This window comes from Podarcis liolepis, assembly GCF_965112155.1.
Source record: "Podarcis liolepis genome assembly, chromosome: 10".
Taxonomy (NCBI): Eukaryota; Metazoa; Chordata; class Lepidosauria; order Squamata; family Lacertidae; genus Podarcis; species Podarcis liolepis.
Window position 1 is genome coordinate 12673567 of NC_139562.1, and position 288358 is coordinate 12961924.

General features: G+C 43.2%; 3 protein-coding genes and 1 long non-coding RNA gene across 53 annotated transcripts; 1 reads left to right on the top strand and 3 right to left on the bottom strand.

Annotated features, from left to right (window-relative positions):
- Positions 1–15556: 15556 nt before the first annotated feature.
- On the bottom strand, positions 15557–113389 carry ST8SIA1 (ST8 alpha-N-acetyl-neuraminide alpha-2,8-sialyltransferase 1). Its single transcript, XM_083461524.1, has 6 exons — positions 112664–113389; positions 83731–83875; positions 58827–58936; positions 52590–52682; positions 21525–24477; positions 15557–21204 (listed from the first exon to the last, which is right to left on the bottom strand). The coding sequence occupies exons 1-5, from the start codon at positions 112897–112899 to the stop codon at positions 24012–24014; spliced, it is 1050 nt and encodes a 349-aa protein (XP_083317650.1). The 5' UTR covers positions 112900–113389; the 3' UTR covers positions 15557–21204; positions 21525–24011.
- Positions 113390–124564: 11175 nt separating this feature from the next.
- Positions 124565–214380, bottom strand: C2CD5 (C2 calcium dependent domain containing 5). Of its 50 annotated transcripts, none has more exons than XM_083460973.1 (29): positions 213436–213873; positions 205720–205806; positions 205112–205283; positions 203504–203599; positions 202317–202472; positions 199085–199283; positions 196209–196418; positions 195185–195336; positions 191794–191985; positions 189084–189169; positions 183544–183652; positions 166640–166669; positions 163117–163231; positions 161453–161641; positions 158976–159167; positions 158031–158217; positions 155237–155401; positions 154171–154308; positions 152563–152626; positions 147709–147770; positions 145973–146071; positions 143063–143152; positions 140441–140528; positions 139419–139505; positions 130939–130980; positions 128980–129081; positions 127866–128053; positions 127102–127248; positions 124565–126019 (listed from the first exon to the last, which is right to left on the bottom strand). In XM_083460973.1, the coding sequence occupies exons 1-29, from the start codon at positions 213523–213525 to the stop codon at positions 125876–125878; spliced, it is 3678 nt and encodes a 1225-aa protein (XP_083317099.1). In that variant the 5' UTR covers positions 213526–213873; the 3' UTR covers positions 124565–125875. The 50 variants fall into 50 exon arrangements, with proteins under 50 accessions (XP_083317099.1, XP_083317136.1, XP_083317147.1 ...); XM_083461010.1 differs by having other exon boundaries at positions 161546–161641; positions 196294–196418; positions 213436–213865; XM_083461021.1 differs by lacking the exon at positions 196209–196418 and having other exon boundaries at positions 213436–213911.
- Positions 130987–139410, bottom strand: LOC310687063. The gene is made up of 3 exons (XR_014516171.1): positions 133646–139410; positions 132438–132703; positions 130987–132134 (listed from the first exon to the last, which is right to left on the bottom strand). It is a non-coding gene; the product is annotated as an uncharacterized lncRNA (long non-coding RNA).
- A 14318-nt stretch (positions 214381–228698) lies between the features above and the next one.
- On the top strand, positions 228699–264232 carry ETNK1 (ethanolamine kinase 1). Its single transcript, XM_083461500.1, has 8 exons — positions 228699–229306; positions 241581–241840; positions 244965–245105; positions 245560–245702; positions 251522–251605; positions 254453–254613; positions 256240–256313; positions 257908–264232. Exons 1-8 carry the CDS (start codon positions 229097–229099, stop codon positions 257978–257980), a joined length of 1146 nt encoding a protein of 381 aa, XP_083317626.1. The 5' UTR covers positions 228699–229096; the 3' UTR covers positions 257981–264232.
- The last annotated feature ends 24126 nt before the right edge of the window (positions 264233–288358 follow it).

Here is a 288358-nt window from a genome sequence, read left to right on the forward strand (position 1 = left end):
GGAAATGTGCGTGGCAGCAAGATGCTTCACATTGTCTCGTTGGTGACAAAGGGATTTGACACAACAGATTGTTACATCTCCTTGCGGTGTATTTACCATCTCTTTCTTCTGTCCGGGCAGACATTTAGGCTCTTGCAAATGTAGGTTTTGGCATTCTGTGAGGTCCTATTTAGCTGATGGAACATAACGAAGCCCAAGGTGTCAGTACCTATCATGTACACAGTTGGCGGAGCAGCCTTGTTTTGCAGAAGATTTTTCAGTGGCTCCATGGCATTGGTTTCAAGTCATTTTCAAGCTTTTTCCCTTTAGCTTTGTATGATGTTTTAACAGAGCTGTTGTTCTTATCTTTTTCTTTTTCAGTTGTATAGTGGTTTTGTAGGAGAAATTGGAAGGATCTCAAAAGAGAAGATAGACAGGGATTGGAAGGTGTTTAAAGGATACTTGCAAAACCATATTGAAAAATCAGAACTCCTATTAGAATAAACAAGTTCTGTTTTAAATACTGAAATACTAAATAAGATGGATAACAATGTGTAATAGAAAAAGAAGCATGAAATTAGGTTAAAAGTGTGTGAAAGAAAGTAATAGAAGTGGAAAGAAATTGCAATTGAGTAGATTGGAAGTCTAACACAAAGGTGGGGTGAGGGGCGGTGGATGGTGATGGGAAAAGGAATTATCTGTGGGACTGAATGTAGGTATGTTTGTATATATTTAAGGATTGTATGAAATGTATGTTTGTATGCTTGTATATTCGGAATATGTGTGTATTAATGCTGAATTATTTTAACAATAAAAACTTATTATTAAAAAAAAAGTAAAGTGGTTTGCAGACCTTTGTCTGGAAAACCAGCATATAAACACCAAAATATAATGAATGAATAAAGGAATCCAAATCTGATACAGCAGACGACTAATAACAGAACTCATTGTTCTTTGTTTTGGTAAACATTCCATGGCTTCACAGCAGTTCGGCCAATCAGCAGCAGAGGCGGCGGCATCACCAACATCACAAGTGCAATAGAGACCATGCAGAAAAATCCTTTGGCGATGCTGCTAGCAACTAAATGCACTATGTAATTGCTTATTCTTACCTGGCTAATAGCAGAAAGGGCTTCTGTTGAATCTGCTGCATGGTGCAAACATTTCCCTTGTGGGAAGAATAAATTGATTGCCGCATTAGAGTAAACCCATAACTGCTGTTGAAACTGTGAGGGTGTATATAACTTAATTGTTCAGCATACGAGACAATAAAATCAGAAAGGGCTACAAGACAAAAGAAAAAGCTGCAGAGGAAATAGCAGGTAGGTAGGGGGGAATGAATTTCTAGGTCCTTAGAGACACAGCCAAATCAGCTCCATTCATTCATTCAATACATTTGTTCAGAACACGTTCAATACAATATGCAGAACGTTCATACAACAACAAGCATAGTTCAGAAGTGTCAGAAAAGGGTAGGGTATGACTAAAGTGGGAAGAAGCCAGTGAGGGAAATATGAGCAAAGAAGATTAGACAGGAGAGAACTAGAGTATGAAAGGCAATTATGTCAAAGCATCTGTAACAGGAACGTAGAATGTTGGTGTGTGTTTTAATCTGTGTTTAGTTTATCGCTCATTTCAATTACTTTTTCAGTTCTTTATAAGCATTTTTACAGATAATTCCATTCTTTCTCTAAACTGCTTCGGGGTTTTCTTTTAAACCATCAAGCAACATATAAATTCTATGGGATAAATTAATAAAGGAAGAAAATGATGGTTGCTTAGCACAGAATTGCAAGCTAACCGTGTTGAGAAAATCAAATTAGAAAAACTAGACTTTCAAGAGGAACGAACATGAATTCTTAGGGATCTTGATACTTGTCACATGCCATTTCATGACAGGGTGAGGGATCTCATTCTTCTGTGCGTAGGGTGTTATAGAGGACAAATGGACAAACAGACAGACAAACAAACCCCTTTTCCAAAATATATAGTAGATTATCCTTCTAGAAAACCACAGATCTCAATATCTGATGGCCCAAGTCTGCCCCAAAAGGAAGATAAAATGCCATTGGGACCACTGGTGATAATGGAAGAACAAGAACCACACTCTGATTTCCCATGTCTGGAACATCACCAAAGTAAACTAATTTTGTACCCAATCAATTCTAACAGGCCTGTGATGCCCTTTCAAGGCTGTGGAAGGAATCTTGTAGCCAGGGATGAGTGAATCTGTATTTTTCTGGCCCATGTCATTCCAGACGTTTTTACACACCAAGTGATTCCATTCCGTTTCCACATTAACTGTGGGATTTCTGTACACAAATTATTTTTTTAGTGTGTTTTCTCTCTAAATTCAATTGAAATGTGAGTTTCCTTTCAAGATACGTATTTGGTTTAATGTTTTCAATCAAACAAAACTGCCAAGAACTGGATCGTAACATATGAAGCACAGGATCCAGGAGTCGGCTGCAGGATCAGACCATTTCACTGAGGGATTTTCAACAACCAGATCCTTCAAGCAGCCCAAATCTTAACATTAATGGCTGTTTCTCTCAGCCCAAGGGAAGAGAATTATAGCAGTGCATCCCTCCCTCCTGTTCCCATTGCAAGAGAAAATAATCGGTCCTTGTTCTCCATACATTACTGGTTTGGGCTTTTGGAAAAAGCTTATGCTTGCCCCTGTCGCTCTTCAGGTCACAGGGAATGTGTTTTTCTACTCCCTCGATGGAACCCATGTTGTACGGATTATGTTCTATTTGCTAATTATCTTCCCATTCTCTGTGCTCTCTCCCGCCTCCAAAAGAATCCAAGTTTACAGATTGAATGAAGCACTTAAACATTCCAGGTGATTCAGGACCAAGGATAGCAACCCACCACCTTCCTTGTTTTATTCATGATTTTCCAACTAATAACAACACAACATCCAATCTGCATTTGTCTCTGTATGACATCCTTGCCTTGACATTCACGTTGCCATCTCCCCTCTTACGATCGGTTTCTAATATGCAGCTTCTTTTTGTTCTCCAAGCAGCACACGGCAACACGTGTTTTCAAAGAGATGACAAAATTGCGGCAGTTAAGAGTATCGGATCGATGTGTACGTGTAGCTAGTCTCATTTGCAATTCTCTGCCGGGTTTGCACGAAGGCTGCCTCAGGTGTGCAAATCGGAATGGTTGCATTTACATTGCTTTGCCCCAGCCCCATTAGGTGCCTGGTTCACACCCCTTTAACCACAGTGCCCCTTTAAAAAAAAGTTACCTCCCCAATGAGACTCTCCAAGCTATGGGAGGGCTGCAGGCCAGTGTCACATAATGCCACTACAAATAGTTCCAGTTTCAATCCTCGAGAGCCAGTGTGGTGTAGTGGTTAAGAGCAGTAGACTCGTAATCTGGGAAACCGGGTTCGCGTCTCTGCTCCTCCACATGCAGCTACTGGGTGACCTTGGGCTAGTCACACTTCTCTGAAGTCTCTCAGCCCCACTCACCTCACAGAGTGTTTGTTGTGGGGGAGGAAGGGAAAGGAGAATGTTAGCTGCTTTGAGACTCCTTCGGGTAGTGATAAAGCGGGATATCAAATCTAAACTCTTCTTCTTCTTCTTCTTCTTCTTCTTCTTCTTCTTCTTCTTCTTCTTTTGCATTTCCAGATAGCACTGGGCGTGGGAAGGAGGCAGTAACTCTGTCTAAAGCTCTGAAGAGCTGCTGCCAGCCTGAGCTCTACTGTGATGGCCTGGGACTTGGGCTTGGACTCGGAACCAGAGGAGTCTCAGTCTGCACCAGATCCTTTGCCTCAGGCATCATCTGAACCAAATCTGGGGCTTGATTCTGAAGAGCCCCAGTCTGCACAGGTTCCCCTGCAACAAGCACCAGCTGGGCCGAGTCAGGGGCCTGAGCCTGCCTCAGGATGACCTCGTTGCCTTCACCTGGGCCATCACTTACAGCTGCTCCACTACTGGTTGGGTCGGGGAGGCTGAGGCGGCCCCTGGGTCTAGTAACCCACTGACGTCTCCCTAGCTGCAGAAACTAAGGTCTGAGAGAAGGAGAGACCTGAGTACTCGCAGGAGGAGTGCTCATTTTCGGGCGAAACAGGGAGATGAGTTGCCGGGGGATCAGGACCGGCCGTTACCCTGACAAAAGGCTGTCTGACGCCGCCCCAGGTTGCAGGAGCAACACTGCTGTATGCCAGATCCTGCCTGAGATCCTGTACCTGTCCTTGCCTTGTGTCATGCCTCTTGTCTTGCCTTGACCCTGTCGGACTGACTCCTAGCAGAACCTTCAGATTCTGGACCGGACCTGGACTGCATTTCTCGGGTTACCCCCGGGCCCAGCACATCTACTCTACACAGGCTGGAAGCTGCTCTTTGGGGGTTCAGGAACATTTTCTTCCTGTCTGAACAAGCCTTTGAGACAATGAGTTAAATGAAGACTTTCTTAATGCAACAGGCTTTGGGGAACTTGCTGCTTTTAATGAAAGGGCTGGTGTCATGCTGTTTTTGTTGTAATTATCTGTATGCTTTAATAGATCATTTATACAGAGAGAGTGAGAGTGTGTGTTGTTGGCATCCACCTGTCTTGAGAGATGATGAAGTGCGCCGCTAGGAGTGATGTCAAACTGCTGAGTTAGCAGCACAGAAGTGACCTTCCCAGGGTGCAAGCCTGGGCAGCGTGTATGGAAGTCCTGGGCTGCCCAGGTGACAAGACCCCTCTCTTGGCTCCACTAATGTGGTCCAGGAAAAAAGCAGAGTGATACATTTAGCACCAGCTTGGCCGTGGGAGTTGCCGGCAGGAGGCATACAAGGTCTTAGGGATTTGTGTAGGGTCTACTCCTGAGCCTTTTCTTCTCTGTAAAGAAAGCAAAACAACATAAAGTACAGTCACCGTAAAGCAACTGACCTACTTCAGCAGAGGTCCTGCATAGCGCTGGTCCCTTCAGGGGGCAAGTATCCCAGATTTAGAAATGGATTTTGAAGGCAGTATCTGGGTCAAGCGATGATCTCAGAACTTTGTGGGAGCGAGAGCTTGACATTATAGTAGATCCAAAAGACTGGGATCTTTGATGGAACAAGCAACCCTTCAAAAACAGCTCCGCAAGTGATAGGGAGATTTCGCCTAAAGTTATTCTCAAAGGGTACCTTACTCCCAGAAAATTGTCATCTATATGTCCCAGGTTCCTCTCCCACATGTGTTGGTGGGGCCATTCAGGGCCATGAGCTTCTTCTTAGGACCTTCACTGGCCCTCCTTTGCACCTCGAGCACCTGGCTGGAATGTCCCTTCATTTCTGAAAATGCTTCCTGGTTCCCTGGAAGGACAATGGAGAAGGGGTGCGGATTTGGGTGTATCTAAACTAGCCTGATGATCAGAAGGCTGATCACCGAAGAATTGATGCTTTTGAATTATGGTGCTGGATGAGACTTTTGAGAGTCCCATGGACTGCAAGAAGATCAAACCTATCCATTCTTAAGGAAATCAGCCCTGAGTGCTCACTGGAAGGACAGATCGTGAAGCTGAGGCTCCAATACTTTGGCCACCTCATGAGAAGAGAAGACTCCCTGGAAAAGACCCTGATGTTGGGAAAGATGGAGGGCACAAGGAGAAGGGGACGACAGAGGACGAGATGGTTAGACAGTGTTCTCGAAGCTACCAGCATGAGTTTGACCAAACTGCGGGAGGAAGTGGAAGACAGGAGTGCCTGGCGGGCTCTGGTCCATGGGTCACGAAGAGTCGGACACGACTAAATGACTAAACAACAACAACAACACACTAGCCTACAGAATAACAGTGAAATTGAACCTCCACTACTCCGTCCACTTTTGCCTCTGTCATGCACACCACTGGCATGTGGGCCCCAGAAGACTCACCAGAAGCAAATGCGGCTTTTGAGGTTCCCAACTCCTGAGATAGATTGCCAAGTAAACCAATGTTGCTCAACAAGAAGTTTGGGAACAGATTGTATTCTGACTCCGCACTGCGCAATAGCAGCGTTGGTAGAGCGAGTGCCTTTCCATTGCTCTAATCTGCTGTCACCATGGAAAGAAAAGAAGATGACTGCAAAATTGTCTCCGCTAACACTTCTGCATTAAGCTCACGCTTTCTGCATGACAGCTGGCAGTGGAGACCACCTGCCCTTGCGGAAAAAGGGCAGGAATGAGATCAAAGTGTTAACGCCCGCCACTTAAAAGTGAAAGGAACAGACGAGCCAGATGAGCCCATGGACTTTTTTTGAGATGTTTCTCATCGCTGTCAGAAAAGCAGCTCAGGAGAGGAGATGGAAAAATGAAGGAGGAGGACGGGGCATCCAATGACCTAAAACAGAGTGGGAGGTTTCTTCCTGCCTAAGTGTCCCTGTTGGAATTCATTTTGTTAGTTTTGGCCAAGTTCAAACGCAGCCCTCTGACTGGAAAAGATTACCCCACCAGCCAGAAACAAAATGTGTTTTAGAGGCGAGGATTGTGCTTTCCTGGTAGAGATGTGGGGCTCTATGTGGGGCTACCTTTGAAGGTGACCTGGAAACTACAACTAATCCAGAATGCGGCAGCTAGACTGGGAACTGGAAGCAGCCACCGAGACGATATAACACCGATCTTGAAAGACCTACACTGGTTCCCAGTACGTTTCCGAGCACAATTCAAAGGGTTGGTGCTGACCTTTAAAGCCCTAAATGGCCTCGGTCCAGTATACCTGAAGGTCCAGTGCCAATGGCCTTCTGACGGTTCCCTCACTGCGAGAAGACAAGTTACAGGGAACCAGGCAGAGGGCCTTCTCGGTAGTGGCACCCACCCTGTGGAACGCCCTCCCACCAGATGTCAAAGAGAAAAATAACTACCAAACTTTTAGAAGACATCTGAAGGCAGCCCTGTTTAGGGAAGCTTTTAATGTTTACTAGGTTATTGTATTTTAGTGTTTTGTTGGAAGCTGCCCAGAGTGGCTGGGGAAACCCAGCCAGATGGGTCGGGTATAAATAATAAATTATTATTATTATTATTATTATTATTATTATTATTATTATCATCATCATTATTATTATTTTATCAGGTGCCTGAGTTGTGCTCTCAAAGAGCAACATGGGTGCTGGTTGGAGCAGGAAACAGATTTACTTAGCAACCATTTGTCTTTCATGAGCATTCTGGAGAAATTGACAATGGAATGCAAGGAAAGGAACTTGCAGGCTCTGGAAGCAATTAATCATAGAGACAGACTCAGTTTTTTTTTTTTTTTTTTTTTTGAAAAACAAAACAAAAACATAGCTGGAATTTCCATTAGAGAGACCCACTTGCTCTTAAAATCAAGACGTTACTCCCTTTTCACAACGAAGGAATTAGGGGCACTATCCATACAGCTCTGCTGTACTTTCACATTGAATTATCACAGATACTGCAGTATATTTCCCTTTCAGCTCTCCAAGAAACCCAAACGTTGCTTTTTCTTAAGCCGTACAATTTTGTTTCATTTATTTATTTTGCAAAATCCTGCTCGCTCACTCATTCCTATGAATCCAAACCAAATGGTGTTCTGGGGGCTTTCCGAGGCAGAAAATGTGAGCTTGTAATCAAAACACGGAGAGGAGGATTGGAATTTCCAGTTCCGTTTCCAACTGGAAAACAGCAAGAGTCATTTCAATCTGTGTCACTCGTTTCACAAGTAAACGCTTATGTCACTAATGCTCAGGCTGGCCAAAGCTATAGGAGCCTCAGAAGAGCCCTGCTAAATCAGGCCAGGGGCCCAAACAGTGAACAGCCATCTAGAGGCGGCACTGTGGTCTAAACCACTGAGCCCCTTGGGCTTGCCAATCAGAAGGTCGGTGGTTCGAATCCCCACAACGGGGTGAGCTCCCATTGCTCTGTCCCAGCTCCTGCCAACCTAGCAATTTGAAAGCATACCAACACAAGTAGATAAATAGGTACCGCTGTGGCGGGAAGGTAAACGGCATTTCCATGCGCTCTGGTTTCTGTCACAGTGTTCCATTGCACCAGAAGTGGTTTAGTCATGCTGGCCACATGACCTGGAAAGCTGTCTGTGGATAAACGCCGGCTCCCTCGGCCTGAAAGCGAGATGAGCGCTACAACCCCAGAGTCGCCTTTGAGTGGACTTAACTGTCCAGGGGTCCTTTACCTTTACCTTTTTACCTTAGAGTAGGGACTTTTCCCTAGTTATGCCCCAGTTGTGAAGCTTGCTCCTCCTACAGCAGGGATGGGGAACCTTCAAACCACAGGCCAGACTTAACTGACCAGACCTTCTGATTTGGCTCACAAGGCCATTTTGGGAAAGCCACTCCTGATGCAATACCGTATTTTTCGCTCTATAACACGCACCAGACCATAACATGCACGTAGTTTTTAGAGGAGGAAAACAAGAAAAAAATATTCTAAACGAAATAGTGGATATATGATTTTTGTGGTTCATGCTGTGGCCACAGATATGTGATCTGATTGAGTTTGGAGTAGCCCAATGCAAAAATCCTGAGGATCCATGTGGATCCATGCTTTGTAACCACGGAGGAGGGAAGGAAGGGGAACCATGGATCCTCTGCTCACGACTGCAGCAGATCCCCCCTGCCACCCACAGGCATTCGCTCCATAACACGCACAGACATTTCCCCTTACTTTCTAGGAGGAAAAAAGTGAGTGTTATGGTGCAAAAAATACGGTATATGACATCGGGTGATGGGCTGGCAAGCATGAGGACTCAAAAGAATGTATATGTAAGGAATGATTGCTGGGTAGTGGAAGTGTATGGGAATTGTTTCTTTTATGTATTTTCAGAAGCTGAAAAACAGAGTTAAACACACACACACACACACACAAACACAAAACCATTCCTTTTCCTGGGGAATTCTGGAAATTGCAGCTATCTGAGGGGCTCAGGGGTTCCCCGACAACTCCTGACACCCTTTACAAATCACAGTTCCCAGAATTCCTTGAGGCTGGCCAAGTCTGTTGAAAATTGTATGATACTGCTATAAAATTTTATAGCACAAACGGGTCCCTAGAACCTGGTTGTGGGCTGTGAGAACCCTTGTCCAAGTTCTGGTGTTGTTGACATCAACCTTTGCTTGGTGGTTGGAGTAAAATAATAATAATAATAATAATAATAATAATAATAATAATAATAATAATAATAATAATAATAATAATAAACATTCAAAAAAAATTCCCCAAGAAATTTTTAAGGGGAGAAAAATCTTTCCTTAAAGCAGGGGGCGGGGAAACACCACAACAAGCTATTTTTATACCAGGAATGTGGAAGAAACTTTTGAGCTGAAGGAGATTCTCGATTAACATCATGTCTAAAAATAAATGTGGATTGATAAAGTTACCGCATTACCCCGAACAACCAGCCAGTTTGCTGACAAGTCTAATTTGCTTCCTCCCCAAGAGGCTACTGATCTGTTATCGGGAATTGCAGGGAGGGCAGAGGGCAAGGAATACAACCGCAATGTTTGACTTTCCTCCTCAAGTGTCATGTCATATTACCTCATGGGCCCATTAATATTTCAGGATGGCCATTTGGTACACCATAGAATGACCGGCTTTTGGCAGTTTTTACTCCTAATCAGTTAGGTGAAGGTTACAAAGTTTTAGTTCGAAAGGTTTGAGGTGAAACTTCACGGCTTCTGGAAGGCCAGGGTCCCCATATTTTTAACGGCAAGGCCCAAGCCTAACACATTCCTTAAAATTTCAGACATGTGGGCTGTGACAGACTCTTCAAGTGTCTCTATTTTCCAGGGACAGTTTTGGATTTACAGAAGCCATGCCAGTTTCTGATTTGATTACAGAATGTCCTGCTTTTCCTTAGGACGTCCCTATTTTCATTGGAGAAATGTTGGAGGGGATGGAGTTATGTGACTCTTGAGCCAAGCAAATACAACCTTTAGAAGACATCTGATTCCCTCACTGCAAGAAGACAAGTTACAGGGAACCAGTCAGAGGACCTTCTCAGTAGTGGCACCCACCCTGTGGAACACCCTCCTACCAGATGTCAAAGAGAAGAACAACTACCAGACTTTTAGAAGACATCCAAAGGCAGCCCTGTTTAGGGAAGCTTTTAATGTTTAACAGATCACTGTATTTTAATATTCTGTTGGAAGCCACCCAGAGTGGCTAGGGAAACCCAGCCAGATGGGCGGAGTACAAATAATAAATTCTTCTTCTCCTTCTTCTCCTTCTTCTTCTTCTTCTTCTTCTTCTTCTTCTTCTTCTTCTTCTTCTTCTTCTTCTTCTCTTGGCAGATGTTCAGAGGCAATGTCAGAGTCACAATTTTGTACTTTAAAGTTCAGAGCCACTGAGGTTCATTCCATGTCTTGGGAGGCCATGTGTCCAGGACAGACTCTGGTTTGAAGGAGTCCTCTAGTCTGGTATTTGGTGGGCTGTCCAGCCCAAGTCTCTTTTAAAGGTCAAGAACCTTAAGAATAAAGAGCAAAAGGACACCCTGGAAGGGAGAGTAGGAGTGGTCCAGAAGTCTCCCATCAACTGAACACCTGTACAGCAGACTGAGCAGCAGGGCTGGCCCACCCAGGAAGCAAGGTGAGACGGCTGCCTTAGGCAGCAGAATCCACTGGGGCAACAGATCACAATATCAATCTTACTTCTACCCTTGTTCCTGATGTAGATCTTCCCTTGTCCCTTCTTCCCTAGTGGCAAGAGGGGAGCCATTTTTTGGTCCGCCTCAGGTGCCAAAATGACTTGGGCTGGCCCTGCTGTGCAGACTTTGGTGGCGAGATAGATTTCTATTTTAATTACTACTATTTCCAAACATGCATCCATACATATAAATGGCCATGTGCAAATTTTATTCAAATATGTGCCCTCTTTCTTGCGTAAGCGTCATCGCTTCGATGACCATGCCAAGGGGCAGGATCTGAGAATTGTTGGTACCGTGCCTTGTCAATCTAGAGACTCCTCCCGGATCCTTTCTGCTTCTACGCTGAGCTAAGCCAAGAGGGCCAGTGTGGTGTAGTGGTTAAGAGCGGTGGACTCGTAATCTGGTGAACCGGGTTCGCGTCTCCGCTCCTCCACATGCAGCTGCTGGGTGACCTTGGGCTACTCACACCTCTCTGAATTCTCTAAGCCTCACAGAGTGTTTGTTGTGGGGGAGGAAGGGAAAGGAGATTGTTAGCTGCTTTGAGACTCCTTAGGGTAGTGATAAAGGAGGGTATCAAATCCAAACTCTTCTTCTTCTTCTTCTTCTAAGCCAAGGCATACCATATGAACCAGGACTTGTGGTTAAGCTCCATCTTCACTAACCACAAACTGAACAAACCTTGACTACAGCTTCTGGTTAAGCGAAGAGGGAGATAAAACCAGGACACTTGGTTTGGACGGCACGCTAAGCCAAATCTTGGCTTAGCTCAGTGCAACAGCAAATAGGAACAGGAAGGAGCCTCTATACCAGGCATAGGCAAACTCGGCCCTCCAGATGTTTTAGGAGTACAACTCCCATCATCCCTGACCACTGATCCTGTTAGCTAGGGATGATGGGAGTTGTAGTCCCAAAACATCTGGAGGGCCGAGTTTGCCTATGCCTGCTCTATATTTACAGTCTTACTGAGCCCTAATTTTGGTTAGTGAGATTTTGTGCGCACTTACCAAACAAGCCGCAGACATACCTCAGCATGCCAAAAGGGTAGCTGAGTCATGGTCTGATCCCATCAAGCATTCACATCAGTCTGACACATTGTGTCTGTAAAGTCTGCATGCATTATGGATGCAGCAAATGTTAAACGGGAGAAGAATGGAATCCTCAGAAGTTCAGTGTGTCGTGAGGGTAGAACTTGTTGCCCATTAATGAAAGAGCAAAAAATAACAGGCACTTACCTGGTTTATCTCAATGGTCTGGTCAACATCCCATGTGCTTAGATTGGGATCGAGAGGAATATTCTTTTATATTTAGTGGGCACATAATTAGAATGAACACACACACACACACACACACACACACACACACACACACTGTTTGTGTATATATGTCTAGATCATAGCTAACTGTTAAAAATACAATTAAAAAAATTCCTTCCAGTAGCACCTTAGAACAAACTTAGTTGGTCTTTAAGGTGCTACTGGAAGGAATTTTTTTATTTTGTTTTGTCTATGGCAGACCAACATGGCTACCTATCTGTGTTAAAAATACATCTATGAGATTCTTTTAATTATATCCACATGTGCAATGGTTTTAACTCTTGTTATATAGGCATTTGTCTTGCATGTTTTTATTCCAGTGTGGCTTCACAGGAAGCAATTTACAAATGACACAAATAAACAACAACTACTAAGAGCCTAATTTTTCTTTTCTTTGCTGGTCATTTTTTGTTCCTGGTCCAGCTACCCCCTAACTTTTGGTAACAACTTATGAAGAGCTCGGGAGAACTGCAAAGCTTGCCACATTTGGTGGGATCTTTTCAGTTGGCCCTGATCAAAATGTTAACTATGGGTAGGCTTCAGAGAGTGTTTTCCCCTTACAGATACCTAGGATTGTGGAAAGATATCATGTTTATTTATTGCTGATTTATAGGGATAGGGAGAGACAGAGAGAGAAAAAGAAGGAGAAGCAAACTTGGTGCTTCGTCCTCAAGTGAAAGATCCAATGCATTTTAAAAGGCAGCCAATTTGATTTTTACTATTACTATTACCCTTACTATTAATTCCTGGGTTTCATGCATTGATTAGTTTTCAAGCACTGCCTTTTAATGAGAAAGCGAGACAAAAATATTGTGCCTGTTTGAGTGGAGAGGAAGCAAAAATATTTGCATGTCTCAGAATTCCCGCATAAAGAAAAACTGGAAGCAAAGATTCCTGACTCCTCCTCAAGTGAAAAATCTGTGGGAGTTCAAGGGCAGCCAAGCAAAGACTCTAGAAGAACAATGCGACATTTCCCCTGGGGTCACTGGCTGTCATAACTGATTGCCTAAATTGGAACAGGAAGTAAATGGGGAAGTTTCTCCCACTGCAGAACCTCTGAAGAATTTTGAGGGAAGCCCAAAGTATGTGCGTGTGCAGATAAAATGCACATGTGTGCATTTTAAAGGAAACACTTCTGAATTCAGAAATAAGGAATTGGCTTTGTAAAAGGTCGTGTCCGACTCATCGTGACCCCCTGGACCAGAGCACGCCAGGCACTCCCGTCTTCCACTGCCTCCCGCAGCTTGGTCAAATTCATGCTGGTAGCTTCGAGAACACTGTCAAACCATTTCGTCCTCTGTCGTCCCCTTCTCCTTGTGCCCTCAATCTTTCCCAGCATCAGGGTCTTTTCCAGGGAGTCTTCTCTTCTCATGAGGTGGCCAAAGTATTGGAGCCTCAGCTTCAGAATCTGTCCTTCCAGTGAGCACTCAGGGCTGATTTCCTTAAGAATGGAGAGGTTTGATCTTCTTGAAGTCCATGGGACTCTCAAGAGTCTCCTCCAGCACAATAATTCAAAAGCATCAATTCTTCAGCGATCAGCCTTCTTTATGGTCCAGCTCTCACTTCCATACATCACTACTGGGAAACTACCTTTTAAAAGGCAGATTAAGGAAAATGAAAGCCAAAAGGTAGAAGACAAGACGGTTCACCTTCTCCAATATGCCCTCTACTTGAATATTGCCATATACTGAGGAAAAGGGATGGAAAGATCAGTCCATTTCAGTTACCTAAGTTCTTCATTATTCCAATCCTACATTCAGTTCTCTACATTTCTGCAGCAATTTGGAACTAAGTTGTTTCTGTTATGTACTGAAGTTCTCACCCGGGGCCAGCAGGGGGATACTGTAGATAGTTATGCAAATAAGGGATTGAAAGTGACGTTCAGTGATTGGATACTTTTAGAAAATTGTTACAGTTATGTTGTACTGGAGCTCTATATAAGCAGGCTGACTGAACCCTTCAGTTCAGTTCTGGCCTGTGAATAAACAAGAGCTGTTTGAAGAATCGCTGTGTCGTCTGATATGTTCACCCACAACTTAACAGTTTCTTACACAATTTGTGTGTTGCTTCAAACTGTTTTGAATGTTGTGTTTCAGTTGTTGCAACCTGCCCTTGGACCACAGGTGAAGGTTGATAAATTAACAACAGGACATTACTGTGAACTTCCCCCAATTAACACATTTTTGTATGCAGTTTTGAGCAATGTACACATTTTTGCAAGCAGTTTGCCCTACAGAATGCTATTTTCTGTATGTTATTTTCCAGGAACAGGTTCCTTTTTTAGGCACATTTCCCCCAAACACATTGGTTGGAGAACGGCATTGCAAAATTCAGATAACTGCAAATTGTTTCCTTGTGCACATTTGATAGATTTATTTTTCGGGTGAACTGTATCGAATGTTCACCTATCTGCTTATATATCAGAGCTAACGGGAGATATACCGTATTTTTCGCTCTATAACATGCTCCCAACCATAACACGCACGTAGTTTTTAGAGGAGGAAAACAAGAAAAAAATATTCTAAATGAAACAGTGGATGTATGATTTTTGTGGTTCATGCTGTGGCCACAGACATGTGATCTGATGGTGAATTTGGGGTGACCCAGTGCAAAAATCCTGAGGATCCATGTGGGTCCGTGCTTTGTAACCACGTTTTAAGTGGGGAGGGAAGGAAAAGCACTCAAGGGACAAGGAGCAGCGTGGGATGTGTGGAGAGGGAGCTTTTCGGGGAGCTGAGCGGGGAGGAGGGAGGGAAAGAGCACTGTTGCTTTAAAGGTATACTTAAGGTATTTGCCCTGTGCCTGGGTTTTTTTCCATTTAACAGTTTGCAGCCTTTTCCTTCCGCTCCTTGTTTTGAGGCAGAATAGATTTGAGCAAGTGAGGAGGACTTGGATTGCAGGGGATTCGCCATTAGCTGTGTAAAAGCGCTCCTCCTTGCATCCTGAGTGATAAGCAGCCACCAGCAGCAATAGAATGGAGCACAAAAAAGCGGTAGGGGCACTAGGACCCAGACAATGCTCAAATCTATCCTGCCTGAAAACAAGCTGCTCCGTCCCAGCGGATCAGCTGAGACGCGGGGGATTTGCGAAGTTTTCCCCTCTCCCTCATCCCCAGCCTTTTTTTTTTCACTTCCTGGTTTTCACTGCGTGGCTCAGAGCTAGAGGTTGGTTTTATTTTGCTGCTGGTTGCTTAAATTTTATCTTTCCTGCTGTCCCTCTGCAGCCTCATTGCTCTGTTTAGAGAGCGCGCAGACCTTTGCTAGCATCTGTCCCTCCTCCGTGTCCGCTTTGCTGCCATGGCTCTCCTTCCCTCCCTCCTCCCCGGCTCCAGGTCGCTTTAAAGCAAGCAAAGCGAGAGCCTCATAGAGCGTGTAAACGGCTCCCGCTTTGCTTGACTGACGGCAGCCATGGCTCCGATCCGTGCATTCACTCCATAACACACACAAGCATTTTCCCTTACTTTCTGGGAGCAAAAAAGTGCGTGTTTTTGAGCGAAAATTACGGTAATCATTTCCTCACACTGGACACTTTTTAGGGTTTACAGAGAAATCCTAATGTCTACTACGAAACAGAATTCAATAGGACTCACACCCAGTCAGTTCACTCATCCTCACTTCCCCTTTTGTGAAATGGAACCAAGAGGAATTTGGACAGGCTTTGTGCAATAAAAAAGAACACTGTGTAAAAGAAGTATTATTTTATTAATAATGATGCTCAATGGCCCCTGGCAGGCTCAAAGTTTTTTGTTCCAGAAATTTCTCCTAAGGGACAGTTGAGTGATAAATTCATATTGAACAAAGGTACATCCAGACAGAATGAAATCAACCAAGGAAGACTCTTACACCGACAACAAATTGGCTCGGCAAAAGACACTATTGTGTACCCTTCGTTTAGATGGAAGTTATCACTTAGAATGATAAGAGGTGGAAGGGCCATCTAAGTCCAGCCCCCTGCAATGCAACTTGCTTATAGAAAGGGACCTACAATCAATTCTGATATAATTTGTGTTTTACGCTCCCATGGTCTGTTCCAGCAATTCCCTGCAGGCGAGGAGCTCTGATGCCCATGCGGAGCTCTTCAACTTGCCAGGGTTCTCTCGGTCATCTTTATGGGGGAGCTCCATGCACGCTAAGATACATGCATGCAAGCAGCGAAGATCCATGCGCACAATCTGCTAGCCCAGACACCGTTGTGGGCTCCCCTGAGTTGTTTCACCTGGGTGCATGGAGCACCCTGTAGTTATGGGAGGGATCGAGACAGATACGCGAAGCGTTGTCTCAACAAACCAGCTCCTCCATTAGACTGAGTGGGGACAGAACAGTGCGTGTGGAGAGCCATAAAGAAAGATGGCTCAATGGCATGGTGGGCATTAATACTCCTTACTTCGTCCCCCATTTTTTTTCCAAAATACACATGACCATCGAACCCCCTCTTGCTGTAGATCAAGAAATTATTGGCCACCAGAATGTTCATTGTGGGCTGATTCTAGCTTAGCATTGCCACTGGGGACAACACCCACAAAATGCTTAGAAGCTGGGCGCAAGTTATCAAAAGAACTAGTGGGAGGCACCTACGTTTGGTCTATGCAGGCATGCTCAAGCGCATCTGCGCATGCGGTGGGGGAGTGCAAATTCCCCACTCCCAGCAGCAGTCCCTCGTACCGCAGTGAACATTCAAGCGCTCTTAACTGTCAAGGGGAATGAAGGCTGCCTACCAGTTCAATTGCACCCCTTTCCCAGTGCGCAGCACTTTTCCAAGCCAAGGGTCGCGTTGCTTTTCTGGCTAACCTTCCGAGAACATGGCAGCGGCAGGCAGGGACAGAGGGACGGGTCACCAGGAGCAAATATCACCCTTGTACAGTAGGCTGCTTTCTACGTCCATTCACACAAACAAGGAGCCCTCTCTGCGCTTCATCCAAGCAAGCAACAGGCATTGCCAAGAGCTCAAGGACACATTCCAGCCAGGCCTAAAAAGCTTGACGTGGTGAAGCAGAGACAGCGAGAAGTGTGTAGCCAGGACAGTGTCCCAAGGCTGAGAGATTCCTCCGCAAAAGCTTTCATTTATTAGTGTCCTGGGACTATTCTGTGCCTGTGTAAGAGTCAAAAATAAAGCAGCCCTCTAGGCAACACGAACATCAGAGCAGCCACGGAACGGGGTTCCTTATATAATTTGTTGATTGCGAAGTGAAGGGCTAACATTATGTAAGCTGCCAACATTTCATTTCTACTTTATTTTTTACATTTCACTTGCCTTGTAATTATTCCTCCCCTCCCCCCCCCCCAAAAAAAAAACAGCCCTTAAGGGCTGCTTTATTTCTCTAATACAGTTTGGGCTGAGGATGATCAAAGAGAGAAAAGCCAAGGATGGAAGTCTACAAAGATCGCAGTAAACGAAAGGGGGGTGATCCCAAGTGAGAGAGGAGAATAAAAATCTTATTGGCTTGGAACATCAAAAACAGGGGGGGGGGGCCAAAGCATTTGGTCACCAGTTAGCATGCTACATCGTCTCTTGTGTTGCATCGTGGCATTAGCTACATTCAACAACAGAGTTATGTACAGCTCTGGAAAATCTGACCCAGTTCTCTCCTGATAAACCACCCAAGGCTGATCCTAAACCATTCTCAGCCTTTTGTGGCCTCATCCTGCTTTCATACACCAGCACCTCCCATTTGCAATTCCCTACTTCCAGACTCAACAAGATCATCCAACGGTATGGTGAGCTGTGATCTTAGGGATGTGTGCAAATTATGGGCGAGATCCAAAGACTCCCTTCCTCTGGTGGAAGAAGGCTTCCTCCAACAGGAGCCCTTCTCCGAGAACATCTCACTTTTCGTGGACAGATGTGCTCCTTCTGCTGGAAGGAGGGGACCTTTAGATGCAACCTCCAAGCATGACCCATCCCCAACTGGTTGAAGCCTGAAGCCTTTGCTTTCACGGTGTGTACGCAAAACAATAACTAGGGCCACACCTGCACAACACCTTTAAATTACTATGATGGCACTTTCTCACGACTTCCTCCAAAGGATCTGGGAACTGTAGTGTGTTAAGGGTGCTCCCCTCAAAGAACTACCATTCCCAGAGTTGAATAACAACAATCCTTCTTCCCAGTAAACTCTGGGAATTGTAGCTTTGTAAGGCGAATAAGGGTACGCGGGTGGCGCTGTGGTCTAAACCACTGAGCCTCTTGGGCTTGCCGATCAGAAGGTCAGCGGTTCGAATTCCCGTGACAGGATGAGCTCCCGTTAGGTACCGCTCTGGCAGGAAGGTAAACGGCGTTTCCGTGCGCTTTTCTGGTTCGCCAGAAGCGGCTTAGTCATTCTGGCCACATGACCCTCAGCCAGTAAAGCGAGATGAGTGCCGCAACCCCAGAGTCATTTGAGACTGGACTTAACGGTCAGGGGTCCTTTACCTTTACGGGGAATAAGGGTCTCTTAACAACTCTCAGTACCCTTACTGTTTTATTTGACGTTTGGAGATACGTATGTTCCTACATGTGTACACCAGCCACGTTTTTTTGGTGTGCAAACCCAACTACAAAAACGTAAAAGAAAAGAAAGGCCCTCTACACTTCCAGGCTTAATTGGCACTTTACCAATTAGAGTTGCCCCCACCCCCCAAAGCTCAGCCCTTCAGAGACTGTGCTACCTTAGAATGCAGACCAGCTCACAAGGAATGCGGAGCCAAACCATGGTTTAGTGTGGATGAGCAAATGTACAAGTTCCCGGAGCAAATGTTACTTTCAAATATTTTTATATTTTTTGAAGAATCTCAAGTTCCCAGAGCAAAGATCATGAACGCAGCAATTATCTGAGTTCTGGCTGTTGTTGTGCAGGCTTCCTCAAACTCGGCCCTCCGGACTACAATTCCCATCATCCCTGACCACTGGTCCTGCTAGCTAGGGATCATGAGAGTTGTAGGCCAAAAACATCTGGAGGGCCGAGGTTGAGGAAGCCTGCTGTTGTGCTACCCAGTGCTTAGCATGCTGGGCTGATCCAGTCTTGTGGATCGCCTCCCCCAGAAAAAAAGGGGGTTTTGTAAGCCTTGCTTACGACGAGTGTGTTGTCTGGAGCAAGACAAGCCACAAGCCAAGGTTTGGGCATAATGCTAAGCCACTGATAGCATTAGCAGAACCAGGGGCACTACCCGCCGGGTGCAATCTTTGGTTTGGCTAAGTGTTGTGTGTGGATAGTGTAGCATAACGCAGTTCCTCCCTCCACAAAGCTCCCTGTTCCTAGGAAGCTAGCAGACCAAGAGGTTCGAATACGTCCCTGATCTGCTGCTTTTAAATTTGCAGTGAGATTGGGGCAGCTATTCCCCTGCATTCTGAAGCAGAACAATATGAGGAGGTTGTATCCTGTCCTTTCTCTTAAGCTTAGATTGGCACGGAGTATCTTCTCAAGCATGTACATGAACAGTATGTGAAATTTAGGAATAAGAAAGCTAGGTGTTGCCACTTCATTCAGATGCTGACCATTCCACCACAATATGTGTGTAGTCAGGAACATTTCACACGTAACGGTAACAAACCCAGTCTTGCAACTTACTGCTCACTCAACAGGACCTGCATCCAAACCCAGGTCCCTAGCATGTGTGCCTATTGGATAGAGACTTTTCCAAACACCTATTTGTCCTCTAGACGTTTTATGTCTTTAGGTATACGGTTAAAGGCAGAGGCGGGGACCTTAAAATGTTATTTATCCATTTCTTGGATTTATATACTGCTTCTTTGTGGCTTAGGGCCCTAGTGTTTACGGGACCGCCTCTCCTGGTATGCTCTGCAGAGGACATAAGGTCCATGAATAATCATAGTTTAGAGGTCCCGGGCCCTAAGGAAGTCAGATTATCCTCCACCAGGGTCAGGGCCTTCTCAGTGATGGCTCCGAACTGGTGGAATGCTCTGTCCCATGAGACCAGGGCCCTGCAGGATTTAACTTCCTTCCGCAGGGCCTGTAAGACAGAGCTATTCTGCCTGGCTTTCAATCTGAACTTAGCCTGATCTTTTATTCCCCTTCCTTCCTTCCCTCCCCCTCCCTTTTTATGAAGATTACCTGCTCTGGGTTCCCACAGCTAATTCTCTCCTGGTCTCCTTGCTGGCCCAAATAGGACCAATTTAGCCAGCTAGCCCTGATCATCTAATGTTTATTGGATGGATTTTTCCACAAATTGATTTTTGAATTCTGAATTTATTGTTATTCATGTTTTACACTGTATTTTATGCTGGTTTTGTTGCATCAAGTAAGTGTTTTAAATTTGTTGTTAGCCACCCTGAGCCCGGTTTTCTGAACCGGGAAGGGTGGGGTATAAATAAAAAGTTATCATTACTAACAATGCTGTCAAGGTGCTTTGAGTGAAAAGGTCCCCCCAATGGCCTGCTCATTTTTTTACCCACCCCTCATTTTAAAAAAGAACTGTTTAGGTAAGTCAGCAAGCCATGGAATAGATTGGAGTGTAATACTGTACTGAAAATTCCCCATGGACTTTTTTGCACATACACAAAAAATGGGGGGAGGTTCTGGGAACCAAAATTTCCCCACTCCCAAGTTAACCTTTTCACACCTGATCACTGATATTCAAAACGGCTCTTTCATGTTGCTGCAGTGCTTACTCCTTGGGACTGAAATTCCAACCAATCAGGATTCACATTGCTATCAACATGTCATGTGGCAAACTGCATCACAAAGCCAATTGAGAGGAGGTGTGATCCTTCTTGTCCTCTCTCTGAAATGGCTTTGGGGTGGTGGCCACCCAGCCAATCAGATTCAGCTATGCGATGATGTGAAATAAGCCAGTTCCGAGGAAACTGCAGACAGCATCGTCCTCGCTGTTAGTAGGTGCTGGTGGGAAAGCCATGATCCAGACTCTTTTTGCAGCTTCCCTGAAAATCACTGAAAGGAGAGAGGCCTCCTTCATGGAGGGAAAATGCCCCTAAGATTTCCCCAATTTTGGCTCAGTATTATTCTGGTGTTCTCATATGAATAATTTCAGCGAGTAGTTATTGACCATGTAGCACTACAGGTAAGCTCGTTATCACCAGTTATGCGCGATATTGATTAACACAAAACCAAACACGTTGTTGCTTCTCACGTTAGAAAATTACTCCAAAGTGGGAGCCACACTTGGGATGGGGGACAGGTTTATCCTGTCATATGTTGGCCACTGCAACTAGTAATGTAATTAAAAAGCGATGTTCCTCAAACTGGAATGAATGTAAACATTTTGAACTCACAATTTCCCAATTTCTCTTTCAAATCCTGAACATAAAAATCTCACATCTGAAAACTGAATCCACATTCTGTATGTAGAAGTTTCTACCTCCACGTCTGAAACATGAGTGCTCCTCAAGTACAGTGGTGCCCCGCAAGACGAATGCCTCGCAAGACGGAAAACTCGCTAGATGAAAGAGTTTTCCGTTTTGGAGGTGCTTCGCAAGACGATTTTCCTATGGGCTTGCTTCGCAAGACGACAATGCCTTGCGAGTTCCTGCTGGTTTTTTTCTTTCCCCACCTTTTTTCTAAGCCGCTAAGCCGCTTATCAGCTGATCCAATAAGCCGATAAGCCGCTAATAGCGCTAATCCGTCAATGGGCTTGCTTCGCAAGACGAAAAAACCGCTAGACGAAGAGAATCACAGAACGGATTCTTTTCGTCTTGCGGGGCACCACTGTATCAGTTTGGCAAGCAGCATCTTCTATGAAATCTCATATGCTGCCAAGCACTTAAAAGTGCCTGAAGCACTTAAGAAAACCCCACCAACCATTCTGAACATGTCAACTATCAAACTCCGAAAAATATCAAATGTTCAAATCAACTGTCGTGGAAAGTCAAGTGCAGATATGCGTTAAGTGTCACAAGCTTTTAACTGAAGAACTGGTTAGGCTAAACTGATGTTGAACTGACTAAAAAGGCATCCCTGGTTAATTGGTCAACACTAATTTTTTTAAAAAAGTTAATTATTATTTTTTATAACTACTTAGAAGAGGCATGCCTCTGCCACTTGCACACGGAGGACCATGTACACTAGAAAGAGTGTCAGAGTAGGACCTGGGAGAGCAGGGCTCAAATCCCCACTCGGCCTCAAAGCTTGCTGCGTGACCTTGGTCCAGTCACAGTCTTTCAGCTTAATCTACCTCACAGGGTTGTCGCGAGGGTGAAAGTTGGGAAGAGTAGAACCACATATGCCACCTCGAGCTCCTTGGCGGAATGTAGTAAGAAAATTAAAGAATAAAAACATCACTTCTAAGGTGGCACCTACTGTAGCATATGCCATCTTAAAATACACCCTTTCATCCAAAAGTAATGCTTTATGCATATGCAGATTTAGATCAAGTACAACTAAATAAATGGTTGTTTAATTCTGCACATGAATAAAGCTAATTTTTTTATTGTGAGGGCGGGGAAGCATATGCTCTTTGTTTTTCTTTATCAGAGGCTGAATCCCTAATTAATATTCAGTGGAGATTCGGAAAACATGGGAGCATCCAGAGACTATTGGAAAGTATTCAACACCATAATTTGCAGGCGCAAAACTGGGAATTTTGGTGAGCAATCTTCTTGCCCTGCTTGCACCTGACTTACATGCATTTCTGGGAATAAGCCCTTAGCTTTGTCTAACCGTCTGCTTGCACTCGGGGTCTTATTAGTTTGACGAACCCTAGACGTGGCTGTTTTCCAGTATGAAGAAATCACCGAAACGCTTCCCCCTTTGCAAGCACCGCTGAAATGAATGGCAGGTATTCAAGGGCTGGAAATATGCAGGTGACATCATCATTGGCAGCTTGCGCCCATCTGACACTTAGGCAAAGTGTTGCAATGAGAAAACCATCAGTCTTGGCTTACGGCTCCTCACTGCAGCTACAAAGTTCACATATATAAACTGAATCAATCAGCTCTGTCATTTTGCTGGGGGTGGCCAGGGAGAAGGAAATGAGATGGCTAATGTTTGGGTTAAGCACAAACCGTGGTCAAAATAAGACAGCATTGACATGAATCAAAGAAAGTTACAATTGCAAAGTGAAGTTTGCATTATACATGGCCAGGCCACCATTGCGGGTTTCACGCAAGAAGGTCCTTTCCTACTGCGACCTAGGACCCTCTGTTTTGGAGAGATTGATCCTGGGAGATTGAACCTGTGGTTCCTCCCCAAAGTCTGAACAGCAGTTCTGATTCTTAAGTACAATGCACCACCTTCTTGGTGGGCCTGGAATGCAAAGGAATGTAAGGATGAAGCCCATACTGGAAACCCAGCACGCAACTTTCAGGCATTGCAAAATTGGCTTCCAGTTAAGTGTCTACAAAAACAGGAACTGACTGCCCAGGGTCTATCAACCAGGCCAGATTCTTGCTTCTCAAATGTGCAGCTACTCGGCATTTTGACAATGCGAGGCCAGCTCAGAATTGTGCCCAGTTCTGCACCGTGGGATCAAATAGGTTTGGGTTTTATGACCAAGAGCAATCTGGACTGCTCGACAGCAACTATTACCTTACAGCAATAGGCCTGTGTGGAAAGACCGGGCAATTTGTTTCATCAAAAAATAAATATTTTGCTTAAAAAACATTCACATTTCTTTTTAAAAAAAAGGTTTCCCAGTTTATGCTACAAGGACTGGAGAATACTGCTATTGAAAGGAGTAACCTGCCATTTTCTTTAAAAATGAAACAAAACGAACAAAAAAAGGAGAGAGAAATTGGCACTGTCCTATGACTTGTTCAATACTCCCTGAAAGAAACAGGAATGGTTGACTCCAGGCACCTTTCAAAATCCAGCTTTGGAAACAAAAAAAAAGGAAACCAAAAGGAAACCATATCCCCAATTGAATGGGTTGCCAGTCTTAAATCTGAGCAATATGAAATACTCAGCAAAAGCCCTTTGTTACCCCCCTACCCCTCTTCAAACTGCTTGATGCTCTTGAGTCGCAACGTTGGCAACACCCAGTCAAATTCCGCCATTTTGCTGAGATAACCACCAATCACCTCATGAAACACTGCCCGTGAGGACTCCGGCTCCTCTGTCCATCTTCAAGTTATCAATGGAGCAACTGTTATTGTAGCATTCCATGCAAATCCCATTTTAAGGTTGGGTTTTGAGTCCCCGCAGCCTTTCCCCAGTTTGTTCGTTTGGCGAGACCAACTCCCTCAGACCCAGGTTCTCAGGCTTCGCAATGTTCCAGCTGCATTCGCAACACGCCACTTTTGTGGAGAAACCACAGCTGTAGGAATTCCTCCGGCATAGCGTGAAACCACGAATCCGGCAAGATGTTGTCGTAGTAGTGGTGACTGATAAACTTCCCATGCAGGTCCATCGAAAAGGGCCAGAACCCATAAATCGTTACTTCTTCACACAAACCCAGGGCTGCACTGACCAGGAAGAGGCCCGTCGACAGCCGCTTTCCATGGATTCCTTTGTTCTTCCAGAACTTTCCGATGTTGCGCAAGAAGTTTGGGTTGGCGAAAATCACCTTTTGCCTGGCGCCAACATCTGCTAGGGTGTAGTAGACCCTGAGAGAGGGCTCTGTCCCTGCTTTCATGGAGAAGGCCGGCATATAGATGTAGCTCTGGTTGTAGACTTTAACACTGTCCACAAAGGCTTTTCGGGACCAAAGAAGGTTCTGGAACCTGTTCAAAAACAGCAAGGGCAGGGATGGGGGGGAGATGAATAACAAGTCAATGCCTTAAAATCAATTCAAAACAGTTTGAAAAGGCCTTGAAGTACTGATGGAGAAGGCTTTTTGAGACCAAAGAAGATTTTTTGGGGGAAAATATAACACTTCCAAAAAAGCAAATGGTTTATACCCTAGATTCAAATGCTGATTTGGAAAGAAATTGTACATACTGATAGCTATGATTGAAATGTTTCTGCTCTATCAATCAGGTTGGTGTTTCTGTTTTCCTTTTTTAAAAATATATATTTTATTTTCAAATTTTATAATCACAGTATTTTATAAATTCAAAAAATAGAATGTAGACCTCCCCCCTCCCCTCCCCTGGTGTTTCTGTTTTCCCATTTCATCGTGTTCACTAGGGCTGGGCGAGATGTATCAATATTTCATCTAAAACCAGATTGAAATCCATATTGTGATATCAGTTTCATAATTCTTGAGCTGGCAATATATCGTAAATAATTTTTTGCACGTGCGTGTGCGAGCTACGCAAAAATCACAATGTGGGTAAAACCATGAAGCCAGCTAATGCCTATACAGTGGTATCTTGGGTTACAGACGCTTCAGGTTACATACGCTTCAGGTTACAGACTCCGCTAACCCAGAAATAGTACCTTGGGTTAAGAACTTTGCTTCAGGATGAGAACAGAAATCGTGCTCCAGCGGCGCAGCAGCAGCGGGAGGCCCCATTAGCTAAAGTGGTGCTTCAGGTTAAGAACAGTTTCAGGTTAAAAACGGACCTCCGGAACAAATTAAGTTCTTAACCCAAAGTACCACTGTACATAGCTCCATTCTGATATATCAGTACACAGTGGTACCTTGGGTTACAGACGCTTCAGGTTACAGACTCCGCTAACCCAGAAATAGTACCTCGGGTTAAGAACTTTACCTCAGGGTGAGAACAGAAATTGCGCGGCAGCAGGCCCCATTAGCTAAAGTGGTACTTCAGGTTAAGAACAGTTTCAGATTAAGAACGGACCTCCAGAACAAATTAAGTTCTTAACCTGAGGTACCACTGTATTGCAATGTTTAGCCAGTGATATATGACGATGTTGAAAAGCAGACATGGCCCCACCCTAATGTTTACCCTTTGCAGAAATGGAGAATGTGAGCACACAAGCAGAGCCCTGCTGGTTCAGGCCAGCAGCCCAACAGGTCCAGGATCCCATTCTCACAGCGGCCAAGTAGATCCCTGTGGGAAGTCTGCAAAGAGCGCTTTCGCCTCTCCTCCAGTTTCCAGTACCTGATATTCAGACACATGCTGCTTCCAACAGTGAAGGCAGAACATCACTACTGTGGCCTGGAGCCACTGATAACGTAAGCCCCATGCATGCCTCTAATCTTCTTCTAAAGCCATCCCAGTTGGTGGCCATCACTGGCTCCCGAGGGAGCAAATTCTATAAGTTAACACAGGAAGCCGATCCCTTTGTTCTCTTTCTTTCCCTGGCATTGGGCTTTGCGTACTGACTTTCGGTGTGACGGGCTTTGGCATGAGCTGAATGCCCAGTGGATTACCATGGATTCTTGTCCTCGCCTCTTCACATCATTTGCCATCCTGGCAGAGGAATTGCAGCAGATGCAACCAAGAGCAAAGCGCTTGGAAGTGCCAGCAGGTCAGCAAGGCCACACAGAAGGGGCGTTCGCAATTATCTTAGACAACAACGCTGGAAGCCAACTTTTCAACAGGCACAGGGCCCAGTTCGGCAGATGGAAAGAAATACGGGCAGCTAAGAGGCCCCAGGGCTATGGGCCATCAGAAACTAAAAAGCCATGCAGTCTGCTCTGGCCAAACAAGGAAATATTAGCAATCACTCAGTATTCTTGCTTTGTATTTTTCTGTTGTGAAGTGCCCTGGGAACTTCAAATGAAGGGTATACTACAACTACTACTACTACTACTAATAATAATAATAATAGGCCTTTCCACTTCATCCCTCTGATATAAAAAAATCATGGTGTTAAATATGATAAAGAACTACTTTGTAATGCGGTAGGTATAGCAACAGTAGAGCATGCACGGACATGGAATTCCTCAAACAGTTCCTTAAGTCAGAATCAGTTCCTGTAGTTCCCCACCCCTGGATCAAGGAAACTTCATATAAAATGAGGGTGTTCTTGTTTTAACAACGCCTTACTAGGGAGAGACTCTTGAGAGTCCCATGGACTGCAAGAAGATCAAACCTATCCATTCTGAAGGAAATCAGCCCTGAGTGCCCACTGGAAGGACAGATCCTGAAGCTGAGGCTCCAGTACTGCAGCCACCTCACGAGAAGAGAAGACTCCCTGGAAAAGACCCTGATGTTGGGGAAGATGGAGGGCACAAGGAGAAGGGGACGACAGAGGACGAGATGGTTGGACAGTGTATGCGAAGCTACCAGCATGAGTTTGACCAAACTGCAGGAGGCAGTGGAAGACAGGAGTGCCTGGCATGCTCTGGTCCATGGGGTCACGAAGAGTCGGACACGACTAAACGACTAAACAACAACAACCAGGGAGAGAGGAGGAGGAGGAGACACAGTTTGACTTCTGCTCTTGCTGATAGCCCTGTCTTTCCAGTTTTGCTCTATGTTGTTACATGTAGACCAGCGGTTGTCTCCACAATTCACCCAGTAGAAGATTTAAATCCAAATAGAGAGGAAGATGGCAGTTGGGTTGACAGTTTTGTCACAAAGTAATGTGGGGCAGCTCAATACAGTGGTACCTCTGGTTCCGAACTTAATTCATTGTGGAGATCCGTTCTTAACCTGAAACTGTTCTTAACCTGAGGTACCACTTTAGCTAATGAGGCCTCCCGGTGCCAGTGAGCGATTTCTGTTCTCATCCTGAGGTAAAGTTCTTAACCTGAGGTACTACTTCTGGGTTAGTGGAGTCTGTAACCCGAAGTGTTTGTAACCCGAGGTCTTTGTAACCTGAGGTACCACTGTACAGGCTTTGCAAGAGATAATAACTGGCAGCAAATCTATGGACCTGACATCTCCTCTGTGTAAGCCAGTGGTAGCCAATGCAGCAGCTTCCTGATATTGAACACCTACTTCCATCAGCTGCAGACAGCATGGTCAATAGTCAGGGATGATGGAAGTTGTAGTCTATTAACACCTGGAGGGCGTCCTGTCGGCTATCCCTGCTATAAGCAATAGAAAGTTGGGTGCTTTCCAAATATTCATTTAGGTTTCAACAAAACCAGCTGTGGCTTGCTTTGAGGCTGTTCATAGCTACCCTTTCCCTCCTACATCAACTCACCCTGTAATTAACTATATGAAATGCTGAAATAGCGACTTTGCGGGTCATGTGCGCCATCAGAGTCCGGTGAGGCATCATAAGCCCTGACATAAACATTATGCGAGGAAGATAAAAGAGAAGCTAAGCTTAATAAGAAAACATTGCTACTATTATCCAAAAAAAGCGAACCAGAATTAGAAACACATCTGGCTCGTCAGGGTGCTTTTCTTGCTTCTATTTAAATGCAAATGTCATATTCTCGGAATAGCTGGGTTTAACACATATGAAGTGGGATTGGACTAATGGTAAATCCTTTTTTTTTGCCAATTAATTTTTATTCATTTTTCAAATTTATAACACGACAACTCCAATTAAAACTAATTTAATACACACACACCCCAAAAAATAAACCTGGCTTCCCACTCTCTCAGGTATTTCCATTTCTTCCCATTTTACATGCTGCTTATATTACAGATTTATCTCTAATTAGCATTTTTTTTGGGGGGGGGGACTAATGGTAAATCCAATCTAGTGTAGTATCTGGCTAGATACCCGTCGGTTCACAAATCAAACCTGATATTGGCACCCTCAATGAACACCTTCTGGATTGTGGAGGCTGTGCTAAGTTGCCATGGCTAATAGCCACTGGCGGACCCTTCACCAAACCCAGTTTCTGGCACGCTCCAGTAGGTATCCAATCTTTTGGATCCCACACAAGCAAGTACAGTGGTACCTCGGGTTACATACGCTTCAGGTTACATACGCTTCAGGTTACAGACTCCGCTAACCCAGATATAGTACCTCAGGTTAAGAACTTTGCTTCAGGATGAGAACAGAAATCGTGCTCCGGCGGCACGGCAGCAGCAGGAGGCCCCGTTAGCTAAAGTGGTGCTTCAGGTTAAGAACAGTTTCAGGTTAAGAACGGAGCTCCGGAATGAATTAAGTACCTAACCCCAGGTACCACTGTAATGTGTGTGCATGCCTTATTTCTCCCCTTCCATGGGTTTAATTGCCATGCGTACGGCTTTCAAAATCAAGAAATGGTGTCTGCGATGGGCACACGTGTCATTCAGTTTGGGATGTGAGAGTGGGCCAATATCAACAGGCATTTCGTATCTCACCTCAAATGCAGCACATTTCAGGGAGGTCTGTTTATTTAGTTCTCCTGACTTCCAGCGCTATATACGCATGTGGGGCTGAGGTTGTTGTAATACTCAGGGTATAGACCAGAGCCAGTCAATGGGGTGTCCTCCAGATCTCTTGGACTGGTTCCCCACATTTCTTCACTGCAATTCATTGGTTGCTGCTTTTCTTTTAATATGGGTGGAAAGGAAGGTGGAACACCATTATATCGTAGCACATGTCTCCTTTGCCAGGCATCCACTGGAGGAGGCTCTTGACGGTACATTCACAGAAGCAACCCATTTGGGCCTCCTCTGTAGGCTGTGTTCAGACATCACACTAAACCATAGTTTAGCATGATGAGGATGAGCCACAGCAAACCACTGGCCCTTGCCCTCCTCTTTTGCAGCCACAAAGATTGAAAACATCTGCTTCTGAGTAACCACAGTTTAGCACGCTGTCATCTCCAAACTCTAAATTGTGGTTAGTATTAACCAGGCATCCCCAAACTCGGCCCTCCAGATGTTTTGGGACTACAATTCCCATCATCCTTGACCACTGGGTCCTGTTAGCTAGGGACGATGGGAGTTGTAGTCCCAAACCATCTGGAGGGCTGAGTTTGGGGATGCCTGGTATTAACTATGTTTTCCTTAAACAAGGCAGGCTAATAGGCCAAGGTTTGAATTTAAATTTCCAAATAAGCTCCATAATTAACATTAGCCAGTTGGCTGGGTTCGGATGACACGACCGGCTACAGTTAATCTAAACTGGAAATTAATGGTGCCATATTCCTCCCTGAAGCTGTGCTGGAGGAGGATGGAGGGTGTGCGAGCCCAAGGCTCATGGTGGGCTTTTCAGGACATGCTAAACAATGGTTGACTACGGTGTTCAAACCAGGCCATCAAATATAGACCTTGCAGGCTGTGTTTGACCCTTGCCATCTATAAGAAAGAAAGATACCAGTCTGCTAGGCTGGCACAGAAACCTAGGATGCTGCCTTAATCTGAGGGAGACTGTTGGACTATATACCTCACTACCTGACACTAGCTGGCAGCAGCTTGCCAGACTTCGCATAGAGTTTCCTGACAGCCGCCCTACCTGGAGATGCTGGGGATTGAACCTGGTACCTTCTGCATGCAAAGCAGATGCTCTACCCCTGAGCTACAGGGCTTTCCTCATCAAATCCGCAATGGCCTCTGCTTGACAGCCACCAACTGTGTTGGCCTAGGTGGGCCAATGGTCTAATGTAGTATAAGGCAACCTCTTTCCTTGGAAAACATTTACGGTGCATTCAGTCTTCCCCACGCAGTTCATCGTTACGATCCTCTCTCTTTTCCTCACTGTAAACTAATTTATCCAAGTAAGCACAAACAGTAGTTTATCCGTTTATCCACCCACATCTAGGCTCCTGCCTCTCCCAGTTGCTCTGTCTCAGGCTATTATCCCAGAACACTTATTTACTACAAAAAACGGATAACGCTGCGGTTACGTGGGTTCAGTTTCTACTTGTTTTGTCTGAGAGGAGGAACTCTTCCACCAGAACCACCTCCTCACTGTTCTAGCCTGACTCTGTTCCTTTGGGCATCGTTAAGCACAGCAAAAAACACATTTTCTAAAGTTCTTTGCGAGTGGTTTCTGCTTCGATGAAAAATGAAAGCAGCTCTCTGGTGGGCTTCAAGGCTTCTTTGCTTCTCCTCCCTCCCTACAGAAGGCCTGGGGAAGCTGTGACCCTCCAGATGTTGAACTCCAACTCTCAACAGCCACGGCCAACATGGCCAATGCAACAACACCTGGAGGGCCACAGATTCACCATCCCCTGCTATAAATCAGGGATGTCCAACAGGTCGATCGCGACTGGTAGATCCCTGGGAGGTTTTGGTAGATCGCGGTTGATTGCTGGGTCCCTTTCCTTAGCGTTGGTAAAATATCATCCGGCCCCGACCCCTCACCCTGCCCTCCAGAACGGAAGATGGGGTTTACCTCAACAACTTTGCCCTGAACTCCTGAAGTCCAAAAAAGGGGGTGGATCACTGCCAGTTTTTAATTCTGCAGCAGTAGGAGTACAATATGGGCATGTCTTTAAGTTAACATCTTACATTAAAAACCTGACAGTACCGAATTATTGAAGGCTTTTCACCAAAGCCAGACTAAACGCCTTTCCTTCTGCAGTGTTGGATGGCAGGTTGAGAGGAGTTCCCTACCAGGACACACTTTGTTCGTGTGCTCAAGACATCAATTCTGTAAAACATATTTTGCTGCACTGTGCAAAATATGAGCAAGCCAGGGCTGAACTGATTTGCCCTTGCTGGTACCTTTCCCAGGAAAATCAGAGGCTCACTATGTCAGGTTCCTATTGGAAGACCGAACAAACGCTAGAACATTAGCAGTGGCAAAGTTTTTATCAGTGGTTGCAAGAACCAATGATCCCTGTCTTTTGAACAAAATGCTTGTTAAACCTGGAGGTAGGCTGTATGAATTGTGCATTGCTTTGTAACGACTCATTGGGTCTCTGGACCATAATAATTGATTGATTAATTCTGTGAGTAGATCGCAGTCTCTGCTATAAATGAACATGCTAAACAAAACATGGAATGCCCCACTGATGTGGGAATTGGATGGATTCCTCTCAATTCCTGCTTTTGTTTCTCTTTCAGTCTAGGGACCAAAGAGACACTCAGATATTTTAGGAATTTCCTGCCAAAAGGTCCTAATTCTATTTGTTTGTTTGATTTCCTCCCTAAATCGGTATTCTTTGGCCTCACCTCTTTTGCTCATATGTTTATATGATCCATTGTTATCTTGGACAATTGCTGATAGCTACTTCCTCTTGTTCATCACTCACTTGACAGCTCTGTCTTCCATTTTTCCATCTGGGATGCTGCTACTCTCAACGACATTGCTTCCTTCCCCTTCTCACTTTTTTAATGGTCCCTTTTTATTTTATTAGAATAATAACAACAATGAATAATAAATAATGCATGGAGTAAAGAAATGTGTGTGTAGATATATAGCATAATCAAACTACTATTACAATAAATTATATTGATATATATTGTCCTGCACATTATTCATTCCAAAATGTAATAATAATAAAAATTCCATGGGAATTGCTAGGGAAACTGATTAAAAATGAGAAAAAACTTGTCAAATACCCTGGGAAGGAATCAATAAAGTATAATATTAAACTGATTCAAACCCAACTTTCGATGATAATGAATCAAGAAATAGATTGGAAGATTAAAACAAATTCAAGACCTTTTTTTGTTTGTTTGTTTGCTAATAAACCTGGAAGGTTGTTGGCATGGCAGTTAAAGAAGAAGCAAGAAGAGGGTAGCATAAATAAATTAAACACTAATGGTAAAATTATAGATAATCCAAAAGAGATAAGAAACCAATTTGTAAGCTATTATACAGAGCTATATCGAGGAAAGCAAGGTGATGTTACAATGATGGAAGAATATTTAAAGGACAGCAAGTTACCTGAAATATCTGCCAGATCCTTTAATATTGATTTAAAATTGATGGTACTGTATTGAGTTTTTCTACAATGCTTTAGCAATTATTATTGTTGTTGCTGTCAGTAAATTTTAAACCACTTCCAAACCTAGCTCTGGAACTATTCATTGGAAACAATTCAGTGATAATATAATTGTATCATTTGGCAACAGATATCCCATCATTTCCAAAACAAAATTTTGAACAGCAGACCAGTGCATTTGCACCAGCAAACTGTCGCGTATTCCACGCGGCGTTTTCAGCAAAGCACTAAGAGTTCCAGGTTTTTCAGTGCAGTCCTTTTTAATGTGAGTTACATACAGGCATTTACAAAAGAAACAGTCCATACAGAGTACTTACAAACGAATACTCTCCACCACAGCACCACCACACTACAGCACAACCACCAACACCCCCCCTGTTAAACAGGCTTTCCTTTTTAAAACAGGTGATAGCCAATTACACTAATCACACTCCTGCTGAGTCACTCTGACCCAGCAGAGTATTGCATCATCCTGTTGAAGCCTGCAGACTTATCCAGTATCCTGCGAATCCCAACACTCCTCCTTAAGTCAAAGGCTTGAGACCCAATAATTCTCTTAAGTCTCGAAATTTAGGAGCATCCAAACATTTTGTATACAAATCTGCCACATTACATTTTGTGTTACAGTGCTGTACCTTTAACACATTTCTTTCCAAAGCATTTTTCACATTTCCGTATCTTATCGCAATATGTTTACTCTTGCTCTTAAAGTTCTGTTGGTTAGCAAGCTGTTGTGCAGCCATGTTGTCACTTAGCACAGTGATTGGCATTTCAGAAGGTATTCCAAGCTCTTTTGTTAGGCAAGCAAACCACTCTATTTGTGATACACATTCGCTTATGGCTGAGTACTCTGCTTCACAAGTACTTGTGGCAACAAATGTTTGTTTCTGGGATTTCCACTGAACCAAGGCATTTCCAATATATATGGCATAGCCAGTGGTAGACTTTCCATTTTCTCTGTCTCCCCAGCTGGCATCAGCGTATGCATACACTTGCTGATCATGTCCTGTATCCAGCACCAGTTTGTAATCTTTTGTGCCTTTCAGATACCTTAGGATTCTTTTAAGTGCTACCCAATCTCTCTGAGCCGGGTCTGCACTTCTTTGGCTTAACATGTGCACTGCCAATGTTATGTCAGGTCTTGTCCAACAACTTAAATATAACAGAGAACCCAACAGAGAATGAAACGCTGTTGCATTCTCACATTTTTGCCCTTCTGGTTCATTTTTGTACTGGGTAGTTATGGGAGTGTCAACCTCATTTGCCCTCTCCATTCCATAGGTCTTCAGTAACTTTTCGATTTTTTCCTTCTGACTCAGAGAGTAAACGCCCTCTTCATTTCTCTGAACCTCTACTCCTAAGTAATTCTTAATCTCTCCCAAATACTTCAGTTTGTATTTGTTACCTAGGCTGTTTATAAACCAAGACACTTGCTTTTGTGCAGTTGTTATTAGACAGATATCATCAACATACAAAAGTAAATAACAAACACTTCCTTGCACCATTGCTGAATATAAACAGGAATCAGCCAGGCTTTGTTTGAATCCCATCTTTTTCAAAGTTGTGTCTATGCATTCATGCCATAGACGTGCACTTTGGTGTAAACCGTATAGTGCCCTTTGCAGTTTTAACACCATGCTGTCTTTTTCTAGCTCATAACCTGGTATTTGCTGTAAATATACCTCGGCGTCAATAGGAGCATTTAAATATGCTGAGGCAACATCAAAATGATTAACTTTTAACCCTCTCAGACTTGCCATTGCTAAAACTGATTTTACTGTTTCAGCCTTTGCTGTTGGGGCAAACACTTCATCATAATGTATCATTTTCCTCTGTGTAAAGCCCCGTGCAACCAACCTGGCTTTCCTCTGACAACTACCATCAGCCAGCTTTTTCACTTTAAAAACCCACTTACAGCTTATGGGCTTTTTACCTTCAGGCAATTCTGTAGGTACAAACACATTGTTGTTTAGCAGAGAGTTATACTCTGCCTGCATTGCCTTTAACCACGCCTCTTTCTCTAGAGTAGGTAACTCTTGCACTTCTTCAAAGTTTTCTGGTTCAGTTACACAAACCTGGTTTATGGTGGCTGGGAACCCATAACGGTCTGGAGGTTGACCTTTATTACTTCTTGCAGACCTCCTTGGTTCATTAATCTCACCCCCTGGGCTACCTTCAGGACTGCTTTTGGGGTGGATTGACTCTGTAGATCTACCTCCTCCTGTTCCTGTTGCACTTTCTTCTCTCCCCTGCTCCATGCTAGCAGTTGGAGAAAAATGCTCAACCTTTACTTCCTCCCTTTCAGTTTCTCTGGGAGAGCTGCCAATTCTTAGCTTTGTTTCAGCTGCCTTATCAGGTATGCTCGGCAGTAAAACTTTTTCTGGCAGCAGGTTTGCATGTATCTTGGGCCAATTTCTTTGCTCATTAAAGCTGGCTGATCGGCTATAACTCAAAAGGTTTTTATCATCTTCAAACCTGTAGGCTTTCGTACCACTTTCATACCCAAGAAATAGCAACTGCTGTGCCCTTTTCCCACCTTTTCTTCGGTTTTTCACAGGTATGTCAACCCATGCCTTTGTCCCAAAGATTCTTAAATGTTGCAAACTGGGACTTTTGTTATAGAGAATTTTATAGGGTATGTCATCTAGTACCCTTGACCACAAGCGATTCCCAATATAATTCGCAGTCTTAATACTTTCAGCCCAGTACTTAATTGGAAGATTTGCATCTGCTAACAATGCTTTCAATTGTGTCTGCAAGACACCTCCCCTACGCTCTGCTACTCCGTTCTCCTGAGGCGTGGCCACATTGGTAAGCCTATGTTTAATCCCTTGGGAACGCAACCAGTTTCTTAGGGAGTTTGCCATAAACTCCCCTCCCCTGTCTGATTGAATAGAGCACACCTTTTCACCAAGTTGCCTTTCTACCCTTCTTACCCAGAACTTCAAAGTTTGGGCAACGTCAGACTTTTGCTTTAATGGATAGACCCAGCCAAATCTAGAAAAATCATCCACTAGGATCAAACAGTATTTGTTGTGGGAGACACTAGGTGGAAAAGGACCAGTTACATCAGCATGAATCAACTCCAGTGGTTTTTTTTGGTTTCTCTATGGCTTGCTCTTGCTACTGGGCAAGCCCTGCTTTTAACCTCCTTGCAGATATTGCAGTCTAAGTAATTATCACAACTTTTTATGTTTTTCATCCCCCCACACAACTCCAATGTTTTGTTTAGCACCTTATAGCTAGCATGAGCCAGACGCCTGTGCAGGAGATGAATACACATATCATGGGTTGGGACATTTTGCACATTTGCAACCTTAGATTCACACTGCAGTACATACATATTAGTTCTAAGGATAGCATTTGCCAACACTGCCCCATTTTGCTTTATCTGGCACTGATCTCCCACAAAATTTACTTCAAAGCCTGCTTTTGCCAAATCAGGAATGCTCAGGAGATTGTTTTGCAAACTAGGCACACACAACACATTCCTGAATGTGTGTCCCAGCTGTGGGAACACAACCTCCCCCTCACAAACCACATTAGCTTTCTGGCCCGTAGCAAGACTTACATGTTTTTTGTTTGAAGCCCTAGCATCAGTTAGCAATCCTTTTCTTTTACAAAAGGTTTGAGAAGCTCCACTGTCCAGAACCCACAGCTCTTCATTTTCTTGACCATCTGCAGACACCCAAGCGGTAGACTCCCTCTGCTGCCACTTGTGCTTCCGCTGTTTTTGTTGTTTTCTCGGGCAGTCCCGCAGCAGATGTCCACTGGACTTGCAGCAAAAACACCTTTTTACTTTGTTGACCACCGGCTGGTCTGCAGCAGCTCCTCCTGGCTGTTTCTCCGGCTCCCGACACCTCTGCTCTTCCCGGCTGTTGTTCCCTCTGGGATGCTCCAACAGCTGGGCTGAGGTCATCTTTCGCTCTGCACGCCTGTCCTCCTCTGCATACAACCGTCCGGTCACGTATTCCAGAGTCAGCTTATCAGTCTCTACAGACTCGAGGGAGTTGACCAGCATATCATAGCTGTCATCAAGGGAACTCAGGACTATAAAGACTTTGTCCTCTTCCCCCACAGGCCTCCCTCTTAAGGCTAGCTCCTGGAAACAGCCTGTTAGGAATTTTAGGTGGTTTACCAGGGAGTCCCCCAGTTTCTTCCGACACCGGTACAGTCTCCTGGTCAGTGTTATCAGTGAGCCAGCCGTCTCTCGCACATGGACAGCCTTGAGCGCATTCCACGCCTCACTTGCCGTCACCTTATCAGCTACGTAGACTAGCTGGCTATCGTCCACTCCAAGGATGATCGTAGCCAAAGCTTTCTCATCCTTTTCAAGCTGGGCCTCTGCTAGTGCCAGCTTTTCATCGTCGTCCTCATCCTCCTCAGGGGGCTGCGGTGTAGTTTCCACCACCTTCCACAGGCCCTCACGCTTGAGGAAGTGTTGCATGCGGACCGACCAGATGCTGTAGTTCGTGGCCGTCAGCTTCTCCAGCAACACGCCAGTTCTGGACTGCTCCATCCCTGCAGCTCACCTCCAGCACCCACGGCTAGATAACTGCCACCTGTACTCTTGCGCAGCGGAAGCGTGCTGGGCCCATAACCCTGTCGCGTATTCCACGCGGCGTTTTCAGCAAAGCACTAAGAGTTCCAGGTTTTTCAGTGCAGTCCTTTTTAATGTGAGTTACATACAGGCATTTACAAAAGAAACAGTCCATACAGAGTACTTACAAACGAATACTCTCCACCACAGCACCACCACACTACAGCACAACCACCAACACCCCCCCTGTTAAACAGGCTTTCCTTTTTAAAACAGGTGATAGCCAATTACACTAATCACACTCCTGCTGAGTCACTCTGACCCAGCAGAGTATTGCATCATCCTGTTGAAGCCTGCAGACTTATCCAGTATCCTGCGAATCCCAACACAAACAGCTCCAAAATACATGCAGGCAACTTGACTATTGCATCATCAACATTAACCCCTTTCCCCTTTAAATACCCCCTGAGAAATGCTGCGTCCACAATAAGGGCAAAACGACTTCTGACATGATCCACATCTTTAGCCTTGCCTTTAAAAACATCAACAAGCAGAGGGGGCACAGAGAGTGCCTGGATCTGTACCATGTCAATGGAGGAGGAAGGTTTTGATGCCACAGCAATCTCTGTTGGTTTCATGGGACTGGCTGCACGCCCAGAAATGGTGGGTGGCACTATCTAGGGAACCCCCAAGGGGGAAAGGCTCATAGCCCAGGGAGAGGTGGTGGAATGACAATGGATGGTCAGAGGGAGAAGACTGGCAGGGAGGGGAGCCAGGAGACCCCCTGGCTTCTTCACCATCGCTGCCTCTTGGCCCCCTCCTCTCCTCTCCTGCTTCCGCTTCTGATTGGTGGTTATGTTCAATGAGTGCTTAAAGTAATGCAGGTTAATAAAATGTTGATTAATGTATCATTATCTATTTTATAATTGTAATATCATTAAATAATGTAGTTTAAAAAAATAATAAATCATGCCGTTGTTGATCACTTCCAAGTTACAATAACTCACTTTTCCTTTTTACATTTGTTTTGTTTGCTATTGTCATTTTTGCTTTCGTTCTGTTTTTAAATGAAAGCATTCCGAATATTGTTCTAATGCGCTGACATCATCTAGACCTTGCCCTAGTCTTCTCCTTCTGACCACTCATCATTGTCCCACCACCACTCCCTGGGCTCTGAGCCTTTGTTCCATGGGGGTTCCTCAGTTGGTGCCTCTCACTACTCCTCTAGAATTCTACGACCCTATATGAATTTAGTAAATAAGTAATAAAATAGGGGGGGGGAGCTTGTTGCCAACAACCTGCTTGCAATATCAACAACACATTTGCAGGGGGGAAAGACTCCCCGGGGAAGAGGTAAACGTTCCTGTTTGCAGGCATCCCCCCTGTCTGTTTCAATGTCACGGTGCAACGCCTAGGATCCTGCGTGGTATTCAATACATCTAAAGTCTCCCCTTTTGCATTTAGAAAAAACAAAATTCCTGGAAATCCTTCCTTTTGAATGGAAACCCTGCTATGACTCCGTCGTTAATCATTTGGATCAGTTTGCTGGTGATAGGAGTCATTACATAAACTCTGCATCTCCTGTGAGCGATGGCGGAGTTTGTCGTGATGAGCTAAGCTGTGTTTGATTACTGTTATTATGTGGAAGAAGAGAGGAGGAGAGAGCAGCTCCTGGAAGCTTATAATAAGCATTGCATCAGCCGGCTCTTTACCACTCTCTGAATTTCAGAGCCCAAGAGGGTCAACTCAGGGACAGGTTTAAAGCCACACAAGCTTTGTGGCTCAGTGCTAGGGCACCTGTCTTGCCTGCAGAAGGTCTCTGGTTTGATCCCTGGCATCTCTAAGTAGGGATGGGAGAGACCTCTGCCTGACATTCTGGAGGGCCACTGCCAGTAGGCAGTACTGAGCTAGGTGGATCAATGATCTGAGTCAATATAAGGCAGCTGTCATGGACTGGTTGGAAGCAGGGGAATGGTGGGAGGAATCAGCTGGGGAAACTCCAAGGGAAGAGGTCTCAGAGCCAGGGGATTGGTGGTGGGATGACAAAGCGTGTTCTCCTTCATGGAGAGCACGTGTTGCGGTGGGGGCCGCCAGGACACTCCAAAGTTGGGGGCGGGCTAATTGATCGTTGGCCACTGATGCGACTGGGGCTTCCCTTGTTGTTGGGAAGAAGTTAATGTTGCCATTTGTTGACTGACAGCCAGAAATGCTAAAACTCCTTGCACGGGGCTAGGGCTTCCTCTTTTCGCCCGTGCATCGGATTGCCCGTCCCCTCCCCCTCCCTAGAATTAGGGTTGTTCGCTTTGACCTTGCTATGCCTGTCATGGGGTCGTCTGCTCTTGGGGCAGGGGCCCGGTAGGAATTTTGTCCATCTGGCTGACTGGCTGGGGCCATTTGGTTTTTGCCTACTGCGTAGCAAATCATCACAACTTGTAAGGTTGCGGTTAGGCATTGGTTTATGGTTTGGTTGGTTGAGGGGCATGGATTGGCTGTGCCTGCCCCTCTAATGCTGCTGTTGCAAGGGATTCCGTTAAAGGAATTGGGGGCTAACTATTGCTTGTCCACTCTGTCAAGGGGGCTCAGGCCATAGCAATGAGCTCCTGGTTGCATTTGGGGTGAGGGCAGGTTCCCTGCTCCATCGTTACCCCCAAGTGTATTCCCCTATTCTGACTTTCGCATCGTGCGGAACGTCAGTCTGTCCCCCATGGTGGGGGCAGATAGTCGCAACCAATGCCTAAGCAACCACTCACAAATTTGTATTTTAATAAAGTTGTGGCCAAATTATGCCAAAAATCTTAAACAAAAAATTCTGTGTGATGTGTGAGTTCTTGGGGTGGCCCTGGGGACCTTGACATGCAAACAGTGGGCAGAGGGAGAAGAGGGAGAGGACGGGGAAGAGGAGGTGTCAGAAGCTGAAGAGGTAGCAAAACGTAGTGAGCTACAAGAGTCTGTGGCAGAGAGAAATCCAGAATCAGAATCAGAGGCAGAAGCTGAAGCTGGAGAGTGGGATGTGGGAGCCCAAGAGGAAGAGATGAGACAGGCAGATGAAGAGTCACAAGTGTTGCCCCTCCTGCTGCAACAAGCTCCCCTCCCTGCTCCCACAACAAGAAGAGGCATGAAAGGGACAGAGGAGAGGTTGGCTGCACACAGGCACAGTCTCTGATTGCTTGGGAAAAGCCCTGGTGGGGAGGCTGGGACTTTCAGCCCCAACAACTGGTTTTCATGGAGGAAGACTGCTGGGAATGAGTTGCCCTGCTCATTAGGCCTGACACTCAACCAATTCTGAGGAGCTCATGTTTTTGCTAATAAAGAGTTAACTCCATCTTTGAGCTGTGTGATTACTGACTGAAGTCAGCTTTGTTTCTACATGGTAATTTCACTTGAACAAACCTTGGGTTACCTCAGCACAATTCGTGTCTACAAGTTAAGCCCTGAGTAGTGAAGATGGGGGAAGAAATCTATTTTGGGTCACAGCTTAATGCAAACCTTCCTAATTTCTGCTTCCAAAAACAAGACGTGAGCTGAAATGCCACTGCATTTGCACTTCTCAGAATTTTGTGATGCAGCTCCCAAACCAAAACATGCGTCTGGGGTGGGGATGGCTGGCATGGTTAGCGCATCGGACTAGGACCTAGGAGACCAGGGTTCAAGTCTTCCACTCGGCCTTGAAGCTCACTAGGGTGACCTTGAGTCAGTCACTGCCTCTCAGCCTAGCCTACATCACAGGGCTGTTGTGAGGATAAAATGGGGTGCAAGAGAACCATGTACATCACCTTGAGCTCCTTTGAGAAAATGTGGGATGTAGCTGCAATCGATAAATAAAATATATGAAGAGTATGGAAGCAGGGTCCCATGCCGCCAAATTCAGGGTCCCTTTCTTAAGCATTCTCCCCCATTCAGTGCAGTCCAGAGCTGGATGCTGGTCGTCTGTTGCCTAATCCACTTAGGCACGAGAGCCAGTGTGGTGTAGTGGTTAAGAGCGGTAGTCTCGTAATCTGGTGAACCGGGTTCGCTTCCCCGCTCCTCCACATGCAGCTGCTGGGTGACCTTGGGCCAGTCACACTTCTCTGAAGTCTCTCAGCCCCACTCACCTCACAGAGTGTTTGTTGTGGGGGAGGAAGGGAAAAGGAGATTGTTAGCCGCTTTGAGACTCCTTCGGGTAGGGATAAAGCGGGATATCAAATCCAAACTCTTCTTCTTCTTCCACTTCTGGGCAACAAAGGTCAAAATCAGCCTTCCTAAACTCACTGGCGGAGGAAGGCGGGTGCGGTGCGCACCGGGTGTCAGCCGTGAGGGCAGGTGACATCCCTGTACCACCCCCACCCCCACTCGCTGACTGGGCAGTGCCCTCGGACGCTCACTGCGCAGGTGGCAGGCGGCTAGGGACAATGCTGTCGCAGGCGGCTAGTGGCACCCCCCCCCAACGCTCGTTGCATGTGCAGCTAGCAGCGCCCCTCCTGACACTCTGTGGGCAGGCGGCAGGCAGCTAGGGACACTCACCGTGTGGGAGGCTAGCAGTGCCCCCCCACACTCACCATGCCGGCGGCTAGCGGCGCCCCCCCCACGGTTGCTGTGCGGGCAGCTAGCCCCGCCCCTGTGACACCATGGGTGCTGGGGCAGGTAGCTCCACCCCTGCCTAAACTCTCCTATTTCTGCTTCCATGAAACCTGCCGAGCAGCAGAATCCAATGAAAGGAGAGCTCAGTTGGTAAGCATGAGATTTAGGAATCCCTGGAGGACCTTGGATTGCCCTCCGCTGATCTCAAGAATCAGCCCCTTCTCTCACAAGGAGTCATGATCTCAGGAAGGGCCTTTCCTGCAAGATGTGGACAAAAAGGTTTATTCATCAACAGCCCTGCGCTGCCCTTTCGAAAAAGCCACCCATGTATCCAGCAGATTACAAAGCGCTCAATTTATACAGGTGGGCTGGCATGTTTTCAGATGGAACAAACTGTACGTGTTTCATCACCGCTATTGATTTGAAATGCAGCTCCTGCTGAGATGCATAATTTTATTCATAGGGAAGGCTTGTCAGCACCAGTGGAAACAGTAATTATCGTGCACGCAAAATAACAATCTATCACAGCGCTGCAGTGGAGGCGCCAAATTGGAAATTCCGAAATGAACACATTTCCCTGAATAATTTTAAAGAAAGAGGAGCTATTGGAAATTGGGTGGTGGGGTGGTGGGATAGACCAAGTGGCAGAACGCTAACCCTTTTGCTTGCACCAAGTCTCTGGTCTTTGGTCTCCTGAATCTCCAGTTGAAACAAAATCTTAGGGGGGCAGTGGCCTCCTTCATGAGTTCCAGGCAGTGGCAAACCACAGTGGAGAATACTGGGCTAGATGGATGGACCAATGGTCTGATTCAATATAAGGCATGGGTTCAAATGCTATGGTCATCCTTGCACACAAAAAACTAGGAACAGGGGTCATAGCTTACTGGTAGTGCACTTGCATTTGTACATATAAAGTCCCAATCTTAAGCATCTCCTAACAGGGCTGGGGAAGGTAGTTATCTGAAACAGCAGCTGTGCCTCTTGAAATTCTCCAGCCTGTTTAATAATAATAATAATAATAATAATAATAATAATAATAATAATTGTACCCTGCCCATCTGACTGGGTTGCCCCAGCCACTCTGGGCAGCTTCCAACAGATATAGAAACATAATAAAACATCAAACGTTAAAACTTCCCAATACAGGGCTGCCTTCAGATGTCTTCTAGAGGTCAGGTAGCTGCTTATTTCCTTGACATCTGATGGGAGGGCATTCCACAAGGCGGGCGCCACTACCAAGAAGGCCCTCTGCCTGGTTCCCTGCAACTTGGCCTCTCGCAGTGAGGGAACCGCCAGAAGGCCCTCGGAGCTGAACCTCAGTGTCCGGGCAGAATGATGGGGGTGGAGATGCTCCTTCAGGTATACTGGACCAAGGCTGTTTAGGGCTTTAGGTCAGCACCAACACTTTGAATTGTGCTTGGAAATGTACTCAGTTTGTGGATGGAGAACTTGGAGGAACCCTTCTGCTGGATTCCACCAGTGACATTTTCTCAAGAGGGGGGAAAAAACAACCTGCGAAATTTTGACTCAGCTCTGTTTGGAGCCACTTCCAGTCAGAGTGGTAGACAACACTGGCCATGGTTTAGTGGTTTGGCTTAGTATAAGGCAAGTTCACATGTATCCCAGAGTCCACACTACACGTTTCCTTCTCAGGGATGTAAGGCATGTTTGCATCTGCTCCAAGGCCTCCAGAACTATCAAGGAACCCACGTGTCACTATGACAGAGTCTCTAAGTACATGTAGCAAGGCCTAGAAAAGTCCCCACACTATAATCAGCCTTGACTTCTGTGCTATTTTCAGAGCAGATAGGACTGCAGTGGGTCGGCCAGGGCCTGGTTTAGAATCATTCCACCCCATTTGTTTCCAGACCAAATCCCAGCCATGGCAGATTTCCATTCTTCTTCCTAGACAGGGACCTAACTCAAAGCTTCCAGACACGCACGGGAACATACAGAAGGACCAAGATTCAATCTCTGACATCACCAGTGAAAACAATCTCTGACCAATGCTTGCTCCAACAACCTCACCACCACCGTTATCTTGATACAGGCCTAAACCAACATAACAGAATTTCAGTTCTAATTCAGCCATTTTGCACTAAAGTGATCTTGTCCCATCTAGCTCAGTATTATTATTTTTTTAATATTATTTTTATTAAACATTTTTCTTAGTTTACAAAAGTACGTGCATTGTTTCTGTTTCAGGTTATAGAGTTTCTTTTCTATAGATCAGTTACATTAATAATAATAATAATAATAATAATAATAATAATAATAATAATAATAATAATTAATAAATTTTATTTATATTCCGCCCTCCCCAGCCAAAGCCGGGCTCAGGGGGGCTAACAACAATCAAATAATCAGTCAAATAGTCACACAATCTAAAAATATTTCATTATAAAAATTAATTAAAATCAAATTGATGGCAACCAATTAAGCAACATTCTGTGCAGGTTGCCAGAGGAGGGAGTCAGGCTGCGCCCTGACCAAAGGCCTTGCGGAACAACTCTGTCTTGCAGGCCCTGAGGAAAGATGTCAGGTCCCGCAGGGCCCTAGTCTCTTGTGACAGAGCATTCCACCAGATTGGAGCCGCAGCCGAGAAGGCCCTGGCTCTAGTTGAGGCCAGCCTAACCTCTCTGAGGCCTTGGACCTTGAGGATGTTATTATTTGCAGACCGTAGGTTTCTCTGTGGGGCATACCAAGAGAGGCGGTCCCGTAGGTATGAGGGTCCTAGGCCATATAGGGCTTTAAAGGTTAAAACCAGCACCTTAAACCTGATCCTGTACTCCACCGGGAGCCAGTGCAGCTGGTATAGTACCGGATGAATGTGATCTCGCAGCGAAGACCCCATAAGGAGTCTCGCCGCGGCATTCTGCACCCGCTGGAGTTTCTGGGTCAGTCTCATTTGATGTGAAAGAGTGCCGTTTGCATGTTCAGACCTTTAAACCTCCCCCTTAAATAAATTTAAACAAGACTCAAATTTTGGTTTGGTTTTTGGCAGAATTTAGGCCACAACTTTATTGATTACAGCAAGTGAGTGGTTGCATAGGCTCTGGTTTGACTAGCTCCCTGCACCCTTGCAGGTAGCGCTGGCCCAGGGCACCAGCATAGGTCAGCCTAGGGTGAACACCCGGATAGGCGGAAAGCCAGGAACAGGCTAACTCCACCACCAGAATGTCCCCCTGGACTCAGGCATGGGCACAACCCCCTCACAGAGCTGACCAAACCATTGAGTCCCTGGACTCCTTTAACGGAATACCCTTCACATAGGGATGGTGAGAGCGTTCTCCCATCCCTATCACCTGAACCAGAGTCTATCCTCAACCTTACAAGTTGTGACGGTTTGCTACGCGGCAGGCGAAACCCAAATGGCACCAGCCAATCAGCCGAGTGGAGAAAATTCCTGCCGTGCCCCTGTCCCAACAACAGACGGCACACGACGGCATAGCAAGGTCAAGCGCAGCAAGCCCTAAAAATAGGGAGAGGTGGGCGGGTGTTCCGATGCACGCACTGAAAGAGTAAGGTCTGGGTCACGTGCATGGGCATAAATAGGCCCTTTGATCTGTTTAGCCTGCATCCCATTGGCCTGATTGAGCCCTGCATCAAGGGACCTACCAATCGGGTGTTGTGGCTATCCAATCAAACCCACCCACAACACAGGGTTTGGTTGCCACGTCTCACTGCAAAATGTGCCCTCTTTAAGGGAGGACCCGATATACAAAATAAAACTGGGGAAGAAGAAAAAGGGGAGATGAGTGGTAAAACTTATATTCTTTTACTTAGTGTATATGTGAGGTCCATTTTGCTTAGTATTGTCTACTCTGACTGGCAGTAGCTATCCAGGGTCCTTTCACCCCACCTGCTACCTGACTCTTCTTTGAACTGGCGATGCAAACTGACCTTCTCCTTGTAAACCACATGTTCCATATCTGACCTATGAAGCTGTTGTGTTCTTTCTTGGACCCGGCAATGTGTCAACCTGCCCATTGATTCCCCAAGGATGTGAGAACCAAAATGCGCAGACTTCCCTTAATCATCATTCTTTCCCACACTCCTTTTAATCTATGAATTGAAGAATGGATCGTGTGCTCAGCCCCTGTCATTATTCAAATGGCCTCGCAAAACAGTGCGGTTAAGCTAATTAAGGCTGATTCTTCAGAGAGAGAATATCTCACTTTGCATTTGCTAGCAAACATTGGAGAATAATTAGCAGTACCCTTTGCTTCCCCAATGAGGGAAATAGACATCTAAAAGGTGAAGCTTCTGGCTGGAGTTTGCGGAGGACGGGGCCTTGTGTTTTCAGAACAGGATACGACAAAGAACGCTGATCTTTATTGCAAACAAATCTCGATCCAATAAATCGCTGTGTCTCAATTAACCTTTTCAAGGTTAATAAAATAAAACAATGCTAGAATATGTTATCTCAGGGAAAAATCTGTTTCCAAAAAGCGTATATTAGCCCAAAGGTGTTTTTTAAGAGAAATTCACACTAGAATGCTGGTGCATTTTCAAAAACTGCAAACTGCTGCAGAAATGCGGAAAAATGACAAACTGAGAAGACCAAAATTTACAGTTTCATCCAACTCTCTTCCAGTTGCTGGAATCTGAATTACATTGACTACTGAGGGGGCTACCATCAACACCTCCCCACATCCCTGATTATATTGCCTTTTGGAAAACCTCCTTGAGAGCCAACCTTGGCTAAAAAACTGAACAACAGCAGCAAGTGGGACACACAACAACCATGTTGCAGTGTGATGCATTCCCTGTTCAAGATTCCAGACACAAAGGCAATTTCTCCCTTCCCTTTCTAATAGGCAAATCCATCAACTTAGCCCACTCGAAATCTGCTTGCAATCTGGCCAAAGACCATAGTCCTCCTTTTCTATATCTCCCAAAACTACCAGAAAATCTAATCAGCCCTGAAGTGACACAAATGGTTATTGTCAAAATCAGTCCATGTTGCTGTGTTGCTTAGTGTATTCAGTTTGCTAATGTCTCTCTCTCTCTGTGTGTGTGTTCTTACTGTGGGTGGGAGGGTAAACCTGCAACTGTTAACGTGATTTCCTAAGACTGATTCAATATTGCTTCAGCTTGGCACAAGGTGCACAAAAACCCCTCCATTTTTGTCTACGATGAATTCAGAAGAAGCAGTTCAAAAGAATGGAGACAACAAGGTATACAGGCACATCTTTGTTTGGGTTGTATGACCATAATGCAGTTTTGACCAGGGGATGAGGAGTAGAAACAAACCCCTAATTTTCTGTCTACTGTTCCAAAAGATTTGTTCTCAACAGACGACGAGAATAAAGTTGAGGTTGCCCTTGGAAGTGTCTGCCTCAAAACTAATTTTTCCTACCTGTCTGCTCAATGCCTCACTCTCAAGGGGATCATTAAATGAGTCTTGTTGTTGTTGTTGTTGTTGTTGTTGTTGTTGTTGTTGTTGTTGTTGTTGTTGTTTACACCCCGCCCATCTGGCTGGGCTTCCCCAGCCACTCTGGGCAGCTTCCAACAAAATACTAAAATACAGTAATCCATTAACATTAAAAGCTTCCCTAAACAGGGCTGACGTCAGATGTCTTCTAAAAATCTGGTAGTTGTTGTTCTCTTTGACATCTGGTGGGAGGGCATTCCACAGGGCGGGTGCCACTAGCGAGAAGGCCCTCTGCCTGGTTCCCTGTAACTTGGCTTCTCGCAGTGAGGGAACCGCCAGAAGGCCCTCAGCGCTGGACCTCAGTGTCCGGGTAGAACGATGGAGGTGGAGACATTCCTTCACATATACTGGATAACTCAGTCATGTCCAGCTCCCAAGTGACTGCGATCTACTCCTAGTATTTAAAAATGGCAGTGATATAACCAATGTTATTGCCAAGAGTTGTCAAGCTTTTTGGGGAGACAGTGTCCAAAGTTGAGCTTTTTTTAGGAGGGAGTGACCACAGTTATTTTTTGTTTGTTGGGGGGGAAACAATCTTCCCGCGAATGACCAGCTGCACACCCGCAAACGACCAGTTGGACATGCCTGACATAACCCCACAGACTGATGAGCCTGGCTATTTCAATGCTTAGATCTCTTAGCATCTTGAGGAAATATAAACATGGGGATGGGGAGAATGAATAGGGTCTTTTGTCCTACGTTAGAAATCCTCTGTTTGAAGGACTGTCCAGTTCATCCTATTTAAATAGAACTGCCCATCAACAGTTAGCACTGGGGCAGGTGACTGAAAAGCCACACAGGTCATCTTGTCACAGTATTAATTTTGGACACAGCACTTGCAAAATTTTGTAAAAGTGATATGTTAAAGGACGTACACAGAGAGAAAGCAACAATGGCTAACCAAAAAGCTTGATTTTTAGCAATGATCTGATCCTTCCTCTCCTACCTCAACATCCCCCCAAATGCTCCACATTGGCACAAGTTTTTGAGTCAAACGGGGAACTGGGGAGACTGCATGGAGTTAGGACCCCAGTGCTTATACCTTAGCAAGATAAAAGATTTGAGATGTTCTGCCCTTGAACAGGGCAGACAGGTGAGATCAAATACCATGCTCAAAATTCGACCACCAGCTGAAAATCACAGCAAGCAACTAGCCCTCCGAGCAGTCAAAAGTACAGGCAGTCTAAAATTATCCTCTGCTAATTAAATAAAGCAGGGACAAATGCACTAACGTGTTTTCTATGTCTTGCACTCTGGTAGCTTAAATCGACGGAGCAGCTGGCTTGCGTCTTAGTCATCCAGAATACGTGTGGAGACTTTACAAATAAGATAGCCATCCCCGGGAGGATCTACGAAATGGAGGGTGAGGCCCCAAAAATGATTTATAAAGGGGAAGCCAACATGATGTCCTTCAAATGTTGTGGACAGCAACTTCCTACAGCCCCAGGAAGCATGGCCCCTGGTCAGAAATTATAAGAGCAAAGGCCCACAACTTGGCTCCCTTTGCTTTAGGAGAGCTGCCACATGACTGGATGCTAGGTTAACTGAAGAAAAAAAAATATATTGGACATGAAATTATTTCGAAGGTCCAAACTATATGGGTCACAGTGTTAGAAACTCAGATATATAAGCTAATCGCCAAATGGCACCTTAATCCTGGGTTAGGGTTGCCACAACAGAATGTCTAGGTGCCATTTCGCTCCAATGTGGTGGCTCCCAATGAGCTAATTATCGAGGACCCCCTATTTTCAAAAGCCAAGCCACGGGCCCCCTACTTTTGAAAACGTTGATTTCTCTATGGTATTTACCTCTGCAAAGCATTTTTTTAAAACAAAATTTGGGGTGACCCCTAATAAGCAAAGGATTTTAGGTATACTAAAAGAAATCCCAGACTAGGGCCGAGCGATATCTGGTTTTCAACATCGCGATATATCAGCAATTAAACATCACAAACAGGCATGTCCAAAGTCAGTTTCGGGGGCCTAATCCAACCCATCGATCGGTCAGTTTAATCCGGCCCCTGTGGCAATTTATTTCAATCCTAAAAAAAGGTCAACAACTTTGTTTGGCCCTACGGTCGGCCCTCACAGCCCTTCCCTTCATCAAATCTGGCCCTCTTTGAAAAAAGTCTGGACACCACTGCTAGTCCAATATATCACAATGTCCGAAATTGGAAATCTGGCGTGGGGATGTGGGATGGAGCAGTCATGGAGGAGATCAGGAGGGTGGGGGTGGTGCCTTGAAATTGGCTGCCCCGCTCTCCCTCGCGTGAGGAGCGATATATTGCCGCGTATTGCCAAGTCAAATTGTTATTGCGGTGTGATTTGGATCAATAAATTGAAAAACAGCACAGCGCTAGAACAGTCCCTGAAATTTGTGGTGCAAAAATGACAACATTTGGTTGGGGAGAGGCAAGGGATGGGGCCACGGACCCCCCAGGTGCATTCCTATGTTCCCCAGGGGTCCCCGGACCCCTAATTGGGAACTACTATTCCAATGGATTCAGCCATAGTTTCGCCTTCTCCCAAGGCTTTATGGTCCCTTCGGGCAAGCAGTCCCCTTTATTGAATGCTGGGAAATGTTATTACGTGCTGATGTGCCTTATCTGCCTTCAGCTCCAGCACATGGTAACTGCAGTACAGATGAATCATCACCAGATGGGAAAATATACTAGGGGGTCAGGGGGTCAGGTGACAAGTAGATTTAGCTGCTGCTAAATATAAGAAGGAAGAAGAAAAAATATGTTGGGAAGTAAATAAATCTCCAGCTTGCTTGCTGCGAGTTATTCAGTTTTCATCTCTTTCCCTCTCTCTTCCAGTTTGCAATCTGAAATTTGGAAACGAAAAATGCAAGGGGGGAGAGAAGAGGAAGGAAGTGGGTTTGGGTTGGGAGGCTGTTTTCTCAGCTCCAGGCTGTCAAAGAAAGGAAATGTGTGAGACGAATAGGAGGGGGAACCTGGAAACAAGCCCATCTCTTCCTTTAAATTTATGAATTAACAGACCAGGGTTGCGTCAAGCTACCTAGTTTTAGTCAACTAATTTCTACTCAGATTCGTTGGAACTAAAAGTATGGTTAACCGAGGACCATTAATTGTAATGGGTTGAATGCAACCCACAGCTTAGACACCACTTTGTGTTTCAAAATGAAATCCTAAGGTAGTCCACAAATAAATAAAATGGCAACAAAATATCTCAAGAATATCATCCCCCTTGGCCAAAGGCAGAGGCCAAGACAATGGCAGATGATCCATTAGGACAAATGGGGCACTGTCTCACCACCCTCAATGCTATGGACTGGCTGCATGTAGAGGAGTGGCTGGAGGCAGCTGCTGGGGAACCCCTTGGGAACCCCCAGGGGAAGAAGGTTCAGAGCCAGGGGATTGGGGGTAGGGTGATGATGAGCGGTCAGAGGAAGCCCTGGATACAGAATTGACCTGCGCCTCCATGGACAGCTGTGAGTCCAAAATGACTCCCTAGCATCACACCTGGTCCTTCAGGGGCACAGTTACCCCATTCAGGACCAGGAAGTCCTCCACACCAGCCTGCCCCCTGTCCCCCAAGAACAGTACTTCTGTCTTGTCAGGATTCAACCTCAATCCATTAGCCGCCATCCATCCTCCAACTGCCTCCAGGCACTCACACAGGACCTTCACCGCCTTCACTGGTTCTGATTTGAAAGAGAGGCAGAGCTGGGTATCATCTGCATATTGATGGACACCCAGTCCAAACCCCCTGATGATCTCTCCTAGCGGCTTCATGTAGATATGCTCAAATGAGTATAATCTCAAGCCTTGAAATGAACAGCATAAGGAAAAATAATGTCTGATGGAACCACAATCCCTTATTCGAAGTCTAGCATCAACATCAAGGGTCAAGGGTATAATATTTGTTTATTAATTGAGAACACCCACCAACTGCTTAATTAAACTATCGTTTGAAGATGAGCCTGAGAGATACGGCACGGAAATTAACTGAAACCAAATACTGCAAAGAGATTAAATTGAGCCAAGCTATTGAGTGTTTCAACCAGCAAATAACAGACAATGTTTTTTCCTCCGGATCAGATTCAGCAAAGTATTATTAATTGTTGTTAAACGACACACAGTTATACCGAAGAGGAAATAAGATCTTATCCAAACTTAGTTGAAAGAAATACGTTTTTCATGGGTTTATGGACATTCAGCAAAGAGGAGGCTTAAAGACACACTGTTATTCTTAATGTAAGTAGCTGGAACATCTTTCTTAACGCCTGAAATAATCTGTCTTCTTCCTGCTCTATGGTCATCCGTTCCTTCTCAACATTACTAAGTATTTATTTAAGGAGAGGAGTGGAGAATCCATTTCATGCCTTCTTCCAGACAAGGGCTGCGCTTCTTTAATGTCACAGAATTTAAAGCTGTGCTGAATCGCCCGCTACGTTCTCGCCATTATTATTATTCTTCCTAATAAGAAATAAGGAATAATTCGTTCTGGCTTGGGAGGAGCACGGATCTCTGCAGAGAACTGAGCTCTAACCCAAATTCATGGACAACTTATTAAGCCACCCTACGACTTATGAAATTTCAATTTGCCGTCAAACATGTATTTGTAGCCATAAGGTCTAGAAACCTGTTTGAAAATAATATTTTTTAAAAAGCTGAGATGAGGGCTGGGCAATATATTGATACAGTGGTACCTCGGGTTAAGAACTTAATTTGTTCTGGAGGTCCGTTCTTAACCTGAAACTGTTCTTAACCTACAGGACCACTTTAGCTAATGGGGCCTCCCGCTGCCGCCGTGCTGCCGTAGCACGATTTCTGTTCTCATCCTGAAGCAAAGTTCTTAACCCGAGGTACTATTTCTGGGTTAGCGTATGTAACCTGAAGTGTATGTAACCTGAGGTACCACTGTATATCTTCCAATACCGGTTTGAAGTCCGTATCATGATACTGGTTTCATAATTTCTAACCTGGCAATATACTGCAAATCATGATGCGTGTTTCTGTTTGTGTGCTATTCAGAAATCACAATGTGGGAAAAACCATGAATCCAGCTAATATTTCTTTCGATTTCTGCAGTCCCTGTTAACTCTGCCAGCTCAGCTCTCCCCGGCCTCCAGCAGAGGGAAATGGATTAGAACAGCACTGGCAAAAATCCTGAGGCAGGAAAAACCATGAAGACAGCCAACGTCTCTAACATAGCTCCATCCTTATTTCAGATATCATGATCTATCGGTATATCACGATGTTTGGACAGCGATATATCATGATGTTGAAACCCACATATCACCCAGCCCTAGCTGAGATTCTAGGGAAATTAAGATACGGGTACTCATTTGTCTTGCACCTGAGGCACTCTTGATATCCAGCAATGTATATGCTACCCTAACCATTCTGTCCTTGTGCCATAAACATGCCCGCCTACATTTTGAGAAACTTTGCTGCAAAGCAATTTAATGTTTGCTGGAGTGTGGCACAGCCGCGCTAAGATTTATTAACTCATCAGATGAGAAATGGCTCTCGCCTTCAGTCTGCCGAGCTCTTCCAGCGCTGCCTGCAGAGGAATATAATTATTCTACTGCCAACACCGTGACCGTAAACGCCAACTCTCTCCCCCACCAGCACCCTTTGCTCGGCGTGCCAGATCCTTTCAGAAGAAACAAACAATCTGTTTCCTACCTTTTCTTAATTATGCTGGGATTTGCAGTTACCAGCTGAGTTTTGGACCCAACGTCCTTGCTGTATTCACTGGTGAGAGGTGGAAGATTGCATCTGAAAGAAAAAGAAACACACCATGTATTTTAACTTCTCTGCTGTTTTTCCCTTTCTTTCTTTCTTTCCTTCTTTCTTTCTTTCTTTCTTTCTTTCTCTCTCTCTCTCTCTCTCTATTTCTTTCTTTCCTTCTTTCTTTCCACCGTTTGAAAAGAAAAACCCCATCAAGCACCAAAGACTGGCACAGCCAAGCAGTGGCTGGAGTCCAGTGTCACAGCAAATACCATATTTTTTGCTCTATAAAACTCACTTTTTCCCTCCTAAAAAGTAAGGGGAAATGTGTGTGCGTCTTATGGAGCGAATGCAGGCTGCACAGCTATCCCAGAAGCCAGAACAGCAAGAGGGATTGCTGCTTTCACTGTGCAGCGATCCCTCTTGCTTTTCTGGCTTTTGAGATTCAGATTTTTTTTTTCTTGTTTTCCTCCTCCAAAAACTAGGTGTGTCTTGTGGTCTGGTGCAACTTATAGAGTGAAAAATACGGTACACTGCATGCAGAATCACTGCATTGTAGAGTTGGAAGAGACACACGATGGTCATCTATTCCCAGGTACAATTCTTGGCATCTCTAGTTAAAGGGGAACTACATGGGCAAGACTGCAGGGCCTTTCCTCAAAGGCCAGCAGAATTTGGCACCTTTGAAATATTTCCACCCCAAGTGGTCATTACAAGAACTCTGGAACTAAGAAAGAGTGCCTGAGTTTCCTTCTTTCCTTCCTCCTCCCTCCTAGTCCCCTTTCCTCTTATGCCTTTTGGATTGTCAAGCTGAGGGTACGGACTGCCTTCTCGGTGACATTTCAGAGTCAGGACTCCTGTCTTTGCTCTTAACCTGCTCTGGGAGCTTATGGCTCCAGAGCAGGGTAAAATGCTTTAAATAAATTACGTATAATAAATAAAGTGTCCCTAAAAAGGTAAAGGTAAAGGGACCCCTGACCCCGTCGCGGGGATTCGAACTGCTGACCTTCTGATCGGCAAGTCCTACGCTCTGTGGTTTAACCCACAGAGCCACATGCCTCCCTAAAGTGTCCCTACCTGGCTGCAAAGAGTGAGGGGTCTACAGCATACTCCAGCCCCCTGAGATACCATCCCAAGGATTACTGGATTGCACCAATGAATGCTTGTCATTGTTTCAGTTATTTAATCCACATGTATCTCTGCCTGATCAGAAAGTCGGCGGTTCGAATCCCTGTGACGGGGTGAGCTCCTGTTGCTCGGCCCCTGCTCCTGCCAACCTAGCAGTTTGAAAGCATGAAGTGCAAGTAGATAAATAGGAACCGCTCCAGCGGGAAGGTAAACGGCATTTCCGTGCACTGCTCTGGTTCGCCAGAAGCGGCTTAGTCATGCTGGCCACATGACCCAGAAGCTGTACGCCGGCTCCCTTGGCCAATAAAGCGAGATGAGCGCTGCAACCCCAGAGTTGGCCATGACTGGACCTAATGGTCAGGAGTCCCTTTACCTTTTCCTTTACCATTTATCTCTACCTTTGTTCAAAAAACTTGGTGTCGCTAGTTCTCCTGTGATCTCCTGTGAAGACGGTGTCACCATAAAGTCACTAGGTGGCAGTAGACTTTGTTGCATCTGTGTGGAGTCTAGAGTGGCCCTATCTGTTTCTGTTCGTTTTGCAGAGAGGCAATCAAGTTTTTGTTTAGATTCTTGGCAGGTGCCTCATCTAAGCCTGCCATGTTTCCTCCCTTCCCAGCAATATATAACAAGGTCTTGGCATCGTCAGTAGAAGTGCATCATCTGCCTTCTCTGACCGTTCTCTGACTCATTGTTCCAATGACTGTCCTTCCCCTTTATTTTATTATTTTATTGATGGATTAAATTTATATACTGCCCTCCATCTGAAGATCACAGGGTGGCTTGCAGTATAAAAACACAAAAATACATAACATAATAACAAACAAAACACGCACCCCTCTACCGCGTAGTAAGCCATAGGTTGTATAATCAGCCAAAGGCTGGGGAGAAGAGGAATGTAATGGTATCTGGCGAGCTTCCCTGAGGACAGCATTCCACAAATGGGAAGCCACCACGGAAAAGGCTGTTTTTGTCTTGCCACCCTCTGCCCCTCATGACGAAGGGCCTCGGATGATGATTACAGGGTCTGGGCTTGGTTCATATGGGAAGAGGTGGTCCTTGAGATATTGTGATCCTGAGCCCTTTCAGGCTTTATAGGTCAAAACCAACACTTTGAATTGGGACCAGAAACAAACTGGCACCCAGTGCAGTTGGGCCACCAGGACTGGTGATGTATGCTCAAACCATCTTGCCCCAATGAGCAACCTGGCCGCTGAATCCTGACCAGCTGAAGTTTCTGAACCATCATCAGAGGCAGCCCCATATATAACACACTGCAGTAATCTAGCCTAGAGGTTACCAGAGCACAGACAATAGAAGTTAAGCTATCCCTGATAGGGGCGCAGCTGGACCACCAGCCAAAGCTGATGGAAGGTATTCTGCTCCACTGAGGTCACCTGAGCTTCATGCAACAACAATGGACCTAGAAGAACCTCAAAGCTGTGTACCCGCTCCTATCAAGAGCAGGCAACCTCTCATCCATCCGGTCTAGGGGACCACCCACTAACAGAGTCTCACTCTTATCTGGATTGAGCATCAGTTTGTTGGCCTTCATGCGGCCCATTACCAAGGCTGGTCCAGCATTTCCACTGCCTCACCTGCAGATGTAAAGGAGAAGTAGAGCTGTGTGTCGTCAGCATATTGCTGACAACGTACTCCAAACCTCCAGATAACCCCACCCAGCGCTTACATGTAGATGTAAAACAGCATGGGGGATAAAATTAACCCTGAAGAACTCCATGTTGAAGGCTCCACAGGGTCAAAGAGCACTCCCCAAGCATCACCCTCTGGAAACGACCACCCAAGTAGGACTGGAATGACCACTGCAGAAGGATACCATGGTTAATGGTATCAAAAGCTATTGAGAAGTAAAGAGAAATAAACAGGGACACATTTCCCCTGTCTCTCCTGACAAAGGGCAACCAAAACAGTTTCTGTGCCAAAACTGGGCCTAAATTCTGATTTAAATGGATCTAGAGGATATAAAAGGATGTCACATAGAGGAGGGAGAAAGGTTGTTTTCTGCTGCTCCAGAGAAGCGGACACGGAGCAATGGATCCAAACTACAAGAAAGAAGATTCCACCTAAACATTAGGAAGAACTTCCTGACAGTAAGAGCTGTTCGACAGTGGAATTTGCTGCCAAGGAGTGTGGTGGAGTCTCCTTCTTTGGAGGTCTTTAAGCAGAGGCTTGACAACCATATGTCAGGAGTGCTCTGATGGTGTTTCCTGCTTGGCAGGGGGTTGGACTCGATGGCCCTTGTGGTCTCTTCCAACTCTATGATTCTATGGTTTCCTCCAAGAGTACTGAGATCTGATCCACGGCCACCCGCTCAAGAACCTTGTCCAAGAACAGGAGATTGGCAACTGGCCGGTAATTTCACAGATTTGATATAATTACTTTATCTCAATACCGATCAGCCAAAAGATTCAAAGTATGTTCAAATCAGTCATGGATACTGTTCCTTTGGGAACTCAAGTTTACTCCATCCCAGTAGGAGCTGTGTTTTGTTTTTCTCACCAGGATAGCTTCATCAGACAATATTGCAGAAAACGAAGGATGTGGCTGAGTAGCCAGATGGAAACTCAGCAAGAACCCAGCTATTCAGACCAAACCCTGTGGCTTCTAGACAATGGAACAGGGGAAATATGCTGATTGGCTGCATGCATTTTAATGACACCAAACCCACCCAAAAAACAGCCGGAGACCCAAGTTTGGGAAACCCTGCATTAGACAATCAACTCTTCAAGAAGCACACAGGAATGTTCCGCAGGGTTCAAGGGAAGGATAAGACACCAGATCAGTCTTTCCCAAACCTGGTGGGAAAGTTGTAGTCCAAGTTGGTGGCCATCTTGCGGTTGCAAATTATGCAGGACTACATAGGCTTTTGGCCTGACCCAACATAAGCCTCTCTTATGTTCTTATGCTCAATTCCATAGTTTAAATGTGTGCCAAATGAAGGAGATTTTCCTTTTGTCTGTCATGAATCTTCCAACATCCAACTTCACCAAAATGACCGCCATATTTTGAGAGGAAGCGTCTCCCCACCCACTTTCTCTACCTGACTGTGTTTGACTGACATGGATAAAATGGGCCTGTAAAACGCATTTCTTTTCAGAAAGATCCCCCCTCCCGTCCCTCAGATCTCCTCCCGCTAAGACGTGCCATTTCACTTCACCTTGATCTGCAGAACCCACAACTTGTCAGCTTGCTTGTACCCTCCTTTACACACATCACATCAATATCCTTTCCAGCGCGGGGAACTGACAGAGAAGCCAAATGCAAGTCCCGGCTCTGCCGCCTTTGAAACCCTTTCAAAGCCTCAAAGTGACATTAGCGGTGCGAGGGCTGGGGGCCGAGTGAGCGCCAGTTTCTTCCTATCTGTGAGGGCTATTAAACTCTTCCATTTATGCCTAAGTGAGCAATAGTCCTCTGTGGCTCCAATATATCATGCTGGCAGGAATTACAGGGCCAGAAACTGTACTGAATACTCCAGGATAAAACAGCCAGTGTTCTAGGGATAAGGAGCCTTTTGTCAACATCCATGGTCAGCAACTAGCTTTCTTGGGAAGCCATTTTGAAAACAAGGCCGAGGCAGGAACTCCAAGACCCCAGACGGCATCCACCAAAGGCCTGTTTACAATTCCTTATGCCACGGATTTTGCCGTTCATTTTGCCCCTGGCAAACTGGGAGGTCAGGTTACATAAGCAATGGCCTCATGGCCTTCAGACCACTGGTCCATTCGACTCATTGTTGTCTACACTGACTGGTAGCAGCGCTCTGGGGTTTCTGACAGGGGTGTCTCCCAGCCCTATTTGGAGATGCTATCATAAGAGTGAACCCGAGGCCTGCTACATGGGAAGGAGATGCTATGCCCCTTAGCTTCAGTCTTTTCCATTTAATTTTTCTTATCTTTATCAGATTTTATCCAAGGAGTGTATTTCAAAAAAGCAATAGTAAAAGCCTTGGGACACCAGGAACTTATGCCAAGTCTGACTACTGATTCATCTAATGCAGCATTGTATACAACAGGGTTTCCCAAACGTGGGTCTCCAGCTGTTGCTGGACTACAACTCCCATCATCCCTAGCTAGCAGGACCACTTGGTAGAGCATGAGACTCTTAATCTCAGGGATGTGGGTTTGAGCCTCACGTTGCGGAAAAGATCCCTTGCTGGACTAGATGGGCCCAACTCTACAATTCTAACTTCACAGAGCTGTAGGGGTCGCCAAAGCACTCTCAGCGATGGGACGCAGGTGGCGCTGTAGGTTAAACCACAGAGCCTAGGGCTTGCCGATCAGAAGGTCGACGGTTCAAATCCCCGCAACGGGGTGAGCTCCCGTTGTTCGGTCCCAGCTCCTGCCAACCTAGCAGTCCGAATGCACGTCAAAGTGCAAGTAGATAAATAGGTACCACTCCAGCAGGAAGGTAAACGGCGTTCCATGCGCTGCTCTGGTTCGCCAGAAGCAGCTTAGTCATGCTGGCCACATGTCCTGGAAGCTGTATGCCGGCTCCCTCGGCCAATAAAGCGAGATGAGTGCCGCAACCCCAGTCGTCTGCGACTGGACCTAATGGTCAGGGGGCCTTTACCTTTAAGCACTCTCAGCAGCCTGTACAAGCTACAGTTCCCAGGATCCATGGGGTGTGCGCAAGTGTAATGCATGGTGCAAATGGATGCATGGTGCAAATGGATGCATGGTGCAAACGGAGCCTTAAGACTCTTCTCTTTCTGAGAAAACAGGGTCCAAAGTTCTTCCGTGCAAGGAAGCCAGAAAGGACCTGAGGCTCTTCCATCTCTCTTAGTTTTCCATTTGATTCACTCAGCTATCTTCCCCTGATGCCTCTGAAGAGTGACAGGCGCCTACATTGTTAAGGGAGCGGAAAGCCCTCTCTGCCATGGGCTCTTTCCCACCCCTATAAATCACTCCGAGGGAGAAAGAGAGACCTTCTACGGTTAATTAAACACAAACAAAAAGGAAAAATCCATGCTGTTGGGTGGTTGTGGGTGCGAAACGAGGGGGATGGAGGGAACAGGGACGCCATGCCACAGCGGGGCCACTGTCTTACCGCATGACAAAGTCCGCTTGGTCTATCTGTCTGCCGCAGCCGCTGTTCTTCAGAATCCCACCATTTCCTACCACAGAGCATTTCTTCAATGGCAGCTGGAATGGCGTTGCCTGGCAACAGAAAACAAGGCCCGTTTTTATGGACTACTTCACACAGGAGCTTCAGGTGGAGACCAGCTAAGTGGGAAGGGGTTTTAGGGAGAGGTTAGGCCAAGGCTAGGAGCCAAAAGCGGAGTCCTCCAGATGTTGTAGGACTACAACTCCCATCGGGCCCTCTCCATGATCCACGTTGGCCAGGGCGGAGGAGAGTTTGGAGGGTAACAACATCTGGAGGGACACGAGTTTCCTGCCATGGCAGTTTTGTTATCCGTCGCAGAAGGGAAGGTTTCCAACTTTTCATGGCGGGAAAAAACACACATCACATATAATCAGAGGAACAAACGGGACAAGAGCTAACCATCATAGCAGATCTAAGAGATTTTACATTTGAATACATTGCCACCTCTTCGGTATTGGGCTTATTAGACCTCTCAAGGAGAAATACTCGGAGGATTGACCAGGGAACTGCCTCACAAAGTCATAAATTATGGTCTCTCTGCTTATTTAATTGTGGGTTTGACTGCAGTCCATAGAATCATAGAATGACAGAGCTGGAAGGGACCTTGAGGGTCTAGTCTTGCCTTCTGCAATTCAGGAATCTTGACTAGAACATACATGACAGACGGCTGTCCGTCCAACTTCTGCTTAAGAACCTCCAAGGAAGGAGAGTCCACTACATCTTGTGGGAATCTGTTCCACTGTCAAACACCTCCTACCACCAGAAAGTTCTTCCTGATTATTAGTCGGAATCTGCAGAAGAATTTGAAGAAGAGGGAACAGAGAGCACGAGAAGGAGCGTTTGTGACTCTTACGGTGAGAGCCGAAGATTCCTCAGTTCAAGCTCATACCTATTACGCGGCAGCAATTCTCCGTTGTTAATTATGCCAATTTCCCACAGAGACCGACAATATTGAATGAAAAATATAAACAATATTTATACGATTATAATCAAGGCTGAACAAAATTTGAAGCGCTTCGGTGCCTCGGGCAGTTGGATATTAATCCTGGCGCCCAAGAATGTAAATATCTCCTGGGTTCTTCAGCAAGCTGCTTTCTAAGAAACATCATGCAGGGGCCTGAGCATACAAATCATCCTTTCTAGCCTGGCAAATGATCAGCATGATATAATTATGTCTACACTGTAATTGTTATACGGTGCCTTAATAAAAATAGAAGGTTATTGTTAGCAGAGTTAAAGGAGTGCGGGCACAAATCTAGGGAACTGTCTTCTGCTAAACCAGACCATGAGTCTATTTAGCAGGGGTGGGCAATCCCAGGTCTGGGAGTTGCTTGTGGCCCTCCAGACCCCACTATCTGGCCCTCATTATCCTCCTGAGACCACACCTCTTCTTCCCAAGATATACTCCTAGTTGGCTGTTCTGTATACCCTCAAAGTGCTTTTGAATGGCTGAAACTGGATAGCTCAGTCGGTAGAGCATGAGACACTTAGTATCAGGGTCTTGCGTTCGAGTCCCACTTTGGACAAAATATTCCTATATTGCAGGGGTTGGACTAGATGACCCTCAGGGGCCCTTCCAGCTCTGCAATTCTATGAAATATCCCATTTAACTTAGATATTGCCTCTTGGTTACTTGAATGGAAGATAGAGGGGTGTTTGTTTGTTTGTTTGTTTGTTTGTGTGTGCATTCAGAAACCACCGACTTCTGCCTAGCTGGAATGCAGCCTGCTGGACAAAAGGTAAAAGTCTGAATCGGGACTCAATCGCCACTGGTCCCTGGCCCTCGAAAGAGAATGGGACCTGGGGCTGAAAACATTTCCCATCCCTGCCATATTATCTACAAGGTCTTATCCCACCCCAGAACCTATAAACCCTGGGATTTTCCGCATACAAAACTCTGCCCCTGAACTAGCTCAGTCGGTAGAGCATGAGACTCATAATCTCAGGGTCATGGGCTTCAAGCCCCATGTTGGGCAAAAGATTCTTGCATTGCAGGGGCTAGACCCTCGTGCTTCCTTCCAACTCTACAAATTCTATTATTCTATGGTTGCTCCAAAAAGCCATTGTCTTGATCATGGGTAGGCAAACTAAGGCCCAGGGGCCGGATCCAGCCCAATCGCCTTCTAAATCCGGCCTGCAGACGGTCTGGGAATCGGCCTGTTTTTACATGAGTAGAATGTGTCCTTTTATTTAAAATGCATCTCTGGGTTATTTGTGGGACATAGGAATTTGTTCATATTTTTTTTCAAAATACAGTGGTACCTCGGGTTACAGACGCTTCAGGTTACAGACTCCGCTAACCCAGAAATAGTACCTCGGATTAAGAACTTTGCTTCAGGATGAGAACAGAAATCGTGTGGTGGTGGTGCAGCAGGCCAGGGTATCTCAGTACCCTGGACTGCCGAACAGTTAAAGCTTTAAAGGTCAGCACCAACAGTTTCAGGTTAAGAACAGACTTCTGGAACAAATTAAGTATGTAACCAGAGGTACCACTGTACAGTCCCGCCATAGCTGTCAACTTTTCCCTTTTCTTAAGGGAAATTCCCTTATTCCGAATAGGATTCCTCGCAAGAAAATGGAAAAGTTGACAGGTATGAGTCTGGCCCCCCACCAAGGTCTGAGGGACAGTGGACCGGCCCCCTGCTGAAAAAGTTTGCTGACCCCTGTCTTGATTCAGGCCTGAATAAAGGGGATCAAATTTCTTGGTAAGTCCTCATTCAGCAATGCTGGACTCCAATATGCCTTATAGTAGGCCAGCTCACCTCAGTGTTGTCTACTTTGACTGTGGTTCTTTGGGGTCTCAGGCAAAGGAGGTTCTTTTGCATCACTTGCTCTTTTAAACAGTTGACATCAGGTAGGGATCTGTAGTTGACATCAGCGTGTGATCTACCCCTGATATTTCACCTGGGACTCAAAATCTGAGAAAGAGGGGGCTTCTCCTTTTTAAACCTTCACGTATTTTTCATCTTTATTACAAGCACGCTGGATAAATCAGTAACTATCAGATCAGGATCTCCCTTTGGAGAATTTCCTTGGATGAGGTTAGTGACTCCAAAGCCTTCCTCTTTGCTCACATAAAAGATTTGCTGAAATAATTTTGGAAATTGGGATGTAGAAAGGGGAGGTTTGGGGGAGTCAGAGAAGTGAGGTTTAGGAAAAAAGGAGATGAAATTATACATGTTTGTTTGTTTCTTTATTTGTTTGTATTGTTTATAAAAACTTTGTAAAACCAATAAAAAATATTTAAAAAAAAATAAAATAAAAGATGGTCTCAGGGGAATTCAATTGTTGTTTTTTGCTAGAAGCCTTAATCATGTCTCCCCAACATAGCACACTTCATCCCATTGGACAGTGATAAAAAACGATGCATGCAGTTGTGCTTTAGATGTGCAAGCAGGCAGCCATGACTTCTTAATATCTCAATACCCTGGACTGCCGAACAGTTAAAGCTTTAAAGGTCAGCACCAGCAGTTTGCATTGGTCTAAGTAAACCAACTGGTCCCAGTAAACCGAGATTGTGCTGCTATACAAACGTCGAAAACCTGGAAGTAAGTGTTCTGGTTTTCGAACATTTTTCGGAAGCCAAACGTCCGATGCAGCTGTTGGGTATTGTTTCCGGGGTGCCTGCACCAATCAGAAGCTACGACTTGGTTTTCCAACATTTTGGTCAAATAGACTTCCAGAATGGATTAAGTTTGACGCTTTTGTTTTTGAGGCTTTTTCGGTTAATTTGTTTTTGTGACTGTATGGAACCCAGTTCAGCTAATGATTGATTGATTGATTGACTTATTGATGGTGTGACTGCGGAAATGGATAAAAGCCTTCCATAAAAACAACAACTATCAGTGTAGGTAAGAAAAAAAATTAATTTTAATTTTTATCATCTACAATACTGTCTTATTTATTTTATAGTACAGTACATTGATTACTGCTTTCATTTTATGGATCAATGGTCTTGTTAGATAGTAAAATTCATGTTAAATGGCTGTTTTAGGGGTTGTTTTTAAAAATCTAGAACAGATTAATCCATTTTGCATTACTTTCTACAGGAAAGTACACCTTGGTTTTGGAACGCTTTGGTCCTGGAACGGATTAAGTTTGAGAACCAAGGCACCTCTGCATGTTCAATCTGCCTCTTAAAATACCTTATTTTTCGCTCTATAAGGCGCACCAGACCACAAGATGCACCTAGTTTTTGGAGGAGGAAACCAAGAAAAAAAATATTCTGAATCTCAGAAGCCAGAACAGCAAGAGGGATGCTGCACAGTGAAAGCAGCAATCCCTTTTCCTCTTCTCGCTACGATAGCTGTGTAGCCTGCATTCGCTCCATAAGACGCACAGACATTTCCCCTTACTTTTTAGGAGGGAAAAGGTGAGTCTTATAGAGCAAAAAATACGGTAACCTGTGCATCATAATGACAGCCTTTTAGCTAGTGGAACTCAAATGAAGCACTGGCCGTGTATAATGCAACAGAAGGCGTCAGATCTAGAGATGGCCTTGGAAATATGATGAGCTTTGATGAAGTGGTCTGCCTCGCTTACAGGAACATGTCAGGCCACAGCACCAGAATAATATGGAAAGTGTCAAACTTTGAACAGGAAGCTCACTTGGATAGTAGTGATACAAAAAGAGGTTTTCTATCTGCACTCATAAAACCATTTGTTAAACCTCAAGATCTTGGGTACTCTTCCACAGTTTATTGTTGTGTGATTCACAAAAAGACGTAGCCTTAAATCAGAAGGATGCTTTGGAAAAGGCGCTTTGTATTAAAGATGTGTCTGATGTTGGCCATAAAACCTTACAGGCTCTGACTAATCGAAAAGATGTTGGAGTGATGCTTTACAATAGCAAGAAGAGAATGATGGATTCCATTCTGCTTTCCCGCACCGCCAAAATTCTATAAAAATGAGCTGAGTGTATCTGAAGAAATGTGCATGCACACGAAAGCTTATACCAGAACAAACTTAGTTGGTCTATAAGGTGCTACTGGACAATTTTTTATTTTTTAAAAATGAGCTTTCGGGCCCGAAATGTGCTGCCGCTAAATGCCCCAAAGGGCTCTTTCTGGCATGTATAGTTTCTCCAATGTTTATCCTGAAACTGCTCGAGGGAGTGGAATTTTTCTTCTTCTTTTTTTGCATCAGTAACACATCTTAGGGAGTGGGGACTAAGGTGAGGGCTTCGTGACACGACCAGAGCAAAGCGGAAGATAACTTGGAAACAGCCACAAATCTGCAGATGCTCCACGCACAAGTTATGAATGGCTATTTATCATGCAGTTGGGACTTGCAATGGAATGTCACGGTGTAGGGTGGCTCCTGCTAAGGGTTCAAGGTGGCCATTTCCAGGATACTCCATTCCACACCCCTTCCCACCAGTTCTCCATTCTGTCACCAACTCAGAACTCCTTACCCACTGAGCAACCTTCTCTTTGGGCTATTCTGGTTCAGTTCAGTTTCCCTCCTTAAAGCATTTTGCACTTCCACAACCTTAGGACTCCTCCTCCTTTTGCATGTACAGTGGTACCTCTAGATATGAACGGGATCCGTTCCAGAGCCCCGTTCACATCTAGAAGCAGACATAACCAGCGATGGCACGTCTGCGCACGTGTGCGTCGCTTTTCGTCACTTCTGCGCATGCGCATGATGTCATTTTGAGAGTCTGCACATGCGCAAGCGGCGAAACCCGGAAGTAACATGCTCCGTTACTTCCAGGTTTCTGCGGAGCGCAACTCGAACACGCTCATCCCGAAGCACATTCAACCCAAGGTATGACTGTAGATGGTGACTTTTTGCCTATGCAACAGTCTACACTCAGCCTCAGACTGGACACTGCTAACAGAGGGAATGAGAGTCAGAGCCCAATGTTCTCTCTGCACTTTTAGGGCACAACTAGTCATTCATGTCCTGAACAGCTCCGTTGCTTACTTAAAATTTACAGATTGTTCCCTATTGAAGGAGAATTACATGAAGGTGATGTACAGATGGTACACAACACCAATGCAGTTAGGGAAAATGTACAAAACTAGTTGAAATATATGTTGGAAGTGTAAGGAAAAGGAGGGGACATTTTATCATATGTGATGGGATTGTAAGGTAATTAAAAAATATTGGGAAATGATATACAACGAATTGAAGAAAATGTTCCATTTAACATTTGTTTAAAAACCCAAGGCATTTTTGCTGGGGATTGTAGGGAAAGACGTGCCCAAAAAGTTGAAAAACATCTTCATGTATGCGGCAACGGCTGCGAGAGTTCTGGTAGCACAAGGATGGAAGACTGAAGAAACCCCAACTAAAGAATCATGGCAAGAAAAATTGATGGACTATGCAGAACTGGCAAAATTGACATACAAGCTACGGGACAAGGATAACTGTGACTTTAAGGATGAATGGGAACCCTTTACAAAGTATCTGAAGATGCAACAAAGCGAACTGGACTCCTTGGCAGGTTTTGAATAAACATTCACAAACTTTTTATTGATAATAATCAGCTAAATAGTTTGAGGAGCTATACAACTTTGTAACATGCAGAAAACAGCATTCTTAGAGAAACCAAAGACTGGAACTGAGGGAAGTCAGGGTGGGGTGGGGGTGGGTGGGTTTTGTGGGAGGGGGGAGGGAGGAAAAATGGGGGGGACAAGGATGATATGTTTTTGGATAATATGTCTTGTTATAATTTTGAATTAAAAAAAAAAAGATCCGTTGCTTACAGCATGGTGCTGATAACGCCAAGGTTGCAGGTTCGATCCCCATTATGGGACAGCTTAAAAATCCATTGCAAATGAAATGATCCTTGTGGTCCCCTCCAACTCTAAATTCTACAATTCTGTGATGGAGGCTGATCTTTGACCAGAACTCTGGTGGGTTCTTTCTAAAGGAGGGGCAAAGAAAAGGGGGCTGCCTGTGAGCTACCAGGCACTATTCAAAGTATTAGTTCCATTCCTGAACACCGTGTATGTTGGCAGAGCACATAAAAGCACTTTCCACCCCACCCCCACTCTGCCCCAATTTTACCTGTTTCACCCTGATCCAGATCCCGCATGTCAGTGATCACGTGTCAATTGGACATGCTTAGGGAAGCTTTTAATGTTTAATAGGATATTGTATTTTAGTGTTTTGTTGGAAGCCACCCAGGGTGGCTGGGCAAACCAAGCCAGATGGGCGGGGTATAAATAATAAATTATTATTATTATTATTATTATTATTATTATTATTATTATTATTATTAAAGGTAAAGGTACCCCTGACCGTAAGGTGCAGTTGCGGACGGCTCTGGGGTTGCAGCGCTCATATAGGCCGAGGGAGCTGGCGTTTGTCCGCAGACAGGTTCCGGGTCATGTGGCCAGCATGACTAAGCCATAGCTGTCAACGTTTCCCTTTTTTTAAAGGAAATTCCCTTATTCCAAATAGGATTCCTAGCAAGAAGAGGGAAAAGTTGACAGCTATGGATTAAGCTGCCTCTGGTGTACCAGAACAGCGCACGGAAACGTTGTTTACCTTCCCGCCAGAGCGGTACCTATTTATCTACTTGCACTGGTGTGCTTTCGAACTGCTAGGTGGGCAGGAGCTGGGACAGAGCAACACCCCGTCGCGGGGATTCGAACCACTGACCTTCTGATCGGCAAGCCCAAGGCTCTGTGGTTTAGACCACAGCGCCACCCGTCCCCTTCCTGACTAGCATAAAAGGCCCTAAATGTCTTGGGGTCCAATTACCTGAAAGATGGAGCAGATCAGCAAGGGAAGCTCCCCTGCTCAACAAACAACAAACGGAGGTGGGTGGCAGAAGCCCAGAGGGGACTAAGAATGCTCAATAGCTATGGGATGCGAAATGACAGCTGGACAGGAAAAATGGGAAACTGGAAAGCAGGGTGGGATCTTCTGCAAGAGGACCTGGCTGGCTGGCTGCAGCCCTAAACAGGAGCACTTGTTATTACGAGGATGAGACTCTACTGCAACACATGGTTGCAGTTCCCCCCTGTAATTATTAAAAGACTGATCTTTCACTCGGCAGCGCTCCACCTTGGGCAGATCCACAAAGCAAGGACGCCAGAGGAGAAGGGAGGCGGGGACAAGGTCTGGGGGTTTAGTACTGTGAAGGCTGACTTCATTATGTGAATAAACAAGCGACTGGATGAGGCTGCATGAGATCACTGCAAGCTGTAAAGACCCCTGGATACACTCATTGTTTCCTGGCGCCAATTAATACAGCGACACATTTTTCAGCGGCATCCAGGGATACATCTGATTAAATGTTATCTCTTCTGTGTGACTGCAGCCCCAGGGAAAAAAACAACCAGATCTTTCAGGGTTTGCTCAACCTCTGAGTCAGACCAGAAACACAGTTTGCAACCTTTATAAACGGTGTTTTCTTTCGTTCTAGATCAGTGGTACAAAGGGACAACATTCAACTTTGAAGCATTTTAAAATTAAAATGTTCCATACATTGGCATGAAGTATCATTCACCATATACAGGACTCCTTAGCTATCATCCTTCTTATCCCATGTTAAATCTAGCAAAGCGTTTGGGAGGAAAGTGGTTGTCAGGTACAGACACAAGAGTCTCTAAAGACTGACGGAATAACTACCTTGAAAGCACAACGCTCATGCTTTGGAAGCCAGCGATATGTGCTAGCAAAATGGAGAGTGTTTTGAACACACAGAGAGAGTTTTGGAAATAGTTTTGAATTAGAGGAGGCCAATAGCCATCTAGTCTCGAAGTTTGGAAAAGAGGATTAGACAAATTCATGGAAGATGGAGCAAGCTGGCTTTCTCCTGCTCTGGAGGATAGGACTCGATCCAATGGATTCAAGTTACAAGGAAGGAGATTCCGACTAAGCATCAGGAAGAACTTTCTGACAGTAAGAATAGAATAGAATAGAATAGAATAGAATAGAATAGAATAGAATAGAATAGAATAGAACTGAACTTATTATTTATACCTCGCCCATCTGGCTGGGTTTCCCCAGCCACTCTGGGCGGCTTCCAACAGAGTATTAAAATACAGTGGTCTGTTAAACATTAAACAGGGCTGCCTTCAGATGTCTTCTAAAAGTCTGGTAGTTGTTCCTTCTCTTTGACATCTGGTGGGAGGGGTTCCACAAGGCAGGTGCCACTACCGAGAAGGCCCTCTGCCTGGTTCCCTGTAGCTTTGCTTCTCGCAATGAGGGAACCGCCAGAAGGCCCTCGGCACTGGATCTCATTGTCTGGGCAGAACGATGGGGGTGGAGACGCTCCTTCAGGTATACTGGGCCGAGGCTGTTTTCACAGTGAGCTGTTTTCACAGTGGAACGGACTCCCTCAGGAGGTGGTGCTCTTCTTCCTTGGAGATTTTAAGCAGAGATTGGATGGCCAACTCTCATTATTAGTTAAGGACATTTAAATGTAATATAGAAATTAAGAAAGGCAGAATAAGTGATAAAGAACGGGAAATCATCAGAGGTGTTGATGGAAGTCTAAAATATTGTATAAGATGAGAAGTTATGTTGTATGACTGTTGGAATGGATATGTTAAAAAACGAATTAAAATGTATATTAAAAAAAAGATGTTTAAAAAAGAAAAAGAAAAGAAATCTATCCAGGATGTTTTATCTGCACAATCGTGATGAATTTCGGGAACCAAAAAGCCATTTTGACTTTCGAGCTGCCTGGCCCAAAAATGGCAATTAGACATTCTGGTTTGGCGACTGTAGCCCAGGTTTAAGGAGCCATTTGGCACCTCTATAAATGTTACGGCGGCTGTTAGCCTTGGAGGCAGCAAGGATTCTGGACACTATTTTCTGGAAACCACAGACGGAGAGAGGGCTCTTGTGTTTGGCTCCTACTTGCAGGTTTTCCACAGGCATCTGGGAGGCCACTCTGAGAAGAGGACTAGATGGGTCCTTTGCTTGACCCAGGAGCCTTTTATTACGCTCTTAAAGCCATCTGTGCTGAAAACTACAGCGAGGCCCAGGAGAACGGACAGGGTTGCATTCGCCACATCCTCTCCTCGACCTCAGACCTCCCCACAGAAATCGTGTCAAGGATAGCTAAGCTAGCTTTCTTCCTTAGGGCTTAACCACACAGTGCATACAAATGCATGCAATCAAAAACTCCCAGCAGCCAATTATACTAATAAATAATATTGGTGGCAAGAAGATCAAACCTCTCCATTCTGAAGGAAATCAGCCCTGAGTGCTCGCTGGAAGGACAGATCATGAAGCTAAGGCTCCAATACTTTGGCCACCTCATGAGAAGAGAAGACTCCCTGGAAAAGACCCTGGTGTTGGGAAAGATGGAGGGCACAAGGAGAAGGGGACGACAGAGGACGAGATGTTTGGACAGTGTTCTCGAAGCTACCAACTTGAGTTTGACCAAACTGCAGGAGGCAGTGGAAGACAGGAGTGCCTGGCATGCTCTGGTCCATGGGGTCACAAAGAGTCGGACATGACTAAACAACAACAATTGGTGGCAGCAGCAGCAGCAGGGGAGTGGCATAATTTGGAACAGGGAAGGGCTTATCTCTTTCCCAAACCAAAGGTTCTCTGCTATAGTTCCTGGTGCCCAAACTAAGTACCCCAATCATCCACACCATGGTGTTCCAAACACATGAATGCAAGATGCTGGATTATTATTTTTTAATGTTAATTTTGTTATTGGGGTGGGGAGAGCATTGAAACATGCCACCCACCCCACAGGCCAAAGTGGTTCTGTCTAGGACAGGCATAGGCAAACTCCGGCCCTTCAGATGTTTGGGACTACAATTCCCATCATCCCTAACCAACAGGACCAGCGGTCAGGGATGGTGGGAATTGTAGTCCCAAACATCTGGAGGGCCGGAGTTTCCCTATGCCTAGTCTAGGATCATTTTCACCACATCAGGGACATAGGAATCTGCCTTACACTGAGTCAGGCCATTGTTCCATCCATCTGAATACTGTCCACACTGGCTGGCAGCAGGTCTTCAGGGTTCCAGGCATTTGGAGATTGGATTTATGACTTTCTACAAGCAATGCAGATGCTCTATCACTGAGCTGCTGTGCATAAATTCAGGTTTGATGCTTCTGTGCATTCGAGACAAAAGGGGCAACTTTTTGCTGGTTTCATTTATCCACTACAATGATTCCATCGTAAGTATCAAATAGTTTCATATAAAGTCGATGAAAGTCGTGATTTCTTCTTCCCAGGTACAGTGGTACCTCGGTTTTCAAACACAATCCATTCTGGAAGACCATTCGACTCCCAAAACGGTCGAAAACCAAAGCATTTACTTCCAGAAAACTCAAAACGGAAGCCACGTTTCCTGTTCAACTTCCGAGGTGCGTTTGAAAACCAAAGCAGTTCCTTCCAGGTTTTCAGTGTTCGGAAACCGAAATGTTCGACTTCTGAGACATTTGAAAACCAAGGTACCACTGTACCAATATTTCAGCCTCTCTCTCACACGCACGCGCGCACACACACACACACACACACACACACACACTTGGGAGAGCAGGAGCATCGCGTCACAGCAGTGAAGCAACCTGAAAGCTGGATTTAGGCCCCCTGAGCTGAAAATTACACGGTTTATAGACCTCACTGCTAATCACTTTGCTACTTGCTGCTGCTAGGTCAAAGCGGATGTCTGTTGCAAATCAATGATGGAAAGAAGCAGAGACAGAACAGTCTTCCCCAGGAGCGAGACAATGTGAAATCCATCTCACACCTTGGAAACCATACTAGACAGGAGCGGGGGGTGGACAGAATGGAAAGAGGCATGCTGGGAGGAAAGCAGAGAACAACCCCCAAATGTAGAGAACATGGAACTAACTGATGGTGTGCAGCCATATCTTCAAAAGCAATTTCCTATGGAGGTGCAGTCAAATTACCATCCCTCTCAATTTATTTTTCGCTCTACAAGACCACAAGACGCACCTAGTTTTTGGAGGAGGAAAACAAGGGGGAAAATATTCTGAATCTCAGAAGCCAGAACAACAAGAGGGATCGCTGTGCAGCAAAAGCAGAGATCCCTCTTGCTGTTCTGGCTTCTGGGATAGCTGCGCAGCCTGCATTCGCTCCATAAGATGCACACACATTTCCCCTTACTTTTTAGGAGGGAAAAAGTGAGTCTTATAGAGCAAAAAATACAGTACATAGTACAGTGGACCCTCTGGATACATAACTTTCAAGTCACGAACACGGCAAACCCGGAAGTGTATTGTCAGGGAACTGCCATCAGCTCAGAGGCAAGAGGTGGAAGGGCACTCGGGTTACAGGGAGCCTCCAGAGATCGTGAGAAGCAGCACTTCCTCTGTGGAGGAGGGAAGCCACACCTCTAGTGGGGAAGGGATGCGAGGCTCGGAGGATGCAAGGGAGAGCCACAGCACCGAGCATGGACAAAGCAGGGGGGAGGCAGGTCCCCCTTTGCCCACGCCCTCTCTCTGCGCAGTCGGTTTACCCGCAGAGAGGGGAGGCGTCGGCTGGGGGTCAAGAAACTACTCTGCTGGGGAAAGTTTAAGGACCGCCCACTCCCAGATTCTGTTAGTGACTGAGCAAGACATGGAATTGAGACGTTCTGCACTTTGAATGTTTTTGTACCGATAATAAAGCCTTGAAAAGACCAGTGGGGGTCTTGCCTGTTTGCTCTCGAGCAACCACGCCGGCACATATAACATGTGTTATTCCAGGTTTCGCCGCGCGTGCGTGCACAGAAGTGCTCTATCGTGTTCCATGCGCAAAAGTGGTGCCTCTGGTTACGGATTTTTTGGGGTACACATGGACCCCCCGGAATGAATTAAATCCATAACCACTGTACGTATCCACTTTTCTTTTCTTCCAGGATAAAGCTAGGACATGAAAATTAATTTTGGTTAGACAAGCCTATCCAGATACATAACTCTGCCACGAGTGTTATTTTAGAATGCTTTTCTTTTTTAAAAAATAATTCCACTTGTTTTGAACATCTGCTTTTATTGTTATTTTTTATGCCTATATTTATCGCGTAAACTGCTTGCTTAGAGGTTTTGATTAAGCGGTATATCAATCCAGTTACTTAATCAATCAAATAAACAAACATTCAGTGATGGATCATACGGCAAAAGATGGGGGGGGAGTCCTTTTGAAAAATCCCATAAGATCGTAATTAAATCATATTTAATTCAACCGCTTCACTTTAGTTGTTGTCAAAGGACTCAGTTTTCAAGGAGGTTGAAAAGACTTTTTTTAAAAAAAAAAATATTCAGCCAGAGGGAATCTTGCAAGTGCTTTTTAATTAGCCCTGGAGATTTGCAAGGAGAGGTTTGTAACAGCATCCAAAATTGGATTTTGATCATGCTGAAGATCCTGGTGGTATTAGCAACAGCAACACGAATGCTGCAGCCGATGAGGTTATTTATCTTTTTCATTTTTTTGTGATCCTTCCCAAGGCTGGTTACCAAATCCCCTGAAATGAGGCCCATGAGAAGAAGAAAAAAAGAGTTCTGTTGGATTTTCCAGTGGCATCCTAGATTTTTATCTATCCCTGAACTGTGAGAAAATGTTGGGATACTTGCTAGATTAACAGCCATTTTACCTGTGTCTCCTGGGACCACATCACACACTCTATTTTTACACGCACACCTAAACCCAAAGTGTGAATGCAAGAACAAAACTGAGTGCAAATAAAATACATCATGCAGATGGCATTCCTTGAGAAGCTGGGATTTGCTGCAAGCTCTTTGCTTTGTACACCTGTTTATGTTTTTATTTTCCAGCCCTGTTTTTCAGTCAGATTTTTCCCCTAAGAACCCTTTCAAGAAGCCCCTAAATATTTGTAACTGATTCGTCCTACTTTGCTCACAGAAAGATTATGCATAGGTTAGACTGTGCCCAGTCTTCATTGAGCATTCGTCTTGATTTGCTCCAGATGTTGGAGGACATCAGGTTGGCCAAGGCTGTTCTACTTGCTCATGGTTTTGGGGGACCTGGGGTGGAGGAACCTGTGGTCCTCCAGATGTGGTTGGACTACAACTCCCATCATCCTTGAGCAGTGACCAGGCTGGCTGCGGCTGATGGGAGTTGGGATGCTAGCACATGTAGAGGCCTGATGCTCTATATAGCATTAGTGGGGGTATCCAAGGAAGCAGAAGATTCAGGATTCTACCTGAATCACGTCCCCTATCACTTGTCTTTTCTCTAAACTAACCCCCCCCCCAAATAACCATTTCCCATAGGAGTCGTTACGAATTGCAGTTACAGTCATACCTAGGAAGTCGAACGGAATCTGTCCCAGAAGTCCGTCCAACTTCCGAGAAGTTCGGAAACCAAAGTGCGGCTCCTGCAGCCAATCAGAAGCCGCGGAAGCTCCATCGGACATTTGGCTTTCAAAAGAAGATTCGAAAACTGGAACACTCACTTCCGGTTTTCGATCGTTCGAGAGCTAGAACATTCTGACTCCCAAGGCATTTGGGAGCCAAGGTACGACAGTACAGTGGTACCTCAGGTTAAGAACTTAATTCGTTCTGGAGGTCCGTTCTTAACCTGAAACCATTCTTAACCAGAGGTACCACTTTAGCTAATGGGGCCTCTCACCCTGCCACCGCCGCGCAATTTCTTTTCTCATCCTGAAGCAAAGTTCTTAGCCCAAGGTACTATTTCTGGGTTAGCTGAGTCTGTAACCTGAAGTGTCTGTAACCCGAGGTACCACTGTAATTCCTTTTCGTTCATCTTGAACATGAACTAAGGTAAAGGGACCCCTGACCATTAGGTCCAGTCGTGACCGACTCTGGGGTTGTAGCGCTCATCTCGCTTTATTGGCCAAGGGAGCCGGCGTACAGCTTCCGGGTCATGTAGCCAGCAGGACTAAGCCGCTTCTGGCAAACCAGAGCAGCGCACAGAAACGCTGTTTACCTTCCCACCAGAGCGGTACCTATTTATCTACTTGCACCTCATGCTTTCGAACTGCTAGGTTGGCAGGAGCTGGGACCGAGCAACGGAAGCTCACCCTGTCGTGGGGATTTGAACCGCTGACCTTCTGATCGGCAAGTCCTAGGCTCTGTGGTTTAACCCACAGTGCCACCCGCGTCTGAACATGAACTAGTTACTCCTTACAATGAACTTTCCGAAGCCGAAGAGCCGCTAAGGGCAGCCCCACGTGTAGCATTAGCAGTAGTCTAGTCTCAAGGCGACAACAGCATGAGTGACACCCATCACTCAGAGCAGAACCTGACATCAATAAACCTATTTGGTCCTGCTGCATTCAAGGACATGAGCTGACAAACTTCCCCTGCAACCATGCTCTTGCAAAGTGGCATTTATTTCTGTTAGGCAAACACTTAAAACAGACAGCTGACCTTTCCAAATGCCACCAAAGGGTGACGAGGCTTCAACCGAGAAAGGGGAGGAGGCAGGAATCTGCCTGGAAAGGGCCAGCTTTGCTCAAGGGGGTCAAACGGCTTCCTTCATCTGCTCTTCTGACAGAAGAAAACTGTCTTCCAACAGTGGAAGCATTGATGGGTAAGAACACAGGAAGAGCCGGCTGGATCAGGTCAACAGCCCAACTATTCTTTTTTCCAAGTGGCCAGGCAAATGCCTTTTGGAAACCATTAGGCAGGATGCAAGCACAAGAGCGTTCTCCCTTCCTGTGGTTCCCAGCAAAGAGAAGCACTGTTGCCTTCAACTGCAGAGGCAGAGAACAGCCATCATAGCTAGTAGAAATTGATAGCCTTCTCCTCCCTGAATCTGTCTAATCCTTTAAAAAAAACAAAAACCATCCAGATTCTATAGTTTAACTACAGTGGTACCTCGGGTTAAGTACTTAATTTGTTCCGGAGGTCTGTTCTTAACCTGAAACTGTTCTTAACCTGAAGCACCACTTTAGCTAATGGGGCCTTCTGCTGCTGCGCCGCTGCCGCGCGATTTCTGTTCTCATCCTGAAGCAGAGTTCTTAACCCGAGGTACTGTTTCTGGGTTAGCGGAGTCTGTAACCTGAAGCGCCTGTAACCTGAAGCATTTGTAACCTGAGGTACCACTGTATGTGAATATGCACTCTTATCTCTTATCTGCCCTCAATCTTCCAGTGGTCAGTTTGACCAGAAGGCCTCCCTCTTTTTAGATATGGGCTGCAATGGGCAGCACTTTAGAACAAGAAGCATCTTGCCAATTCCAAGACGTGAGTAACAGCTGGAGTGTTTTCTTGTTGGCTATGGGATTGCTTGTCAAGCTTCACAGTATAACTTCCCTCTGTTTGGGCATTTATTTTCTGGGGGAAAGCTTTATAGTCTCTTGTTCCCTTTCTTTAAATCCTCTGTTCCCATTACAGTGGTACCTCTGGTTAAGAACTTAATTCATTCTGGAGGTCCGTTCTTAATTTGAAACTGTTCTTAACCTGAGGTACCACTTTAGCTAATGGGGCCTCCTGCTGCCACCACCGCACGATTTCTGTTCTCAGCCTGAAGCAAAGTTCTTAACCCGAGGTACCACTGTACAGTATTTCCCAGGACACAGTTTGCCTCTTGGGATTATGTCGCGTGTGACTCCCACCCCCCGCCCCCCAAATCTGGGGAGTAATGTTCAGAAAGGAAGCAATGATAGGACAGACAAAAAAAGACTTCTCCCCCAGAGTGTAGTTCAGCTATGGAACTCACTTCCACAAGAGGCATTGATGGATGGCCACCAACTCAGATGGCTTTAAAAGAAGATTAGACAAATTCATGGAAGATGGGGCTATCAATGGCTACTAGCCATGATGACTATACAGTGGTACCTTGGGTTACAGACGCTTCAGATTACATACGCTTCAGGTTACAGACTCAGCTAGAAATATTACCTCAGAAATACTACCTTGGGTTAAGAACTTTGCTTCAGGATGAGAACAGAAATTGTGTGGCTGCAGTGGGAGGCTCCATTAGCTAAAGTGGTGCTTCAGGTTAAGAACAGTTTCAGGTTAAGAACAGACCTCCAGAACAAATTAAGTACTTAACCTGAGGTACCACTGTATGTTCAAGAGGAAACAAGCTTGTTTTCTCCTGCTCTGGAGGGCAGGACTCGAACCAATGTCTTCAAGCTGCAAGAAAGGCGATCCCAACTAAACATCAGGAAGAACTATTGAAGATGACGGACTTTGCATACCAACAAAAGAAGAGTGGCAGATGAAGATGATGGACTTTGCAGAACTGGCGAAGCTGACAGGAAAAACCCGAAACCAGCACGATCAAGTATTCCAAAAGGACTGGAGTGAATTTATGCGATAACTGAAAGTTCATTGTGAGCAATTAACATCACTAGCAGGGTTGTCTGATGACTTGTAATGAGAAATTTTCTATCTTTCTATGTTTATTTAAATTTTGAGTCATTATGTAACGAGTGCAATTAGAATCGGAAAACGTATAAAGGTTAATTTTGAAAGCCATGAGACGGGAGGGAAGGCTTGGAATATTGTTTTTTGAATACAGTGGTGCCTCACAAGACGAAATTAATTCGTTCCGCGAGTTTTGTCGCCTTGCGATTTTTTTCGTCTTGCGAAGCACGGTGTCGGAAAAGTTTTGGAAAAGCTTCAAAAATCACCAAAGTCTTCAAAAACCTCAAAAAAGGCTACCACACCGCGTGCTATGAGTTGCTCCTCAAAGTCAAGTCGCAACTGTATTAACAGTTTTAAGAAAAAGGAAACAAACTTGCAAGACGTTTCCTTCTTGCAAAGCAAGCCCATAGGGAAAATCGTCTTGCGAAGCAACTCAAAAAACCAAAAACCCTTTCGTCTAGCGAGTTTTCCGTCTTGCGAGGCATTCGTCTTGCGAGGTACCACTGTAATGATATTGGAAAACTGCTACATTCAGTTACAAGGAAATTCAGATGGAAGAGATTAGAGGAAGTCAAGTAATATGTTTATGAAGCTGGAAGTTTAACTAATTAATTAATTTTTATTGTATATGTAGTTGTGGTTGTATCTTTGGTTATTGTTTGTTGTACCTGTTTTATTTTCTTTTTTTCCTTTTCCTTACTTTTGTTTTATTGATTTTATAGTATGTATTGTGTTTATATGAAATCCAATAAATATTATTGGGGGTGGGGAGAGAGAGAGACAGGAGGGAAGGAAGGAAGTTGATAGGCTCTAAGAGCCAGGGCGGTAGAGTGGATGATGATGATGTGAATATATAATATTAAATGGAAAATTTACACACACACATACACACACGAGATCCCTGCATTGCAAGGGGTTGGACTAGATGACCCTTGAGGTCCTTTCCAACTCTACAATTCTGTGATTCCTCCACTATGTGAGGCATTATGCTTCTAAGTACCAGTTGCTGGAAACCGCGAGAGGAGAGATTGGGGTTTTCCACAGGTATCTGGTAGGCCATTGTGAGAACAGGTTTCTGGCTAGCAATTCTTACTGCATCGTTTTCCTTTTTTGCAGCAAAGTTAACTGTGAAAACTTCTGAACAGCTGCTCATCTGGGACAATAAAACATCCCCTCCAACCACACAGAACACATTTTCTATATTACAGCAGCAACAGCAAAACTGTTGTTTGTCCACAAATGGAAAATTTTAGTACTGGGAATATGGAAGATAAATACATTTTTTGCTAAAGAGCGAAAAAAACAGGAGAGTGATAGATTCAGGAAAAAATATAGTTGCCTATTACCCAATTTCCCCCAAAGGAGTTTTTGCCTTCCAAATGCTCAATAAGGCTTTGATATATTTTAAGCAAAATGGTCATATTTATTGTACGCTTTCAGAATGACATTATTTACCTTCATCAATCTGCTTATTCAGTGTTACTACAATCACTAGGGACAATTACTACAATTACTAGGGACGCAGGTGGCGCTGTGGGTTAAACCACAGAGCCAAGGACTTGCCAATCAGAAGATTGGCGGTTCGAATCCCTGCGACAGGGTGAGCTCCCGTTGCTCAGTCCCTGCTCCTGTCAACCTAGAAGTTCGAAAGCACGTCAAAGTGCAAGTAGATAAATAGGTACCGCTCCGGCGGGAAGGTAAACGGCATTTCCGTGTGCTGCTCTGGTTCACCAGAAGCAGCTTAAATATGCTGGCCACATGACCCGGAAGCTGTCTGCGGACAAACGCAGACTCCCTCGGCCAATAAAGCGAGATGAGCGCCGCAACCCCAGAGTCGGTCACGACTGGACCTAATGGTCAGGGGTCCCTTTACCTTTACCTTTTACAATCACAGAAATGGAGTGTGTGTGTGTGTGTGTGTGTCTGTCTATCTATCTATCTACCTACCATGAAGTAATCTCAAGATACTATTTTAATTCTAGATACATTTAGATGCTATTTTGAATCAAGATGGTGGACTGAATCATCTTCTTCTCTTTCTTTCTTTCTTTCTTTCTTTCTTTCTTTCTTTCTTTCTTTCTTTCTTTCTCAGAATTCCCAAGCAACCTTGGATACAAGGCTGCTAGTTAGGTATAAATCAGTTCTTTAAAAGTAGGGGAATAGCAAACTCGGAATGCATCAATGCCTCGAGCTGGTGGTGAAGAAAAATTATTTATCTGCTGAAGAAATACTGCTCTGATTAAATCAGGAGAGCAACAGCCCCTCCTGCAGCCTCGCCACATCCTCTGAGCATTTCAAAGCAGGACTTGTTTTTAGAAGAAGTTGCAAAGCTTTTGAAGACTTGCTGAAAGGAGTGTTTAGCTTCCCCCAAATTCTCCGCTTATTGCTGGGAAGGTGGCAGTAATAGGTGCCTCAATCCACATTATTCTCTGTTTTGAAAAATGAAGAGGGAGCTACAGAAAACTTAATAATTCAAGTTATGAATTCAGAGCCAACAAAGTTTCCAAGGCCTTTCGGATCAAGGGTGGTTTCATCCGATAAAAACGTTAGGGGATTCCTCTTTGGCAAAACACAGAGGCAGGAAAAGATCTTGGAATAGTTCTGAGGTCAGTCGTCCCCCCCATCTTGCCCCCCTCTGTGAGGCAAAATATCTGAATTTTGCAGAATACTCGTACTTCATATACCGTATATACTCGAGTATAAGCCGGCCCGAATATAAGCCAAGGCACCTAATTTTAGCACAAAAAACTGGGAAACTTACAGACTCGAGTATAAGCTGGTTCACAAACCTGGTGGTGGCATCAGAGGCAGAGGAAGAACAAGCAGCCCGACCGCCTAATTCGAGTATAAGCCGAGGGGGGCTTTTCCAGCATATAAAAATGGTATCAATATTTTTATTCATCTATTTTTTGCTGAATTTATACCCCAGCTTCTTTTTCTCCAAGCTGGCTCAAGATGGCATACATGGTTCCTTCAATCCCCACAACAACCTTGTGAGGTACGCCAGGCTGAGAGGCAGGGACTGGCCTAAGGTCACCCAGCAAAGGGGCCAAAGGAGGATTTGAACCCTGATCTCTCCAAAGTCCTAGTCCGACACTCTGACCCGTATACCACGCTGGCTCTCTATCCATCTCAATAGCACTACTTTATGTGTGCATTGATAAAAGATGTCTTTGTCTGCAGGTGCTAGCCAGCAGCCTTTGGAGGGGAAATAATCAAAATACAGTCCTGGCGATGATTGTTTGGGTTTCGACACGTCTCTTCTCCCTTAGGCATCTGCAACACTGCAAGCTTCATTCATTAAACCGAAGGCAGATGTTACAATGGCGGCGGCTGGACGTGGGATGTCACGAAACGAGAATGACAAAGGCCGTGACTAAGCCTCAGGGCCAGACTGCTACGTGCAATTTATTTGAGAGCCAGCCTCGCTCTCATACTCAGGGCTTAATTCAGAATAAAAAGCGTGTAGTTTGCCTGCACGTCCCCATTGTTTTCCCGTGCTTTGCCCCAACTGAAGAACAAACGGAAATTAAAAGAGCTTCCCTTTGTTAAGGCAATTTTAATCAGTTTTTAGTATTTTGACTTTTGTATGTTTTAAAGCAAATTTTGATTTTGATTGCCTCGCCTTTTTGTCAACCGCTTTGAGGTTTTCTACAACCAAGTGGCGTATAAATTTTATTGATGCCGCTGCTTGAAGAAAATTAAATTTATTTATTTAGATTTTTATGTTTTTTACCAACAACCAAACACCAACAGCGAACCCCCCCCCCAGGCAGCTGATACATTGGGTATACATAATCAATAATAACATATTCAAATCAACCATATGTACAATTTTATACACGTTAGCACTTCTCCATCCACAAGGTTTATTTAACTTTTAACATTTTAATTGCCACAAATTGTTCAAACCTACCCAAATAATTCAATATCTCCTCAAACCAATCCTCCTCTTTCTCACTGACCTTAAACCCTTTCATTCTGTGTATCTTCGCAGTTAGATATTATAAAATTATACAGTGGTGCCCCGCAAGACGAATGCCTCGCAAGACGGAAAACTCGCTAGACGAAAGAGTTTTCCGTTTTGTAGGTGCTTCGCAAAACGAATTTCCTATGGGCTTGCTTCGCAAGACGACAATGTCTTGTGAGTTCCTGCTGGGTTTTTTTTTCCCCTTCCCCCCCTTTTTCTAAGCCGCTAAGCCGCTTATCAGCTGATCCGATCAGCAGATAAGCCGCTAAAAGCCTCTAATAGCGCTAATCCGCTAATCCTTCAATGGGCTTGGTTCGCAAGACGAAAAAAACCGCTAGACGAAGAGAATCACAGAACGGATTCTTTTCGTCTTGCGAGGCACCACTGTAATATTTTTCAGTTTTTTCCTCCATTGGGAAGAACATTAAATAGAACCTGACGGATCAGGCCAACAGCCCATCCAGTGATAGACTCACAGACTGCAGAGCTAGAAGGGGCCCAGGGGTCATCTAGTCCAACCCCCTGCAGTGCAGAAATCTCAGCTGAAGCATCCATGACAGATGGCCACCCAACCCCTGCTTAACAGCCTTCAAGGAGAGTCCATCAATTTCTGAGGGAGACCACTCCACTGTTGAGCAGCTCTTGCTGTCAAAAAGGTCTTCCTGAATCTCACAGGGGCCAACCAGGGTGCCCGTGGGAAACCAGCAAGCGAGATTCCAGCAACTGGTGTTCAGAAACAGGGCTGCGTCCAACTGTGTCACCACAGCATAGCCACCGATAGCCCTCTTTCCCACAAATTTGTCTAACCCTCCTTTTTTAGAAGATTTTTTTTTTAATTCAATTTTACAATTTAATCAGCATAATCCATTAACACAAATCACATAAGAAAATAAGCATACAGTCACACCTCGGGTTACAGACGCTTCAGGTTGCGTTTTTTTCGGGTTGCGGACCGCCGAAACTTGGAAGTACTGGAATGAGTTACTTCCGGGTTTCGGCGACCGCGCATGCGCAGAAGCGCTAAATCGCGCTTTGCACATGCTCAGAAGCGCCGAAGCACAACCCACGCATGCGAAGACGCGGATTGCAAACGCTGCGGGTTGCGAACGTGCATGCTGCACGGATCATCTTTGCAACCCAAGCATCCACTGTACATCCCATTTCCACCCACCCATAGACTTCCCTCAACTTCCCCTTCCGGTTCTTTCTAATATTTTCTCATTCTGCATATTCTAATCTAATCTTAATTATCATTCCTCTTTACCTAAAAACTCTTATTTTCTTCCCAAAAAAATTATATCAAACCGTTCAAATCCCATATTCTACTTGTTTATTTCCACATCATTTTTCAACATCTACCACATTAGATATCTAACCCTCTTTTGAAGCCATTCAAATCCGCAGCCGACATTCAAGTCTGCAGCAGTGAGTTCCACAGGCTAACTGTGCATGGCGTGAAGGAGGACCTTCTTTCTTCTGTCCTTATCTGCCCATTCTTATCTGACACATACACAGTGGTACCTTGGGTTAGATACGCTTCAGGTTAGATTCTTCAGGTTACAGACTCCGCTAACCCAGAAATAGTACCTCGGGTTAAGAACTTTGCTTCAGGATGAGAACAGAAATTGTGCAGCGGCGGCGCAGTGGCGGCAGGAGGCCCCATTAGCTTAACTCAGGTTAAGAACAGTTTCAGGTTAAGAACAGACCTTCGGAACGAATTAAGTACGTAACCTGAGGTACCACTGTAGAGGCAAAGGATGCGGAGCAGGGAAGGGACCAATCAATGTCTGCACAAGGAAAGTTCTAGAACTATTGCTGTTAAATGGAGAAAACAACAGCAGCAGCAACAGTCCCCCAATTTTTTCGACCCGAAGGAGCTTTTAGTGATATTATTCAACACGCCACATCTGCTGTGTGTGGATGGTCACTGTGCCTGCAAACTGAACTGATGGTAGTCTAATGCTATTATTATTATTATTAGTGTGCTTGAGTGTATTTATTCTTTAATTTTCTTTTTTCATTTCCTTGTTACAAAGAATAACTAAAAAGCAACATGCTACATCTGCACCATATATTTAAAGCATATTAATTTGTTCCGTTTTATTGTATTAATATCCCACCTTTCCAATGGGTCAGTGCGTACGGTTGTTAACCAGAAGGTTGGTGGTTGGTTGAAGCCTATTCAGGGGCAACAGTGCAGGGGTTTGGACTAAATACAGTTGGCATATTTTGAAAAGCAAAAAAGAGGACACATTTGCCAACTCCTACTTTTAACTACGATTCGCTAGGAAGACTCTCATTTCAAATGCCCCTATAGAAGCTATGACATATTGCTAGTAGCAATGTTCCTAACTTTCAACATCATCATCATAATAATACAACATATTGCTCCCTCACTTGCCACATGTAAGTATTTGGACTCATGTTCACATCTTTGTGAACATAAGTGTGCACAGAACAATTTATTAAACTGTTTTTAACATGTACATAGGGACATGGGTAGTGCTGTGGGTTAAACCACAGAGCCTAGGGCTTGCTGATCAGAAGGTTGGCGGTTCAAATCCCCGCGACAGGGTGAGCTCCCGTTGCTCGGTCCCTGCTCCTGCCAGCCTAGCAGTTCGAAAGCAGACCACTGCAAGTAGATAAATAGGTACCGCTCTGGCAGGAAGGTAAACGGCGTTTCCGTGCACTGCTCTGGTTCGCCAGAAGCAGCTTAGTCATGCTGGCCACATGACCCGGAAGCTGTATGCTGGCTCCCTTGGCCAATAAAGCGAGATGAGCGCCGCAACCCCAGAGTCGGTCATGACTGGACCTAATGGTCAGGGGTCCCTTTACCTTTACCTAACATGTACATAATTGGCTCTCCTTAAGGACAGGGGGAATGTTAACTCTTGCCCTCCCAGACTCCTTCTCCAAAATCTTGTAGCTGAGCCAGTGTCCTTTTAGTTCAGCCACAAGAGAAGGGATTTATACAGTATGTAGCTAGTTTAAGATGCTGCTCTGATTCTCTGCTGCAGACTAGCTTAGCCAAGTATCTTAGATCTGAGTCTAATGCACTGGAAACAGACTAGCTTAGCCAAGTATCTTAGATCTGAGTCTAATGTTACTGGAAACAAAAAACCCCAGAAATTTAAAAAATCTACCTTGATAGAAGTTTTAATCCTGAAAAAGAGGACGTGTGGTGGGGAAATGAGGACATATGGCAATCAGACCTGAAAAAGAGGGCGTGTCCTGGAAAAAGAGGACATATGGCAACCCTGTGTGACCCTCAGGGTGCCTTCCAACTCTACAATTCTATGGTTCTCCAAGCAGCTCAAGGTGGTGTATGTGGTTCTAGCCCCCTCATTTAATTCCCACAAGAAACCCTGCAAGGCGGGTTAGGCTGAAAGGCGATGCCTGGCCCAAGGCCACCCAGTGAGTTTCAAGGCCGAGTGGTGATTCGAACCCTGCTCTCCCAGGCCTTAGTCTGACACTCTAACCACTGCACCACACTGTCTGTTGCTGTTTGTGGCGCTGCTACACCTGCAGAATCCCGGGGATTGTAGTTTGTTCAGCATCTGGGTCTTTTCGTATCAGCAAAGGTGTTCCAGAAGAAATGAATAAATGCAAACAACAGACAAAAATAAACAAGAGGGTCACTGACCTTTGGGAAAAGGGAGAAGGTTTCGTTGTCGATGGTGAAGGAGTACAGAAATTCCCCGTCATACCACAGGTTCTTCCCCACCGGAGAGTTCTCTTTAGTCATGGCAAAGAAGCGCCCAGGATCACAGCAGTCTTTCAGTAGTTTCCTAACGGAGAAAGTTGAGTAGAGAAAAAGAAAACAAGACAACTGAATGAGACCAATTGATGAGAGCCCAACCGAGATATGCTAGGATTTGAACCCAGGGCCTGCAAAGCCAGTGCTCTAAACGCGGCAGCTAAAACAGCCAATGCAATTCTGGGCTGCATCAATAGGAGTATAGCATCTAGATCAAGGGAAGTAATAGTGCCACTGTATTCTGCTCTGGTCAGACCACACCTGGAGTACTGTGTCCAGTTCTGGGCACCACAGTTCAAGAAGGACACTGACAAACTGGAACGTGTCCAGAGGAGGGCAACCAAAATGGTCAAAGGTCTGGAAACAATGCCTTATGAGGAACGGCTAAGGGAGCTGGGCATGTTCAGCCTGGAGAAGAGGAGGTTAAGGGGTGATATGATAGCCATGTTCAAATATATAAAAGGATGTCACATAGAGGAGGGAGAAAGGTTGTTTTCTGCTGCTCCAGAGAAGCGGACACGGAGCAATGGATCCAAACTACAAGAAAGAAGATTCCACCTAAACATTAGAAAGAACTTCCTGACAGTAAGATCTGTTTGACAGTGGAATTTGCTGCCAAGGAGTGTGGTGGAGTCTCCTACTTTGGAGGTCTTTAAGCAGAGGCTTGACAACCATATGTCAGGAGTGCTCTGATGGTGTTTCCTGCTTGGCAGGGGGTTGGACTCGATGGCCCTTGTGGTCTATTCCAACTATGATTCTATGATTCTATGACTGAACTACAGGCCTTCGGCGGGCAGTCAGCGTGGCCAAAGGGCAAAAAGGACGGGTGTTTTGGTTCAACAGCAAATAGAGGACCGTGGGATCTATACAAAAATAAATCAGTAGAATCTACTAACATGTTCCAAATGCCTGTCAACTCTACTCATAATAAGACTGCCACAAGACTGTCATTACAGTTCCTCTGAAGGAGCAGGTATGCAGTTTGGGGACACTTCTGGATCCCCCCGCAAAAGTGGATCCACTCCCCCCCCCAAAAAACCGTTTTGGTGAAAAGCAGGTGTACAGAACCTCTGCCCTGCCAGGCCCTCCTGAACTACAACTCCCATCATCCCTGGCCATTGGCCCTGCTTGCTGAAGCTGGTGGGAGTTGTGGCTCAGCAACACCCGGAGGACCAAAGATTCCCAACACCTGGGGAAGAGAGAGAAAATATTCTGCTCATCAGCTGCGACAGGGAGAGGAGAGCATTCTGAGCATCCGGGCGCCTGGTATATAATCGACAGCGTTCTATATGGCAGGAATTGCTTGCATCCACTTACAAAACTCAAGAGGATATTTCCGCTTGATTCTATTCCGGTCTAAAATCTGCCCTGATGGTAACCTGCCAGGAACCCCAAGGCCAGCTTGCAGAGATGCCCGCTGGCTGCTGAACTTTCCCAGTTCCTGCCATCTGCTGCTACTGCCACACAGGCCCTTTGTCCTGCCCTCTTCCCTGCAGTTCTTCCCATGCGTCTCTTTGTCACAAAGCCTGCCCTTTGAAACAGCCCTCCTGCAGATAATGGAATTACTTCTTCATCATGCAACAAATAATTCCCCCCACCCCACTTTCTATTCTTGGTTCTCAATTTCCTAGTACTGAGACAGAAAAAATATAGATAAATGGATCTCTTTTAAAGCACCTGGAGATTTTACCCCCCCCCCAAAAAAAAAAAAACCCTGCCGTTTACACAGCAGTGGAGATTTGTGCCATGCTGCTAAATTCAAAACGAAGGCATCAGTACAAAATTATACTAACCTGTACCTTCGACCAAAATAGTTATTGTTGAGCAGTATGTAATACAGAATAAAAGCCCTTATATATATCTGGATACTGTGATCTATTGAGCTGTTTCTCATAAAATGGTAATCCAAAGCATGGCTATGCGTGAATGAGAGAAAAGGAATGTATGGAGTGAAAATCAAATCTATTTCACTCTTCCCCTGGTCGTCGTCCTCCTGCTGCACTAGCCAGAGCTAAGCCATGAACTAGCTTAGTGTTCTGCCCAAACTCAAGCTGATGGGTTGTCTCACTTCAAACAAACCATGGGTTGTAACCAAGGTTTGTTCTTGCCCTACCATTTGTTTGTTGTTGCAAGCCCTTGAACCACTGAGCCTCTTGGGCTTGCTGATCAGAAGGTCGGCGGTTCAAATCCCCGCGACAGGGTGAGCTCCTGTTGCTCTGTCCCAGCTCCTGCCAACCTAGCAGTTCAAAAGCACGCCAGTGCAAGTAGGTAAATAGGTACCACTCCGGCGGGAAGGTAAACGGCGTTTCCGTGCACTCTGGTTTCCGTCATGGTGTTCTGTTGTGCCAGAAGTGGTTTAGTCATGCTGGCCACATGACCTGGAAAGCTGTCTGTGGACAAACACTGGCTCCCTCGGCCAGAAAGTGAGATGAGCGCCACAACCCCATAGTCACCTTTGACTGGACTTAACCGTCCTTTTTTTACCTTTACTAGTTAAGTACTGGTACTAAGTTAAGTTTACTTTTTGCAAATACTTTAATAAAATCCCAACTCTTAGCTATGTATATAAATTTATTGTAAACAAATTGAATAAAACCAAAACCCCAATGTTTAGCTGTCTATGTAAACATATTATAAATAAATTGAATAAAACCAAAACTCAATGCTTAGCTATGCATCTAATGCAGGGAGGAAGAACTTTGTACCCTTCAGATATTTGCAGGACTACATCTCCCATCGTTCCTGACCACTGGTCATAGTGGTTGAGGCTGATGGGAGCTGGAGTCCTGCAACATCTTGAGGGCACTGGGTTGCCTACCCCTAACCACGTGTGTCTCGTCTCAAACAGAACCACACACCGAATTCCAAGCGCAGTGACACCATAGGACTTGAGGTGGGCCTTCTTGATGCAGTACAGCTGCTCCTGCCACCAAGCTATGGCTTTGGGGAAATGTTGCGAGCTCTGCAATCACAGCTGAGCACCTATATGTGATTGGTTATGACAGATTTACGATTTTATGAAGGCGAGCAGACAGCAGCATCTATCGGAGAGCGAACTGCAGCTCTATAGTGCGAATCAGCAAGTCGTAATTAATGAGATGTTTCTCCTTGCCATTCTTTGGCCGCTCTGACTTTTAATTTTCATGAAGCTAGGATTTTGCTGATAGCACAATGCATTCCCCACTTAAGTGATTGGGTGTTTAGGGGTCACCTCATTAATTCCTTGCAGGACGCAGATTCAGGATCACTTGATGACGATGAGCTATTCCTTAATGGTTTCCAGTCACCTTGACCAGCGTGACCAGCAGCGGCACTTATGCGCCTGGAAGCATGTGCAAGAGCTCAGCGCGGAAACTAACAGGGTTCCCAAGTCATACGGAGTGCATGTCTAAAGTGGTGGGTGTTATAACAATTTACAAGTTGCCTTGGCAGATTCACAGGGTTAAAATGCAGGAGAACCACTCCAATTGTCAACACCATCGTTTTCTCTTTGCACCTGACATTTCCCCATCTGGAAAACAGATTCTCTGGCAGTCTTAGATGTGCTTTCATGTATTATTTCCCTTCTCACTTGCTTTTCTCGCCCTCTATGGTCAGCGCTGATTTGAATACTTTGTGACTGCAGGGGTAAAAACGTCTTCAAGATACGCCTGATAGCCAATAGCGAGAAAGCCTGCCAAACCTCTGATGGGAGAGCAATGCACAGCGTTGGACTGATGGCACTCAAGTTTTGTATGTGCTGTGCATTTAAAGCACACTCCCTCCTCCCCCAAAGAATCCTGGGAGCTGCGGTTTGTTGTGGGTGCTGGGAACTGCAGCGCCATTCGCAGTAAATGGCAGTTTCCAGGGTTCTCAGTGTTGGTGGGAATGTGCTTTAAATGTATGGTTAGGTAGGCAGACTGGAGCCAGAGATTCTTAACAGCAAGATTTGCTCGAAACCTCTGCATCTACGGTAAGTTGTGCCAGAAGAGCAAGTCCACACAGAGGCTTTTGCAAACGAAAACCCTGGGTGCGACTCTTGATTAAGAAACAGTCTGCTGCAGAATATTATTATCATCAATACTTCAAGCAGAATGCAAACTGCTCATCTAAACACACAGGCACGCAGTTTTAGGTGGAGAAACCTTGGGAGCAGGAAAAAAAAAAAGAGGCTTGTGTTAGAATCTGAGAATCATGGCCTCTGTTTTGAAATACCGTATTTTTCGCCCCATAAGACGCACCGGCCCATAAGACGCACCTAGATTTTAGGGGGGGGAAATAAAGGAAAACATTTTTATTTCCCCCCCAGGTGCGCTGCGCTACACCAGGAGCTTGGGGCGTGTGGAGCTCAGCGCGCCCCAAGCTTCTGCGTGCCGGCAAGGTCTCCGCTAGCGTGGGAGAGCCGGGCGCCTCTCCCAGGGCTAGCGGACCCCTGCGTTAATCCAGAAGCTTGGGGCAAGCTGAGGTCAGCGCGCCCCAAGCTTCTGCATGCCGGCAAGCAGTCCACTGCCGGCCCAAGCCTCCCGCACCCGGCAGGAGGTCCCGCCGGGTGCGCGAGGCTTGCAGACACTCGCACGAAGTAGGGGGAGCCCTCCAGAGGGCTCCCTGTGCTTCGGGCGACAGGCTGCCGCCCTAAGCCTCGCGCACCCGGTGGGACCTCCTGCCGGGCGCGCGAGGCTTGCAGGCATTCGCCCCATAAGACGCACCCCGATTTCCCCTTCATTTTTGGAGGGGAAAAAGTGCGTCTTATGGGGCGAAAAATACGGTACATTCCTCGGGGGGGGGGTGAGATCCAGAAATCTACACCAGCTTCAGGGTTCTCAAGAGGTAAAAGAAGACAGGAACGCAATGCGAGTCCACCAAAGGATGATGGAAGCCAGCATCCTGATTTCTGGACCGTGATAGCTGGTCCATGAGGATGAATGGGGCAGCTGCTCCACCAACCTCAGTTAAGCCCTCAACCAGCCTCCACCTGCCTGCCTTTCTTACAACCAGTCTGGGGGTGGGACTTCCTGTCAGCTTCCTCGTCTTCTTCCTCCATCCCAGTGCTGTCCTAGAATCACAGAATTATAGAGCTGGAAGGGACCACGAGGGTCATCTAGTCCAACCCCCTGAAATGCAGGATTTTTTTTTGCCCAACATGGGGCTCAAACCCACAACCCTCAGATTAAGAGTTTTACGCTCTAAGGAGGATGGGGCAAAACCAGAATTAGGCCACATCCACACATTACATTTAAAGCACTATGATACCGCATTAACAGTCAAGCCCTCCCCCAAAGAATCCTGGGAACTGTAAGTTGTTGAGGGTGCTTTATTTCTTCTTTATTATTTACTTATTGCATTTATTATCCCACATTTTCTCCAAGTTGCTCAGGGTGGCATACGTGGTTCTCTCCCTCCCCATCTAATCCCCACAACAACCTTGTGAGGTGGGTTGAGTGGAGGGGCGGCACCTGGTCACCTAGTGAGCTGCACGGCCAAGTGGGAATTTGAACCCTGGTCTCCTGTGTCCTGGGACGCGGGTGGCGCTGTGGGTTAAACCACAGAGCCTAGGACTTGCCGATCAGAAGGTTGGCGATTCAAATACCCACGACGGGGTGAGCTCCCATTGCTCGGTCCCTGCTCCTGCCAACCTAGCAGTTCGAAAGCTCGTCAAAGTGCAAGTACATAAATAGGTACCACTCTGGCGGGAAGGTAAACGGCGTTTCCGTGCGCTGCTCTGGTTCGCCAGAAGCGGCTTAGTCATGCTGGCCACATGATTCAGAAGCTGTACACTGGCTTCCTCAGCCAATAAAGTGAGATGAGCGCCGCAACCCCAGAGTCGGTCACGACTGGACCAAATGGTCAGGGGTCCCTTTACCTTTACTACTCCTGCGTCCAACACTCTAACCACTACAATTTTCAACATGCTGAAATAGGAGGCCGCTGTTTTCCTCCCAGAGCAACAACTCCCAGAGTGGTTTAACAACCAGTCTCTCTTTCTGGTGAACTCTGGGAATACTGTTTACTATTTCACAAAATTTGTACGCTGCTTGATTGTAAGAACCCCAAAGCGGTTTCCCAAAAGAATAAAACAATACAACTATCAGTAAAACAGCTAAAAACAAAAGTTGTGAAGATTCAAAACATTAAGATCAGCAATAAACTAAACACAGATTAAAACACACAGCAATATTTAAGATATCTGGGCAGGTTTGCCTAAGTAATGATGTATTTAGCAGACTCCAAAAAGGGGACAGTGAAGGTTCCTGTCTGATATCAAATCAGCAGGATATCTTAGATTAGGGGTAGGCAACCTAAGGCCCAGGGACCGGATCCGGCCCAATTGCCTTCTCAGTCCGGCCCACAGATGGTCTGGGAATCAGCGTGTTTTTACATGAGTAGAATGTGTCCTTTTATTTAAAATGCGTCTCTGGGTAATTTGTGGGGCCTGCCTGGTGTTTTTACATGAGTAGAATATGTCCTTTTATTTAAAATGCATCTCTGGGTTATTTGTGGGGCATAGGAATTCATTCATATATTTTTTTCAAAATATAGTCTGCCCCCCCCCCCACAAGGTCTGAGGGAAGGTGGACCGGCCCACGGCTGAAAAAGGTTGCTGACCCCTGTCTTAGATCTTTGAAGGGAACGGGCAATGAAAAGCATTGAGGTTAATTCCTTGAACTAATCTTATATATGTTCTGCAGTTTGGCTTTTAGAAACATTTTGTTTGCTCAAATATCTTCCCTCAAAACTACTGGTCTAGAGGAGCAGGAGGAAACAACCCCAAAAAAATCAAAAACAGCACCGGCTTTGAGCTGGCCAAGTGATCTGCAGTGCGGCCGCAAGTTTACCTTGAAATACATTGCAGGAAAGGTCTCTGTTATGTAACTGTCAGCGACTGCATCAGTCCAAAGTGAAACTTAGGGATGGGAATGCAGAAAAACCTCTCTCTCTCTCTCTCTAGGAGACACTCGCCACTGACATTGTTACAGCAAGTTCTGGAAGAGGATGTCTGCTGGATGCTCTATGTTTAGCAAAGCCTGCAGTCAAAATCCGCTTGCATAACACTCTTGTGTGTGTGTGAGGGAGAGAGACAGAAAGGGAAGAAGCTTAATATTCTGTAGGGAGAACTGCTTTAAAAATGCACTGGCTTCCAAAGGAAGTCAAACTGTGGAGGGTGGACCGATGCCAACATCCTGGGCCAGAACTTGCGTTTGGTTTGCAAGCACACGGAAATATACAACGGGGCTAAGATCTTCAGCAAGGGACTACCAAACATCACGATATACTGATATACAGTGGTACCTCGGGTTATAGACGCTTCAGCTTACAGGTGCTTCAGATTACAGACTCCACTAACCTAGAAATAGTACTCGGGTTAAGAACTTTGCTTCAGTGGGGAGGGGGGAAATGGGGGAGGATGAGGATGATGTATATTTGATAAACTGTTATTTTGAAATAAAGGAAAGGTACCCCTGCCCGTACAGACCAGTCTTGACAGACTCTAGGGTTGTGCGCCCATCTCACTTAAGAGGCATGGGGCCAGCGCTGTCCGGAGACACTTCCGGGTCACGTGGCCAGCGTGACGAAGGTGCATCTGGCGAGCCAGCGCAGCACACGGATCGCCGTTTACCTTCCCGCCAGAGCGGTCCCTATTTATCTACTTGCACCCGGGGGTGCTTTCGAACTGCTAGGTTGGCAGGCGCTGGGACCGAGCAACGGGAGCGCACCCCGCCGCGGGGATTCGAACCGCCGACATTTCGATCGGCAAGCCCTAGGCGCTGAGGCTTTTACCCACAGCGCCACCCGCGTCCCTTATTTTGAAATAATAATTCCTAATAAAAAATATATTTATTTATTTATTTAAAAAAGAAATTTGCTTCAGGATGAGAACAGAAGTCATGCAGCGGGAGGCCCCATTAGCAGGTTAAGAACAGTTTCAAGTTAAGAACGGACCTCCAGAACAAATTAAGTTCTTAACCCGAGGTACCACTGTATCACCATGTCTGAAATAAGGATGGAGCTATCTTAAGACGCATTGGCTGGCTTCACGGTTTTGCCCCACACTGTGTGATGTTTACATAGTACACACACATGTATCATGATGCGCAATATATTGCCAGGTCAAAAATTATGAAACCAGTACCACGATATGGACTTTTAGAAGATATATCAATATACTGCCCAGCCCTACCTGGGGAACGAGGCAAGAGAAGCTTTGTGTGTGCTTGTCAGGGCCTGCCTACTAAATGATCTACTCAATGGCAGAAACAAGTACAGTGGTACCTCGGATTGCAGATGCTTCAGGTTACAGACTCCGCTAACCCAGAAATATTACCTCAGGTTAATAATAATAATAAATTTTATTTATATCCCGCCCTCCCCAGCCGAAGCCGGGCTCAGGGCGGCTAACAACACTAAAATAGTGCAACATTATAAAAACATCAAAGAATTAATTAAAATCAAAATTGGTGGCAACCATAAACTAAAGTATTGTAAAGATTGCCAAAGGAGGGAGTCAGGCTGCGCCCTGACCAAAGGCCTGGTGGAACAGCTCTGTCTTGCAGGCCCTGCGGAAAGATGTCAAGTCCTGGAGGGCCCTTGTCTCTTGTGACAGAGCGTTCCACCAGGTTGGAGCCGCAGCCGAAAAAGCCCTGGCTCTAGTTGAGGCCAGCCTAACCTCTCTGAGGCCTGGGACCTTCAAGATGTTTTTATTTGAAGACCGTAAGTTCCTCTGTGGGGCATACCACCCCCTCAATCCCATATCGTCCCGTCCCAGCCAGAGGACCTCTGTCTTCGAAGGATTTAACTTCAACCGGCTCCCACGTAACCATCCAGCCACAGCTTCCAAGCATCTGATCAGTGTGTCTGGGGCCGAGTCAGGATGGCCATCCATCAGCAGATAGAGTTGGGTGTCATCAGCATACTGATGGCAGCCCAGCCCAAAACTCCGGACAAGCTGGGCGAGGGGGCACATAAAGATGTTAAAAAGCATCGGGGAGAGTATCGCACCCTGGGGCACTCCACACACCAAGGAGTGGCGGGATGACAGTTCCCCCCCAAGCGCCACCCTCTGTCCCCGACCAGAGAGAAACGAGCGCAGCCATTGAAGGACTGTGCCCTGGATCCCCACGTCGGCAAGGCGGCGGTCCAGGAGTTCGTGATCGACCATGTCGAAGGCTGCTGACAGGTCTAGAAGAATCAGCAGCCCCGACCCGCCTCGATCCAGCTGCCTGCGGAGATCATCTGTTAGGGCGACCAGAGCCGTCTCGGTCCCATGACCAGCGCGGAAGCCGGACTGAAGAACTTTGCTTCAGGATGAGAACGGAAATCATGCTCCGGTGGCGCAGGGGCAGCGGGAGGCGCCATTAGCTAAAGTGGTACCTCAGGTTAAGAACAATTTCAGCTTAAGAACGAACCTCCAGAACGAATTAAGCTCTTAACCTGAGGTACCACTGTAGTTTGATTTCTCATGTAAATTTAGCACCACTTTGCTGCACAACAAACTCTTTCTTTCTTATTTCTGTTCCCGAGAGATATTCACCACGCTTAGTTCTAGGTCAGGCTTCATCAACCTCGGCCCTCCAGATGTTTTTGGCCTACCACTCCCATGATCCCTAGCTAGCAGGACCAGTGGTCAGGGAGGATGGGAATTGTGGTCCCAGCACATCTGGAGGGCCGAGGTCAAGGAAGTTTGTTCTAGGTGCTGCTCTTGGCGCATTTAAGCAGAGGTTAGACGGCTATCTGCCAGGGAGGGTGTGCTGTATTTTCCCGTGTATAACATGCCTCCTATTTTGGGAGACTAGAATTTAAGGAAATGGGGGGAGGTGGCCCAGAGTTGCTGATATTTTTTTAGGGGGGAATGCCCAGAGTTACTGAGGTATTTTTTTGGGGGGGGTGCCAAAAATCACTCACCCGACTAACAAACGCTACAAATCGAACACGTCAAAGAAGCAACCCAACATCTGCCAGCAAGCCGCCATTCGCCTGCCCAATGGCCACTGCAGCAGCCCATCCACAACCTTTGCAGCAAACACCATTCTCCCTACCAATCGCCGCCGACAAGTGCATAGTTCCCCAGGATCTAGGAGTCTTGGTTGACCACAAACTTGACATGAGCCAACAGTGTGACGCGGCAGCTAAAAAAGCCAATGCAATTCTGGGCTGCATCAATAGGAGTATAGCATCTAGATCAAGGGAAGTAATCGTGCCACTGTATTCTGCTCTGGTCAGACCTCACCTGGAGTACTGTGTCCAGTTCTGGGCACCGCAGTTCAAGAAGGACACTGACAAACTGGAACGTGTCCAGAGGAGGGCAACCAAAATGGTCAAAGGCCTGGAAACGATGCCTTAAGAGGAACGGCTAAGGGAGCTGGGCATATTTAGCCTGGAGAATAGAAGGTTAAGGGGTGATATGATAGCCATGTTCAAATATATAAAAGGATGTCACATAGAGGAGGGAGAAAGGTTGTTTTCTGCTGCTCCAGAGAAGCGGACACGGAGCAATGGATCCAAACTACAAGAAAGAAGATTCCACCTAAACATTAGGAAGAACTTCCTGACAGTAAGAGCTGTTTGACAGTGGAATTTGCTGCCAAGGAGTGTGATGGAGTCTCCTTTTTTGGAGGTCTTTAAGCAGAGGCTTGACAACCATATGTCAGGAGTGCTCTGATGGTGTTTCCTGCTTGGCAGGGGGTTGGACTCGATGGCCCTTGTGGTCTCTTCCAACTCTATGATTCTATGATTCTATATCCACTACCCCCTCCTTTTGAACATTCTTTTCGAGTAGAAAAACCTAGTCTTAGACACGGAAAAGCATGGTAGTTGCATCCTGCATTGTGCAGAATGCAGGGGAGCTAGGTGACCTCAGAAGGAATTCTATGACATCAAAGCTGCGAAATGGGTGCAATTGCAACCAACAAGAATAAGGTATTCAAAACCTAAAGAGACAGACAAGGGGGTGGCATGCCAGTGACAACACTCAGGTCAGGGTTGATCTAAGGCCAGCCCTCAGAATGCTCTACAACATGGGCAGGCAAACTAAGGCCCAGGGGCCACATCCAGACGAATCACCTTCTAAATCCGGCCCACAGACGGTCCAGGAATCAGCATGTTTTTACATAAGTAGAATGTGTCCTTTTATTTCAAATGCATTCTTGGGTTATTTGTGGGGCCTGCCTGGTGTTTTTACATGAGTAGAATGTGTGCTTTTATTTAAAATGCATCTCTGGGTTATTTGTGGGGCACAGGAATTGGTTCATTTTTTTCCTCAAAATGCAGTCTGCCCCCCCCCCCCAAGGTCTGCAGGACAGTGGACTGGCCCCCTGCTGAAAAAAATTTGCTGAGCCCGGCTCTACGAGAACAGAGATGAGATGGCGAAGTTGACGTGTTTAATTAGAGAAAAACCACTGCCAATATTTACTAAAGATTGGAAACCACTTATGGAGTTTTTGCATGAAAAAGAAAATGAACTTGAGATCATCTGGGTTTGAGAAAATATTGGAAGTTTTGGGTGTTATGCTGGAGTGGACACTTTTAATAATTTTCTATATATAGCTGAAAGAATCAGATTTTACTTAGCTTGTTCCTTTTTCTTTCCTTCTTTTTCATCATCATAATCATCATTTTTTTATTTGTATACCGCCTTTCTATCTTACAATACCTGAGGCAGTTTACAAGCTGAAGAAACAAAAAATGTACGTCTTATAACAATCTAATGCAATACAAAAACGTGATAACAAAACAAACTTTAAAATAAGCAACCTACGTCAAACAAAGTAACATTCAACAATTATTAGAAGAGTACAAAATAATAATAGCAACATATAAAAGTTAAAGAGAAATCCACTCAACAGTTACAATGAATGATTTCTAAACTATAATCAATAAAACAACGGCAAGCCACAGTACATAAAATAATGCAATACAAATTGAGAAGCAGAGACTAGAGGGTGGAGCAAGGCAGGTGCCTTGGCTTGTGTTTTGACTTAGATTAGTTTCCTTTATCTTTGGTATTATAAAAAGATATTGGGTATTTGAGATCAACTTTGGTATATATTTTCCCCCAAAACTTTAATATAATTTATTGGGGGGGGGAGAGAACAAAGATCCTTCTTAGCCTAGCATACTTCTCCCCTCACCCAACAGTGAACAGCCGAAGTCTTCCAGAAAGTCATTTTATTTTTGATTTGATTTTACTTAGCTAGATTATTTTTGTGGCTCAATGCCTTGAGTACATTTGTTTTGTTCTAATGGATTTTTATCGCATGCATTGCAAATCCCTTCTGTGTGAAGGGATACGTAAATCGAAAGAACTGGGGGAAATAGTGAATAATGTGAATAGTCAAGTTACCGATTAGATTAAAAACAACATCGCAATTGCTGACCAATGTAACTGCATTCGTAGTATTTTTCAGCAAAACGCGTCTGTGCTTTGGACAGACGCCCTGTTCCTTCTGGGGAGGCTGATAAGTTTTGGCCACGGGAACCCTACCCCAGTGAGAAACAGCACAAACTATTGCGAAATCCATTTTCTAAACGCAATTTAAAACTTCTGATTCCTGGTACAGACCACGTGCGCTGACAACTCCTCACCCATATGTATCTCCTTGAAACAGCTGCATTACGGAACTGGGACAGACGTTCTCATGCACAATTAAAACTTCCATTGTGCATTATGCTCTAACATGGGAGCTGTATGACCGGTGACACACTGGGTGTTAGAGGGAAGACGCTTTGCTTAGTGCTTGCTGATATTTCAACATATTTCTGCTGTTCATTGGGCCAAAAGATTGAGGCAGGGAGTAGACGAGATGATTAGTTGTTTGAGTGCATTTATGAGCCGCCTCTGTGCTTTGCAGGAACGGCCAAGTTAAGGGGAAGGAACCCAAAGCAATACAAGATTAAAAAACCACTGGGGTTACATATATTTAGACTTGGTTTTTGTTCACAGGAGCTGCTTTCCATCCACATCTCAGGCTGACAGACAGCTTAAATAGATGCTCTCACCCTCTCTCCTCAGGCAATGAGGTTATTTGATCTCTCTAGCAGTCTCAGGACAAGACAGCTCTTCTTCAGCAGCCTGATGAAAGCCTTGGAGAGGGAGAAGGAGCTACCTTAGGAACAAAGCCGAGCCCAAAGTTCTCCATAGTCAATATTTAGCTCAAAGATCCGAGCCTTGGATCAATATTATTACTCATTTCATATACATCCTGCCTTTACTCCAACAGACCTTCCAAACGTCCTTATTTTCCAGGGACATTCCTGGCTTTACAGAAGCTGCCCTGGTTTCTGATTTGATCCCAGAATGTCCGCTTTTCCTTGTTTTCATCGGAGAAATGTTGGAGGGTATGGAGTTATGGGACCCCCAGAGCTAAAGAGATAAGTAACTATGCAACCTTTTGAAGACATCTGAAGACATCCCCTGTATGGGGAAGTTTTTAATGTTTAACATTTTCTTATGTTTTTATACATGTTGGAAGCCAGAGTGGCTGGCACAACCCAGTCAGATAGGCGGGGTATATTATTATTATTATTATTATTATTATTATTATTATTATTGAATAGGATGTCCCTATTTTCATTGGAGAAATGCTGGAGAGTATGTTTTAAGGAGCTCAAGGTGGTGTACAAGATTCCCCCCTCCTCGTTTAATCCCCCACAACAATCTGTGAAGTAGGTTAGGCTGAGAGGCAGTGAGTGGCCCAAGGTCACCCACTAAGCCCCATGGCGGGGATTTGAACCCTGGTCTCCTAGGCCCTAGTCTGAAACTCTAACCACTACACCACACTAGCTCAATGTTCTCGTTGCATGGGAAAGCACCAGGCTTGTGATTTTAAAAAAACCCAAACCAATTGTGCCAACTGTTACGTATTAAGATTAGCTGCAGTTCTCACAGGGCCACCAGTATGCAAATGAAGGATTGAGAACTGTCGCTCACTGATTGGTTAGATGGTTGGGAGTTGTTACTGTTACAAGCTGGGACGCGGGTGGCGCTGTGGGTTAAACCACAGAGCCTAGGACTTGCCGATCAGAAGGCTGGTGGTTTGAATCCCTGCGACAGGGTGAGCTCCCATTGCTTGGTCCCTGCTCCTGCCAACCTGGCAGTTCGAAAGTATGTCAAAGTGCAAGTAGATAAATAGGTACCGCTCCGGCGAGAAGGTAAACGGCGTTTTCGTGCGCTGCTCTGGTTCACCAGAAGCGGCTTGGGCATATGGCCACATGACCCGGAAGCTGTACGCCTGCTCCCTCGGCCAATAAAGCGAGATGAGCACCGCAACCCCAGAGTCGGCCATGACTGGACCTAATGGTCTGGGGTCCCTTACTGTTACAAGTTACTTAGTATTCTATAAAGTTCTAACCGCTGTAATAAAGAGCTGTGGATGTAACAGAGCTGTGTCATTCGTCCACCAACTACCAATGCCAGCTTTCATTCGATGGTGGTTTTGGGGGAGACTCTATGCAAAGTAATGCAAATTCCAGAGGATCTGTTTTAATTCTGCTGCACCAAACAGAAAAGCAAAGTGTGTGTGTGTGTGTGTGTGTGTGTGTGTGTCTCTTTCTTTCCGTCTGCTGAAAGGGGATGGAAGCCCACAGCAGTCTCCGAATTCTAGACGTGCCCATAGCTCCCCAAAAGAGACAAGTAAGTTTTAAAATTTAAAAACCCCTTAAACCGCACCTTGGGAAGGGAGGGAGGGAGGGAGGGAGGGAGGGAAGGAAGGAAAGAAGGAAGGAAGGAAGGAAGGAAGGAAGGAAGGAAGGAAGGAAGGAAAGAGGGAGGGAGGAATAGAGGCAGAAACACAGACAGACGAAGGCTTTCCACTCCAAGAATCTGGATAGCTTCTGGTCAGCTCTCCACAAAATGGCAATTAATTGGTTGGGTTCTCCAGCATCCATACAAAGGCCTTTTTATTTTAGCCTGCTTCTTCATAATATAGATATTATATGCCTGGCTCTCGTTTCACATGCCACTCTCCCACGAGAATTAGGCAGCATGAGAAAAGGCCAGTGTATAATTTCTTTCGGAGCTGAATTGCCCCTTTCCTTGCAAAGCCTTGCCTTTAATAAACAGAGAGGTAGTTCTGGAGTGGGGAGGCAGAAGGCGAGACTTGCTTCTCGAAGACCGTTTGTGAAGGAGATGTGGCTGAAGCAAAGCTGGAGCTGGGCACTCAAACGTCTAGCCATTACGCTGCAGAGGATGCATGAGAGTGACATCAGTATGACTACTGCAGGCATGTGGGTTCCCTCACATGCGCCTCCCTTTTGCTGGAGATGCGCTAAGGCACAGCTTGACCAGGTCAGAACAGCCACAGCTAGCAATGGACCGATCTGCTCACAGTGGTACCTCGGGTTGAGAACTTAATTCGTTCCAGAGGTCCGTTCTTAACCTAAAACTGTTCTTAACCTGAGGTATCACATTAAGCTAATGGGGCAGCCTCCTGCTGCTGCTGCCGCGCGATTTCTGTTCTCATCCTGAAGCAATGTTCTTAACCCGAGGTACTATTTCTGGGTTAGCGGAGTCTGTAACCTGAAGCGTCTGTAACCTGAGGTACCACTGTATTTCTGTTTCTCATTTTTCCAAGCTTATGTTCAGTTCTCCATATTTGCACATCTGTTTGTGATATAGCTCACAAAAGAGCGGGAAAACATCTAGCAATCCCAGCAGCCTTTGCAACTGCAATCCCATGACCCTTTCAGTTCCCATTATCCCTGGACCAATGGGATGATGAGAGTTGTAGTCCAACAACTTGGAGACCCAAGTTTGGGAAACACTGGACTTCCTCTGGGGTCCCTTCCAAGTCTACAATTCTAGGCTTCTATGGATCATTACTGTTAGTTTCTGTGGTGTTCGCAGAAAGGGGGAGGATGTTAGTTTCTGTTTGTGCCACTGTGCAGCTGCTTAGAGTCACAGGACTCTGTTTACATTCCAGAGACCTTCCAGGCTGTTGGAAGTCTCACTGGAGACGGATGTGACGTTAGTGGTTTCCTGTTCCTTTGTTCCTTTGTTCAGTTGCTCTCTGCTTTCATAGAGAGAGGATGTATATTTCTTTGCTGTCTGCGTAGTAAGAAATAAAGCATAGCGATGTAGCCATAAATCTCATCACTTCCCTGTGCTGGAAACTCTGCTGAACGGGAATGTGCCTGAGGCTCAGGGTGTCAATTATCATTGGGGGCGATTACGGAGGAAGATGAGCATTATCTGAGATTTCACCCCTCCCATATCCAAGAATCTCCTGAGGATTCTGCTGATTCTCCAGAGAGGAGGAGGCGTGTTCTGCTCTCTACTTATTCTGCACCAGCACCACATCAAAGAGTCAGTCAGTCAGTGTGTCGGAGAGAGAGAGACTGAGTGTTAGAGATCGTGTGTAGAGATAAGGTTGCTGCTAAGAGCAGTCAGTGCAGTGCAGCATTCATTTATGCTTACACCTATTTAGCTCTGTATATAGTTGTGTATTATAGTTGTAGTTGTAGAATAAAGAAGATATTCTACAGAGCTGCTCTCCGAGTTGTTTTTATACTCTGCTATACTCTGCTGTGCGATGACTGTCTTCTTGTGGGAGTGAATCCAGTGCTCACAACTCTAAGCTGTGAGTCCACAGCACTTTGACCTGTTCCTGTGCAGAAGGTGGTCTCTGGAAGTGCTACCCAGCTCGCCTATCCCAGTCGGGGCTGAAGTGGATGAGTCCAGTTGGTGGCACTGGCTCAAGGGCGATGCTGACATTATCAGCTCGGTCGAACGCAGATCCCGACAATTACTGCACCCCAGAGCCCAGGATCAGCAAGCTCTGCTGCAAGAGGTTTGAAGAGCCCTCCCCTTCCCAAACTTGCCAGGGGCAGCATTCAGAGCAGGGCACGGCTGCTGCCATTCCTAGATGTGGTCCCTGGCACTTTCGGCCTCACTCTTGTGATAGGAATTTTATGGTCTTAGAGATATGGTAATATTCATAACCGCACGTACATAGATCAGCACAGGAAGACCAACCTGGAACCATTTTGATTCCTAAACTGACCAAATCTTTTCTCTGCAAGGTCAAAATGGAAAAGCCTCCCCATTGTCTTTTCCTTCACAAATCCTGTCTTAAGGGTATGTCTGTGTTTGAATAGGGTGTGAGCCTGTGACCTGGCCCAGGAACTAAGCATTTATCATTACAAAAGACTGGCCAGGCTCCCCAGGCAATCCAATCAAGTAACCTGCCAGACAGGAGATAAACAAGGACAGGAGAAAAACAACATTCAAATTTCTGTTTAGACCGCCTTTTCTGTGATGTAGGTGTGATGTATCTGAGGGGTGGTCTTAGGTTACACCCCTTCTGTGATGTATGTATGATGTTTCTGGGGGTGGTCTTGATCTACAGGGTGGCAATTTCAAAAGTCTTTATAAGGCCTTGCGTGCCATTTTTTTGGGTTCCTCTTCCTCTCCTGCAGGTGAGGGGAGCACCCTGTTGCAACAGATCGATAAAGATCAAGCTTACTAGCTGCTTTGCTTCTCAATATTCTCTGGTTGGCCTCTGTTATTCTCTCCTACCAATAGGGAACCTATGTAAGGACTCTATATGGGCTCTTGGATACCCCATAAGGGAAAAGGGCAAATTTTGTTTACAACACTCTGATGCTCCACCACAATGTTTCCTGTGACCTTACTGCCACATCTAGGCATGGGGCGCAGCAACGATGGCTCCCAGATGATTTAAGTCTGTCTTTCAGTGGCTAAGACTATGGGATGATTTGAGCTGTTGGTGCCGCATGCTTTGCTTTAAAAATCCCCAAATAAAGCAATCTTTCACAGGCTCCGAGGAAGGAAATCAGAGCGGGTGCAATTTTGCAGGCACCCTGAGCAAAGCAGATTGGAAAAATAAGCTTTTCATTACGGTTTGCAGGCCCAGTCACAACGGCTGAGGCACTCAGAGCTGGAAAACATTATCAGGAAGCTTCCCTTACTTATCTTGGTCAGGCATATTTTTTCTTAAATTTTCAAGCACAGGAATCGAAGTGTGCAAGGTCTCCTTTAACAGCAGGTTAACCGGAGCCTGCCTTTAAACTTTCACACCACATCAGAGGCTGGCAATTTTGTTCCTTGCTCGGGAGCAGAGGTTTGCTTCTTATTCAACTCATGGGCCAATCTAGATATTGAATCTTTGCCTTCAATGTGCAAGTATTATTATTTTTTAATGCTGCCTCAAGGGGCCTGAAAAAATCCGGAAGGTGTGGAAGGGGGTGAGCCGGGGAAAAGCAGGGAAGGGTTTAACTCTTTACTTTCCCGCTGTGTTCTTCACAAAGATCCTGTTCTCTGAAGCTGGCATCTGCTTTGGGAAGAAATTTCCGCACTGGTGCCCATGGGGATTTCTTCTCATGCAAACACCAGGCATCAAAGGAATTTCCCCCAGGAGCACAACCGGGGAAGGAATGGGTTAAAATCCACACACACAAACACCCTGAGTCTGAATGTTTGGCCTTGCATCTTCTCCTTATTATGAAACATCACTTTGATAAGACAGGTTTGAAGGCTTCCTGTCGAAAACTATTTTTCACAAGGGCTGCCAATTTTCTTTTCTGCTAAATCTCCTTGAAGAGCTGGGGGACTCTGGATGCCTCCAGATTGGAGTTTCCTGGCAGGTGTCATCTTCGGCATGTCACCAATGCAGTAATACTGCGTTAGCGGTGGGTTTGTACTGAGCCGTCCACCCGTCATTCTGCTTTAATAGCTTCTCAGGGATGCTTCCCCAATGTTATTGCATTACAGTGGTACCTCGGGTTGCGAACGGGATCCATTTCGGAGCCCCGTTTGCAACATGAGCAGAACGCAACCCACATCTGCACATGCACGGGTCGCGATTCGCTGCTTCTGCACATGCACGAGCGGCGAAACCCGGAAGTAACCCTTTCTGGTACTTCCGGGTCACTGTGGGACACAACCTGAAAAGATTTAACCCGAAGCAAACGTAACAAGAGGTATGACTGTATTGCCATTTGGAAAGGCAAGTTTTTGCTGCTGTTGTTATTCAGCAACTGGACCGTGGCAAATCAGCCATACATCTCTCCTGCCAACCGCGCTGCACAGCAAGGACCAGTGCCCGTTGGGTGCTCAGTAACTGCAAAATGCTAGCAGTCACGGCATGGTTGCTAACTCTTTAGCGGTTTGGGTGACACCAGTTTCTGGGCACAGAGATCCATGTTATCAGCTGGTCTTTGCAGCTGAAGCTGCGGTTAAGACACAGGAATCATGTGGCACAGCTGTTACATGGAAGGTGGATCAAGCTTGCTTTCTCCAGCTCCGGAGGGTAGGACTCAAACCAATGGCTTCAAGTTACAAGGAAGGAGATTCCGAGGCAACATCAGGAAGAACTTTCTGACAGTTAGAGTTATTTGACAGTGGAACGGTCTCCCTTGGGAGGTGGTAGACTCTCCTTCCTTGGAGGTTTTTAAGCAGAGGTTGGGTGGCCATCTGTCATGGATGCTGTAGCTGAGATTCCTGCTGTGATGGCCTGGGACTTGGGCTCGGACTCGGAACCAGAGGAGTCTCAGTCCGCACTGGATCCCTTGCCTCAGGCATCATCTGAACCAAGTCTGGGGCCTGATCCTGAAGAGTCCCAGTCTGCACAGGTTCCCCTGCAACAAGCACCAGCTGGGCCGAGTCAGGGGCCTGAGCCTGCCCTGGCTCCAGATGCAGGGATGACCTCGTTGCCTTCAGCTGGGCCATCACTTACAGCTGCTCCACTACCGGTTGGGTCAGGAGAGGCTGAGGCGGCCTCTGGGTCTAGTAACTTATTGACATCTCCTGAGCTGCAGAAACTGAGGTCCGAGAGAAGGAGAGACCTGAGTACTTGCAGAAGGAGTGCTCGTCTTTGGGCGAGACAGGGAGGTGAGTCACCGGGGGATCAGGACCGGCCGTTACCCCGACAAAGATAAAAGGCTGTCGGACCCCGTCCCAGGTTGCGGGAGCAACGTTGCTGTTTGCCAGAACCTGCGTGAGACCCTTGTGTCCTGCCTTGGCCCTGTCGGACTGACTCCTCATGGAATCCTTGGACCCTGGACCGCGTTGATCAGGTTAACCCCCAGGGCCCAGCACACCTGCCTAGATGACCCTCAGGGTCCTTCCAACTCTTCAATTCTATGGTTTGACTTCACCCTCAGAGGCATACTCCACTGTCTCTCGAGACAGACAGATGCCAACAAGTAAGGGATGACGGTCATTCTTTGGGAATGCAGGGTGTGGAAACTCCAGGTGTTGCTGGACTACAATGCCCATCAACCCTGACCATTGGCCATGCTTCCTGGGGCTAGTGGGAGTTGCAGCCCCAGAATCTGGAGGGCCACAAGTTCCCCCACCCCCATGCATTGTCTCCCCAAAAGGAAACTTTAGCATAGCCAATGAGAGGAGATCAGAAAGAACCAAGGCGATTACAACAAACACATTCAGAACAGGGTGAGCTTGAACTTAATTTTCACCATTCAGCCAGCCTTCCATCCTCCAGCCAGTGAGGGACTGTGCAAGCTTAAAGCACGGTTTAAAGGCAGTGTTAGAAACTGAGATACAGTGGTGCCCCGCAAGACGAATGCCTCGCAAGACGGAAAACCCGCTAGACGAAAGGGTTTTCCCTTTTTGAGCTGCTTCGCAAGACGAATTTCCCTATGGGCTTGCTTCGCAAGACGAAAACGTCTTGCGGGTGTTCCGTTTTTTTTCTGCTTCCCCCCCCCCTTTTTCTAAGCTGCTAAGCCGCTAATAGCCTTTTAGCCGCTAAGCCTTTAATAGCCGCTAATCCGCTAAACCGCTAATAGCGCTAATCCGCTAATAGGGTTGCTTCGCAAGACGAAAAAACCGCTAGACAAAGAGACTCGCGGAACGGATTATTTTCGTCTTGCGAGGCACCACTGTATATAAGTCGGCGCCAAATGGCACCTTAATCATAGGTTACGGTCCCAACAATGGAATGTCTATTTGCCAGGGGGGTTAGGCTCCTTTTCCAACCCTACAATTCTATGATCTCAACTACATTGCTTGACTATAGCTTGCTCTTACAACAATTCTCTCGTCCCAGTACGCAAGAAGGAGAAACACACACAAAGGAATTGGACATGCTATTAACTATGGACTAAGGCAGAGGTTTGTAAACTGTGGTTGCCAAGCTGGCGCCCAGAAATCTCCACGTAATCGCAATTGGAGCTTTGCCAGTAGCAAAACACGCCTGGCTAGTTTTGAACACTGGCAAATGTGGGATGTGAGCAACTTCCATAAAGTGTGCAGTTGGCAGAGTCTGGTTTGAAAGGGTTCAGAGGGATCTGGCTGAGGGAATTTAGAAACAAAAGTACAGGGCGCCACAGAAAACACACCAACACAGGCCGAGTGTCGCACTGTGGATTTAAAGCACTTTTGTGATACTTTGTGTGATACAATGTGTTTTTATGGTATCACAGCCCTTTTAAGTATATGGTGTGATTATGGCCATAACATATCATCATAACATCTTACGCATTATAGCAAGTTGTGACTTGAATGTTTGGAAGCCAAGATTATATATAAATACATTGTTTCTTGGATGAAACCCTTAACGTTTTCTAAAAGTAGAGTTTCAAAAAGAAGAATTATGGAGGTTATCCTTTCTCTCTCTCTCTTTTAAAGGAGGAGTGTGAAGAAAAGGCAGTTGAGGAGAGGTGAAAAAGAAAAGAAATAAAGAAGAAAAAGAAATAAAGGTGAAAAAGAAAAGAGATAAAGAGAATTCTCAGAACTGTAGTTTGCAATGGGTGCAGGGAACTGTAGCTTTGTGGAGGGTGAACTATGGTATTATGTATTGTATTGTATTATTATTTTTTACTATAAGTCGCTTGGAGACCTTCGGGTGACAAGCAACTAATAAGTTTAATAGATCATCATCCTTTGTGACCGACTCAACCTGCACATAAGAGGTAGTTCTGTGTGTGTCCATCATGTGTTCTTGCAAGCACGCAGGACATGCATAAGTTCCTACAAGAAACAGGTACCCACATCCAAGATGCGTTCAGTGCAAACAGCCCTTAGGAATCTCGCCTTTCTGCATGTGTACGAATGACAAATTGTGCAGTGGAGTAGAAAACAATGCAATAATTAAAACATGCCAAAGATCAAGTGCCATAGATTTAAATCCCTTGTCATCTAGTTCAGTACTGTCTACTTCGGTGGTTTTCAACCAGTGTGTGGTGGCAGCCTTGGGGGCCTTGAATGATGGTCAGGAGTGATGTGGGTGACCCTGGTCTCTGTCCCTCTTTCCTTCCCTCCCTCCTCTGATGCCCTCTTGTGTCTCTACCTCCCAGAGGCTTGCACAGCTGCTTGTTAAAGCAGCCCTTGCTATAGAAGGTCCTCAGGTGAATGGTGCCTCTGGGGCTGGCCAGGGGGTGCTTCCCAGGTCCCTGTGGGCACCTCTCTTTGGGGCGGGGGGCAATTCAGAGACCAGGGGGGCAGCAGCAGCTGCCTGGAGGACTCCCAATGAGAATGTAGAGGGGAGGAAGCTGTGGGAACACTCTACAAGGGAAGGGTATTCGAAAAAGGGTGAGGGGCTGCCGGCTCTGCAGGCAAGGGGTGTCATAACTGAGCTCCTGAGCCCCACAGGGATGCCGTGGAAAGAATGTAGTTGGACAAGGGAGCTGTGGACCCAAAAAGGTTGAAAACCTCTGATCTTGGATAAAATGACAGGAAGGATTCGAAAGCTATGGGACCAGAGATTTACAGAAGATTGGAAGAAATATACGAACTATTTGAAGAGCAACTGTAATCAACAAATTACGCTAGTAGGACTACAAGAAGTTTGTAAGGAGGAATATATGAAATATTGCAAAGAAGAGAAAGAAGAGAGACATTAGTTATGATATTTAAATGTAATAGTGAAAGTAAGAAATGTAAACAAAGTGAAAAGATTTGTATAAGATATAAAAGTATGTTTAATAATTGTTGAAAATGATATTTTGTGTGTGTGTGTGTATAAAGGGACCCCTGACCATTAGGTCCAGTCATGACCGTCTCTGGGGTTGCAGCGCTTATCTCGCTCTATAGGCTGAGGGAGCCGGCGTACAGCTTCCGGGTCAAGTGGCCAGCATGACTAAGTCGCTTCTGGCGAACCAGAGCAGCCCACAACGTCGTTTACCTTCCCGCCGGAGTGGTACCTATTTATCTACTTGCACTTTGATGTGCTTTCGAACTGCTAGGTTGGCAGGAACAGGGACTGAGCAACAGGAGCTCACCTTGTTGCGGAGATTCAAACTGCTGACCTTCTGATTGGCAAGTCCTAGGCTCTGTGGTTTAACCAACAGCACCACCCGTGTCTATATATATATATATATATATATATATATATATATATATATATATACCTCTGATCTACTCCGACTATCACCAACTCTCTGGGGTCTCAGATAGCTTTCCCCAACCCTACCTGGAGACACCTGGGGCCTTCTGCATACAGGGCAGACGTTCTTCCATTGAGCTGTTTTTCTCTCCTTAACAGAAAATGCCTGTCCAAATAGAAATGGCCGCGGTTCTGGAAAACCTCCAGGTTTTTCCATAAATTGGATGTGACAGGTGAGGTATGCGTCATCATGGAGAGAATGCAGAAGGTGGGAGGCCTCTCTCCCTCACATAAAACTACAGCTTAGGGACTATCCAATAAACCTGAGTTGCAAAAAGTTTCAGGAAGAAAACATAAAGACCCCCAAAAAAACTCCCAAGGTACCAATTTATCATTTGTGAGCTGGAACATCTGGCTAGCCACTGTGAGAAAAGGATGATGGGCGAGATGGGAGTCTGCTTTGATCCAGCAGGTCTCTTTGAACGCTCTTGAGATACAGAATTCACTACTACAAGACACTGCAAGGTTAATCTAAGCTGTGATTCTGGTCTGAGAAGTCTCGTCTTAACAGGTCACTTATCCCCATTGTTTTAAACCAGAAGATATCAATGTTCCAACAGAAAGCGGGCGAAAAACCAGTGCAGTCCCTTTTGCGAATAACAGTGTAAAACTGATTGCCGGCAGGCCCTCAATAAAAACCCTGAGTCTATTTAACACAGTGCCAGATTTATATAGGCGAAACTTCTGTGCCACATATAGATGGAAGCTTGAGTTTGTCCAAGTCAGTAGGATCTTAGTGCTGTTACTTAAGTGGATGCTCCCATTTACATTTAAGGTGTAAATTTGGTACCAATATTGCAAAAGAAGATACCAAGAGCTGTGCTGAATCAGGCCAAAGTCCCAATTAGTCCAACTGTTGCCTATGGAAAGCTTTGCAGCAGCATCACATACCCTCCAAAGAGTGGGCTTGCGAAAAGACGGAGTGCAAGTATGCAATGAAAAATTAAAAGATTTTATTAATTCCTTTTTAAAAGATTCATGTTTACTAGCCTGGAGTATGAATGTGTAATAAAAAAAATTAAAAGGTTTTATTAATTCTTTTTAAAGGATCCTAGTTAACTAGCTTGGAGTATAAGTACACAATAAAAAAATTAACAGATTTTATTAATTATTTTTAAAAAGATTCTATTTTACTAGCTTGGAGTACATAATAAAAAAAGATTATTTTTTTAAAGACTCTAGTTTACTAGCTCAGAGTATGAATACATGATAATAAATGGAAAGATTTTATTAATTCTTTACGGAAGATTCTAGTTTACTAGCTTTTTAAAAAAGACTGAACACATTCACAGGGGGTCTCGATGGTTTTTAGCCGTGATAGCTAAATGGACCCTCCATAGCCACAAGCAGTCTATCTCATAGGAAATTATATAGAGTCAAGCCATTAGTCCATCTAGCACAGTACTGTCTACCCAGGCTGGCAGCAGCCCTCCAGAGAGTCTTTCCCAGCCCTGCCAGGAGATGATGTGAGTTGAACCGGGCCCATTTTGCGTAAAAACCTTCTGCTACATGGAGAGGTCGTAGTCAGGCAGGAGTGCAAATACCACCAGCAACGACCAGCTCCATGGTCAACATATCTTGGTACTGGATCCATTCCTCAGCCATTATTTGACCACGAAAACCCTTCGGACTCCAAGTGTGTCCGAGCCGAGAGAGGCGATAAAGCCCCAGCACTAGGATCTGCCCTTATCTCCAACGGTGATCCCTTGCCCTCCAATATTAACAATATCGTGCATGTGAGAAACCTGGACTTTGGGGCAGTTTGTGCCCATTTGAGCACACCTCTCTGACCCTTAGATGGAAGATTTTGAGCTGGGTGAGGGTTCACCTATCCCATCGTCCCATCTCTGTGGGATTGGCTGGTGGCCCAGGAGGGAGTGAGGCTCCAAGCAACAGAGTAAACGGCAAAAGGCAGGACACGCAATGCAGACTGCATAGACATTCATCCAAGCCAAGGCTTCCGTGGAGCAGGGAGACAGGTGCTGGCCATGCTCCAAGAGCACACTGATCAGTGTGTCAAGCAGCGAACATGTTTTTCCCAGTCCTCCCCTCCAGCCTTTCCCCATGGCTGACATTAAGCATCTCCCCATTGCTCCAGGAGTTTTTCTTAATAAAAAAGGGGAAAGGCAAGCCTTGAACTGATCAGGAGCTCATGGCTTTGCTCAGCCAATTCCAAGGGCCTTGGGGGAAAAAGAGTTCGATCTGTTCTTTGGGCCTGTTTTGCTCAGCCCTAAATTGTTGATTTTCTTCCCAGTGACTCTGACAATTGTGCAACCTCTGGCAAGACACGTTTTTATGCCGGCCTCAGTTTCTCATCTGTAAAATTTGAATGTTTGGGGGCCTGCCTTGTGGATGGGCTACAGGGTGTGAACATGGAATGTTCTTGTAAAACACTGCTTGCAAAGCACTTCATTGCTTCGTTGTTGTTTTAAAATGGGCCCGCCCCATAAGAATCCTATGGTGTTCTCTATTGCTCCCATTTTACAGGTAAGGGAACTGAGGGTGAGAGTGGGAATGAGAATGTGACTCGCCTCAGGCCGCAGAATGACTCTGTGGCAAAGATGGGTCAGGAATCCTGGTGCCTCTATTCAACGGATTGTGACAGCTTTCACTTTAATTGAAAACACATGGGGCGATGGTCCGTTCCTAATTAATGCAACGTACTTGCTTTATAGGGATGCGGGTGGCGTTGTGGGTTAAACCACAGAGTCTAGGACTTGCCAATCAGAAGGTCGGTGGTTCGAATCCCATCAGCGGGGTGAGCTCCCGTTGCTCGGTCCCTGCTCCTGCCAACCTAGCAGTTCGAAAGCATGTCAAAGTGCAAGCAGATCAATAGGTACCGCTCCAGTGGGAAAGTAAACGGCGTTTCCGTGTGCTCCTCTGGTTCGCCAGAAGCGGCTTAGTCATGCTGGCCACATGACCCGAAAGCTGTACGCCGGCTCCCTTGGCCAGTAAAGCGAGATGAACGCCGCAACCCCAGAGTCGGCCACGACTGGACCTAATGGTCAGGGGTCCCTTTACCTTTACCTTTTTGCCTGCTTTATAAGTTGAGCACATTTGCTTTATAGTTTGCACTGCTGTTCTTGTGCCCTTTTTACAGAGTGATCCTGCACGGCCAAAGGCTGAATAGGAAGAATCTGTGGCAAAGGTGAGGACTGGACACAGGAAATTAAAAATCATAAATCTGATGTATTGAGGTTGGGTTGGAGGCATGTGGAGAAGGGGAGAGAGATCTTCCAGAAACATCTGGAGGAGGGCAATTGCAGAGGAAACAGAAATGAAAGGAAAACAAAATAGACTTGAATCAGCTCAGGACTGTTATTTCCTCTGGGGTGTGGGGAGAGAAAGACTACTCTCTGGGGAGGAGGGAGTGAATAATGTGGAGAGAAGCAGGAGTCAAGGGAAATGCTAACAGAGACATTGAACGCACTTTTATTACTTATGGAAAATCTTTCAATTAAAAAAAAATCAAAAAAGATATAGGGATAAATGAATTAGAAATGGGATGATAAATGCAGATATGTATTTAGATATAGGGATAAATGTAAAAAGGTAAAGGTAAAGACCCCTGGATGGTTAAGCCCAGTCAAAGGTGACTATGGGGTTGCAGCGCTCATCTCGCTTTCAGGCCAAGGGAGCCGGTGTTTGTCCACAGACAGCTTTTCGGGTCATGTGGCCAACATGACCAAACCGCTTCTGGCGCAACGGGACACTGAAACCAGAGCAGCGCACAGAAACACCGTTTACCCTGCTGCCACAGCGGTACCTATTGATCTACTTGTACTGGCGTGCTTTCAAACTGCTAGGTTGCTAGGAGCTGGGACAGAGCAATGGGAGCTCACTCTGTTGCAGAGATTCGAACCGCCGACCTTCCGATTAGCAAGCCCAAGAGGCTCAGTGGCTTAGACCACAGCGCCACCCTATACATTTATAGGGATAAATGTATTTCGATATAGACAATGTGCTATTGTTTATACGGACCATGAGTTGTGGGGGTGGCTGGGAGATAAATCCAACAACGTATATTTTATGAATTACTGAAAAAGGTGAAGGAGGGCAGCATTGTGAAACTCCAAAACCCCATCTGTCCCCTGGCCAAACCCTCTGCCCAGAACACAAGCAAGACCATTACACTTCAACCTGCCCCTTCCCCAGCAATTCTCTGCCACTTTCACACAACCGGGGCAGCAGACAGGGACGTAATCCCTGCAGTTTTGCCAATACTGAATGTGACAAACTTCAGAGGTGGGTCCCAAGTAAGAAAATGTACATGTAGAGACAGTGACACAGACAAGAAAGGAGGGGGGGAGAGAGAACAAAAGAAGGGAGGTGTATTGAAGAAGGCGTATCCGAGCTCCAGTGCGATATAACCATTATCGAGTGTTGCACCACGACCCGGGAGTCCAGTGTTCGTGCATTGAAAATAAATATGAACCAGAGGTCAGGGAAATAAAGGCGGGGGCAGAAATAATCTTTGCATCTAGCTTGCGAAGGCAGCACGTGGCGGGCGGAAACCGGCCACACAATTGTAGGCCAGACAGAATAGATCGGAAATTCTTGCAACCAGCTTTCCCTTCCTCTTGCGCCCACCCACGCACCCCCCAGCAAAAAACAAAATCTCCAATAGCACTCTTTGTATCTCCGTTATTCAGACTTGGCACAAGGGCAATACAGGAAGATGACAGCAGCAAAGAGAGGGATTGCAGTCTCAAGGCAAAACATTTTGGCCTGTCTTCTCCAGCTGCTCTGAATTGTAATCAAAGGGTGCTGTGCCGCCAAGGTGGCCTTCCTGGCACCCTTGCGGCACCCTTTGATTGACAGCATGGCAGCACATTCTGCTCTTTATGGCTTTAATATCTTTGCTTTGTAAATAACAGCATTCTAGCAGCCAACGGCCACATCCTGCCACAAGGCTTCCGGAGCAAACTTGTCCGGCATGTCCTTTTCAACGCTTTGAAAACTACCTCTCCCGCGCAGGATTGCAGCCTGGAGAGTATTTAGAAAAGGTCACATGCTTTATCTCTCGCTCTGATACAGATAAGCCCATCATTTCCATCCGCTCAGGCTGCCATCCTGCGGGAGTTCGTTCTGCAAAGCTGCAGTGTCACAACTTGACTTCGCTTCTTATGCCGACGAATTAGCTCGGGGTTACTGTTTGGGGGGGAAGAGGGTCTCCAATAATGGCGATGTAAAAATAAAGCCACCCTATCCCAAAATTGACGCACCCTTGCCTGTTTGGAAATCAGTATCTACTGAAGCCAGGAGGGAAGCTGGAAGGAAAGCTCTGCAGGGGGAAATGTCCTACGCTCCATCAAGTTTTTAATTTCTTCTTATCGATAAAGAAAGAGGAGGCAGGATTGATCCCGAGGGCTAGCCCCGGCCTCCTGCGAAGGAGAGGCAAGCGGCGCCCTTCCCTGCTGCTGGGTGTCCCCGTGTGCCCTTGGGCTGCCCAGCCCGCCAGGGGTGCCCGGCTGGCACTCACTCACCTGAATCCGGCCACGGCGCTGCGGTTCCTCCGCCAGGCTCTGCCTTGCTGCAGCAGGACTCCCTGCACGACCTCCTTCTCGTCCGGCAGCCGGTAGACGGGGAAGATGTACAGCCAGCAGAGGACAAAGAAGCCCAGGGCGCTGGCGCCCACCGGCAGCCGGGTGCGGGGGCCTTTGCACGCCAGGAGACCCGCCGCCATCCTCCGATGCCGTTTCCCCGCCTTCCAGTCGCTCATCGGGAGCCAGCGGGCAGCTCCCGGCGCCGCAGGAGCCGCAGTCCCAACCACCACCTCATCCTCCGGGGGCGAAGAAGCGCCCCATGGCCAGGGCGCCGCCGCCGAAAACAGCAGCAGCAGCAGCAGCAGCGCGTTCCTCTTCCTCGCCGATGCGCCCAGGCGCGCCGTTCCTTCTCCTCCTCCTTCTGCCGCTGCTGCTTAAAGACGCCGAGGAAAGGGGTGGGGGCTGCAAGGAGGAGGGAGGGCGGGCAAGCCCACGGGCCCCCCCATGGCTCGTCCGGCCTTGCAAAGCCTCCGCCGCCTCCCCCCGCGATTTCTAAAGAGGGAGGGAGATCCGAGAGAGAGGAAGAGAAAGCAGAGCGCAGCTCGCATGTGCTGCCCGGCTCGCTTCTGCAAAAAGCTGTGCAAAGCGCAGCGGCGCCCCGACGGAGCGGCAACCCGCCTGGGTCCTCTCCTTGTCGGTTGCGAGTCTGGGGAGGGGAGGGAGGGGAGGGGTTGGGATCCTCGAGACTGAAAAGCAGCGTAAGGAAAAGGGGGAGGGGGACAGAAGGGGGTGTGGCGGCGGCGGCGGCGTCTGGCTACGACGCGCGGAGGCTCTGCCGGGTTCCTGCGCGCCGCAAGCGCGCCCTAGCCAAAATAAGAATGATCTCTTTTCCCCGTGCGCATTCACCCACAAATCACACCCACCCGCCCACATAGAAAGGGAACAGGAGAGGGGTGAGCTTGGCCACTTCGTCTCTCCGCTTTTCTCTTTCTTTTGTTGCTCTTGAGCTTTCTGCCGCAGGCAAAAAATGTAAAAATGAAAGATTTGGAGCAGCCAGCAGAGGAAAAAGAAAAGAGGCGAAGCGATGGGTATTATTCCTAAAGAAAGAAACCGGGGATGTCTAAGGGGGTGGGGGTGACGAAATCAAAAGCTTCTATTGTTTTCCAAAGATAAAGCGATCGGGGGGCGGGGAGGCCGAGCTGATGTCTAACAATAAAGAAACGTCGAGGGGGGGGGTGGCGAGAAGATCGCGCCTTCTTGAGGATTTGGGAGTTGAGAGGAGAAACGGGGCAGCTGGAAATCTTGGCCGAGGTGAAAGCGCTGCTGGGGAACACAGATGCCTGCTCCGTCTACAAAGGGAGGGTTGCTGGTGGCGCTTCAGAGCGAGGGCCACATTCCCGTCTCTGCGACCTTCCGCGGGCTGCACGCCAGGGCTGGGCGGCGTTAAAGTGCAAATGAATGTATGTGATGGAAGCGTTACCTTGGTGCAGTAGGCTAGTTTCTACACACACACACCCTCTATTCTCCAGAAAACACCAGGTAAATTCAAGGACACTGTCCAGCCTGGAAAAAGCACTCAAGGAAGGTATAGGGTAGGGTTGCTTAGGGGGTGTGGCTCGGGAAGCATCATTTGGCCCCAGCCTGGGGTTTCCCCACCTGTGGTCTGCCTTGACCGACAGTAGCTCTCCAGGATACCATTCAGGGGGTAATCCTAGCCCTACCTGAAGACACCGGGGATTGGATTTTCTGTTTACCTCAGTTACAAACGCCAGGTGTGCTGCAGACCTTGTACCAATGCAAGGCAGTCTGTGTGTTCCAGCAGTCTTTGGGGTTCCAGCCCCACATTGGGGGGGAAAGATTCCTGCATTGCAGGGGGTTGGGCTAGATGACCCCTATGGTCCCTTCCAACTCTACACTTCTATGCTTCTATGCACCTGCAACCCACATAGCCCCCTAACAGACCCTAATTTAGTTAATTGTCTTCTACCTCCCTCCACACTCCATGTTGCGACTCTGGGTGGTAGTCAACTCAGTGGTACCCAAAATAGAGCCATTGAAATTAATTCACAGAAGGCCTATTAATTTAAACAGGCTTACTCCTGAGTAAAACATAGCAGAATACCACCCTGGGTCATTCCACACCAAATCACCTGATTTTAATACTCAACTGTGCTCTCACGACTCAGATTTTCTTCCCAAAAATTTTATGTGGTTATTTTATAACCACAAAAAACACCCTCCTTATTTTTAAAACATAACAAGTACATAGTTAGCCCATTCTACAAAAAAAAGTATGATACATGTTTTAGTTGTGGTTCGCGCCCTACGGCTTATCGAACCTACTGGGAATAAAATGACAAAAATTCACTTTGAATGGTCAGTGACCCTTTTCTGTGGCACTTAATACCATTTTTATACCTTATTTTGAAAGAGACCACAATTAGCTTTATTTTGATACCCAAATAAGCCCAATTGGTTGAAAAATAAGCGAAACAGGTGTTTTTTTTTAAACTGACGCAGAAATTGCATTAGTCTAAATCATGCGAAAATTGAAAATTTTAAAACATTCTCCTGTGCCCAATTTTGGACCAAAAAAAATCTTTTAAAAATAATTTGAGGTTATCTCATAGGTTATCTCACATAAATTTTTTTTTGAAGAAAATCTTTGTCATGAGAGCACATGGCCCCAGTTGATTTGGCATGGAATGACCCCCCTGGGACTCCATGACATAAGTCAGACTTTCCCCTGGCACACAAACATCTATGATTTGTTTTAACCATTAATCTGATGAGCTATACAGTACCTAGAAGCTTGACAATTACTCTGTGATATTTTGGTTAGCCTAATAACAGCATTGCTGCACTGTGGATTTAGAATATTTTCTTAAAGGTCAGTAGCTTGGCTTCTGTTTTCTCTTCACCAGGTTTACAGTCTTCAAGACAACAGGAAAGAAGTGGAGAGGCAGAAAGTAAGCATGACTTTGTGGAACACCCAGGCAGGAAGATGAGACCCCACCTTTCAGTATTTTTTATTGTTATTATTTAAATTTATACACTGCCCTATACCCGGAGGTCTCAGGGCGGTTATGTCACAAGCTATCAGGCTTTACCCCTACCCCTTCAGAACAAGCCGGCATCTCACTTGAATCCTGCCTCCTCCCTGCCCTTTTTCTCCGTTTTCTCTGGTCATGAGGACCAGCGACTTGCAGAGCCCACTCCAACACAGGAAGATACTAAGCCTTCAAAGCCACTGTTATAAGGGCAGGTGAAGATTTTATTCTGTCGGTGAGACTGAATCCAATAGTCCATTCACACATACAAGGCAACAAAGAGCCCAGTGTTAACCGGTCCTGGTATAGTGCGGGGAATGTTGGCACATGATAAAAAATATCCTTTATTGACGCTGTTGCTTCCCATAAGCCCAGCAGCCTAACAAGCTTTTCTGCTTCAAGGCTGAAAAACCAGATTGCCCACTTGATCACAACACTGAGCCATCTTTCACCTTCCAAGATTTTGTTTTACTTTGACTTTTGTCCCAACAGGACTTCATGGATAAACAGCTGCAGCCAGCTGAAAATCATTTCCCTCTTGGCAAACACAGCTTATTCCCAATGATAAATTAGATGGGTGTGGATTTCAGCTTCAGTTGAATAATGGTATTTTAGAGAACTATGCGGTAAATAAAGACAAAAAGAGGGGCTTCTCATATATATGCAGTGTTTTGCCATTCTGCTTTTATCTCCTCCAACCTCCCCCCCAAAAAAAGTTCAGCTTCCACGACACACAAAAATGTGGCTCTTGCCGGTTGCCAACATTTCAAACAGGGCTCTGCAGCTGTGCCTGCCTAACCAGCAGGAATTGGTTTTAAAGGGTGCGAATTGCAGAATAAAACGAGTAGCTGCTAGTTGCTGCAGCTAGCAAAGCCTACTAGATAGGCGTGTGACCCTGTGGCTTATTCCCATGAAGGAATACTGTTTTGCTTACGCTCATCTAAGCATAACCTCCAGATAAACTCCCAGGACCTCGTTCAACCTTTTCTTGATCCATCCTTCACTTCCCAAGTAGAGCATTTATTGTACAGGTGCATCCTGCTCTGTGGGAGAGGCTCAGCGCTCTACTTGCTCCCAGATATATGTCTAGACATCCACATACGTCATGGGCCAGCGTTGCTGATCTACCCCCCTGGGGCTGCAGAGTTTCCAGGCGCAGATTGATAAAAGCCAAGCTGATCAGAAAGGAAAAGGGTGCGTGTGTTGTGCTAATCTTGCTAGATCAGCACGGCATCAAACCAGTGTAAGGAGAACAGGGGCACATCTTGGATGTACAGATTTCAATGCAAAATCATCATCAAGCACAAGGCAAATGAGGGCCCATCTGTCTCCATGCTAGCTCTCTGGCGCACACTTGTGGCTAAGACATCTCAGTTCCCATCAAGGAGATATGTGGTACCTCTATTAGGAATTGCAGGAGATGCTTTCAAGGCAGATGGGCTTTAGCAGCAGGGGAGAATTGCAGGAAGCCAGCTAGTGGCAAAGACATGCAGGGAAATGCATGTGTCTTTTTCATTCCCTTTCAACACCAGTACATGTGAGAGCAGTACATGTGAAAAGGATCTAGGAGTCTTGGTTGACCACAAACTTGACATGAGCCAACAGTGTGACGCGGCAGCTAAAACAGCCAATGCAATTCTGGGCTGCGTCAATAGGAGTATAGCATCTAGATCAAGGGAAGTAATAGTGCCACTGTATTCTGCTCTGGTCAGACCTCACCTGGAGTACTGTGTCCAGTTCTGGGCACCACAGTCCAAGAAGGACACTGACAAACTGGAACGTATCCAGAGGAGGGCAACCAAAATGGTCAAAGGCCTGGAAACGATGCCTTATGAGGAACGGCTAAGGGAGCTGGGCATGTTTAGCCTGGAGAAGAGGAGGTTAAGGGGTGATATGATAGCCATGTTCAAATATATAAAAGGATGTCATATAGAGGAGGGAGAAAGGTTGTTTTCTGCTGCTCCAGAGAAGCGGACACGGAGCAATGGATCCAAACTACAAGAAAGAAGATTCCACCTAAACATTAGGAAGAACTTCCTGAAAGTAAGAGCTGTTCGACAGTGGAATTTGCTGCCAAGGAGTGTGGTGGAGTCTCCTTCTTTGGAGGTCTTTAAGCAGAGGCTTGACAAACATATGTCAGGAGTGCTCTGATGGTGTTTCCTGCTTGGCAGGGGGTTGGACTCGATGGCCCTTGTGGTCTATTCCAACTCTATGATTCTATGACCAGCAGAATTCATGCTGCAATTTGGGCATAGCACCTTTAAAGCCCACTCACATGACATTTCTTGGCTTCAACAATATTGATTTCCCTCCCACACTTTTTTGGCAGCTTGATTTTAATTAACACAGAGATCAAATGTCCGCTACATTCCATCCCAGAGAACTAAATGGCTCTGATTGTCACATGGAAAGCATCTGATGATGAGTTGTGTCTTATTGTAACCCCATCATAGATAGGTATGTTTTTCATGCATCCACATTACTGGCTGTCTCGGGTCATGGCAGACCCATTCCTGTGATCAGCTGCTTCCTGTCCTATCCCTTTTCCTTAACCATCTCCCCATTCAGTTTGTCTTCGTCTTTCCTGGCTGTCCAGAACCAGTGCCGCTGCCTTCTTCCCGTTAACAGCACAGAGCTCTTCCTCCTCCTTGGTCCTTCCTGCTGCCGACTTAAAACTTTTCCTTGCCCTCACAGAAGCTGTATCTTGTCAGCATTCTGTTCATGGAACCTTCACCCTGAGAAGTCAGAATGTTCATTAGCATTCCGTGTCCTCCTGCCAGAGCAGCAGCCAATAGCCAAAGAGGTGGGCCACCGGAACAAAATGAACCTGTGTGCATTCATTATACATATATCATACATGCTGAAGAGTCACAAATTATGGTCTATGAGCTGTCTTTGGAGGCTGTTGGGAGCCTCTGATCTTTTCCTTTGATATTCATTTTCCTCTTCTTCTAGAAGCAGCCTTGCTGGGATTAAAGAATACCACCCATTGCCTTCCTCTCTGCCTCCAGGGTGGCATGACTGCTAATTTCCTCTCACATATGGCAGAGCTGAACCATCGATTGTGATGGTCTGCATCACGATGCCAGACTGGCTAAAAGAGAGAGAAGTGGCAAGACAGCACCAGGATAGCAGCAAGCTCAGTTTGTGCACACAGAAATATCACTCAGGCCACAGGGACCCAACTTGCCTTCTCAATAAGGCCACCTGTGTGAGCAAGGATCAAACACTCGAGAAACAGACCACAAGTGTTAACAAGGTGCGGTAAAAAGGCAAGCTTCGGGACTGCAATTTAACACCCACCTATCACCATCATAACCTTTAATAGAAAACTCAGGTGGAACGAGCTTGTTTTCTCCAGCTCTGGAGGGCAGGATTCGAACCAATGACTTCCAAGTTATAAGAAAGGAGATTCTGACGAAACATCAGGAAGAACTTTTGACAGTAAGTGGAACAGACTCCCTTGGGAGGTGATGGACTCTCCTCTTCCTTGGCTGTTTTTAAGCAGAGGTTGGATTGTCGTCTGTTCAGTTGAACAGTTCAGTTCAGTTGAGATTGCTGCATTGCAGGGGACTGGACTAGATGTCCCTTGTGGTCCCATCCAACTCTATGGTATGTGAAAATAGAAATGGAGCCAAAATAGGATGGCTCAGAAACACTGGGGTTCCCAGAGGTACAAAAACATCTACAGTGGTACCTCGGGTTAAGAATTTAATTCGTTCCGGAGGTCCGTTCTTAACCTGAAACTGTTCTTAACCTGAGACATCACTTTAGCTAATGGGGCCTCCCGCTGCCGCCACGTCGCCGCCACACTGTTTCTGTTCCCATCCTGAAGCAAAGTTCTTAACCCGAGGTACTATTTTTGGGTTAGCGGAGTCTGTAACCTGAAGCATCTGTAACCTGAAGTGTCCGTAACCCGAGGTACCACTGTACATAGTTTAGCAGCAGAGCATCTGTCTCACATGCAGAAGGTCCCAGGTTCAATCTCAACGTGGAATTGGGCAAGATCCTGAAACCCTGGTGAGCAATTGCCGGTCGTGGTGCAGCACAAGGTAGGTTCCTGTATTCCTACCTCAGCATGCTCAGTAGTCATGGGCGCCAGATGAAAAGGTAAACTGAGGAACTGGGCTAGGGAGAATCCTGAACAGAAATGGCTGAACGGGAACACTGAGGAACATGAGAATTCATTGCAACTTTATGCTGAAGGTCCCGCTTGCTCCATCTAATAGCCAACTCGGGGTTTGAGGGCCTATCATTTTGGAAGTGAGCAGGTCTGTGTGTGTGTGGCATGTGTCCTGGCCTGCCCAAAGTGGCTGTCACATCAAAGTATGGAGGTATCTCCAGACCTCCCATGCTCCGGGGATACACCATTCACTTGGGTAGTTGCTGTCAACTGCCTGCTGTCCATAGGTGTGGTGGAGAACACTACCAGTGTCTAAGTGAGATTCAACTGCTAGTTGGATCAGTTCTTGGTACATGGAATGGGAGGCGCCATCTTGTCCTTTACCTCAGGAAGCAAAATGTGCTTCATCCTTATGGTTCATACTTCAAAGATGTTCTGTTTTATTTCATGTGGGCTCCTATTGATTCAACCCTAGAGGGAAGTGAAGGGCAGATGGGGCTCATCAACCTGGGAAGGTAGCCTATGTAGGAGAAGGAAAACTCTGATCCTAAACCTCCGCTGCCTTGCAGGATATATCTTCCGGAGAAGAAAAGGCTCAGGAGTAAGCCCTACGCAAATCCAGAGTGGAGTGGAGTCCCTAAGACGGCTGGATGGAACCTTGTACGCCTCCTTCCGGCAACTCCTGCAGCCAAGCCAGTGCCAAACGTCTTGCTCTGCTTTCCTTTGGACCACATCAGCGAGGTCAAGAGAGAGGTCTTGTCGACTGGGCAGCCCAGGACCTACATATACACTGCCCAGGCTTGCACCCTGGGGAGGTCACTTCAGTGCTGCTAATACAGTGTTTTGACTTCACCCCTGAAGGCAAACGCTATTGTCTCTCAAGACAGATGGATGCCAACAACAGATAATGTGAAGGGAGTCATAACCCAGAGACAGAGCACATGGTTTGCATTGCAGAAGGCCTCAGGTTCAATCCCCACCATCTCCAGAAAGGATGAAGAGATTCAGGAGAGCTGCTGCCAGTCAATGTAGACAGTGGACCAATGGCATGACTGTAATAAGGCTTACTATGTTCCTACAACAAAGAGTGGTCTAGAATGGGCTAAGCCTGGGATGGGGAACCTGTGGCCTTCCAGATGTTGTTGGACTACTGCTCGCCCCAACATCCAAATGGCGAGCTGCTGTTCAGACGAGCGCTTTGATCACCAGAAGATGAGACTCTACCTTGTCTCACGTCAAGCGCAATGACAAATGTTTTGCAACATGGTAGTGCTCATGTTTAGAGGAGGCAACTATTGCAAGTCATTAATTAGACCAGATGGCGGTGTTAAAACGTTTAACAGACAACATACGTTTACCAGGAAAATAAACACCAACAGATCCCTTCATAAATCATAACATACATTTTGATAGGCAGGCAACATTTATGGCGGCTGTTAATTTTTGGTAGAAGGAACACATACTTCTGCTCTCAGAGATTACCTCCTGTTCAAGTGTCATGAAGGGAACCTGATGTGCATCATAGGAAGGGCTGCAAGGTGCGTGATTGCTGGATCTCATATAGTGAGAAAGTGGGTGAACCTGGGTTGTACCATATAGTCTGAGCAAAATCTGCCCATTCCTCTCTCTGACCCGATATCTGACCACTTTGGCAGCCTACACGTGAAGTCTATCAGGTTTGGAAAGCCGTCTTCCACAAAGTGATGATCTTGCATGTTTAAAAGCTGCTTCCAGTAAATATGAGAACGATTTATTTCTTTGCTTGCTTAGCAGATGCAAGTGTGTCCCACTGGGATCCTAAGGGAATGAGTAGCATGTTCAACAAGATTTTAAATCAAGTTGTGCATTCAAGAAGGGATTTTCATTACCATTTCAAAAAAACAACTATTCTGAAAAACCAATACAACCGTAACTAAAAGATTAAATGATTGTGAAAACTCAGCCTTACTCCTGCCTTTCTCCCCTACATCTTCTATTGTTTCCATCTTATCTTTTTTAAATATAGATTTTGTAAGCCCTTTGGGCTAGAAACCTGTTCTTTGTAAAGTGTCATGTGCAGCATTATAAATACTTATACACTGCTGCTACTCTTCCTGCTGCAATTGTTCCAAAACACAGAGGCTTGGGAATTCAATTCTTGGCCCAATTCAAGGTGCTATGTACAGTTTGAAGCCCTGAATGACTTAGGCCCCAAATATCTAAAATACTGCCTATGTCTCTACAGCCCCCTTACATACAGTCCCGCCTTCTTTTTGTGATTGTAAGTTGTTTTATTAAACTGCTTTTAACATTGTGCTTTCATTGTTGCAACCTTAGATGGGATCTTAGGTGAAGGGTGGTTCACTTAAAGGGTGGTTCATTAAAACAGCAGCAGCAGCAGCAACTCTCTAGCGGCAGTTGTGCCTTTAGGCATAATAAATCTTTGACAAGCTTCAGAATCTCCTTTAAAAGGTTTGTTCTCTTGAAAGTTCACAACTGCAAGCAACACTTTCATCATCAATCTGCCTATCACAGTCCTCTCCCTCACACTGCTGTTAAAGGCTTGAAGAGAGAGCATGTATTTAGCCGAGACTCAGGCTAACCACTGTGTTCAGAAGTTACAGGGTTATCCAATAGTTGCTTTGCACTAGTGGAAAGCACTTTCCCCCTACATTGGGGGATGGGACACCTTTATCAGATCAAGGGCCACATTCCCTTCTGGGCCTTTCAGGGGCCACATGCCAGTGGTGGACAGGGCAAGAGTCAAAAGTGCTCAGAGCCGTAAACATGAATTTTACCTATAAGGCTAAGTTTCTCCGCAACCAAACACCCCTCTCTACCTTCTGTCCAGGCAAGCGGAAGACATCATCCGAGTCCAAGGACAGGTTCCAGTCAGGCAAAAAGAGTCAAGGAGGATACAAAGTGACAGGTGTGGCTAAGCAGCCCCAGAGAATGTCCCAAGGGCCAGACAGAGAGGCCTGAAGGGCATTGGGTTTCCATATCCCTGCCCTATATACTGGTGACCATCCCTTCCCTACCACCCTCTGTGACATATCTGAACATGTTTTGGAGGTTTCTCTAATCTTTCCAGGACCCGGGTGGCCCTGTGGTCTAAACCACTGAGCCAAGGGCTTGCCGATCAGAAGGTCGGCGGTTCGAATCCCTGCGATGGGGTGAGCTCCCGTTGCTCAGTCCCAGCTCCTGCCAACCTAGCAGTTTGAAAGCATGTCAAAGTGCAAGTACCGTATTTTTCGCCCTATAGGACGTACTTTCCCCCCTCCAAAAATGAAGGGGAAATGTGTGTGCGTCCTATGGGGTGAATGCAGGCTTTCACTGAAGCCTGGAGAGCGAGGGGGGTCGGTGCGCACCAACCCCTCTCGCTCTCCAGGCTATCCGCAAGCCTTGGGAGAGCTGCGCGACTTTGCGCAGCTCTCCCACAGCTAGCGGAGAGCTGCCTGTTCTGGGGGCTGGGGTCGGGGGAAGCTCGGGCTTCCCCCGCCCCAGTCCCACACCTGGGGGGAAAAAATAATTTTCCCCCTTTATTTCCCCCCCAAAAAAACTAGGTGCGCCCTATGGGGCGAAAAATACGGTAGATAAATAGGTACCGCTGCAGTGGGAAGGTAAATGGCATTTCCGTGCGCTGCTCTGGTTCGTCAGAAGCAGCTTAGTCATGCTGGCCACATGACCCAAAAAATCTGCGGACAAACGCCAGCTCCCTCGGCCTGTAAAGCAAGATGAGCGCTGCAACCCCAGAGTTGTTCGCGACTGGATTTAACTGCCAGGGGTCCTTTACCTTTTTCATTTCTTTAATAACCTTTTCAGAGGAGACAAGGGGAGCTGAAGTGGGTAGAAGGGACTGGTGACAACTAGGTGAAAGGAAGTGTTTTCTGCCAGTGCAAAGCCGGTATTGGATGCAGACCACAATAATTAAGTCTCAAATATTCTGCCATTAGCTCTGGCTCCAGCTACTATTGGCCAGAGACCAGCCCCCAGTACTAGAAGAACAGCCTGTGCCTTCGGTTGAGCATTCATTTCCCCACAGCAACCAGTGGAGATGGAGGTCGCCATTCCCGTTTTTGTATGTTATCTAACACAGGCTGGTAAAAAGTTACTGCCAAGTATGGTGGATGTTAAAGCAAAGAAAACGGGGGTTCCCATAGGACTAGAATGAAAAATAGCTTTCATATGTCAGGCTATTTCCTCTATTTCCTGGCAGAACTTCAGTGATTGAAAAAATAGAATAGGCAAGTGGTATGACAACAGTACACAACATCGATTTTTAGAAGTTAGAAATGAATTAAGATAAAAGAATCAAGAAAACTGACTCTGTGTCAGCTTTCAAGAAGTCATCAACTCCATCTAGTATGCCAGCTGAGACCCTACTTGCTGGACGTCACTCACAGAACTTTGAGGGGGGGGGGCCTCATTTAATTTTTCTGTTAGTGCACCTGTTGGTTACCTTCTACAACCTGTGAGAATCTAGCAGTCAGTATGTCCTCAACGTATCTCTGCAAAGCAGCTCCAAGGACTGTGTTCCACAATTGCTTCTAGCTATTTCTACAAAAACCAATAGATACTGAGAGATGTGGTTATAGACCCATTGTAATTAAGGGGCCTAAATTCATTAATTTCAGTGGGTATTCTCTGAGCATGATGAATGCAAAATATACAACTGATATAACCCACCCAAAAATCGTTGCATGCTTACCTCCTCACCACCTCTCCCAAATAGCAAATCAGGATTATCTCTTTTTTTTAAAGAAAGAAGCTTTATTATGCAAATAGGAATGTGATTTTCATCATTCTCATTTACAACGGAATCTCTGAATTGGACAAATAATAGATAATTTCTGTACCTAGATCTAGCAAAATGTCATCTATTTACATTCAAGTTTACATCTTTTCTTCAAGTTCCACACTGGAGGCCATCAAAAATACTTCAGCTGGGCTCCTATATGGCCATGAGTGAGGGAAGAAGTGCATCCACAGGTTTTCAAAGTTTTTCCTACAGCTACTCATCAGTTGACGAGGCAAGCCAGTTTTAATAAAAGTGGCATGCCTGTTCAGCCAAGTGATTGCTGCCACAGAAACTTTCAAAACGTATTTCATGCTTTAGCATGCATTTACCTCCCCTATCCACGCATGCAAGTGTCTAGGATTGCATCTGTTAATAGCAGTTTCTCAGATCTATGGATTGTTATATTCTATCAAATCCCTCTGGGTGTGTCTAATCCTCTGTTTACTGCAGCAATCCTCATCTTCCTAGGTACCATATTTAACACCATCTGTGAGTGGTGGCCTTTCTAGAATACTGCTCTTTCTCCAAGTTTCCTTGTATTTGCAACCTGTGAAATCCAAAGCCATGATTTCCTCTTCAGACGCAGCTAGGATTTCAAGACTTCAGATAGCAGATTTTCATCTACCGCTATTGTTCCAATAACATAAAATGTCAATAGTTATCTGAACCAGTTATTTTATCATAATCCTATTTAGCAATTTAAAATTAAAAAATGTACAATAGAAAAATATTCAATAGTTCACAAACATGAAAAAACATATTTTAACATGCAGCTACATCCAGTCTGTCCAGTTCATGTGGGCGATGATTGTCACTAGTTCCAAAAGCTATGTTTACTTTGCATGTTGCGTATTTGGCAGTGCTGTTGGAACCAGCTTTTCCTTTCTCAAAACACATGGAGAGATTTGAATTTCTCAGCTATATTCCAGTTGTAATATAAATCCTCTATTCCTCCCTCTGAGAATGAGTAACATTTGTTTCTGATAGCTTCCAAGTAAGGTTTTATTTTGTTCTGGCCCTATAATATACAGGGCGATATCCTGATGACTTCAGTTCTGATGAACATCTGCTATTTTCAGTTCTTCCTTTAGACAGATGTTCTTTTGTGTGCACAGGGGCTCTTACGAAATCTGATGGACAGTATGATTGCCTCAAAACAGAGCAGTCCTTAATATAAGGAGTGTTGCTGATTGAAAAGAAACAAATGAAAGCCATGGCATCTGACACTTTGAAGATAACCTCGAGGTATAATTAAATCCATTTCACTTCTTCATGTTGTAACTTACGGCATCTTTTGAATTGGTAGGTTGAGAGCCATTTGTGGAGAGCTGGTTTGCTGCTCCTTCCAATTCCGATTCACGTATAAAGATTACTGCATCTCCGCTGACGTTTATTAGGCACTGTGCCTGCAAAGACAGAAAGGGGGCATCCAGTTATATATCTTGTAGATTTTAAACAGAATCTTATTGTTTACACAGGACTTTAAAATGGGCAAAGAAATTCCTGCTACCGGACAAGGTCTTTGTACCTCTTTGCTGCCAGAAGCAGCCAAGTGCTGACAAAAAGTTTACAGATGAGCAGCTGCAGCAACGCTAGCAGAGAAGGAGCTTTCTGCAGATGGTTACAGCAGAGGCCAAAACCAGTAGTACTAGAGATTCAGAGGCTTCTGATCACACAGATGGTTTCTGTGTGAAATGGCCTGAGTAAATAGTTACTTCCTCTCCACCTACCAGCTCATTTTGTGAATATAGGGCCCTCCCTAAAAGCCCCAACAAATAAACATTTGTTTTTCTTCAAGCTAAGGATGCTCAGCCTTTTCAGCCTGACTTTTCATGTGTTTCCATTTCAATTTCTTTGAAAGCTGACACAGCAGAAAGCTACAAATTGACAATTCGCCAACGTCCTTTTTGGAATGGTACACAATGTTCAAAAGGCCTTTGGATCCCAGTGCAATAAATGCAGTTGTTTCCTTTTTGTCGGGATTTAAACCTCCTGTCCTTAAAAAGTGGGAATATTATATATATATTTTATCAAAACTGTGATGTTTCTTGGAAAATGCAGTCCTCCATTCCCTGTGCGTCTATTGTGACTTCACACACAAAAGGAGCCAAATCACGCAGCCACGTTTATTAGCCAAGAATTCCAGTAGCTACAAACAAATGAAAAGTCTAATGGCTCCATTTTAAGGTCTAGGGGCCGTCACAAACCCTTTAGAGAAGGGGTGGGGGACCCTTTTGGACTTGTGAGCCAGACTGTCATCTGCCCCCACTCCAGAGTGCCAACTTTTGACAGGTGAGTGGGATAACCCACCTGTCAATCACTTGACATGGTGTGATTAACAGGTAGGTTGTTTTCTTAGCAGGAGTTCTTGACTGATTAGTCAGCAGAACCTTGCCTGGATGCCAGTACATTGCAAATGCTGTCAGGCTTCTCTAGTCCCTGACTGTTTATGTGCAGACATACAGTGTTCTCTTCAAGCACCATTTACCTGGTTTTTGTTTGGATTCTCCATGAACACGCACTGCTTCATGATGTAAGAGACAACGGCATTTCCCCCGAGAGCTGCCACGTGAGCCCTTACCATTGCAAAGACCTCAGCAATGAATGCATGCAGAAAACCGCTTACACCGCCCTCCTATAAAAACACACCAACACACATTTTAGTGGAAAGGCACTAACTGTTCTTTAGTTTCAAATTTATTCTAAACAAGTGAAAACTAATCAACAGTTGTTCCAAAAGAGTTGTGTCGTTTTTCTCAGTCTTCTAAAGCATCATTCAGAGTTAACACATACTTTGAGAACTACTACTTCAAACCTCCAAGTAAACAGTCTGATTTATCAGCAAAAAAGCAATGCAAAACCACAAACAGCATTCAAAACCATACAAGGAACAGATGGGACTGTGCGACAATTTGCTTAGGCTCCCAAAACGTTTGCTGTTATTGTTGCCTTATAATAGCATATCTGCATATTTTTCAAATTATCTAGCAGAGCTATACTGTGGATCTTTTCTGCAAACACACAATCAAGGGCTGGGTTAATCTGCTAAAAAGAGCACAAAATTCAACTGTGCATTGGATTTTACTTACAGTGAAGGTATATGGAGATACGATAATCTGGAATCTGCTCAAGCAAGACTTATGCCCTTTTTCTGTTAATTCTGAATTGCTGAATCTCTTGCACTCAGCATAACTAAAACCCAAGATCAGCCATGTTAGCCATGAGAGAAAGGAGAACTCCAGCGCAGCTTACCTCACGCAAAGAAGTGGTTTCTCGTATAAAAAACATGTTGATTATTCCAAGGTATTTGGTTATTTTTGCCCCAGCGATGAAAGAAAGAGGTGTCATCTTAACAACTGGCACGGTGGAACTCATGCCGGATGAGCCAGAACGACGGGATTGTCCTTCTGTCAATGGACTTGGCTTGTCGAATGAAATGGCTACAAATGGCAGAAGGGAGGAAGGAAAGAAGGAAGAGACAGAGAATGACTACTCAATATATGGACGGGTTGCATCGGTAGCTCCAACAGATTTAAGCCTTCTTCATGGTTTCCACATAGCTTGGTGACAACATTCAGCTGCCCGTGATGCTCAGCCATAGAAAGGAAATAACCATGCAGCACATGCAAACGAGAGACAAAAAGCTTGAATGGGATTTAATTTTGGAAGAAGAGTAGCATTCCTGCAAAAGAAAACACTGAGGCCAGCAGCTGCACATACAAATGATCAGTTATAAAGTGAAGACACAGGTAGTGCGGAGGGAGGGAGGGAGTGGTTGGGAAAGGTATCACGATTTGGTAAAAATTTCTGCTAGAGGGAACGACAAAAAGTCTACAGGAAAGAGTGTGAAAGTTGACACGTTTCTCCAGTCCAGCATTTTTCAAATTTTGGACAAATTCTTCATTGCTGTCAGCTTCCAGGTAAATCTTCATCTTGGGTAACTAAAGCAAAAGTCATACCTGCAGCCATTGAACTACTTAAACAAAAATTAAAAACTCACCACTTTGTAATTCAGTGATTGCTGCCACAAATATCATGCAGGTGATCCTTGCATAGTCTGAAGAATTTCACTGATGTATACATACACTTTCTGCCACACTGTATGTATACCTTTTAGTTGTACAATTCGCAAGCCTATTTATCACCTATATATTTACTGGCAGTTTACTTTTGGAGCAACAGAACAATGTGCTCCAAAATCAACCTGGCATTAATGTTTTCAAAAACAGACGCTGTGTGTCTGCAGCTTTCACACTCGGACACTGATTTTGCAATGCCACTACTGGGTAGGAAGCTCCACCGTTTGCCACTGAAAGATCAGAACTACGCTTCCAATGATCAGAATGTGGTAGAAATGACCGCCTACTTGTCTTAATTGATCCACGCCTTATGGTCTGAGCTTTCAGTTTAATGAATTCTATCCAGCTGTTGCATCTGTCTGCAAAGGAACTGTAATCAACTGATGTTGCTGGAAACACAGACAGAAAAACAAAAGGAAAAACAAAGGAAAAAAATATGGGTGATGCCCCTTTGCCCATTGCAGTGCTCCTTCTGATGAATCAATTATCTGCATCCAAGAATAAGTGGTTTTCCAAGAAAACACAGTGCTTGCCTCTTGCCTCTGGACATTACCGGTAGGACATGATTCACCTACGTAGTATGAACATCTAGAAACATCATCCCTACGAAAATGCATACATATCTTGTTTTATCCATTTCTGCAGCAGTGAATTCAAAAGAGTACCTGCTGCCATAAGACTGCCTTGCAGTTTTCTGTAACAGTGCTTTCAGAGTGCTTGACAGTGCTTCAAGAGACGCCCTTTTGGCAACTCTGATGATTCTACAAATTATGTCCAACATTTCTGAAAGTTACAGTGCTTGGGATCACTATGGAGGCTTTTACAAGGCAGCACAAATTGAGCCTTCTGCTGTATGACGATCAGCAGGAAGATACTGCACAAGTACCTTCCACTTCCCAGATACACCAATTTCAGGCACTGGTCCAGAGCAGAGACTAGACAGGTCCCACACAAATTGCCTATGGGAGTCTGCAGGGCCACCAGCAGGGACTGCAAGGAAGCAGAGATCACATGAACAGATCCACACAGTTGCCGCAATTTGCAAGAACAAATTGATCTGGAGGATCACTGTGACTGTACAAATCATGGCACCAGTGTACATGGTCCCCACAAGCTGTTTCGTACAGCTCTCTCTTCAATGTGATCCCTGCTGGGTGAGTGCTTGCTGGCTGCAGTTTGAATGGGGTCTGCTGACTGTCTGAACCAGTGTGAAGTGCTCAGTGTTGTGATATGTTTAGTTAATGAATACATCATGAAATGATCTGTACTGGACAGATATAAGTGGTGTGAAATACCCAGATAACTTGATGTTGTGAATTCAGGTGCAAACAGTAGTCAAATGGGACAGAGTCATTCAGCTCTGAGCACATATTTTTAAATATAAAGGATATTTTCACTATAATAAACAAAATAACTGGCACAGGGCTGCATGAATGAGGGAACTCCCATATAATGTCCTTCGGATATCACACCTCACCCTCAACAGCATCCATATTAGACAAATCTTTTAAACAAATAAATGAAAAGTATTTGCACCCTTTTGGCAACAACTTTGATGTTTTGAATCCAACACCTGGGGTGCCTTGCATGGCCACTCAAACTCTTAAACCCAAGCTTATGAGCTTCCCGGACAAGCTCACTAGATCAAAAGGTCAGCAATTGTTTTCAGCTTTAATTTAAAAATCACAGAACTCCTCCTGATAAGCAGGAAATAAAATATACTGCAGGTAAGCCCCTGTTTGTGCTGTTGAAACACCTCTTCCTTTTCAAGATCGTTACCCTCGCAGTGAAAATTGAAGGTTTGGTGTGTCCCCCCAGATTACTGAGTATTCCTAGGCAGGCACCAAGACTGGTATCAAGAATTCCACAGCAGCATGCACTGTTTATGTATTAACTGATCTTTAGTTCCATCCCCTTCCAGTCCTCCGTAAAAAAACAACAACTGAGGAACTCAATATAACATTAAAGGAAGATGAAGAACTGAACAACCAGTTATTCTGAAAATTGTTCTGGAAGACAAAGCGACAATATAAGACCACCCGTCACTTCTATTTCTAGCTGTCCCTAATGTATATAAAAATACTTTGATGAGCATATTCAGGTATCAATAAGCCACATCAGAGCTTGCTTTCCAAGGCAACTGGTACATACTTCCTGAATGCTTGAAGCCACATCCCAAGTGTACCCCCAACAGAGCCAGGAATGCACCCCCTGTTCTGGCTTATAGCTAAATCAAGGAAACTCACCTCTTTGGACAGCTGTGTGGGAACTTGCATTCTCCAGGTCCTCTAATAAGACAAAATGAATTCCACTGATATGACATAAGAAACATTAACTATATTAATACAGATTTTTATTTCATGTCAATTTTAAAGTGAGTAATCTGCTAGAGAAATCCCTGTGTTGTGTTTTCTGGTTTTATTTCACACAACATTAACTTTGCACAACCTATTGTTCACAACAGAATACAGTAAACTTTGTACTACATTCAAGAGGGACTGATTTTTCTTGGCAAAGCGTCTTTGGATATCACCTTAAAAAGATTCTCTTCTAGTTCTATGGGCTTCCATACTTAGAAGGCTCTCTGTTTAAAAATAGCAAGGGATTGCAAATCTGAACTACAACTACTAAAAAAAGAAGCATGTAGTCTGCGAAGTTACTACATTTACTCCCTACGCTCCACAGAACCTAAATGTATAGAATGGCGATGCAAGAATAAGGATTAATGCTTAACCTAACATGGAGGATTAACATTGATGGAATAGGCAGCTAAACTGAAAAAGCAGAGGGAGCAAGGATTGATAATCACAGATAGAAACAGAATAAACGATAGAATGATGCACTTATGCATGTAAGTTATAAAAGCAGAGGCTAAGTTCTAAAAATCTTGGAAAGAACGGAGTCTAAATATCTGACTTAGCCATTTTGCTCCCCTGCAGAACCCAAGACTGAGCCCAACAGAAGAAAGAAAGAAAGAAAGAAAGAAAGAAAGAAAGAAAGAAAGAAAGAAAGAAAGAAAGAAAAGGGAAAATCTTTGTTGCAACTACAGTATGTAAAATTGACCCCACTAATTGGTGGGGAAATTTTAACAGCTAGTACAAGTTTTTGACACAGATTAAATTTATAAGGTGTGTAACCTTTTAAAAATTGTACATGATAAATATTAAAATTTGTGAGTTTCTCTCACAAAATTTTTGTCAGTGAAAGATCACAAGGAATGCTTTTTACCTCTCAGAACTTAAAGCGGAAGCTGAGCATGCAGAACTCTTCTCTTTCTAAGTATCCCAAATGTTGGGAGCCAAATTACCTCTGTGAACTCTACCATAAGTGCATGGTATAATTACAGAACTGAAGCTTTAATATATAATCACAAATGGAAGGCTGCTGATAATCCCTGGACTTTTGTGAGCAGAATCTGGGATTCCTAAGAAACAATCTATTTCTTTATATATACAGTGATGCCTCGCAAGACGAAATTAATCCGTTCCGTGAGTCTCTTCGTCTTGCGGTTTTTTCATCTTGCAAAGCACGGCTATTAGTGGCTTAGCGGCTATTAACGGCTTAGTGGCTATTAACGGCTTAGCGGCTTTAAGAAAAAGGAAACAAACTCGCAAGAACTCACAAGACGTTTTGTCTTGCGAAGCAAGCCCATAGGGAAATTCGTCTTGCGGAACAACTCAAAAAACGGAAAACTCTTTCGTCTTGCGCGTTTTTCGTCTTGCGAGGCATTCGTCTTGCGAGGTACCACTGTATACTGTATCTGCCTTTCTTCGTGGGGTAAGGGACTTTTATGTCCTGCACTGCTACCTAATGCTCCCCCTTCATAGCTTCTAGGCTTCTCTTCTTCCCGTATGAATCTTCCTATTACTGAATCCTGACTCTGCTATAACTCTCCACTTTCCACTAAAAGTTCCACTCCAAGCAGGGTGCCCAATTCTATGCCCTCATCACCACTATCATTGTTTCATACCCTGCAGTTTCATCACATGGTTCAAATCTGCTGAACTGTTTCTTTCCTACCTCTACCTCTCTTTCAAATCAGAACCAGTGAAGGCGGTGACGGTCCTGTGTGAGTGTCTGGAGGCGGTTGGAGGATGGATGGCGGCAAACAGATTGAGATTGAATCCTGACAAGACAGAAGTACTGTTTCTGGGGGACAGGAGGCGGGCAGGTGTGGAGGATTCCCTGGTCCTGAATGGGGTAACTGTGCCCCTGAAGGACCAGGTGCACAGCCTGGGAGTCATTTTGGACTCACAGCTGTCCATGGAGGCACAGGTTAAATCCGTGTCCAGGAGACCCTATCTGCCCGCGGACTGCCTCGCCAGAGTGGTGCATGCTCTGGTTATCTCCCGCTTGGACTACTGCAATGCGCTCTACGTGGGGCTACCTTTGAAGGTGACCCGGAAACTACAATTAATCCAGAATGCAGCAGCCAGATTGGTGACTGGGAGCGGCCGCCGAGACCATATAACACCGGTCTTGAAAGACCTACATTGGCTCCCAGTACGTTTCCGAGCACAATTCAAAGTGTTGGTGCTGACCTTTAAAGCCCTAAACGGCCTCGGCCCAGCAGACCTGAAGGAGCGTCTCCACCTCCATCGTTCTACCCGGACACTGAGGTCCAGCACCGAGGGCCTTCTGGCGGTTCCCTCACTGTGAGAAGCCAAGTTACAGGGAACCAGGCAGAGGGCCTTCTCGGTAGTGGCGCCCTCCCTGTGGAACGCCCTCCCACCAGATGTCAAAGAGAACAACAACTACCAGACTTTTAGAAGACATCTGAAGGCAGCCCTGTTTAGGGAAGCTTTTAATGTTTGATGTATCACAGTATTTTAATATTCTTTTGGAAGCTGCCCAGAGTGGCTGGGGAAACCCAGCCAGATGGGCGTGGTATAAATAATAAATTATTATTATTATTATTATTATTATTACTACTACTACTACTACTACTACTACTACTACTATGCATTTCCTCTTCTCTTTCAAACATGATCTTTATTGTTCATTTCTGTTTTGTCCTCTGTCAGGTCCCTTTGATTGAGTCTTGTTTTTAGAAGCCTAGCATGGGGTGTACTCATTTTTAGCCAAGTAATTTATTACTCAAGCTCTTCTGTAAGAACTGCAGGCTAACAATAGAACATTTAAAAAAAGCCTACCTCAACTGTTTCTAGCAATGGAGGCATGTGCCCTGGCTGGCATGTATCCAATTATCTTTTGCATTGTTATCATTTCTACACCACATTCTTTCTTCTTCTGAGTCCAACAGACCCAAAATTAGTTATGTCTTGTTCAAATGAAATAAATTCTAATCCCGGAAGCTTGTGTTTACCTTCATAATATTTAAGAGAGGTCAGCATAATTATTTTCAGATGAGCTCTCTTATTTTCAGAACTTTTCACCAGGGTGCTGACATCTGTAAGTTGGTCTATCAGTTCACAGGGCAACAAGATTGATAGGAATCCAAAAGGTGACTACATTTGAACTCCCTGGCTTAACCTATGATCTGCCACATATTCATCCCACACAAACTAACCCATAATAGTATAGACTACAGCACCCTAGAAGCATGAAACAAGAATGACCAAGGTACACCAGGCTCAAGAAAGAACAGAAATTTTGTTAATGGTCCTCAGGTAAGCATGCAAAGAAGAAACTGGAAAATTGCCAAAGAAGTATATGTTTGTAATAAAAGAACAATCAGCCGCAAGTCTGAACCTCACAAAACTTCTGGAACTTACTCACTGACATATCATATGCTGACATCTGTTCTAGCATGAAAAAGGCACAAGTTTCTCTCATCAGATTTCTAAACACTGTATAAAGGCTTCCACTAAGCAAAATCAGACTGAAGACAGATAGCAAGTTTTGTTTTTGTGTGTTGCTGTTTACTGCCATGGTTGTCTCTGATCAAACAAGTTTTGCAGGTTTATGAACTGCTCTGGTTTGCCATGGCTAACTGTGGGGAAAGCATACACATAGCACAGGCAACCTTGGCTCTAATAAACTATTTTCAACACACACACCCAAATGAAAGGATGTCTCCAGCCCCAGACTATCAGCCTTATTCTGCTCTCCAAGGTGCTGATTTTGCAAAGAGCACCATAAAAGCAAACCTCTCAATGCAAAAACGGAGGCAACAACCCCCAGAACGAGGGCTTCATATAGGTTACAGACATTAAGTTACATGAATATTTCATCCGATTCATTTCATATGATTGTATACATTTCTCTACTGAGAAACTTTTATACTCATTCTGAATAAAAAATCCTCCCTAGTCATTATGTAAGCAGCATTTTAAAATATCTCTTTATATTTTATGTATATTCTTGTCATTGGGTGCTGGCTATCTAACAAGGTCTTCCAGGTGTTCAAATGCTGCTCTGCTAAAGAAAATCTGGTTTGATTACTATGGGATCAATGCAACACAATCTGTTACTACAGTTTAAATCAAGTGTCAGTGAACCAATTTTTGCCTGAGAGCCACATCCCCCCATGGCCAACCACTTGGAGGGCTCAAACCACCAGTGGGTGCAGCTAGGCACCTTGTGGCAACCTCTCCCTATGTTCATTTATGGAGCATCAGCTGCCTTGAGGCAGTGGATCCCAATAAAGCCAGCCTCCCTCATCCCTCGCTTTTCCCAACAGTAAAGGAGACAAAAGACATTAGAAACCACTGTTTTGAGCAGTTTCTGAAGAGGGAGGTAGGCAGGATATCACAAGCAGCAGAGACAAATGGTTTCCCAATCTCCTCTGATGCTTTCAAAGAGCTGCCCACCTTCTCCTTTGCCTATGCTGAAAGCAGCTGTTGCCAGAGGCAGTGCTCTGACTGTCACTTTTAGACAGTCATAGACAAGTTGGCAGGCTGGTGGATTGAATCTGACCCGTGGGCCACTGGTTACCTCACCATGGTTGAAGTATTATCTACAAATCAATGTAAATCATGTCAGTTCTTTATGGAAGAACATGGTTTAACTACACTATTTCACTAACTTAATCTGCACTTCTGTCAACCATAAAAAGGTTATGTTTCAGCCCAGGCTGGAGAATCTTAAGCCAGGAGAATAAATTTCCTCTATTTTGCATGTGTGCCCTTGGCAACTCTTTATTAGTGCAGCTATACACTAGACCAGCACCATCAACATGGGTTATGTCAACTAGGGTTCATTTTATCCACATGACAGCAGCAAAGCAAAGACTGACACTAAGGGAGCTATAACCAATCCTTGCTGTCTGATGATTGTGCACATATGATGGATGTGCTTGTAAACACAAAATTTGTCATATAAACACTTTGTATTTTTAAGGATACATTTAAAATTGTGTATGAAACAGTGCTAGGTGTGGGGCTTTGAAGGAAGCTAGGAAATACCCTAGGACAAAAATGTGATGGGGAGGGGCCATACTAAACACACATCAGGTGTTATTGGACTATAGATTTCCTAGACATACATGCCTACTTAGCTAGTGTCAACACACCACAGCAATACTTGCTGTGTGCATGCAACTCTAGAGAAAAGTCATGTGTGTATCTGTGTGAAAAGTCAAGGGTTTTTTCACCTTGATTGTCCCAGTTTTTGCTTCCTGGGGTGGGTTGTTGTTGTTTTTTTCTTGTAATGTGCAACAATAAATATGCAACAATATGAATAAAGGAATGTTTGCACTTTTATGAAGGTGCATATGTGTTGCCTGTGTGTATGTGTACATATAAAGACTACGTGCCTGCAGTTGTGAATCAATCTCACTTGCCAGATTAATTGGAGTGCAATGCTTCCTGCTTGGTAACAAATTCAGGCTGAAGCCTTCATGAACCCACAATGTACATGGTACAACTTCAACAGCATAACTCAGGTTAAGGTCTCTCTGTTTTGGAGATACAGGGCCTGTTCACATGCTACTTTTTCCCAAGAATATAGCAGAAATGTGTAACAGGGCTTATGCACACTAGCCTTCTTCCCTGCATACTTTACTACATGCAGAACATAATGCTTTAACTAGGCGACAACATGCTTATTTGTATGCAGAAGCTCCCTGATCCTTTTGTAATGATGCAAGTTTGTCTCAAAGCTGCTGGGAGAAAGCAGGGAGGGCAGCAGGCTATTAGTCAAAACACAGGAAAAAACAGGACCTAAGTATTATGGTAACGCAAAACAATATTCCAAGACCTTATGGAAGGCAGGCAGGCAATTGTCCAAGCTGTGTTTTTGTTATAGAAATTGAAAAAACAGGACCTGATCAGGCAGGAATTTTATTTGTAAGCTGCATATACCCCTTTAGCACCATTACATTAACACTGCACTCTGTGGGGGTTTAGTGAGAACGTAATAAATGTTTGGTTTGTTGATCTATTATTTTGCCTGAAGTGCAAATGAACTTAATAATTAAGTTCTCACAGGAGCTCAAGTAAATTATGAATCATAAATCAACTACAGACCTTTCCAAAATAAAGAATTCCCTTTAGAGAATGGGAGGCGTTGATACGAACCTTGATGATCTCACATAAATGCTTGCTGTGTTTCACAGAACATCTATGGTTAATGTTAAACACACTGTTTGCTGACAAGGGAGTAGACTACCCTCTACTGGCCAGCAGTTATTTTACAATAATAAGAAAGAATAAGCCAAATAAGTTAACAACAGCAAAACCCTGCAAGAAGGCCAAGTTTACACAATGAAAGACATGGAATTCCAGAAGATTCTGATTTGTAGAAAGAAGAGGAGGGTGATTTGGTAAACAGAAACTCAGCAACAGGATAGATTTGTAGAAGCATTTGTGTGGTCAATAGTGCGTTGCTCCAGAAGCTTCCTCGCGACATTAACTGTGTAATTACCTCACTTGGCAATGACCTAGCATAATCTGTTAAAACTGACTTTAGGGATAAGAGTTTCCAGAGGATAGCCATGTTAATGAGTTGCACAGGAGCATTGTTAGGTACTTAAAAGAACTTGGGGCACAGGCTTATGACACAAATTTGCAATGTATGTAACATGCAAATATAGGCTCACAAGCAAAGTTTACCTGTCAGGGCTTATTCTGAGCTATGAGCTGCTTAAATACATATTAAAATTAAAACAAGAGCCTCTGGGAAAATTAGGATGGTGGTTGGCTGTGGTCTCCTGGGCATTGCACTTTGGAAGACTCTGGCATCTTGTGGGATTCGGGTCTCTGGGACACTCCCTAATTACACTCCTGATGTTGTAGTAAAAACAAAATGAGTCTTGTTTCATAAAGCATAGTGACCATTCACAAGAGCAGAAATTGGTGGTCACATATCCTATATATCCTGCATTAATTAACTGTGGTAGAACAGATCTAGTCAAGTCCAGATGGAGAAAATTATTTTGTTGCTTTATACCAAAAAAAGTTACCAAAGCAAGCTACAACAATAAAATCCATACAACTAAAATTCATAACAAATACAGTATTTAAAATCTGTAACAGACTAAATGTTATTATCCACAATAATTAATAAGCAAAAATACATTTTCTTCACATAAAATTAACTGATTAAGTTCTCATTCAGCACTTTCCTGCTGGAGCCTCCCTTTGAAGTTCATTTGTTGAACATACACCTTTCAACAGGATGAAACCTCATATATCCAGCAAAGTAGGCTCTTGCCACAAACACCTACACCATGATAAAACTGTTCATCTTTTAATGTATCACAAGACTCTTTGTTGATTCGGGCTGCAATTCTATGCCCACTTACCTTGAAGTAAGCCCACTGAAATTACTGGGACTTGCTTCACAGCAGACATGTATAGTGTTATACTTTTGACCTCCTTACAGATGTGCTATGTTGACTTGAGTAGCAAAACACTTTCACAAGAGAGATGGCATTTCAAATTAGCTTTACAATGTAATGCTAATATCTCTTTTTCTAGGTAGTTATCGGCTTAGACCTCCATCAGTTTAATGCAAAATTTGGAATATTTATTCCAGCGAGGATTACTCTACACTTACTTATGCCAAATCACATACTTTGCCTCACCTCCCTAGTTTGAATTAATCATTTTGTGGCTCCCCGCTGTGAAGTCTACAACCTCTGTATTAGGATAAAGATTTAGGACAGGCTTCCTCAAACTCGGCCCTCCAGATGTTTTGAGACTACAATTCCCATCATCCCTGACCACTGGTCCTGCTAGCTAGGGATCAGGGGAGTTGTAGGCCAAAAACATCTGGAGGGATGAGTTGGAGGAAGTCTGATTTAGGATGAGGGTGGTGGAACATTTCCTTTCCTTTGCAAAATACCTGGCAAGGCGTATTGTTAGTTATATCTGCCTCTCCAAGAGAAATAATCTACAATATTTACAATTCTTAAAATTCCAAAAAGACTTGATTCAGACTCAACAAAACCCATCGCTTCAGAGCACATTTTGTAGTTAGATGAACCACCTCATACTGTTCCGAAATGCAGCTGTCTCTAGACTAGAATGGCTGTTTGGCAGCAGCTCAAAGCAGCATCAGAAGAGCAGTAAAAGAAGCGCAAGTTGTTCCTGTTCATTTGCTCCCTCTTCAGCAGCAGCCACCCTGTTTTTAAAGAGACTGCACAGCGGACATATTAAGAACATTTTGTTTCGCCCTCCTCACATATCCGGAGAATGAAGTCTATTTGGCAAACAAAAAACTTGTGTTGCGTAGCAGGGCTACTTCTAAGGTTGACAAACAAAAAAGGAGCAAGTGGATGGAACACAGGAAGATAAGCATATGGCCTTTTTCTTTAACCAACCTTTTGCTGGCGAGAATTGCTGGGGAGCATGAGGATCAGAAGAAAGCTCCATGGTAAACTGTAGCTGTTCTTCATTGTCTGTAGAAGCTGGCAACAAACACAACAGAAGAAGAAAGGCACAAAAACATTAATTTATTTCTTCTTTACAAAACCTACCTACAAAAACAAAACAAAAAAACCCACAGACTTGGTTGTATCCGATGAAATTGCCCCTTTAGTGCAAGGACTTCTGCCTGCACAATGGGACTTCCTCTTCCTCTCTTCTGCTCCCCCAATCTATTCTAGATTTACTCTGGGGAGAAAAGAAGATGACCTGCTGCACAGTCAAAAGTCATTGTGCTAACAGGGCAACTTCGTTAGCAATCCACTGTAGTGGAAAGCAAAGAGATGTTCACTAATAACTACAGTTCACTTAACTGATTAAGTAGTACCAGCAGCTTCTTTCTAAATATGCCCTGAAGACCTGTGCCCCTCTGGAAAAATCACCGGTTAAATTGAGATATCACGCCTTAAGGTTAGCCACAGGTATTGCTTCAGTTGATGTTAATTCTATTCCCCAGAGGAATGAACACAGGGCACTTTAATGCAGTTTACTCTCAGACTCACACCCTGTAAGCCACTGCACACACTACAATTAATCAATCTTAATCAAGGCATGGAATTAAATACATTTGAGTTTCAATCCACCCGCAGCATCTGCATGCATCATCACCATCCCAGTGTGTGTGTGAGCAGCATAAATGTATGATTGTTTCACTTGCTTGTGAAACATGCCACAGCCTGCAAGAAGTGGTTAAAAGCAAACCTGAGAATGATAAAAGCTGCTTGACCGTAATGATTTTAAAGATGAAATATGTTGCAGCAACATTGGGAAAGGGTGTCTAAGCTGCAGTGCTGCACCTAATGACACCCATTTAGGCCCAATTAAATAAATGGGCATCCTGAGATGGCAGTGACAATGAACAATTATAGCACACATAACAGGCAAGAGCTGACAGTTTTAAGTTCCTCAATGTGTTTACCTCTTTGTAATGTTTTTTCTGCAGGAGTTTTAGCTGCTTGCAAAGCTTGGTGTTTGTCAAATGTTATTGCAACTGCTGTAACAGTGACCTGCAATTGTAAATATAACGTTGTCAGGTTTTTATTCCTTAGACTTTATTTCAAAGTTTAAAATTAACCCCATCTACACTTTGGGCAAGGGACGAGGGTGGCGCTGTGGGTTAAACCACAGAGCCCAGGACTCGCCAATCAGAAGGTCGGCAGTTTGAATCCCCGCGACGGGGTGAGCTCCCGTTGCTCAGTCCCTGCTCCTGCCAACTTAGCAGTTCGAAAGCACGTCAAAGTGCAAGTAGATAAATAGGTACCGCTCCGGCGGGAAGGTAAACGGCATTTCCGTGTGCTGCTCTGGTTCGCCAGAAGCGACTTAGTCATGCTGGCCACATGACCCAGAAGCTGTCTGCGGACAAATGCTGGCTCCCTCGCCTATAGAGCGAGATGAGCACTGCAACCCCAGAGTCGGTCACAACTGGACCTAATGGTCAGGGGTCCCTTTACCTTACGCTTTGGGGAGATATACAGACTCACATCGTGCAAACCTTCACACTTTGCTTTTTAACTTAACCATGCCATTTTCTTAACTGGTGGTTAATGTAAATCTTCACTTGCTGATCTCAGCAGATGGCATGCTCAAGGGTGAAGGAGCCAACTGGGCTTGAAGAGGTGTTGGGAAGTGCACCTCCACTGGCCCTCAATGGGTGCCAGTCCAAGCTCATTTGACCGCCTGGGGGACAGAGACTTGCCATGAACCAGAACTTTGTGTCTGTGGACCACACCAAGTATTTAAATACTGGACATGCCATACAGAGACACATTCGTGTTGGAGGTGACTTCCCTGCTCACCCTCCCTCTGTCCCATACTCTTGCTATGGCCATCAGCTGTCCCTAGTTACCCTCCACATGTTTAGCTGTTTGAGGGGGATTTTTTGCCTTCCTCATCAGTCAGGATGTTTTCCGGTGTTTTTATTGCCAGAACATCTGTTGGTGGGTGAAGGGCACTTGGAAGGAACAGCAGTCATGCGGGGGGTGGGGCGGTGGCTAAGGAATATTGGGGGCACCAATTAGGCCTTGGCCCCAGCTTAGAGGCAGGGCTGCCCGTCACCCATCCAGGTTCTTGGATGAGGCCTTCCTGAAAACGGCCCACATCAGGGTGAACCCCTGATGCCAGGGGACTCCTATGAGCATCCCACAGCTGGTGGGGCTGGGGAGAGAAATATTCGGCAGCAGGCAGGCTGTCCAGTTAGGTGATATTTGCCCTAGGCCTTGCCAATCCTGGACTCTCATTTCAGGTGCAGTGGGTGCAAGACATGTTTGAAAGCAAAAACTTTTAAGGAACATCATAACCTAATCACTATGGATTGGATCCAACCTAAGGTTGCACTTGATCTTGCCTTCTTTTTAGGGTTTGTGTGCACTGGACGGAGGTTTCCTCTACCAAGCCCTGCTAGTTTCCACCGATGGAGTGGTGCCAGTGTCACTCCACTGGCAGGGAACTCTCTGTTCTGCATGAGAAACATGCAAGTGGGCAGAAGTGCCACAGGCTGGATTGCCAGCAGCCTGCAGAAAGCCCCCAAATGGGGTAGCGGCTGTGGCAGCCTGGAATCTGCTAGATCCAAAACTAGCACCATGGGACAGCATTGGGTCTGATCACTGCACTAGCCCCATGTCTTCCACCCCCAAAATCAACAGAAACTGATGGCAGGTATGACTGTAATAGTCTGAATCCAACTCAATGATCTTTCAATACAAATTACTCCATTGAGTGAGCCTATTTTGATAACTTGTAATTAGAGATAAAGATGCCTGGAACTGTGTAAAGGAAAAATGGTAGGCAAATAACTATTCAAGGCAATGGTACTTTGTATGGCTGATTTGAGATTTTATAAAACTTCTACTCTGCCTTCCTCGCAAGTTGGCCCAGGGCAGCAAACCACAAAACAGCACATTTTTTTAAAAAAAATTACAAGCATTACAACCATCTGAAAAACCTTTTAAAATAGTAAAACAGTTTGTATGCAAAAATGTAATCATAGTAAGGTTTTGTTTCTGTCAGCATTCCTCACAACAACTTTGAAAGAAAGAAATTTAATTAAACATGATTTCACCATACTCTGGGGCATGCAAATAACTGGAAAAGTTAGAATGCAGTCAAACCTCTCATTTAAATACAGCAATTGCTAAAACAGGCTCACAGCATGGCCACACGTATTTTAAAAGGAAATGGCAATGAGCACTGCAATTGCATGGAACCACATGAACATTTCTGTGGAGACACATTTAAATTATCAAAGTTATATACTATGTCCAGGGCCTTGCCGAAAACAGCCACATTCTTGAGAATGTGTGTCCTACAGCAACTGAGCAGTGAAAAGGAGCATTACAACTGTCATTCTCCAAAGTATCTTCATAAACTTTGTTTGCTAAGCAGACCAAGCTTTTAAACTCAAAATAGTAAAACTAAATGGTTGGGAAGGAGCTTTCAGCATAACCTGTGTCTGACTTGACCAGCTTTACTTTTTCAAAGTCTGCTCCTGTCACAGATTACTGTGAAGAGCTTCAAATACAAAAAGGTGAATGGACTGGCTTACCTGAATTAATTCATCCTCTGGAAGAGCAACTGTAAAATTTACATGGCACAGACAGCAAGGAATCATAGATCGAAGTTTAAAATACAGGCTCTGTTGAACACAAGAAATTAGTATATATTATGTATCTAGTATGTTCTGAATTGGTGGAAGTCTGGGTTTCATTTCTTTGTAGCCCAATTCTAATTCCCTGCTTCAGCTACATCAGTGTGAGCAGATGCTGCCATCTACCTTTAAAGTGTGTGTGAATCATTTTGAGTATGCTGTTTCTGGCATACTTGAACCCTTGCCTGTAGTGGTTTGCAAAGATATGTTGGAAAGATTTAGACATTTGGAGATATATATTGCAAATATGTATGGGGGGACTGTGGAATTTGATTGATCTGGCGCGACCCCCGCTAATTGATTTGCGATCCTCAATTAGCTCTTTACTGCCCGGCACACTTCTCCTGCCGCACGCTCTGCTCCGAGCTTGTGTCACAGCTGTCTTCAGACAAAGCCAGACTAGCTGTTATTTGATAAGTCTCCTCCTGGCACCTGGCACATCCACCAGCCTCAGTCCCACGCCTGGCTGTTATTCCAGACTGGTTGCCATGGAAACCCGACTGGTTCCCATGAGAGTTCAGCTGTTTGACCTTGGCAACATCCTGTCTTGCCTCTCTGCTCCGGTGGGGGCAATCTCGACGCAAATGTCCCGCTGCATTACACAAGTAGCAACGACGAACTCCAGTGGAAAAACACTGCCTGGGGCTCTTTTCAGCTGGCCTGGCCCTCCTTCTTCCGGAAAAGCACTCCTTGCCAGATCCGCCCCCCCTGAACTGCCGCTTCATTCCAGCAGGTTCAGTGGAAAACTTTTCAAACTTGCCTTTGGAAGTTTCCGCCCCCCCGACTTGCTCACTAGCACTCCTTGAGGCTAAAGCATCAGGAACAGGGGCTCCAGCCAGGTGCCAGGAAGAGACTTATCAGATCACGGCTAGTCTGGCGTTGGCTGAAGACAGCTGTGGGACAGAGCTAAGTTTTATTATTGACTCTGCAGCTAATTGCAATTTGATTCCAGAGACACCTGCTGTTGAGAGGTGGAATTGCAAGGCAATTCCGGTTGGGAAAACTGTACTGTTTGCAAATGGACAGTACCAAATGGTCCCAAGGGTGCAGGGCATGCAAAGGTGCAAAGGTACTTGGTTTTCCCGGGTTTGGGCGGGTAGCCAAAGAGCCCTTTGAGCTGGTTCACACAGATCTGTCAGGACCCATGAGGTGTGAGAGTCTGGGTGGGGCCAGGTATGTGCTGTCGCTGACAGGTGACCACAGCCAGGTTGGCTGGTGTTTCTCTCTCAAATCACAGGGGGAGGTGGCGCAACTGATCCAGGATTGGGTTGCGGAGGTGGAACGAAGGTTCTCCACCAGGGTGCAAGGGTTCAAGAGCGACCGAGGGTCACAGTTTACTGGGTCTGCTCTGGAGGAATTTTTCAAGGAAAAGGGAATACGTCACCAGGTGACGGGTGCAAAGTCTCCTCAAAAGGAGGAGAGGGAGGCAGAGGCTGATCCCGGGATGGGGACCAGGTCCAGGATCAGGGTTCAGAACCCGGTGATGGGGACCAGGTCCAGGGTCAGGGGTCAGGGCAGGTTTGGGCATCTCCAAGGGTTGTAAAAGGAATGTCCAGGTGTGAGGCTTCATCTCCGGTAAGCGTAATGGAGAAAGCTCACGGACGGGTTGTCAAGTCAGAGGGGGAAAAGTCTGACGGAGAAGACACAACTGCTGGCCTAAGTGGGTCAGAGGGGTTTCAGGTCACGGGTACGTGGGAAAGTGTCGCACAGTGTGATTCTGGGAATGTTGAAGGGGTTCAACAGGTGCCTGGGAAAGATGCCGGGAAGGGGCACAAGGCAAAGGGAAAGGTGTTGAACTCAAGAGGGTCTTGTCAGAAGGTGCAGCAAGGGGGGGTGTTGAGGTTGGAACTTAACGAGTTAAGTTGTTCCCATGATGCCACACCATTCTGACGTCAGTTTTGGAAGCTTGGGAGGAGCTTGGGAAGAGTATGCCAGTCCCACTCTGTGCTTTGAGGGGAAAGGATGCAGTTTTGTCATGGCTGCAAATAGTCCTGGAAATTTCTGAGAAATGTCGGAATAAACAGCTGTAAATAGACAAACCTGTATTGTGTGTGTTTGTCTGGAAGCCAAGCTACGTGACAGTTTTACACCGCTGTGTTATCTCTGCTACGGCGTGACTGAGCGCTCGGAGCAGAGCGTGCGGCAGGAGAAGTGTGCCGGGCAGTAAAGAGCTAATTGAGGATCGCAAATCAATTAGCGGGGGTCGCGCCAGATCAATCAAATTCCACAGGGACGACTCAGTTTCTTACAGTGGCATTAAAATAGAATTTAAGAATCATCTGATGACTTTGCTAATTACTGTATAGTCGCCAACCTTTGTCACTCCATGCTGAATGTGTGGCTTTTGATCAAACTCCAGAAATGCCCGTACAATCTCTGCCACAGGTGTTGTGCTACTACTGGATTTGTATGTTGTCAGTGGTTTTCAGGAATGTAGTTTTGGTGAAAAGCACCCTTCATGTTTTAAAGTAGATAGCTAATGAATCACATACACTCTGGTGTCTTAACAAGAAAATAGATGTAGTCTTGCATTATCTTATGTGCCATTTAACATTTGCATATGATTTCCTGAGACCTAAAGTTGGAATGGACCAAGTTAGCCATCTAGTACAACCCTTTGCTACGAGGCTTTGCCCACTCACTTGCCAGCATTGTCCCATTCAGTATTAGCTTATGAAATCCACTCCAGAGTTTGCCACAAGCAGAAAAGTAGGCACTGAGACATGCCAGAAAAGTAATTCTAGGTACCATCGGCAAAAAAACTTAATAGTTCAAACACATCCATAGTTCCAGCAGCCATTCATTTACCTTGAGCAGATTCTCACAGAGATCATTAAAGGTCTTGTTGAGTGTTTGGTTTGTTAGGGTAACATTATTAAGTCTGGAGACTCTCACTGACGTGAACATCTGAAGCAGAAACAACAAATTAAACAAGTTGCCGTTTAAATATAATTTTATTACAGACCATATAAGTAATTAAGGTTGAGAGAGGTGATGAAGTTTGTTGTTGCTGATGTTTTAAATCCAGGATGACTTAACACAGATAGAACTTGTCTGCTCCATTTTACAGTACAACTAACAGCTATGAACCTGTGTTGGTATGTGCAAGTAAATTCTATATGTGCTATATATTTATATAATGGAGGGGGCATAAGTTTGTACCAGAGAAGGGAAAGATTAGGAACATAGTTTAGAGTTTAACTTTTAGGTTTGGTTTCAAATATCTGTGAGCTGAAGGTGCAGGGGGGTAGTGGAGAAACCCACTAGCATTTTTCCAGAAAAATTTCACATGGTGCTAAAACAAAACTCAACCTTGATGAGCACTTCTGTGGAGTAATAGTTCATTTGCTTGATGCTGTTAAAACTGTTCTCGATGGGATTACACTCATACCCACACCAGGTTCACAGCTTGAGGACACTCCTAGGTCTGTCACAACAGACCCAAGTTACATCAGTGGCACATAATGTGTTTCACCAGCTTAGGCTGGTGTAGTAACTGGGACCTCATCCATGCTCTGGTAATGCTCCAATTAGACTACCGTAACCTGGTAGATGATGGTGGGGACATGTTGCACTTGAACACAGCTCAGAAACTAAAAACTGCACAGAACGCAGTTGGTAGGGCACTAACTGAGACTGGTCATCAGGAACAAAACCTCAGCAATATTGAATATTGGCTCCTGGTGCATTTCAGAGTGCAATTCAAATTGCTAGCACTTAGCTATAATGCCCTATACTGTTTGGGACCCAGGTAAATGGAACAGTAATTACTCCCATAGCAACTTGCCTGTGTACTAAAGTAATATCGCCTTCAACTGAGGTGAAGTGGCTGGCAACCAAGGAGAAGAAGGCACATTTAGATGTGGTGCCTGGGCTTGCAGGGCATGCAAACTATTTTATTTGGGGCACCAAATACGTTTCCTCCTCAAATTTTAAAAACAGTATTTCCTGCTTTGTGTGGCTTTTCCCTCACTACAATTTATGTTTTGATCTTATGCTGTATTATTATTATTATTATTATTATTATTATTATTATTATTATTATTTGCATCTTTGTAAAGTGCCCTGTAAACCTTTCTTGAAGAGAGATATTCAGGTCCATTCATTCATTTGTTAAGGCTGGTTTCATAGCAGTTCTCATGCCTCATCTTGAGCACAGTTTGCAGAAGCCAAACAATCTCTTTAGCCATCCTCAACCTGTTGCCTTCCAGTTGTTGGTGATGGCTGATAAGAGTTGTAATCCAAAACATCTGGAGGGCAGCAGGATGAGGAAGGGGACTCTAGTGGAAGGTGTAAAAATGGCCCTTCTCTGAGTGGAAGGGCACCTTTAGATACAATCCATCGTGCCACCACTGGGCCATAATTTTTGATAAAGAACTGAGGGTATGGGGGATCTTGCTCCTATAATTTTTTTACATGGATAATTATTCTTATGAATGCTAAACACTGTGTTAGACACAAATCATTATTTAGGTCTGAGATTATACATTTCAGTATGAAAGAAAAGGCATTTAATTTTTATTTTTGCATGCTTTTTTCTTTACCTGTATATCAGAAGTCCAGTTATTTATACCAGGCATAATTTCTGTGTTGCAGCTATAAAATCCTGCCAAATCACATAAAAGGTATTATTTTTAATATCAGAGAACATCATTATGGTGCTGTGTAACATGATCAACTTTCAAGTTTTATGTAGCTAGATTTTCAATTAGCATAATATATCAGAAAAACACAATCCAGAAATATTCTGCACAAATATGTGTGCTAATCCTTAGAAAAAGTAAGAGTACGGAAAGTTTTTTAAATTCAATGTCAGGGCTGGTTCAGCTGCAGGTCAGTACGGAGACTCAGAGCTGAGCAGTAAAATTGATTCTTTATTCAAGGAAACAGAATACAAACAAGAAAATCCTACGCGAGACTGGCCCCACTGAAGAAGTTGCCAGAACTGATGATCTGGGCCTCCCACTTCCCCCTAAGTCTCCTCCCCATCCAGCTGTTTTCCCTGCAGTCTTAAACTCTGCTGGTGAGGGGGCCACTACAACCTCTGGGCTTGTCATTCTGCTACATGCAAAATTCTCCAAGTGCTTGGAGACAATGGGAGAGGGGGGCTGCATACAGTAGGACCAGCAGGCTCCTGTGAATCTGTTGCAGCCTCAGCCCCCACCTCCCCTACATCTGCCATTTTCTGCCTCTTCTTCCTCTCTCTCACTCAAGCCTGTTGCTTGTTCAGCATTCAACCATTCTGCCTCCACCCCTTCATCCTCTGACCTGTCTTCCGTGTGCCACCAACATTCCCTGGGTTTGGAGTCTTCCTCTTCTATGGCTTCATTAGAGGGTTTTCCAGCTGCAGCCTCCCACCATTCCTAATTGCCCAGCCAGTCCCGGACATCCCACTTGTGAAAGTGGCCAGGATTACGTATTTTAAGCAACCATGCAGGAAAACAGTAAAAATATGATATGAGCCCGAGAGCCCCAACTGGAGAAAGGCCATGATTCGGTGGCACAGGATTTGCTTTTCAAGCAGAAGCTTCCATGATCAATCCCCAACATCTCCAGGTAGGGCTATGGAGAACTCCTGCCTGAAATCCTGCTGCCAGTCAGTGTCAACCATACTGAGCTACATGGACCAACGGTCAAACTCAATATAAGGTGGTTTCTTTGAAAGTACTTGCAGTCAGATTTTTTTTAAAAAAAACCTGCAAAATCCAATCAGTTGTTCAGTCTAGGTGACTGAATACAGACTGAATAAGAAGAGACAAATTTTTGATATTTTTCAACCTTCTTGTTCTCATAATTGTAGAGAAAATCATCAAAATACACTTTGCAAAATGTTCATGAGAAATAAATCCCACTAGCACTCTATAGTGGCTGACAAATTCCACCAGGGGGCACTCCTGGAGCCACAAATGCTCTTAAGTCCATTATGGAATGCAGCAAGAGAAACAGATCTATTCTAGCCTGTATATGAGAAACTGACTACCCAAAAATACTGGAAGGGTTTAAAGGAAGAAAGACGATATTGGAGGGAGGACTACAAAATGATGTATCAAAAGTGTCCAGTGGCTAGCAGATTGTGGACAACTTGGAAGTTGAGAAATGAAAACAAATGGGCACTAAAATATAACAATTATTATGGATGTTGTTGGTAGACTCACTAGCCCATGAAGTGTGATTGTGCAGAATTTATTACTTATAGAATTTGTATTGAATATTTTGACATGACAGTCCTCAAAGCGGTTTATAAACAGCCAATATAAAACTAAGTAACTAAAAGATATTATAAAGGCACTATCCAAAAGGTTTTCGCATTTGTCTCTGCTATTCTCAAGGGCTGTGAAGTGGTGGGAAGGGCAGAATCTTGCTATTATACAGCTGAGATGCACTGCAGAAAATCATGAAACTGATAAGTTAATGGAAGAACACAGCATTTCAGCACGCTGAGCGCCCCACCCACTGTACCCTTTTTAGTTGTTTGACTTTGAAACCTTTTCTGTCCACTGACCTAAAAGACAGTTCACGGACAGCAGTTTATTCAAGTACAAGTTAGCGGCATCTGTTATTGGACCTGCAGGGCCTCAGACAGTGCAAAGTACAAGTGTGTTTTCAAATTCTAGAGATTAAGCAGTTTCAAGAGATAAGAGAGTGGGGTGGGGAAATGACCATGACTGTGGAAGAACGTCAGAAAAGCCCAAATGGATCGCATCAAATATCCATCAACTGTAGGAAGTATCCTGTTACCAACATCAGTCAATCAAATGCCTCTGGGAAGCCCACAAAAGCATAATATCGGCCTCCCATTGTTGCTCCCCGCCAACTAGTACTGAGACCCTAGCTTAGTGAGCTATCTCATACTGTCTATACACAACCACTGGGCAGAGATGAGAATGGGCTAATCTACATTGACTCCTAGGACTGGCAAGCAGCATGGATCCCTTAGACAGGCCATGTAGAAAATACTGTTCCACTGACCAGGCCAAGAGGAGGAAAGCAAGATCATAGTAGCATTAAATAAGAGGAGCCTGGCCTTCTAGTTTTGTCAGCAAGGTTTCTGCATTCTAAACCTCAGGGTCAAACTCAGGCACTCCCAGTTCCAGTTCCAGCAACAGAACTAAAGGACCCTCCACTGGAGAAAGCACAGTCCAGCTCTGGGTGCAAGTAGGGCTGTCCCAATCTCAGGCTAGTCGGCACTGTTTGTAATGGTATGCAAGACCACTCTATGATTTACTGTGGGCCATATCCACACACACACACTTTTTGTGACCAAGACCACCCCCAAAGCATAGCCTTTTTAAATTTAAAAAAATTGGTCCCCCATGCAAAAAGGTTTTTTATTACCCGCAAGACATGTCCATTCCCCTGCACTTCATTTTTTACTGACTGCTCCCATGGATCCCTTTCTGTGACACTATAATGCCAAAGGGTTTTTGTGAGGCCCTGAAAGACTGCCTCAGAACTTGTCCTTTTAAACAAATGCAATTTTATGAACTATAATGAACGATTTAAAATAGTGTAAAACAGCTGCTGGGAATGCCTTTTGGAAAGCAAGCCTTGAGAACTGCAGCTATTACCACAGCCACTTTTACATGCAGCCCCAGCATAAGCGCCGACTCCATGGGGCCTGAGGGGGCCTAAGCCCCCTCAAAAATTCGTTTGGGGGGGCTCTGCCCCCCCAAATAATTTAAGGAAATTATTAGGCACCTTGCCAAAAACCACGCAGGGGACTCCGGCGCGCGCCTCCCAAAGTGTCCGGGAGCTCCTGAGAAGGGGCGGGCAGGTCGGTCAGTCAGAGGAAAACCCCGAGCGGCGGGACTTTAGAAAGGAATGGAGCCGCAGGGCCGAGGAACGGCGTATTCGTCGCCGGCGAGGGACCGGGGTGAGGGGAGAATGGAGGGGACGGGAGTTCCCGCCGCCGGAGCGGGGCTTTTTTTCTGGGTTCGGCTAAGGTGACGTTGGTAGGAGGGGGTGGCCGCCTCCCGGCGCGAAGCCTGGGGAGGGCAGGCCGGTTCTTGCATGCAAAAGCACCACTGCCATCCTGCCGCCAGTATGGACCCCGGTATGCCCCCCCCCCAATATTTTTTATAAGTCGGCGCCCCTGAGCCCCAGAGTTCACCAGGGGTCAGCGTGGCCCTCGGCCTGAAAAGGATTAGCCATCTGTGAACAAGAATATATACAATTTCTATGAACACAACAGATTTATTAACCAATTGCTCAACAATAATAGGATGGATTCTTAACCAGCAGAACCTTGAATCAATGCTAGGATCCCCTTAATCTGAGCATGTTTAATCACCCTTCAGCAGGTAATATGAAGCCTTTCACCCTTGGGAAACGTCTAATTTGTGGTGCCAGCACAAAAAAAGGAAAGTGATCTCTTTTATTTTATAAATCTTAAAAAGTTGTAAGGCGAGTAAAGTGAGCTAATCCAGGGACCAATCACATAAAGAAAAGATTGGTCACATTAGTAGCATTTGGAGAACAGACCTTCAGGGTCATGCTGCAAAGCATGTCAGAAAAGAGTCAACCCTCAACTTGTTCTAATCTGACTCTGTGGACATGTGAAGCTCATCAGGGCACAGCCATTATAAGCAACCCGATATTGAAGGAACAAACACCCACACAACGGCTACTGAAATGCACACAGCTTATGGGTAGATTGTATTGCAGCACCGACCAATCCTTCAACAACTTAGTTGAAAACACAATCATAGAGTCGGGCAGGACTCAAGCACTTCTTTGAGGATTGTGCAAGTTTGGTCTTTCAGCCTTTATCTCAGCCAGTGCCAGAAGAGATAGCATTAGAGAGATACTGTAAATGAATCCACCCTGTTTTAGACAAATATTTAACAAGTATCCAAGGTTATCAATCCTGTGGAGTTAGATGAGGAAAACAGGCTTAAAACCAATATTGAAGTATTAATTCAGAGCATCAAACTAGCATTCTGAGTTAGGAGACGCCAAAGCAGGATGGAGAAGCACCGGAATGGAATCTGGTTTTCTGTCTGTGGGTTGACAGTATATATATGAATGCAGCCATCATCTCTCAACCTCAGAAACTTCTCTAATATGGGGGGGGGGGGGAATAATTCTGACCTACATTATAAATTCACTGTAAATCTTACTGAGATAATATCCTCTTCAGAGGGTATTATATTATTCATCTAAAGTCCAGGCTAACAAAAGTGATTCAGATATATAGCATTAAATGTCTCACACAGTTTCAGTTCACTTTATGCAAGTAACAGTTCAATCCAAAAGGAAAGGTTCCCCACCCACCTTTGGATGGAACATGTCCAATATACCTGATTACATGGTTCTTCATCAAATGAAGAGAATCGGCAGTTTATTGTTGGAGAGAACTGTCTAAAGTCAACAAAATTAAAAACCAATGTTTACCATACCTGAAGGTGGAGGGATATCTGTTAATAAAGAGTGAACATCTTCCATTGCATCTGTATCATCAATCTGAAAAAAAGACAGTATATAAATTATGTTGCACTCTGAAATTGGATTTATCAAGATTAATACAGCATATACTGTATAACATATACATATAGCCAAGGCTTTTTTGCTCCTAAAAACATGTTTGGTAACTTCAGTTAGGCTTAAAATCACCATCATGACTAAGTTTACCCCTGGACAAATTGAGCTGGAATTTAAATGTAACATGCTCAAGAGAAAGTGTGTTTATGAACACAGCTAAAATCATTTCAACTGGTATTTTCGCTCTTCAAAACAATTTGGGACTATTTTTAGATGCTCATGATTATAAAACAACTGTCCATATTTTTTTAAAAAAAGATGTATTTATTTCATAAAGAATAGCTGTGCCAACTTTATAAAATATTTATTTCCTGATCTGTAGTGGCACAAGCTGTAGATCGGACTGTGAGAGGGAAGGGATGCAGGAAAACAAATCTGCTAAACCAGCCCCTTCTTCAATTTTACCAGTCACCATATGGATACAATTTTCCCCTGGCTGCCTCCACTAAACACTTCCCATATCTCTCTCCAACTTTTCTTAACTGGTGCAGTCAAATCGCCACATTGGACAGAGTGGTAAGGGAAGGGGTGAATAAGAAGGCAGACACAAACCCAAAACAAACTTAGTTTTTAACTTAAGATTTTTGTGTGAGGTAACGAATTCAAAGTTTTTAAAGATGGTCTAGAAAAACATTTGTTTAAGAATAAACATTTGTTTAAAAACTATTTAAAAATAGTTTTGACTAGCTATCCATAAAAGCAAAATACAAATAAGAGAGGAAAAGGCATCCCCTCCCAACTTTTTGGACCACCAAACAGTAAATGACTGCTCTTTCAGTTTTCACTTCCCGAAACCTGTTAGGTTCAATTTTCCCCTTAGCTACTAAGTTCCTTAGCTGAATCTCTGACCTTGGTCAGAAAGCAGATGCAACAATTTCACCAACCAACCAAAATACAAAATTCTGAACAGCTATATTCCTTCAATGTCACAAATAAAGCAATACTTTGGTTAATAATTATCAAAGCAATCTTATCTAGAAATGAAAAAAACAGAAGAGCTCAATGAATGCTGAGAACAACAAACAACTTATACATTTAGGTCTTCACTGATCAAACAGGAGCTAAAAAATATTTGTTGTAGGCCACTAACCCCTTTCTAGTCTATTTTGGCTGATAGAGCATATCTGATAATTTGGATAGTTAAACTATAAGTTTGTCACTAAGAATTTTAGGATTGCCTCTCCTAGGGTTGTTATGTTACCATAAAATTTTTTGAATTCCTGCAACTTCTTATTATAGAAAATCAGGTGTGTAAGGCAAACAATCTTATACTTTATGACAGTGGACAACCCCAACCCTCCCCAAGGATTATACTTCATGAAGTAGAATCTAGTTCACAGAAGTTGCACCACAATAGATGTGTTAGTGTTTAACAAGAAATTATTCTTTAATTAGCAACTTTGATATTTTTATACCCTTTAAGTTCTTCAGAAGGCATGTAGAAGTCTAAACTTTACAGAACATACCTCCAAGACGAAAGCATCTTTTTTTCCATGTGACAGGTCCAATTCTGTAATTTCGTCAGAACTTTCAGACTGTGATCTTAGTACCCTAGTACGCCTTGGTTCTGGAATGGGCGAACCTATAATTTCTTCAGGTGCCTCCTAAGCAGAACAATGGTATGAAAACATGTATGCATCCCTTATTTTATTAAATCTCGCTTATTTTAAATGCCATGACACTATACCCTTCCTCCAAAACAAAGGCAAAAAGTACAGGCACTGCCCCTTATCATCAGGGCCAAATTCAACACCTTGAAAGGTACAATCTGAAGAAGTGTTGAACAGCATGGATCAGGTCCCAATTCATGCAACGCAGAACTTCTTCAAAGTGCACCTTTCAATTGCTGGTGCTTCCTCCCTTCCTTGCTTGGCAGTGGATGAAGGGGTGCATGATTTCTGCAGTCTTAAAAAAAAAGCACAGAGGCAGCATCCCCTAAAGCAGAAATACTGCAGTTCAAGAGCTGAGGAAGCAATAAAGTGTTTTGCTGTTTAACTGTTCCTGTCCGAAGTACCCAAATGAGAACCTAATGGATGCAGCACCAGCATCTTCTTAGACTAAAGAATCCACCTACAACTTATGCTTTCTCTAGGAAATGAAGGGACAATGGGGCTCTGCAGTTTAAAAAGTTATGTACATAACTGAGCAGACTGCGGGTTCCTGAGGGTAAGCCAAGGCAGGAAATGAGAAAACCAAGACTAGACCTACATTGTGTAGCTGGGTTCTTTGGTCTTTTGGCCTTCCTCCTTTACAGAATCCACCAATTTAGGCTTGAGATACATCAGGGGGTGAAGGGGCGTGGGGAGGAAAGGTTCAGTTGTTCTTGCAAACCTCTTTGTATATATGCATTATATTAATAAAAAGAAACCTCCCTCCCCCCAAATTACAGACTCCCCCACTTGTGCACATGGCTACTTTCTAAGTTTCTTTGCTCATGTGCACAATCCATTCTGCATTAGCTAACAGGGTATAGATTTGGTATGAACTGTGTATGACTCAGAATTGTTTGAACTGTTCCAAAACCTTGCTTACTGGAGGATTAATATCATAAAGCTCCTTATTTTTGGCTATTGTATCATTTATCTTCTTCTGCATGTGCGATATATGTTGTTCGTAAGTGGCGTCATTCGGCGTCTTCCCAGCAATTTGAATCCCACCAGGAGATGGTAAAGCAGTCAGGTATACACCTGTGGCAGACTTTAAAGAATAAGACCAAAAAAAATTAAGTGCAATATATACTCATGCTTTTTTTAATAAATGCTTTCTAAGCATGCATTTCACACTATTTGTTAAATGTCCACTACAGTGGTGCCTCGCAAGACGAAAAGTATTCGTTCCGCGAGTCTTTTCATCTTGCGATGTTCTTCGTCTTGCGAAGCACGGTCCGTCGCAACTGCGCCTCTTCAAGCGGCTTTTAAAAAAAAGCGCAAGACGTTTTCGTCTTGCGAAGCAAGCCCATAGGGAAATTTGTCTAGCGAAGCAACGCAAAAACGAAAAACCCTTTCGTCTAGCGAGTTTTTCGTCTTGCGAGGCATTCGTCTTGCGGGGTACCACTGTATTCAAACTTGAATCTCACAATCACAAATTTTCTAGTAATGTTATACTATTGGAATAACTTCTGGAAGCTTTCCACACTAAACCCATTTGACAGAACATGTAATCCATTCAGCTTTTTAAAAAGATTAGCAACACAAAAATTCATACATTGTAACAGATATTGCCTTCATTGTTCATACTTACAATTTTACAAAGACTGCTATAAGCTGGATCTTGCAAGAGTCTAGAGTGCCCTAGCTCTTATATCATCTTTGTGTTTTATATACAAAATACAACAGATAACATAGAAGCTGCAGACACAGCATCCTAAGAATTTAACAATGAGATTTATTCTGCCAGCAGCCTTCAAGGAACATCCCTAAATGCTAAATCTTAAAGTCTCTGTTTTCATTAGAAAACTACGGAGAAGATAAACGGCTGGATCATAGTTCTCATCCTAACATTCACTTTCTTCAGGCGTTCAAAACAAAGTGCGATGCCTCAGACTGGGTAGGATGATGCAGGGGTGTGAAAGCATGTGTGGCAATAGTGGGACTTAGGAGCACATCTCCCAAGCCCACAAATGCTCTCTAGAATGGGTGAAGAGAACTCAAGAATGCTCCATTCCTGGCTGCAAGACTGTTTCTACCAACAATTATTTAAGAACTTGAAAAGACCTGCTGGATGAGGCAAAAAAGCCCATCTAGTCCAGTCCTTCCAGTAGCACCTTAAAGACCAACTAAGTTAGTTCTTGGTATGAGCTTTCGTGTGCATGCACACTTCTTCAGGTATCTGAAGAAGTGTGCATGCACACGAAAGCTCATACCAAGAACTAACTTAGTTGGTCTTTAAGGTGCTACTGGAAGGAATTTTTTTATTTTGACTATGGCAGACCAACACGGCTACCTATCTACTACTAGTCCAGTCCTGTTATCACAATGGCCAATCAAATGTCTATGGGAGGCCTGCAAGCAGGTTGTGAGGACAACAGCTCTCTCCCTACATGTGATTCTCATCAACGGGTATTCAGAGGCATACTGCTTTCCGTATCACACATTAGAACTTAGCAGCAGGAACACAGTTCTCTGGAGTGCAGCTGATGCTATTGAACATATACTGACATGGATGGAGGAGCTGAAATATAGGAGAGATGCTGCAAAGGGAAGGAAGGTGGTTTTTTGGGGGGGACAGAGTTTTGAGCATGAGACTGGAGTCTATGGGAAATGCAGACTGACTCTTTAAGTAATGACCTTCATTTCTGGTTGGAGAGAGCCACAGTTGTGTCACCTGCTGATTCTGCCAGCTGCCAATGGCTATTTTCCAGGTTCTCTATAGCCTTGAAAAACTTTAAGTCCACTGAAGTCTGCCATTCCCAAACCTATAATCTTCCCTCATCCCCAGAAATACATTTAATCAACTAAATACATATCTTAAATACTACCTTCTCCTTTTGGTGTCATCATTTATTTATAATAGGTACTTTTTATACTGCCCTTCAATCATATTCCATGGCAGTTTAGAAGAAAGACTAAACAGCGCATAATCCAAAAAGCATCACAACTAAGACTAGATTGTACCATCCATTTAATTGTGCAGTTACCATCATGGAAAAGTATTGAGGCATTCCAGGTGGCTGCTCACCAACTGTGGAGCCCGCTTCTCTTAAAGCATGGAAGGCCAGCTGGCTGCCTGTAGGCCAAATACACCCACCTTCTGAGTCAATTCTGTATGCTTTACTGGTAGCTTGACCAAGTTTCAATTAAGGCACAGCAAATGCTTTTCTCATTTAATTGCAATGAAAAGAAAAACGTATGCTTGCACAAAATGTAAATAGCCCATACTTTGTTTCTTTTTTACTTTGTTTATAACATGTATTTTTACTTTCTTTATAACATGTGTGTAAATAGGACAATGCATGTCCTTGTGTAGAATACTATGCCTGAATGCATGTGCTCCATAATTTCGGAAGGCCTAACTGCCAAATAGCGCCAACTTGATTATAGAGCCTAACTATTTGGTTGTGGAAGATTGCCACTTTCTAGAGAACATAATGGCTACCAATAAGACTTTGCCTGACTATCTCAGTCAAAGTCTGATCCTCTATAATTTCTAGAAGAAATGTAAAAAAAATTCCTCTTTGTACTGGCATCCAGTGACCAGGAGTAAGCAGCTATGGGGATATTCTAATTTAAATAGAGGTGTTGTTTTCATTATGTGGGTTTTATTTTATTTTAACTGCTCTCCAGAAAAGGGAATAAAAGAACCCCAAAATAAATACAGAAAAACTTACTGCCAAACCCATTAGCATTGTTTCTCCTACTGTGATCTGAATCCTCAGTCCAAAAAGAGCATTCATTCCTTTCAGTTTTAACTTGTTCATCAGCTGAGTGTGTACTTCATATTCCATAAATGGCAGCAGATTACTGATGGAAGTTGCATTTGCTTCGGCTTGCGCTTTCTTTTTCAGCCGACACAACCTATTGGGATGGACAGTAAAACACAAAGGGTCATGTTCAACTATGTTTTAGTTGGAGTTGTCCCACTGAAATTAATGTATATGACTAAGCTAGTTCCATTAATTTCAATGCATCTACCATGAGGCAAACCTAGTTGAATACTATCCAGAGTGGTAGGCCTGGTCTTATATGAAAAGTCTCTTAGCAATGGCTAAGAATTTTAACACCAAAAAAATGCCCTTTTCTATAAAAGCATGATTCCCGAGGCTCCCCACCACAATCAGTGATATGCCAAGCTATAGGTAAAATGGGTTGAATCTAGCAAAGGTCTAACAGGTAAACTAGAAGGTCTGAACAAAAACAAAGGACTAGATTGAAAAAACACAGTCTGACAGATGTGTTTTAAAGCTTACCAGCAACAGAATTATGGGCAGCATTATCTACTAAATATGCAAATTAAAAAAGGGGGAAATGCAAGTTCCACCCAGAAGGGAGTATCGCCAAGTTAAATGGTACCTCCTTCCTAGAAAATGTGCTTAAGCTGTAAGCAAAAAAAATTATGTGTCAGAAGTAACAAGTTGCTTGTCTTGACAAAAGGCGTCCAGACTAAAATTCATTTTTTGCCTTCCCTTTTCCAGAGTAGCCCTGCTCTTGGTAAAAGGAAACTTTCAGATGCTGTTAAAGGGGCCAGAGCTACTAACACTGATAACTGTAACCTGCTCTTTAAAACAAACAGAGAGGTCAAAACAGAGAACAAAGCAAATCTGGCAGAAAGATACCTGGCTTGAATGAGACATCCTTTCCCAACCACCAGTGCATCCACAGGCAAATCTATTGTTGTGAAAAGAACATCAGGGACTTTTTGCTTCCTGCAGTTGCAGCAGTAAGTGAGGTGAGCAGGGAATGGCATGTTGAGCTCATCGTATGGTATGTGGCAAAAGCCACAACCCAGAGGTGATGTTTCCTCTAACCTAAAAAATGAGATTGTGAGACATCTAATATTACCATTCAGACACCATCTTGTGAAATATAAATATTGTATTTTACTGTGTGTTTTTTTAAAAAAACTGACCCATGCAGGCACTAACAGAACCCATACATTGTGGTGGTCAACTTTTGTTCTCTTTTTATGGTCCTTGCAACTGATTAAGCTGGTAAACAGTCACACACCTGTCACCCGTAGTGAGTCAAAATTGCTTTCAAGAGATCAGGCAGGGACGCTGTGTAAGTTTGTTCTCCTCCCTCCTTCCTTTTTAAGGTATGCTTGTATATGCAAGGCAAGGCTGGAATACATGGGAACTAATGGTAGAATACTTGATTTTATCAATGTTAAAAGTCAAGCTTCTATAGAGTTACAGTCTTAACAAGAATAAAAAAGCCCAGTACAACGGAAAAAACCAAGTTGCATAAATCAGAGGGACAATTGCAACACAGTACTGTAATAAGATGGACTGTTTTTGATTAGAATGAGCAAATATATGGCTATGGCTTTGCCTTTGTCTTAACAAAAAAAACCTGACTCTACCCTGAGGGCTCTTGTTTTTGGAACATAACACTCATTTGGGCACCTCTACAACAGGTTCTGGCAGTTTGAATTTGAGCAGAGATAGAATGCATGAGAGCAGTGAGTCAGCAAAAGGCAAAGCACTTTGGGGTGCAGCTGTTCTCTTTGGGAGTCTGATGCAGGATTAACAGTTGTGCTGCCTTCTCTAGGAGTCTGTTTTGCTTGTTCTATACTCTGCCCGCATCTTTGTAAATAAAACTCATTATGGCAAGAACACCCAACGTCATTTTCCTGATCCAAAGAAAACCCATAATACTACCCCATTACTTCTTACCTCTTGGGGAAATAGGGAGCACCTAAACATATATATTGTCTCGTGTTTCTGACAGCTGCAGCGTAATCTGAACATGGAGAGCTACTGTTTGCAAATCTCAAAATATTCTGCACTGAATATTTCATAGAAAGGTGGGATATATGTTTTGGGGATAAGCACATGAAATCACAGGACATGGTAGTTTATATTGTTATCTGCACATATAACACCTTATCCCTCTTCTTTATTTTTAAACTACCACACATCTTCGCTGTACCTTGCACTGATAGGATTTTTCAGCTGAGCAAGTGGACCAATTTGATGCTTTCGGCATAAAAAAACTGGAATTCTGATAACACAATTTGCATATCAAAGCTTCATCATATAAACAACTGGGTACAACCCAAGCAGCGAAAGTTAGACATAAAACACCTTCCCTTCAGAAGCACTGAAACAAACTCATCTTGTCTAATGGAAGGGATGGATTGTATAAACAACAGCTTTAAAATAAAATTCAACAAGAACATCTCTTGCAATAGAGCCCACTGAACAGAACAGCATATACACATATTATATTCAAAACGTGGTGCTTACCATCTTTGTATTTATTTGATAATTTTTTATATACTGGGGGAGGGATAACAATATACACTATTTTATGAGGGCACAGAGGGGAAATGGTTAGGTGCAGACATAATGCTATTGATCCCTAATGATGAACTGGGTTAAGATGTACTTTATTTAAGTAAAAGTTTAATTCACTAATATTTGCAAGGCAATGAGGAAACAAGGGGGAGTGGGAATGTACCAAGATGCAATGATGTAACGACAGGTATACATTACAGTATTTTATAGGCCTGCAGGGAGGCAGGGGAAATACTGGCTTCGGGGAGAAAGTGGGAGCTGCCTTCTAGTCTAACCTCAAGCAAAAACTTTTTATCAATACAGCCTGCTGTATTGGAAAGCACCTGTGTCCTAAACCACTAGATGGTGCCACGTTGAAGAATGAGTCGTGCTTCAATACCATCAACTCTAGCTGATTTTCTCAGGCTTAATACCTCTAAGGTTTCATGAACTTTAGTTGACATTTTTAAAGAGTTAAATTTACCCATGCCCATTCAAAAGATTTCGTCAATATTTCAAGAGAGGCCATTTGCCACATGATACATTTATCATCAAGCTTATGCAGTGAAACGACACAGGGGGTCACTTGTATGCAGTGTGCTATGAGAAGCAGAAAAGGAAGGAGTGGCAAAGAGGAAGAAAAGATTTGCATTATGTGGTTAGTAGTCAAATGTGTTACCTTGCTGAGGCTGTTAGAAATTTGAAAACAATAAGGCTAGAGATTTGGGGCAGAGCTCCACAACTTCTGTTGTTGTTAGTGAAAAATCAGTAAAGTGGTTGGCTCCGCATCCTGTACTGTAACACTGGTAACCTACCCTAATAGAGAAGAACTATCCTGGTTTTGAGGAAAAAAATCAACCTCTCCCTTCTCTGACCCTATGGAAAAGTAGCCAGGCTGCCATGACAACCTTTGTTCCAAAGAGACTTCCGTGGTGCCATCCTGGAGAAACCTAGGGTTCAGTACAGCTGCCGTGCCAGATGCAGACAAAATACAGACCTCTTCACTATAGAAAAGAAAAGAAGATGATAAAGCCACATTTTTGATTATATGCATTTTTAAGCATCCTATTTAGTACAAGTCAAAACAACAATTATGAAACCAATTCAGAGCAAACCCCTTTGGAGCTGTATAGCCCAAGTTGAAGAATATAGTTACAGCATTCAGGAAAGGTGAGGCAGCCCTCTGCAGCCAGCAGGACTGCACTCTCTTCTCATCAACAGATGATTGGCAGGTGTCTATCCCACCCACCCAATCCAAGTTGGCCCGTAGGGGAGATAAAGATCTGACCCACTGGGCCAAAAAGGCTCCCCACTTCTATTCTACCAATATACACTAGAACTGTTGCTGGCGTATTTTCCCAAACACGTTGAATGAGTGAACTTTTACTGCTGTGAAGTTTAGAGATAGTTGGCCACCCATGTTCAAAAAGAAGACATTTCTTTCCAAGCAGCATTGATCAAAGAATGATCTGGGGACAAGAGAACACATAAAATCCTCCCATAGGTTGTGAAGCCTAAGCAAGGGTGCACTATAAAAAAAAGGTAAAAGACCCCTGACAGTTAAGTCCAGTAGCAGATGACTCTGGGTTGTGGCACTCTTCTCGCTTTACAGGCCAAGGGAACTGGCGTGTGTCCGCAGACAGTTTTCCAGGTCATGTGGCCAGCATGACTAAGCCGCTTCTGGCACAACGGAACACCGAAACCAGAGCAGCACACGGAAACGCAGTTTACCTTCCGCCGGAGCGGTACCTATTTATCTACTTGCACTTTTTTTGCGTGCTTTCAAACTGCTAGGTTGAAAGGAGCTGGGACCGAGCAACGGGAGCTCACCCCGTCGCGGGGATTCGAACTGCCAACCTTCTGATCGGCAAGCCCAAGAAGCTCAGTGGTTGAGACCACAGCGCCACCCTAGGGTGCACTATGTTCTCCTGTAAATACAAGGATCTATTTAATTGTTCTGCTCCATCTACAAGAAACAGCAGTCAATACTAGAGTAATGGAAGCTTCCTACAGTTCTGTTGCTATATTTATTTATTCAATTATTCCATTAATTTATAGACCAATTAATATTTTTTTCAAAAATCTAAGTGATTTTCAAAGTAAAAAACGTAAAACTGCAAGGTTTAGATTAAAAATAACAACACAAAAAGACATTATCACTGAAAAGAATCCAGAACCAGAATACTGAAACAAACTACCAAGCAGTGCAGTCTAAAAAACAAGAGTCAGGAAATGCCTGAACAAGTAGGTTTTTAATAGGCATCTGAAACACATCACAGTGATGCACCTTTGGCATGCGCCAGAAAGGGTGTCCCTGCCTCTCTGCCTGTTTTCTGCACCATCGTCTGAAGCATTCTCACTGCCTATCTCAGCTTTGCCTACACACTGCTTCCTGCAGTAATTTCTTCTCCTTCCACACATGCTGCTTGTATGATTCAGGACTCATTTCAAAAGCATTACAAAAATATAAGTGATTTACCAAATGCTAGTTGATTCACTGTAGCCCACTACAGCATGACACCCCAGTGCCTTTGCATGGGATTTAATTTCTTGTCGTATTTCGGCCCACCATGCATCTCGTGTCTCTGGGTCATCTGAAAGATAAAGCAAAAATCAGTCACTGTTCTGCACTAACACAAGCAAGTAAAACTTTGTGGCTAAAGATCAAGAATAATTTAGCTTTCAAGCTGTCACAAGCGCCTGACAACTTTGTTTTTGCTTCCTATCAGCCTATCTCTATACTGATTAGGTAACCTTGCTTATTCCTTTGTAGTGCTGATTTCATGAACTGAAACCTTGTTGATTCACTTGACTTCTTAGAAAAACACAGGATTTTTATGGATTTACTTTGTCCAACATTGCCTGCACAGGGGAACGTTGTGGCTATGAGCTACACTCATTACCTATCTAACCTTATATGTGCGTATTTATTTCTTGACTAAAATAGAGCAGTAGCCTCTGCAACCAGGATCTACCTCAAATCCCACTGTAAGGACATCCGTAGTCACCAAATCTCAATGTTAAAGAGATCACACTCATTGTGGTTTCCTCCCTCTCTGGGCATCACTGTCAAAAACTCCATAGTCAGGATATGTGGAGCTTAACGCTTGTTGTTCGTGTATAGAAGCCCCCATTGCTATATGTAATTCTCCATCAATGGTGTTTTGTTTTTCAAATACACCCTGAGAGCAAAAATCATAAAACTTTTGTGTCAGTCTTCTACAATTCCATATTCCAGGTAGTCCTTCTCCCTCAGCCTCTGGTCATAGCCAATAGCCACCCTCTTGCCCATTAGGGCAAAATAAGGACCTCACTTCTGGTCCTTAACTATGACAATGTGTAAATTGCCATGTTTAGGCCTTCCTTTCTTTAAAGTGGGAGAGGGGAAATCAGTGTTTTGACCCTTACAGCTTTTGAGGCATGCACACAGCGCCAGAGGTCAAAATGATCCTGCACAAAGCTGCTTATAATTTTAGTTGTTGGCCATAGCTGCAGATGCTTAGCCCAGAAATTCTTCTGTCCACCAGAAAGGAGCATAGAGGATGAAATGTTCTGTCTATTTTCGTAACAGACTAATCAGTAACTCAACTTCTACCAACATCACAGATGGGATCAAGGGTCAATAGTACCCCCACAGGTGTACTAAGCCACTTTATAACCCTGAATTGTTTAACCCCACCCCTCAATTAGAACTTTTCTTGTGAAAAAGCAAAACCATTTTTGTATCACAGCTATTTTTGTGCAAAACTAAATAACCTGGTTTTGGGGGTCACTGAGACCCCAACTGCAAGCAACCAGTATCCTCACTTCTGTAGGTGGCAAGACAGTTCAGGACCTTTAGATGCCCATTTATCTCTAGATACATAGAACCATCTCTGCAAAATGTGTTCTGATGATTTCTAGGGCACAATGTCACTAGCCTCCTTCAAAAGAAAGAATGAAGTTCTCAAACTGAGGACAAGTTTCAGCGCTGAACTACAGGTGTGAGAGACAAGCTTACCCTTGTGTGTGGCCTATGGGATACGTTTAATAACACTCACACACAATATTTCATTATTACATATGATAATGTAATAACTGGTAAAAAAAATAGTGCCATGCAAAGAAAGATGTCCAATGAGGCAGTATATGCCATCCAAATTCACAAAGTATGGCATAAAACTCTGGCTGTGTTGCAATTCCAAAACATCATGCTTATGATACAGATATGTATATATAAGCGGGGACTGGAGAACAGTAGTCAGACAGTAGTCAAGAAACAAGCAACGCAGGATTTACAGGATTATGGATGAAATATAACAATAAACAGCCAGGGGATTGGTACGGAAAACCTGACTCTGGGTGGCTCACTGAGAAAACAAACAAACCAGAAATTCTCCCCAAGTTCCTGGCCCACAAATCCTGAAGTGTCAACAGCAACATATTTTGGGTTTCAAGAAGATTTGACACTTTTCAGTCATAGGCTAACTACGTAGATCGGAATTTTAAGCTTGAGACCATTCTGTATTGTATTAAATTAAAGGAGGCATAGATGCCTGTGGCCAGATTGTTTTCATATACAGTTCCACATGCATGATTAAACTGTGGCTGATGGTACTTAAATATATAGTGGACACTCACTGCTTATGTCTGGAAACTGAACAACCCACTGTAGTGTGAGTATCCTGAAAAATCCCCTTGTGGCTGATCTAATTCTAAAGTTCATCAACCTCTCCTCTAAGTCTAGATATGTAGCTAGCTTGCTTGGGGCAGTCTCAGAACTGGTAAATCATTTGTCTGGCCTACTCTTACGAGTTGTGAAAAGTGGTGCTTTCTGCTCAGGCTGCTCAGTTATCATGCACTATGGTTACAAAGTCTGCAATACTAACTCACTTACCTGGGAGTAAGACCTATTGAATTCAATAGAACTTACTTCTGAGCAGACATGGTTAGGATTGCCCTGTTATTAATTTAGAAGAAATTATAAACCTATTATTATTATTATTATTATTATTATTATTATTATTATTTTAAAAACCTAAGCAGCATACATGAAAAACAACATAAAACAATTAATTGCACCGTTATAATGTAATTATAACATTTGCATAAGTATATGTGTGTTAATGGCACTTTTTAAGTTTAAACGGTGGAATCAGTTTTCACACTTTACATAGTGAAGTGTTGCTAACCCCAATGATTTATGGGCAATTATAGTGTTTTATTGGGAAAGAGGTCTCAAAAAGGCATGAATTTTATTTTGTTTTGTTTTACTTGCAAATGGTCTCATGCTTGATAATTTCCACCAGGTATTTTCTTTTAATAACTTTCCTGGAGCATATCTAACCATGATATCAAATTGATGCAACTTTTTTTTTCTATTGAAAGAGGTTTAAACTATTTCAAAAGCAATGTGGAATATGGCATAGTTTACAGTTAAGCCATTCTTTCGCTACCAGTCTGTGTTTTCATATTGATATGACAACCAAAAAATAATCAAATGAGACACACAGCCTATTGCTGCTGCAACCAAAAAGGGAAAGATGTTGTCTTACGCTAGTAAATAAAATGGCATTTATTAAATGAATCAAAAACTCAAGGTATAACATTCATTTTAAAGAACAATTTTGTTAACACTGTAACCATAAATGACACATTTGTGAGGATGCACTGAAGGTAAACCTTGTTTTTGCACCCTGGTCTTAAAACAGATTTACTTGGAAGTGGGTTCCAATGATTGCAAACAGAACTTACTCACAAGCAAGGTGTTCAGAGCAATAATCTTTAATTCATTTATTTTTCAAATGGCTTACACATGCACCAGCAGAAATATTTGTGGAGGTTATTATGGAGCCCAACACAACCAAAAATCCAAAAGCAATCTTAATTCTCAAGAAAAATGTGTTTAAGAGCAGGACTTGCTAATTAAGAAGAAATAAATGCATTCAGCAGCAAGCACACACACAAGCAAATAAACAAAACAAACAAACAAAAATGACTTACTATGTACTGTGAAAGCTTACTTATAAAGGAGAGAGGGCTTTGGGGACTCCCTTTCCATAACACAATTTCAGAAGAGGTCACCATAAAGAGAAATAAAATGAATGCATTTATGAGTTTCACTGACTCCATAATGACAACCATATCATCATACAGCCATATTTATTCTAAGTGTGGCTGGCCCTGCCTTTTTAAAAAAGCATGCAGTGACTAAACTAAGAATACAAAGCATACTGCTATAAATTAGGGCTGAAAAACTGGCAGCTCGAGTGAAATCTTGGGTGATGGTGGTGGGGCTTGGCTCAAGGCCTCCCACAAAATGGGAGGCTAGCAGCTAACCATGTAAGACCTGCAGTCCCCTAGGTGTTTCTGAACTCCAGCTCCCCGCAGCCCCTCAACCACCACTGATGGTCACAGAGAATAAGAATTGTAGTGTGGGGACACTTGGAGGGTTGGCCATTTCTCATGTAATGTGTAGGCTATCTCAAAAGACCTAACTATCTAAGGCTCTAATGAATCATTTTGATAAAATAGGTAGACCTTGTTCATAGTGTAAAAGTTTGAGAATAAAGCTTGCCAATACTCAAATGGGCATGCCTTCTAAAGAGCATAAGGATATCTAGTAATGAATCAAGATACAGTCGTACCTTGGAAGTCAAATGGAATTCGTTCCGGAAGTCCATTCGACTTCCAAAACGTTTGGAAACCAAGGCACGGCTTCCGATTGGCTGCAGGAAGCTCCTGCAGGCAATCGGAAGCCGTGTCAGATGTTCGGGTTCCAAAGATCGTTTGCAAACCAGAACATTCACTTCCGGGTTTGCGGCATTCAAGAGCCAAAACGTTCAACTCGCAAGGCATTTGGGATCCAAGGTACGACTGTAGTTTACTTCCAGACAAGGCTGACCCAAGACATTTTGCTGCCTGAGGCAAAGGACAAGATGGTACTCCATACACTCCATGTACAGAAGCTGACCAGAATGGAAGCTGGATATTACTTTAACACTGGAGGCAGAATAGCAGAATTCTCCATTACACCTGAGGGAAGTCGGCCGGCTTAGGAATCGTGGAACTCATAGCTGTGGCACCTCATTGCCGCTCATCAGCATCTACTTCGTAAGATGGCTGCCTCATTCTGTCTAATGTTAAGGCCATCCCTGGGTCCAGACAACAACCTGCTTAACCCTTACCACACTGAGAAGAAGCCAGGACCAACTGGGAACCAAAAGCTAGATGCTTCAGAAGAAATAGTTGTCCACCGTTTAAAGATATGAATCTTCAAACTATTTAATATGCATCTTAAACACCCACGCTGGTGTACATGCCTATAGTTAATATCTCCAACAATACTGGTGTTACATCACTGGCATTCTGTGGTACTGTGTTGGTAAAGCAAAAATGCATTTGCCGGCATAGTGAGATCAGTCCATCAGCTACTAAAAAGTGTAGAAGTAATCATATATCTGTAACTCCTGTTTTTATCTCCCAGAATGAAATTTGGAGCATTCTATTAATTTCTATTAAACCTAGCATTCTATTAATTTCTATTAGTTTCTGCCATAGTGGATCACAGGCAGGCAAACAGATTTACAAGGTGCACCCACTTCTTTGGCTGTTTCCATTTCTTTCCTATTCTCCAGTCAAGGGCAGACTTAAGACTCTATCCAGACATCAGAGCCTGAGGATCAGTTATTCAAGTGGATGGGGTCTTTTTAGGACAAAAACTAAACCAGGTCAGACTCCTACAATGGAAAGTGAATAGCTCACTCAAATACCTTTCTAGGCACAAATGGAGTCTGATGGGGAAAATGTTCATCTAACCTTATACTGCAAGCTTCAAATTCTGTATGTGGAGAACCCAGGCAACAGTCCAGAGGAGTGGGAAGCAAGTTCCTTGGAGCTTTTTCAATGCTTTTCTCTCGCCAATGGCAGCCCCCTGCACTGCTTGACTAGCTGTTTTTGAAACTTGTGGTAATCCCAAAAGCACTCTTAGAAAGTAGCATGAGAAGCTGCTTTTTGGTAATAAAACTGAGATTTCATAGTTCCTTAAGCATGCCTTAAAGGGGTACTGAGGAAAAAGGACAAAATATTCTGGGCTTGCAAGATATTGGAAGAGATTATAATTAAGTTTGGTTTGGGGGTTTTTATATAGTGAATGAAAAATACGACTGCTGCATCGAAACTGAGAAAATGTCTTTCTAAAAACAAGGTATTTAAAAGAGGGGAAAGGGGAAAACAGCTTTTCCTAAGTTATACAATGATCCACAGTAAGAAAACATTAAAATAATTACTCTAAAAATCTAAGTGTCATCACTCTTTTATGTTGTAACTGTGTCTCAACATATATAACATATGTAGTTACTGATAGTATTGCTTAACCTTCTAAATAATTAAGTTTGAATGAAAGTTCATAAAAGCAGGTCAGAGAAGATGAGACAAGAGAGAGGGAGGGTGGGGAAGATAACAAGGCAAGCAAAAAAAATCAAAACACAAGCAAATATATGAAAATTGCAAACATGGTTAAAAAAGGTCAGAGTGGTAAAAAAAAATGCTCAAAAGAAAGAGGCAGAAACACTGTTGAAGGATCCCTAGACTAGATCCATAGACTCATCCTGTTTCTTTCTGCTAACAAGTGGGATTCTGTAGCTCACAGAGTTTAAAAACAAGTTATCTCCTATTCCTGCTACCTTTACAGTAATAAATCCTGATGAGCTCCATTCATGTGTGTTATTTGATTGTAGTGTCTTCACAATAGTGAACACTTGTTCACTGTAAATGTTTGACTAGCACCAGTTACTGAAAGGTCACTGAGTTAAAACCACTCAATGGCTAAAAACCAGACCTAAAAGAACATTGTGAGATCATGGTTAAACGCCATGTGGCATACTGCCGCGTGGAATCCAATAACAAATGGCCAAACCAATGTTTTTCCCCCCAAAAGCAAACTAGATTTTAGCAGAGAAGAACTACGAGGATCACTTAACAGGTAGTGTATGGGAGCAGGACCAGCTCCACTGCATCCAGAAAACCACATGCCAAACTACAAAGTTTTAAAACAAAGTTTCTCCTCTCATACATAATTTAATTTAAAAGGTAAAAAAGAAATGAATTTCTCTTCCACAACATCACAGGTTTTAATGGATTTTAGTTCCCCCTCTATTAAAGTTAACCAAAGAACTTTGTATATATACAAAATGCAATGCATATTCACACACAATATACGCAAACTTACCTTGCATGTAAAAAGATAAAAATGACTTTAATAAATAAATAAAAATCAATACACCACAACATGGCAAGAATAGTTCATACAAAACACTGGAATGCAGTGCAATGTGGAGCATTCTATTTTTTCTGACATGTATTTTTTTTTTTTTACACGAGCCACACAATTTCACATGGGGATGCCATTAGAGCATTTACACATTTACGTAAAGCTAAGGATTTACATAAACAATAGAGGAGTTGGGGGGGAGCAGGATGGCATGGGTCCAGCACACTCCAGAAGGGTGCCGCCTGTTTGTTCCGGCTAAAGCAAAAGCTTAAAAAACTAAGGGTTTGCAAAGCAGATTCAGCAGACAGGAGCCAGAAACGGTGGGTATTTTGGCGCATGCTTGGATCAGGTGACAGTACAGACTGAAAACTATGGCAGCTCACTGAAATGGTTACAGAAAGTAATGGCCCTGGAGTCTAGGTGAAAGCAAAAGGCAAGCATACAGAGCACTCAATCACAAGCTTTTCTAGCAAAAATCTATTCAAGTAAGTTTAGCAAGGATTCCCTAAAAACTTTTGAGCAGAAGATCTGTACAAAATTCTGCTGCATTTGAATCTTTCACTGGAATTACAAGAATCTTGCAGGGTTCAATCAATATTTTAGTTCCTACAAATAGATACGGTGTTGGAGGATAATGATCAGTAGAGCACTAATGGGACACTCCAGCTGAAAAATTGTTGCTTCTAACAAGTTAGCTGTAGTCAATATCAACTTCTGTTGGTGTACTCATGCATACACCAATGAGCCTTCTCCTGATATGATTTTAGAATTGCACATTGGCTCCATGCCCTTAAATTAGGTTCTGTCATAAATAAGTCAAATAATTTACCAGGACTAATTAATATGCTTTAATTGCAGCCTGTATGATATGATTAAGACTATTGAAAGGGCAAATCCACCCGAGTACCCCAACTTGAAAATGTAAAGAGAGAAATATTGCATTAACACAAACCCCAAGTATTACTAAGACAGTTGTACTCAAAATGCTTCCTTACTCCTGTTTCTTTATTTTCAGGAATCAACCCTGAAAAGCAAATAAGATCCTAGCCTATACTTAAAACTCAATGGATTTTTTAAAAAATTCTGCTGGTGGCACTGACAGTTCTGAATGGAAGTTTCTATGAAAAAGGATAATCATCTCTTACAGTACCATCTGAGATTTTTAAAAAAGAGAGAGAGGAATCATATACAGTCAAAACACATTGGGTTCAATAGTGGGTGGGACTGCCTTTTTTCTCCCAGGCACCTGCCCCCCTTTCCATTTTTTATTTTTTATTTTGGGCAAGCGCATAAAGCTAAATGTACACAATTTAAGCACATGTAAGTTGTTAGTTCCCTGTATTGCCTAGATGATCCAACATGCATTATCTTCCAGTTTGCATTTGAAAACACAGATTGTTTTGGGGTTATGGGTTTACATTTTTGTATACAGAAACCTACACTGGGACCTTCTGGTGAATAAAATTAATAATAATAATAATAATAATAATAATAATAATAATAATAATGCCACGCCCATCTGACTGGGTTTCCCCAGCCACTCTGGGCAGCTTCCAACAGAATTAATGATAATAATTATAAAAAGCAATAAAACATCAGACTTCCCTGAAGGATGGATAGATGGATAAGAACTCAGCATGCTATTCCAATACCTTTTACTCAAAGTATACCTATTAAAATTAATGGGTCTACCTTAGTCATGTCCATTCATTTCAATGCGTCTATTCTATGTAAAACTTAGTTGAATAGCACCCACAAAATGTAGTCGTAGTCGGGTACATCAATAATAATAATAGCACTAGAACTCCATTTTACCATAGCTCGCTAAATAAGTCTTTATAGCAATTTCCTACTGTCTGTGTGTGTGTAGCTTTTATAGCTTTGGAGGCTTCTGCAAAAGATCCCCTATTGTGGTGAATTGCCTGGCCATGACAGGCATTTCCAGAACCGCAGCAGCACATCACATGCCCCAGTGATGTTCTGGTGTTCATTGCCTGTTCAGACCTCCTTAGAATCTATGTGAAATTAGGATATTTTACCTTAGCGTGCATCACTTGCCCCAGCACTTTCCATGCCTATTTCAAACCTAGTGGTAAGATTGGTGTCTTGAAGAATAGCAAAGTATCTAAGCTCTGGATCTCTAGGCAAACACTGCAAATGTCCAAAGCAGTATCTCACATGGATACACAGAAAATATCTCTGCTACAATCCTGTTACTAGAGGAAAGAGACTGTGATACAATTCAATTAACATGCATTATATTATCCCATTTGGCCCTAAAGTTGAGTAGCTCCGATCCCAAGCTGGTTTAATCAATCACACTAAAACACAGAAACTATTTTGAGTCAACCTGTGGTCCATTATGCCTACATTAGAGCATCATACCTAGAACAGTCTGTAATTCCCCCCATCCCCTCAATGTGCTGTTTCCTGTCCACACAGGGGTAGACAACCCTATATAATTAATGGCTCTGCTATTTAGTCTTTGGTGGCCAGCAGGGCTGACTTTTCTTTAGAAGCTTCTAAGCAGTCAATGTGCCCAGTAAGTATATAGCGAAAAGCTCTCCTGGTCATTTTAACCTAGGGCTATTATACAACCCTTGCCAATGTTTCTCAAGCTTTGCTTGTTTCAAAATACTATTCTGCACAGAGCAAAGGGACCTACATAACGAAAAGGTGGCTGCTGACTGATTCTCATCAGCGGTACGTTCCAAGTTAAGAGATGAATGATAAGCCAGGTTAAGCAAGTGTTCAACTGGATGAGAATCAAGTATGAATTGCTCTATTATGAAGTTATTAATCCCACTAACAGTCAGGCAGCCTGCTAGCAGCACGTTCTTCAACATTATATCAGATATTACTGGCTTGCTACTACCAGTATTAGCTGGAATAAGCAAGCTACAGTAAGCAATCTTAAAACAATCTACTTCTTCTTGTGCCAACAATGCAGAGATTCACAGGGACATTTAGCATTGAAAAATGTTGCAGTTCAGCCATTATGGTCATAGAGACAGATCTACAATAAAGTATATATGAAGCTTCTGTAGGAGGCTGCTTCAAAAGTTTTCTTAAGGTTCTTATGCGTTAGAATAATTTTAGAGACTAACAGAACAATTACTCCCAAATTTAATTGCATAAAAGATAAAGTATGTGGGCCCTATATACTTGGTTTTTTAAGGGTGAAAGATGTCTGCAATCTGAAGAGAAACTAAAGACTTCCATTTGTGCAACAGAAATTCCCTTGCTCTCAGAGGTTCCCTATCAGATCTGTTTTGGGGGAGGTGGGGGGATCACAGCGGGAGAGGAGAGCAAGGGAAAGTTCTGCTGCACAAGGGGAAGTCTTTGCACTAACAGAACAAGTTTATTGGGTACAACTCAATGGTATTAAAATGAACCAACAAAAAGCTACTAAGATGTGTATATCCAGCACAATCAACCAGGAATCTTGAGACACCTTAAAAACAACACATTTATCATGGCATAAGTTTTTGTGGACTAGAAGCCAGCTCCTGTTGCACTTTTATGCCATAAAAGTTGCAGGTTTTTAAGATGCCACTAAATTTTGTTTTTCTGTGAAAGAGTAACACTATCATTCTGGAAGTCTAGCCATCACTATAAGTTATATTTTCTGTAAGAATATTTGGAAAATAGCCCATGAAATGTACAAGTTCATAGCAGTTTAAAATTACAGCTGAAACTGTAACATTCTCAAATCATATATCCTGCACAGAACTCTGGTGGCAACCCCAACTATGCATAAGCCTTGGGGAAAGAGGGAATTACATTTAAAAAAAAACACCTGTGAATGCTTTCTAGTCAGAAAAAAACTAGATAAAACCATCAGAAAACTCTTTTGAATGAGACAATATTAAGACAGTTAACAAGAAGGAGTCAGTTATTATTTACCTATTATTTTAAATGCACATGCTAAAACTGTATACCCACTTAGCTCAATGAACTCAGTGGTCCTTAGGGATGGTTTGATTGACAAAATGAAGTCATCCTGTTTACACATGGATTTACATGTTGGAACTTCTGCTCCCTCGCCTCTCCTCCTGCATGCACCCAAATCTGGTCCAGAGGGATGGAGGAACTGCTAGAACAGATTTGGGGGCTGCACAGAGGGAAAAGAGGGAGGGGAAGCTCCACTGCACCAACTAAAGTCCTTGCACAAACTGGACAACTGAGTAAATCTGTATAAGTTTGTGATGTTATTTTATTTCTTGTTTAGACTCCCAAAAACCAAATTAAAGTTAAGTCATTGTTTTTATATTCTACATTTTGGGAACAAAAGGTCCAGAACCATTAATCTGCCAGAGTTGATTTGTGATTCACTCTCTCTCATATTGTCCTTCATGTATATTAATTAGCAGGAGGTCAGGAAATCAAAGGGGCCATGTAGACACACATTCACCTCCCCAAAGCTTGTTCCATACCTCCCTTTGACTAAAGTCCATCACATATTACAAAAGTTGCTCCATTTGATGGGACAAGCCAGAGTTACAGCCAGGAAAGAGAAAATCAGCAACTAACATGTACCTGAGTGATAATACAACAGCTCTTCAGATCTGAGTGCTTTACCAACAACACCATAAACCTAGACTAGGCTGTATCATCTGTATTCAGGATCCTGAAAAGGAAATATATCCTCCAAGAAACAAGGCCAACTTTTTTAAAGGGAGTTTCCATCAAAAAATATTTTAATCAGATAAAATATTTTTTTAATCAGATGATATCATTCAACACTCAAAAATAGCCCCTCTGCTCTTACTCCCTCCCTTGCATTTTTTGATCCTGATCCATTTCCAGAAAATAAAATTCTACATAGTACTTCCAGATTGAAGGGTTTCTTTCTGATATTCAGTGAACTCACTGTGAACTCACTGTATTAGATAAACCATAAACTTAATAGACACATATGCCACCATGAATCATGGGTAACCGCTTTAACTGCCAACATTAAGTGACCTCACAATTAAATTGAAGGTGATGATCTTGTGGCTACTGACAGATGCTTCGTGACAGCAACAAGGCTTAGGGCTCGCTGAACAACCCGCAACACTACATCCCAAATGAACATCAATTTCCAAGGGGAGAAGATTACTAACGAAAATGAGAGCTACAGTAACTTCATACAAGGAAAGTTAAATTGTAGTTGCATGATGCAAAGACCAAACAATTTTTAACTGCTGTGTATGCTTAACATTTAAAAGCTGGATATAAGGGGAATATAAGCTGGAGATAAAACTGTTCCTCAAAAGTTAACACAGCCATTGCAAAAAAATAAATAAAATGCAGAGACAGAAGAGTAAGATAACATCACAGTGAAAAACTCTGTGGTGTCTAATAGATTGGAAAAAATTGTTCAAGGACCGTTAATGTTTACACCAAGTTATTTCTGTAATGCTGCCAAGGTCAATTAGACCTTGGGCTATCTACCATCTAAATTACACTTTTAAGCAAGCTTTCTAAGTTTGCTTTCAAAACTCAGCTACCCTACTCCAGTTCCAGACCAGTGGCCCCCTGTGGGGCTTCTTAAGAGATTAAAGCAGTTTACAGAGCTCATATAGAATAAATATTAAGAATAAACTAAAAACAATAAATTGGTTTCTTTTCAAATATCTTTTACTTGCTTATTCATTTAATCAAAACAGTAAGAAATATTAGAATTCTAGATTTATCAACTACTAAATCAGTATTATTCGGAGAGCCAACTGACATATCCTGAAAGTCTAGATAAACAAAAGAGAACAAGCCCTGATCAGGAAGCTCAGGACATCAGCCATGGCCAGATTAGAATTGTGCAATTGGCTCATACTACCAGGGGATCCAGACTCGTGAGCTTTCATTTTTTTTAAAGTAAGTCTCTAGCCTTCCTAGAATGCAAGAAAGCAAAATGTGTAGGCAACCTTCTATGCACTTTCTGTGAGATGAGCCAACATTATTGCTCTTGCTTTCAGTGAATTCAGCTAATGAGTGAAGGTGGCCCTATGACTCATGCGTGCTTTTTTTTGGACATCAGGATTTAGGAATCCCCAGAATCCTGAATAGTTGCTGCTTTTCTCTATTTAGTGCACATTTATTTCCTGTTTCTGTCTCATTTCTAATCCTTGAAATCTCTGTAGTTTTTCCTTTACTTTCTAGCAACCAGGACTCATATTTCCTATGATGGGTTCATCTGAGATCAGGCACTCATTAGAAGCTATTTTATGCAAACACTACACGATAAGTGTGGGTGGATGTTAAAGTACCCCCCTGCCCCTGCCGAATAGCAAATGCAAAGATGCTTAGGCATGTTGCTTGCTGTATAAGAGCTGAAATCCAGGCATTCATTAAGAATTCATTGTATGGTTAACTTATAGTGCAATAGTATAAATGCCTACCTAGAAGTAAGTCACTTTTGTGTTTAATGGGTTTACTCGCAAGGTTAGTGGGCACAGGACAACATCTTTGACTTTTTTATAAGCAAGGATCAGAAGTGTTCAGAAGTTAAATATAGGCAGCCCACTAAGTGTAAAGTTATTTTATAAAACAGGAATGAAATCAAATAATTTTAACACAATTAAATTACTATTAGTAAAACATAATAATTATAACATTTTAAATTTCATAGGTTCATTCACACTGTTACCATACTGGCGATATGGTATGGATTTGCTGATTCAATTTTGGTGTGTCTGTGTGTATTTTGAACCTTGTCACTGGAAGATGGTTTTAATTACCCTTTTGTTCTCTCTGATACCAATAGGTTATTCAAACTTTTTATTCCTATATGCATCCATTCACACACTTACAAAATGGGAAGGGCTGCATGTGTGTGCTTCCAAAATTACTGTATTATGGAACTAAAGTACTTGCAACAGTATTCTTCCCCATAAGACCTACCAACCTCAAACTCAGTTACATTATTCAGGTATAGACTAGTACACTAGAAGTATTTCTTCACCATTCAGACTTCTGAACATAGCACTTCCTAGGCCCTGAACTATCTGATTCCTCTCTTTTATTTCCATTATACATTTTCATAAAGTGTTTCTTTAAAAAAATATATCTTATGGATTTTTAAGAAAGCATACAATTTCCAATGGACGCCCTTCTCCCCACCCATCCCTATAAGACAGAAAATCAAGAGAATATAACACCATGGTTATAGATGTGACTCTGGTGGCTGCCAGTCTCTAGGCTTACCAATGGAAAATGTTATGAAATGGCAATTTTTATAAAAAGTTGTTACTTTGCAGCATGCAAGGGGCTTTCCATTATGTCAAAAGAATTTGGCTTGGTAATTTGGCAGTTGCTATATTTCCACTCTGTTCTTCAGCTTCCCAGCACTTTGGCTCATGATATACATTTTGAAAAATCTCTCAAAATCCCCCAAACAGAAGCAAAAACTACCCACATACTCCCCAGGTCCTCAAATGCCCGTTGGGACAAAAAGATCCTAGGTTGCTTTCGAAAGGTTAACATTATCTCTCAGGGAAGGGCATTCTAACGGAGATGTCACAGAAGAGACCCTTCCACAAATGACAGAACATGGAGCATGACCTCATTAGATTTATCTGGGTGCAAAGGGTTGGCTGAGGGAGGCTCTCAAGGAACTAAATCAGATTTAATTTAATGGTAGGGTTTAACATTCTGAAACTGAAAATTCTTTTGCAAATTTTCAAGATAAAAAATAATTAAAATTTGAAATATTAACTTGGTAACAAGCTACCGTTTTTCTAAACAGACTTCACTGAGCTGCCATAATTTCTGTCAGCGTATGTAGTACTGAATGACTAATAAAATACCTGAATTGAAACTATTCCAGTCTAGCAGTTTGTATGATCTTGTGTTACCCATAATTCCGACAAAGGCTGAGTTCAAAACAGCAAATTAGTAGATCAGTTTTAGCAGAATAGTGAAAGCAAGAAAGAAAAAAAACAGCACACCACCAACAAGAACACAACTGATTAATACCACTCCACAGGAACTGGAAAGACACAGACAGCAAAGTTAATAAGAGAGTGAAAATAGAAAAGGAAGGATGGAAGGATCATGCTGTATTATTCTAGCTATATTTATCAAGTAAAAAAAAGATTAACGCAATTACCAATACCATGCTTCAAAAGTCCTTTTCTATGTTTCCCTACTTATTCATCTGGCAGTTCATGTATTTCTCTCTTGAATTATCAGTTAATATTATTTGAGCAGAAATGATAGCATAACGTTTTAAAGGAAGACAGCAAATGGCAGGACAGTTGCAGAACTACTGTGTTGCTTCAGTTCTGTGAGAAACCATTTTTGAATAGCCAATATTAGCATTTTATCAGCACAAGCATCTCTCACCTGCCTCTAGATTTTCCTTTGCTTTCTTATGAAGCACTTTTCTTTTATTTTTTAAATGTTTTTTTTTTCTTAACAGGAAATTAGATTGGAAAATATTCCAATGAAATTGTCCTTTCTCTTTTCATGCTACACAGAGATTTTCTCAGGTTATGTAGGATTCATTAATCTATTGAGACATGAAAAGGGAAAAGTACTTAAATGGCTATATTTCAACTTTTTGTGGCTAATGTATAAAACATTTAAAATTTCACAGCAGAAAAAACTTGGCTGGAACTAATTGCATGTTGGAAGCGATGGGGTCTCAACTGAATAAGAAGGCTCTCTCTACAAGTGCAACATTAGGCATAAATCATCTACTCTCCAAACAGGGCCAGACCAATGCACACAACCTGGGCCCACTGAACTGCTAGAAACAGGGGAATGCCCCACAGGCAGCTGTCCCTTTCGCATGCTGACTAGGTATTACCTCCACAGATACGCACAAGATCTGTTGCTTGGACATGGGCGTATCTTTATTGGTTAGAGGCAAAACGGAGATTGTGTCTGATCTGACCACTATCCAATCTGGACAGGAACAGAGGAAATTTTTTGAAGTGGGAAGTCCTCTTCTTCCAAAAGTTAGACATAGAAAATGACCTTACCCAAAAGAAAAGGCTCCCAGTCCTCAGTCTACAACACCAAAACACAAGACTTCATCAAGGAGAAAAACAGAAACAAGAACCATCTATTTATACCTATGTCTATACCTAGTTGGAAATGGACTGGGTGATATGAAATTTATCAAAACGGAGACCTACCAAGTAAGAAAGAATCTCCTCTCTTTGGACATGGACAGAGGGCCCTTCTGGTGACCAAGCCAAGCAACCATATTAGCCACTGTGGTTCACACAAAACAATCTGAAGGCATGCAGAATAGCATTTGATCCCAAGCTGATACCAAGAACAGCTTACCAAGACCATCAAAAAACAGGTTATCAGAAGTGATGCTGGCTGATTAGCCCACAGAAACAAACTGATTCCTGCAGTCAATGCCTTACGAGCAGCTGTCATGACATAAAGCTTCTTCTGGGGGTACATTTACCTTTCTGACATTTACCTTGCTAGGAAATCAATTACAAATCAATGCAAACTGTCATAGAAAACAAGTCAATGACAGAAGCATCCACTTTAGGGGCTATTAAAGGATTAGAGATGTCCTTAGGAAGGGGACACAATCAATATCTCAACTTGTTTCTAGGTTTTGCTGCTAATGGAGTCTTCCATTCAGACCAAAACCTGGGCAAGGAAGGGTGGAAATGAAACTTGAAAAAATGATTGCATAGAACCAGGAAATACTTTGGTTATTTCCAGAGGCTAGGAAGTAAAAGGAGCCTGTGAATCCACTACCTTAAGTGATAATTCTCTCAAAGTACTTCTAAGGGAAAGCAACTATCTTTTTTGCATTCAGTACTATTGAAACTGGAGAGGTTCCCCCTTTTAATAAGCTTAAATAGAGTCCCTGTTTTACAGGAGCTGTCCCACTACTAGAGTTCCCCCTTTATTGAGGATGAAGGTTTTGGAGTTGAGTTGCCCTCATCATATGGACAGGATCTGTGGAACAGTTAATATTAGGAAAAGTTCCACATGAAGAATACTTAATTGGCTCTTTGCCTTTCCCATAACTATCCAGTCTTCTCCAGAACTCCTTAGAGCAGGAACAGTACAGAAGAATAAGAAGGAATTAGAAGAAAAGGGACTGATCTGAAGGGTGTTTCTGAGTGGGCACTAGGATACCACCAAGTGGGATTGTGGTCCTTCCATTGCTTGAGGTGGGAAAATGTTATCACTCCAGAGAAAGCAATCTCTTATCCCTCCCTTGGAGTTTCCGTTAGAATGTCAGTTCACCTTCTGGCCAAGTGCAAAAACTGCTTAATACTAAGACCAACCATTCAACTAACAAACACCACAGCCAAAAATTAAGACAACTACATATAACATATAAAGACACAAGGTTACTATATGGACAGTCCACACCTAACACCAAATCTTAACTATAAGCTTGACAGTCAGTCTAGGATGTATTGTGAATGTTCTAGTGGCCACTCAAAAACACCTTTCATATAGAACCAATAGTCCCTTTTCTAGTAGGCACTAGACACCATAAAGCGGGATGCTCTAAAGCTAACCCTGACATCTATGGGTAGGTGCTGGCTGCTTAATATGTAGGAAGATCCCACGGAAGTATTCACCTCCCAAATGCAGCCTCTGCAGAAATGTTTATCTTAATTCTTATAATTCCTAGTAATTCTTATAAATGTTTATCTTAATTCTTATAATTCCTAGTAATTGAGCTCGGACTAGCTCAAGTGGCTGCCCCACAAACCTCCTGAAGAGGTATGTTAGTGGAAAAATGCTGCTGAAGTGGCAACAGTCCCTATGGAATGGGCCTCAAAGTCTGCAGTGACAGTTGACATGTATGTCAGATAAAATGCAAGCTGAAACTCACCTAGGAAGGGTGGTGGTAGAAATACTGTTTTGCTATGACTAATTCTGCTGAAATCTCAGTCATTAGTGTGTTAGTTTTAATGTGACAGGTGTTAGGAGAAAATAACAGCTGACTGCTGTACAATACACTGAGCAGAGGGAGTAGTAGATTTTCTTGTTTATACAGACAAAGCAACTGAATTGCATTGAAGCACTCATAAACACTGGAGCTACAGGCAAGGGGGGTTCTTCAAAATCCATAGCCATAAACCCTGAAGAGCTATCAGAATTCAACAAGACCTGTTGATCTGGGGCTGACCCAGATCCTCTATCATCTGCAGAACGTTTCTCATCACTGGTGTTTGCTGACATTCACCATTGTATCTGGCTTGCCTGTACACATGCTCTGAAGCTGATGGCCACCTCCTCTGCCCGCTGCTGGCCACTCAGGTTCTATACCATCTCCTTGCCCACTGCTGCCACTGCTACTGTGGGGCTGGTCATGGTGTGCTGCTTCACCTTCAAGTGGCAGACATCTATTTGCATGCCTTGTTGACTTGGTTCCAACACCTTGTTTCTTGATAGGAATTGGGCCATTGGTGCTACTATGCCCTCTATCAATATAGTCCCTGCACAAAGGCAGAGGAACCTTTCTTTAAAGCACAAGGTATTTAGCAGTCAGTAGAACTGCAGGGACACGGGTGGCGCTGTGGTCTAAACCACAGAGCCTAGGGCTTGCCAATCGGAAGGTCAGCGGTTTGAATCCCTGCAACTGGATGAGCTCCCGTTGCTCGGTCCCTGCTCCTGCCAACCTAGCAGTTCAAAAGCACGTCAAAGTGCAAGTAGATAAAGAGGTACCGCTCCGGTGGGAAGGTAAACGGTGTTTCCGTGCGCTGCTCTGGTTCGCCAGAAGCAGCGTAGTCATGCAGGCCACATGACCTGGAAGCTGTACGCCGGCTCCCTCGGCCAATAAAGCGAGATGAGTGCAGCAACCCCAGAGTCAGTCATGACTGGACCTAATGGTCAGGGGTCCCCTTTACCTTTACCTAAAACTGTTCACAGCCTTTACCAAGCAGCAAGATAGGGGAGTCGAGAAGGATTATAAATGGGAGGTTGTGCTTTTTTAAGGGTTCGGTTAATTTCTTCAATCAAGCAAAATAATTATTCAAGTAAAATCAATTTTCACAATTAATGAATTGAGAGGAATAATGAATTAATAAATGAGAGGAATGAATTAAAAGACTCAGTTAATTTGAATAAGCAGGATCTCAATTAAATAGGAAAGGTAGCAGGGCAGTTAATAAGAGGCACACCACAATGAGGTAATTTAACTGACAACTGACTGAAAATAAAATTCCCAACACACTGAAACATTGAAACACAGTAAGTGCAATCACTCCGAAGTCTCAGAAACAGTGAAAATGACAACTCAGTGAACTGGGAGCAAAGGCCAGAAGAGCAGTAAGTGAATATAGATCTGCTGCAACTGAGGTGGGAAAACAAACTGACATTCCCAGAGGGCTGAGACCTTCCTTTGGAGTTTTCCTGCCTCAAGCAACAGGAAGAATACAATCTCATCTGGTTGTGTCCTGGTGCCCACCAGATAACTCTTATTTTTTATGTTTACAATTAGATTTGTGGCATTAATGGCACTTGCTCCTTTTCCTTTAGGACCTTAAGCTTTAGTCCTTCCCTCCTTCCCGAGTCCACAGGGCTCCACAGCTTACTCTGATTAACAGGAGACTGAAGCGGGGTTGTAGTCTTTGCTGCGAGTCTAAAGAAACTGATATGTGTGGCCTAACTGAGGCTACTGCTGAAGGCTCAAGCTTAAGTTCCTGATTGGGGAAAGGGCAACTAAGTTCCCAGGATCACACTTTGAATCTATCCAAGGAAAAGCAGAGTGAAATGTTTCCTTAAGGGAGGAGTCTAGGGCAGGGGTTGTCAACCTGGTGCCTACCACCCACTAATGGGCATTTCAGGATTCTAGGTGGGCGGTAGGGGGTTCTACGGCACAAGCTGAATCCTCCTTCCATCGAGCACTGGTGGACGATAAGGAAATTTTACCATCAAGAAAGATGCATTAATGGGCGGTAGGTATAAAAAGGTTGACTACCCCTGGTCTAGGGAATTATTCCCTCTGGGATCTCCAACACTAACCTCTTTTGCTCCTCTTTCTCTGCTTGTCTAGAGTAAACGGGACACCACCAAACTCTAACTTACAGCCTTTCCTATCTTAACTAAAGCCCAGTGGAAAAAAAGATTAGACTGGGACTAGGGGTAATGCTACATGGAAAAACACTTGCTTTCTAGTTCTAAGAGGAACAGACCAGAGGCTGGGAGCTCACCATTTGAATAAGGCCATTTCTAACCTCTTGCCTCTAACTTGCTGAAAAATGGAATTCCTCACTTCCAAATCTTACTCTGTTCATGTTTAGAGAATATTCTAGGGAAATCTCAGGATAATTTATGCAATTTTCCTTGATTCATCACACAAAAAATTAGACATGCTGTTCCTAGGTTCTGGAAGAATCCTCAATAGCCAACTTTCAAACATTTAAAAAGAGCTGAAACAGAAAAACATCCAAGTTTGCACTTGAACACTTTCTCTTGAGAGTCCTAATAAGATTTACAATTTGAGAATTCAGTTCTGTCATTGATTCTGATGTTATATATCACTGGCATTATAATTAAATAGCTCGATGACATTGAAAACATTTACAAGAAGGCTGTTGGGGAAAAGTCTTGCTAAAGCTTTGTTCATTTCACTTCAAAACATTTTGCAAGGTCTTACCTCCAATAAATATATATAAATATACAGAGTGTCAAGGTCACAACAGAATATCAAGATTTATTCCTGCAACATACCAGGATTGTGAATGCGATCCAGGAGCTTCACTGAGCGAGCACTGACAACACCGCCTACATGAAGAAGGAAGCCTGAAGGAAAGGCCGTCAAAGTAAAAAAAGGAAATTCCTGTTCCGATAAGAAGAAAAAAGGAAGAAATTATAGTTGATCTTAAGGGCTTGGCCTATTGTTCACCAATCAACATGCAAGTATCTCTTGAAACACAGGCAAAGCAGAACAGTTGGCAAAATGCTTTTTAAAGATTTACACTATGCATTAAACAAGCAAAATGTATGCCATCCACAGACCCAACACGCTGTGGGGTTAGCAGACATCTCAAAAGCAGTTAAGACACTACTTTCCCCCTCATAATGCTGCTCCTGGGCCGGGATGTTAACTATATATTGTGACACTAGAATCCTAAAGCCCAGAATGGGTACATCGTGCTGGACTCAATAAAATGTACTAGTGAGTACATTAAGAGGGATTAGGGAGTATTGTAGAGATATTATTAGGAGACTTAGAGCCTGATCCTAGTGGTGTTTACTTGTAAGTCCTGTTTAATTCTTACATTTAATTACATTTAATTCTTACATTCTTACCCTTCCTTTCTTCCAGGGAGCTCAAGACATTAATTACTACTACTATAGCTGCTGTTGAAACCATACTGGGTTTAAATCACATGGAAACCAGTAATTTACTTCTAAGTAAATGCTCATTGAATTGTGCTGGGAATCCTATAGTCTATCTTTGTTCTGGCAGTTAAGTATCTTCTTTACCCTCCATATTTTTCCCCTCATAAAAAACAAATACACTATGCAGGGACTTTGCCATTATTTTGCAGAAACAGGACCTCAAAGAGTCATTATACTATGGCAATTAAAAGACAAATAAATGCTTTAATAGGTGCTAAACAGTCTTTTTACTCTGAGAGGAGAATGTATTGAAAAATACTGAATCTAGGACCTAATAAAGTCCTGGATTTTTCCTTAACTTCAATCAGGTCATATTACAGTGGCACCATGATCCCCCATGTTTGTCATGAAATTTCGATCTACAATGCTAGTGTAATGATGTACCTTGTGCTATTATGATAATGACTGTTGTCACTGTTTCTGCAGCTCATGAGATTCAGCTGCTAGAGTGCTTTATTTCATTAAGCACATCCAGAAACACAGTAAATTAATTTGGGGCCATCATTTCAGAAAATATTCTTATTATGCCTTATTATTATTTATTCCAGGAGCCCAGGGCAACAGGATGTTTGAGAAGAAGCCTTAGGAAAATATTATTTGATTAGTCTCCCATGACCAAGAGGCAAATATACCCACAATACTGGGAATGGTGGTCAAGTTAAAATTATTTTACAGGCATTATTGATCCCTAACACAGCATGAAACACCCATGCATTGGCATAAATTAGGTTTAGGCACACTAGGTGATTGCAGGCTGCAGTTCCCCTTCCCATTGCAACCTTAAGTTCAAATCATGTACATCTGCTTTCCAGACACAAGAGGGCAGGAGGAGAAGGGCTACAAGTAGGAAATGAATGGATAGGAAAGAGGAAAGGGATGGCAGGAATGGGTCTGAACATGAAGCACAAGTAGAGGAGTAGCACCACTCTTTCCAAAACCACAAGGCTAATGTTCAGAGAGATGCAAAGATAAGGGGGGGGGGGGAGTCTTGACTCCAGCAAGCAGAAATTTCTGGGCAACTGAAAATGTTCTGTGTGGTCACACAGCCCATAAACAAATGGAATTTACAAACAAAAACCCATAAAGAATAATAAAGAGAAATGCAACTTTAAAATGTCTCACGAAGTTTTTTCTTGAACATGGCTACTCTACTTAAGGAATAAAACTGAATCTAGAGAATAAGATTCAGATAACAAGAGTTCTACTGTATCTTTTATGCAAGATTATCTTTTTGTCTCTAAACAGGGATGGCCCCAAATGGGTTCATCTAATGCAGATCTGCACACAATAATATATAGCATGTTTATGGGGGGAAAGAAGATGGGTTTCCATTTGCCAGTTCTACAGCATCAATGCAAAAAATAAATGGAAGTTCATGCAACAATGGTTTATTTCATAATGTTCCTATGATTGGTAAGTGCAAAGGAAAAGAGAAAATAATCATTATCACATCTTACACTATGACATGAAAAATGACAGATGCCTCTACTTTCATACTATAAAGCTCACAATCTGGATAATCTACTGATTCAGTTACATAGCATTAACATTCTTCCTTAGATTATAAAAAGCAGTACAAAGAGGGGGAGCATGGAAGAAGCCAAGAAGCCATTAACAAGCCAAGCACAAACTTTGAAAAACCTTCTAAAAGTCTGAAAAGAAAATATGCAATTCTTAGCATTTCAGAATATTTGCTTTTGCTGAGAGGTATGGTATTTTTAAAGAGCTAGATATCTAACCCACAAGAATTCATAGGCAGTTCTAAAATGAGATGGGAAATAGAAATAAGAGATAAGAACAAGGAAAATAAAAAAGATATTCAACTCTTGCAACTTCTAAGCCTGCATTACCATGATTATTTCAAGCCATCTCATTTTTTTCCAGTTCAAACACACAATGAATTATTTGCTTGTAATGCTAAACCATGAGGATGATCTGCAGCAAGCCTTTGGCCTGTGTGTTCCCCCACCACCATCATCTTCCTCCAGGGTGGCAGTGAGGAGGCATTCATAAGTTTTTCTTCTGTTTTACATTAACCACATTTTGTTGTGTTGCCCAAACCTTGACAAACTGTGGTCAGTCTTAACTACGGGGATTGGAAACAAGACAATTTCAAAGCATAGCTTATGAAACTGACTTGTTTTCACTAAGCACAGTTAAGATTATCCACTGTTTAGGCTTTGGATATAATGCTAAACTGTGGATAATCTAAAACAGAAGTTTCTGCTCTCCATGCCTGAAACAAGATGGGAGAGGGCATGAGCCCAAGACTCACTACAGCTCTTCCTTGCAACACAAACCATGGTTTAGTGTAATTTGCAAACAAGATCAATATATAAACCAACCGTAATTTTGGCATCTGCCATATTCTAGCTCATGATACATAGGCCTGTCCCATGCCATCTACATTTTAATCTCATGACTTCTAATTATATTTAGTCCTGATATTCAGAGATATATAGTCTCCAAATGTAGAGGTTTCATGACCAATAGCCAACAAGAGCCCTACGTCCCGTGTATTCCAATTAAAAAGGCATAATAGAAAGACTGCAAAATGCATTTGCACAGGAGACATCAACAATAAATCATCTCACAAGAGCTCTCAACCCATTTCCACTCCAGTTCCTTGTACTATAAGTCAATGGGTTTTTAAAAAATAAATAAATAGAAAGCCAGCTGTGCAATCGCACAACACAGCATACCAGTATATATGAGCAATCTAAGACTTTGCTTATACTATTTCCCATTTGAGAGACACCTGGGGACATCTAGGGGGCTGCTTTAGGAGAGAAGAGTTTTGAACTAGATGTCCCTTTAATCCAACTCATCTGTTCACCTAGGCCTACTCTGAGAGGTAATCCTACTATGTTGAAGTATTAAAATGATTGCTGATTTGTAGAGTTTTTTGTACAGTACTTGTTTTATGAATGTAATTTTATTGTTGATTTTAAGCTGTTCACTGCCATGGTATTATTCTCTTAGTATTGGGAGTATATTTTTGCACATATAATAATTCAGAACAAACATTAATGTATCTTCAGCCATTTTCTTACATTCCTTAAGTAAAAATAAAAAAAAATTCCTTCCTGTAGCACCTTAAAAACCAACTAAGTTAGTTCTTGGTATAAGCTTTCGTGTGCATGCACACTTCTTCAGATACACTGAAGTAGTGAATGTAACATTAGAACCAGCCCCTGGAAATTATTTCCTAGCCACATTACTGGCTTATAATCTAACCCCTAAAACTGGTACAGGCTACAGGGACAAACACTTCTGCGTAATCCACACAAAAATCAATAGAAGAAACATAGCTGTAACACTTGGTTTGTTGCACTACAGATGACTAACAAATGGTTTGATTGGAGAGGGGAAAACAGAAGCAGATGTAAAATTAAAGCATATTTCAACTATTCCAGTTAGACCCACAATGTACCATCACACAGAGTTTATATGAATACTCTTTGGTGTGAAGGTGTAGGGCATTTTTAAAGATACATTTTAAGCCTAGCCTTTTTCAAAGTTGTATCTCATTTATAATGATTGTTCATGACTTATAAACATATTAATAAAGAATTCATCAAAGTATTAAAAGCTTGCAACGGGAGTTTAAAATAAAAATAAAGTTTGTCAACCCGAACAACATATAAAAACCCACAAAACATTTAAATTACTAAGACAGGGGCACAGGGTAAAAACTTCCTTTTTGCGTTAGTTTATTTTCAAATTAAACATTACAAAATAAACAATATGAATTGCTATTTAAATGAAATGAAAAGTTAAATGAAATGTACAGTCATGCGGACTATTGGTTAAGCAGGAGGATTTGGATTTGTTAAATGATCTGAGGAGAAATCTTTATAAATTTGCATCCGAAGGATTCTAAAGGGAATCTGGAAATAATACTATTAACAAATAATCCCAAATTCCTAAAATGTAACTCCAAACTCGAATGGGGTTTTCAAAATAAAATTAACACAAAAAGAGAGGGCTTAAAAGAAATGTCACACAATGATTTGGAACATACCCGCCTTCTACAGAACCTATGAGGCGATCCTCCCTTAGCAATGGGTAACACAAGAAATGAAAAGAGAATCATCCAACTTATACAAACTTAATGTTGCTATTCATTTTAGAATTAATCCACATTTTAATGGTGTGTGCATATACAGTGTTAAGTATATAACATTTGGTACAGTCCTCTAAACCCAAGTAAAAGTTTGTCTTTAGTGAAGAAATCAGAAATTCACAAAGAATTTAGGTGCAGGTATCCAGTTGAGTTTAGATCCATTAGGCCAGCGGTTCTCAACCTGTGGGTCCCCAGATGTTGTTGGACTACAACTCCCATCATCCCTGAGCTCTGGCCCTGCTAGCTAGGGGTGATGGGAGTTGTAGTTCAACAACATCTGGAGACCTACAGGTTCAGAAAGGCTGCATTAGACAGAATGTGCTTATAGTTCTAGTTCATAGCCACTTAAAAATACAAGCTTAGGGAGCAGGTGAGGAGGTTATAGCTGCTTTGACATGGCACACAAATTCATTTACATGAAGATTTAGCTTTTTAAATTCTGTTTTAGAGCTTTCTAGAGTCTGAGTATGGATATCCAACAGTGTTTATCAAATTGTGAGAAAGGACAGAAACACATAATACTGTACATACTTATGGTGGAATACTCCATGGCATGTCCTTGCTTTGGATATCTAATTCTCGCATCTGAACAAGGATTAAATCCCATACAGTTCAGGATCAACACAAGGAGATAACAGTTGTTTAATGAACAAGGAAATTAGCAGTTGATAAAGAGACATTTCCACAGTGACGGGTTCAGACATGCAAGTTAAAAATAGGATTATCATGCTTTTCTTACCCTTTGCTCCAAAGCCGTCTGAGTTTGCTGTCTTAACAGAGCTTTTAATGGCCCCCCTTCTTTTCCAGCACTCCCACTGCCCATTCCTAAAGGATATCAGCATGTAAGTAAGCAGTCATATCAAACAGCTAAATAATATATTATACTGAATTTTTATTTAAAAAACATGGCATATACATGCAAATGTAAGAATTATGAAAGGTCAAACTTGCAAGATTCAGAAAGCCAAAATCATTTACCATGTACCTTTTGCACACAAAAAAACATATTTTGATAAATACAATGTGTCAGTCTTTTTATTTCTAATTGTAGAGAAGACCTACAAAGTTTATTTTTATTTATCCAATGCAGCAAAAAGATGGCAAAATTTTCCATCAACATGTATGGAAAAATTAAAAGGGGTTTAGTGTAGATAGAAATAAAATTGTAGAAGGTCAAAAGATTTAAACATAGTTTGTTCTTTCTTTCACTGATAATACTGGGAACTTCAGGCTTCAAGCTCTAACTTTTACAAGCAGGTCATCAATTAGAATAAAAAAATCTGTCAGCATGCTCATAAATTGTGGATAAATAAAACCTATCGTTTTAGAGGTTTCAGTGTACTGTTGGCAAAAGATTGTGACTCTCTTCTCCTGACATTAATTGGATTATTTATGTACTTCTCTTTTCAAAAGTTTCAGAGTAATAGAACATTTTTGCACCACAACAGTGGTCTAAACTTTAGAGTTTATGTGGGTTCCTAAAAATTTGCACTATATGATATTCACATGAGCCCAGAGCATTTAGAAAGGCAAACGTGCAACTGTGAACATTTTTAGTTTCTACAGTAAAATTTTCAGGGTAAAGTATTAAAGCATTTAGGGGCATTACACCTCAGTGTTCACACAGCAGCAGCATCTAAAATAATAAGGAAGACCGCAGCTCAGGGGTAGAAAACATGCAAAGGTTTAATCCCTGACATCGGCAGGTGGGGAAAGGAAAGTATTTCTGCTTGAATCTCTGGAGAGCAGCTGCCTGTGTAGGCAGGTGGACCAAAGGTCTAACTTTGCAAAAGGCAGCTTCCTGTGTTTCTAATGCAATTTCTACTATCCGTGTTTTTTTTTACAATATACTTGCTAAGGGCTTGTTTCAATGCTGCCTAGTTTCCTTACACCAATATGGATCAGTCTTGTCTAAAAATCATAACAATTCCAGTGATGAAATGCTTATTCTCTCTCGTAAGATATAATCCACCAGAAACTGCTTCTGGGCAAGCCTCACTGAAATAAAGGGGTCTTACCCATTAGCACGTAGTACTTACAAAACAGAACATCACTGGCACTCTAAGTATCTCAAATCAGGCACACCGGCTTGCCCCTGCAATTGAGGGGGCCGGTACCACACTGCGCACACTGTGCCTGCACACCACACAACACACTGACGTCACTCGTGCGCGCTGTGCGACATGCTGACGTGTCACACACACACCGTGCAGCTTTAGCGTGATGTGCGCACGCCACGTGGCATGCACACACAGTGTGCGAACATTACTGCAGAATATTGAGGGGGCCTGTCCACTTCCTTGAAAATTGGGGGGGGGGGGCTCTCAGCCCCTTGTCCCCCTTAAAGGCATGCCTATCTCAAAGAAATATGGACAGCCATACCATTGACAATTCAGATACTGATGCATACACTAAATACTATCCTATACTAGACTAAAAACTAATCTGTTTAAAATAAGGCAAGTAAAAAGAAACCCACAATTCGAACAGATTAGCTCATTGTAAGGTGTAAGATTTCCCACCCATTCACACATTAATTTTGTATAAAGTATCTGAAATGGTTGGAATTTTTTAACCACTTGCAAATTCACAAATCCAAATAATGCAAGCAGAAAGTGGTTGTAAGTGTTTGAACTTATATTGGTAATCTACATGTTGCTGGTCACCCCCACTTTTATTGAATTCTAGATTCTAGAGTAAGAACAAACAAAAAAAACAAAGGAAATATTTTTAGCTGCTTTTGGATAAGGAAACTAACATTAGCATCTGTATAGTCCCATTCTGTATTGTCAGTCTAATTTAATATCTTACAAGGGACTATACAATACTAAGAACGAAGACAGAATGAAATGAAGACTATTTGTGGAAATGAAACATATTTTTGCAGAAGAAAGGACAACTAAAACACTACCTGTAGACAAACACTAACCAAGTATGTATTCAGCAAAGCAATCTAGAGAAATAACAGGCAAAACAGAGGTGCATATTGGGAATGGTATTCAAAACAGGACAGAAACCAAATACGGCTGATGGCCACATGATGGTCAACAGAGTAATAGAAATGGCCTGAAGAGGAAGAATGAATGCTTGTTCCAGGTAAAACAGAGGAACATTTTAAAATGACTGGAAATGAATTATTACATCACCATCTAATGATGAAAAACAAGCCAATTACCAATGCTTGGTAAAGTTTTTGGAGAAAAAAAGAGAAAAGTCTGTAGTATAAAAAGGATGAGGTTTCTTTAAATGGTGACCAAACTTTAAAGGGGGGAAAGCTGATTAAGTTGAAAAACCCATTTAGTGAGTAGACTTTTGTTATCGTCATGCAGCCAGCAGTTTTCAGAGTTTTAAAAGGGTGTGCAGCGAAAACAAGAGAAGCTTTAAAACTACCCTCAGTGCCAATAGTGGGACTAAAAAATAACAGCAAGGCGATTTAAGATTGATCCTACCAGAAGCAGCCAGAAGCAGCTCTTCAGTGAAAGAAACACTTTTCCTCAGAATTGGGTTGGCAAGGCTAGAGTGAAGAGGGTTAGAGATAGACCCAGAGAGAAGGAGACAGGGCTGTTTAAGCTGTGGGGAATCACAAGATAGTGTAGGGGAGCTGGGATACAGGAAAATCCTAGGTCCCTGGGGGGAAAGTGCTGTGGAGGGAAGCAGTAGAGATGATAGATTTCAGAAGATGACTAAAAAGAAATCAAAAAGAAAAAAAAACAAAATGAAAAAAGCAAAATGAATCAAGCAAAACCAAATTTTGTAAAAACGAACAGACAACCTAACAAAATATGAATGAGCTATTACTGACATACAATAAATGAAATGACAAATACAGCACTACAATGTGAATGAAGAGCACATTCAAATGATACTTTAAAAAACTGTTCTTCCTTAATAACAGGAATGGTTTCAATGTGCTTTTACTTTTATTTCAAACTCTGATATTCAAAATAAATTTGCTTGCAGATGATGAACAGCTACTTTCCATGAGCCTAAAAAAGTACATTTTCTTTTTCAGAAGAATTTTGGAATTTCTTAGCCTGAACCACACAGCCTTTAATTTTTATTTCATGTTTGATCTACTCTAAGTTTTTATTTTTACTTCCTATCTTCTCAATTTCCTCCACATATATGTTAGGGTAATGACCAGTGTTAGAAAAACAGCTAGCAACATTTTATTAGGAAGATTACTCTGCTGGTTTGCAAAAAACAAAAAACAGCACAAGTCATAAATCAAGACTAAGCTGCATCAAAGTAGCATTCTGAAGATGCTAATCACTAACACTTAACCTACACTGACAGCAAAACTTGACCCTTTTTTAGCAATATACATTTGTAATATATTTAGAAAGAATATACACCATCATTTCTATTAGTATACTTTATCTGGTTAGACGTGATTATAGCCTATGGTGCCACTTAGCGAATGGGAAGTGTTCCATCAGTGGAATGAGGAAGTAACTTTCAGTATGAAATCTGTTTTTGAAAACTCTTCTTGATTTGTCATGCATTATAGAGGTTTGCTTTTCAAGCAGAATGTGTCTAAACCTCTCTTGAGATCATGGAACCAGTTTCAGAGTTTGAGATCCAACAAACTCCAAGTGGAATTCTGCTAATGGAATGAAACTTTCCAGACACTGTGTCTGGCTTCAGCCAATGAAAAGGACTGGGGTCATTAGGAATAGCATGGGATATGAAACAGGGTAGATGCAGATGGAGGAAGGAATCAGAAGAAAATGTAGAATCCCCCCCCCCCCCACACACACACAAACACACTTGGTATTAGCAGAAATGTATTCCATTTGCATGAGAGTCCCTTTGGATTCCATCCATGGTCTAGCCAATTAGCCTATTTAAATTTCACCAAAGTCAAAGGAATGTAAGTGAGTGCAAGATTTTGGCCAAGTTGTTCAGATCCTTGCTCCTCCCATTAGTTATATTAGATCTAGTCCAGTAAATGTTGTCTCTCTCTCTCTCTCTCTCTCTCTCTCTCTCTCTCTCTCTTTGTGTGTGTGTGTGTGTCCGCGTGCGCATGCCTGTCTCTCTCTCCCTCACACACATGCACAAATATTAGCCTACTTTCTAAGAATGATTAATGCCATGTCAACTATTTCTTTCCATTTCTTTAAATTCAACAGCATAGAAAAATAATTTATTTCTGTAAAGACAATGGGTTGGATCCATACTTAAAATAGACCCAGCGAAGCCAACTTAAGTTATTTTAAAGTCCCGTGGATACCATGGGCCTACTCAAAGTATGATCAAGTTTAGATCCACACCACATGTTAAAATAGCCTCTTAAATCAACATAAACAGGAATGTACAGTAGGTATCCTTTTATCTAGCAAAGGAAGTACAAAATAAAGATGTACTCTTTTAAGAGGAAACAGATGAAAAACATACTCCCTAACATTACTAAATTCACCTACAACAACAACAATAATAATAATTTATTATTTATATCCAGCTGGGTTTCCCCAGCCTACAATATTTCAAGTGCAACAACAACAAAATGGGGCAGGGGAAAACCAGATTTAAAATACAGCTGTTCACAGCTGAGATTCTGTAGCATTTTCTAAAATTATTATTAAAAAAACAACAAAAAGACAACCAAAGCAATTGCATTATCTTCTAGCAGAGTTTGTTCTTAAAGATAAAAAGAACAAAAGTAGATTGCATGAAAATTAATGCACATAGCCAAATAGTTAGAGCAGTGTTTTTCAAACTTTCTGAACTCAGGCTCCTTTTCAAACATTCACTACATTCTGCACATAATATTAATTATTTTCCATAGATGAACCTGTAGAGATCCTTGCACCTAAATTAGGTGCAAGTGACTTGCTGTTATGCATAAGGATCTGGATAATACCCCCCACATAAACTGGAGCTTTGCATAGTGATTCATCAAAGATCAAAGCAGTAGCAGTTTCTAGGTTTCTGGTCTGTCAAATCACCCTGAGAAGATGCAATTTGCCTCAAGTCCCACATTGATCAGAGAGGTTGTCTGTCAGGGGTACTCCACTGAGGTCTCGGTTGGAGCCCAAGGACGGCACTACAATTTTTGAGATCCTATCCCTGACTGGAACTTCGCAACCTTTCTCCTGGTGCCTCATGCCTCCTAAGGGAAGCCTGTCCCACGGTTTGAGAACCACTGAATTAGCAGGCAGAGTAAAGCAGCAACATTAAGGGATGATGGCATTTGTTCAGTGTTTGTAAGATGGCATGCATTCATACATTAAATGAAATAATAAAACTTAAAATGTTTTCTACATAAAAAACATAAGTTGCTAACAGGAATTTACTACTATCTTAAACTAGGTGGTGTCTATGCCATTGTACATAGCTTGGAAGCAGCTCAGCAGGCAGCCCATCGGCCAAATTTCTAGAAAGCTCAAGTGATTAATTGCCAAGTAGTGCACGCATACAGAAACATATTTGGATTAGAAGGTAGTTAGTCTTATGAGTATGACACTGTTAAAAAGGACATGCGAAACTACTTCCCCAACATATTATGGTGACTATTTATCTCCATAATTTGCAATATGATGTGGAGGAAATTAAAAGACAACTCCTTGCGACCTTTCTGTTATATTCTGATGTACTATATGTCAGCTTGCAAAAGCTGTCCATAAACTAAATAATGCAAAAAGCAATTCATAAGAGTTAGACATATAGACAGTTTTCAAACTTTATTGGAGTAGGAGAGATCTCCTATTTTAGGGTTGTTGTGCTAACTTACATGCCAAAAAACAGAGAAAAGGAAGTGAGTAAAAAAGCTAATAGAAACAACACAAATTAAACAAAACAAATAAACAAATCAAAATAACGTGGGTGGCAGCACCTTACCAGTTTTGGGTGTCAAACTCAAATCTGTGTCAGAAGAAGAGGACTGTCGACTGTAGGACTTGGAAGGTGAAAAGGAATAGATTTGGTTTTTCAGAGGGGTGGAGGGTCCTGATGAATGAGGATTGGGATTGGGATCTTCATTGAAAGGAATCCTGCCAGAAGAAGGTGGAAACATATTCAGTGATCCTATGCCAAAGGACCGGGCTGATAGAAGCATGATCCCAACAACAGGGTGTGGGAAGGGATGGGGAAGGGCCACTAGTTGTCCTGAAGTGCAAAGCTGGATTATGAGGCCAAAGGCAACGGCAAAAAACCAAAAAACAAAAAGTTTGTTTACCAACTCAGCATTTATTGCAGGGAGATGGCAAATATTTGATAGCAAAACAAAAACAAGAACAAAATACACAGCTGAGGAATGAAGCATCAAAAACCAAGAAAAACAGGCAAAGAAAGTAAAACCCATCAAAACCATCACTTGGGGCAGCAGTGCAAAATGCTTTTTTGAACCAGATTATCAAAAAGGAAAACAAAGACAATTGCAGACCATATATCTGTGTGTTTATATACACACAGAAACAGACACTTATATATACACACACACATATATATTTCCAAGAAAGTTTCCTTATCCTTTAGCATCTGCAGTGTGCCACAGCTAAAAACAAAGAAGGAAACCAGACTGATACCATTGTATTGACAACCTTGGTTACATTTCATAGTACCTTACCTTACCTGTTTGTCCAAATTAAGACTTCAGTCACAGAAACATCTTTGAGGACATCATGATTAAGCCTGAAGCCCAATCAAGATGTATATTTTCCCCCCATGACAAGGGATATTTTCACACCTTAGGTTTTTCAGTTTATAACTGGAAAGGAAAAAAAACTCACACACACACCAAGCAAAAGTACAGAGAGAGATGCTTAAATTCCAGTCGCCTATCACCTCTGTTGTATCAAATGAAGACTAATGTAGTTATTTCTAGGAGTAAGACTCCCAGTGAGAAAAGTTTTGTGGTACCTGCCTACACTGCCTGCCTGCCTGCCCTTTGCAGTCACTGTGCCTGTAGCCTGTCTCTCCCCAGCTTCTGAGTCTGAGCAGTCTCGTACCAGTGTAGATGAGAGTGGGAACAGACACAGAGAAGTTCTGAGTAAGCCGTGAGCCAGTAGCTGTGTGAATTGGGCTGTTGTGAGTCGAGCGACATCCATGGCTTGGTGGATGAACCAGCGGAGACCTGAGAGAATTTGCAGCCAAGGCGGAAGGAAAGAAAAAAAATACATACAAAAGATTGCAAAGTTACATTTAAAAAATATTTCAGGGAGCTTTAAGAGCAGGCTCTAAAGCAGGGGTGTCAAACGTAAGGCTTGAGGGCCTTATCATATCTTTTTGTGGTTCCCAACATGGCCCACAGGACACCTACCATATTTCACAGAACTTCAGTCATGTGAGCCAAGAAGCCAAAAATGGCAAGCTGGCATGCTTCCTCACAAGCAGATCAATCGACGACATGGCTCTAGCTTGGATAACTCCAATTTATCTCATGCTAAGTAAAGGCCTCAGCAAATTAATTATGCTCAAACAAGGGAGATGAACTAGGGAGCCATTGGACAGTGGATTCCGACAGGAGCTTCTCGTTCATAGCTTTCCCCCGCTCCCTGTCAGGGATATACACCAGACAGTGAAATACTTGAAATTGTGGGGTGAGGGGCGGACTCAGCAGCAGATGTTTAACAAATTGTGCTGGGATTCACATTTTTTTATTTTTAAAAAATGGATGTGGTTCCCAAGGATCTACTCACTGAGAAGTTGGCCCTCCAACTCATTTTTTTACACCCCTGCTCTAAACAGTTAATATGAAATCTTAAGAAAGCAGCTAAGCATTACCTTGTTAAAAGTGACATTGTATCTGTAGCAGGGAAGAAAGAAATACCCGTAGGTGCCTGCTAATCTTGTAATACCTGGATTCAATGCAATTTCTTTAGACTGGCTTAATTCTGTTTCTAATAAACATAAAAATCTTAGCATGCAAGGTGCAACCAGGGAATGCAGAAATAATGTTTCCATTTTCTTTTCAAGATGAAATGACAACAGATGTAGGAAGGACATTCTTAACAGGTTACTAGATGTGTAAAAGCAATGTGGCAATTGCATGGTTTTACTTATGGACCTATGATTCCACTACAGGGAAGCTTTGTAAAGAAAATCTGTCTTCCTTTTTTAAAAAACATGACTCTTAGCAAAAAGATGGGTATATACAAATTACTCACAATACTGTATATGAGTTTCCCATGTTGAAAATAAAACCCAGTAGCCCATACTTCTCTAAACTCTCACTTGTGCTGAGAATTGGAAAAGGCAAGAAACAAGCAGGGGAAAATTATATTCTGGGTTGCAGTGTTTCTCTCCATACTAAGACTAAAAGGGAAAAAATCTCTACTCTTCCCCCCCCCCCAAGCCCTCTGTGCATGACAGGATGTTATGTTGCAAGATCAAGTAAAGGTTGCCTAGCAAGCCAAGCCAGTATCTGTGGACCAGTCACATGGCTAGCTGAAAACAGAAATAAATAAAAATAGCCAGTGACATCCGAGTTCACAAAGAGTTTTGTTTTGATTGTCTGATCAAACATGACAAAGTAGCATCAACTCTGAACAATGAATGAAGCTAATTCAGAATGAAGATTTGGAAGCATTTATCTTACCAGTGCAAAAGCAACTTGACTAGCTATCACACAGACTAACTTTGGTCATATACCCTGCATTTAGCTATCAATTGCTTTCACACAGACCATGTCACTGTGGTGCTTCCTGCAGCAGCTCATAAAACCTGAGCCAACCTTAGAGGGAAATGGAAACAGAATGTGACAAGTTTAACTGCAGAATTATGGGATAGGTGTGAAACCTAAGGTTCAGCAATCCCAGCAACAGCAGTGTACAAAGCATATTGACAAAATATACAGTTACAGGAGGGTGAGTCTAACATTTGCACATACCTCAATGTATGAAAATAATTACTTTCAATAATAAGCTCCTAAATAATGGATAGTTTTCAAGATTCCAGCTATCTCAATTAGAGCACACATAATCCCAATTTATACACAGAAAAAAAACATATGCTGGTCCTTCTCTTAGGGCTGGCATAAAAAAAGTCTTTATGACGCTGTAAATGTAGCTAGATGCTGTTTCACCAGGCATATACATAGCTTTCCCAAACAAGGTGCTTTCAGGCTGGCATGCTACTATTTTTATTTCACTTGCTCATGCTAAAAACTGAACTCCATGAACTATAAGTGAAGTGAAAGCTTGCCTACTATTTCAGGTCAAAGAGCAGCAAAGACAACTTGGTGCTTCCCTCTCTTATTTAGAATAAAGGCAGATATAAGAACCTGATAGAAATAGCTTAACACATATTAGCATCTTATGGTGTTATAGCATTTAATATTCACGTTGTAATACTTTTGTCTCTTATGCAGATGCACATTCGGACTACAAGTACTGGAAACAGAAGGCCTGTTGAAAAATTGTAATATGGCAAAAGATTCTGAAAGACAAAACATTCCATTGATGCAGGTTCACCACCAGTAAAGCTCGCACATTGAACTGCAACGTAGAAGAGGCAAACACCATCAGCAGCACCTTGTGTAACGCTGCTAGAATTATATATGGTATGACTGCATAGGCATTTGTCACACAAATTTTATTTCTGCAGCATCTGGTCAAATAGGACCATCAATTCATTTTGAATCCCCTCAGATTTCTAAATTCCAAAAAAATTACCAACAAGATTGGTACGCAGGAACATGTGTATGAAATCACAGCAGACAAATGAAATTATGCAAAACTGTATGAGTATATAAACAAAACATGAAAATCTCTTTCCAGTGAACATCTGACTCATACTTACTCCTTCATATCTTTGGATGGGGAATTACATGTGGGTAATAATGCTGATGTGTTACTTAATTTATCCAAGGTACAGGCTGTTCCTATGGCTCGTACTACTAGTCCAGATTCTCCCTCCAGATCAAAGCACTGCAAATAGCCAACAACTGCATTCCCTCTCATTTCAAGTACCTTCAAGCCAATCTTCCTTTGCAGCTCTCCTGCAAAAGAAGTATATGCCAGTTAGCCAGAAATTAACTTAAAATATATTTGCAAGTTCTGATAATAAGACAAAGATGAGAACAGAAAAAAATGTATTCACATTTAGATAGCATGATTTATTCGTTTTTTAAAAATGTTGTACTCTGTCATCCAGAATACGGACTGTTTCACCAGTTACAATTTTACAGATGCATAAAAATGTTTTATAGATGCCTATAGAACTGCTACAGGGAAGCTATGGCCCTTCCGATGTGGTTGGACTCATTATTCAGGTCTGATGAGCCTTCAACATCTAAAGGGCCACAGGCTCCCTATCCCTGTAGTAGAAATAAGACAGATGCAGATATATGCTTATTTGCAAACAAGTTTCCTGTACACAGGTTAAATTCATGACAACTATATAGTCTGTGAAGTGGCCCTTAGTGTCTCTGCTGAAACTTTTTATAACCATGAAAATAGATGCCAAACATTTTTCAAGCCATTTTCTAATATATTATAATACTGATAAAATAGGAGCTATTATTCAAATTTGCTACACTTTTGAGGGTTTGAGACCCATTGGCTACCCTCTCCTGGTTTAGACAGCTAGTCAAAGCTGGACCCTGGGTATGGCTGCTGTTGCAACAGGTGATGTATTAGTGCTAAACAAAACAACAATGGACACTGTGTGTGTGTGTGTGTGTGTGTGTGTGTGTGTGTGTGTGTGTGTAATCTCTCTAAATATAAATTATGCCAGCTTCATTCCTATACTCATTTACTCAGTAGTAAACTAAGTTCAGAATAAACATAGGCAGTGCTGAAATCCATTGCCTAGAAAAGAATTTAGAAAAGCTCTCTAATGTGCAAAATTGATCAACAAGAAATCTCTAGGGAGCAGTGTTAATAGTAGGCAAGTGCATTGAGACTGTAAACCCATCATTAGTACGAGACCAAAAGTGTTTTCCTGCACACTACAAGCAGACTTTAAATATATCTGTTGATGATTTTCTGTGGCAGGCCCAATTGTGTTGCTCTTGCATGTACTATGTAAGCATTCATAGATTGACGCAAAATTTGAAAATAAATGGACACTGAAACTTTAGCTATACAAAAGGATTACATCTTCTGTATAACAGGATGTAATTTAAATCATCTTTCTGTGTTGTTACGGATATTAGACACAACCTTCAAAACTAAATGCTTATGACCACACACCTCCTCCAAACTGCAACAGAACATGTCACAAAGCAAGCAATTTATAGAGCATGTGGAGATGCTGGAAGAGCAAAAAGTAGAGAAATGGTGCAGAAATCCCCAAAGTCCTTCAGAGGGACTACAACCCCCTCCAAAGGAGGCAATATTCCATCAGAAAGCACATAACACATTTCCAACTTTTAAATACTGTAAATAATATACTTTCAGAAAGTAAAAAAATATTTTTGCTAAGTGCTAGAACTACTATAATTAGTAACAGTGCAAAACAAACAACTGTAGGCTGAATCAGCTGCCAAGTATATGAAAAAGAATCATTAAGCAGTTAAGAGCAGATCTTCACTCATTCAGTGTCTACACGGTTATTCTCTAAAGACTGCTTACATAGTTCAACATTTCAAAATGACCTTTGAAATTCCAACTTTCCAGGGGATACGTGGCTGCTGTATAATGTGAGCTAAAGTTTCAACACAGACTAGAAATCACCACCCCCAAGTTGCAATTACTGTATCTGTTTGTAAATTATTGCTATATTAAGTTACTGTATATGTTAACAAGTGAAATGTTTACCAGTTACTATTACAGTGGTGCCTCGCAAGACGAAAATAATTCGTTCCGCGAGTCTTTTCGTCTTGCGATGCTTTTCGTCTTGCGAAGCACGGTCCGTCGCAACTGCGCCTCTTCAAGCGGCTTTAAGAAAAAAGCGCAAGACGTTTTCGTCTTGCGAAGCAAGCCCATAGGGAAATTCATCTAGCAAAGCAACGCAAAACCGAAAAACCCTTTCGTCTAGCGAGTTTTTCGTCTTGCGAGGCATTCGTCTTGCGGGGCACCACTGTAATATGACTTTTTGTAGACTTCCTAATACCCAAGAGAGAAATTATTTTTATCTGTTTAAAATAAATGTAGAAATCATTTTCATCATAAAAATAACAAACTAATTTACTGTATTTGGTTTTTTTTGGTAAAGTATGTAACAGATACCCAGTTCATTTAAAGCTGGTATTAAGGATCAGTGGCCAGGATTGACAACTGTGACAGGTAAGCTTTTACTGGCTGGTGAAACACCTGCATCATATCTCTAAGTGGAGGTCAGTCGACAATGTGAGTGTCACAGCAGAGAAGGCCCTCCTTTCAGTCAGGTGATGCAACTCTGCTGGACGTGCATGACTAGAAGGGCCTGCCACAATGATGAGCTGGTTTATACAGGGACTGAGCTGGTTTAAACAGAAGGCGAGCCTCAAGTAGTCTGGTCCCAAGCTGTACAGGGCTTTGTAAGAAGAGTAACAAAACGTTACAATCAGTTTGTCAGCAAACAGACAACCAGCACAATTCCTTTGGCACAAAAGTAATATGTGCATGGTAGGATAGTCCATCAAGCATCCTAGCCACTGTATATACCACCAAATCAGCCTCAAGGGCAACTACAAATAGAGTGCATTGCAATAATCCAGTCTAAAAGTTACTTGTCTTATTTTATTTACCAAGATTTATATGAATAACATCTACATAATTACGAATGCATTTACTAGCTTGTGGCCAAGTTACCTCTGCGGAGGAACTGGTGCAGCTTGCACAACAGTTGCTGTTGGTGGAATGTTGTCCTAACCACCATGGCCATCTAAGTCTCCAGTGGCAAGGATTGTTCAGGAAGCAGCCCTGAACTACAAACTTGATACTTTTCTATTCTTTCAGGTAATGTTAACTATAAAATGTTCAGCTGGCTTTAAAACACAGTAATAAAATCTGCAAAACATCTCAACAGAAATTAACAGAAATGCAGAGCCTTTATTAGGTTCATCTGTGCATGCCTTTTTCAAAGCAATAAATGATATTGTAATTACCTGACATTAATGAAATAAGCCTCTGCCTGGCCTCATTTGATGCCCTTGGTGTACGGATTCGGTCTATCCACTGATATTCTGGATCTTCATTAACCACCAGTTCTTCTACAAACCCATGAATGATTACAGCTTTGTAGCACTTTGGAATAGATGTAGCTGTTAAAAGCAAAAGCACAGTGTAAAATATTTTATTATTTAGCACAACTATATACCACCTTTTCCCACAACTCGATCCAGGCCGGATTATAATAAAACAATTTGAATGTGTTTTCTTTAAAAAAAAAATACACCCCCCCCCAAAGCCATAAAACACAAAGATAAAAAGCTTACAGATGAATCATGCTAAAAATATCAGGCACTAAAAAGAAATTTTAAAAAGCACTGATACGAAGAAGCCTCTTGGAAAGAGCATTCCATAACTGGGGCACTACAGCCAAAAAAAAAAAAAAAAAGCCCCCTTGCTACTTGATACCCATCTCACCTCCAAAGGAGGCACTGGGAGTAAGGGATCGGAAAAGGATTGCAAAAGTGTGGGTAGCTTGGTATGGGAGTTGTGGCTCCTTCAGCTATCTGGATGCCAAAATTATTAAGGGTTTGAATATATGCAGGTATGTTTGTATGTATGTATGTATGTAGGGACGCAGGTGGCACTGCAGGTTAAACCACAGAGCCTAGGGCTTGCCGATCAGAAGGTCGGTGGTTCGAATCCCCGTGGGGGGGTGAGCTCCCATTGCTTGGCCCCTGCTCCTGTCAACCTAGCAGTTCAAAAGCATGTCAAAGTGCAAATAGATAAATAGGTACCATAGTGGCGGGAAGGTAAACGGCGTTTCCGTGCGCTGCTCTGGTTTGCCAGAAGCGGCTTAGTCATGCTGGCCACATGACCCGGAAGCTGTACGCCGGCTCCCTCGGCCAATAAAGCGAGATGAGCGCCGCAACCCCAGAGTCGTCCGCGACTGGACCTAATGGTCAGGGGTCCCTTTACCTTCTTATGTATGTATGTATGTATAAATCCATTCGCTTTGAATTGGGGATGGAAACAAACAGGCAGTCTCTTCTGGCACTTGTATTCTGCACTAACTGACTATTTTCAATCTAGAGAATATAAATCTTAAAAGCTTTATTTCTTTAGTACATCACTTATCTCATTTTTCACAGACAATTTTTTCCATCTATGTTTTTAGACTTACTGCAAAAAAATTTAACTCCACATGATGACTGTCTAAAACGATTTAAATCATTGAAGAGGTCTACTTTCACCACCACATTGATCTCTCCACGTATACCTGTTTGCAAAAAATTTGCGAGAAAGTGAGAATTTGTATTAGAATAGAAAAATAGTCTTCCATGATTGCTTTAAATATCGGAATACCATTGTCAGCCCAAAGACTCCCAAGGGGGTTCAGAATTAATTAAAGAACAGAAAACAATAATCTATTAAAAGATGGTAAAAACAGAGCCACAAAAATACTAAAAATCAAATAGGTACTCAAATGAAAACTAAACACACCACATGGATTGAGCAACAGGGATAATTGTAGAGAATGTCCTTTCACACGTCACCAGATCCTTCCTGACTGAGGTGAAGTAACCTATAAAAGGGCCTCTAATGAAAATTTTAATAACTGGGCAGATTCACTTAGCAACCGGAACATTCTTATTCAGTATTTCAGTCCCAAATAGCACTGGAATATTCTTTATTCTATGGCATCACATATTATAGTATATCCATGTTATACAACATGGAATACAACATGAAAGGTATGAGCAACTTTTATAGTGAATTAAAACTGTTTGGGAACCTGAATCTTGGGAAGATAAAATCAACCAGAGTCTGCAACAGTGTCAAACTGGAGAGTATGTCAAGAACAGATCTAAATAGCTGCAAGAAGCCCTCCATAGTTATGTCCTAGCTGCAAGGATGGCGTAAGCCTGATGTCAAGTAAAACTTACCGCTTCAGCACATTGCTTCACCACTCTGTGAACTCTAATCCCTTGAAACATGAGTCAAAGCCAGTAAGTTCATCAGGAAACTGATTGAGGAACACCCTTAATGACCCTATGTCATGTGCTGTATCCTTTTTAAAAGAGTACAGATCATTCCATAACACAGGTCTACTTAAAATAAAAGGCATTCCTTCCATAAATAGTTTTTTAAGGCAGGTTTTTCAGAAAATATTACGTTGGCATAATGTAATTTAAAGATTACACCAGGTATTCTTAAAATTATCTTAAAATGTTAAGAATAACTGAAATGACCACATTAAGTATATGGTGCAGAATTCTTTGATTTGTTTCTAAAATTAATTTAAATTAAATTTCTTTCCACAAGGTTAATGTAGACATATCAGTACTAATTGTTTATTATTGTTGGTTTTGTAACTGTTGTTTATAAAAACAGCATCACACACACACACAAACTTAAATTACACAGGGCAACATCTAACTAGAGTCTACTAACAACGAATATCACCCAAAATCTGCATCACAACAGCTATTACACAGCACTGTTTAGGTGTTGCTCACATATTATATAATACTATTTTTGTCCAGATTTTCAGGGATTTAGCATTGGAAGATTTGTCATCCGAGTGCTATGATCCATGGCAAAAGAAAAAATGGCATTAACTTTAAACACAACTTCTTTATTTGAAACATGTGAAACTGAAAGAACTCAACTGATGTCTCAGGAAAGCTTAAAACTATGTTGTATTTTAAATGGCACAATAAGTCTACCTCAACGCTCCTAAACAATTTGCCAAATAAAATATGTTTTAAAACAATGTTAAAAATCTCACCGTGTATCGTATCATAAATTGGAAACCAGCCAGAGATAACTGTAGCTGCTTCACTGTAGAGGAGAGGATCAATATCAATGTAAACTTTTCCAATGGCATCATTAGCACTATAAGTATCATGATCAAGAACAGTTATCTGCAGAGGCTCATCTTGTAGATCTTCATCATCCACCTAGAAAATAAAAATATGGAGCTTCAAAATTTCACAAGGCAGAATCTGTATTAACAAAACCTTTATTGATTCAAAATTGCCAGTTTAAATCCCCTGTGGAGCATACAATAAAGATTAACATGAAACTGGTAGGGGTCTCAAAAACTACGAATTCCAAATGGTTCTGTTCAGATGACCACTACAAAACATCCACTTCTGTTTTTCAACTAGTTTGTTTTTCTGTCTGAAATGGGAACTGCAATTAAGTTTTTGCCACAGTTTATCTAAACAATCCAAAATCAGAAACCAGTTTGATCTTCTCTCTTTGGACAAACCAGATTAAACTAAGTACATTTTGTGCTGATTCAGACAAAATGAGGAGCTGCTGTTAGTTGAAAATGGACATTCTTTGGGCTTAATAACTTGCTTCTAAGTCTACCTTTTTTGTTGAATTTACCTCAAATTTAAACCATTCAGAATTCCATTGAGGATTGAGAGATTTGGGATACACATCTGTCTTAAATGTGGTGTTTCCAAACTTCACCTGAAAAATATACCAAAAAAAAAGACAAATTGAAGCAAAATCTTGTTCTCCACCTTTTCCCAAAACTTACACTTTTAAAATAAAAGTGTGCATGCACACGAAAGCTCATACCAAGAACTAACTTAGTTGGTCTTTAAGGTGCTACTGGAAGAAAAAAAATTTTAAAATAAAGTTAGTGCCATGCAATTGTTTTCAAACATTTGACAGACCATTGCTACATGTCTGTAAGGTGGGCCTTTAAATGTGATTGCCCTGACTTAACACTGTGAGTTCTTTGAAATTATAAAGCTGGGGAGGTGGAAATTTTTGTCCTGGTATGCCAAGTCACAACCCCAACATCTAGATTGGCTCAAAGTTCCAACCAGATAGTAACCAGCTTACATCTTCAATTCCAATGCAGCTAATAAGCAGCTAACACTTCTATCCCTCAGCAGTTAGCCTGTTATACCTCCTAAGAGACAGCAAACAACAATGCATAGGCTCAGAAGACTCTGGAGATGATTACTGAATGCACATGAGAGAAAACAGTGTGTGGTTTATAGCAGAACAGTGAGAATGAGAGAAAATGAGTTGGTGTGAAAGAAAATGGCTGTGCTTATATGGGAGATGAAAAGTGGGCCAGACAGTGAAAACAATATGCTCACTGTACAGTGTTTGTGGGTGAGCATGCTTGCAGATTCTACACATAATTATTGAACATGTGAGCAAGTGAAGGAGTTATACACTTGTAGATTATATCGTGAAAAATGAAAAACAAGGCAGAAAGAAAATTAAGATGTTCTTTGGGGGGGGGGATGTAGAGCAAGGTCCTTTCAGGATTCATCTCCCAACTACAGCTCCATCAATACACATGTAAACTAATGTGTAAGATGGAAAGTTTCTATTCACATACAGAAGAAAGATTAAAAACAAGTACTAAAGCTATTTAACATGTGTAATTTTCTAATAGATGCAACTTTGAAATCTTTAGGATTCAAGTTGCAGATAGGTAGCCGTGTTGGTCTGCCATAGTCAAAATAAAAAAATTCCTTCCAGTAGCACCTTAAAGACCAACTAAGTTAGTTCTTGGTATGAGCTTTCATGTGCATCTGAAGTTAATTCTTGGTATGAGCTTTCGTGAGTATCTGAAGAAGTGTGCATGGACACGAAAGCTCATACCAAGAACTAACTTAGTTGGTCTTTAAGGTGCTACTGGAAGGATTTTTTTTATTTTAGGATTCAACTCATATTTAATCAAAAAGACTCAATATCCCAAAATTTGAGAGGAGCTTGTCTAGAAAATTAGCCAAATTAGAAAATTTCCAAGCAAACACACAGCTTTGATTACCTAGCTAAAACACCTTGGGCTTCATCCCTCAAACAACCATGAGACTGAAGGGCTTCTCATTCATTTTTCTGCCTCTCAGTCTCCCTACCTTGCCCATAGAACTCTGCCTATCTCTAGGTTCTGTAAAAGGCCAACTGTCCTTTAACTTCCCCCATGCTTTTGAACATTCTATGGCTAACAGCCTAATTCACTCAGGAGATAGAATGTTCATCCAACATTCATCACATTCCTATGGCTCAGCCAACATTGTCAGAAGCTTCATAACTGCTACAATGAAATTATTTAGTCTATTAATATACTATAGGATCGCATCTTGAAGGATGTTCCAGGGGGTGGCATGTAAAGTCAAAATCGTGTATAATCAAAACAACCTCCTGGAACTATCCCTGTGCAAGCAATCTTACTTTCCAGAGCCAGCACAAGATCTCGCAAGGCCATCCAAGATCTCATGAAGGCCTCCAGAGATCACAAGAGTTTTTCAGAGCCTGATAAGCAAAGCACAGAGCTTAAAGGCTCTTTCTGCACATGGTTTTTTTTTAATCTACAGAAGAATCATAGCTAATTTTAAACAGCTGAGGACAGGGAAGTATTAGTATTTATTTTGAAAACCTCAAAGAGTGATAACAAATTGTGGCATTCCACTTGCAAAGCAGACAACCACTTGCACAAACGTGAATTCTCTTCTCCCCATACTCCTTCAAAATATGCTCTAGATGGCTGAGGCATCTCCAGAACTTGTTGGAAAAGGCATGGGATTGGGGAGGAAGAGAAAGGAGTCCCATTATGTCTGCTGGTGAAATGTTGGATCTCACTCGAAGAGACTAAAGGTTAGTTATTATACAGTATAATAACTAACCTTTTCCTATTTGTATAATTGGAACACAGTTGGGAAAGAGAGCGGAACCTTTCAGATGGCACAAGTCTTCTTAATGTTGGAAAGTTTAGGTGCATGTTCAACGCAGAGAACATGCAGTTTTTTCAGATGGCCACAAAGTTTTCTGCATCAGACTTGTATCTGACCTTTCAGGCATTGAAAAAGGCTTGACTTCCAATGTTTCCACCCACTGCATTTTGAAGAGTAGAATACAGAACAGAGGCATTCCACAGTGTAGTAATAGTATTTAACATGGAAGATTAAAGGTCAGTATTTTAAGCACACTTTTGTACAAAAATAAGTGGAATTAATATCTTTCTATGTGATTATTTACATACGGTACATACATATTTTTTTTTGTATGCTGGCTTTCTGCAGTCTACAATTGTCACAGAAGTTTATAAACAGCTAAATAATGTGAACAACCATGCCTCCTCCAAGATGGCCCAAAATGAACCCTCTGGTAAAGTTGTATTCATTACCAAATACACAAGAGCAGGCAAAGCCTCTCAGCTGGCTGTCACCAGCTAGGACAGAAGAAAGCCAGGAGAGAAAATTGTTCACCAGACTTCCCCAAGTGCTTAGTTCACAACCTCAGCTGAAATCCATCACCCATGCAACTGCTAAGGGGACATCCTATACAGTTCCTGAAACTGGCTTGTTATCCAAGACAGATCATATTTCAAGCATATCAGAGTGAGTGATATTTGATTCCAAAGAATCACAGTCATCCAACCGTATCAGCCTCCTGTCTTTCCTAAGCAGCACTGCCAGATGGCATTCTGCAGTTGCAATATCAGTGGGAAATGTTTCTTTTGCCACCACAACCACCATAAAATAAGCTCTTAAATGGGCTTTAAACCACATTTGGTTCACAATTGTGCCCTGAATTATCACCAGATGTGCTCTAACTGACATTGCAACAGATTTTAAAACAGTGTAAATGAACTAGCAGTGGATAACAGAAATGACTTAAATCTAGTTATCACCTTTTTTGCAAAGGCTCTTTGTCTTTAACACCCACATGAATTCCCACATCAGAGATGCCCTGATGGGGAAAAGCGGTACCTATGTAGAAACTACTTGTATGCCCAGGTATCTGCAGGGCCGTGTTTACCCAGGGGTGCAAGGGGTGTGGAGCACCCGGGCACTGAATTCTGGGGGGTGCCAGGTACCCACCACTGAAGCCGCCTAAGCTCTTAACTACCTACCTGTTATGAAATAATAAATAATTTTGATCAAGCTAGAAAAACAAAATGCATATATACCTAGGTATTACCGAAATGTATACCTACTGTTTCACTAAAGGACTTTCGACTTTGTGCGTTCATTTACCAAAGATGCGCCGTGCCAGTGGCGGCACTTGTCAAACTCAATGACGGCTCACAACTAAATTTGGGGGCGCTGGGCAGATCTTTGCACCCCAGCAGCACATATGCTAAAGACTTGCCTCTTGCCTCTGCATTGTCCAGGATTAAAGGTAAAGGTAAGGTAAAGGGACCCCTGACCATTAGGTCCAGTCGTGACAGACTCTGGGGTTGCGGCGCTCATCTCACTTTATTGGCCGTACAGCTTTCGGGTCATGTGGCCAGCATGACTAAGCTGCTTCTGGCGAAGCAGAGCAGCACACGGAAACACTGTTTACCTTCCCGCCACAGCGGTACCTATTTATCTACTTGCACTTTGACGTGCTTTTGAGCTGCTAGGTTGGCAGGAGCAGGGACCGAGCAACGGGAGCTCACCCTGTCACGGCGATTCAAACCACCAACCTTCTGATCGGCAGGTCCTAGGTTCTGTGGTTTAACCCACAGCACCACCCAGTTAGTGCGCCAGCTGCACCTGTTCCTTGAGATGTCTGATTTGGCCAGTGACACCAAGCCTTAGTTACGTCCTGTTTGGGTTACTCTAATAAGCTCTATGAAGGGCTGCCTTTGAAAGGTGCTCAGGAAGCTGCAGCCAGATTGTTGACCGGGGCTGGTTACAGGAAGCATACGACTCTTTTGCTACAACAGCTTCACTGACTGTTTCTGTGCAAAATTCAAAGTGCTGGTTATCCCCTTATAAAGTCCTACACAGCTTAGGTCCAGGCTATCTGAAAGACTGTATTCCCCCAAACAAACCTTTGAGATCTTCAGGGAGGCCCTTCTCTTGGTCCCACCGCCCTCCCAGGCATGCTTGGCAGGGGCATGGGTGAGGGCTTTCTTGGTGGCTGCTCCCAGACTTAGGAGCTCCCTCCCTAGAGAAGCAAGACTGTCTCCCTTCTTGTTGTCCCAATAATTTATGCGAGAAATTTTGATGTGCTTTAAATAGAATTAAAACTGTATACATATATATAATCTATCAATGTTTGATAGGTTTTTATTGTTTTTTTCTATGTTTTTATCAGTTCGTATTATTATCTGTAAGCTGCCTTGGGTCCCATCAGTGGGAAAGGTGGGGCATAAATAAATTATTGTTGTTGCTGTTATCATTATCATCATTATTATTTCTGAACATTATACAAGTCTTAAAAACACAGAAGCTCTGTGAGGAAAAAGATGGCAAGCATTCTCCCTACAATAAGCAGGCATAATAAGTGCATTACGTATAGCAGTCTGCAAAGCAATTACTGTATTAAAGGCACAATAATTGTTATATGTGAGAAACTGACAACCCTAAACATGTCAATTGTCAATTTAGTACAATGATTAATAATTTGCTTACATGTGAGAGATAAAATTTCAGGCTCTTGCTCATTAAAGAGGTAGAAAAAAGCCCACCAAACAGTCACCAGGACCACAAAACCAGTTTTCAATGCCTGAACTCAGCTCAGGGACAAGTTAAATAGTAAAGATAGTATTTCTGAGTATGAGTCAAGTGTTGTTCCATCACTAATGAAGAAACACAACCAACACCTATCTATAGCTAATAAAAGGAAAGCATATGGTACAAAAAATATGAAATGACATTTTCCCTTTTTTAAACTAAGCATTGGGGGAAACAATTCCTTGAAAAATTACTTCAAATATTACATCAAACCACTTTCATGTAGACCTTTTATACCAGTACTGTATAAGAAATAAAATCTTCATGTAGACTACTATGTGCAGCATACCGGGCAACTTCATATATTATGTTTCTTTACAAGTAGACGTGTTCTGCCTGTATGTGTACTCAAATATCTGTAACACACATTTCTGGTCACATGCAAATACACATGCCAAGAGTGGCTCTAGCTCTCTGCCATAAGTGCACTGGCAAACACACACGCACCTAGCATACAAGTCGGGAAAACAAATTACCATCTATATCAGGCCTCCATGACATGGAATTCACCTAGTTGTATATAATCCAGCAGCCATGTCCTGTGAACTACAAGGTACTTGACAACTACTGTTTGTACAATTCTAGGCAAGAACTGAACACAGATTTGATCAAGAGGTTGGAGCAACAATATTTAAACTTTTTAGTTTAGAAAAGGCGAGGACATGGAAGAGGACAAAGACTCTTCCTCCCCCAGTAGCAAAGCATACATCAAATGGACATTGCAGGGGGCTGGACTAGATGACCCACTGAGCCCCTTACATCTCTGCCGTTCTATGTTTCAATGAAATTGCAAGACAATAGATTTTTGGTTGAATATTAGGAGATTAATGGCAAGAGGGGCAGGTGAGGCTCATCAACCTGGGAAGGTAGCCCATCTAGGAAACGGAAGATTCTAATCCTAAACCTTTGCTGCCTTGTGGGACATCTTTGGGAGAAAAAAAGGTTAAGGAGCAAACGTTACATAAATTCGGAGTGGAGTCCTTAAGACACTTGGATGGTGCCTTGTACGCCTCCTTCCGCCAACTCCTACAGCCAAGCTGCTGCCAAACTAATAATAATAATAATAATAATAATAATAATAATAATAATTTATTATTTGTACCCCGCCCATCTGGCTGGGTTTCCCCAGCCACTCTGGGCGGCTTCCATAGAAACAAAAAATACACTAAAATCACACATTAAAAACTTTTTGCTCTGCTATCCTTTGGACCAAGTCAGCGAGGCCGAGAGGGGGCTCTTGTCATTTGGGCAGCCCAGGACCGTTATATACACTGCCCAGGCTGTCACTCTGTCACTTTGGTGCTGCTAACACAGGAGTTTAACTTCACCAATGGAGGCGCACTCCATTATGTCTCGACACACACAAATGTCAACAACAGAGAATACTGCTGTAATAACCTTACATATAATCTGATTAAGAATATATACATAAATGCTCGTTTTCTATTCAACGTGGCCCTTTATAAAAACTTATTTAGAATTTTTATATCATTATTTTGCCTTTTCTGTCATATAGTGTATTCACCAATGTATGTGTTTTTCAAGTCGCTTGGGAGACCTTTCTGGGTGTCAACCGACCAGTAAGTAGTAATAATGCATTGTGATTAGTAGCTTATTTAAGGTGTTCATACATACCAATTGCTTTTCACACAAGCCTCGTAAAGTGGTTTGATCTATTGAACGGTTTATTAAATAATCAAACAATAACAGAATATGAAAAAAAAACACAGACATGCATATACACACATGTGTGTATTTCACTGTGTGCTGTATGCAAATTTATGCAATTAATGTTTCCTGTTATTACTTACAGTGGGTGGTTGTTTTTTTTTTTCTTAAATGTTATGTAAGATGATACACTGAAGTATTGTATTATTTTCCCCCTCCCCTTATGGTATTAAATAGGCGCATAATAATAACAATACTTTATTACTTGTACCCCACACAGCTGGCTATATATTTCTGCAAGTTGCTTGGAAAACTTTGGGTGACAAGCGACTAGTAAATTTAATAAACAAATAAAATCAATTGCATTTTTGGCACCTGCATTTTAGAATCAGGTGATTCTAATTTGTTTTAGTATTTTAACTCATGTATGTTTTAAAGTAGGGTTGTGATTTTTTGTGTGAGAATTTTATCGTAAACCACTTTGAGGTGGTGGTTGTTTTTAACAATGGAGGTGGGGTGCAGAAAACTATTTCACAAAACTTATACACCCCTTTCTTTTTAACGAAAGCGCATTACAAAAAATAAATAAAACAGTACTAATAACCCACCACCTTACAAAACGGGCTAAAACCACCTCGACTTCCCAAGCATCTGGGTAGTCTAAAAAGCGGGTAGGCTTTTTTTTGTTTTTATTTTTCTAAGCATGCGCGGGAAAGGCTCCTGCTGGACCTCAAGTGGCAGGGAGTTCCGAAGTTCTTCACAAACAGGAGGAGGGCGCCGCGCGGCGCCAGCCCCGCCGGTCGAAGCGCCGAGGCGAGACGACCTCGGAAGCACAAATGGCCCCCGGCAAATCAATAAATGCGAAGAGCCGCAGGTGTACTGACCGGGGCCGAGCCCTGAGGAGAGACAGAGACACAGAGAGAGAAGCCCCTCCCGCCTTCCCGCCCCTTCAAACCTCCACGAAGGCGTCTGTCAGGTCACTGGCTCGGTCCATGACGGGCAGGTGCCGCCCCGCCACAATCTTGACCTTCAGCTTCCCGGGCATCTTCCTTTCGCCTCAGTCTCCTCCTCCTCTTCACCTTCCGCCCAGGGCGGCTGAGGTAAAAGCCCGAGGCGGGCGGCCCATAGAGCGGAGGCTCCGTCCAAGGAAAGCGGTGACCGGGGGGAGGGGGGGGAGAGCGCAGAGAGACCGAGGCAGAAACGGTGTAAACGTCGCCCCTGCGCATGCGCATCCCCCCGCGCGCGCACGGGCGCGAGCAGAAGGTACCCTCCCCAACGGCCCTCCCCGAGCGCATTAAGCACGAGGCTCTCCACCGCTTGGGCTGCGGCGGCTCCCCGCGCCTGCGCACTCGTTGAACAACATCGCTCCTCTTGTTCCCTTCACCCTCCCCGCCCCAGATGATTTTCCTTCCCTCAAGCCTGTTTTCCCTGTGTCTGCGCGTGCGCGAAAAGGAATGCGGTTACGACGGGTGACAAGGGACGATGGCGACTTCCGCGCAGGCGCGTTAGCTTGCCAGGCCTGTTGCCTCGGCGCAGACGCATTAGCAGGCTAGCTGTCTCGGCGCTGACGGGGGACGTTTTAAATATTTTATTTTAAGTGATTCTCGGGCCTCCACCCATTGAACCGCTTGTTTTGGGGTGGGGGGAAAGGGGCGCGTCCTCCTCGTAAACCCGTTATTTAAAACGGGGCGGATAAAGCGCGAGCCGTCGGTGGAGGCCAGAGCAGTGTCGAGCGCCGAGTCGTCGATAGGAGCCCCGCTTGCGGTTGCCAAGGTTACCTTCCCAGGCCGCGCGGGAGAGCACCGAGCTGCAGATTGATGGGCTTTTCCATGCCTGCAAGCGGGGTTTTGTCGCTGCTGAGGCTACAGCTGCGTTAAAAGGCCTCTTCACAGCCTGGAGTTGGGTTTCCTAGCATACCTTTCCCGCCCCGACCTGGCCACAGTGATCCATGCGATGGTCACCTCCAGGCTTGACTACTGTAATTCGCTCTACGCGGGGCTGCCCTTGAAGCTGTCTCAGAAACTCCAGCGGGTGCAGAATGCTGCAGCGAGGCTCCTCACGGGGCCCCTGCCATGGGAGCATATTCACCCAGTGCTTTTCCTCTTTCTTTTTTTTAAATATAATTTTTATTAGTTTTTTTTAACATATCATTTTCAACAGTAATTAAACATACTTTTACATCTTATTCAAATTTTTGACTTCCATCAATCCTGTCTGAAAATTTTCCTATCTAATCTCTCAGTATGCATTTCTTCCCTATTACATTTCAAACTCATAAACAATATCTCTATCTTTTTCTACTTTGTAATACTTCGTATATTTCTCCTTACAAGACTTCTTGTAGTCCTACTAGCGTAATTTGTTGATTACAGTTGCTCTTCAAATAATTCATATACTTCTTCCAGTCTTCTGTAAATCTCTGGTCCCGCAGGTTTCAAACCCTTCCTGTCATTTTGTCCAATTCTGCATAGTCCATTAATTTCGTCTGCCCACCCAGTGCTTTTCCAGCTGCACTGGCTCCCGGTGGAGTACAAGGTCAGATTTAAGGTGCTGGTTTTGACCTTTAAAGCCCCTCACGGCCTAGGACCCTCGTACCTATGGGACCGCCTCTCCCAGTATGCCCCACAGAGGACCTTAAAGTCCATAAATAGCAACACCCTAGAGGTCCTGGGCCCTAAGGAAGTTAGATTAGCCTCAACCACAGCCAGGGCCCTTTCAACACTGGCTCCGGCCTGGTTCAACGCTCTTTCTCATGAGACCATGGCCCTGCAGGATCTGATTTCTTTCCGCAGGGCCTGTAAGACAGAGTTGTTCGGCCTGGCCTTTGGCTTGGAGTCAATTTGATTCCCTCCCCCTCTTTCTTTTTTCCTTTCTCCTGTGATGAAGCTGTATTTTAATGTTTAAATGTTGTATTTTAATCTTGTTTTTAAGTTGTATTCATTCAACTTGTTTTTATTGCTTGTTAGCCGCCCTGAGCCCAGCCTTGCCTGGGGAAGGTGGGGTATAAATAATAATAACAATTATTATTATTATTATTATTATTATTATTATTATTATTATTATTATCATCATACCTCTCTCTCCCTGTACAAGTCTAGGCCTGCAAGCCACGTCGATTTTTGCTTGGCCTCCTCACGTCTTGGTTGACAGCCTAATCCCAGGCTTGAAGATTCCATTGGAAGATGATGTTCTGTAATACTGTGTGTTTTGTAGCAGGTTTTTGGGGCTGCAGTACCTGGGCATAAACCCCACTGAGTTCAACAGGACTTGCTTTTCAGTTACCTGTTGTCAATATTTGCATGGTTAAATCTATTGCCAAGTCTTTCTGTTTATTGCACACTGAAAACAAAACCTCTTAGTGACTTTCTAGCATGTTAAATTTAAACACTGGATGCAAAGGCTCCATGTTTCCTTGCGGCTTTAGAAAGCTGACTTCTGGTGTGTCGGGCCTTACCTGGTGGTAGCCAATAGCAGGCAGCTGTCCTAATTTCCCAGAATGCTCCAGAGTGATGCATTGGTGTGGAATTCACTTATGGGATGCAGTCAGTGACACATTGACCAACCAGTGATCTATAACCAGGGGAGGGGGGCCGAGAGGTTAGGAAAGGGCCAAAGCATATTTAATTGGGGGTGGCTTTGCCTTGCATATTAGATTTCTGAAAGTGGAATTGCAATATAGGTTACATTCCAAGTCCTTTTAACTTGGATGACCTTAATTTTAAATTAGTCAAAAATAATTACTTTCTTGCTTACCCCCCACCCATATACAGTGGTACCTCAGGTTAAGTACTTAATTCGTTCCGGAGGTCCGTACTTAACCTGAAACTGTTCTTAACCTGAAGCACCACTTTAGCTAATGGGGCCTCCCGCTGCTGCCGTGCCGCCGGAGCATGATTTCTGTTCTCATCCTGAAGCAAAGTTCTTAACCTGAAGCACTATTTCTGGGTTAACGGAGTCTGTAACCTGAAGCGTATGTAACCCGAGGTGCCACTGTATATGAAAAGCCAGTTTAGAAACACTATTTTATTATTCATTACGCTGGCGTTCCAGCCATCATCCCAATAAACTCAAGGCATTATGCATGGTCTCTTCATCTCTTAACTTCACAACAACCCTGTGAGGAACGTTACACTGCAAAAGAAAGAGAGTGGAGAACTCAACAGCCACCTCCAGTATGTTCCTCCCAATGCACTTCATTCAATATATCCTCTCATCCAGTAGATGCTGATCCATGAAACGTGAATGGGGCTCTGCCCCACCAGTCTCAGCCTGCCTTCTTTCTTACACCAATGAGGGTTTGGTTCTGCCTGTCATTACCTCTGGCTCTCTCTACGGTTGGTCTTCCTGATTTCTGCCCTACCAATCCTGATGGGCAGCAGCCTCCATGGCTCCTGTCAATTGAGAAAAAACACTTCATGCAGACCCTTGTTCCTAAAAGCTTGTGCAACGGTCCTGTACAGATCTAGGCTTAATTCCCATTGAACTCATTGGAACCTGTGGCTGAGGAAGTATGTGTAAGATTGCACTCGAAATCTGTTCACCTTTAAGGTGTCGAAATACTCTTTGTTCTTCAATAGAATGACAGTCTTCTGGATTTTATTGCTATAGAAACATTTATTAACAGTTTATAACTTAATTGTACTGACAAGCATTTAGATTTCGATGGATGACAAGGTAAGTTTGTTTAACATTAACACAATATTGCTGTATTGGCCTATCAGCTGTGAAACATCAGGCTTATTTACATCTTGAAGGGTATAAAAGAGGTTACAGCTGAAAGACAGTTACCATTCTGGTAAGAATAGTACTTTTGATTCAGTTTCTTTCATCTTCAGTGGGATAAGATAATATATATTGTTCTCTGACACCCACCCAATTTTATCCTTGCAACAACTGGAGGTAGGTTAAGCCGACAGATAGTAACTAACCCAAGGTCGCCCAATGAGATTCATGGCTAGGTAGAGACTTAACTCTGGATTCCCAAGGCTCTAGCCATGTGTTTTAAGTTGTGGGGGGGAGGGCTTGTAGTATTAAATTCTGAAAACATCTATATGTATATGAATTACCTTTGGAGTACATTGTAGTGGTGCTACCAATATTAACAGCACATCAAAAACAAAAAAGCACCTTTAGGACTGCAACTCTATGGCACACATAATATGTGGCAGAGTACGGTTTTTGTTTGTTTTGTGTTGCTGTGTTTTTATTGTCAACCGACTTGTGATCCTTGGATGAAAAGTGGTACAGAAATTTAAAAATGCATAATTACGGTATTATTCTAAGATAGACTGTGGCAGATTGAGGGGACAAGACCAATAGTCGGTTCAACAGTCAAGATGGCGGTTTCTGCACATGTGGTAGAGGGAAGTAGGTGGTGTTCAACCTGGGAAGGTAGCCCATCTAGGAGAAGGAAAACTGATCCTAAACCTCCACTGCTTTGCAGGGTATCTTCAGAGGAAGAAAAGGCTCAGGAGTAAACCCTACACAAATCCAGAGTGGAGTCCCTAAGGCGGCTGGGTGGCACCTTGTACACCTCCTTCTGGCAACTCCTGCAGCCCAGCTGATGCCAAATGCTTTCATTTGGACCACATCAGTGAGGCCGAGAGGGGTGCCTTGTCGTCTGGGCAGCCCAGGCCCTCCATACACACTGCACAGGCTTGCGCCCTGCGAAGGTCACTTTGGTGCTGCTAATGCAGTAGTTTAACTTCACCCCCAGAGGCACTCCATTGTCTCTTGAGACAAACTGATGCCAACAACAATAATCCTAAACCAAATTATTTCCCTGGGCTTAGGCACACTTAATTCTGCAATGGATCAACTCCAAGATGTTCAGCCAAATCCTTTGCATGTGTACTTTGAAGTTCTGCTTATTTCCATGGGACTTACCGGTATTCCCAAATGTGTGTGTGTGTGTGTGTGTGTGTGTGTAGGATTTAAACCTCAGGTTGACAGCTTCAAACACACTGAGAAAGTACAGCAGCAGCAGTACAAAAATTGTCATTTCCCATCCCCAACCAACTTTAAAAGGCCAGAACCCTGGGAAGATATTTTCAGCAGTGTGATGGGATATACGGTATTTATCTATACTATAATCTCTGTTCTCTTTGTAGAGACGTGCCAGGTATTTCTTAGTGCATTAAAAGAGATTAAGCTAGCTAACAAACAGAACAAAACCCCCTCTGTATTCTTCAAACTTAAGAGAGCAAACACAGCTATTAAATCTCATGTGATGACACTTTGTGCTGCCTATTCCAAAATGAGCCAAAATGCTTTGGGGTTTGTGTGCTTTTTGTTTTTACTTCTTCAAACTCCACTACTTCAAAGGGCACTCAAGGTCATCTGTTGCTTCCCAAAGACCTTGGCTTCAGCCTGTATAAAGAACTTGCTTTTTGGACAAGGGAATAAATGTTTCCTCAGGATGGGGGCAGCTGGAAAGTGGTAACTTATTTAGCTGTGAACTGTTGCACACCCTGCAGAAACTGACAAGCAGGGATAAGGTATATTTCAGGAGAGCTAGAACCAACACTGTACTTGGGGTTCTGACACCAGATCCAAAAACTGGCTGTGGAAGTTTCTTGGGCAGAGGGCAAAAGCTTGGAGGAAAGTATAAAACAACATGACCACAGGATTCTCCACCTGCTGCTGCTTCTGGACCAGTCTCAAGTGAGGCTCCATGTAAGAGTGTATTACAATACAGTAGTCTCAATGCACAAGTCTCATAGGTTTTCTACCACTTGGAACTTCAGCAATCTGGAATCATCTGGAACTGCTACCAATCAGTAATCTATACCTACACTTCTCAGGAGGAGAAAAGAAAGGAACTTTTGCCCTCTGTCTTCTTCTTAAAGCAACCATCTAAAGGTAAAGGTACCCCTGCCTGTATGGGCCAGTCGTGTCCGACTCTAGGGTTGTGCGCTCATCTCACTTAAGAGGCCGGGAGCCAGCGCTGTCCGAAGACACTTCCGGGTCACATGGCCAGCGTGACGAAGCTGCTCTGGCGAGCCAGCACCAGCGCAGCACACGGAAATGCCGTGTACCTTCCCGCTATAAAGCGGTACCTATTTATCTACTTGCACTTAGTGGTGCTTTCGAACTGCTAGGTGGGCAGGAGCTGGGACCGAAAGACGGGAGCTCACCCCGCCGCGGGGATTCGAACCGCCGACCATACGATCGGCAAGTCCTAGGCACTGAGGTTTTACCCACAGCGCCACCCGCGTCCCTAAAGCAACCATCTATCTGCTAGCAAAATAGTTGCCAACCATACTGTCTGACAATAGCAAATGGTCAAAGAAATGTAGTGTGCACACGTGGATCTTTGCGTGCTCTCTCCAGTTGCTCCCCAAAGCAAACAGGAGGTTGTTAAGCATGACGCTGTTGACCTTTTCGCATTGAATTAAAATGCATATGCCTTTAAATGGTTCTCATTCTAACCAAGCATAGTAGGTGGAGTGCTGAACTAGAAACAGTGGAGACCTAGGTTCAAATCTATACAGGCTCTGCATGACCGTAATTTTTATGTTCTTTTATAATAGTTTAAATTAGAGAATGATTGACTTGATGTTTTTTAAATCTTTAAATTTGGTATTGAATGCTTTAAAAAAAGCAAGTCACTTTGATTTTGTTGTTGTTGTAAGCAACAAATTCACAATGATAATATCATGATTTGGGGCCAGTTCATGTGCTTAGCTCACAGAGTTGTTCCCAAGGCCCCTGGAGGAAAAAACGAGGGCTGTCTTTCTCAATGACTCAGTACAGTGCAAAGAAAGCCCATCAACAGCACCACACCTTGCCCCCATAACAACTCGTGCACAGACCACTCAAGGAAACAAGCATGTTCACAGAAAGGTCAGTTTTCAAATGGATTTCTTACAGTGCAGTCCTACAATATGCCAACTCAATACTTAAGTCCCACTCGTTTCAGTGGGGTTTATTCCCAGGTGTAAATGAGTACAGTGGTACCTTGGGTTACAGACACTTCAGGCTACAAACTCCGCTAACCCAGAAATAGTACTTCAGGTTAAGAACTTTGCTTCAGGGTGAGAACAGAAATCGTGCAGCGGCGGCAGTGGGAGGCCCTAATAGCTAAAGTGGTACCTCAGGTTAAGAACAGTTTCAGGTTAAGAACAGACCTCTGGAACGAATTAAGCTCTTAACCAGAGGTACCACTGTATAGAATTGCAAAGGCAATTCTCACATGGTAGCTGTATGGGCCTATATTATGTTCCGCTCTTCTCAGCAAAATATGGCAGTCGTCTCAGAATCTTGTATGTAGGCTTCTTTTGATCCCACACGCTGGCCTGATCCACCAGTGCTCTTCATAAATTCTTACTTAAAACGTTTGTTAGCTAAAATCTCCGGAGTGATTTGATAGTCGTACAAGGAACTCTTAACTGACCAGTCACACGTGAGCCAAGCACTTCCCACTTGGCATGTCTTGCATTCTGCCAGGCCCTTCTTTGTACTGTCCCAAGCTGGTAGCAATGGCAAGAGCTACCTATATAGGAAGCCCCTGCTGTACACATCCAGCACGAGATAGGCCATTAACGTTTTGCAGGCCTGAATTACAACAATTTCTTTGTGTGCCGTGTACTGTAGAGTGCTATGACTGAGCATCTTGGAAACGCCTACTCATAAAGGGCAGAACAAAATTAGCCATGAATGATCCCTGGGCAAGCGCCAAACAGTGTGCCACATGGATGGCTGTTTACACATGAATGACTGAAGGAGAAAGAGCTCTAAATAAAAAGTGTGCAGATCAGAGGAGAGTGCCTGCAAGTTCTCAAATGTCACACCTGCCTACAAGAACTTAAAATTCAGTTACAGATAGGTAGCCGTGTTGGTCTGCCATAGTCAAAATAAAAAATATTCCTTCTAGTAGCACCTTAAAGACCAACTAAGTTAGTTCTTGGTATGAGCTTTCGTGTGCATGCACACTTCTTCAGATATCTGAAGAAGTGTGCATGCACACGAAAGCTCATACCAAGAACTAACTTAGTTGGTCTTTAAGGTGCTACTGGAAGGATTTTTTTTTTTAAATTCATAGTAAGGTAAAGGTAAAGGGACCCCTGACCATGAGGTCCAGTCATGACCGACTCTGGGGTTGCGGCGCTCATCTCGCTTTATTGGCCGAGGGAGCCGGCGTACAGCTTCCGGGTCATGTGACCAGCATGACTAAGCCGCTTCTGGCAAACCAGAGCAGTGCACGGAAATGCCGTTTACCTATTTATCTACTTGCACTTTGACGTGCTTTCGAACTGCTAGGTTGGCAGGAGCAGGGACCGAGCAACGGGAGCTCACCCCGTTGCGGGGATTCAAACTGCCAACCTTCTGATCAGCAAGTCCTAGGCTCTGTGGTTTAACCCACAGCGCCACGTTTCTGTTATTTCCATTGTAAAGATCACTGGTGTTCAAACATTTCCTTTTTTACGGCAGCTTGCTTTTTTTTATTTCAGACACAGTTTGTTTGAAACATCTGATTGTTTAAAGTTTTCCCATTCACTATCAATGCTCCAAAGCCAAACCTTGTAGTCAAGCCCAAGCGTGTTTTAACTGAAACAACCACACGATGTTTCCCTGTTTACCCCTGCCTTCACTTCCCCTTCCTCTTCTTGCTTTCCTTAGGTTGGATTTTAGATCGTGGCATCACCTTACGCCTTTACCCCCTTATTCTGCAGAACCGGCACTGTTACAGGTGCATGATACTTGTTTTGCACTTGCAATAAATTGATTTTCTTTTGTGGCAGCACCTGCGCTTTGGAACTTCTTGCCAATTGACATCAGACAGACACCACCCCCACACTCTTGTCGGTATTTGCATAGAACATTTTTGCTTAGGCAAGACTATCCAGACAAGCAGACGTTGCATGTGTTTAAATCTGTTTTTAGCTTATTGTTGATTCTAATAATCTTAATGTTTTTAAATACCTGTTTTTATCTGTCTTTTATTAATAATTTCAGTGTTTCATTTTTGTAAACTGCTTAGAGGTTTTATTACAGTCAAGCGGTATATAACCTTGGTTAAATGAATGAATTGTAAGTTGTTTTGCTTTTGTCTGTGCTAATTCTCCCACCATTCGACTCCATCAGATGACTCCAGGTTCTAACAGAAAAACTTCTGTTTTCCCCACAGCATGCATGCACTTTTACAAATCTCTATCATGCAGCCTCAATAATTTTTTCCTAAACTAAAAAACTCCAACTGTTGTAACCTTTCTTCACAGGAGAGTTGTGTCAGTCATCTGATCCATGGCGATTTCTAGATACAAGAGAACACTGGAAGAAAAGTGGGCAAGATTTTCAGGGCAGCTCATACTCATCATAAGCAAACTAGTTGTGGCATTAAGAACAATTCCTTGAATATACATCTGTAAAGCAGGAAAATAAGCTGTAAAAATAAAACCAGGAGCAGCAAATGTACTAAATATAAAAAGCTTCACGTATTATTAAAGTATTAAGCTGATGATTAAAACTTGTTAAACCTAACACTTATATATTTATCACATTTTAGCTTTTGAATTGTAAAAAAATTGGTAGGTGGTTACCGTGTAGAGTTTTTAAAAACCCCAATAAAATAATGTTGAAAAAATACAAAACAGTGCTAGGACCAAAGAGCACGTTGAAAATGATGAAATTGGAATATAGCAACTCCTGCAGCCAAACTGGTGCCAAACATCTTGCTCTGCTTTCCATTGGACCATGTCAGTGAGACCAAGAGGGGAGTCTTGCCATCTGGGCATCCCAGGACCTCCAGACACACTGTCCAGGCTTATGTCCTGGAGAGATCACTTCAGTGCTGCTAACACAGGTAAGATTTACAAAAAAGAAAAACACACACCAATAAATAAATTTTAGAAAGGGGCAACATTAGATGTGGATGCACATGGTGTAATAATTTTTTTTAAGGTCTTATATATATATATATAATAAATGTTCATAAATGTACCAAGCACATACATAAATATGTGGACCACGTATCTGGAGCAGCACAGGAAAACCGCTCTGAAACCATTTTGACTCCCGAACTGACCAAATGTTTTCTCTGCAAGGGGGGGGGGTGAGGGAACCATCTCATTGTCTCAGGAATTGGGTAATCACCATCCCAAAGGAATGGCCAGACTACCAGGAAAGGCAATCAGATAAGGCATCAGATAACTGGCAGACAGGAAAAACAACTTTTCTGTGATGTAGCTATGATCTTTGTGGGGGGGTGGTCTTGGGTTACACCCCTTCTGTGATGCATGCGTGATATATGGAGGGGTGGTCTTGAGCTCCAGGGCAGGGAATTCGAAATGTCTATATAAGGGCAGGCACACCTTGGTTCTGGGTCCTCCTCCTTTCCTGCGTGTGAAGGGAGCACCCTGTTGCAACAGATCAACAAAGATCAGGCTCCTTTTTCCTGCCCAGGGTAGGCCTGTCCTCTGCCAGGAGGGCTTTCGTAATTCTGGGACTGTTCCTGGAAAACAGGGCCGCTTAGAGGGCATGCCATTGTCCGTTACGGAACATGCGCACCATTTGCATGAAACTTAAAGCACCTAAACACTTAGCTTTGCAGTGGTTCAAAGGCTCCCCTTCCATGCTGATTGGGTGGCTTTAAGATGCTGGAGGCAGGGGCCCTGCTGAGGAAATTAGTAAGGGTCGCCTGTCCCCCAATGACCCTGGACCACTACAACACTGTATCTTAAAGGGGTTTACTTGTTTTTTGATTATCTCTAATATTGCTACACTACAAAAGGGTTTCATGTGCCAACGCCCTTTTTTGATCAGCCTTGCAGTAACATTTATGTTTTCCTGTAACAACTCATGGCTACCCATGTACACAATGTACACAAGCTTATTGCCTAACTCAATAATGTGTCATCAAGCTAAAACGCAGCATAAAGATAAAGCATTAAGAACTGCAGCAGAAGGGTTAGGGCAATTTTACCAGATTTTTTCAAAGAATCCAGAGACACTTTTTTAAAAAAAGAGAGAGGAAAAAAGTTATTTTTTAAAAAATCATTTTCTAAAAAAAATTAAGAAGTAATATCTTCTCTTCTGGGTCTCCTCTGTCACGCAGCCTTCCTCTGGGCCCTGGCCTGATCTCTTAGAGTGCTATCTGCCATGGAGTAGGCTTGGGTTGGGCCTGGGCTCGGCCACTTGTCCTTGCTCACCCGGTGCTCTCCTGCTTCTCTTCCTCAGCAGCGGCAGAGGCAACAGCGCTGCAAGCTTGGGGCTCCCCTCTTTTTTCTCCTTCCTCTTTCTCTCTCTTCCTTCTCCTCCTTCTCCCTGCGAGTGCTGCTGGGCAGTCAACCAGGTGGCCGGGCGCTCTTGCTCCCACCTCGATTTGGGTCATGGGTGGGATCAGCGGTTCCCCCAGTTGACACACCGGGCGTTCCCAGTTCCCCTGCGGCAGCAGCAATCTCAGCAGCCCGGAGCCAGCCTGGTAGTGCAGTTGGCTCTGGCTGGCTTCAGGAGCTGCTCGCTGCCATGGTGCCCGCCATTTTGCCTCTCCGGAAATCCCCATATGATGTGTCTTTTGCCGCTGAACCAATCACGCAACATTCATTCCCTACTAATAAATCTATAACACTTAAAATATAAATCCGGGGACATTAAATGAAATCCGGGGACATTCCAGGGATGGATTTTGTCCGGCGACAGATTTGTAAATCCGGGAACTGTCCCCGGGAAACGGGGACGTCTGGTAACCATAGGCCAGGGGTGCACATACGCCAATAAAGGAAAGGACTCTGGATTGAAAGATGCTACGGAAGCAGACAATCATATAACATAAACATAATGAAATTAAATGAAAGGAGCCAGCAATTACATAAGCATGCAGTGATGCCATGCACGGTGCTTGGCAGTAAACGCAGTTGCGTCAGGGGCTGTAATTTACTTTGCAACCATTAATAGCTGAACTATTAGTTGATGAGAGTTTGCCTGACCTGTGCTGCAGGGTTAATCTTTTGCATTTGAATGGCACATTTTTTTCCACTAGATAACCATCTCGCTTTCATTAATCATTTCCTCAGGTCCCTCTTTCTCTTTTTGGGATCAGTCATAAAGTAGAGAATACAGTAAAACTAAGTGGATGAAGGAGGGAATAGTATTGTGTAAATATGGAAGGGTTAATAGTTGCTGAAGAAGACATATGAAGAAGACTTATATCTGGGACATAAGTGTATTTACTCGGAAGTAAATGACTGGTGCAAATGCCTGGTTAGATATGCTGAATATCCTCTGAAGGGGGTGGGGGAGAGAAAGCTTTCAAGTCAATATAGGGACAAGGTTCAAAATGATTCAGATAAAATGAACTCTGCACATTTTCACGAACATTGGACACACCCATCAATCCAGCCTTGAGCCATTATAAAATGAATGTACAAGTCAATCTGATCTGGGTCATGCCCCGAATTTCAGCTCCCGAAAGTTCTTTGGAAATTTTGAGGTTGCACACATTCCTGTGTTATGTATGGACAAGGATACAATTGCTCAATAAGCTAATTTTTCTTTTTTCATCCCAGTCCTAGTGTAGCACCCTGCTTGTGGTTAACGCTTAGCTGGAATGAAATATTCAACGCAGCAATAGAGAAATTAAAATAATTATTTATTTGTCAGACAAATAAATGAGAGGCACAGTGGTATATGGTTACCAAGCTCTGGCCTGGCCTCCTGCCATTATGGCCAGCACTTATATTCCCTTAATCCAGCCCCCTTTGCTCCTCCTGTGGCTGCCTCTGTCCAATCAGCCTGGTTGGATTTCCTATTGGCTGATTGCTATAACCAATCCTAAAAGATACACCCATATCCTCCTGTCCTTATATGGAACACAAAGAGCTATATATTGTTACATCTATAAATGACAAATAAGTAGTAATATATCTTACATGTGTCTCAACAAGGAATCTTAATTACCAGCTCACCTCTTGCCCTCCTTGCCCTATTGCCTTCTAAAACAAATGGTTAATCTTAAATTTTTATCTTAAACATATGTCAAGGATCTTGAGTTTCACATCAACATTGAAAGATCTCCTTCATTTGAAGGTTTCTAAACAAATGCTTGACAACTTATATATCAGGACAGCTTAGATGGCGTCTTCCTGTCTGGCAGGGGGCTGGTGGCTGACTTAATTACAACTCTTACAACTATATGAAATAAGAATCCAGCATTTGTTAAATCCTTTGCATAATTACATTTAAGCCAGCATATTTCATACATTATCATAGATAGCTTTTTAGAAGGATAAACTTCCTAAAAGTAACAAGGAAGGAACAGTTTACAGCCTCAAAATAAAATAGGAAAAAAAACCTCTTCCCCTGTTTACACTCCCCCCCTTCTCCAGCCTTTATTGCCCTTAAACTCTCTCAGTTTAAGAAAGAAACAGCTTTAAAAAGACTTCCCAAAAATGCTTTCTTTCTGGCAGCCAGATGCTTCTCCATTTGGTCTTTAACCTTGGAAAGAAGATCTGGCTCATTTTACTGGGAGGCACATTGGTATTATTTTACTATTTACTCATTCCTAATTATATTTATCTCTGCCTTTGTTATCTTCTGTAACATGTAGGGTCAGTGTCCGTTCTCAGCCTGTAATTTCAGCTTTTACGACTTTGAGAATTGTTTTCTGCTATCAATCAAGGGGCCCCCTTGTCTAGGAGGAAAACATTGCCAGTGTTTTCTTAAGCAGCTGGTCTGCCTGGCATGAAACTTTTGAAAATCTAAGCCCTCTTTAATATACAAGTCCTGATCAAACATTAATAAAATGCAGGCTTATGCCTGATGCCTCACTAGAATCCTAGAAATCCATAGTTGGAAGGGGTCACAAGGGTCATCTAGCCTAACCCCCTGGAATGCAGGGATCTTTTTGCTCGACATGGGGCTCAAACCCTCAGCCCTGAAATTAAGTCTCATGCTCTAATGACTGAGCTATCCAATAACTGCAAGGGGATTGCAAAGTGATGGTCTTATTATTTTATCTGAAGCATTTTTTTTTTTTTTACTTTGCTGATCCGCCACAAAAAAAGACAGTTGACAGCCTTGCAGTGTTAAAGACAGGACACAAAGGGGAAAGGAGTTGTAGGGAGGAGGTGGTGCTGGGAGTTGATAAACTCAGGCAATTCAGTCTTAGTTGTGGGGTTTTGTAATGACCCACTGGAAACAGTATTTGGGGAAAGGAAGAGCTGAAAGTTGTTGGTCTCTCAGCTGAGGCCCTGTAGTTCTTTCTTGGTGGAATGGCTGCCATGTTATGACAGTCATAGGAGGAGACTGATGGGTGCTGATCTTTCAGCTGAGCCAATGTGCAGTCCCATTTCCTCCTTCTGTTATGATTAATCAAACTGTGATCATGCAACTCTGCCTCAAATGAGTAAGACGTAAGGAAGACTTAAGTGTTGCATTAAATCCATTTGTTTGTTTTAGAGCATTGGTACGCTGCTCTTCAGCCTGAAAGCCTCCCACCCACACCCTCACACCCAGTGGCTTACAATCTTTATTTTAAAATGACATGCAAGGAAAAAGGGACAGGAAGGGAAGAGGAAAAATCAAACGTCAGACACCAATTTCTAGATAGTTGTTCCTGCAATGACCATCTGACACAGTGGCTTTTAGCAAAGTTGGTGGAATGAGCCCTACTTGACCTGTGCACTCATAAAACGTTATTCACACGTGACATTCAAGTGTATGCAATCATTGGAACTGCACAGTTATTCCTATGTTCAAGTGTAAAGCCTGTGGATACCAGTTGAGCTGCAATGTTGACATGTAATTTTCCGCAGCAGGAGTATGATCTGTGCGCGCTCCGGCTGCGGACACCGAGCTCTGCAAATCTACAAAGGGATCTTCCTACGTCACACTCAATGGGCGTCTAAATCTGTGTACACAAATGTCTGAGCGTCAGACATGCCCTCCCCGCCCCGCGGCTAGTCCCTTTGCTAGGGGTGGTGCTAGGTCCTTAAAGGACTTGGAGCAGGGTCCCTTGCAACTCTGTAATTCTGTCATTTTGGGCCCAAGAAAAGGGGGGGAGTCATCGGAGAGAAAACCTGTCTGGGAAAAAGGCACGCCAATCGTGGACCATATAACTGAATGGGAGGGAGGTTTGGGTGCGGGGGGGGGAGAGAAGGGCGGAGACGCGAGCATTCCATTGACAGCGTTCCATTGACGGGGGCCCGCCCCCCGCGCTCTAGGGAAGCAGCCCCGCCCACACCCGTCTCTCCCGGCATGCCCCGCGGCGAGAGACCCTCGGCGGAGAGGTCTGCGAAGTGTGTGTGTGTCTGTTCGCGTGAAAGCGAAGAAAAGCATTGTGGGGGAGAAAAGCGAGGGCGGGGCCTACCAGAGAAACCCGCATCTATAAATAGGCTTGGTGGGAGAGGGGCGGAGCTTCCCCTTCCCAATCCGAGGAAACGGGGAAAGGGGCGTGGAGGGAGGAGAGCGAGAGGAGAAAGAAAGGCGAGCCAGCCAATCGCCGGCCGCCTCTTTGGCTGCCTCCCTCCGCCAGTTGGTCTCGCGCCGCTCAGTTGCCGGCTGCTCCCGCTCGCGTGACGACGACGACGCTGCTGCTGCTGCCGCTCCTCTTCGCCCGCCGCCGTCTCGCCCTGCTGCCGAGGCTCCCCCGCCGCCTGCGCTCGCCTGCCGCCGCCTCCATGGCCAACTACATCCACGTGCCGCCGGGCTCGCCCGAGGTGCCCAAGCTGGACGTCGTCGTGAGCGAGAGGGACCCCGCTTCGGGGGCGGGAGGCGGCGGCGGCGGCGATGGAGAAGGAGGAGGAGGCGGGCCCGGCTACCGCCGCGGGGCCCTCCGTCTCCTCAGCCAACTGAGGCCCGCCTGGAAGCCCGAGGAGGTGACGCTGAAGGTAACGGCTGAGGCGAAGCGGCGGAGGGTGGCTGTGAGGGGGAGGGAGAGAGAGAGAAGCGGGAGGAGGGGGAGGCAGGTTGTGGGGAGGGGGAGAGATGGCGGGCAGCCATTGTGGCGAGGCGAGGGAGGAGTAGGAGCGGCGGCGGCGGCTCTGTCTCTCTCTCTTTCTCTCTCTGTCTCTCCTCAGCGCTTCCCTCTTGAGGGGGAGAATGAGAGAGGAGGAGGGGGGAGAGGGAGAGCGGCTCGGGCAGTCTCGGCTTCCATTCCGCTCGCGCAGCCCGAAGGAGGAGCAGGCAGGTTGGGCGTGCGCGCTGTGCCTGTGCGGCTCCAACTCGTACATGGACTACACGGAGGCGCGCGCTCACACACGCACGTTTCTGTGCAAGGCGGACGAGTCGGAACCCGAGCCGTGTTCTAATTATAGAGTTCGGGGGAGGGGGAGGGGTGCGTGCTTGTATGGCGTGATACGCCTGTGTGTTAGAGAGAGGGCGCTTATAATCTAGTAACAGCTAAAATGGTACACGATGGGGAGGAGTGTGTGTGATATGCCTGTGTGTAATGTATGTATGTGATACATATGTGTGTGTGTGTGTGTGATACACGCATATTAAATACAAGTGTGTGTAACATCCTTGCATGTAATATATATGTACGTATTTGATATGCCTGGGTTTAATACATGTGTGAAATACACTTGTAATATATATGTGTGTTTGTGTGACATGGCAGTCTGTAATATACGTGTGTGCTGTGTGTGTGTGTGTGTGAGAGAGAGATATCTGTAGGTATGTTTGAGCTTTTATTCCAGCAACGTAGCTCAAAGGATGCAGAATAGGGAGGAGTGCACATGTGATACACCTTTGTATCTGACTGAGCTTGTACTCTATTAATATAGCCTGAAGGATATAGGGCAGGGAGTTGTGTGTGTGTTGGTGAGCTTGTATTCTTGTAGTATAGCCTGAAGTCTTACGTGTACTTGTGGGTGTGTATACCATGCATATAGAGAAAGGGAGAATAAGCTTTCCCTGCTCACCTTTCCTTAAAAAAACCTCACCTCTTGCTTCTCTCTTTCCACAGGGCTCATCTCTTCTCTCTCTTGCTTCCCCCTCCCAACCCTGTTTCATGAGGTTATAATTGTTTTAAAATGGGATCCACCCTGAACTGATTTGTGCAAAAATTACACATAAAACATGCTAGTTTGCAGGAAGAGGGAAATGGAACAAGAGAGATGGGGGGGTAGGGCTGGGTTCCTTAGTATAGGTTGCCATGTAGGCTTTTGCAGTGTATAGCTTGCGAGGCAAAGGGGTTGCCATGTAGCAAGCACACAACATCCATACAAATCTCAATTGAGGAAGTCAGCATTTTTTTATCTCCTTGTCTTTCCAGAAAAACCATAAGAAAAACTTGAATTTCTCTGTCAAGTTTTAGCCCAAAAGGAATGCTGGGAGGACAGTATGTTCCTCCACCCTTTCCCCAATGCGCTTTGCTTTGTAGAGGGATTTAAGCATTACAATAATAAAGCAGCAGGAGTTGAGTGAATACTCTTCTGTATTTTCTCTGAGAGCATTTTGTAGTTATTCACGTTTTCCTTAGACAACATTGTCCCTGTCAAATCTTTTGCACTCTACTGAATAATTAAGCATGGGGCAGCTTTAGGTTATCACTTTCACCTCAAGGAAAGGTGTTAATGAACTATTGCATTGCTGCAGCACATAGGGAATAAAGGCTAGATGCTAAACATTCTGAAGGAGAGCATGAATAAAGTGGCATGAGCTTGCATACAACTAAGTTACACTCAGACCCACTGAAATGAATGAACCTAAGTTAGTCCTTTCCTTTCAATGGGTCTTCTCCATGTATGTCTAGCATTAGATATAACCCCTTGTCTTCCTTTCTTGTCTCTTTCAAGTCTTTTCAGGGGCAACTTCACACTTCTAACCATTTTCTGCTTCAAAATGGGTGTTTACCCAATCTCAAAGAGGTTTTGCATTGTAGTAATAAACTTAGCATGTAAAGTTGGTAAATTGAAATATCTATGTTAAGCAGCTTTATTTTGCACTTCGTGGTATATAGTTGTGTTGTTTTAAAGTGTGGGAGGGGAAGGGTTACAAACAGAATATAGCTGATATAAAACATTATACAAATATACCTTCTGTGGGTTAGCCAGAAAACTTTTTGGACTGGACCTAATCGTCAGGGGTCCCCTTTACCTTTACTGCAAGAGATGCATTTATAGTAATAGCTTTAAAAAAAACTTCCCTGAATCTCTTGGATCAGGTAGGTTATAGGCAAACAGATTTGACAGAGGGTTTTGGCTCCTTAGTTGGTCTTAATATTGGGATAGCTTGTGGTCTTCATAAAAGTTGCTTTGTAGCTGTTATTTAAAAATTTCAATATTTGACTAGATTATCTTCCTGACATGGGTGTTGCAGAGCTTATTCGGCTTCTTGGTTAGGGATGTTGAAGATATGTTTATGCTTGCTGATGTTTGTACTTCTAAAAAATACACATCAGTGATGTAGGTTTATTTGGGAAATTTTCAGTTGGCAGTGCGGGAAAAAATCTCATGCCTTGGAGTGATTTAATTTAGCGTGCCTTTTTAACATGTATTTAGTAAACAAATCATTAGTTTTTTGTCCCAGTATCTGAAACATTTTATTTTAGAGTATTAATTCACATTTAATGTGGTTTAAATGTTTTTTATTGGAATGCTTAGGAAAATGCAAAATAGCATGTACTGCTCAAAAGTTAAGTTGCTGAAACTTGTTTACACTAAAATTTAGCAACTCAAAGAACTCTGACTTCCTGATGACAACTAATCTATTTCAGCAAAGTTCACTTCTTTTACACTTAGCTTGTCAGGAGCCCTCCAGTCTGATGTCACTACAGGCACACACACACCCTATTACACATAATTGACTTGTGCACAACCGCATATATGCATGGTGCCAGGAAATACATAAATAAATAGGTAGATTCAAACCAGGAAATAGCAGGAGAGAGCTGGAAAATCCTAGTTGTTTGCAAGGAGACCTTTCCTGGACTCTGAAGAGGACTTCACTGAGGGCAGAGGAAGCCCCAGAGAGACCAAAGAGATTTGTTTAGGCTGCCTCCCCGCCTAGCAGCTGATTTGCACAGCGACACAGCAGCAGCCTCCCCAGCCTAAGAGCTTCAACTCTTGTTGAAGAGGGAGATGTGTGGAGAGAAAGCTGTAGAGCAGGAGAAAGGGGCTTTTAGAGGGTGCTGTCTACTTACATGGTGTTTGTTTATGTGCACGGGCGCCCGGAACATAACCCCTGCATGAGTGGGGGGACGCCTTTACTAAAACCTTTTAGCTTGGGATTTCCTTTGACCTGTGCGGCCAGTGTGGTGAATTCCATTAAAAACTGGATTCTTTTTGTTTCAATTTATTTACTTAAATATTATAAATACTGCATCTCTAAATATATGTTGAAGGAGGTAGAGCAGTATTAAAATAAATAAGATCAACAGCTCTAAGCATGTACAATAATTAAAAATCAATACAATACATAATCATTCAGATGAACTCTTCTAAAATAACATATTTATTATTTTTACTCTCCCCTTTGCCTTTGATATTTATCTTACATGATTTCTAGGGATAATCACCTAAAAACATTAATTACAATATTGTATCTGCAGTTTAAATTATTACAAATTAACTTATGAAATATGTTCAAATATTTCCATTTGAAAATAAAGCATTAAAATTATGCTTTGCAAAAAACTTACCCCACATCACTGACAGGGAGTATATATTATAATTATTATTATATTTATTTATACTCCCATCTTTTTCCCTGGTGGGACTCAAGACACTTTACAGATAAATATTAGAACTGTTAAAAACATAGAAAATAATCATTAAAAACAATTAAATACATATATATCTTAATTCTATTAAAACCATAGCTATGATTATAATAAAAATAGCATGGCACTAGTCATTTCATTAAAAACTGTCAGTTTCCAAAAGCCTGCTGGAACAAAGTCTTCACCTAGCTTCTCAAGGAGAGAGTTCCCAAGCCCTCTCCTTCATTCCTACTAATTATGCCTGTGAGGGTAGTCTCATTAGAAAGAGTAAATAGTGGTTAAACAGCTTAAATTTCAGTGGTACCTCGGTTAAAGAACAGTCCAGTTTACAAACAATTCACGAATTCCGCAAAACTGGAAGTACTGTCCCGGTTTGCGAACTTTACCTCAGTAAGAACGGAATCTGAACGGTGGAAGGGCACCGGTGGCGGGAGGCCTCATTAGGGAAAGTGCACCTCGGTTTAAGAATGGTTTCAGTTTAAGAATGGACTTTCAGAACGGATTAAGTTCATAAACCGAGATACTGCTGCATTAGTTTTGGCCTAGGGGCTATGTATAGCATTTATGATTAGGTATGATTCAAATAGAATATTCTAGAACAGGAATGTACTATAATAATAATAATAATAATAATAATAATAATAATAATAATAATAATAATAATAATAATAATATTTCTACACAGCCCTTCATCTGAGAATCACAGGGAGGTTTACAATATAAAACCACAAATATTAATGGAGTTTCCTCCTGACCATTAGGATGCATGTCTTCAGCTGTAACATCCAATTCATTGTTTGACATGGATTATACTTGACTGGAAGTAGTTGCCCAATTCAGATGTTGTAGCAAGCTGTTAGAGAAAATTAGACATGGAGGAGGCAATCCACAGTGAGGGGGAAAGTATAGGATGGGGTGCATGAGTCCATGACACATTCTCAATCTTCAAATCATGATTTGAAGGATTGTCCTCATCTACACATTACAGTAAGCCATAGTTGTTGTTTTTTTTAAAAAGCTAGTGTGCACTGTTCAAATTGGGTCCTCCGTGGCTAAGAGGAAACAAACCACAGTGCTGGCTTAGTTTTGCACGAGAAACGAGTGCTTGTTCTTCAAACTATGAGAGAAAGTTGAGTACAAATCCTGCTCAGTCACCGTGAGGCATAGTTTGTGACCGTGGCATTCCACAATGCATGAGTCAGTCTGTTTGAATTGAGCCATAGTGAATTAAATGTATTTATCCAGTTTAGGTGTTCTAGGGTATGCATCCAGGATGGATGACTAGCCTTGGAGAAATGGAGCAGTTCACGACTACTGCCAGACCACTTGATTTCTATATTGGTCATGCCTGAAGAAGCGTTGCCTCCTGCATGACCAGCTGAAAAGTGTAGTGGCCAGTTGACTTCTGTGCTGCCAGAAAAACAAGAGGCTTTGCTTCCTCTAGCAAGGAAGCCAAGCAGGTTGGTGAATGAGTGACAGTGCAATCCTTCTCCCTCGCTGCAACTATTATAGGAGCCAAGTGAGCTGGCAGAGGAGGTACAGAGCAATCCATTCCTTCTATACCATCCCATTCGGTTACTGGAATAGAATTCTGTGTAGTCACCTTGGAATTTCTAGTTACCATATACAGGTATCTTGTGATTTAATATAAGGCTCCAATAAATGGATTTGTTTCAGATATAAATTCCTGAAATAGATAGCTTTCTGTCTGGTACCTTTCTTTACGCAGTACAAATTTGCATTCTCAAACAGGTGGTCCTCATTCACACTTCAAATGTGTATTTTGAATATGTACTTGAAAATGAGTGCATTTGCACTTAATTTTACAAGCAGTGTTAGTTGGCGCCATCCCTGATGAATTAGTTATATATGGTTCACATTGCTATTTTCAGTGAGTACTGCTGCTCTTTATTGTGCATGTTGAGAAGAAGGCACTAAATAGTAATTATCTCATTTTTCTTAGTGTTGTGTGAGGAAGAATGACTATTGTGTTGCCTTTGTGAAAAGGATACTTTAGCCAACTATTTCTGTTAAAGAAGTTGCAAATAGTTACTTGAAGCTCTGGTCTGTCTCTTTCTCCTAGTAGTTTGGAACTTCTGCTGAACAAACTTAATGGCTAGTGCCCATGTAGAGGTGAATCTGGTTGTGAGCTGTTTTGAAGAACACACCCATCGATCATATGTGATTTGGTTGACACAACCAACCAAACAAAAATGGAGTAGAATAATTAGAAGACCGAATATAAAATTAGATGAATTAAGGGCTTACATCTAAGCAATAAAATTCAGCAGTTTGCAACAGGATAAATGCTTCTACAGCTGATTTAACTAACAGTATTATGTAGTACACTGTCAGTTTTCAGCTGTTGGGACAGATTACTCCATAATAGAACAGAAGTCATAAAACCTAGTTTGATGCTTTTAATTTGATATGTGCTCTGTGCTGTTCCCTATATCATATTATTATTTTTTATATATGGTTACAGGTTTTCTAAAAATGCTTTATACACTGTTGATGTTTGGGGGTGTTTACTTTGTGAGCCACTCAGTTGTATGACGAGGAGAAAGTGGTATAAGATTTTTTAAAAATGTAAATATATATATTTTGTGTGTGTGTGTAAGATTAGTACAGCCTGGACAACTGAGGGAAGACTAGTTCACTCAAGACCAGGCCATGGAAGTTGAGTGTTTTTTGCATGCTATATTCTGAGTGGGTCTTTTATTGTAATATAGATTATGAAAGTGCCAACAAATTCTGGTAATACGAATGTGAAACTGAAGAGGGAAACAGCACTTCCTCCAGTTGTTTTATATCTTTTAGTGAGCCATGTCTCTACCCTGTAGAATTTTCAGAAATGGCTATTCCTAAACTAAACTGCAGCAAGTTAGCTGAAGGTTGGCATACTAGCTCCATTGTAGAGGGGTGTTTTGTTTTTTACTTAGCAGCAGCATTATATTGCAGCTTCAAGTTTCACTTAGCCAGTGTACTAATTGCTATTTTGGAGTTATGTTAAGCTTTGGCATTCGCCTTTTAAAAGTCTAACCATTATCAACTCAGGTAGATAGCCATGTTGAAACAAAATAAAAAAAATCCTTCCAGTGGCACCTTAAAGAGCAACTAAGTTAGTTATTGGTATGAGCTTTTGTGTGCCTGCACATCAACTCAGTGGATTATCTTTAATTATAGCCTTTGTCATTCGTTACAGTTTAGAATAGAGCTTGACCTATTAGCACATTCCTTTTTTCTAAGGCTGCTGTCCTACACACACTCACCTCAGTGGGACTTAACTTTTGGGTAGACCTGAGTATAGGTCTGTAAGCTGTTTTAAATTGTTCTCTCTCTCTCTCTCTCTCTCTATATATATATATAATCTTGCTGTAACCTATTCTGGGACCTCAGGTTTTTGAATGTGCCCTTGAGTTCAAAAAGGTTGGCTGCCTCTAGGGTGCACTCTCAAACTAGATGTGGTCACATGACTTCCTGGCTTGCATGATACGCTGTCATGATATGCTACTTTTTTTTAACATTCAGAGCTCAATTCTAGAACCTGGAGTTATGGACAAATCTTTCATGCAGTTCTATGGTTTGGGATCTATTCTCCAGTGATCTGACTTTTTGAGACTTCCGTTACTAAGATTCTTTTCTTGTGCTTGTCAACTATTGTCTTGTTCTGTTCACTTGCACCTTAAACCTTAGTACGTAATTCTTGTCAAATTATCTGGCTTCTTGCTGTGTTTGCATGAGAGCTGATACTCATTAGTTTTTTTCACACCACAAGTTTTGTTTAGCAGCACAAGTTTCTACTATGGCACCGACAATTCGGTTACTTCTACTTAGATAACTCTTAACCATAACCTTTTTGATGTAAAAATAAGACATTTCTCCTTTCCATTTTGAAAAGACAGGTACTATTAATAAAAAAGAAGAGATTATTACTAGAATATTAATAGAATACTTGAATTGGTAAATAGTTCAGTGACATGTATTTTATGACATTATGCAACAGCTATTTTGTAATCTAGATTAGAATCATCTGGTCATGTGACATAATGTGACAAACTATGAGGCTGGAGCAACTACATAGTAATCACCATATGAAAACTGAAACATGTGCTTTATGATCCTTTCTGGATTATTGTATAATTTGGTTTGCATGGGTCTGGGTGCTAGAGAAAGTAATTTAGATCTAGATTTTGCTGTTTTGCTTTTAAACAGAATTGTTTGAACATTGACACACTGAGGAGAAACGAATGACTTAAAAGAATGACCCTTTAGCTTCAGCAATTAAAGCATTTGGATAAGTGTGAACTTTATAGAGATGAGATTCTAATCCTCTTTCAAAGTATTGCTGCTGGTTGTCTTTTAAGAGTATTACAAATCCATGTAGAAATACCAATTAATTAAACCTCATCAATGTTTTAAATGCTTTTGTAGTTGTATCCTTTCAATAACCCTGTGGGTTGGGTAGGAGAGACTGGTTCATGGTCATAATAATGACTGTTAAAGCAAGAGAACTGAATTCTGATCCAGGTAACTCACCTCATGTGCTATAGCTACCAATAAAACAGGTAAACCACACCTGCATTTTAATTTGGATGAAGTACTGCTTGTGTCATAGGCGTAAATTTTGTGAGTGGACTTGAAATTGGCTTGCTTTGTTGGACAGATTTGGCACTTGCACAGTGTAGACAAAACTGCAGTTTGAGGTGTTGTAACTTAGTTGTACAGTGAATCACTAATCACCCTCCCCACCTTGGCTGTCCATGTCCTAGGCATCTGTTTTGTGGAATACCTTTGTTACCAGCAGGCAGCCAAGCCTGAAGTTCATGCACTTAAAAGATTTACTGAAAAGGCAGTAGAATATTGCTGAGTATATTCAGCAAAGTCCCACAGTGACCTCCAGTGTCTAAAATATGTAATTGCAGGAAAGAAAACATTAATATAAGTTCCAGTTACAGATAGGTAGCCGTGTTGGTCTGCCATAGTCAAAATAAAAAAATTCCTTCCAGTTCCTTCAAAGAACGGAAAGATTGTATATTGATTCTTGAATTATTTTATTATCCTTATTTTTTTGTGCTTTGCTTTATTATTAATGATGTGTATGTTTTTTTAAGATGTTGGATTACAATAAAAACTTTTAAAATCGAAAATAAATAAATAAATAAATACGCAGCAAAAAAAAAAAAAAAAAAGGTGCTACTGGAAGGAATTTTTTTATATTAACATAAGTAACGGACCAAGGTGCACAAGGGCTATATGACCCACAAAATGTTTGTGTATGTGTGTGTGTGGCCGGCCAGCTGTATGGCCCAAGAGATACTTTTGCAAGCATGGATTTGATTGTCACCCAACCGAATCTTCACCTTCTCAGGCCTTCACCCAACTCACTTCTATCACCTCACTTCATTTTCTGTGGAGAAGAAACTTCTACCTGCTTGTGCTTTCCCAGAGTGGGCTGCAGTGTCTGGAGGATTCTTGAGGGTTGGATGCAATGAGGCTATAGGCTCCCATGCATTTATTTTTGGTACCGTGCTGTCAACCAAGACCTGTCAACCTTGTGGCCCACTATCTTATTCAGGTGTTTCACACAAAATGGCCATTGTGGTAGAGTGAGTACCATGGATTTGGACTGAGGAGACCAGGGTACAAATGGACATCACTGGATTACTGGGAAGATAAAATGGGGTACCGCTATATATACAGTAGCACCATGACATACTCAAAGGATGGGTCTTTGCCCTGATGACCCCATAGTTTAAATTTATATGAAGGTGAGGGATAAGAGATAAGGGTCACCAAGGGTAGATGTGTGCATTTGTAGTTAGACTTTATTTCATTTGTGGATGGGGATTTAAACCTTAATGGGAAGTCTTAGGTTTGAGGAAATTCTGGGAGGAAGTTAGACACAGGCAGCAAGCGAGAATTGAGCAGTTTTAGGACCACTTCAAAATGGCTGAAAGTGGTAGAGCTTAGAAAATGAAGACTGCATTTTGCAGTTTCCCATAAGTATCTGTTGGACCCTCTTTACTCTTATGTATTGAATTGTTTTCAATTTCAAGCTATCTGCTAGTTTTGGATACAGTCCACAATGGGGGGGGGGGAGCATGCAAGAAATATTTAGGGTGGAAGGGACTAGCACAACTGTGGTCTTCACAAGACAGGGCGCATCAAAATTGTTAGTAATACATTTTGCAGGCAGTGTTAATGTAGCATCTGTTTAAACATTGATAAAGATTGAAGTTACCCCTTGCTTGGAACTGGCAGTACTACTCCGTTAATTTGACCTCCCTGGCTCATAGATATTAGAGCAAGAAAAATGGCGCTTGAATGAGTCAGAATTGACTGCATTAACTTAGATTATTTCTGTGCATGTAGAATTCCTTAATGTATGTCATTAATCACATTAGTAATTCAGCAATTCATGTCATATTTTTGTATTCCATGTTGCTCATTTTAATTTCTGGTCTGTGTAAGGGCATAAATTCCAAATAAATATGCAATATAGCTTAAAATCATTATCTTAATGTCTATTATTAGTCTGCCTCTGCTGTTAACTTTATGAGCAGGACTTTTCATGTGTTTCATTCCTTAATTTATAGTGTCTTCAGCAACTTCTCCAGGCAGTGTCATGCCCTGGTAAACAAGCCATTATATTAGGCAATACAGTTTTCATTGGAATATATTATTTTATTCTAGGAAATACTGTGTCATGCTAGAATATTGATCCCTTTTTGTGGGTGTGTAAAATATTGTGTATCCTGGGCCCTATACTGTAACTAACATGACAGTATAGTTCAAGAGATCACAGAAACCAAAACAGCTGTGTGTAAACATCAGTCCATCAGTGAGAAACTATACAAAAACACATGCCAATGAACCTGCTTTCAATTTCATCCTAAATAAATTGAACCACATGGCATACAGCTATTTGGGATATAAAATCTAAGGAGCTATAGGTGGGGTGGCGACACTGGGCGAGTAAGCAGTTTTTCTGTTTGTGGAAGACTTTACTAATTTATGCTACTGACTACTAGAAACCTGATTATTATTTTTTAAACTAGCTTATCAGTGTGATTAAATACAGTGGTACCTCAGGTTACATACGCTTCAGGTTACATATGCTTTAGGTTACAGACTCCGCTAACCCAGAAATATTACCTCGGGTTAAGAACTTTGCTTCAGCATGAGAACAGAAATCGTGCAGTGGCGGCGCAGTGGCAGCAGGAGGCCCCATTAGCTAAAGTGGTGCTTCAGGTTAAGAACAGTTTCAGGTTAAGAACAGACCTCCAGAACGAATTAAGTTCTTAACCAGAGGTACAACTGTATCTCTGCATAGCTTTTGTGAATGCAAAAAACGTCAAATCAGTTCATTTAAAATGTTTTCTTATGTGGTCTTGTAACACTTGGGGAGTTGTGTTTTATCTTGTACCAAGAGACAAAGTTTGCTGCTGTGAGGAGTACATAAGTATTGTCATTCTGTAGCTGGTGAAAAATCTGTCTAGTCTAGCATCCTGCCACTATAAGGAACAATGGTTGGCAGCCCTGGGGAATGTGCCGGGGGTGGGGTGACAATAGCCACTCTGTGTGCTCCTAGCATCTGATTGCAATGTCTCTGAACAGAGACTCTATTTTCAGTTATTCCAGTTGACACATCCACTTGTCTGTTCTAAGCTAGTGGCAGTCAGTACATCTTGTGGCAATGAACACTGCAAAGCTAACTGAGAAGTACTTCCGTTCCAGTGTGTAAAGATAATAGTTCCTTCTCTGGAAGACTTTGCAAGGTGGCCACTTGGACTTATCCCTTTGTATTTATCATTACTACAAAGTAGACAAGTTTGGCTTGACCAAGGTATCCTTTCATCACAGAAGAGTACTCCAGCACTCACTACAAGAGGAGGTCCTCTTATTTGTCTCTGGAGATACTGCTTCTGAGCAACCACCTCTTTTGACCAAGAATGAAGAGGTGGACTTTCCATAAAGGGTTCTTGTCAGTGATGAGTGCAGCATATGGACCTGTCCTGCAGGTCTAACCTGAATTTTAGTGGATTGGCGGGATGCATTTGTGCACTCACCCCTGAGAGAGTAGTCAGGTACTCATTGACTTCCTTGGAGTATTTTGGTTTTCTTGTTCTATCCTCCTGCTTTGGGACTGAATCTGTCAATCACTAGAGGCAGGCACAGCATTGTGGGAAGCAGGCTCTGCCATGGTGCATTGCAGCATGTCAGGCTGTCCTGCCTTTGCGAAAGAGCACCTGTTCTCACTCTTGAGAAACAGGAAACCATGAATGACTATAGCCGTCCCTGCTTTATCTGTAAGCCATATTGAGGCCCTGTTAGGGGAAATAGGAGGGGTATAAATAAATATACAGTAGTAGTGGTGGTGGTAGTAGTAGTAGTAAGTTTTAATTAAAACAAATCTGAATTACTCTTCCTTACAGGTATTTACAGATGGAATCACCAATAAGCTTATTGGCTGTTATGTGGGTGAGGAAATGGATGATGTTGTCCTTGTTAGAATTTATGGAAATAAAACAGAGCTGTTAGTTGATCGAGAGGAAGAAGTGAAGAGCTTCCGTGTGTTGCAAGCGCACGGCTGCGCTCCACAACTTTACTGTACTTTCCGCAACGGCCTGTGCTATGAGTTTATGGAAGGCGAAGCACTGGATCCGGAACATGTTTGCAACCCAGAGATTTTTCGGTAAGCCCTTCAGCACTCTTTCTTCTAAAGAGGGATGTTAGGTATATTCCCATGCTGCATATTCCATAGGGCTCTCTGGTGCCTGATGCCCCCATTCCTGAGACCTTGCTATTTTTGAGGATGAATAGATACTTAGATGATTGACCGTAAGTATAGGCAGCTGCTACAATATTGTATTGTATTGTTACCCAGCCATTCCTCTATTTGTTGGCTAAAACACTGGCTCATGCTGTGGTCACCTGCCATCTTTAACTACTGTAACTTTCTTTTTTCTGACATGCTTTTGTTACTTCTCTGTCCATAATGGCTGCCAAAGCAATTCAGTTGCCATTGTTTGAACCAGGTGGCACACCCATTTCAAATGTCTTTACTGGTTCCCCATTGCTTCAGCCTCTGACACATTTAACTTAGTCTTTCCTTGATGTCTCTTCATGGACTTGTCCCTCCTTAGTTTTTTTAATCCGTCTTGCAATGTGTTCTTTCCATTGTTTCTCTAGTTTGGCCGTCCCCTGTCACCCAAAGATATCTGATTGTTTGCTTATTCTGTCTTTTTCTATCCTTCCTTGTTCCCAGAACTTTCCCAGAAATATCTGCATGGGACATTCAAACGTGACTATGTGGAACATAATAGACATTGATACAATTACTTTTTCAAATTTGTGAGATTGGCCTGCCCAGCCAGATGAACTCCAGATGTTCTGGCCAAAACTCCCATCAGCCCCAGACAGCTTGGATAAGGGAAGATGGGAGTTGTCCGAAACATTTGAAACCAGATTGGGGAACCCTGTATTAGACTATTGTGAAGGCAGTCTGTCCATCTTCAGCCTGTGATGGCTCTAGGAACATTGTGGCACACTTGAGACTTAATTGGTTTTTCCTCTCTTCTCTGACAACTATTTAGGGCCAGATTTTAAAGTTTCATTTTACTTTTGACTGGCAGCAGGGCCAATTTGATGACTTTGTGATTAGCAGAGCTGTTCAGTCATCAGGCTTGTTCTTCAGACCACTGGAAGAAACGCTGCTCTCAGTTTCATTAAGACTGGTGATAGTTTGCATTTTGGAGGGAACACTCCACAAGAGCGGGTGTTCGAAAAAGGGTATGAGGCTGCCATCTCTGCAGGCGACAGGTGACATAACTGGGCTCCTGAGCCCCACAGGTGTGCCGCAGAAATACAAATATCCAGGTTTCTTCCATGCTGAAGCCTTAGAACTGACTGAACCATCAAGGACACGGAAACATCCTAAGCAATAAGCAAAGTTTTTGAAGTTACTGCCAGAGCAGAAACTTAACAAAATGTGGTGCTGATGGACAATAATTGCTGTTCTAAAGATGTCAGTAATGAATGATCTTGCTTTATGGAGCATTTAATCTGCCTGTTAACACATCCTATTGAACTCCTTCAGATTCATGTATACCACCGCATTTCAGTGTAATTTATCGTATTTAGCACAGCGGCTCGTAACATTTTGGGGGGTCACAGATGCCTTTGAGAATCTGAAAGCTGTGAACCTCCTCTCCATATCCCCCTCCACAAGGGCAGTTTTCAAAGTAACGGGAAGGAGATCTCCCCTTTTGTGCTCAGTTCACGGACCTGCTGGGGTCCATGGACCACAGGTGAGAAACCCCTGTTTTTTTGCAGACAAGTAGAGGCAAATAGAAGAATTTTAGGAAAGTCATCATGTATGTTATATCAAAATTACACATTTTTTGCACCCAATTGGCTTTTAAGGTAATATATGGAAAAATTAAAATTTAATTAAATTTATAAACCAATTTCACAATGTCTTGAGTACAGAAATATAGTAAGTTCAAAAAAACAAAAACAAAAACCAGGAGCCTAATTAGTGAGACAGCTAGCCAGGATATTATGCATTTCTAAATGAGATGGTGTTTACCAGCTGCTGAAGGGAAAGTGCTGGACATGCCTCCTTGGGGAGGGAGGGAGTTCACATTTTGGATGCTGCAAGCAAGAAGGTCCTGTCCAGTGTTTGGTTCATCATACTTCTTGAAGGCAGTGGAATGCTACACAGCCTCCCAGGAAAGTCTTAATGAACAGGTGTGGAAGTGTAGGAGGCTCTGTAAGTACCTCTGTTCCAAACAATTTAAAGCTTTACAAGAGATAGTGAGGATCTTGAATTGGGCGCAGAAACAACTAATTCTGATCTCACAATAGGGAGCAAGATACAGTGGTGCCTCGCAAGACGAAAATAATCCATTCCACGAGTCTCTTCGTCTAGCGGTTTTTTCGTCTTGCAAAGCAACCCTATTAGCGGATTAGCGCTATTAGCGGTTTAGCGGCTATTAAAGGCTTAGCGGCTAAAAGGCTATTAGCGGCTTAGAAAAAGGGGGGGGGAGCGAAAAAAATCGCAAGACTCGCAAGACGTTTTCGTCTTGCGAAGCAAGCCCATATGGAAATTCGTCTTGTGAAGCGCATCGAAAAATGGAAAACCCTTTCGTCTAGCGGGTTTTTCGTCTTGCGAGGCATTCGTCTTGCGGGGCACCACTGTACTCCAAAAACAGGCCCACACTGGCACTGTGGCCTCCAACTGCAGTTTCAACAAGTTAAAAAAAAAAGTTGATCCACATGCATGTGTTTTATGCCACAGATACCACTTGAGCACCCAGGAGCATTCTCAGTCTGCATACTGGATCCTTCAAGAAATCATATCCTCAGCCAGAACTGACTGTACACCTAATCCCAGATCAGTTTTCCTACTCATGTTTTTGAATTAAGTCTCAGCCTATTTAGCCTAGCCTCTCATGACCTCAGCTTCCATGAAACAGTCATTGAATTTTTTTGTGTGTATATTTTTATACCCCACCCCTTCTCTCATGACAGCCCAGGGTGGCAAAGAGTAAAAATGCAGTGTAAAAAGCAAAACTAGAACCACAATACAAAATGCAGTGAACAGTAATAATTAATATTAATTATGCAAATGGTGTCACTCCAAAGGCCTGCTGGAACAAATAGGTCCTAAGCTGCCATTTAATAATGACAATATTTTGTTACCTCCTCCCACCCTATTAATGTGCTTCTAACAGATTCTCAGTGTTCCGAGCTGAAATAATGTATTTGTAATTATACAAAGGATTTATTCTGGTATAATTTTGACTTTATTGCAGGCTCATAGCCAGACAGCTTGCTAAAATACATGCTATTCATGCTCACAATGGATGGATCCCCAAGTCTAACTTGTGGTTGAAGATGGGAAAATACTTCTCTCTCATTCCAACAGAATTTGCTGATGAGGAGTTGCACAAAAGGTGAATGCCTATTCTTGTTTCTATGATTGTAGCGTTCTAAAGCTTGTTAATGAAGATGGAAGTGTTAAATTGATTGTACCCATGTTCATTTCAGAAATGTAAAATATATCCATAGCGCTTTTCATGTTGCTTAAGGGATTTTAACCTGGGAACCAATTTCCCCACTGTGGAAGGATGTGAGGGTCCAGAATTGGCCTCCACAGTCACGGACTGTGTTAAAACCATGTTTATGGAAGACAATCTTACTCGGCTACTAGTGATCGCCAAAGAAGAAGAAGAAGAAGAAGAAGAAGAAGAAGAAGTTGTTGTTTATTGAATAATATGACTGAAATAATGAGAGAATGGAGAAAACCACGTTTCTGATTAAAGTCTTGAGAACTGTTTTCTGTTGGTGCTGTCTAAGTTTTGAAATGATTATTTACACATGTGCCCTCCCTTTTCTTAAATTCAAAAGGTTTATAGCTGATGTACCAAGTCCTCAAATCCTTCAAGAGGAAATGGCATGGATGAAAGAGAGACTGTCCAACCTGGGTTCCCCAGTGGTACTTTGTCACAATGATCTGTTGTGTAAAAATATAATCTACAATGGAAAACAAGGTAGGTATTGAACACAGCTGTAAGTAACCTTTAAGGCTTGTTTTGTATTGCCTAATACACAATAGTAAATTGTGGTGGGTGGATAATGACAACTGTACTTCGTTTTAAATAACATCTGACTATTTATACTTTATTACCCTTTGTTGCTTGATGCAAACTTTGTGTCATAGCAGTTGTTGTATAGAATTGTTGCTGATAACTATAACTAATACTTTAATTAATATTTAATAGTTTACAGAAAAAATATTTTTTACCATAATAATTTTATTATTCCACTGTGTTGACAGCAGAAATTTCAAGCTGAATTGTTGTTGTGTAACTGTCCTTGATCCAGATTTTACTGTTTCAAACAGCCTTGGGAGCAAATGTCTCCAGGTTACTGTGTATTATCTTTGTATTCTGATTTGTCAGATATATTGATGACACCGAGGAATTCTACATGGTGAATTCTACATGGTGAAGTATCTGGAAAGATACTTTCCAAGGCTCTCTTTATACGCTGATGATGAGGTACATAGGTATCTTTAAAGTTGAAGATTTGTTTGTAAATATATTTGAGGTCAGAGGTATTCTGAAGACTGGGAAATTGGATTTGTTTTCATTGTCAGTTTCAACTGTTTGTGTTTGAATAAATGAATCACCTATAGCTTATTAATTTTGGTGATGTGATAAATTTAGTTATTATATTAAACATTTTAAACCCCTTTAAAAGTAACATTAGAAATGGATATTCTTTGCCCGTTGGGGAGTGGTTTTTCCTCTCTTGCTGGTATTAACCATGTGTTTGTGTTTTGTGTGCACCAGTACAAAAAATGGTCCTATTATAAACTAGAGATTGCAAGCATGGTTTGAAACTTGTAATCCGTGTTTATAATATTGTTTGCATAGACCTTGTAACAAAACCATAGTTAATTCTAGGAAAAGAACGGGAAATAATTCTGGGTGCGGGCGGAAATGTGAATACCCAAGGCTGAGTTGTGATTTGCAAAAGATATCTTGCAGGGAACCAGCATTTCCTGTGCTCCAATTTTGTCTGAGCTTAATCAAACTGGTATGTTCATATTGAAGGGAATGCAGCATTTAGGAACTAGAAATTTGGATTTATAGAATATTGTTTTAAAACAGATAAATTTATCAGGAAGTTGGCATGTTGAATGTGACCCAAATAAATTATTTGAAAGGAAACTGCACACAAAGATAGGTCTTTTAAATATATTTCCTCTACAACAGTTCCCACAGCTGTTGAGGCAAGCTTCTCCTTTAAAAACAAACAAACAGAAACCGAACTAGACTAGCATTTGAAATTTCCAATTTCCTGGCACTAGAGGCATGTCTCTCTCTCTATCTTCAGTGTGGTCAAGTAATATTCGCCTAAGGTTGTGCAAAAAATAATAGTATGCATGTCATACTATTCAATGTATTTTGCATGGCTACAGTGCTCATTTGTTTTTTCTGCCTTCCCATTCTAAACAATCAAATGCCTTCCAAACTTTTTATGAAAGGTGTAACATTGGCTCTTCCTGGGGGCCTATATATGTTGTGCTGCAATGTGTATTACCACAAGGGTCCTTTGGCCCACAGATGAGTCTAAGAGAAAAAAAGATGGCCATTTGGGAGGCTTTTCTAGATCATACTCCTTAGATTTTACTTTGTAGTCCTAAAATATTTTGAAAAGAGATATGTAAACCTAATCAAATTATGTGTGAATTATTCAAATTTGAGAAAAGTGACTTTTCGGCATAGGCACTTTGTTATTATTTATTAAATTTATGTACCACCCTTCATCTGAAGATAACAGGGCAGTTTACAACATACTGGAACCATTTTTACTAAATATCCCAAGACAAAAAGTTCAGAATTGAACAGTGTCAGAGTTTCTAGGCTTGACACCCCCCCCCCCTTTGAAACAAATCTGCTGTCATTTTCTTTTGTAAACAGAGTGGAGAATAAATCAGTGAGAGCAGTGCATCATTTAAGAGCATTTCTGCAAAAACCAGTGTGTGAGTGTTTAGCACTTGGGAACAGGGAGGGGGAGAGGGAGAATTCTAAATACGGGGAAATGCTTGCAACTCTTTAAAAACGGGGTAAATACTAAGTGTGTAGTGCATTAAGTATTCACAGCAAGGAAAGATCTTTTGTGACTATGTTTTCAGTGTGAAAGTTGCAGTTAGCAAATTATAGCCATGCTATTATTTGATAACTTCCACCTCAAGAGGTCTTGTGAATTATCTCTAGCAGTGCTGAAGACTTCTGCAATGCTGAAATGTTGAGCACTGCTTTTATCTTAGATTAAATAAACCATGAATAAAAGTCTGGCACTGTGTATTGTCTTGTACTGGGCACAATGTTTATGAATCTGGTGCATAATAGTATTTTAAGAGGAACTATTTACTTTTGCAGTGGAAACTCAGCTTTAACTTTTAACTTAACCTGGTCATGTAGTGAAATAAAAATCATGCAGTTAAAATATTGCTGCCATGCTAAAAATGTTTTGCAAGCTACTTGAAAGAAGCACGCGCCTCTCTGGATTTTCTTCCCTTTTAAACTATCTTCTTTACTTAAAACTTTTTATTCTGATTTTAATCTTTTGGCCCACAGTACTACTGTGCCACATTGATTACTCCTTTAATTTTATCCCTGTGAAAAGTTATAAAGTCGATTATATTAATTATTTGCTAGAGGAGAGTGGTTCACAGCTATGTCTTAAAGTTACCATATGGGCTTTCAATTGTTTATAAAATAGGAAAATATTTATAAATATATTTTATAAAATATCTGAATGTCTGTTTATAACACTTCACATAAAATAAGAGTTCCAAAATGCCTTCTTCCAGCACATTCTAACTTTACAAACTTAACAAACTTGGTCCGATTTTCATTTATATATAATAATTTTTAAATCTATAATATTTAGTTTTAATATGCCAGGTGAAGCTGCTGCCTCTTTCTGCTTTACTAATTCAGGCTACTAACATTCAGGATGTTAAATGTTTTAAGTTGTATTGCCTTGCATAGAACACCTATAATTGCCAGCTATCATTTATGAATAAGCAGCTTGCTGAATAGCTTAAGCATTTGTTCTTACTGCTAGTCTTTTGTCGGGACTTTACACTTTATACTTCGTTTACACCCTTAAGAAGCAGCCATGGAAGTCTAGCTCTTGCATTCATATTTCACTCTCCCAGCAATAATATAGTATGCTGCTGCAGTAGTCTCTGTACTGACTCTAAATCCAAGTGCATTTATGTATCTCCCTGTCCCATTTCCTAGTTTTTCTTTCTGGTAGAACTGTCCTGAGAAGCTGTTCACCATTTCAAAGCCCCAGTTGTTATGGAACAGCTAGGATTACTTCTAATTTTCATTTGAGGCTCTTGAAAGGGTTGGTTTGTATTCAGTGCAGTGTGAGCATAAAGAGAATTCCCCACTCTCCCAACTCCAGTCAGGGTACCAAGTCTGGGTGTAGAGCAGGGTGGAAGGGGAAATTGTGTCAGCTGTTCCCACCCAGTCCCCCCCCGGTTGCTTGCGCTGCATTAAATTCAACCTACTGGTCACAAAATCAGGCATTCAATAAGTGATATTTTAAGATTTTCAAAAGTGTCTACAGTCTTTGCTTGCATTTTAAACTGTAATGATATCTCTTTGATATAAGGAGAAGAATGTTTCAAAGTAGTTAATTTCATCTTGGCACATTGTTAGAAAGAATAGCTGCCCTTCAAGAAAAACATGCTTACTGATTCTGCCATACAGTTGAAGAGCATTATGCTTAAAAATTGAAATTACGAAACATAGATGAAACAGATGAGGGAAAGAATAAATAGAAATAACTGGGTTATATAGAAGAAGAAAAAAAGGAAAATTCATGGAAACGTTGAGAGGGATGTAAGTAGAGGTTTGATAGGTGAGAATTGTTTTAATGCTTATTTGATAAAAAAGGAAACTATAAATAAACTTACTTTAAAAACAGCATGGCACAAACATGGGGGGACGGGACAGGGGACGGACGAAATTACGCTTGCCTGCCAACACCCAAGTTTCATTGAAGCCTCAAAATCGAAGGGAGCAGTGCATCTTGAACATTTGTATTTCTTGCAAAACTTAAAATTTAAGGCTGAGTTCCACTGTGATGTCAAGTCTAGAACAGGAGGACCAGTGAAATGCAGAACTTTTCTCTTTAAAGTTTTGTGTCTTGTCAAATATGAGTTTGCCAAATTTTCTTCATCTGCTACAGATTAGGTATGCCATTGTTGCTGCCAAGTGGCGGCGTGCACCGTGCTACTTAAAGGCACTGACTGGAGGTTTATCGCATCACTTGTTCGCATGCACCTCCCCCCTAGGAGAGCACGGAGCCTGGTAACAGCCTCATCTGTATCTTAGCTTCATTTTCTTATTTTGTAATACTGTTAATTATTCCTGGAAATTAGCATTTGAATAAAAGCAAGGGTTGTCTGGTGGTGATGATGGCACTGCAGACCTATATTTTAATGTATATAAGCTTGAATCCAAACAATGTTTATCTTTAAATAACTGTCTTGCATTTTGTATATGCAGGCCTTTCACCTGCCATCTTTATTGGATTTTTTTTTAATGTGGACATATGCATTAAAACAATGTGTTTGGGCAAAACGAGATTTAAACCAGAATTGATTTTTTTACTAGTATATATTTATGAAACAAGTTGAGTACTTTAGGAAATGGCATTCATTTAGAGGCTACAACAACTAGTTTCATGATTTGCCAGTAGGGTCTAAATGATTTGTCTAAATGATTTGTCCGCAAGCTTGCTGTTAATGCATTGGTGTGGGAGCCTCCGTAGAAACTCCATTGATTTAAAGTATAGTCTAAAAACTTTCTTGTAAACTCTTAATGGAATATATATGCTACAACCCTGTATTGGTTTTATAACTTAACTGTCATCACGTCACCCAAAGAATCCTGTTAAAAACTGTAGTTATGGAGAGACTGAGATTCCTGGCCCCCTTACAGAACAATAATGCCCTTCCAGAACTATAAGTTAACTTGATTTAGATCTATTTCATTTCTGTAGTGCAGATAAGGCTTACTAGCAGAATGTTCATGCAGTGGGAACACCTAATGTTAAACACCAGGTTTCACAATAAAATGTTTCCCATCACAACCCAATATTGTCCCCTAATCAGTCATACTGCTAGTCTCTCCCACTCAAAAGTCTTCAAGGTTTGAGATGTATATCCATTCTTCCCAAATTGTTTTGAAACTCTCTAATCGTGCTACTAGATAAATTTTAGTTTAAAATGTGAGGAAAGTTTAATTGAAAGATTACTGAATTCCTCTCTCGGTATTGTCTTTTATAATGGATTATGCAGCTTTTTTTGTTCTGATATTTTAGATTAATTTGCCAGGGAGAATATGTGCTGAAATGTAAATAAAATAAAAACTCTTTAAAGCATTCAGTCTTGTGTGAAAGAAGAAATGGCTAGACAAAATAGCGTAGCACACATTCCCTTGTGCAAAATTACTAGCATTGCATTAAAAAACAAACACCCTGTAAGGATGCTAGCTAATAAGAAAGTATTATATGTTCATTACTGATGCCCCTTGTGGCACAAAAGCAGATGTGATGATTAGAGATCTTAAGCTCTCTAGTGAGACTATGGTCAGTATATATCTTTAATAAACTTGTTATAACAAACAAAAACACAGCCCTAACCTTGAATGTCTTCAAGTGCATGCATCTGAGCACAACAGGCTGACACACTGGCAAGTGGTTAAAGGCACAGTGAAGCTTTGGGGTACTGCCTTGTGCTTACTCTTACAAAATTTATTTTTTGTGTCTCGTGTAGGTGACGTTAAGTTCATTGACTATGAGTACTGTGGATACAATTACCTGGCTTATGACATTGGGAACCACTTCAATGAATTTGCAGGTATTTTAGTTGGTTTGTTTATATCACGTCTCATTTAAAGCTCTGTTGTTGAGATCTGGATTAGTTGTTAATACTGAGATCGATATGTCTAGGCTTGCAATATTTCAAAGAGTAAAATTCCTTACACCCCCAAAGTCGTTGAGGTGTGTGTTGTTTTTTTAAGGAAATCCCTAAAAACAGACAAAAAACCACCTCCCTCCAAGCATATTGAGGAGCCAATTCTTCTAGCAGGGAAAGAAAGGGGATGAAACCTAGGGGCGGGGAAAACTCTGGAAACCCCTCCTTGAAAAAAGCAAAAATGGCCAGGTCCTAATGCACCCCCTTTTCCAACATAGTCCCCCAACTTACATTCCTCACTACTACACCCCACCCAGCTGCTCAGGCCTGCAACAGCCCTTAGAAACATGTAGTGAGGCGCCTCCACCTTTCTCCCCCCCCCAACCTCAAACTTACCACAGCCAGTTTTGTTTTGTTCCCCTTCCTCATAGTTTGCTGCCCCTCGCTATCCAGGCCTCGTTTAAACACTTTCCTGTGCACACATACACACACATTATCTACCTAGGCCCCATCTTTACCTCTACGATACCGCAGCTGGACGAGGACGGTGACCCTGAGCGGCTGCAGCCTGCCCCAGCAACACAAGGAAGTGCCTGCTGCTATGTGCCCGTTGGGCGAACTGTACCAACACCGCTACCTCAAGCCCCTCGGGCAGGGTGGCTGCGCCAGCTGCTGTCCCTCTCTCACTGCCACTGCCACTACGACTGAGCCGCCTGCAGGACATACCTGGCATGGGGTCCCTTTTTCAACATGCTAGGGGCGGCTAGGCCGCTGCTTCGCCTATCTGCCTCCCCCACCAAGGGAAGTGACCTCCTGTCACTTCCACTGCCACTGGGGCTCAGTCTCCCCTGGGAGAAAAAAAGCAAAACCCCAAAAGCAGAAAACGGAAAAACGGGTTGCCATGCGTTCAGAGAATTCCGGAGATCTCTTAACATTCAAACCCCCCTCCCCATTTTAGGTGTCTGATTTCCGTAATGTCTGGAATTTTTTGGACGTATGGCAAGCCTGTCTCTGTTCAGGTGTTCACTCTCCTTTCCTATTGTGAGCAGTGATCCTTACTACTCCCCTTCCCTCCCACCCAGTTCCTCAGTCCATGCAGGACGATGGCTGAAGTGGGACTGGAGGAAGGATCCCATGGTGGGGTTTGAACACAGCTACTGAATCTTATACAAAGGAGACAATGTTTTGAGATCCCCAAGATTCTCAATGATCCCACCATGCAGAAGAAATGGCTGAGCAGTTCATATGTCATTGGCTTTGTGGGTTTTTTTAGGATTGTCCTACTCATGTGTAATGGGACGCCGGTGGTGCTGTGGGTTAAACCACAGAGCCTAGGACTTGCCGATCAGAAGGTTGGCAGTTCGAATCTCCGCAACGGGGTGAGCTCCTATTGCTCGGTCCCTGGTCCTGCCCACCTAGCAGTTCAAAAGCATGTCAAAGTGCAAGTAGATAAATAGGCACCGCTCTAGTGGGAAGGTAAACGGCATTTCCGTGCGCTGCTCTGGTTCGCCAGAAGTGGCTTAGTCATGCTGGCCACATGACCCAGAAGCTGTATGCTGGCTCCCTCGGCCAATAAAGCGAGATGAGCGCCACGACCCCAGAGTTGGTCACGACTGGACCTAATCGTCAGGGGTCCCTTTACCTTTTTACTCTCATGTAGGTCCCTGGCACATGCCCGACTGGCAAGTTCTCTCCCTTCTGGTTTGTCGTTCGGGGGCTTCAAAAGCTTTTTTCATCCCGAGCATCACAGCGACTGATACAAAAAAGCATCAGCACACTTACAATCCTGCAGAGTATTTGCAGTTTGCGTAACAGAACTCAGTAGCACAGCATCTTGGCTAATCTGATTGATTTACATATAATACACTCGGAGCATTCTGACTCCGCTCCTTCCTCTTTCTCATCAGACAGCAAAGAGAAAAAGAAACAAAGGACAACAGTCCCACTTCATGGAACACAGTAACAAAAACATCCTGTCTCTGTCACTTCCCACACTGTGGAATGAAAACATACACTGTGATGTGATAGATAACAATCTCATGACTGCAAACATGGAGCAAGAATCCTAACATTTTTAGCCTCCTGTACCCTTTATCACTTTTTTAAATTTATCAGTTATAATCCACTTTTCCTCCAAGGAACTCAAGGTGGCATAGTTTCTCTCACCTTCACAACAATCCTGAGAGAGGTAGGTTAGGCTGTGAGATAGCAATTGGCCCAAGGTCACCCAACAAGCTTCATGGCTTAACACTAAGACAGAGAACAAGTAAAAGTTAACATCCATAGATAACGCATACATTTGGTTCTGCCACACAGGAGTATCATCCATTAAGGTACAAGTTTTCGTAGAGCAAAAAGTTTGCATCCTTTTAGTACTGAAAAATCATAATGTATTTTGCCTTGGTATATGTACAGTTGTACCTTGGAAGTCAAACGGAATCTGTCCCGGAAGTCCATTTGACTTCAAAACGTTTGGAAACCAAAGCGCGGCTTCTGATTTGCTGCAGAAAGTTCCTGCAGCCAATCGGAAGCCACAGAAGCTGCATTGGATGTTCGGCTTCCAAATATAGTTCGCAAACCGGAACAGTCACTTCCAAGTTTGTGGCGTTCGGTAGCCAAAACGTTCAAGAAGTAAGCTGTTCGAAAACCAGGGTACAGCTGTACTGTTCCTTGTTATTACTTCTAACACAGGACACACACATCTGTTATGCATGTGAGCTAATGACAGTGCAGAAGAAACATTTCTGGAAATACTAGGCTTTTTAAAAAACAAAAACAATTGTCTCTTAGGTGTGAGTGAGGTTGACTATAGCCTCTATCCAAGCCGAAAACTGCAAGAGCAGTGGCTGAGATCTTACCTGGAAGCCTACAAGGAGTATAAAGGTTTTGGAACAGATGTGACTGAGAAAGAGGTTGAGGTGCTTTACGTCCAAGTCAACCAGTTTGCTCTGGTAAGTTAAAGATTTCTTTGGCTTAATAAATTTCAGATAAACGCTTTCAATTTAGGTAACACACACACACACACACACACACACACACAGAGAGAGAGAGAGAGAGAGAGAGAGAGAGAGAGAGAGAGAGACTGAGAGTGGAACCTCGGTTTTTAAACGTACTCCATTCCGGAAGACGGTTCAACTTCCGAAATGGTCGAAAACTGAGGATCAAAGGGCTGTTGGCAAAGTCTATGGTGAAAATTGAGAAATGCACTTCGGAAGCCATTTGAAAACGGAAGCATTCACTTCCGGGTTTTCAGTGTTCGGCTTCCAAAACATTCGGTAGCTGGGACATTAAAAAACTGAGGTTTCACTGTACCATATTTACGCGAATCTAATGCACACCCTAATTTTTGCAATGTGATTTGGCAAAAAAATGCATTACATTCGAGTAATTACGGTAATACATAAACGTAGCATGAACGTTACATAATGCTTCTACAGATCCTTTGGGTTGGCAGCTGTTTTGCACCCAAATGAATGGCTTAGAGTTGTCTCTAGATCGTAGAAATGTGAAATAAAATATTCTTGGGCCATCTCACTGCTATGTGAGACAAGATCCAGGAAAGGCCACAGAAATCTGCAAAAGGCAAATACTATACAGCAAGACCTAATCTGTTGGAATATGTATTTGTGTCCTGATGACATTGTTGTAAACGTCACGGTTGTTGGGGAATATTCTTCCCTACGCAAGAGCACTTAATGGCCTGGATGCAGCTAAGAGAACACACTTGCCTTTCTTTGATTCATATTCAGGATGCTTGGCATAAAGCTCTGGGTGTGGAGGTGGGCTCCTCCAGCTTATTCATAAAAGGGTAGTGACCGAGGGCAGGAAGTGCACAAGAAAGTTGAGGAAGAGTTGCCTTGAAGCCCTCAGCTGCACTCTTGCTTCCTTCATCTGAGGTGGTTCTCTTCAGCCTTGGCCTTTAAGTGCTCTCACCTGTTGCTTGCATCCCATTTTCACCTGGCGTCCTTCCCTGCATTTCTCTCTCTTCTGAAGGTCTCTAGCAACAGCCTGTGTCTTTTGCAGTAGGGACGCATTAGCAGTAGGGTAAATTATAGCTGTGGTTTAATGTTTAACATACACCCACAAACCACTTGTGTCACACAGTAACTGAGTAAGTTGGAAGTGGATTTCCCCCCCAAGGTGGCATTCCATTGGTAGTTGTAAGTCATGGTTTTGATTTTGTTGTTTGCAACCTTGAAATTGTTCGCTGCAAGGCTACTTGGTTAAAAATTAATATATTGGTATTGCTTGCTGCCTTGTGTTCCTTGAAACACAGGGTGGGATTAAAATCTAATAATGTTATATTTTGGGGCGTTTAAAAATCAGAGGACTCCTTTCAGTTTCTTTGAGGAGGAAGGGAGATGGTGAAATCATTGGTAAATTTATCAAACTCAGATTCCCTGAAATCCAATAAGACAAGGCTATGTTAAGTGTTCAAGAGTTCTTGTGTTGCTACGCATAGCTAGTCAATTAACAGCAAGTCCGTTCTAACAGTGCTTATGAGTTAGTAGCATAACTTTCTTGTTACGGACATAAAGTGTGTGTTAACCCTCATTGTGTGTGTTTTTTTTGTGTAGGCCTCTCACTTCTTCTGGGGATTGTGGGCCCTGATTCAAGCCAAATACTCCACCATTGACTTTGATTTTCTTGGGTAGGTAACTTAGTCTACAAGTGTTTCTGTTGCCTGTGAACCTCTGACTAGTGCTGCTTCTGTAAAGAGGACTATCAGGTTTGACATGCAGAATTTTGAAGTGCTGTTTCTGAAATATAACTAGTTTTGTTTTCTTGTACTGTAGAGTGTTTAAGACGAATAGCTACCCACAGTTTAACTGCCTAATTGTTTAAAGTAAAATTTCCTACTACCAAAGGTGGTGGTAGTTGGTATATCAAACTGGTTGATATATAGGTGACTATAATTGGATTGGGACGTGGGTAGCGCTGTGGTCTAAACCCCAGAGCCTAGGGCTTGCTGATTGGAAGGTCAGCGGTTTGAATCCCCGCGACAGGGTGAGCTCCTGTTGCTCAGTCCCAGCTCCTGCCCACCTAGCACTTCAAAAGCACGTCGAAGTGCAAGTAGATAAATAGGTACTGCTCCGGCGGGAAAGTAAACGGCGTTTCTGTGCGCTGCTCTGGTTTGCCAGAAGCGGCTTAGTCATGCTGGTCACATGAAGCGGAAGCTGTACGCCGGCTCCCTCGGCCTATAGAGCGAGATGAGCACCGCAACCCCAGAGTCGGCCACGACTGGACCTAACAGTCAGGTTACCTTTACCTTTACTTTTATAATTGGATTTGCTCACTTTTGTTCTATATCCATTGTGTGCTACTCTTCTTCAAATTGGAATTTAGAAATTTTGGTTCTGCCTCTTACAGTATTCTGTAACAGTGACCAATATTAACTATTTTGGTTTATAAAAAAACAATGCTCCGTGTGCTGGAAGCACTTTTTAATACTTTCTTGCATTCCTGTCAGTCGCTGAACAGCCGAAACACCCTTTTAAAAAATGTACTGAACTTAGCCCCCACAAATTAGAATTGACCCCCTCTCCAGTTAATCAGCTAAACCAAGATTAATCTCAGTAGATTAATTTTTTAAGAGTTGCTATAGCATACTAGGAGCCTTGAGGAAGTCCTTGTTTTGAATCTTGCCTTTACCATGAACTCGGTAGGTGACCTAACACATGACACTTAGGTTTGCATCTGCAGCATAGGGCTAACAGTACCAACCTAGGTTTATGGGGTGGTTAGGATTACAACAAGGCAATGTGTATGAACTGTGTTCTTAAGCACACCTGCTACTAGGTAAATCATGTTGAACTTACCGGGACTTTTGAGTAACCATGCTTAAGATTGCATTGTGCGAACTCTGTAAATGCCAGTTAAATAAGCATTTATCAAAACCTGCAGCTCCAGTGTTTTGCCATTACAGAGTAGGGGCCGTGGTGCTATCTGGGTTGAATTTATTAGCCTAAGTAGTTGCTTTGTGCTTGAAATGTCTCAAAAAGGAAACCTGAATCCACCAACCCCTGAATGAAGCATTATGGCCTGACTTCCATTTTGGCATGAAATACCTTTTAGCTACTTACCCGCATATGACAACTAAGTTTCTCAGATATGCAAGGCATTCTATAACCACTAGATGGCAGGAAAAACTAAAGTTAACTGCAAAAAGCTTGTAAGTAGAGTCATGTTAATTGTGCCACAAAGGGAGTAAGACATGATTTAACATTTTTTATTTCCTCTAATAGGTATGCAATTGTTCGCTTCAATCAGTACTTCAAAATGAAAAATGAAGTCATGACATTAAAACTTCCTGAGTAACAACTGAGAGCTTCAGTTATCTACATCTGGATCAGATTATTCCTTAAAGTTTTTTTTTTCATCCGAGTACAGATAATGGAAAAAGCTAAACATTTGTTAGTTTTGTATCGTTCCTATGGTGGTTTTTTGCTTTTCATTGCCTCTAAACAACAATCTCTTAATGTTAAACCTAAAATGAGGATCTTACTGCTGTTGTAGAAGGAATAGAAGCATTAGATTTATAAAACATAGGGAGAGCAAATTTAATCTTTTCTCTTGTAATTTTTAACGTGAAATGTGAATTATTTATTATGAATTTAACATTCCATTGCTGCTTTTCATCAGTTCTCTTCAAAGGAGGGGGTGTGGGCTGTGTAATACTGTGAAGGACTTCGTACATCTTATGTTACATTGACATTAACTTAAGAGCAACTTCAGTGCTCTTGCAGACTGTGTACAAAACCTGTACATGAACAGAAGCAGTTTGCATTCAAGTGCAATTCATTGGTGCTGACTTGGGTTGCTAGGAGAGGATGGGAGGTAATTCCCATGCTGATATTTCTCCAAGCTCTACCTCAGTACTGTGAAAAAAGACCGGACATCCTTCTTACGTAACATACAGATGAACTTTTTTTACAGAGGTCTGCTCGCTCATGAAGATAAACATGCCACCACATAGTTACTGTAGATGCTTTCATCCTGTTGGAGGCAGCTTCTAGCTTCAAATGCAAGCTTTCAATGACCACTGTTCCAGAGTGTCATTGTCATTCCCCTCCCTTAAAAAATGATTTATTCCCCACCCCCAAAAAAACTCTTTGAACGCTTTGGCATGTAGTCTAGGGACTATACATGTTCATATGAGACGGAAAAAGGAGGTGGCAGGACAAGCCGCCGAGCAGTCCTGTAGCGTTTGGGAGCAAAACTCTGCCATGTTTCGTTGATAATCTGTTCTTACCCTGCTTCCTTTTCGGTCATTAGATCTGTTATTTGGTAGGTTGCCTTCTTTTCTTTGCTAGATGGTGGCAAGCTCGTGGCCAGCACAAAGCCGCGAAGTTACAAGATCATTCTTGAAATAGATGGCGTTTGAAGAGTGAGGATTTGATCACAATCACATTTCTTTCCTTTTCTTTCGAAAGCTATCCTACCCAAGAATGGTTTGAATTTCAGAAATGTGAAATGAAAAACAAATGTTTACTTAGCTAACGCGCTGTGTGTGTGTGTGTGTGTGTGTGTGTGTGTGTCTTCGAAGGTAGGGTAAAAGGCTTTAAACTTTGAAAGTCACTGCATTGAGTTGAATTGCCACACAGTCAACTCTGTTAGTCTGAAACACTTCACTTTGGCCACTTAAGTGCCCATTTGTACAAAGTCTGTGTTCATACGCAGTATATGTAAACCCAAATAAACCTTAAGAAATATTACGGGGAGCCTGTTGCACAGACTCCACAAGGATATTTATTCAGAATTATTTTATAGTACTCTATAAATTAAACATTGGCTAAAATAAGCCTGGCTTGTTTAATGATACATACAGCAATTAACAAGGATGAAAAGTTCACCCCAAAGATCACTGAATGATTTTTCTGTTACTTTCTGTAAATAATCTCATGGTTTTACACATTTTGAGGTGTCTAATTATCTCGTTTCTAAAGCCACAATCTTCAAACGCCCTGCTGGGGGGTAGTTCCATTGGACAGTGGAACTAATCACTAGACAGTAGGCTGCATTCAAATCTAGTCACTATTAAAACTTTTAATACTAATGGATTATGGTATCTATACTTTCTAATAAGTTTTTTTTTAAGCACTTATTGATATACTTTCTTAAATTGGGCAGCTTCTCTTGATGTTCAGTGTTGACCTAACTAGTTAGAGGAAAGTGTAATTTATCAGGTCAAGGATGTTGCTGGAGCTCTAGAAAAAGTCAGCACAGAGTAAATCTCTCTTGCGAAAACTGAATTTCTTTACCAAGGTCTGTTCCTCCTTGCTTTTTCGTAGTCTTTAATGGCATCTTACACTAAAATCATTAGTCTTGGGTACTGGATGAATAGATGGAATTAAAATATTATTTTTGAAAACCTTAATGTTTCTCAACAAAGTGTACAAGGCTTTTAAAGCAAAAATTGCCATACATTGTTGAATGCAGGAACTAGTTCTTCCCACTCTCAGATTTTAAGGAATACTTGTTAATGGCTACTTTTGAAATTGGCTAGACAGATCACAGTGTTCTCTCAGAGGGCTTGTTGCATCTGCTGGAAAACAGTTGAGCTCTTCGTTTTCTGGGTAGTAAAGAATGACCCAGGCTACCTCCATTCTTGACAAATACTGAGTTCTATAGAAGAGATAAGTGGCTGGTTGTATTTCTGCCTTGTGTTACTATATTTGCTAGACCTCACTATGTGACCGAGGCAGGAGCAAAGAATTGTGGGAGGCAGGCTGAATCTCAATTTTTTCCTCCTGCCTTGAGGGAACAGTTCATTTCCCCCTGGTCTCCCTGTTTCTTCTCCAGTTTTCATGAAACTTATTTTTAGACCTTGGTGTCCACTCTTGCGATGTGCGATCTCACAGGTGGGCATCATCCAACTGTGTGGATTTCTTCTTTGATATTCGATATTTTGGCTGACTTGATGAATTTTTTCTATGCCCCTCTATAGTTGCTGCTGTACAAAGCAGACAAAAAGCAGTATTTTGAATCATCCTATACTCAGCATTTCCAGTAGTAGCAAATTAAGGTATCATCAGGCAGCAGTATATATTTCCCAGATGTTAACGGCAAGCACATCCCTGGTGATTGCTTTTTTCCAAAATCTGTGTACATCTCCAAGGTAGCTGCTGATCACAAGGATGTCAAATCATAAGAAAGAGGCGCTAACTACATTCCCATTATTTTCATTTTTGCTGTTGTAAGGTCATTAGCTGATATGAAGCTGGTCTGTGCCATTGCATTTGGCATGTTCCAGGTTGAACAGGGAAATGGAACACCCACTAATTTAACTCCATAAAAGCATTGATAAAACAACAAGTAGGGAGAGCCTATTCTTTGTGAAACACTACTTTGAGGGGGAAAAAGGTCTACTTGGTATGGCATCTTCTGCATCATGGATTTAGACTATTAAAATAATTCTGACACAGGCCTTGTACAAATGTAATGGTGCCATGGAGAGAAAATTGGTTCTCATTTTCTAAACTAGCTGTTTGCCTCTTTAACACGACACTGTCTTGTCCTGTTCTAATCTCAGTTAGAAGGGTGGTGGTCTTGTCATTAAATTAGAACTGCCCCCAACCCCCAAACTTGTTCACATTTATCAAGTATTTGAACTCCTATTTTTTCCAGAGCTCTAGAAACAACCTCATGTAATTCTGGCTGTGACTTGCCAAAATCTATTCTGTTGCCTTCACCGTTAAGCTATTGATTCTGAATGCCGTCACCGGCGACACTAATAAAATACTGAAAACGTGAAGAGGGTTCTTAGAAGTGGCATTCAGCCCTGTGTAACATCACCTGACAGACCGTAGTGGCCTAGTAGCTTTTGTAAAGCAGAATTGCGTGATTTTCTTTTCCTTCTTCTACTTCACAGTTTGGCAATCAGACCAGGTTAATCATTATGCCTGATTGATCCAAACATCAAAGCATCCTAGGTAATGATGGTGATTTTTTTTTTTTTTTTGCATTGTTTTGAACTCTGGCCTGGGGTTCTCTTGGTGAATTTTGCAGATGGCTTAGCGAACTGATTCACAGTAACCGGATCTGACTGTGTATATACAATAGTGTAAATAACCATTTGTAAATTAGTGTGAATTGTATGGTACCTCGCATTTATGAACTCATGTATTTCATTGTACTCTCCTTTTGTAGAAATTTTGATGTATGTAAAGAGAAATCCGAAATGTGCTGACCTTATTGTTAAATTGACCACATTCAAAGGGGAAAACGACATTTGGGAACAAAATAATAGTACCAGGAGGTAACCACATTAGCTTTCATAATGCATCTTTCTCATTGTGCCCGTGGTGTCTGCTTTCATGTTCACACATTTACTTTGGAGGAAGTAATCATTCTGAAAACGAGTTGGTACACTAGTTGGCTTTAACTCACAACGCCTACTGTTCCAATGGGAAGCAGATTGGCCAGTTGGAGGGGGAAATGCTTATGTGAGGTGAATTGTGAAGCTCCATTCCAAGGCCAACTTAATTCCTAAAAAACGTTATGGTTCACCAGCACATGGGTCGTTGGCTTTTGCTGAAGAAAAAGCTTGTGCAAGTTGGTTTCAGGACAGAGGCCCTGTGATGTAAATGGCAGAAACATCAGACTGGTCTAATGCAATAGAAAAAGGAAACCCTATATATTATTGCTCTGTGTTCTGACATGGTTATAACTTGGTTGCAGGTACTAGAAGGAAATGAGATGAAATATTTCATTAAATTGCTTAGAAGAACTCCAGTTTGCATCTAGGCTTGCTTAGTTATTCATAACATTTTTTTACAAACTGGCACACATTGATGTTCTGGGGTAAAAAAAACAAAGCCTCATACACATAGAAGGAGAAATGGAGGCACCCTTGAAGATTGTTGTCAACTAGCTTTTTCTTTCTGTTGCAGCAAAATCTGTAAATAATTGATCCCATTTCTTTAGTAAAACCTTCGTCCATGCGGACTTGCGTTCTATTCAGCTGAGCCTATCTCAAATATTTATTCCACAATATTTGATCCCCCCCCCCAAGCTTGGCCTGAGCAGTTTTATCTGCTAGTCCCAAGTCGTCTACATAGTTTACAACTGTCCGTGATAGAATAGCAAGCAGTTTTATTCCTCTTGTAGTTTCAGGCACCTCACATTTTGGTGCTTTGAACTTGGCACTGTGAATTAAGGGCATAATTGCTGCGTTCCTATTGAGCCTGGATATTTTTTTTTATAATCGCAGTCCTAGAATAACGAGGAAGACACTCAAAAGTGATACAGCCAGATGGTGCCCCATCAAGCCAGTATCTCTTTAGTACGTAGACCTCTGGAATGAGGAAAGTGCATATGACAATTCCTTGCCCATGTCCATGACAGGAAAAACTTGATAGGGCATTTTGTTTTTCCAAAGTGGTTCTACAAGCTTAATATATGCTAGTTTGGTGACAGTTTACCAAAATATCTGTTACCAACCTTGACTAAGCAAATAGCATTATTCGCTGATAATCATATTGTACCATCTTCTGATTTCAGTGACATGTTCCCCTGCTCGCCCCCCCCCCAAAAAAACCCCATTACTGACCACTCTCCCAGAAACACCTTGGTGCCAGCTCTTGTAAAATTGCTACACAACATCCAGCTTTTCTCATGGCAATAGAGTCAACTTGATCTCGTGGTGTGTTAGAAGACGAATAAATATAGGGAGTTAAGATTGTGTGGGAATCTGCCATTTTGACAGCCCTTTGGAAGCCAGCCAATAGTAATCGAGAATCTCTAGATGGTCCTGAGCAAATTCTTTCGTACTGCTCTGCATCTGAACGGCGGCAGTACTAATTCACAGGTTAGATTCGAAGGGATATGATAAAGCACTTAAGGTGGGTTGCGAAGCACTGCAAGCTGAAAGTGCCTGTAGCAAAGGTGATTTCTTAAGGGCAAAAGAGGAAATAGTGGAACAACACTGTTAAATGCATCATGGCCGCTGGGGAAATAAGGATCAGGAGTAGACAGCAGTCACAAAGTGCCCCATAACTCAGCAATGTAACTGGCTAGACCTCAATTTCCATGCAACGTGGATGTAAAAAGTTCCTCGTGTTTTCTGGGATGCCCTTTTTTTTATGCAGCTGCCCATCTTCAAAGGCCATGATAGGTTGGTACTTAACTGTCTCAGCACTGAAAATATTCTGGTACCTCAGGTAATTAAAAAGAGCATTGAAGGGGTATTCCCTTGAGGCCCACTGTCCTTATCTCTGACAACAGACAACAGCACATCTGGAGCACTTCCTGTAACTTTCTTTGTCCCATTACACTTCTAAACCTATGTCTGTGAGTCCAATCTTGTCCTGTGAATATAATGGGTTTGCCTGTCTAAGGAAAGGAGAAAAGTAACCTCATCTGTATGTTATGAATGGAATTAAATTGTGCATTCTGTTCATTGGCTTGTACTGGAGTGAAATGTATTTCTTTTTAAGGTAAGCATTGTTGGAGCTATGTAACAAGGCCTTTTACTATTGATTTCAATGAAGGAATGTATCTTGCAAAGAGATTTATATTATGTAAATAATTCAAAATTGGTTGTAACAATAAAGCTGGTTTCTAACTGCAGCGATGAGTTTTGTCCTGGCGGCTGTTTTACTTCAGCTTGTTGCAACTTGTGGCAAGCCTTTGTCAAGACAAACATTACTTGCTACCAGTTAAACCACGCGGCTTGCAAAAAGGAGAAAACCAATAAAATTACAAAAATAAAAAATAAAATCCCAGCTAAACACACACATCCCCCCGCAAATTCCAACAATAATTAAAATTGAAAATAAGCTAACACCAGGTTAAAACACACAACAGTTTCTACGTACAGTGGTACCTTGGGTTAAGTACTTAATTCGTTCCAGAGGTCCGTTCTTAACCTGAAACTGTTCTTAACCTGAAACACCACTTTAGCTAATGGGGCCGCCGCCGCGCCGCCAGAGCACGATTTCTGTTCGCATCCTGAAGCAAAGTTCTTAACCCGAGGTACTATTTCTGGGTTAGCGGAGTCTGTAACCTGAAGCGTCTGCAACCCGAGGTACCACTGTATCTAGATAGGCTTACCTAAAGAATAAATGTTATTAGCAGGTGCTGTAAAAGTACAGTGAAGGCACCTGCCTGATGTCCAATAGGCAAGGACTTCCAGAGTGCAGATGCTGCCACACCAAAATATCTTATTTCTTACAAGTGTGGAAATAATATTTTGTGGCACATCTAACAGTGCTGGTTCCACAAATAAACTAGGCCTTAGCCATTAAGGGCTTTATATACACACAGCAGCACCTTGAATTTGGCCTGGTAGTAGATTGGCAACACAGTGCAGGTTTCCAAGCAAAGCTGTTAACATGCTGACAAGTTACTGTCACTGCTGCCTGCAATTGTGCTGCAGCATCCTGCGGAAATGGCAGCTTCCAGATCCAAGCATGAAGGAAGCCCAGGGTTTCAGCCCCAAAGCCTTTACTGTCATCTGCTACCTGTGAGGATGCTAGGGATTGAACCATCACCCTACCCTGAGCTTTAGTCACACTTTTCCTAGGGCAGGCATAGGCAAACTCCGCCCTCCAGATGTTTTGTCACTACAACTCCCATCATCCCTAGCTAACAGGACCAGTGGTCAGGGATGATGGGAGTTGTAGTCCCAAAACATCTGGAGGGCCGAGTGTGCCTATGCCTGTCCTAGGGCAACCTCTAGGAACTAGTTCCAGATGGCAAGTATCTCTACCATGCTGCTCTTTCGAGTCGCTTTCGAGAAAACCCACGTGTCATACACTTGTGTTACCCAGGAAAAAAGGTATTATTCTCTCTTCTCCCACCCTGCTTATCTCCTGATGAGCTGCAGCCAAGATCTGTAATTGCCTTGCTCTTAATGTTGCGTAACTGTTAGCAAGACTCAAGCCAAGCATTAATGAATTTTACCAGAACTTCATTTTTTAATGAGCATCATTAATCGTTAGTCAGGCATGTTCCAACCCACACTTTGCGAAAGTGAAGGAGTGCCAACTGTGTTGTGCTATAAAAACAGCATATTTCCCCCCAGATTTTCTGGTTCCTTTTTAAAAAAACCTTCTACCTTAAGAGGAAGCAAGCGAGTATTTGACTTTTAAGAGGCTCTTGAATTTGTTAGCCTGCTTCTCTGTCTCTTTTGTGACAGCGAGCCATTACCAATATTGCCTTAGGCTTCAAATGCATGATCATTTCTGACCATCTTATTACTGATACATTTGAAAGAGCCCGAGGTTCATATGCTATCAACCATTATCGTGGATATTTTTTCATAGGGAGTCTTGTGCGGAGTTTGATGGAACTGTCCAACTATCCCAGAATATTACCTTTCCTTGAATAAACCCAGAGCAGTGAATTGCATAGGCTGCTTCTCAACCGTTACTCTCAAAGCATGCTCTAGGTTCATGCCAGCCTTGGCCATGCCAATATTTGCAAACATTTATGTCAGTTTTCCTGGGATATAAGGTGGCTTAAACATGCGATGGTGTATTTATATGCCTGTTTATGGCCCGAAGGAATGCAGGTGGCGCTGTGGGTTAAACCACAGAGCCTAGGACTTGCCGATCAGAAGGTTGATGGTTCGAATCCTCGCAACAGGGTGAGCTCCCGTTGCTCGGTCCCTGCTCCTGCCAACCTAGCAGTTCGAAAGCACGTCAAAGTGCAAGTAGATAAATAGGTACCGCTCCGGCAGGAAGGTAAACGGCATTTCCGATCGCTGCTCTGGTTCACCAGAAGTGGCTTAGTCATGCTGGCCACATGAGCTGGAAGCTGTACGCCGGCTCCCTCAGCCAATAAAGTGAGATGAGCGCCGTAACCCCAGAGTCGGTCACGACTGGACCTAATGGTCAGGGGTCCCTTTACCTTTACGGCCTGAAGGATCCAAATGTGGATGGCATTATTAACACAGAAGAAAGACGGGTTGTCAATGCTGCACCCGCGATGCCCCGGACTTCAAGCTTTCATTTATTTATTTTTTTAAAAGCATACCTCTAGCCTTCCTAGAAAGAAAGTTATGAAGCAAAACGTGAAGGTATCCTAGGCAGTTTCTGTGAAATTAACCAGCCTGGCTCCTCTCATCTGCTCTAAGTTAGAGCTGTAACTGATAAGTGAGCTGTTTAGACACCAGGTCTTTAGGAAACTTGGGTCCTAAAGAGCTGCTCCCCTTTTTGCACTCTCTCATTTTCTAGTACTCGGACTCTCCAAAGTTTGTCTTTCTTTCCCCCCTATCAACTAGGATCCATCTTTCCTGTGGTGGTCTCCTCTGAGATCAGGTAATCCGTAGAAGTCATTTTCTACAAATAAGACCACACAATAAATGCGGGTGAATGTTACAGAAACTCCCTCCTGTCTGCACGAGCTAAAGACCAGACATTCATCATGAATTCACTCTATGTGGCATCTGCAGGCAACACTGGGGAAGATTCCTGCCTGAGGTTCTGAACTAGATAGGGCAGTGGTCTGTGTAAGGACAGTTTATTTCCATATCACCGAGTGTGTGGGGGTCAGAATGTCTGGCCAGGCTTTAGATCAGGGTTTGCCAAGCTTGGGTCTCCAGCTGCTTTGGGACTCCAATTCCCATCATCCCTGGCCACTGGTCCCAGCTAGGGATGATGGGAGCTGTAGTCTAAAAACAGCAGCAGACCTGAGTTTGGGAAACTCTACAGTGGGGAAACTCTGGTTTCCTTTTTGTTCTTTTTAAACCTTTTTAGCCGAGTCGAGTTCCAAAAGGAGCCAAAGGGAGTTCACCCATCATTAGTCACAGAGGATTGCCAGATGTCCCTTACTCAAAACTTTCTCCATCTTCTTACTACTGAGGACATCCGTTTCTGCTATGCAAAAGGGGAAATGTGCAGCCAAAGAGGGAAATGGTTTGGGTATTTGTTACCGAGCCCTCCAGAGCATTGAGGTGTGGGGCTTTGTTTGGGCGGTTTATCCTCGTGCAAATTTAAAATGGCATTTGGCACCATTTATTTTATCAAACTTAAGTTTAGTTTTAATCGGCCTTCCATTGACAAGCAACCCCAAGACCCGGGGACAATAAAACAGAGTGAGGATGTCCAATAACATCACTTGCAGGGCAAGATAAAAACAGCCAGGACAACAAATAAATTCAATAGCAAAGAGCGATGCCTGTCCTTCAATTTCTCAAAAGATGTCTTCCCAAATGAAAGGCTTCTGTTTTTCTTCATTCTCAGGGAGCATCTAGATTTCTTCAGAATTTTGGTGAGTGTGGACTGGAGCTCGCTTTGTTCTTGTGAGGTGGCTCCAGCTGGTATATTTCTTTTCAGTAAATCTTTCTCCCACACATTTCAGCCTCCCTGGCTGACCATACTTCCTGATCTGGAAAAGCCGCATGAGAGGAGTGACTTCGCAACGTTTTCCTCAGAGCTGTAATTGAAGTAAGGGAAGACTGGCTTTGATCTTTATTTTTAAATTTGTCACATGCACACACGAGTTGGGTGCCCAGAAGGCAGCCTCCCCAGCTTCCTGTGTTTACAGAAAAGCCCAGCTGATGTCATCATGACATTTCAAAGAAGCGCAGGCCACCCAGGAAGGCTGCAGAATTTATTTATTTTTAGAGTGAAAGGGAGGGAAACTACTCGTAAACACCCCCTGGCCCCCTTGAGAGAAAGGTAAGCAACAAAAACCCTACACCTACACCAATGAGAAGCTCTCTGAACCTTTCTCTCCCATTTGATCATTTCAGAGTGTAATTTCTTTTCTCCTTAATTGATGGAGAATGGTCAAAAAATGTGCAGGGGGGATTTTTTTGGCACATCCTATCTAACAAAGGTGAGTGAAAAGAGTCTACTCCAGGCATAGGCAAACTCCGCCCTCCAGATGTTTTTGGGATTACAACGCCCATGATCCCTAGCTAACAGGACCAGTGGTCAGGGATGATGGGAATTGTAGTCCCAAAACATCTGGAGGGCTGAGTTTGCCTATGCCTAGTCTACTCACTTTGCCTAATAATAGGGCCGGCTCTGAGCCTTTCTGAGCCTGTGAGATTTTATGAAAGCAGCTGGGTGATTTGTGACTTTTTACCCGATCCAGCGCACTTATTCCTTGTTAATTCTTGCCTCACACATACTGGCATTTTGACTGCAAGGTCATTGGGGCAGGGACCTCCTGTAGATTTTCTTTTTGCTCATGTTATTCTCTTAAAGCCGTGTTGTATTAATAATCTTGGCACCGAAGCTCCTAGGATCAAGATGTATGGATGTCCTTGCCGGCTCAGTTTTTGAAGCAACTGGAAGGTTGCCATGACCGTCTGCTTTTGCCTACCTGATCTTTTTATTAGGCATAATTACTTCACTCTCTGAGTGAACAGAAACACACAGCAGTCTTAATTCTTCTCTGATTTAATTAGGAGGCACCCTGTAGCATTCTATGCCACTGGAATACTTTAATGGACGGTCCCGAAATTTGCCATTATTGTTATTGTGTTTCTATTTTCTGCACGGTGACTCAGATGACACCAAGAAGTGGAGAGAAGACGGCAGCAAATGAGGTGATGACATAAATCCTTTCTACCTAATAACAGGAACTGTGGGCATTGACGTGGCCTGGGCTATAGAAATAGAATCATAAAACCCCAGAATTTTAGAGCTGGAAGGGACTTCCAAAGGTCATCTAGTCCAACGCTCTGCAAAGGCAATCACAGCTTAAGAATGCCCAACAGGTGGCCACCCAATCTACGTAGAGTCCAAGGGAGACCCTTCCACTCTCAAGCATCTCTTACCGCCAGAAGTTCTTCCTAATGTTTAATTGTAATTTCCTTTATTTTGATTGGAATTACAGTGGTACCTCGGTTTCTGAACTTAATCCGTTCCAGAAGTCTGTTCTTAAACCAAAACCGTTCTTCTTTTTTGGGGGGGAGGGTGTTCTTTCCCCCCTTTTTAATAACCTTTTTATTCAAAATTAAAACAAAACACATTATCCAGAAACATATCATCCTTATTTCCCCCATTTTCCTCCCTCTCCCCTCCCCCAACAGAACCCACCCACCCCCACCCCCTGACTTCCGTCAGTTCCAGTCTTTGATTTTTCTAAAAATGCTGTTTTCTGCATGTTACACAGTTGTATGGATCCTCAAACTATTTAGCTGATTATTATCAATAAAAAGTGTGAATGTTTATTCAAAACCAGTCAAGGAGTCCAGTTCGCTTTGTTGCGTCTTCAGATGCTTTGTAAAGGGTTCCCATTCATCCTTAAAGTCACAGTTATCCTTGTCCCGTAGCTTGTATATTAGTTTTGCCAGAAACCAAAACAGTTCTTAATCTGAGGCTCGCTTTCCCTAATGAGATCTCCCACAGTCGGTGCTCTTCTACCGTTCGGATTCTGTTCTTAGACCGAGGTAAAGTTTGCAAACCGGGAAGAAAGGCTCAGAGAGCTGTAATGGATTGCTGGAGGTGCATCAACACGTTGTGAGGCCGCTAAGGAATGGCTGCTCTCTTCCAACAGGAGACCAGGCCCCGGAAGCCTGAATTCTCAGTGATATCCACAACCATTTTATAGAATCATAGAATCATAGAGTTGGAAGAGACCACAAGGGCCATCGAGTCCAACCCCCTGCCAAGCAGGAAACACCATCAGAGCACTCCTGACATATGGTTGTCAAGCCTCTGCTTAAAGACCTCCAAAGTAGGAGACTCCACCACACTCCTTCGCAGCAAATTCCACTGTCAAACAGCTCTTACTGTCAGGAAGTTCTTCCTAATGTTTAGGTGGAATCTTCTTTCTTGTAGTTTGAATCCATTGCTCCGTGTCCGCTTCTCTGGAGCAGCAGAAAACAACCTTTCTCCCTCCTCTATGTGACATCCTTTTAGATATTTGAACATGGCTATCATATCACCCCTTAACCTCCTCTTCTCCAGGCTAAACATGCCCAGCTCCCTTAGCCGTTCCTCATAAGGCATCGTTTCCAGGCCTTTGACCATTTTGGTTGCCCTCCTCTGGACACGTTCCAGTTTGTCAGTGTCCTTCTTGAACTGTGGTGCCCAGAACTGGACACAGTACTCCAGGTGAGGTCTGACCAGAGCAGAATACAGTGGCACTATTACTTCCCTTGATCTAGATGATATACTCCTATTGATGCAGCCCAGAATTACATTGGCTTTTTTAGCTGCCGCGTCACACTGTTTCTTGCTATGCATTTACGACTGTCTCTTGCACCTTGGTGAACAGCAGCTTGGAGCCCAGGGAAGGCCAGTTTGAGATGCAGATACCCATCACGGCCTTCGTCTCCAATTTTACCATGTAGGTGAGAGGTTTTGCTGAGCTAGGTACCTGTGGCTAGGAATGAGGGGTTCAGTTTGCATTTAAAGACAAGCCTAACATATTTGCACTTTCTGAAATGATAACACCCCCCCCCCCAAAAAAAGCCCAGCACACCAAATTTCTGGAATTTGATCTCGCGATAGAATGTAGGGATACCTTTTCATATACAGTGGTACCTCTGTTTATGAACTTAACCCATTTCGGAAGTCCGTTTTTAAACTGAAACCGTTCTTAAACAGAGGCGTGCTTTCCCTAATGAGGCCTCCTGCCGCCGGTGCCCTTCCCCCATTCTTAGACCGAGGTAAAGTTCGCAAACCGAGACACTACTTCCGGTCTTGTGGAGTTTGTAAACCGAATAGTTCATAAACAGGGCTGTTCTTAAACCGAGGTACCACTGTAATTGTAAACCGCTTTGAGATCCCCCCCCCAATCAAATGGTATATAAATTACATGAAATAAATAAATTGCTTTAGGTGCGATCCTGTGGAGGAGCAAGAAACCAGCTTGTTCCACCTTCCATGTGGCAGCCCTTCAGATATCTGAATACCTGTGACACCCCAAGCAAGCAACTATTTCCCTGAAAAAACATTCCATCTGAAAGAAAGAAGCCCTAAATCAGAAAATAGCAACACTTAGATTATAAGTATGCTGCTCATGATAAAGAAAAGATTTGTGAATGAGAAGTGATGCTGTTCTGATGAATCTTCCTTCAACACTGATGAAAGGAACACATTTTCCTGAGGGCAATAAGCTAGATTAGGAGGTACAGAGTAGGGATGAAGGGGAAAATCAACTAAATTCATATTTCTTTTTTTTTAAAATATTTTATTACATTTTTTCCAGATAAAAGTACACAACACAGAAAAACAGAAAAAACAAGAAAATAAAAGGAAAAAGAAAAGAAAAACTGATTATTTCCAAAGCTTGTTTCAAAACGAACTTCCCCACATCTCCCGCACAGTGCAATCTTATTAATAAATTTGTCAGCAAATTATAACCTTGTTTCATGTGTTTCTTTTGTACTTTCAATTACATTTTAAGTTTAAATTACTTATTATCCATTTACTCTATAAACACATATATTATCCTTTTTAAACATTTAAACATTGGTTTTTTCATTAATATTAACTAATTTCATATATATTCCACTCTCATTGCTGGAGCTAACCTTCCAAATCATGCAAAGTCCTATAATTCATATAACTTATACAATTTTTGCGAATAGTCCTTAAATTTTTTCCAGTCCTCCTCCATTGCTTCTTCTCCCAAATCTCGAATCCTGGCAGTCATCTCGGCCAACTCATATTTCAAGGCAAACCTACTTCATTTTCACTTTTCAAAACAATGGGAGAACTGAAGCAGTCAATAACTATCCCATGGCCATAGAACACTGTTGGGTTGTTTTGAGGGGATTGCCTCCTTTTTTTATGTTCCTCCTCTCCTAAAGTTGATTTGATCTTTTGCAAACCTTGGGGTTCTCTTGAGCAAGCCAGTGGTTGGGAAAATCAGAAGCTCTGTGTGTTCTCTGGTGGAAATTAAGGAGAAACTTTGTTTCTGCATTAGTCTTAGCACAGGCGGAGGAAGAAAGGGATGTTATGTTTTTCATGCTCGTTAATAAGGATACATGAAACAGTTTAGGAGAGTGGTTTCTCATTGATCATTTGGAATTTGCATTTCACAAGGGGTAGCACTCTGCGAGGGGTGCATAGATGAGGAGCTCCTGTGAACACAAAGCTGTAACGCTAAGATACAGAGGTGAAGAGACAAAGAAGTGCAGGAGAAGGCAAACCAGAAGTTTAAGAGAACCGGGGAAGAAGTAGAATCTCTCTCTCTCTCTCTCTCTCTCTCTTTCTCTCTCTCTCTCGGACAACACTTGTGCCTGACTCACCAAGTAAGATTGTCTTCTATGATCAGGCATGTCCAAAGTCTGTTTTGGGAGCCTAATCCGGCCCCCGTGGCAGTATACGTCCTGGGGTAAAAATCCTTTAAAAAGCTCAGCAACATTGGTTGGCCTTCACGCATGTTCACTTCATCAAACCTGGCCCTCTTTGGAAAAAGCTTGGGCACCCCAGTCTTAGTGGTGTGTCTGTAAATGACTATAGAGGGCAATTCTGGATCCACACGTCCTTCCATAGTGGGGACATAGGTTTCCGGGCAGGAGTTGATCACGGTGAGGGTTTGCCAAGTGTGCCTTCCTCTCAGCATGTTTCTCCCTTTTGTCCTGAATTTGTGCTTCTTCAAAATCCATGACACCTCTAGTAGAGGCTATTCTCCAATTGGAGCACTCGCAGGGCAGTGTTACCCAATTATTGGTGCTTATAGTATATTTTTTTAAATAAAAAAATGCCTTAAGATAATCTTGAAACCTCTTTTGTTGTCTACCAGTATTTTGCTTTCCATTCTTAAATTGGAAATAGCTTTGGAAGATGATAATCCCAACAACATGACCAGTCCAACAAAGTTGATGTTGATGAATCATTGCTTTGACACTGGTGATCTTTGCTTCTTCCAGTACACTGAAGACACCACTGATGGAATCTTTCAAGTAGTTGGAGATGGTGTTTGTAGGTGGTCCATGTTTTGCAAGCATACAGTATAGTTGGTAGTACAATGGCTTTGTAAACAAGCATTTTAGTTTCCCTGTGAATATCCCGCCCGGTGTAGGATTGGCGAAAAGCAATAGTCAGACACAGTGACAGGGGTGATTCCCTCAATCATTTTGGTTGCTCTTTTCTGAACCATTCCAGAGCCCCTCTTGTCCTCCATTCCTACGGATAGGGGTAAAATTGCCCCCATCCACATAATATTGGCTGGGAAGCATCCTTGGCATGTGTTTATGGCAGGTAGATGCAGAGCACACTCTGTGAGTGACACATTGTAGTTTATTCTTTCTCACTGCTTTTTAAAGGAGATTTGCTCAGGTTCCTTTTTTTGTTTCTGCCATAATCCTGAGCTGACTCATCAGGTTGCTTCAACCAAATTGATTATGCACTTGCTTTAATCATTTATAACAGAACTTCCGGACTTGGTCCTTTAGTACCAGATTTGCTGCTGGGTTCTTTCTGCTCTCAAGAACATCTAAGTCACTCTGAAAGTATACGAGACCAGTCAAAAGCAAAGGGTTTTTTTAAAAAATAAACATCTTGAGATGTTTGTTCTGTATTCCCCAAAGACGTGCTCTATGGGGAGCTGGCTTCAGGCACCTGGCCTGTTGGCAGAACAACTTTGCATTGCAAACAGGGGTGCAAACTTGAATGAAATATTGCAGGGCTCCAGGTAAGCCCCACCCCACATAATCACAAGATGGCAATGCCCACCAATTTTTTGGGGGGTGGGTGGGTGGCCACCTCATATATTTTATTGTGGGGGTGAAGGGATCTCAGCCCCTAGGAGTTGACTCCTATGAATACAAAAAAATTCTGCAAACGTGGCATGAAGGCTGGCAACATCAACCTCAATGTGGGAATCCCTTGCAGACCACCACAGTGCCTGGACACAGACAGACAGGTCATGTATCCAGTGACCAGAGGAGGAATGACTGCTGGGAGGAGCACAGAGAGAAGTCTTGCGATGGTGCATCTGCAGCCAGGGCCTGTTGGGAAACTGTGTACGTGCAGCTACTGACACAGAGTCAATGAAGGTTTGGCAGACAGCCAGAAGGCAATCTGAAGGAGTAAGTCTGCCTGGTGATAACAGAGACATGGAGACCGCTCCCTGATTGGTCAAGCTCTCTCAAGGGAGTGATAATTAATGGCCTACTAACTGGTAGTTCAGAATTCAGTGTGTCAGTGAGTGTAGGAATTGTGAGTCGTGTCAGAGAGAGCTAGCTAAAGATCTGTGTTCTGTTCCTGTAAATAGTCCACTGTATATAATAAACACCTAACTACAAGTTCTTGGTTCCTGCTTCATCTATCCTGTCTGCAGCCAAGTTGCCAATTGCTTCCGTGGATTCTGCGTTTACTCTGCTAGGTCCGGCAATAAGTCAGACTGTTGTGAAACCACCAAATAGGTTTTGCCAATAGGGCCATCTTAAGCATATCCGGCGCCGTGGTGCAAAGATCTCTCCTGCGTCCCACCCCCCCGTTTCCCAGAGTTGTCAACCTTTTCCCAAGCCTCTGCAGGGATCGCTCTTCTCCCGTGGAGGCTTGGGAAGGAAGCTGCATGTCCGCCAGCCATATGGTTGACAGGGCACAGCTAGCAGGTGTGCAGGAGGGAAAGGGGAGGCCGCCAGCAAAGCCGTGCAGCTCCCCCACTCACTGGGGCACCCCTGAGAGGCTGGCACCCTGGCGCACCAGTAAACCCAATGGGAAAGACGGCTCTGTCTGTAGCAGCATAGCCAGGCGCCTTCATCTGCCCCAGCTGCAACAAAACATGAGATTGCATTTGAAAATGATCAAAGGATGAATGGGAACCTTTCACAAAGTATTTGAAGACGCAACAAAGTGAACTGGACTCCTTGGCAGGTTTTGAATAAACATCCACAATTTTTTTTAAATGATAATTATTAGCTAAACAGTTGGAGGATCTATACAACTCTGTAACATGCAGAAAATAGCATTATTGGAGAAACATTATTGGGTTTTGTGGGGGGAGGGGGAGGAAAAATGGGGGCGGGAATAAGGATATGTTTTTGGAAAATATGTTTTGTTATAACTTTGAATAAAAAAAAGGGGGGGAGAGCAATTTTGGGTGTGAAATTCTCATGAGTGTGGGGTGCAAGGGGGGGGGGTTGCACTTACTTTGCTTTTGAGGTGCCTGAGGGGTGTATGCAGATGCCCTTTCTGCCAATCAAGTCACCAGTCGCTTGGCACTCTGCAGCCTCCCTGGGTGCCTGCGCTTCAACTAGAGCCCAGAGCGAGACATTGTGAAGCCTTCCTCCTAGAGGGCCTTTTCAGATTAGGACACGTGGGTAGCAGGGGAGGCTGGCAGAGTGCTGAATAAATGTTTACAGAAAAGAATAACAGACACGCTGCCCTTTGCCAGTTTGTAAGTATCAGGTAAGCTTAAAAACAACAGCAGCATGTGCCCACCAAAATGCTGAAGTAGTTCTTACCTGATCTGAGACCGAGACAGACAAATGGAAGCCTCATTTTCAGGAAAAGAAAACTTTTGAGAAGTGGGAGGACAGATTTCTGCACTGTTTACGAAGTGTGTGACGGGCTGGTGGTGTATACAGGTCTGATTTCCAACAAGGATGAACAGCTAGGGAGCTTCAGCGAAACAGTTGGTGGGGCTGCCTCTGCTGCCCCCATGGCATCTGCTGCCTGAGGCAATCGCCTCACTTTGTCTAATGGCAGAGCCGGCTCTGACTGTGCTGAAGATATAGTAGACCAAACCATGGCTGCTGAAGATTCGAATGGCCTTGGATTAAGTGCTCGCAGACTGATTCACCTTAATTGGTTGGGCAAGCTGGAAACAACACCACGAGGCGTTTGCTCTTTAAAAGACAGGTTTTTCTTGAGCTGAGGAAGTTCTTCTTTAACGAGGTGACTTGGACGAAGAAAATCATGGGCTTGAATGCTGAGGGGAAGTTAGCGTTCCCTCCAAATCAATAGTGAATAGATTATACAATCCTCTGTAAGGTACCCAAAGTGTGTAGACCTGCTGGACAAAGGTGTCTGAGTTAAATGGATGAATGAATCACGGTTTAAGTAGATTGCCTGGGATAGCTGCAGTTACTTTTGTACGTGCCCAGTGATTTATTTTTAAACAGGAGGATGCAATGCTGTATTTTAAGCTGCTTTTGAAAGTCTCCCATGCTTGCTAGGCAGGTGGGTGGATGGGGGGGTGGGGTCAGATGCAGTTTGAGAAACGGATTCTCAAAGCGTGAAGGTAGGCCTAGGAAAGGGAGAGAATTGAGTCTGGTCCTTACTTCAAAGTGAACTGACCTAATTTCCACCTCCTAGTCTAACACATGGGATCAGAATGCCATTATCCTTCGCATTTTGCACTTCTCTAAATCTTGTGGATACAGTTCCCCGGCTCAAATAGAATAAAATACTGAATTTTTCAAGATTTTTTTTAAAAAAGTAATTTAGGATATTCATTTAGAAATGTGTGCATGGAGATAAAACACATATTCATGAGATTAAGTCTGAAATTTAATATGTCTCTAAATATGATTTTTGTACAGGTTTTTTTTTTCTTTAAGAAAAAGCAGATCTATGTAGGACAGAACAAATTTGTAAATGAGCAAATGGGAAACTGGCATGAACCCGAAACAGACTAAACTGCCCATCCTTCACTAGGGCTGTACTACACAAGAAGCGGGGGAAAGAGATGGCTGGGTGTGTGTGGCGTGATAGAATGGATTGCAACACTTTGGACTGCCGGTCCCCACTAACCAAGCAATATAGGAGCAGGGCAACCCCAAACCCTGAAAATCCCAAAGCAGGCTAACCAATTCCTCTAAAGCAGGCATAGGCAAACTCGGCCCTCCAGATGTTTTGGGACTACAATTCCCATCATCCCTGACCTGTTAGCTAGGGATGGTGGGAGTAGTAGTCCCAAAACATCTGGAGGGCGAGTTTGCCTATGCCTGCTCTAAAGGCCTGGGAAAACAGATAGTTCATGGGTCATCATGAGCGTAGATAAGTTTGTCACACACATTCAGAAACCGGCTGCAGAACTTGACATCCTGTAAGTTGCATTTCTGGACCTCAAGCAGGTAAAGGTAAAGGGACTCCTGACCATTAGGTCCAGTCGTGACCGGCTCTGGGGTTGTGGCACTCATCTTGCTTTATTGGCTGAGGGAGCCAGCGTACAGCTTCCGGGTCATGTGGCCAGCATGACTAAGCTGCTTCTAGTGAACCAGAGCAGCACATGGAAACGCCGTTTACCTTCCCGCCGGAGCGGTACCTATTTATCTACTTGCACTTTGATGTGCTTTCAAACTGCTAGGTTGGCAGGAGCAGGGACCGAGCAAAGGGAGCTCACCCTGTCGCAGGGATTCGAACTGCCAACCTTCTGATCGGCAAGTCCTAGGCTCTGTGGTTTAACCCACAGTGCCACCCGCGTCCCCCTCAAGGAGTGCTGAAACTTACTGGTGAAGCAGGGCGGCCCAACTTTCCATAACAAGTGGGCTCCAGTAGGACTTTGACATGGCATCCATGACTCCCACATTGCCTCGCCCTGCGGGAGGTGGAAGTGGGGCCAAAATTTGCCCCCAGCCCTCGCGCTGCCTTGTGCCAAGTGAGTTGCAGCATTTTGGGGAAAAGGCTCAAGGCTCTGGCAGGGTGCTACAGCCTTTCCACGCCCCTCCCAAGGTTGGGAAAGCACTAACTAGACTTTGGGGAGAAGGGGAAGGGACTCTAGGACCCTATCAGAGCCTTATACCCAGGGAAACAATCTTTTTAGTGAGGTGCCCCATATGTGGTGCCACACAACACCCTGACGCCACAAGCGCAATGCCGCAAGGAGCCAGGGGGTGGAGCCGAATGCCCTCTGAATACTGAGGGGGCTCTGGCCTCTCAAAAAAACAACAACAAAATATATGCCCCCCTGAAACCGCCCCTAGGAGTTGGCATGGCTGCTCATGCCTTCTTCCCAAAGCGCAGCATCTCACTTATTCTGCTTTGGGAAGGTGGCGCAAGGGCTGGGGCGAGTGTATGTGTCAAATTTCACTAAAGGTCACAAAAAATGCAGCCCTTAGGCCACTAGTTGGACTACCCTGTGCTAAGGCGTCAAAGAGAATTACTAATACAGAATATGCGATCAAAGCAATTCCGCCTTATTTAAAAGAGGGTTCAGTCCAGGAATTGAGGGAACAAATATACTGTTCCCAATCATTTGCGGGTTGTGCTGTCTCTCCCTCTCCTCCCCCTATTTGTAGGGAATTTGTAACCTAAAAAAAGGATACAAAACGGTGACGCAAATACCGTCCCTCATACAATTTTTTGCCATGAACCTATTAAGGGGCCTCGAAACAGACAAACCCATAAGGACCTCCCCTGGCCACCTTGCAATGATAAGATAAGATTATCATTGCAAAAACAGTTCAGGAATTCTCAGGTGAGGATGAGTCAGGAAAATGAAAGCCTCTTTCTCGGGGGGGGGGGGGGAGAAAACGGCCTCGGTCCAGTATACCTGAAGGAGTGTCTCCACCTCCATCGTTTTACCCGGACACTGAGGTCCAGCTCTGAGGGCCTTCTGGCGGTTCCCTTACTGCGAGAAGCAAAGTTACAGGGAACCAGGCAGAGGGCCTTCTCGATAGTGGCACCCGCCCTGTGGAACGCCCTCCCACCAGATGTCAAAGAGAAAAATAACTATCAAACTTTTAGAAGACATCTGAAGACAGCCCTGTTTAGGGAAGCTTTTAATGTTTAATAGGTTATTGTATTTTAGTGTTTTATTGGAAGCTGCCCAGAGTGGCTGGGGAAACCCAGCCAGATGGGCGGGGTATAAATAATAAATTATTATTATTATTATTATTAGAGAAACCGGAGAGCAGATTTTGACACATTATTCATTCCTGGCTCCTGGCAACCCTCCTCTGGTTGCTGCCCATGGCCCAGCAATGGCCACAGACTCACAATAGAAAAATCCCATTCTTTCAGCACATCAGATTGACTCTATGGAGCTAAATGCTGATTTATTTATTTTTTGCTCGCATTCATCATATATCACATCCTCGTTCCTCGACGGTTTTCTCTGGAGGTTCACGTTTGTTATTTCTCCTACTCCTGCACCTGCTTGATATTTCTGCTTGCTAGATTGGGGAAAGTAAAAATAGGATTTCCCACTTAATGACATTTCTATACTTGCAACATTTTGATTGACATGTTTGTGCACCCTGCTGCTTCCCCCCTCCCTTATTCCCCCCCTTTTTTTTGTCGCTCACAGGCAGATAAAGCATCATTGCTACAACCTCACCTTTGCTTTAAGGTGAAGGACATTCCAATCCAGAGTGTCAGAAGTGGGTGCAGACTTCACTACCGTTGATGGAGGGAGACAACTTTTGCTCATGGCCTTTGCCTCCACCTCGTGACTTCCTGGGGTATAATAGGAGGTAGCACTAGGGGAAATTAATCTACCCTGCTCTGCCAGCAGCAACCCTATCATGAGTTTCCCATGAATGGAAGGAGGCCTTTTGTCCATGGGAGGAAAGGTCTGCATCTAGTCCTTTACTTTTATCCACAGGGCTACGTTGTTGTCTTCCTTTCATTTGGAATTTGGGGGGGATCTTTAAGTGTTTGCCGATTGTACCCAGTGCTTCTTAAAATTCTTTGGCACATAGGAAAGTTAAAACGGATTTGCAAAGCATAGTTTGTGCTAACTATGGTTTGATGCCAGGATAGCCAAGATCAGGCTTCGGAAAACTCGGCCCTCCAGATGTTTTGTGACTACAATTCCCATCATCCCTGACCACTGGTTCTGTTAGCTAGGGATCATGGGAGTTGTAGTCCCAAAACATCTGGAGGGCCGAGTTTGCTTATGCCTGGCCAAGATGGCGCGCAATTATTGTTGGACTAGAATGCTTATCAGCCCCGGAAGGCACATTCTACCATATGTGGTGGAAGTGCAAAGTTACAAAAACATTCTGGGAAATGATATATAACAGGGACATCCAACTCCCAATAGACTGCGATCTACTCACAGTATAGAAAAACTGGCAGTGATCTACCCATTGTCGTTGGCTGGACCAAAGTTGTTGATCTTTTTTTAGGAAGCCAAAGAGGGGAGGGAGATGAGCACTGAGGGGCCAGAGATCTACCAGGATCTATCAGGAGTGCCCCGTGATCTACCAGTAGATGTTGGATATGCCTGATATATAATGAGTTGGGGGGGGGAAGTTTGACATAACATTTGTAGAAAAACCAGAAGCGTTTTTACAAGGAATTCTAAATGTAGAAATATAAAAGGAGCAGAAATGATTATTTATGCATGCGATGAGAGCAGCACGGATGCTACTGACCCAGAGATGGAAAGAAGATAAAATCCCGAGCAGAGACGAACGGTTGATAAAGATGATGAGCTACACCGAAATGGTGAAAATGACCGGGAAAATAAGAAACCAGGAAGATAGAAACTTTAATGAGGAATGGGGAAAATTTACAAGTTACCTAAGAGAACACTGTAAACTACTAAGAACTTTGGCAGGATTTTAGCAACAATTGTAATGTATTTAAAACTAAGGTAAAAATGGATTTTTCAAAAAGAAAAATGGAGAAATTATATGATGCAATAGACAAAATTTGATAATGAAAACCCTGGAAGGGTGTAGGGAAGTCTAAGGATTCAGGGAATCCTATATACTGATGATTATGATTAATGTTTGAATTCAAATGCATAGTGTAAAACTGAATAAAAAAATACAAAATACAAAATAGAATGCTCATCAGCCCTAACCAGCCAGTCTCACGGTCAGGTAGGATGGGATCTGTTGTCTAACAACAAGCTAGCTATCCCTAGTTATTTACCCCTGGGTGTAATATATAGGTTTGGATAAAGCATGCTGATGGTTGTAAATTCACTTTCAGAGACCCCCATAGAAATGGGAGTGCCAAGCAGATGAAAAACCAACTGAGATATGCAGCAATAAACTATAGTTCAGTGGTGCATTTGAAAACTCAAAACCATGGTTTAGATTAAAATCTATGGTTGGTGCAAATCATGATTTGGATGGATATCTGAATTGATTCAGCACCAGTAAAAATAAAAAACAAAAAACCCAGAAAGGAAATAACTCAACGTAATTCCTACCGGATCACAGTTGCGATATTTAGTTTATTTACATACTGCATTTTCCACAAATAGATTATCCTCAAAGCAGTTGACAATGTATGTACAATGGCACAATAGCCATAGCAAATATAAACAATAAACAGCAATGTTGGTATAGTGCCATCTTATTTATTCAATTATTAAAGATGAAGATTTAAGGATGGGCAATTGAGTAGCTTAGGTGTGGCAAATGAAAAGGTAAATAGCAAGACTTGGTTAAAATGGGTTGATTTTAACATATAGGCAGGTGAACTATATAATACAAATGAAGCCTTTCCCACATTAAGGAAAAGGTTGTAGACAAGGGATTTGTATAAATAAGATACTATTTATTTAGCATTTTTCATAAAATTATACACTGCTTGGTTGTGGAAAACCCCCTCAAAAAAGTAAAGAAAAAAGATAAAACAAATGATTTAAACCAAATAGATTCAGAGTGTGTTTCTGAAGGAACTATTGGCACTGATTTTAATTTTTGGACTATTTTAAATATCTGTTTTTACCAGTGATTTTATTGCTTTATTCTTTCTTGCTTTGCTATTTTGCTTTGAGGTTTTTAACAGTCAAGTGGTATATAACCTTTGTGAAATTAATGAATAAATAAGTCTAAAAAGGAGTTCTGTTATGGAAAATCTGGCTGCAAAAAAACACACATAAACGAAGCAAAAATGTGTGCATTGGATGTAATGTGAATCCAAATGTGTAAGTGTTTTCACACAGACTTAACTAAATTAGCAAACCTGCACAAAAGGGGTTATCTGAACTTAAGTTTGGGAAAAACGACAGACAGAGGGAAGCCAAAATGAAGGGTCTGGTCTATCCCTTGCTTAGGATGGCATTTTGGCCAAGTGGGGAGGCAGAAAAAGGAAAGGGGTGAAGGTTTAGTTTACCTACGACTTAAGTAGACTCATAGAATTGTAGCGTTGAAAAGGACCCTCGGGGTCATCTAGTCCAACCCCCTGCCAGGCAGGAATATGCAGCACAGGGATTGAACCTGCAACCTTGGTGTTCTCAGCACCACGCTCTAACCAACTGAGTTATCTAGTTAACTAAAGCCTGGAGGAAAATTACTGGTAGTGGCAATAGCGCCTTCTAGATTCTAGTGACATCACACCACCATGTAAATTTCCTTTTTTTTCTTTCCAAAAAATTATTGGTTTTCTCTTATAGCACACAGACATAAACACAGAAAAAAAAACAACCCATTACATTTAACACAACATAAAAACTTAACAACAATAAAAACACAAAAAATAAAAGAATTTTTTTCTTCTTTTTATTCCCTGGTATATTTACATTGCTAAAAGACTTCCTCAACACCTTCCAATCTGAATTTCATCATAACACCTGTTTAGCAGTTCCCAATTTCATATTTATAGCATCAATATCCTCTTTCATTACAGACTTCTTATCCTTACTTCCAATTGTAATCCATAATAGTCATTATTATTAATCTTTTTCTATCCCTTAGCCTAATCTGTTACTTCTAGGAATTTCTTAATGATCTTATATTACAATATCTCGCTAAATATTCTTTAAGTTTCTTCCAGTCTTCTTGTGTTTTCTCCTCTTTCTGGTCACAGATTCTTCCAGTCAGGTCAGCCAGCTCTGAAAAGTCCATCATCTTCATCTGCCATTCTTCTATTGTCGGTATTTCTTGCAATTTCCAATTTTTGGCTAATAAAAGTCTTCCTCCTGTAGTGGCATACAAAAACAGTCTAACATCCTTGGGCAATTCCGGTCCTGTTATTCCAATTAGAAAGGCTTCTGGTTTCTTAATAAATGTATTTTTCAACATATTTTTTAATTCGTTGTAAATCTTTTCCCAAAAGTCTTTCACCACATATGATAAAAAGTGCCTTCTTTCTCTTTACATTTCTAACATAGATTATCATTAGTGCGGTAGATTTTTGCTAGTTTCACCGGGGTTAAGTACCACACCATGTAAATTCTGTACTCTACTGGATCCTGGAAAGAACAAAATGATGACCACTGATTACTAAGACTTTGGAGATTGCCACAGTGAGATATTGAAAAGGGAGAAAATTAAGCCAGTGAGCCGAAAAGGCCCCAGATTTCAGCTGCTACTTGCCAAATCATTGAAGAACTTTTAGCTCAGCCCTCTTCTCTCTGTCTCTGTCTCCCTCCCCTCACCAAATTTGAATGATTTGGGCTTAACCGTAGGAGACATTCATGGCAGGGGAAAATGTGTGCTAGCAATGGACACTCCGGTTACCTTTTGAATCGTTTTCTGCCGGGTTTTCAAACGTTAATTGACAAAAAAGAGAGAGGAGAGAATTGTATTAGAAACCAGGCACCGGCTTGATTGTAGTGAAGATGGAAACCAGGGGAAAGAGCTTTGATTAAACAAGCGCTTCCGAAAGAGAATCCAGACATAAATATCCTTAGCCACTCTGCCTGGAAATTATGGCAAGTGGAAGGAACCTCTTCTACAGATGGGCAAACCCCCGTGACTTCGCCAGTTATCCCTTACTTAAAAGCTATCAATTTAGAGCTGTCATGTGTATTGCCTCCGGAGTCGAATGAACCTTTTCAGTCTTTAATTAAGGGTGACAAACTCTTTGAACATCACAGCATTCATCTGTTCATGTGTGCAAAGCCGAGTGTAACAAAAGAATTTAATCAAACTACAAGCCTAATAAAGACTCCGTTGCCTGAACTAAATGATGTTATTGTGGCAGCCGCTCATAGTTTTACATTTAAAAAAGCGGGTCAGAGTGTTCATTCATCTTGATTAGCAATGCCAACCTAATTACTTCTGGAGGAAACAGTAATTAGCTGGAGTCTCACCTCATTAATCATGACATTCTTGTAGCAGACTATTTTTATCTGATAAATGGCTTGGATTGGAACAAGGTGTATATTTGAATTGTAGTTAATTGTACACAGCTTGCTGCATTTCACATTTTTTATCATTTAACTGCTTCCTTCCTATCGACACGCCGAGGCAATTTTGTGTGTGTGTGGGGGGGGGGGGATGGAACCTAAAAAGTAAAGATCAGCAACTAGAGGTCCCTGGATGAAATCTGGCTTCCACTTGTCCATCAGTAAAATAAAAAAATTCCTTCCAGTAGCACCTTAAAGACCAACTAAGTTAGTTCTTGGTATGAGCTTTCGTGTGCATGCACACTTCTTCAGATACACTGAAACAGAAGTTGCCAAACCCTTCTATATAGTGAGAAGGTGGGGAGGGGTATTACTCAGAAGGGTGGTGGGAATGGGAGATTGGCAGATAGCTGAGATGAGCCTGTTGACGACTCTTAACGAGTAATACCCCTCCCCACCTTCTCACTATATAGAAGGATCTGGCAACTTCTGTTTCAGTGTATCTGAAGAAGTGTGCATGCACACGAAAGCTCATACCAAGAACTAACTTAGTTGGTCTTTAAGGTGCTACTGGAAGGAATTTTTTTATTTTGACTATGGCAGACCAACACGGCTACCTATCTGTAACTTGTCCATCAGTAGCTAATCTCCTGAGCCCATTCCATGCTTTGAGCTCAAATGCTGTAGTAGCAACCATGATGGAACTAAGCAGGTCTCAGTTTGGTCAATGTCAGGATGAGAGATTGCCTGGGAACCTCACGTGAGCTTCCTTGAGTTTCATCTTGAGTTCCATCGTGGAACAAAGGCAGGCTAATACTATCTGCAGTCAGTAGAGCAAGAGACTCTTAATTTCAGGGTTGTGGGTTTGAGCCTCACAAAGAGCAAAAAGAAGTTAGTCTTGGTGCACATGGACTTCATAGAATCATAGAGCTGGATCATCTCATCCAACACCATTCAATGCAGGAAAATGCGCCATACGAGGATCAAACCCATGACCTTGGTATTAATAATAATAATAATAATAATAATAATAATAATAATAATAATAATTTATATCCTGCCCTCCCCAGCCAAAGCCGAGCTCAGAGCGGCTAACAACAGTAAAATAATACAGCATTCGAAAATCAATTTATTATAAAATCAGTTCAAATCAAATTAATGCCAACCATTGGGTTAAGAGTTCTATGAGGATTACTGAAGGAGGGGGGTCAGAGTGTGCCTTGGCCAAAGGCCTGGTGGAACAGCTCCATCTTGCAGGCCCTGTGGAAAGATGTCAAGTCCCGCAGAGCCCTAGTCTCTTGTGGCAGAGCGTTCCACCAGATCGAGGCCATGGCCGAAAAAGCCCTGGCTCTGGTTGAGGCCAGCCTAACCTTTCTGTGGCCCGGGACCTCCAAAGTGTTTTTGTTTGAAGACTGTAAGGTCCTCCGTGGGACATACCAGGAGAGGCGGTCCCCTAGGTATGAGGGTCCTAGGCCATATAGGGCTTTAAAGGTTAAAACCAGCACCTTAAACATGATCCTGTACTCCACTGGGAGCTAGTGCAGCTGGTATAGCACTGGGTGAATGTGATCCCGCAGCGAAGACTCCATAAGGAGTCTCGCCGCGGCATTCTGCACCCGCTGGAGTTTCTGGGTCAGTTTCTGGCACCATGCTCTGAGCTAATCAGCAAGGCTATTTGCCTCTGCCCCTTTCAGTGGCCCCATCATAAGCTTCGATGCTGATATGTCTGTTTTGATGTGGCCATAGCCACCACTGTCACGAACTGGCAGGACGACAGCGAGGAGGAAGAGGATTTTGGTGAGGGGTGTAGCTGGGACTGGGACACACTGGGGCAAGCTGGGGATGGGGATGGAGGGGTTGACATAGGAACGACTCAAGGGGTGGCAGAGGATGGCAAGGGGGTGGGGGTCAGTGCACAGGAACCAGAGCAGCAGGACCCATCGCCTGAGCTGGCCTCGGTCCTGTATACCTGAAGGAGTGTCTCCACCCCCATCGTTCAGCTGAGATCCAGCGCTGAGGGCCTTCTGACGGTTCCCTCATTGCGAGAAGTGAGGTTACAGGGAACCAGACAGAGTTTCTCGGTAGTGGCGCCCGCCCTGTGGAAACCCTCCCTTCAGATGTGAAGGAAATAAGTAGCTATCTTCTCTTTAAAAGACATCTGAAGGCAGCTCTGTTTAGGGAAGTTTTTAATATTTAATGCTGTATTGTTTTTAACACTCAATTGGAAGCTGCCCAGAGTGGCTGGGGAAACTCAGCCACATGGGTGGGGTATCAATAGTAATTATTATTATTATTATTATTATTATTATTATTATTATTATTATTATTATTATTATTATTGGTGCCCCTGTCTCCCCAAACATGGCAAGCTCTGAGGTGTAGGGAACAGTAGGAGAGGTGCTATAGGAAGCTGAGGTAGGCAAGGGCCCACAGCACATAACCCAAGCTGGCCAGGTGGGGCTCGCTAGCTCTGGGAGGAGGGGTTTGATTCCTTAGCTGGAGTAGGCATGGAACAGGTGAGGGTCGTCTGCCTCATCAAGCCCAGATGCTGCAATCAGCAGGCAAAGTGCAGCAGGGAAGCAGAGCTGAGGTACTGTTTCTGCTCAACTGCCCATGTTGAGGGACCTCAGCTCTAGGATCTCTGTGGGACTGTGGTTTGGACTCTGGATTTTGGACTTTGGACACATGGATCGACCCTGGACTGGAGACTTGGCCTACTGACTTGTTGCCAGGTAGGCAAGGGGTTCATTACAGCTACTGACTAGCATTGGAGCCTCATTGAGAATGTCTTGATGATGATGATGATGATGATAATAATAATAATAATAATAATATATATTTATTTATTTAAGGTATACCCCGCCCATCTGGCTGAATTTCCCCAGCCACTCTGGGTGGCTCCCAATCGAGTGTTAAAAAACAATACAGCATTAAATATTAAAAACTTCTCTAAACAGGGCTGCCTTCAGATGTCTTTTAAAGATAAGATAGCTGCTTATTTCCTTCACATCTGAAGGGAGGGTGTTCCACAGGGCGGGCGCCACTACCGAGAAGGCCCTCTGTCTGGTTCCCCGTAACCTCATTTCTCGCAATGAGGGAACTGCCAGAAGGCCCTCAGCGCTGGATCTCAGTGTCCGGGCTGAACGATGAGGGTGGAGAGTAATCTCTCTTCATTCCCACACTGTGAATGAATCAGTTGCTTCGACTTCGTTGTCACAGTTTCTTTCCCACTGCCTTGACCACCTGCCATGGTGCCACGCCCAGGCATTGTACAATAGCGTTGTGCTTCTTCACAGTTGGTCCTCTGTCAGTGACTCGTCTCCCATGGTTTCCATAGTTACTTTCCCTGCCATGTTAGTAGTGCACCAGCAAAATAGACACATCGCTGTCATCCAAAATCACCCTGATGTGTTTGTGATGACACACAGTGACAGCATAGATCACTTGGTGTAACATAACCATGTCTGCTGCTTCCTCTTGTGTTGTCCAAAGGTCTCTTGTGTGGAGATACTGAATTGGTGCTTGTGAACCTATGTTTAGCAGAAGTATATTTGCAATTCATTTGCCTTGACATACCGACCAGAAGTTCTGCATGTATGATACTTAATTTTTGTATTTGTATTCATCAGCTCAACTTGTTTTGTGCTGTAACAGAGCCTGTTTTGAAAGTTCTGAAAATGTTTAGGGGTGTATGCATACCCCCAGAAAAAAGCTCTGGTTATAATACATACCGAACTCTATGTATGCCTGGGTATCCAACAAAGTGTAGAGGTAGAAAATCTGTAAAACCTATTGTTGGTGAGGTCAAGGATGTTAGGATATTTCTGTTCCACCTTAAAAGGGAGCAGGATGTTT

Bases quoted from the DNA above. Each gene is read 5' to 3' on its own strand.
- ST8SIA1 (XM_083461524.1), bottom strand. From the start codon at position 112,899: ATGAGCGACTGGAAGGCGGGGAAACGGCATCGGAGGATGGCGGCGGGT. The intron at 83,876-112,663 runs GTGAGTGAGTGC...TTTCTCCGTTAG, and splicing joins AGCGCCGTGGCCGGATTCAG to GAAACTACTGAAAGACTGCT. The intron at 52,683-58,826 runs GTAAGACAGTGG...TTTTTCTTTCAG, and splicing joins CAAGCGGACTTTGTCATGCG to ATGCAATCTTCCACCTCTCA.
- C2CD5 (XM_083460973.1), bottom strand. From the start codon at position 213,525: ATGCCCGGGAAGCTGAAGGTCAAGATTGTGGCGGGGCGGCACCTGCCC. The intron at 196,419-199,084 runs GTAAGTATGAGT...AAATTCTCTCAG, and splicing joins CCATCCAAAGATATGAAGGA to GTCTCCGCTGGTTCATCCAC. The intron at 189,170-191,793 runs GTAGGATCAATC...GATATCCTTTAG, and splicing joins GCTGCTTCTGGCTGCTTCTG to GAATGGGCAGTGGGAGTGCT.
- ETNK1 (XM_083461500.1), top strand. From the start codon at position 229,097: ATGGCCAACTACATCCACGTGCCGCCGGGCTCGCCCGAGGTGCCCAAG. The intron at 245,703-251,521 runs GTAGGTATTGAA...TGTCTCGTGTAG, and splicing joins AATCTACAATGGAAAACAAG to GTGACGTTAAGTTCATTGAC. The intron at 256,314-257,907 runs GTAGGTAACTTA...TTCCTCTAATAG, and splicing joins ATTGACTTTGATTTTCTTGG to GTATGCAATTGTTCGCTTCA.